The following is a 279,867-nucleotide window of genomic DNA, read 5'->3' on the forward strand; positions in this document are numbered from 1 at the left end:
TACTTAGTTCATGTTGTTAGAAGTTTGTATGTAAGAATATCATTGGTTAGTTTCCTTCATGATTGCTTTTGTACTTTTTAAATTTGTTATTTTATATAAACTTTTAATTACACAGCTGGTCTTATAGGTTGGTGATAATGTGGGTGACTGTGCTGCTCGAGGTGCAGATCTCTTTGAGAGCATAGCAGCAGAAATAATCAGTGCTATGATACTCGGAGGAACAATGGCTCAGCGCTGCAAAATTGAAGGCAAGGGCTGTTATTCTTATAAAATTTGTAGTTGCAAAGTTGAACTTCTGCTTCCACAAAAATCACATTTTTCTCTCTAAATATGTGCTGCAATATCGAACTTATGTTATGCAATTATCTCATGTTTTCAATCCATGTTCTTTTATCCCATTTTAAATTCTCTCGGGTTTTCAGAATTATCTTGATTCTTGATAGGTGTATTTATATGTTAATTGTGTAGTTGCTATTACTGATGTTAGTGTTTGTAAGGATATTAGTAGGTGGGATCTACTTAAGTTTTTGTTTCCTAGTACCTATTCACCCCTTTATATATTGGTCTTTCCTATTTCTAGAGAGCACGAAAGTCAATCTTGCTTTCTATGTAGGATTGGACAAGTGTAGTCGGATTATGAATTTTGTTATTAAGATGTCATGAGCCTATAATTTTAAAAAATTAATATAATTCGTTTCAAATATTATTTATAGATAACATCATCAAACATCTCATATTTGAAACAAATAATGAAACATCTATAGTAAAAATTACATCACACTGTTCATGCCTAAACTCAAATATAGGTTTAAGAATCAACATCATTGATAACTAAGCATCAGAATTCCAAAATTGTGCTAAATAACATGCATGTTTTGAATAATAATGACAAACAAAATTTGCACAACTTGTGGAGCAATATCAACATCCTTTCTTATCATCTTCATCATATCAGGGCAACTAAACAACCCTACCGCCTTTTTAAGTCGATCAATCTGTTTTTTGTTCTTTTCTCTTCCTTCGTCATCAAGAACTAAGCAATCATAGTCCTATCTTGATTTCAACACCCCCCTATTTCATATGGGCACATATCTAGAAAGTTAAGAGAAAAATATTAGTAATTAGGTCTATGTAAATAAACTTATATATGTAATTTTAAAAATTCAATATTACCTCCTCTTGATACTTTTTAAATATTAAATTGAATTTTCCTTTCCCAGTCTATTCCCTCACAAATAAATCCCATTTTGCTCCCATTCTTCTCAGTTCTCACCTTAATTAATGGAAATATAGCTCTAAGTCTCTAACAAGCACAATGGCATCTTTATGAGAATTTGCTATTAAAGTGCAATATGTTGATTTTTTCCCTTCATCGAGGCACAGAGACTTTATAGATTTTAAATCATCAATGAGTTGAAAATCATCATCTTTGATCTTCATATGAATAAGGCATCCTGAAGTCAAATAATCTATTGCAAAACAACTTGTTGATGCCATAGTTAAATCTTTTCCTTTGGTTAGTTGCCTCAACATTGCAATAAGTGATGTTCTTTCACGTCTAAAAGTTGTGAGTGGTCACATGTAAATAAGCAATAACTTCTTGAGATCCACCAAAATAATGTCCAAACAGCAAGCAGTAGATAGAGTCAGCTATTTATTGCATCAATAATTCCTATGTTTGCCTTATAGTTTGCAACATTATCACTTATTACCTGCGCTACATTTTCCTCTTTAAGCCTTTCCACCATATCATCAGAGGTTTTCAGATGTCTTTTCTGCTGTATGAGACAAGCAAGACACATTGGCACATGACGTATGCCAAAAATATTCCCATAGGGCTATTAACTAGACAATTACATGTTAGAACACCTTTTCTTGTTAGTCCTTGCACCAAACATAATGGAATAACCGAGCTTCTTCCACTGTCTTATACTTCACTTGATCAACTGTGAGCTTAGCTTCTTTCTTCAGAAGAGGGTGGCTCACTCCTGTACATTTCTTGTTGTTGTTGTCATGACGTGAAGGTGGAAGGAGGCTTGAAATAAAAAACCATATCATCTAAGAATATTGAAAATCTATGCAAATTCAGGATTGCTAGTGCAATTGAATGGAATAATACTTGTATAGAATCTTGCTATTGGCTGAGAACTTTCTCCACACAAATCTTTTTCATCTTTTGATTCATGGTGCTTGAGTGTATTTGGTGCTTACAGAGGTATTTTGAGTCTTTTTAACAAAACATCCATGCTTTTCCTCTTTTTTCTACCAATATTTTTCAGTGTCTGCAACTCTCACAGTGAGATTCTCCATGTCACCATGATCATGAAAAATTCATCTCGCCCTTCCTCCCCCTTTCCTATTCTTCCATTAAATTGCTGAACAATTACTCAGATCAGGAACACTTTTGCACACATATTTTCTGCACATTTGTTTACTCCCATGTCTCTTTTTCTACACACTAAATGGTGTTTAACATGATACATATCACTGAAGATAGGATTTTTGCAATGCTTGTAATTTACATTTCTTAGGCTATCTCTATTTTTTTGACATGATCTCAGATCATGCAGTCTCACCAATAGTTGCTGGAGAATTCTTCCTTTTGGCTAGACTACACGAGGACATCCCTGTTAAATCTTACTATCAAAAAATTATACTATCTTTTGCATGTTAATAATTGTTGCAGACAAGAAGTCAATAGGGATTATAGTACTTGATGTATACTAAAACTATAACAGACGTAATGGAACATATATAAATATCAAATTTATATATACACAATACAACACAACCATCACATTTTATATAGTTAGTAGTACATTTGTATGGCACTTCTATGATATATCTAATAGGTCTTATTTCTTGATCTATATCCTGTATTCAAATTAGATGTTTAGATTACAAAAGATATTGATCATAGCTGGACAATCACATAAAATATGCTAATTTATTTCTGGATCACAATTAGGTACAACACAACAACCACATTCTAGTACTTAGTAGTATATTTGTATGGCACTTATATGATATATCTGATAAATCTTATTTCTTGATCTATATTCTATATTCAAATTATATGTTGTGATTATAAAACATATTGATCAAAGTTGGACAATTACATAAAATATGCAAATTTATTCTTGATCACAATCAGGATTATATTGTCCACTGTGTACATAACAGTTGGACAATGTTCAAAGTTTAGCCTTTTAGGATAGAGGAGAGTGGAGTTATTTGGGTTTTTAGTTTGGTGGGCATTGGACAATAATAGTTTATTTCTTATCCATAGAGAGCCACTGTTCTAGGATATTATTGGCAATGACATGTAAGGGCAATGAGGCAAAGAATTGGGTGTTGCATTTGACCATGCAAAATCGATGGCCCATATGACAATGCTATGGAGTAGGGGATTGATTCCTATGCAAATCAAGGCAATGGGGGACAATGCTTAAGCGATGGATTTAGGTGACTTGGTGAGGCGAAGTAGTTTTCCATGTGAAGTCGTTGAGCCATGAGATAGTTGGATGATACCATGGATGACACAAAGATTCAGTGTGAGGGAGATGAACAACATAAAGCTAGTAAAGCTAGTATGGTGAAATGGTGGAATATGGAAAGGGAAAGATGGAGTCATGAAGGAACAGAATCTAGTAAGCATTTTAGGCTATTATGATATCAGATAACATTTTGATTTTCTTTTAATTCTTTATTAAACTGGGTTGGATTTGGCTGAATCGCAAAATCCAATCATTTTTACGATATGAATTGTGTTTGAGTCTGATCCTGCACTGATTACTACCCAACATGTCATCTGGATTGTCTGATTTTTTTTGTTCAATTTTAATACCGAAATGAGTTGAGGGTACTTACTTTTGTTTTGAAAAGCAACTACAAAAGCTGTTTATATGACCACTTATGCTTATTCAGTGAGGAAACACATTGCATTAGCTTATGACCACATAATGAATGAAACATATTGCATTAGCTTATGACCACATAATGAATGAAGGATCAAGTGTGCTAAATGAATCTCTTGTTAAGCTCTAAGTGGATACTAATTTTGTTTAACTACTTTAAGCCATATCACAAAAAGTGGGTTCTCCAACTTTGATTGTGGTGTTAGCTTGTCAACATAGATAGTGAGTCCAACAACTGCCTCCTGAGGATGATGAGGTTATGACAATTATACTTTTGAAGTTACATAGATTGCTTTCATGCTAACCAACTTTTAAGTTGTTTTCAGGAATTTAAACTATAGTTACTAATCTCTGGCTTCGGAGGTGTGTGCAATCAAGTCTTATCACAAAAATCCCTTCATGGATTTTTCACATGGAGATTTTGAAACATACAAGAATATTTTGTGAGAAATTCTGCTTTCATAACTTGTTTGAGAGCAAGTAAATCAAAGAGGAAGGAAAAAAGAGTGTGTAAGAGAGATAGGAGAGCTCCCTTCCATCAAAACTCAGTTACTCTTCTTCCAAAAGAGTGTTTTAATTGTGTCATGGACAGAACTCAAAGTAATTGATGCTCACTGCATTTTACCTCTTTTAATCCCTTCGAGTTCAAATATCTTATCCTGAACCGGATGGGACAGGTCGAAAGGAAATGCAGTCAGACTTTTCAATTTGAAGTGTAGAATTCTTTACTACTTATATCATCATCCAATTTTATGAATATTGAATTGCTCATATTTTGCATCTATTTTAAGTTTGAGGTTATGTTAAACAAAGCTGTTTTTTTTCCTATGCAGATCCTTCAGGGTTCATATTATTTCCTCTTGTTGTCCATTCTTTTGACTTAGTGGTCTCATCTATTGGGATACTATCAATTAGGGGTATGCGTGATTCTGGTATTGTAGCTCCTGCTGAGGATCCAATGGCTATACTTCAGAAAGGCTACTCCGTCACGATCATTTTGGCTGTTCTGACATTTGGGGTGGTAAGCAACTTATATGTACAGATGCTACCTAACATGAATACATTTTACTTTATGGTGATTTTTCACTTGAACTTCCATCTTTTCATTATTTCAAGGTTTGGTTCATTTGTTTTCACTTGTTAAATTATTATAATTATCTGACCTATTAACATTTTGTTTTACTGTTGATGTTTCAGTCTACCAGATGGCTCCTATACACAGAACAGGCACCTTCTGCATGGTTAAATTTTGCCTTGTGTGGGTTAGTAGGAATAATGACAGCATATGCTTTTGTTTGGATCTCCAAGTATTACACTGATTACAAGCATGAACCTGTCCGAGTTTTAGCACTTTCTAGTGCTACAGGTCATGGAACTAACATAATTGCTGGTGTTAGTTTGGGACTTGAATCAACAGCTCTTCCTGTTCTCGTGATAAGTGTAGCTATTATTTCAGCCTATTGGCTAGGACATACCTCAGGTCTGGTGGATGAATCTGGATATCCAACTGGTGGTTTATTTGGGACAGCTGTAGCAACAATGGGAATGCTTAGCACTGCAGCATATGTTCTCACCATGGATATGTTTGGTCCTATTGCTGATAATGCTGGTGGGATTGTGGAGATGAGTCAACAGGTACATGTTATCAAGAAGTTCACTGACCTATTTCTCTAATTTGATGGGCAATGTACAAATCATTTCTTATATGTGTACTTGTAAAATCAACTATTGTTAGATTATGTTAAAGTTTAGTAGGTGGTGCTGATGCCGAGGGCTCAAATCCTTTTTTATCCAGTGTGATATATGGTATAACACATTGACTATTTTTTGCTTGCAGCCTGAAAGTGTTCGAGAAATCACAGACGTTTTAGATGCTGTAGGTAACACTACTAAAGCTACCACAAAAGGGTTTGCTATTGGTTCTGCTGCACTTGCCTCTTTCCTTCTTTTCAGTGCTTATATGGATGAAGTTTCTTCATTTGCTAATGTCTCTTTTAATCAGGTATCGATCACTCATTTTTTCCTCTAGGATATTTGTTTGTTATAATTTTCTATGATCTCTTGCTGAACATCCTTGTCGGTGGATTTTAGGTTGATATTGCAATTCCAGAGGTTTTTATTGGAGGCTTATTAGGTTCTATGCTTATATTTGTATTTAGTGCCTGGGCCTGTTCTGCTGTTGGAAGAACTGCACAAGAAGTTGTTAATGAAGTCCGTAGACAATTTATTGAGAGACCAGGCATTATGGTAAGTATTCCAGGATATGTCCCACATAAATTGCAAAATTTAATGGATGGGTATATTGATAATAATGTGTGCTGCTAGGACTACACAGAAAAACCAGATTATAGTCGTTGTGTTGCTATTGTGGCATCTGCTTCATTGCGTGAAATGATAAAACCTGGAGCTTTGGCCACTATTTCTCCAGTGGTAATTGGTAAGCAATTTTGCTTTAGAAGCAGTCATTCCAAGTGATTCTCCATAGTCATTTGCGAGCACAGGAGTGTATTTTCTGTTTTGTTGATGGTTCGAGGATGATATGCCATTTGGTTGCAGGATTCATCTTCCGGCTATTGGGTTACTATACAGGGCAACCGCTTCTTGGTGCCAAAGTTGTAGCTTCAATGCTTATGTTTGCTACAGTTTCTGGTATTCTTATGGCTCTTTTCCTTAATACTGCTGGAGGCGCATGGGATAATGCAAAGAAATATATAGAGACTGGCGCTTTGGGAGGCAAAGGCAGTGATTGCCATAAAGCTGCAGTGACTGGTGACACGTAAGCTTCTTAAATTCCTTTTCCTAATTTGTCTGAAGTTGCTGCATGCGACATGTATGTTTCTGATAGCTATGCACGGTCCCTTTAATGAATTTTTTTCGGTGCCCTTTCACCAGTATGATTGCAGATCTGTAACAAGGAAATGAAATTCTTTGGCTAATATTGGTAGGAAAAAAATGTATGCCTTTAGCATATGTTGGGGGCATTCAACAACATATGTTTATTCTCGATAATATTCTTTTAACAGGGTAAACAAAGTTTATTGGATCAAACTTGAAATGTTTGGGACATAATTGTTTACTTCAGAAGGTTTGGGAATAAAGTTGAGATTGTTGACAGAAGAAAACATGAATTAAGAAAATTGAACTCTATGTTGGAACTAAGCCTAAGAGTATCTTTTGGGAAGGGAATCTGACCAGGCAGTTAATATGAAAAGTACTTCCTGAGCTACTGTGAGCCGCCAAGTGAAGGAATCCAATGCTATATTCCCTTGTATCCTTGCTTTCAGGGTAAGCAGCTCAGTTAGTTTGCTTATTGTCACTCAGAAAAGGCACCTCCCTGGTGAGGGGAGGAAATCCAAAACCATTCTTTCCTTTAGTTATTCGGTTAGTGACACCATAGGAAGCCATTTTTAAGTACTTCCAGGATTCCCAACCCATGTCTTCCCATATGGAGCCACATTGGTCGATCAACACAAGTGGGTCTGTGCTTGTCTTCCACTTCTGGAAGGCAGTGTACCACCTCACTGGACAGTTTCCTAGTTCGAAGAAAACCCAGTTCTGTTCTACTAATTCATAGAACATCTGTTAATTTGCTTTTGAAGCTAAAGTTTTACAATGCTGGAGAGTTTTCTTAGGCTGCAAAAAATTGAAGTATATTCTTTTGTTAAACAATCCTGCAGGGTCTGTAAAATTTTGGCAAGTAAATTGTGTTCCAATTCTTGGGAAAATGGAAAAAGATAAATATAATTACATTTGCTTTCTTCAAGTACTGAACTTTGTTTTTGACTCTTGCAGAGTTGGAGATCCATTCAAGGACACTGCTGGGCCATCACTACATGTTCTTATTAAGATGCTTGCAACAATCACTTTGGTCATGGCACCCGTCTTTTTGTGATACAGAATAGAGTTGCTGCATCTGCAGTCATAGAAATGTTGGTGGCAACTTCATTGTGTTATAGCTGTTTTCTTTCCAGATGTAGAGCAATATTAATAACGTGTCGTGAGTTAGTGCTGATATTTTTATCGATGAATTGACATTGATCGTACATGGTATAAATTGCAGTCGGCTGATTAATCGATGATTATTGCCCATTATCGAAAAACAATCAACTTATTCTTGTTTTCACTGTTGATTTATGAACCTTGGTTATTACTCTAACTAGTATTTTTTAATAATAAATATTCAATTCTAATTAACTTGATTAATTTTGAAAATCGATTTGATTTTATAAAATTTTTTTATTGATTTAAATGGAGAAGTGCGAATGGCATGTCATTTCATAATTAATATTTCAATTTTAATATTATCTTTTATAGGAGGGAATTAATTCATAATGCATTGTAGTTAGTAGCTAAGGAATTGATTTATGAGTCTGATTATTTATAAAAATAGTTTACTGAATTTATTTATGAATCTGATTAATTCTATTTTACTGTTGTACTCTACTACTCTACTCTTGAATTGAGAGTTGAACTAATATGTCTTTGGGATATTCTGAGTTGTTATAATGTAGTAGAGTTATAAAAGAGGACAAGGGTCTCACGATCATTTATGGATTACGTGATCAACTGCAGTTTCTTGATTTATTTTTTTACAGATCTTGAGCCGATTGTCATAACCAACTAACCACGGATTTCACCTACATCTTCTGTAGTTCTGTTCTTCTCTGACTCGGTAATTATCAAATAATTGAGCTTGGATAATTGATCGGATGGGCGGGCGATCGGATCAGGCTCGAATACATGTTAATTAACCAGAAACTTCTTAAAATTCATATTTAAATTTGTTTGACTTACAACTTAAAGATTCTTTCTTACCTAACTAAATGAATTATTATGTATAAATAAAATACATGCTATTAGAGAATGGATGTAAACATTTTTACTTATTTTTATGTTATATTGACATTGGTCCTTGGATGATCACCTTAGACGTAATGATATTGGTCCTTGGTTTTATCATTTTTTTTTAACTGATAGAGCGTGTTTGATAGGTATAAATGGAAAGAAACTAGAATAATTTATTTTTATAATGATTTTATTTTAACATTGAATAACTTCAATTCATTCCACTTTTTAAGAGAATTTTCATTATACCTCTATTGGATATAATATATTTATTCATTAACTGTCACTTCAAAATTACAAGTCATTATACCTCTATTGAATGCCCCCAGGCAGTTTAGGTGAAGTAATTTAGTTGATGGAACGATTTAGTCATGTAAGCAAGGCAAACTGATTTAATTCGAGTAGATCAATTGGAACAGAGCAAACTTGTTAAACAGGGCAAATTGGATAAGTTTGTTGGGTCAATCAACAGGTCATTTAAGTCAAATTGGCCGAAAATAATTAGAGGAAAAAAAGAAAAGCATATATTAAATAGGCCATCAAATTCCATTCAATTGTTGCAATGGAATATCCCCAGACCACAAGGTTCACCTTGCAAAACCAAGTTTGGTATATTTGAGAGACCAAACCAAATTCATCTACTCAAACCTGACGAACAAATTGAAAGCACCAGAGATTCTAATTTCTAAGTTGGAGAAAGGAATTACAGTCCCATTCACTTCTGATCGCAAGGCAAGGGCAAGGGATCACAAGATGCATAAGAAAATTGTGGTATCCATGGTACAAAATTGATCTCAAGACAAGACAACAATAGGTAGGGTGACGATATGCAACAGTCTTGTGGCAGCTGAAGTACCTCATACAAGCGTCAGTCCCATATACATTGTTGTGCATGAAATCTCTCATCTGAGAGCATATCTGCAATAGATCTTGCAAGCCTCGTTGCTCCAGGTCCTGGAGTAAGAACGTCAGGTTTACCCCATACAGCACATGGATCACCATGGCTGCCACCTAAACACCAGCCTCCAGGAACTATCCTGCCAGGATCCCGACTCAAAATTTCCTTGTCAATGTGATCTAGCACAGGATCATCCTTAGAGAACCTTGCACCAAAGGCTGCACCACTGATAGTCATGTTTTTTAGGTCATCCAAAATCAACAGGCGGAGTTTCTTCTTTGGGGATGCATCCTGTTCCAAGTAGTGCAGGTGGTGATTAACAATAGTTCTGTTAAATGCGGGCGAGTTGCATAGAACAGTTTGGAAATAGTTTGTCTGTGGTGAAGGTGTATTTGCATAATACATCAGAAGAGTTCTTGGCAAATTGTCAGTACCCAAGATGCAGTGCTCTAAAAACTTCCTACTCAGAATAACAGAAGAAGAACCTGCAGTACAAGGTATTGTAAGCATTCTTGTATCTCCCTTGTTTCATTATCTGCACTTGGAATGATTAGCAAATTGAAATGATATACTTCATAAAAACATGCTGCATTGAAATGATATAACTGTGAAATACACGGAAGCTCAGGTGGCAAGCAATTGAATAGTGAAGAAACCTCAGTTAAAGGAAGTGGATTATGGAATGAAAAGCTCTAGAATTCAATCGCCATTCAAGTGGGCAATTCGTAACGGACTCTATGTACCACAAAGAAAAAGTATCTTGAAAGAAAATCACATAATCATATTAGACTCATATGACAATAAAACAAAGATTAACTACAGGTACAGCAGTTAGCAGTGTTGATGCGCGCACAACTAATCTTAGTCATGACTCATGGTAATAATGCATTAAATTCATAGATCTACCAAAGGGAAACTCCTTGAATTCTAAGAATTGAAATGTTAAATGCCTGTCTATCTGAAACCAAAATATGAAACCCATTGAGAAACATTCATTTGATTGGATGATTCACATACAATGTGACCTAGACTATGATTCTACTTGATCCTTATTCACTGAGGAATGCATTTAAAATTATTAAAAGGAGCTTGGATGTGGTGAAAAACAAATACATAGCTCTTTTGTGTTTCATAAACATCAGCCACTTTAAAATTTCCAAACAAGAGATGATGGAGAGGCCTCAACCACACTATTTACAGTACGGTTGTGCAGAAGAATACTGGTGATATTTCATAGATGAATGGAAATAATGTTTCCACCCACCTCTAAACAAGTTTTAAACCATCAATTTTTCATCATGTGCTAATTTAGTGATATACGTCCATTATCCTCATTTGGCCAGTGCTATTCCATCTTAAGCAAGGTTATAGGATTAACTCTGTAGAATAAGTGGAATATTATTGACAGGGGCATACCACTGATATTGACATGCATCTAAGGGTCCACGGTTGAAGATATACTACTATAATGGAACTTAGGCATATGAAGATATTAGTTCAAAGAAAATGCATTGAAGAATCAAAGATTTTAGTGGTTAACATAATAAATAACTACACAAATACAAGAAGATCAATTTTGTACTCTCTAATTTGTTGCTAATCTAAAATTCCAAGTGCATGAAAGGATCCATAAGCACATTATTTCCATGGAAGTTTGATACCAACCTATGAACAACTTATAAGCATTTGGAAACTCGCGCTTCTGAGTAGCATAGAAGATATCAGTCCTGGAGGAGAGGTATAGACCAGGGTCGACAATGATAGGTCTCAGTTGCCATGACCTGTCACAATGGGTTCATTTATGAGTTCACATTGTGAACAAAATGATAAAAATTGTGTTTCAGTAAAAGATAGGAGAAAACTAATAAACAAATAGGGGCAAGTTGAATTACTCTCTCCAACCAATATAACTGGAGTGCTGAACAAAGTTAAGATCCTTTGGTAGGAAAGAAAATACATGAAGGAGATCTGAGAAACAATAAAAAGGCAAATTAGGATTTGTTACAAATTTACAACTGAACTATGGCTAAGTTATCTCGCAAACACCAATGTGAACAACATGGAGAACTTTTAAGAGCAATAGCAAAGAAAGGGCTAGTACATGATTTTAAATTTCAAATCCAATCATATATAATTCCTCCAGCGTAGAAATTATAGTTATTCCGGCATTGGCGAATGGGATTCCTCGAGATAAATGAGCATACTATCACATTACCATTAACACTTGAACGTATTTGCTTAGGATATACATAATCACATTTGACAAATTTTTTGTTACGAGAATATAAGCCTATTGTGAAAAGGGGTTTGAATCGCGGCCAAGTCTCTTCTCTTTAATCTCAGAAAACTTCAACAAAGTAAGAAATGGGTTAACATTAACACACTGATTAACTAATCAAGGTCAAAGCAGCAGCAGCAGAACTACGTTTTAGCAACGCAAATGGATGCTTTTTAAGGTCAGTGTAAAAACGAAATAGTTGGTTGATGCTACAAGAGGAGCTAACCCTACCATCCTGCGTCACAAGAGGGTACTCCGACGCGTCGAGATTGACGAACCAGTCCCAGTCCGCTCCAATCCGAAGCAAAATCGCGGCGCCATGGATGGTGGCGGCCAGGGAAGAGCATCCGTGAGGGTTGGCGAAATCCGGCTTCCCCACGACGTGCACATTCCGTGCGGATCGGAAGGCCGGGACCGCCCGGACGGCTAGGGCGAGGCGTTCGCGCTGGTCCTGTGGAGCGGCGCCGTCGAGGAGGAGGAGGTAGAGGTTTCTAGGATGGTAGACAGCGTGGAGGAGGCGCAGGAGGCGGCCGTCGTCCCCGGCGGAGCCGGAGAGGAAGTAGGCAATAGAGGGGGGCGGCGGGGAGGAGGACAGGAGGGCGGCTGCGGCGGCGGCGGCTTCGGCGGTGGCAGATCGGAGGTGGGGAGCGGAGGAGGAGGCAGAGGGGGAAGAAGAGGGGTAGGAGAAGGAGAGGATGAGAAAGAGGGAGACGAGGGAGGTGAGGAGGATCCAGTAGAGGTTGCGGGATTCCTTGGGAAAAGCGGAGAAGGGATGCGGCTGCGGCGGCTGAGGAGAAGAAGAAGAAGCGGGCGGATTTGGAGAGGAGGAGGAGGAGGTTGGCTGCATCTCTTTTCCTTGCTCCTGCTCAGCTTTTTTGTGATGTGAAATCCCAGTTCTTGTTCAAGCTCTCGATCTAAATCAGCTGATAAAGAAAGGCTTTAGATTGATTTCGCATTGGCCTCTCCAGTCTCCAGTCCACTTTTTTACATGATTAAAGAAATGCTTTAGCAGTTGATAGAAGCCGGAATGGAACAATCAATCCGAATGGCAAATGCCATGTCGATTCATTGGTGATGTGAAGCTTGAAGTAGTTGGGAAATAATATTCTTGGAGTTTGATATAGTATACACATCTTAGTGTAATTAATTGTTTCCTTCAATTTTCGCTATTTTAAATCTAAATAGTATACCTTAAATATTAAACCCTAAATATTATACCATAAATTCTAAACCTATGTATATTGCACATCTATCCCTGAGCACATAGTATTATTTTTTTAACTTTTTTTTTAAGGATATAAAGTTCAGAATATAGTATTTAGGGTATAGTATTTAGACTAAAGAAAATAAATTGAAAGAACTAACAATAATAATAACTCATGAGGTGCTCATGAATAGGTAGGCAGCATATCATCCTTCTATATATGAAGCGAGAGAGAGAGGGGGTTGAGACGTGGGCTGTACTAACTTAGGTCTGGTTGGGTTGGGTCTGAAAGGAAAGAGATGGAAGAAAGTTATTAGAATCAGTACTCGGGCCTTGCGTGTAGGAGGGCTCGAGAGCATAGAGTGTTTTGGCACTCGAGCTTGGGAATGAATGATGATCGACGTCCGAGAGTTAGGCTCAAGATCAAGTGGTGTTCGAGATCAGAGATTGGGTTTAGAATCGGGGTGGGGGAACAAAAGTTTAACTTAGTGATGTATTATTTTAAAAAGAAACAGCGGACAATAAAAGCGACCAATAATGATGAGCATTAAAGGAGGTGATCATAAGGTCGTTACCAAATGGGGGAAAGTAAGGGTGGTCGGTGATCGTTTCAAAAAGATAATCTTAATATCATAATAGATGTCGTTACTCGATCAAGACTATAAAAGAGAATAGGTAATTAAAGGAAGATGTTATTTTTTTTCTCTTCTCCTACAATACTTTCTTTCATTCCATAGCATCTCTATATTTTCTTTTTCAAAATTTCACTTAAGCAATAGAAAGGTCACATCGGAATAAGACTGACATCCTCTCACTACGTATTAACTTTGAGCAAGGAAAAGTAATCTTGGAATGGAGTGGGCATGAGAAGTAGTTAGGCGTGAATAATATATCATATATATAATAAAGGAGGTGACTGACCCGATTTTATAGAAGTTTCCCCATGACCACCAAGGTAATCAGGAAGCACAAATGAATTCTAACTAACGTGGGGACGAAGACATGTGTTAGCCTACCTAGGCTTTAGTCGGAGGAGTGGGAGGGCATTTTAGAATTTAGAGAAGAAACTCATATATCTATATATTTAATCATTTTAGCTATTATTCACAATCAACTCTAAATCTCTAAATTAAATTCTGCGATCAATTTGAGGTCTTATTTTTTATAAATTTTTTAAATTCAGATATAATGTGTTACGAGTAAAATTTAAATCTTTTTATTTAAAAAGTTCATTCTATTTCTTATCATGGCATCGTAATCCGGAACACATCTTTTATTTTCAAAACTATGGACGACGGTTCATTTTTTTTATTAAAGTGGATGCAAGTTTTTTTTTGTTGGATTAGTAAAATTGATAAATGTCAAAAAAAAAAAACTATGAACTGTTATTAGTTCGACGATTTTAAATATAAATTTTAATTAGTTCGACTCAATTAAATACCAAAATAAATCTAAAGTTAAGAAATTATTATTTTTATTTTGAAATAGTAATGTGAACAAAATTAAAATAGAGAGGCCTATATGGACATATTTTGGGTGATAGAATACTCTTATAATTTTTTTAAAAGTAAAGAAAATTTCAAATTATGGTAAAAAATTAAAAGAATGCCTTTTATTTATATTCTTAAAAAGGATATTTATTTTTTTAATATTAAAATAGTAAACAAAAAATAAAAATATTTTTTTATTTTTAATTACAAGAAAAAAGCAAAATAAAAATCATAATAAAAAATATCATCTTAGGTCTATTTTTGTTTTGTCAAAATAGCTTAAAGATGGAATTATTTAGGTCAAAGTAATTTCAAATAATATTATTTTACACATAACAACTCTAAGGTGAACATATAAATAAATTTTCGATTGGACATGTTTTTAATTTCTTTAAAAAGGAACGAATTAATGTATTTTTATATATGAAAATTTCAGCTTAATTTTAACTTAAATATTTCGCTTTTAATTTGATCTTGAGTTGTTTTATCAAATGCAATAAAAAAATAATTTGAGTTTAATTTTATCTTTATTTTGAGAGAACTAAATTCATATATTCATTTCAAGCAATTTTTTTTACAAGACAGTTGTTTAATATTTGTTACGACCTCTCACAGTCTATGAACAAGAAAAATAGACTCAACACTGATATGAGATAATTACTTTGGATATATTTTAATACCTTAAATTTGATAATTATTTTTGATATCCTCCACCTTATAATTTTATTTTAAAATAATTCATTAGGCATATGCAACAAAGAACATCACTTAGTAATTATAATTCGTTCGTACGTTAATTATTGTCAAATTTGTTGGATTCCATCGTGCACCGATCGATTCTTGAGTGAGCTGCCTATGATTAAGTGCAACATAAGGGTAAGTTTGAGATTCGATGTTCAACTAGATGATGGACATATGATATTTCTAATGTAATAATCAAAAATCAAATTTCATAGAAATTCATGATCTATCATTCATCACACTAAATACTCAGCTCATTTTTATTTTTGACTAGCAGATGAAAGCTAACCCGTAAATACAACATGTAAAGTGTTCCTTCGAAATATGAATGTTCTAGTCAAACTACAAAGGATGAATTAATTACTACGGAACTTTCTTCTATTGACTTTAACCGCATCAGTTATTATTGGACCTGTTTTTCTCAATTGGGTCTTTGAGATGTAATCGATGATATGTAAAGAATAACACACGTCAAATGACTCATCAAGAGTTATCTGGTAATGTCATTTCTACTATGCCTAAGTCATCATTGATCCCAAAATGAAATTAAAGAAGAAGTAAATAATGGAATAAAGATGATGATGAAATTAGATGATACCATAGATGATTCTCCCTAAAAAGTCCTCTCCTCTATCTTAAATAGGGAAAGAAGCTCAAGTGATGTGCCTTATGGAGATAAGTCCAAGAGACATAAGGGTGCACTTGTAACCACCATATCCTTTCATATTGGTCATCGTTATATCCCTTCATGTTAGTAACCGTAGTGTCACTTCGCATGTTAGGAGGTTGGTCTTTGTTGGGAAGACTTCTCGAGAGATCGTCCTTTGTTAAGAAGATTTCTCAAGATGTCAATCTTTGTTGGAAAGACTTTTCGAGAAGTCGGAAGGTCAAGAAGTTGAGAGGTCAGGAAGTCGGGAACTCACAAGGTTGACCTATGTTGGAAAGATTCCTTGAGAAATTGGTCTTTATTGGAAGACTCCTTGGGAGGTGGAGAAATCAAGAGGTTGACTCTTCTCTGCTTGGTCAGTTGGATTAACTCGGCCAATTGGAAATGAGTTGATCAAGTTTTGAAGCATGCCATGGCTCATCAAATTCTGATGTTATTCTATATTGACCCAATCCCTTTCACTTAGACCCTTCCTTACCTCCTCCTCATATATATTTACCTTGCATCATATATATTGAGCTCAGGAGGCAGATCCAAGATTTTAGATTTAGAGGGAGGGGTAGAACAATTAACATATATATATATAGGCTAATAATATAATTCATGTAAATCACTAACTCCATTAATGTCACATGACCACCACTATTACCACTACTCACTACATCATCAACCCACTAACTCCACATACTATATTATTCCAATATCACAAAAATAAATTTAATTTTCAACACCGCCTCTTAAACTTGATTTTGTGACTCTAAGTAAATTTTGCATTTTGATAAAGTTTTCAAATTTGAGTAGCTTAGTAAAGATATTAGCAATTTGATCTTGAGATTTTGTATATTCTACTTGCTTTTTTTTTTCTTATAATGCACTCTCTAATATAGTGATAGTGCATATCGATATGTTTACTTCTATTATAGAAAACTAGATTCTTTGATAATACTATTGTAGACTTATTATCAACTCGAATCTTGGTGATCTCTTCTTGTGGTAAATTTAGCTTTTTGAATAAATTTTTGGGTCAAATAGTATGACAAACACATGAAGTCGTAACCACGTACTCCGCTTCATAAGTAGAAAGTATGACAATAGGTTGTTTCTTTGACATCCAAGTAAACGTTGTATCTTCCATAAAGAATATAAATTTGGTAATACTTTTTCTATCATCCATATCTACTCTATTTATTGTTGCTATATCCTTTAAGCTAAAATTGTTAAATGATGAATAAAGCAGAAAACTCAATGAATTAGTGGGTTTGATCCATTTAAATTACAATTGAAGTTTAAAAATTATAATCAAACTTAAAAATTTCCAATTTAAATTATAATTTAAATTTAATTTTTTTATTTTTTAATACCTTGGCTCGCCTAACCCGCGGCCCGCCTTAAATTGGGTTGGGTTGGAGATTTCCCAACCTGCCAAGTTGGTGGGTTGATCCGCTCCATCCCACCATATGATGAGCCTGCCATAGATTGGGCCCCGCCATGGATTGATCCGTTTGACAGTTCTATCTCCATATAGCGGCTAACAAGACCAACAACATAAAGAATATCATGCTTTGTGCATGTCAAATATCATAAGCTTCCAACCAAGCTTTTGAAAAATGTTGGATCAACTCTTTTTCCTTCGTTATGCTTTGATAGCTTGACTTCATATTCTATTCGATCGAGTATTTATGGGCTTGCTGTTATCTATCTTAAACTTCTTTAATATTTCTCTCACATAACCTTCTTATGAGATGAAGATTCCATCTTCCCTTTGGTTCACTTCGATGCCCAGATAATATATATGCTAGTCATTGTTTCTTTGAATTCTCTAAATATATTTAGATTGCTTCCAATAAAGATCAGGTCATCGACATATAGGTAGACGATAAGAATATATTTATCCTTATTCTGAATGCAAAGTGCATGCTCATAAGGACAATTGATGAAACCTTTCTCTTGTAAGTACCTATCTATCCGGCTATTCCATGCTCGTACAGAACCTTCTTCAATTTTGAAATTTTATCTTCTTGTCCTTTGACTTTATAACTGATGGTTACTGAATATAGACTTCTTCTTTCATAATTTCATTAAGAAAGCAGATTTTACATCTATTTGATGTATTCTCCACTTATTTTGAGTTGTTAAAGTGATTAGTCTGAAAGTTTCTAATTGAGCTACGGGAGCAGATAACTCATTTATGCTTCTTTGTTTTGTACACCGACTTCATACTAATTATCTTGTGTCCTTTAGGAAGTGAAGTTATCTCCCATGTGTCATTTTTTTAATCACCTGGGTTTCTTCATTCATTGTATCTTTTCACTTTTTTGATTACAAGGAAGAAAGTCTTCTTGTCTTTTTTTTTTAAATCTTTCAAACTATCCTTTTGAGTTGAAAATAATATTGACTTATCGTTTGGCTCATTGTAGTGTTTAGCCGTTTCTTCACAACCTCCCAAATATCATGAGCTCTAAGGAGCGCCTTCATCTTGATACTTCAATTGTCGTAGTTACTCATCTTGAGCACCAAATTGAAAGGAACCATATCTCCATTCAACGTGGCTTTGATACCACTTTAATTTGTTGAAAATAAAAAGGTTTGTGGAAGAAAATTTTCACTTATATGGAAGAGTAAAAATAAGGAAACTTAAACTCCAAAATGCAATCTACTTCATTTATAAACAATTAACATATTTATAGCCTAAAACTCAACCATTTTCTCCCCACTAACTTTATTAATGTCACATGATCATCATTATTATCACTACTCATCGCATCATCAACAATTAACTCCACATGTCACATTATTTCAATATTATAAAAATAAATTTAATTTTCAAAATTTTCCTCTACCATCGGGAGGCCTATGGCCCTCCTTGTCTAATAATAGATCCGTCCCGTCCTTGATCGACCTTGTGTAGTATATCAGGTAGCGGTTCAATTGATATCTCATTCCTCTTTAGGATAAATGAACTAAGAACGAATGGCTTTATTTTGGTCCCTCGATCGCTCCTTTGAATTTTACCATCTGCGGTTGGTGCCGTGGAAAGGAGCTGATCAAGTTGTGGACGACAGAGCTAGGGCTTCATGCAGTAAAAGCTGCCCTGAAACGTTTCTGAGCTATATACCAAGCAAGCAAAGTTCGAATGGAATGCCCTTCTTCTCGTTGGCTCTCACGCCGAACGCTGCACCGCTGGAACCAAATTGTCCGGCCAATTGGTAGCCTGTCGCAATCCATGAAATCTAAATCTGTCGGTGTCGCTGTTGGAATTGATGGAGAACTAATCGTCTCGAACACTGCCACTGCCATTGGTGCCATGGCCTGTCCCATCCATAAAATCTATACATGAATCTCGCTCTTCGAATTGATGTGGAACTGATCGATCCACTGGAGCGCAATTGCGGAGACATTGCATCGATGCCGTCTCTCCCCGACATCAATTATTAGTGTTGATGCTGCAGGTTGCTTTAGGCTGACAGAGATGAGGGGAGAAGGCACAAACAGCTATTTGAAAGGCTATACCTGTACGTTTAATTTGATGTTTTCGCTTGTCTTGATTCTGCCTGGTTCATGTTCTCTGCAGCTCGCTTTGATATCAGTTCATTTTACAATGAAAGAGAAGGCGCAGTTAATGATGTTGAACAAAGTGATCTCTAGTCTGCACATGGTGAAGAACAAATTGCTCTCTTATTTATTCTTGGACTAGTGGACTTTTGAATCACTTTTTCAATCATACGATCACTAGCCCTGTGTGTTCCGGTTAGATGTCGCAGATAGTCCAGCCATTGATTAAGGATATACCACCATTAACCACTGGGATTCCATCGGTGAGAAGAATCTGAAGAAGAAAATTGAACAAGCGGATTAATAGGGTATCGGGGATTTTCGATGGAGTCATTCCGACATTCAAATCAGTTAAAAAAAGTAACAAGAGGGAAGGAGAAATAGTGCTTCAAGAAAAGGGATTTTTCTAGAAAGAGTTTTCATATCTATGCCGGAACTTATATACTCACCAAGGGAAATGTTTGTGAGGAGGCAAGGTGGTTGTAAGGACAGATTCTGTATGCCCCTGACAAGTGAGCAGATAGGATAACATCTAGGAGATAAGGTTTGCAGACCTAATAACTGTCCTATGACTCGGGTATGTAGATCATTCTTGTCTTTTAGTTGAGAATGAAAATCTGAGAGGATAGAAGCCTGACAATCTAATAACCGTCTCTTTCTTGTGGCAGAGCCCACATGCTTGAGTGTCCTGTTACTAGGTGTCGCTGGACTGCCTTTAGATAGGGAGGTATTAGGGAAGGACGACATCAGAGTGGCATAGAGTGATCAGGTTTGTCGAGATTAAGCATGCGAATGAGTGAATAAAGCAATCGGGCTTGTATTCGAGCGGTTGAGATAGTTGAGTTCATGGCCAAGCTAAGTAGCCGAGTAGCTGGGTGACCGAAACAGCCAAGTGCCGAGTGGCTTGGTGGCTGACACAGCCGAGTGTCGAGTGGCTTGATAGCTAAAACAGCCGAGTGTGAGGTGATTTGGTGGCCGAGACAGTCAAATATCAAGTGATTGGATGAAATCGTAATTGAATTAGTCATATGGAATTAGATCGTTGACCCATTAACTTGCTAAGTTGAATTCCAGTCTTACCATGTGAGGCCTAAAGACCTGCCATATCAAATATACGTAAACAAAGTAGTCAAAAATATCAAACAATTTTGGAGAATAAAAAACTTGATTCGGCATTCTCCATCGCTGTGTTTAATTCATCTATATAATAATACTTTATCCATCGCGTGGTCTGCTATACTGTCTGTTTCCTTGTTCGCCATGGCGTCCGACGATGTAGCCGTGGTAATGGTACCGCTTCCGGCGCAGGGTCATCTGAACCAGTTCCTCCACCTCTCCCGCGTCCTCGTCTCCTGCGGCCTCGCCGTCCACTACGTCGGCTCCGCCACCCATAATCGTCAGGTCCGTGAACGCGCCGAGAACAGCCTCGGCAGCGCCGGCGGGATCTGCTTTCATGACCTCCCGCTGCCTCACTTCTCCTCCCCTGCACCTACTTACGATGCCGGTGTCAACTTTCCGGGCCATCTTCAGCCAGCCTTCGACGCCGTTCTCCACGTGTTCACCCCTCTCGCTGACTTCCTCCGCTCTCTGGCCGCTTCCTCCCGCCGCGTCGTTCTCATCCATGACTCGTCCATGACGTTCACGTCCGTCGCAGGCGCCTCCCTCCCCAACGTCGAGAGCTTCTGCTTCCACACTATCTCCGCCATCTCTGGCTTCTTCTACCGCTGGGAGGGGAGCGGAAGGCCGCGGGAGGAGGTGATCGAACATTTGAAGCTTCCCTGTGTGTCTAACGAAGGTTGCATAACAGAGGAATTCAAGTACTTCGTCCATAGCCAAAGGAGCATGTTCGCCGCCGATGAAGGTCGCCTCTTGAACACGTGCCGGGCGATCGAGGGCCAGTTCATCGACTTGATAGAGCGCGAGCCAGGGTGGGAGGGCAAGAAGACCTTCGCCATCGGACCGCTGCACCATACCGCCGCGAGCGAAAACAGGGGAGTTCGGCACGGTTGCACGGAATGGCTGGATCAGCAGCCGCTGGGCTCGGTCCTCTACGTCTCATTCGGCACCACGTCGACTTTCTCGGACGAGCAGGTGGCGGAGCTGGCTGCGGGATTGGAGGCTAGCGGGAGGCGGTTCTTGTGGGTCCTTCGGGACGCCGACCGGTGCGACATTTTCTCGGAGGATGCGGAGAAGCAGAGGCTGCCGCCTGAGTTCTGCGCGCGGGTGGAGGGGCGGGGGAGGGTGGTGCGGGGCTGGGCGCCGCAGGTGGAAATCCTATCTCACCCGGCGACGGGAGGGTTCATGAGCCACTGCGGGTGGAACTCGTGCATCGAGAGCTTCGCCGCCGGCGTGCCGATCCTGGCGTGGCCGATGCACTCGGACCAGCCACGCAACGCGTTGCTGGTGACGCACGTGCTTCGGGTCGGGTTCCCGGCGCGCAACTGGGAAATGCGAGCTGGGCTGGTGCCAGCTGAGGCTGTCAGGGACGCCGTGGAACGGCTGATGGGCGAAGAGGGGGAGGAGGTGAAGCGGCGGGCGAGGGAGCTTGCGGCGGAGGTGAGGCGGTCCACATCGGAGGGTGGCAGCTCCAAGGCCGATCTGGACGCCTTCGTGGCGCATATCGTCAGGTGAATGTCTGCATGGTCCGACAAACGTGGCTCAGCGAACATTGCTTTTCTTTCTGTAAAACTTGGAGCCATTTAAAAATTGCAGTCGAATAAAAAATTTACGGTAAATTCCAACAGGCACGCAAAGTTTCAGAATTCCTAAAATACACATCTAAGTTTCAAATTTTTCAAAAGGTGCATCGAATTTACTTTTTACCCCACTAACAATTGTTGATTATTTTCTCTCAATCTTTCTGCTTTCTCTTAGAAAACAACATGAGTTTATTATCAATTAGAGATCAACACTATACCCCATGGATGGATATGATCTGATAGAGATCAACACTATTATGGATCACTCAATACTCAATATGGATCGTTGGGCTTGATTTCTTAAAAATTAAGACCATGTTTTAATTAAAATTTGATGTAATATTGGAGCAATTTTAGAGAAGTTAGAATAAAAAATAGAGGACATCCTTGGATTCCTTACCATCTTAGAAACCTACATGATCTGAAATGAATCCAATCGAACATGTCTAGATGTAGATTTTGACTAAAATTCATGAATAGACTTAGGTTATTTATATATATGGTGTCATATCTTTGTTCTGATCAAGGGGCAATATGGGATTGGTATTGGAAGATCAATACTACGACGGGCATGATCTGATGCCGCCACATTCTAGTTGAAAGTTATTATAATATTGAAACACCTCCAGAGAGATCGAAATAAGCAAGGTAGGTATCGTTGGACTTCTTGTGATCTCAGAAACCCATGAGGTCTGAAATTAATTAAATCAAACTTGTTTAGGTTGATTGATGAATTTTGACCGAAATTCACTGATGAATTTAGACTATGAATGTGATCTTGGTTTCTGGAATACATGTTCGGCTTGATCTGGGATCAAATCTGACATGTGGTATTGTTGATCTTCTTCTTCGTGGTTGTAAGTTAGTAGAAATTCAAATAGTCTAGGTCTGTTAGTGGATTTCAATCAAAATCTATTGATCGATATATATAGGTCTAATTGGATCCATTTCAAATCTCATGGGTTTCCGAGGTTATAAGAAGTCCAATGACGCCCTCCATTGTTTATTTCGACTTTTTCATTGGGACTTTAATGTTATGTTATTTTTCGGCTAGAATATGATTATGATCTCCGAAAGATCAAATCCATATTGGACATGATCTCCTAGTACCAAGTCCACATTGCTCCTTAAGGGCATCTCCTAGTACCAAATATCCCCTAAGAGAATGTAGATATGATCACCTAGTACCAAGTTTTCCACATTGCTCCTTTATTATAAAAATATATATAGAATGTTAAGTGTAAATAAAGAGAAGAAAAAGAACAGGGAGGCTAGGGAGGTTAGGGTAGTATTTATTATTAATTTATTATTATTATTTAATTTTTCAAAAATTAATTAATTTTTTATTAGAAATTATAAATAAGTTTATTTAAATATAAATTAATAAAATAATAAAGGGACTTATAATATTTAGTTATAATATTTAGTTATGATATTTAAGTATGATATTTGAAAGTGAGATAATTAATGGTAATAGGTGGGACTCATAAATATTTGGTTTGTGAGATATTTGATTGTGAAAGTTGGGATATTTGAGGAAGGAGATATTGGATTGATAATGTAGACATGGGGATCACAAATATTTAGATGAAATATCTCCATGCATTGTGGATGTTATAAGGAAAGAGGGAAAAGAAGGGAGAATATTGTACCAGTCCAAAAAAAGAAAAGAGAAAAAATAATTGATAGTTGTTAGAAGAGTAAAAAGCAGTGTGTTGTTTGAGAAATATGAAATCTCGTTGCGTGTTTTGAAAATTCTAAAACTTGGAATGCGTTTTTCAGAAATTTATCATCATTTTTTACCCATTTAAAATAATAATAATAATATAATGGTAGTGTTCACGATGTATTTCATATTGTTTTTTCCCAAACGACAAACTATAGTGCGTGAATCAAGATTCTGTAATTTTTGGCCAACTTTATGCATTATAATATTAAACTTAATATATTATAATATTAATAATTAAGATTTATCGACAATGACACGGATCTTATGACTTTAAAAAAAAACAACAACAATCTCATTTATAAAAAAAAAAATGATAATTTCAGTAGCTACATAATCTGGGGTGGCATGAGATCCAGTCACTACAAAAATTTTCTACCGACCACCTTTTAACATTAAAGCGCATACGGCAGCCAATCCAGATGCCCAATCATCCTTTGATTGTATTTATTAAAGGAAAATATTTTAAAAATTAAAATAATTATCATTTTTAATAATTAATCATTAATAGCTGTTAAAATCCGGATGTCTTACCGTTTAATCATTAATTAGGACAATAACAATCTCATTTAGATGTGTATAATTTGATGCCCCGCTATGCCATCAAATTAAAATGCCACGGGTCAAGACATTGAACGCGTGCAGGAGTGATCTCAGGGTAGATTTATCATATTAAATAAGCGCCAATTCTGGATAAAGTTGAGAAATTATTCTCTCACATGGGATCAATTTTAAAATTTTAATTTATTTATTTATAGATGATTATTAGATCAACATATAACCTTTTGACATATTGCCCGTAGACGAAGTCGATTTGGTACCTAAGTGATAGATTATCACATAAAAATAATAATTAAATCCTCAAGAGAATAATTCATTAGGGATTAAAATACCATTCACTTGAAGAAGTATTCAGTCATTATTATTTATCTCTTTTAAATTCCTATGGGTCCAACATTGATGTGCATTTGGAGTGGTCGTTATCATCTTTTTACCGCATAAAATGTCCTCGAGGGCAATGGTAGAACTAGAAAATTTATAATTTCCGGGCTAATTTTGATTTAATTGAAAGTCCCCGGACTATATATCTTCCTCTCTCACATCTATTTTTCATTTTTTTCTACCATAAATTTAAATGGTAATTCTTCTTTAAACTCATTGGATCCCTGGGCTAAAGTCCAACTAAAAACATGCTTGGCTCCAAGAGGGCACGCCACATGATGGTATGGGACTAGGTGAGATACCCAAGCAGCGAGGGTTCATAATCCATACAATATAAAATTTGCATTGGTTGAACTATTGATGACATAGGAACGTCATGTCAAGAGCTATTATATTTTTCTGATTTACTTAGCGTGTGAAATATGGAATTGAATTATATATCTAAAGATTAATGGGTTTGTAAGACTTAGATATCTAATAAAAAAAATAAAATAATGTTCTCTTTTATAAAAGGTAGAATCCGCCACCTTAGCGGCTTCACACGATCGGCTTCACGATCATTTGTGAGGAGGTAAATCGAGAAACTGCAGTTGGTCACGACACAGGATCCGAATATTGTCTGGCTTCGTCAGGATTCAAACCCTTGTCCTCTTCTGTAAGTCTGCTACGTCGTAATTAACCAATTCAGCTATGTCTCGGGGGCAATCACAATTATATTCCCGACTTACGGTGCAATGATAAAATACTTTTTTAATTAATTAAATATCTATGAATTAATTATTAATTACGATACACTACAAATTATTATTTTTTCAGTAGGAGCGGCAAGCTGTTCATACTTTTGGAATTACCACCCTTGATCATCTAGTCACAATTACGCGGCAAGCATCCGGTAGAAAAGCACATCTGGGTGTAGCGCCGTGTGTGGACCGGAACCGGCCCCATACACTCAAATGACTACAAATGGATTGGATGGAAAAAAGAAAAATTCTTTAAAAAAAAACAAAAAAAAAATCCTCTGTAAATATTTATCAGGTGGCTGAATAGCAAGTCTGGAAAACCATTTTCTGATCTGGTTATTAGAATTGTAACACAGTACTGGTCTGGTTATACTAACGTTTGGATCTTTTGTATGTTCTCACATACATGGACACAAGCACAGACGTGAAATTAAAGCTACGAGATTGCAGCTAAGCTGCCATAAGTGAACCAAACAAAAGAAGACATGCATGCATTTGAAGGCATGCAGCTGGGGAAGTATGCCACTTTATTGAGGAGGTCAATTAATGAGGTTCTGTCGATGGCTTTGATTTGGAGGAAACAAGAAAAAGCTCAAGGTTCATAGTCTGATCCACGTCAGTATGTTTCACGAAGTTGTCGTAGAAGAAGAATGAGAGAACAATAATGCATGCTAGGGCAGCGTCTGACATTAATACTAAAGAACTTAATTTGGCCTTTTGGGCATGATGCAGCTGAAAAGATATTTGATGACAAAAAATGAAATATAACAAGAAATATAATTACTCTAAGCTTGGGCCGCCCATTAGAGTGACCGTACTGCGAACCTAATGTGAAGTATAACTATCCATAGGCTCGGGCCCATTGATAGAGCGACCAATCATAATTGAGTACTCCCTCTAACTAACAAATTTTTTTTTTATAAAATTAGAGTACTTAAATAAAATATAATTCATCAACAAATAAATGACAAATGAAAGTCGATTCCAATATACTTTTCAAATTTAAAGAGTTTGAATATTTAAATTATAAAAATAAAAATAAATAAATAATAAAAAACTTAATTAGGAAAAAATATTTATCTAACTCGACGATTTTTTTTAAAAATAAAAAAAATATTTTATCATATATTTTATAATAAAAATATCTTTTATTTCACTTATAACAGCATACTTGCTATAATATAAAAAATTAACTCATCCATACGCCATGTTTTTTTAATAATAATAATCATAATAATTATAATAATCGAACAAAAATACGATTTAATTTATTGGAGGAGAATTTATGCAGTCGTAATGATATTAATTTCTCAATCTATACGCCAATTAGCAAACACGGAAGTAAACAGTCACTGAAAGTCAACGTCGACGGATGACCAAGCTCATGAACTCATCCAACGCACGCAGCGACTCACCGATGCCATTGATCCCTTCCGCCACGGCCGCCGTAGTCTCCGCCGCGATCTCCCTCGCCTTGAGCCTCACCTTTCTCCCTCGCTCCTCGTCCGCCATCACTTCTTCCACCGCTTCCGCTGCCTCGGCGCCACCTGCCGCCGCTACCGCTCCCGCCCCCAGCACTTCCACCACTAGCTTCGCGTTCAAGAACTGCTCCCCTGCTATCGGCCGGAAAACCACTGGGACCCCGGATCCGAGGCTCTCCAGAGTCGAGTTCCAGCCGCCATGGCTCACGAACGCCCCCACCGCCGGGTGGCCTAGGATCGCTGCCTGAGGGACCCACCCGCGCGCCACCATCCCAATCCCCTGTTTCATCGCTGCCTGGGGCGGGGCTTGGCTCGCCGCCGGTGCGGCCCATAGGAACGGCCTGGAGTGCCTCTCCAACGACGCCACCAGATCGGCCGCCTCCTCCGGCGGCAACCAGTTCTGCGATCCGAACGACACGTACACCACGGATCCAGGCGCCTGGCGGTCCAGCCACGCGAGGCACTCCGCGGCGATGCCTCCGTCGTCCACGACGGTGCCTCGCCCTCCGGCGGCGGAGAAAAGAGGACCCACAGCGAACACCGGTTTCCCCGTTGACTCCCCCCACAATTCGAGGAACGGCTTCTCGAGGGCCTCCGCGGTGTTCCACAGGGTGGCCCGGGAGCGGCGGCAGCACTCCGCCTGGCGACGCACGAACTGGCGGCTGGGGTGATCCGGATTCGACGCGGCTGAGAGCATTTTTTGCGGCAGCTGGCGGCGGCGCACACTGATCCCGGGTACACCCGGGACGGCGATCTCGTCGTCGTCTCCGTGGCGGCCATCAGCGTGGGGGAGGTTGATCCATATAGAGTTGTAGATGGACATGGCGAAAGGTCCGGAGGTGTAGAGGGTGGCATGGAAGACGCCGAGCTCCTCCGCGATGGGAGCGGTCCAGCCGAGGAACATGTCAGCGATGAGGCAGAGCAGTGGAAGCTCGGCTTCGAGGAGGGAGGCGAGGTAGGCGCGGAAGGAAGCGGGGAGAGAGTCCTGGATGGCGTGGTTGAAACGGGTGACGAGTTGGGGAGGGAGGGCGAAGGTGGTGTCTGCGTCAGGAGGGAGGCCGTGATCGGTGGGGCGGAAGGGGAGGCCGGAGAGACGGATGGACGAGGGAAGGCCGCGGCGGGAGAGGTGGGGTAGATGGCCGTCAGTGGTGAGGAGGATGAGGGAAAGGGAAGGGTAGCGTTTGGAAAGCAGGCGGGCGAGGTCGAGGCAAGGATTCAAATGACCATGCGCCAAGAATGGGAACAACACCACGACGCCATCACAGTGCCTCGTCGAAGCCATTCCGATCTGTTACCCTAATTGCCTGAGAAACGAAGGAGAAGAAGCAATGGATACTGCACTCCTCCAGTGCCACACCGTTCCCTCCACCTACTCTCTCTCTCTCTCTCTCTCAGAAGCCGTGCCGCAACATCTCTCCACGATCTATCCGTCACGTGACCTTGATCACAGCAAAAGATTTTCTGTTTTTTTCTCTCCTCGGGAAACACGCCGTTGACCCTTGAAAGAGTTAGTGAGAATTTAAAAAATCACTTTTATAATTCCTTTTTATATGAATTGAATAAAAATCCAAAGTAGATCAATTATCTAATGAAAATTGATAAATATAATATGAAAATATAATATAACATATTTTATTATATAGATGTGGGATCCATACAAGTGGAATTTATTATATAAAATATATTATGTTATGTTTTTATATTATATATAGTTAATTTTGCTATGCTGCGGCTTGTATCCTGCGTGACCCAGCATCCTTTGATTGCGTTCCCCATAGAAGAAAATTCTTGCAAATACGTCTCGTTGCTGTCGCTTCACCGCGGATCCCTAGGCACAACTCGCGTACTCCGTTGAACCGTTGCCTCGGGGACAATAATAAGATATACTAACTCCATAAAGTTAAATATATATGTACGATGTATGTGAAATTAAATTACTTTAAGTTGTTTAAATTTTAAAAACGGTTTGGTCTTGTCGCAATAGATCCTATCATAAATTTGTGACAGAAATTTGGATCGTTCGATTTTAAAATAGAAGATTAAATTCAGGGCATCGATTGAATGAGTGATTTGTTTGAGGAAACTGGGAGACGGCCGAGAGATGGGAAACCCAGCAGCAGCGTTCGGAAAAGCGTACAAATCAACGGCCAATCGTCGAACTCTGAGCCCGGCTTTCGCTCCGTCTCCATGGCGGAGAATCGATCACGCAGATGTCGAGCGTCGATCGTTTCAATTTCTCCCGCGGTTGGATTCCGACCCTCGATAACCTTCACCACGATCGGACTCCTCTGCGCCGTCACGCTGGACACCAAGGCTAGAAGCTTGTGCATTTCCACTGATTTCTATTTCTTTGCGGTTGTGCCTGTCTCTTTTCGTTGTTTTCTTTTATTGTCGCGATTTTTCGATAGTGGTCTCCACTTTATTTGTATGCAGGTGTTAGATTCGAATTGGTTTCTTGGATGGGCCTCGAATTGGCCCTGAAGCAAATTTCCTATTCAATCGACGGCCGAATTTGTGTTCCCTCAAGTAAATCATCCATTCAATCTACAGTCTGAATTTAATCTTAATTTTACAATTGAACGGTACAGATTCCCGTCACAAATTTGTGACGGAAGTCTATTGCGACAAGTAACTTTTTTTTGTTTTAAAAAATAATTATATATAATAATTAGAATCTATAATGGATGTGATTGCATATAATGGAGAAAAATTATGAAAATTTATTTAATCTTAATCATATTGGTCCATTATTTTTTTAAAAGGCAGACAACTATTTTAGAGGAGTGCATACATATGTGTTTAGAAAACTGCATGATAGTATTTTTGTATATACAGTGTATTATTGCTCATTCCATAAAATGTCTGGAATCATGATTTGAATTTCGAAAAAAATTTATTTCTATTTATAAGAAAAAAAAAAGAGAGAGAGAGTAAAGAGTGCAAATATAGTTGCTTAACGTGTGGTGCCCCACAAGTTCCGTGCTCGGTCGTCTTTGACAGCGATGGCCCCAGCTGTCCGCAGCCCCTCCTATAAAGAAGCCTCGCCATCCGTCTGTTCGTATCCATTCCGGTTCCAAGCATCCTCGCGGGTGTTCGCTTCTGTTCACCTGCGAGGGTTCCTCCTTCTCCTAATCTCCTCCGATCACGATGATGCTGCGGAGCTCCTCCACTCCCCTCCTTGCCTCCCCCATCCCCTCTTCCTCCTCCCCACGCCACCGTGCCGCTGACCTCCACTCCTCCTCCGCAGCCCCCGACGGCCTCCGCCGATCTCACTCCGACGAAAACTTCCTCGACTCCGACTGCCGTCTCCGACGTAATAATACCCCCCGCTGCGAACTCCATGTTTCTTTGGATCGCGCATCCTCCCTCTCCGTCTTCAATCGCAAGCCGATCGCCGAAGATATCGAGGAGGAAGAGGAACACGGCGATGCAGAGAGCAATGCTGCTTCCGCGGAGTGGTTTGGGTTCGTGGGCGTGGGCGAGTTGAGAGCGTGCGATTTGGGAAGCAGCGCCGTGTCGCCTCTGTACCTCGCGAGAGGGCTCGGAATCGACCGTGTCGGGTCGGGGTTGTTCGATGCCGACGGATATCTCAATGCATTCATCGGCGAAAACGTGCGATCCGAGGTTGAGATGCAACATAAGGCGAAGCTTGAGGAGGATCCGTGTGATCCCCAATCGCTGAGGAATTACGCAAAGTTCCTTTATCAGGTATTGTTAATCTCCATGATCAATTATATGACTGCTTAGTTAGTGTGTCTAGATTGAATGATACACCGTGCACGGTTGTGCCTAGAATGCGTAGTATAGACAAACTATCGAACATGTTTAGATTAACTATCTCAAACCGCATGGATGACGATGAGCAAGAATACATGTAAGAGATAACATATTACCTTTTGGGGAATTCTGAGGCTAATGCTACATTTCTATATGTAAGGTTATAACCTGAGACCAATCGGAACACAACAGAATGCATTAGCCATCCTAGCGAAGGCTCATGTGCAAGAGAATGCTGCATACTTTGGGTTTCATAGAATTCATGTAGAAAAATTGTTGATACAGAAACTCAAATTACAGAAAATTGTGAAAATGGATGTTAAGTGTTGGTCCACAAACCTTACAGGCGGCTTGCATTATTTGAATGAGAGAGTTTTAATCTCATTTGACTTACGAGAAGTGAGACCTGCCTTCTTGATATAACAACTAGATGTCTATTTCTCCTTCCTTGGTACACAACAGGCAGTGCAATTGTTTTCTTTTCTTGCTTTGGTTTAGCAATAAGTCTTGAATAAATAAAATGACTTCACAAAAAAATCTCAACAGTCATTACTCAAGACTGGTATTGTTAGCACTATCTCAATATAGCTTTCTTGCAAAAATACTAGTTATGTTCATCTAAAGTGCTCTTGAACATTGAACAAGCCCTTGAGAATAACAAATTCACTCCTCGTGCCATATGATGAACATTTATTGTAATACATCAAATGGATAGAATTTGAATCTAGGTTGGAACTTGTCTTTTCTTTTGAGGTTGACAAGAGATAATGTTTGGAACTCAGATTAGATTAATCGACTGAAATAGTTAGATTCAGTTTAAAATAGAAACGTCGATTTTTTTTTTTTTTTGTATTGAGGTTTAAATTCAATTTGGTTGTTAAAATAATTGCCTCCGAATCATCATAACACACGATGCAGGAAAAGCGAGATCTTAGAAAAGCTGAGGAATATTACTCTCGAGCAATATTGGCGGATTCTGCAAATGGAGAAGCCCTGTCACAGTACGCAAAAATAGTGTGGGAGCTTCACCATGACAAGGATTGGGCTTCTAGCTATTTCCAACAGGCAGTTAGAACGGCTCCCGAGGACAGGTAAAATACAAGGTTTCCACTTGAATTATAAGCATGGTAGACAATTTGATGATTTGTTTATAAGAGCTTAAATCTCGTGCGCACGGCAGCTGTGTTCTTGCAGCGTATGCTGGTTTCTTATGGGAAACAGAGGAAGATGATGGAGATGGAGACGATGTAGGAGTTACTTATGGCAATTCATTTACTCCCGCACCTCTGTTGTGGATGTAGAAGAAGATGACAACGCAAACAATTCAAAAGTAAATGCCAATAAAAATGGATCCCGTATCAAGTCAATGATCCTTTAGATTCATGTTCACTTGCATTCGTGTATCTTTTTGTAATTCGATGTTTTGCAAGTAGATGGAGCACGGAAGTGTAACCAACATTAACCTCAATGTTTTCATGCTCTGTACAATGCAAAAGGATCAACGAATGATTCTTTAGATTCATGTTTACTTGCATTCGTGGATCTTGTTGTAATTCTATGTTTTGCAAGTAGATGGAGCATGGAAGTGTAACCAATCATTAACCTCAATGTTTTCATGCTCTGCACAATGCAAAAGGATCAACGAATAGAGTCTCAGTAGTTGCTGAAAAACAATATGCCTGATTAAAATAATTGGACTCGATGTATTGAATTGTCACTATAATTTGGATGTTTCCCTCTACTTTTCCTTGGCTCAGTGGTGTGTAATCATGCATTTTTACCCAGATTTTTCTTTGTTCCCTATTTTTTGTTTGTTTATTTTTTCAGGAAAGACCAACCAAGCTAATAACAACCTTCAAACCAAATGGGTTGATCGACCAAGTCAACAAAAATGGTGAATCAAGTCCAATGTGCAGGGGATAGAATACGTCAAAACAAATAGATTTAGCGTATGTAATGGCTTAAATGTGCTAACTTTTTCAGCAAAAAAACGTGGATTCCGTCATGCCAGTGGCTCCATACGGTCAGCTCAGCTCCATCTGTGAGGAGGTAAATTGAGAAGTTGTATAGTTATCATGACGGGGGAGGACATTGCCTTGGCTTCACCAAGATTTGATTCTTGTCCACTTCAACAAGTTTGTTTTATCGTAATCAACTCAATTATGTCTCGAGTAGGGGTGCAAACGAGTCGAATCGAATCGAATAATATAAAAATATTGATATTTAAATTCAAGCTGAACATATAAATATGATATTCAATTCGATTCGAAACTCGAAAATATTAATAATTTGGGCTCGAGTTTGATTAGAAATAATTCGAGCTCGAGTTCAATTCGAATTATTTGAATCTTAATTCGAACAGAATCAAACTTTAGTTCGAAATGTCTTAAATTATTTGAGTTCGATTCGAATTATGTGAATCTTAATTTAATTCAAGCAAAATTAAATTTTAATTCGAAATGCCTTAATTTGAACGGCTCGCGAATAATATTATAGATTCGAATTCGACTCGAAAAATTATCGAACATGTTCGGGTTCAACTTGAATTCGATAATTTTAACTATAAATTAAATATTATTCGAACTGATTTGAAAAGCTCACGAACTGATTTGATTCTTTTGCACCCTTAGTCCCGAGGACGGCTTAAATGTGCTAACGTAGTTTATGAGTAAGGATGACCATATGAGTCAACTGGCTCCATAAACACGTGACTCGAGTTAGAAAGCGAGAGAAAGAAATGGAACCAAAACAGCCTAAATCCCGTGGAGACCCTCCACTAGATTCTCGTTCAACTTGTGGCATGAAGTTTGCTACGAGATTTTCCTACTATTTCGCCTGGACAACTTGTTCTCTCGTGTCTCCATCAAATTTATGAACCAATGAAACTTAACGGAAGGTTAATAAGAAAAAAACAAACAAAATATGCAGTGATTCATTGACGTTATCGATCATTTACAATAAACAAAGGCAAAGTAAGATTAGCATTAAACATTAAACATTTTAATGGCTTTCTTCCTGGATCGGCATCAAGCAGTCACCGGAGCGATCATTGCGCCGTGAGCAGCATCGAAATCTGGCGTTGCAAAAGGGATGCTTTCTTCTGCTTCGTCTTCCTCTGTTTCCCACAAGAACCCAGCGTACGCTGCAAGAACATGGCTGCCGTGCCATGGACAATGCATCCTCTCAAAGCCAATTCAACAAATTAAACTTTTTGACGGAGGAAAGGCTTGATTTTTACCTGTCCTGTGGAGCTGCTTGAACCGCCTGTTGGAAGTAGGTGGAAGCTCGTTCCACGTCGTGGTGGAGCTCCCATACTACTGCAGCGTACTGCGACAGGGTCTCTCCGTCGTCAGGCTCCGCCAGGATCGCTCGCGAGTAGTATTCCTCTGCTCGTCGGAGGTCTCCCTTCGTCTGCAACAATTTATATAGCAATTCTTAAGAGAAAAGTTTGCATCTTGTTGTTCAATCGAATCGTGCGGATGAAAAAGACACGTACTTGGTGGAGGAACTCAGCGTAGTTCCTCAAGAACAGAGCGTTGCTCGGGTTCTCCTCCACCATCTTCTTGAAGTGAGCCTCCGCATCCGACTGCAGGCCTCCAGCGATGCTGCTCCCCCAGTCGACGCTGGCGGTGAGCAGCCCCGAGCCGAGGCGGTCGATCCCGAGCCCTCGCGCGAGGAAGAGAGGCGGCAGGGCGGGGCTTCCCGACTCGCTCCGCATCAGCCCGGGCACGAAGTCGAGTTCCTCGTCGGAGACGTCATCCTCTCGGACCTCATCCTCCTCGGCGACCGTGGTGGGGTTGTAGAGCGAGGAGGAGATGCCCTGGGGCGCGGGACGGGCGGCGCGACGGGCGGCGGCGGAGGACAACTTGGGCAGCAGGTCATCGGACAAGACTGACCGGAGGTTTCCGTCGGAGTGACTGCGGCGGAGGGAGCCAGCTGGGTCATAAACGCTATCGGAGGCGGCGGAGGGAGAGAAGTGGCAGGTGAAGGGGTGGAGGTGATGGGGGCTATCGGCGGCGTGGTGGTGGTGCCCAGGGGAGGACAGAAGGAGGGAACCGAGGAGAGGCGTGGAGGAGCTCCTCAGAATCATCGTCATCCAAGAAGAAGAATGAGGAGGAGGAGGAGGAGGAGGCGGCCTCGCAGGGGAACCAACGCGAACACCCGCGAGGCTTCTGGGCCTCAGAGAAATTTACACGAACACATGGAGGGCGAGCGACGGCCAAGAGCCTTTTATAGACCACTCGATCGGCTAGTGGACACGGTGCATTTAATTAAAAATATCACGTGAAGTTTGTGAACGAGGTAGCTTCCTATTCTTTTCCAATCATTTTACTCCACAACAATGAATTGTTAATCAACTCAAAAATAGCCAAGGCTCTTATTTCTCACAACATCTCTGAACACTAAAGAAAGTCTATAAAGATCTTATTTATCTTTTCTGTTTTTCAAAAACAAATGTGTTGTTGGTCATACATCCAAAAAACTAAGAGACGGTATCTATCAAACAAGATTTTGTTGACCTGCCTTGAGGAGATGTAGATTTTGTTATCACCTCCCTTGAGGCTTAGTTTACACTACTAACTCACTAGTTTGCATGGAGATGCATGCCCATGGCGAATGCCAACTTCGAGCTCACGCACCCACACACCGTTCCACGCTCCAAATTCCAACGCTGCACCGCCCAAATCCAACCCTGGCCCGCTCCTCCCTCCCTTTTGCAGGAAACTACACCAAGCCATGGCATAAAGAAGCTCTACCTCTCTCCTCTCCTCTGTTTCCTTCGCCCTCTGACACCCAACAACTTAATTAAAGACGACAATTTTTTTTAATGTTCATCTGCAGTTACTCAGACGCCACCACCGTCACGCCCTCAAGCAGGCAGGCAGTCAAACAAAGGCTCTCTCTACCTTTTCCTTTCTCCACCGGCAGCCGTCGTCCTCAGCAATTCAGATTCTTCTGGCTGGCTGCTTCATTTCATTTCCTGCAGCTTTAACTTGCTGAGTTGTTTCGTTCTTGAAATGATGAATCGTTCACATTGAACCTTGTTTTGTGTTCATCAAGCGTGCTTTAGACTTGTTTTGTTTACCTTTTTGTTTGATTGTTTGTTTTTAGTTTCTTCCTCTTCTCTTCGTATTCCAAACCCTAAACAGTTCATCATTAGCTAATTAGAGTAGTTTAGAGTGCCCCTGTGCTGTCTCTGGCCTACTTTTTTACAGAACAGAAAGAAGGGAGTTATTGAAGACAAAGACTGTGTGTGTGGAGTTAGATGGGCATCTCCGGAGCCCATTCTTTTACTACTCTTCCATTTCCATTCGTACTGCTGATTCTTGAAGTAATCTTGCTTTGTTTGTCGCCGCTGGCGTCCGCCGGCGATTTATACAACTTGGTCTACAAGGGCTGCGCAAATCAAAGCTTATCCGGCGGCGGCGCTGCTTACGGGCAGACGCTTGCTGCCATGTCGACCTCACTTACTACTCAAGCCGCCTCTTCCAAGTTCTACAAGACCACCGCCTCTTCCTCATACGGCGGTCAGTCCCTGTTTGGCCTCTTCCAGTGCCGCGGCGACCTCTCCAACTCGGACTGCTCCGCCTGTGTCGCTCGGCTCCTCCCCATGTGGCCCTCCCTCTGCGGCGCCTCCGCCGCCGCCCGTGTCCAGCTCGCGGGGTGCTACGCGCTTTACCAGGTCTCCGGCTTCCCCCAGATCTCCGGCACACAGCTGCTGTACAAGACCTGCGGCTCCGGCAGCGGCGGAGGCGACTTCGAGGTCAAGCGGGACACCGCCTTCAGCCAGCTCCAGAGCGGCGTGGCCGGCGGGAAGGGGTTCTTCGCCACTAGCTACGGGTCAGTCTACGCCATAGCGCAGTGCGAGGGCGACCTGTCCTCCGGCGACTGCAGCGATTGCGTTGCCCAGGCCGTCCAGAAATCCGAGGTCGAGTGCGGAGGCGCCTCCTCCGGCCAGGTCTACCTCGACAAGTGCTACATTAGCTACAGTTACTACGCCAATGGCGTCACCACAGCAGGCGGCGGCGGAGGCGGAAGCGGAAGCGGTGGCGGTGGCGGCGGCGGAGGTAAATACCATCTAAAACACTAAAAATCCCATCTTTGCTTCCTTCAATCTCACAGAAATTCGTAAAAGAGATTCAAAGTTACATCCGTTTGTTCTCGTCTTTGATTCTAGATGTCAAAATTACTCACAGTTCGATCTCCTTATGGATTTAAAGCTTCTCTTCTTCGTTCACTCCAGTTCTTCTGATCTGAAGACGGACTCCGCTCCCTCAATAGATCATAAAGATGCAATTTTTACCTATCTCTTCTCACTATTTCAACTAAATGATGATCTAAATCAACATTTTTTCATGAACTGATTCCCAAATCATAATCACGTGACACTATTGAGCAGGGCAAACAGGGAAAACAGTGGCCATAGTGGTGGGTGCAGCAGCAGGAGTAGGGTTCCTAATCATCTGCTTGTTGTTCGCAAGAAGCGTGGTGAAACGTGATGAAGGTGAGCAACCGTATCCATCACCATCCATGCTCAGTCGGTGCGATTGAATTGAATGCTCAAATTTGATGTCAATTCTCCGTCAATTGCAGATGATGTTTGAAGGTTGGTGGGCGACCGAGAAGGAGGAGAGAGGGACAAGGGGCTCTGTTCTAACTTGTCCTTTAATGGAGAGCATGCAGGAGGATTTGGCAGTTTGCTTTAGGGCAGCATGTGGTTGCCATCCAGCAAGTGGAAATGAAAGGAATAATCCGAGCTGGTGTCTCACTGTATTTTTGCACATCCCCGACATGTAAGAGCTGTAAGCTTGCATAGATTGTTTCATGCATTGTTCTTGTTTTTTTTTTCATCTTCTTCTTTATTTTTGGATCTCAAAACTGATACTAATGATAAATTTTGGGCACACTTCTATTGTGGATCTCATTGAATTCTTGATTGCTTTTGTTGATGCATGAGTTCTGCAATCTGTGTTTAGAATTCTTACTGTGGTGATTGTGCTCTTGTGAAATCAAGTCCTTGTTTGGTGAATTGGGTTGGTTTCATATAAAAGTATGTTATTTTATTAATTAATAATATGTCTTACATACAATGATTAATTTATTACAGATATAAATTAGAGGGCAAAAATCAATTTTATATAATCCTTAAAGGAGAAATATTCTTGGGCTAAATATTTGTGCTTCTAAACTCATTGCACTTTAGATATTCTTCCAAACAACTGATTTATCAAAAAATATATATATATCAAAAATATATTATTTTTTAATAGATAAATAGAAAAAATTATCTTAAATAATTCATTCTTTCTCTTATCCTCCCGTAAGAGTAAACAAATCCTAACTATGAACTACACGACCAAAAAGCAAAAAAAAGAAAAAAAAAAAAGAAGAAAACTACAACAAGAACAAAATACAAATATGAACTACACTGCATTGATTTGATGTGGGGAGGACATGGGTGCCACGTGGTATAAATTCGGTCAATGTAGATCTTGATCAATCTGAGTCAAAATAGAACTCAAGTTAAGTCGGTTTAACTCATGACGAGCTCGAATCATGTGAGTCTCGTTCCTTCGAGGTCATCTCACAGTGAAGTTCAATCCGAGTTGCGATGAACTGAGAATAGATCGGGTAATTCTTCCAAATTCAACCTAGCTTGGGGCCAAGTCCCCAATAGGTCCTTCCAAGTCATCTCAGAAGCAAGTCTAATAAAATCGAGTACATGTATGATAGGGTTGTTACAAAGCCGAAAAGGCATTGGGGTCAAAAGGGGTGTCGGTTATAAAACAACATATGTTATAGGAGTAGGAGAAGGAGCGTCGATTGCAAGGGTGAGCACTATTGTCGCTGATATAGCAAATCTTGACTGGTCTGACATAGTAAAAAGAGGTTAACAATCGGTTCAAAGTGGCATCTGACCTGACATGTATAAGGTCAAAGGGGCAAATCATGGCTCGAGCTCGGCCACATATATAAGTGAGCTCGACCATACGCTCAAGTCAGCTCAGCCACACATATATGTGAGCTCGACGACGCATTCAGGTCAGCTCGGTCATATGCTCAGTTCAGCTCGCCACCCCTTTAGGTGAGCTCGGCCACATATATAGATGAACTTGGCCACACGCTCAGGTCAGCTCGGCCACACATATAGATGAGCTTGACCACACCTTTAGGTGAGCTCGACCATACATATAGGTGAGCTTGGCCACACGTTCAGGTCAGCTTGGCCACACCTTTAGATGAGCTTGGCCACATATATAGGTGAGCTTGGCCACACGCTAAGGTTAGCTCGACCACACCTATAGGTGAGCTCAGCCACGCATGCAGGTCAGCTAGGCCATTCAGACAACCTGACCACATGCTCTTACAGCTCGGCCATTCAGACAGCCCGGTCACATGCTCTCACAGCTCGACCATTCAAATATCTCGACCACATGCTCTCATAGCTCGGTCACATGCTCTCACAGCTCGGTCATTCATACAGTTCGACCACATATCTTCTGACCTCAAGCATCAGGTCAGCCATCAACGGACAAATACGCTGGCTCTTTCTTCTTGGCTCAGATTTATCAGCTCATTCAAAAGGATAAGGATGGTGACCAAGTTCCCAAACTTGATCCCCGAAAATCCCGCACACTTATGCGCACAACCGTCAAATGAAGATAATCAACCCCACTGAGCTATTGGATATTCAAAAATCGTCAAAGATCATCTCTACCGCATTAATGGCGCATTAACAGCCAATCACATGTGTTAATTCTCGAAGATCACGCTCCCTCTGCTACTATATAAACCCCGCAAGTACGAAGAGGAGCTCTCTTTCGAATTCTTTTTACACACGCATACTATTTCTTTTTCTTCTTTCCTGCTCTTGGCTGACTTGAACGTCGGAGTGGCCTCGTCGGGAATCCCGACGCTCTGCTGACCTGTAACGTCCGTAAATTTTCTCATAGATTTCCAAAAAAAAAAAGTTCGTCATAGCTAATATTCAAACCATGAACCTTTAGATTGTGAGATAACTTTGATACCACCATGCCATAGGATAATTCTTACCTAAGATATACCCAGAATATACATAGATTATATAATGTAAGCATGAGAAGATGAAGAATTGAAGAGTTGTTTCATCTCCCTAAGTTTAAAAAGGGAAAATTATTTCATCTTCCTCCTCATTCCTCTTTCTCCACTGAATTCTTCTTCTTCGTTCGCCACCAAAATTAGTGCTCCTTGTTTTGGTGTTCTAAAGAGGGATTTTCAAGGGGATTTCCTCACAAAGGCTTGGTAGATGCAAGAGGATCACTCTAAGGCTAAGTAACGGGTAGAAGATCTTCATCTCACAAAAGAACTCTAGCGGTATATTTAGTAAATATAGCAAGAGAATGTAAGTACTTTCACCTGCAGTATAAGTAACTTTCGATTGATATATATATTATTTCCATTACCATGACTATATTAGATTTCATGTATGTTTTTTCTAGAAGTAAAACATAAGATCTTAAAGATGCTTCCCATATGAGTTTTTGGGACTAAGAGCATGATTAAGTATCTTGAAATGCTTCTCATATGAGTTTTGGGATTGAGAGCATGTTAAATGTTTGATTAATGATGAAGTTAGTATAAGTACAGAATATATATATATAAAAAGATAGTATTTTACTTTAAAAGTGGCATGTATCGGGCAATTAGACCGCCCACGGGCCCCTAGATCGCCCTTAGTAAGTTGCCCTAAGAGGTTTGGTGGCTAGCTATCCCGAATCCTATTAAGGATGTACGCAATTGGTACTATGTCGGGCCCAAATAAGGATGTTTACTATTTTGAAGTATATATATAGTACAAGTTTCCAAAGTTAACTATTTTCTTGACTAGCGCAATGCTTACAAGTTTAAGTATATCTCATGTTCATGTTTTTACAAGTGAAGCATATTTGAAAATCATGTATTGCAAGTCATATATTTCAAGTTCATGCATTTCTAGTTGTACCATTGTTTTATGTACAAGTATTTCTTAATGCAGATTTTTCTTACAATGCTTATGTCAAGTACAAGCATGTGGTTGCATACAAGTACCCTTATAGCATGTTTTCTTATGATGTGTTGTTTTGTGAGATTAGGAGGTACTTACTAAGCATCATTGCTTATAGTTCGCATTCCTTATACTGCAGATAAAGGTAAAGGAAGGCTTGAGTAAGAGGGGGCAGCGGATGAAGTGCTTGGTGTGTGTGGCGACGGAACTGTGGATTACGATTCTGAACTTGCTAGTGGTTATATTATGTCATGAACTTTTGAAACCTGCTAGTGTTTATGTTATGTCATAGATTTGAATTTGCTAGTGTTCATGTTACGTCATAGACTTTTAAACCTGCTTGTGTTTATGCTATGTCATTTAGTTGCTTCCGCATAATTGCTTCTGCATGTTTAAAGTACGATAGGTTGTGTTATTCGATCTGCACATGATATGAACATAGATTGATGTTATATGCATACTAATTTTGTCATTGAACTATCTAAGAATGTTGTGTAATGTGTTAGAAGTATTATAGATTGTATTTGAGGTGTAAATATCCGAGTAGCAGCTCTAAAAGTCTTGTTTGAGATAAACCAGTCGACTAGTGTAGTACCAGTCGACTGGCCATGGTGAGATCGAGCGAACAGAAACTTCAGTCAAGTGATCAGTCGTGTTACAATCGACTGGTCTAGTACAGTCGACTGATAAAATTAAATAAAGATAATTGTGGAGTGGTGGTAAGTAATATAATTTTGTAGTAAGAGGTTTAGAGTTCAAATCTTGATTCATGCACATATGTTTATATTAAAAAAAAATTACTTGTCCATAGATGGTTGGGATATATGTTTGATGAATCATATCTTCCCTCCATAATAATTCATGCTCTAGAATCATGCATGTTATTGAATCAAGCTAAAGAAATGTATGATAGTAACGTCTCCCTTATTATTATTAGTTTAAGAAGGGAGGTCGTTACATGACCCGTTCGCTCAACTTTGTCTTTTTAGGTTCCCTTGTCGGCGGGACCAACAGCAGTTGAGGTGACATATTCTGGTCTGGTGGCTTGACTGCCCTTGGTATTTAGTCGGAACAGTCACCACTAGCAATAATGGCGCTAATAAAGGAAGACGTTCAGTTACGAAAGTAATGTTGTAGCTAGTATTGTTGTAGCTATTGACCATAATGGTGTCTGACAAGGAAGGAGATGCAACAGTTATAGAGGTGCGGCTACGATGCTAGTTCCTTCTTCTCTATATAAGGTAGCGCGGTATCAATCAGGAAAGGATATGTGCAAGACTCTCAACTCTACAATATCTCACTTTGTTATAGTTTCTTCCATCCCATTTTCTCCGAAACTGACTTGAACATAGAAGGGGCTATGCCAAAACACGCCTTAGTCCCTTTTTAATCTCTTGTTAAATCTCTTTTTGATGCAGGGGCAATGCATGATAAGTCGAACTTTAACGGATCATAACTTTTGACTCGGGAATCAGAACGAGGCACGGTCGGATGCTAATCGAAGATCTTTCAAAGACCTTTATTCAGTATTAGGTAAAACTCGTACTGACCCACTTTCGACCCCATCCAATATCATTTAGTGCTCCGTTCGCATCTTCAAACTTATTTTTTACTATTTATAGTAATTTTCATTTTTATTTTTTTGGTATTTTTAACTTTGTCAAGTTAGGGTTTTGGTTTATAGCCTATATATAGGTGTGTTTAGCCGTTTACGGCCAGTTTGATTGATTAATATATTTTTTTTTATAAAAATCTGGCGCTGTCGATGGCTTTCTACTCATTTTTTAAATTTCTCGATCTTGATCCCTTATTAATTCTCCTTCAATCTTTCGTTTTTAGAATAATCATTATTCTGTCCGATGTCACTTTCAACGGTGAATATTAGAGTTCATAGAGCTCTTGCCCTCCTTTGTTGGTCATCTTGCTAGAAATTCACCTAATCTGATTTGTTGATTACTAGTTTGGCCTACCAACAGTCAACTCGTCGAGCTGACCAGCTAGAAGCCAACCCGTTAGACCGAATCATAATCCATTAATTATTTCACTGTATTTCCGTTGATGCTCAGATTTAGATCTATTTAAAAACAAAAAAACTTCTAAAACTATGGTTGTTATTAAAGATTTAAAAAAAACACAAGGAAAACTAATAATTAATTCATAACTATTATCTTAGTTTGGTTATATTGTAAACCACAATTAATTTTTAGGATTAAAATTTTATTATCTTCTGCAATAATATCCATACACACTGTATAGTCTTTATATTTTCTCTATTGTCATTGTATAACCTTTATTATTAGATCCCTTTTTCTAATGTCTCCTTGTTTGGACATAATTAATCAAAGTTCTAATCTCATAAGTAATAGATGTAAGCCCATTTCGCCAAGAACTCTCCTGCAAACCAAAGTTTATATCTCTTCTGGATAAAAATGACATTCTCTGAGTAACAAGTTTGAAAGTACAATCTCTTGTAAAATTGATGAGTAAATAAGTAAAATGATTGTAAAATTGATGGGGAGTTGAGATATTGAAACAATCTGGTTATTAGATTCCTCCACCGAGCCACCAATCTATTGATCACTGTTCTCTCCCTAACTCTGCGTTTGAATTCTTTGGCATTTCTGAGAGTTGACTTTCTCAGCAAATACGAGCAGCAGAAGGAAAAAGGAAATGATAATGGATTGATTCCTTGATGGTGGAGGAAACGCGAAGCCACTGCAAGTTTGATTTCCACTTCCTCTCCGCCATCATCCACTTTCCTTTATCTCCTTCTTGTTCTTCTTCTTCTTCCTTTTTCTTTTTATTTTTTTTTAAAGTTTTACTATTTCTCTGTTTATGGTTCTTTTGCATTGGGCGGTGAACTAGTGGTAGGCTGTGGACCAGAACGGGGGCCGTCTTCCTCTCCTAACTTTTTTCGTCAGGAAGAAAGAAAGCAGAGAGGCCAGTGCGCTACAACTTTCTCTTTCTTGATCGAGAAAGACGCGAAAACTCTGTTTTTATTTTTTAATTTCAATAAGTGAAAGATACGATTTTGAGATGATTTTTTCCACAAAGATCGGATTTTGAGGTGGGTTTCACTTTCACATGGGAGGCGGAGCAGCTGGCGTGTTCGCCGCTAAAAACGACGTCGTGGACTTCGGATTGCTTGCTTATTCGTTGCTGTTATTGTTTATTGATGGTGGATTGTGGGGGGTTACAATTGTCTTTGGCGATTTGACGCCATTTTTGGTTACTTCTGAGAGAAACTGTTGCCGTTCAATGCTTGAAGCGGAAGCAGAGGAGAAAAGTTGACACGGATTTGGACAAGGAACGGCCTCTTCTCCCTTCTCTCTCTACCTAAGTGTCCTCATCTCTTTTCTTTTTTTCTTCTTTGTTTTCTTCTGCATCATGGCTTGGTTTTCTTTTTTTTCTCCATCCCCGTCTCTGCTCCTTTCACTCTTCTTCTTATCTCTTTGCCCCCAATTTCCATCTCAAAAGATTCCTCTTTCTCATGCTCTTCTTGTGATCTCCTGTCCCTGTTTTCTGTGCATGGTGGAAGGATGTCAGCTTGCTGATGGAGAAGGATGGCCACTTTTACTTAGCAGCTTGGACCAAGTCGCCCAGTCCCTGAAGTAAGGAATTTGGTTTTCATATTCTCTTTACTTCATGCAATCCTCCTTCAAGCATGGGATTTCTCAAACCGATATAGTATCTGTTTCTGTGCGTTAGTTGCTTCAATCACCCAAAATATTCTTTGAAGACTGTTTGCATGATTTAGTGCTTGTTACAAGACTATGGTAATGTTAAGTTTGGATGAGGATGCTGCTGCATCTTGTAGTCTGGATGACAGTGCAGAATCTGGAGAAGATAACTTGTCGAACATGGATCCCAAACCACCCAAGTTTAGGAAAAGATGCAGGCGAGTTCAGAGAACATTTCCATTCAGCAGCAATCAATCAAGTTTCGATCAGTATATTTTGAGTGCAGACCATAAGCATGTTTTTGTTCACTCACAAGAAGGTATTCCAGTTGCGCATTCCATAAACCATATGAAGAATCCACAAAGCAAATATATTCACGATGAATTCTTCAAGTCTCCTATTGTTCGGTCCGGAAATGTAATTCTAATTCCTTCAGCTCAGTGTATGCATGATTCCATAGACGACATCGTGAGGAGGATTGGCCTCAGGGAAATCTCGTTTTCTTTCAATCCAGTAGAGCAAGATTTCAGTACGAGTCATATCAGATCAATGTCAGCAAGAACCGCAGAAATAGCAAGAACTCCTGCAATTTGTTGCCAATTACAGGTAGACACAAAGCTAGCAATAAATCTGAGGAAACAAGATTCTGAAGCAAAAGGTTGCCACGCCATGACTGTTTCTTCCTCCTACCTCTCGACCTCATCTGCACATCGCTCTGTGACTTCGGCGATCGTATACTGTGTGTGGGAGAATAAACTTCCCTACTTCTTGTTCATCGTCGACGATGATGGAGGTGAAATATTCGTGGCCAATGCTATGAAGGTAAAGTCCTCTGCAGACCAGACCTTTGATTATATTTACGTGTTCCATGCTTGGGAAGTAAGCCGAAAGGTATCGAAGAAAGATGTTACCAGTTCTCCACATGTCGTCGCAAAGATGACAGTATCGAATTCTCTAGTTGTGAGCTCGAACAGATCTAAATTCATGGAGACTGAGTTTGTCCTGTTTGACGCCAAGGAAGAACATTTGGCAGGAAAAGATAAGCCACTATCAAACTGCAACAAAACTAACAGGCTGACGAAAAAGGTCTCCGAGATATTTCGACCAAGAAGTTTGCTGAAGCACAATCCTAAACCCAAGGATTATGAATTAGATTCCCAGTTCGAGGTACCAATGCAAACCATTGATGAATCACAGTTTTTAGATCATTATACGAATAGTTTCTTACCCATTTTTGAGTTAGCCGCGACAGTCGTTCGCGACCATGGATACAAAAGCTCAAAAGAGGAACCTTGTGGCGGCTGGGGTCTCAAGTTCCTTCAGAAACCGCCAAATGCTCCAGCTCAAGTGTTTCCATCAGATCGTCCTGAGAGCTGCAGAAATGACACAGTGAAGAACAGCAAGAGCCTGACTGTTCTAGTTCCAGCCGGAGTTCACGGTGGGCCGGCTACTAAAGCTGGCGGTCCGTCGAGTCTCCCCGATCGATGGAAGTCCAATGGACTCTGTGGCTGTGGAGGGTGGGATGTAGGGTGCCCTCTGAAAGTATTGCAGAATGACTCAGCAGATTTAGGAGGAGAGGATTGCAAATCACTCGAGCTGCTCATAAAGGTGCAGTATGCAATTTTCATGCACGCAATCTTTTACTTCCGTTTTTGACTTTCCAACAAGGTGTCATCGATGTGTCTGTAATTTTTCAGGGTGGAAAACAACTCGGCGAGCCATCTTTCAAAGTGGTGAACATGAGCAAAGGAGTGCATGTTGTTAACTTTGAGTCAACACTCTCGGCGCTGCAATCTTTTTCAGTGGCCGTTGCTTTCTTCCATTCTCAGGCGCCCGAGCTGCGTCCAACGATTTCGTTTTAAATTCAGTGCGTAGCTCCATCAAACTCTCTGCCGCGATCTGGCGCTGCAGCAGCAGCAGCAGCAAGCCACATGCATGCACTGAACGAGTGGCGGCCTACGATCAGTGCAGTGAAGACCGCCAACCACCATTTCATAAATACACCTGAGCAAGTCCCCATCGCCGTTTATCGATCGCAATTTGTCTCTGTGTGCAGTTTTACGGTATCCAATGTTATCTTGGACTTTGACGAAGGAAGGAAAGGACACCCACGAGGCAACTTTTGCCTTGGCTTTACGCCTTTATTGTTTACAGCAAAAGGCTTCCTCCATGTATTATCTCAAGAACATTTAATTTTGTCAAAAATTAAATAATGCTAATTTAGATTTATTTTGTCGAGAAAGATTTCTCCAAGCCAATATGGAGGAGGTTGGCCGACCTAACTGTGGTCTGCCACTTCCACCATTAGCGTAATAACAACATGGAGTGTTCTTAGTTTTGTTTTTCATGCTTTTTCAACTTACTATTATCTTTATAATTTAGATAAAACAAGTATGGATATGTCCTATAAGGGGAAAAAGAGAGAGGAGACCGTCGTACATGCAGTTAGAGCCCGTCCTGTTCCCAGTCTTCGTCGCAGTTATTTCCGATCGGTTCATATTCATCATGAGAGGGGCAAACTGGTAATTAATGTGCACCAGAGATCTTCCTCTTATCCTCTATAAAGTTTCTCAAGCCAGTCGACGAGAAGTCGAAGCAGACCAAAGCAAGAGCTAGAGCTCAGCAACTTCCATGGCGGAGAGCGGAGAAGGGAATGGCGCCGATCAGTACGCCAAGGATGGCTCAGTGGACCTCAGGGGCAACCCTGTGCTCAGATCCAGAAGAGGTGGCTGGACTGCCTGCTCCTTTGTCGTAGGTAATTAAAGTGTTTGCTTAATATTTGTAGCAGTGTAATCCGATCGAGGTTAATCGAGTGCGTATATATATATATATATATATATATAGTGTACGAGGTGTTCGAGAGAATGGCGTACTACGGGATATCGTCCAACCTGGTGATATATTTGACGAACAGGCTGCACGAGGGCACGGTGGAGGCGTCCAACAACGTCACCAACTGGGTGGGCACCGTGTTTTTGACGCCGGTGATCGGAGCCTACATCGCCGACGCTTTTCTCGGCAGATATTGGACCTTCCTCATCGCCTCCGCCGTCTATCTCTCGGTATATACATATATACATTATGATCGAACTGTGCATTTGCATTCTTTATTTTTATATAAAAAATTTGTTATTGTGTTTAGAAAGTAAAGTACTTCTTTTTATATTGATAATTGATGCGATTGGGTTTGACCTTCCTTCCACGGCCACTACTAGAGAAGAAGGAAAGAGGTTGTGGAAGGAATCTCTTTTGACAGACAAGAACATTAATGGTGCATTGATTGAGTAATGGATAAGATCGGGATGAAATAGAATAGATGATGAATACATTGAATGTGAATAACTTTTTAAATAAAAAGTTTAGTTGATAAACTAGAATAAAAATGAATTAACTATATATGCTTGCATTTAGCATGTTCATTCTCACTTTACCAATGTAAGTAAACCAACTCAATCAATCTCATTCTGCCAAATCACTTCATTAGGACTTCCCACCTAATCTATTCAATATACATGATAGCTATTGACGAAGACATATAACAACAAGATACAATTGCTGTTTACTGGCTTCTGGATGCTGTGAATCTTTTGTTTTTTTTAAAAAAAGTTTAAAATAAAAGAAGATGAAATCTTGTTCTTGCTTTTCTATGCAGAAATTTTTTCGTGGACGATTGAAAGATCGATAGTGTATTGATTTCTTCTTCCTTTATTTTATTTGTTCATGTTTTCCCTGTTGTGGTTTGCTCACTGCAGGGCATGTGTTTGTTGACGCTGGCAGTGTCCATCTCACCGCTGAAACCAGCCTACTGCAAGGAGAATTGCGAGCCAGCTTCGACCTTGCAGCTGGCTGTGTTCTTCGGGGGTCTCTACATAATTGCTATAGCAAACGGTGGAACCAAGCCCAACATCTCCACCATCGGAGCTGATCAGTTCGACGAGTTCGACTCCAAGGAGAGGATGCAGAAGCTCTCCTTCTTCAACTGGTGGATGTTCAGCATCTTTACGGGCACATTGTTTGCCCACACGTTTCTGGTCTACATACAGGACAACGTGGGGTGGACTCTGGGCTATGCGATCCCAACTCTGGGTCTACTGATCTCCATCGTTATCTTTTTGGTTGGCACACCTTATTACAGGCACAAGGTGCCCCAGGGAAGTCCATTCACCAGGATGACCAGGGTCCTAGTGGCTGCCATCAGGAAATGGAAGGTTCCTCTTCCTAACGACCCGAAGGAGCTTTACGAGCTTGATTTGGATGTGTACGCAAAGAAGGGGAAGTTCCGAGTCGACTCCACCAATTCGTTAAGGTTTCTCAACAAAGCAGCTGTGAAAGATAGCCCAGGCACTCCGTCGACACTCTGCCCTGTGACGCAAGTGGAAGAAACTAAGCAAATTCTGAGGCTGCTGCCGATCCTGCTCGCCATGTTCATCCCCTGCACCGTGATCGCGCAGACCAACACTCTCTTCGTCAAGCAAGGAACCACATTGAACCGTCACATCGGACCACACTTCCAAATCCCCCCGGCTAGTCTGGGAGCATTCGTAACCATTTCCATGCTCGCGTGTGTCATCCTTTACGACCGTTTCTTCGTCAAGGTGATGCGAGCTTGGACAAAAAATCCAAGAGGGATTACACTGCTCAAGAGGATGGGAGTTGGACTAGTTTTGCAGATCATGACGATGTCGATTGCATCGCTGACAGAGAGAAGAAGGCTGCGCATTGCGAGAAGCCATGGGCTAGATAAAACAGCCGGGCAAGTTCCGGCTACCATCTTTATGTTACTCCCTCAGTTTGTGCTCATGGGACTAGCAGATGCTTTCATGGTGGTGGGGAACATAGAGTTCTTTTATGATCAAGCTCCAGAAAGCATGAAAAGTCTGGGAACTTCCTGCTCCTTGACAACTTATGGCGTTGGCAATTTCCTCAGTAGCTTTCTCCTCAAACTCGTTGCTAAAATAACTAGCAGCAGAGGAAAAGGTTGGATCTTGAATAATCTGAATGCCTCACATCTGGACTACTACTACGCATTCCTCACCCTCCTCAGTGTCCTCAACTTCATCTACTTCTTGTACGTGTCTAATGTTTACTCCTACAAGTCAGAACTACGTGTGTCGATGGATGAAGAGTGGGAGGAAAAAGTTGCAGTAGACGATCAAAAGGCAGCGAATGGCTGATATAGTTGTTGAGGAATCATCTACTAAAGCAATAAACAATTGGAAGACTGGATCATCGTGTATGTTTACTACTAATGAAGTCATAGAAATCAAGCGTGATGTAGTCTATATAGTTCTACATCGACGAAGCATCCTGCTTATCCGAGTGCGATCAGTAATTGTTACTATGCCAGAAATATATGTGCTTCTGTACATGCCCTCGTCATTAAAATCCATTCAGTACTTCTAGTGCAAGCAATCTGAACTGGGGCATCACGGTTAAACATTACACAAGTGATTATCCACTGGGTTGATCTGTCTGTCAGGAGTTACAATAAGCTTCAACATACTTCTGAAAGTGCTTCTTATCAGTTCTAACTAATTAACCCACCTATGTCATTACATTAGCCTACATTAGGGATAATTTTACAAGACGGAATGTGATTAAGAAAGCATCACCATTGCACCTCCAGAGAATCTTAGGCAGAAACAATTGGACAAGTAAGAGCTGAAGAAAAGTCCAGAGGATGATGATTGTGATGCCGTTCGACTCTTAGCAGTCAAGCTTTACCCACTCATATTGCCCTGGGAGTGGGCAGTCATTCACAGGATCGAAGTTGTACCTGGGATAAAATAAATAGTAACATGAACACATATATTTCTATGTTAGAGTCACTTAAGGAAGTCTAAGGTAACTAGATTATGTATCAGGGTCAGCTAAATTCTCAGTTTTCCAAATGTGTATGAGGGCATAGTTAACATGATTGTGTATGAGTACTTGGTAATGGAGTTAATCAATAAAATTAGTATGCTAGTTGCATCAATGCATATATGCAGCAGAATTGAGGGGAAAACAGAAGAATATAATGAACTACTTACTTTTCGATGAATATTTGTTGCTGTAGTTTCTCTAGCCTGACAAAGAACTCTTCTGTCTCCTGATTAGAAGGGATGTATTGGTAGATAGGATCTTGCATTCCCTTATTACTGGCAATCGAGTAGGTAGATCTTGTTGAAGAATCTGGCGTCCTTATTGTCTCTGAATCCCTTATCAAACTGCATGGTGTTGTTTCTCTGATGAGGCAGCGATAATTAACCATACATGATCATAAATAAATTAATCTAACATATCCAGGATAGCAACAAAACAAAAATGCAATATCTAAAAACATGGAGATCAGTACATGTTTCAAACTTAGAACAGCATCTCAGCAAACCTGAAGGCAAGTAAATTCAGAACTATAGGACCAATTCACACTAAGAACAATCCAAAAAAGAACACTTAAAGGTTAACTTTGAACCCACCAAAAGGCCCGACGCAATGGCATCCTTCTGACAAGGTTCGGATGCCAGTAAATGAGCTGTTTGCTTGAACATTTATTGACAAATTTCTTCCAAACTACAAGGGCAGTACACTAGCGACAGTAAGATTATTGAGATATGGGCAAATACATAGTTGTCACTTTGTGTAGTACTCTGCCAGCAGCCTGAGCTTTAAACAGGATACTTCACCGTCAACTTTTTCATCCTTCCATTCACTTATTATCTCCAATGGTCCATCCAAGGAAGCAACATGAAGCAAATATTTAATAAACCCACTCACCCCTTTTCATAGAACAGAAGTGAGTAATAAAAACACAAGCACATGTAAGGCATTGCAAAAAAGAAATGATAAAGAATTAACCACTGGATGAAAGCTATTATGAAGGAAGCACATAGACAACAAAGAAGGCAACAATTTCAGGCGACTTTAAGCAATCTAGTAAGTTGCAGGACCGTTCTATTGAAAATACATTAAATATCAAAGATCTGCAAAAGATAATTGTTGAGAGACGGAAAGCAAGAGAGAGAGAGAAACAAAGGATAGACATTAATTTTTTTTTCTTCAAGGATATCCTTCAAACTTCCAGGCAAAGTATATAGCCTGTCAAAACTCACTGGCATAAAGTTAAGATAGAACCACAACTCTCCAAAGCTTAAATCTCGAACGAAAAACAATTTTGAACACATGCAAGAAGAAATGTGATAAAGAACTACAAAATTTCGATCTTGGTCACAAATAGCGGAAGAAATTACTGAACGAAAGCACAATTTGGTCGCGCAGTGCCCTTGATCCGACAGGAGAACACCCGAATTTTGAAAGGCAAACAGCAAGAACAAATTTTTAGTTAAACTGAAATGTTTTCGCAAAAGGGTAGATCAAAATCCCACCTTTCTCTCGATTCAGGATCGAGATTGCTATCGGCGCACGACACCTCCACAACCGGCGAGCACTCCTTCTCCAAACCCTTCGACCGACAAGACACCTCCCTCCCCGGGTTCGGCGTGCCAGCATTCAGCGGGACAACCCTAGGATTAGCGTTTATCGTGGAGGGCTCCCTGGGGGCAGTGGCCTTGGGCTTGAAGGCGTGCGGCGGAGAAAGGGGCTTCTCGAGGCGCCGGCTCCGTAGCTCGAGATAGGCAAGGTGTGAGCCCTGCGCCGCAGCGGCGGCGGCGAGAGCCCGAGCACGGGTGAGGACGCCAATGGAGCGCTGGTGGGAGGCGAACTTCATGACCACGACGCCACCAGGGACCCTGGCTTTCCTCGTGCACTTGCCCCCTGCTGTCGAGGGGAACGAGGAAATGGAGCATAAGAAGTTGGAACACCAAGGGAATGAAATGAATTACGGAGCTTAGTTATTTTTATTACAAGAATTTTAATTTTTACCTCTTCTTCGAATCCGTCGTCCAACTTTACACGATCAATTTTACGATCATCTACCAAAAAATAAATTAAAAAATTATAATTAATTATTATAAAAAAGGATATTATCTCGACTTTGACTCTTGTCTATTTCAACAAATCTGTTCTATAATAATCAACTTAATCATGTCTCTAAACAAGTTTTGCCGTCAATCCGGATTGTAAATCTGTATTTGTAGAAATAATCAACTGGCCGCCGTATGCACTTCCCGATTTACCCTGGTGGTGTCTCTAGATGTGGCTACTGGGATTATCATTTTTTAAACAAGTTTTGCCTCTTGTATTTTTTTTAGCACAATTAGAGCCATAAATCATTTAAAATAGCCTTCAAAATTTTAAAACTCATTATCATTCCAATATCCTATATATTAATTGAATTATTTTTATCATCGAGATAAATTATTTATCTATCTTTGAAGATAAGATAAATTATATTTATAGTCTAATTGTACTTTTCTCGCTTTATTTATCATTGCTTCCTCCTTCATCCGATCAGGAATGATTCTCGACTATGTCAAATCTATAGGAGAAGAAACTAGGAATGGATATCCTAATTTAATAAAGCCATGCGTCCGAGTACAAAATTCTCTGAAAAAGTCTGTGTATGTATCATCACTTATTGTAGGGCTGCAACTCGAATTGCTTGCTCGAGTCTTTCTTTCATGTGAATCATGATTGATTGGCACCGTGCATTCATCATTAAGAAAAGCTGCCTACCTACCTTTACTTTTCGATGTAGCGTTTGACATCATTTAGATCTCAATTGAGGCATGAGTGGTTAGTGGACATGCATCCCATTGGCTTGGCTCGCTCTAAATCATAAAAGAGAACTGATATCCTGCACGATTTATCCCGTGCGATCCGTGCGTGACACCTCTGATCTACTATCACTGCCGCTACCCTTGCCGTACCGTCCAGCCACGATTGATCGCCGCCTCGAGCACGATCGACACCGCTCACCGGTACTCCATCCGACGGCGAATTCTGATTGGATAGTGGTCGAAATTTGACGAATTTGATCGGAAACGCAGCCGACAGTATCGAACGTCAGATTCCGACCAAATCACAATCGAATTCGACCAAATCATGATCGGAGACTGACCAAGGAAGGACCGTCATGCGACCGTGATTTCTATCGGTCGGCAATTTGGCGAATCCAGCCTCGATTTGGTTGGAATCCGACGTGCGCCACTACCCGCCGCGTTTCCGGCCAAATTCGTAGGATTCCGACCAAATCGCGGTTGGAATCCGCCGCCAGACGGAGCACCGGCGAGCGGTGCATCGATCGCACCCGAGGCGGTGAACGGCGGTGGATAGAATGGGGCGGTGACAGTAGTAGTGGATCAAAAGTGTCGCACACGGATCGCGGGATAAATTACACAAGGATATCAAATTTCATCATTAAAAGTAGACAAATTTATGTGGTGTAGAATTATAGTGCAGAAATAGAGTATGGTACAAGTACAGTATAGGGATAGCCCACTGTTTACGGGGGTACGCATACAGTAACTTATTATATTCCCCACTACGCATGTCTCAATACGTCCAAGTTTTCGACGGCTGGATGCCATGTTTTCCAAGAGGTTTTGGATTCTTCTGCATGGAAAGAATCTTTCACTTTCGAACTATTTGTTGTGTAAATTAAGACGCAATTTCCTCTTTATTCGATGTAACATTTCTTCTACTCTATCATAATTAACTCAACTATAGTCCGGATCTTAATATTTGGAAACGTTTTTAGGGGGCAAAAAACAGAAGGAAAAACTAAACTGCATTATTATTTGGAAACGTTTACAAATGGGCAATACCTCTACATCAAATGTTTCTCAGAAGAAGAAGAGGTACTAAAAACACACAACGGTTCCGCTATATGGTTAAATCTCTCTACATATATAGTGATTATTCCTATATGTTTAATAAACCATCGTCATACTACTACTGGTTGTTGGTCACAACCAAGGCCGACCAACGAGGAATCCGAGCACCGGCTCGCATCGATGGAGGCAAGCAAAGCCATCTCCACATCTCTAGACACGCTTCTCTTGAGCAAGGAGACTACGTACTCCATGAAAACTCCACTGCAGGCCAAGGTGATTCGCCCCTCTCCGGGCAATCCGAACTCCTCGGCTGAAACCTTGAGGAGCTCTTGAAAAATACAGCTCTTGAGAAATGATAATGGCACCACGAATCTTGCATCGTCCATACTGTACACCACAAAATGGCCTTTGTCAGCAACCATTATGTTGTTGAAATCACAAGAACTCGACCGACTATTTGCTCTCATCAAGGGCAGCCCCTTCTTTGCCTTCTCGACAAGCCTCTTGGGACTCAACATGGCTAAAAATTGATGTTCGAAGAAAGAGCTAGAGATGCTGAAACTAGTTAGGATGTGCTTGGAATGTACAAAGGAATGGTCTACTTAAATCGGAGAACAGGCAACTCATGGCCAGAGATGTATCTTTCAGGACTTACTTCAAGGGGAGCAAACCATGTGAGATTTCAAGAGGGAGGATATCTGACAGCTATTTGGTTTAGATTTTGCTTTGATTGGATGGTGTTTTGTTGTCAGCTGTGTGGTACTACCTTTCTATGTGGGTGATCCAAAGACATGTAGGCTCCATTGCCTTGTCACAATAAACCCCTTGTCGAACTCAATCGAAATGGATATCCTACTTGTGACCACAAGCTATAGTCTTTAGAAATGATTTCAGATTATGTCATAATTTGCACTAAGATTTTGATAATTATTAAAGCACATGGTTTTAATTTGGATTCTATTGAATTTAGATTTTGAAGTGATCGATTATGGAAGAACAAGAGCTAGTTCATCTGCTTTTTATGCAGAGATTGACATGAAAAGCAGAATTTCATGTGGACAAAGGCTATTTTCTTAGGTCATCTGCAATGCAAAAATGCAAAAACAACAACAACGATAACGATAACACCTTCAGGCCATCTGCAATGCAAGGAAAGGAAGGAACAGCTACTTGAATGCAGGAACATGGCCTTGCTCCCCACCTCTTTCTGCCATTTGCCTCGGCTTCTTCCAAATAAGTAGTGGACTTCGAGCTGGTTGGTGATTCCAAGCACATGTAAAACTTCAGCATTTATTTCTTATGAAGAAAATATGCCACTTTGCATCATTCAAGATTTTTCACTGTAAATTGCATTCAAGATTTTTTTAGCATAGGTGCATTCAAAAAAAAAAAGAAACATTTTCAAATTATGTTTTACTTATTTATTTCTATGTTATTTGATAAATATTCTTAATGACCATAAATGTATCATCCTAGATCTTATCATTACTAAACCGTCGTATTAACTTAAAGATAATGTTAAATAAAAAAAAATAATCTAAGGCTATTTTTTTAATCCAAGTATTTAATTTTTCGAATACGATCATTTTTTTTAGGCAATCGGTTTGATGCCACGAAAGTTTTTCACTTATCACCGGATAAATCGGGAAAATGTGAATCAGCACATCACTCTGCAGACCAGAAATTAATCTACAGTGCGTCGTAGTTAAAAATTGATCTATACTTGATTAACTATGAAAATACTTTGTCGTTGTATTGTATCCTCGAGGGCAATCTAAGATTATCTTTGTTTATGATACGGCAAAAGGTCAAAACTTGAAGGATAGCTAGTTGGCAACCTCAACCTTGGGTCCATGGGACCTGACCCTAGTCTCGGCCTCATACGCTGATCTCATCCCTATCTCGGATCTCGATCTCGATGTTTATTGGATCTCATGCGTCGACCTCATCCCGATCTCAAATCTCGACCTTGAAATCTACTGGATCTTATGTGCTGACCTCATTTCAGCTTATGGTCCCAACCTCGATCTTTGCTCAACCTTACCTCAATCTCATGTGCCGACCTCACCTCCGCCTTGGGTCTCGACTTTGGCATCTACTGGATCTTATACGCCGGCCTCGATATCTGCTCGGCCTTACCCCGGTCTTATGCGCCGACTTCATTCCAGTCTCCGATCTTTTGTCATTTACTTGTAGGTGGGGTCCATAAAACCGGTTTGTCCGTAAGATCATTAAACCCTAAGACTGTTTTCTCCCGATAACAAGAAAAATATCTTGGAGGACATGGACAATTGAAACATATATATCGGAGCATACCATAAGTGGTGACATATTTCATAACATATCTTAAATGAATGTTGATATTTCGGAGATTGGATATATTGATAACTCTATAAAAGATTGTTAATGCCCATCGGCATAGGTATACACACTGAACCTTAATTTTCTAAAGTTCTTAATCTCCTTCATCTCACAAAACTCTAATTTGAACGTCTAAGTGATTTGTTGGAATCTACATCCGGTGTCATTTTAACTCTCTCTTGAGTACTTTTCAGATCTTCTTATCTTTTTCAACGACTACATCCGAGGAGCATACTGGTTAATTTGTTCGTTGATCGATGACTTAATTATCCACGTATTTGACCGAAATTGTCTATATTCTAAGAAAATTAATTTATATGTAATTGTCCTTTATGTTTATTTTTGTGGAAAACAATATTCTTACCTCGTTCACTTGTTCTATTTATTCTAATGTTAAAAAGAAGCTTTTGCAGTGAAAATTATTAATTTCTATTTGGTTGAAAGCAAAGATAATATTTTGTCGTTCCATTTCTTCTTTTCCTGTCTCTTGCTCCATTAAAGGTCATTACTATTAAAAAAAACAAAGTTAATTGGTGAAATGACTTTTAGAGAGAGATTATTTGATGCGTATTAAGACCTCAATTTTTAGAATTCAATTTTTAACTTCACTAAATGCTTAAATGTCTCTAGGAAGCTACCATTGAGTGTTGACAAGGATCGGAAGAACAATCCAAGACATTATATGCCTTGCACAGATCTTAATATTTGGAAACATGTTTTGGGAAAAAGGAAAAATGAATTATGATCGAGCATTTACAAATGGACAATACCTCAATGAAGTTAAACAGGGATCAAAGATTCAAAGGATTCCCTGAACAAGAGGTATGTAAAAAACACAACGATTTCGCTCTTTGGTTAAATCTGTGTACATAGTAATTGTCATTTAGCAAAGTATTCATCATCGATCGTCATACTACTACTCGTTGTTGGTCACAACCAAGGCCAACCAACGAGGAATCCGAGCACCGGCTCGCATCGATGGAGGCAAGCAAAGCCATCTCCACATCTCTAGACACGCTTCTCTTGAGCAAGGAGACTACGTACTCCATGAAAACTCCACTGCAGGCCAAGGTGATTCGCCCCTCTCCGGGCAATCCGAACTCGTCGGCTGAAACCTTGAGGAGCTCTTGAAAAATACAGCTCTTGAGAAATGATAATGGCACCACGAATCTTGCATCGTCCATACTGTACACCACAAAATGGCCTTTGCCAGCGACCATTATGTTGTTGAAATCACAAGAACTCGACCGACTATTTGCTCTCATCTTCTTTGCCTTCTCAACAAGCCTCTTGGGACTCAACATGGCTAAAACTTGATGTTCGAAGAAAGAGATAGAGATGCTGAAACTAGTCAGGATGTGCTTGGAATGTACAAAGGAATGGTCTACTTAAATCGGAGAACAGGCAACTCATGGCCAGAGATGTATCTTTCAGGACTTACTTCAAGGGGAGCAAACCATGTGAGATTTCAAGAGGGAGGATATCTGACAGCTATTTGGTTTAGATTTTGCTTTGATTGGATGGTGTTTTGTTGTCAGCTGTGTGGTACTACCTTTCTATGTGGGTGATCCAAAGACATGTAGGCTCCATTGCCTTGTCACAATAAACCCCTCGTCGAACTCAATCGAAATGGATATCCTACTTGTGACCACAAGCTATAGTCTTTAGAAATGATTTCAGATTATGTCATAATTTGCACTAAGATTTTGATAATTATTAAAGCACATGGTTTTAATTTGGATCCTATTGAATTTATATTTTGAAGTGATCGATTATGGAAGAACAAGAGCTAGTTCATCTGCTTTTTATGCAGAGATTGACATGAATAGCAGAATTTCATGTGGACAAAGGCTATTTTCTTAGGTCATCTGCAATGCAAAAACAACAACAACGATAACGATAACACCTTCAGGCCATCTGCAATGCTTGGAAAGGAAGGACCAGCCACTTGAATGCAGGAACATGGCCTTGCTCCCCTAACTCTTTCTGCCTTTTGCCTCGGCTTCTTCCAAATAAGTAGTGGAATTTGAGCTGGTTGGTGATTCCAAGCACATGTAAAACTTCAGCATTTATTTCTTATGAAGAAAATATGCCACTTTGCATCATTCAAGATTTTTAACCGTAAATTGCATTCAAGATTTTTTTTAGTATAGGTGAAAAAAAAGAAACATTTTCAAATTATGTTTTACTTATTTATTTCTATGTTATTTGATAAATATTCTTAATGACCATAAATGTATAAATGTATGGTCCTAGATCTTATCATTACTAAACCGTCATATTAACTTAAAGATGTTAAATTAAAAAATATATATATAATCTAAGGTTATTTTTTTAATCCAAGTATTCAATTTTTCGAATCAATTAATCATAGAGGTAATCGATCCGATTCTATAGAAATTTTTCACTTGTGATAAATCCGGAAGCGTGAACGGTGCATCGCTCCGCAACCAGTATTCGAGAATTGTCTTTCCATTGGAGGAAATTAATTTGCAATGCGCCGTGGTTAAAAATTGATTTATACTTGATTAACTGCGAAAATATTTTGTCATTGCATTGTATCCTCGAGGGCAATCTAAGATTATCTTTGTCTATGATACGGTGGAAGATCAAAACTTGAAGGATAACTAGCTGGCAACCTCAACCCTGGGTCCATGGGACCTGACCCTAGTCTCCACCTTATATGTTGATCTCCGTGTCTCGGATTTTGACCTCAACGTTTACTGGATCTCATATGCCAACCTTATTCTGATCTCGAATCTCGACTTTAACATCTACTGGATCTTTTGTGCTAACCTCGATCAGCTTATGATCCCGACCTCGATCTTTACTCAACCTTACCTCAGTCTCATGTGTCGATCTCACCTCCACCTTGGATCTCGATTTTGGCATCTACTGGATCTTATGTGCTGACCTCAATATCTGGTCGGCCTCACTCCGGTCTTATGCGTTGACTTCATTCCAATCTTAGATCTTTCGTCGTCCAATTTTAGTTGGGGTCCATAAAGTCGGTTCGTCTGTGAGATCATGAAACCCTAAAATTATTTTTTTCAGAGACAAAGCAAAATATCTTGGAGGACATGGATAATTGGAACGTATATATCGGAGTATACCATAAACGGTGACACATTTCGAAATATATCTTAAACGAACGCTGATGTTTCAAAAATTGGATACATTGATAACTTTATAAAAGGTTGCTCATACCCATAGGAACAGGTATACACATACAAAACCCTAAAGTAGCGTTTGGTTTGATCATTTTCTATTTTTATTTTCTTATTTTCTAGAAATTACTATATTTTTCAATCTTATTCTCTTGGAAAATGAAAAATCATTTTCTAAGAAAATAGAAAATGATAAAATATCATTCTCGTGAAGAATGGAAACTGCGGTGGACAAATAAAAAAATGAGAAAATGCAACTACAATAACGCCGCACGGTCTAACCCTAATCGCACAATTTCAAATTTCTTCTCGACACCGCAACCTCATCGTTCTCCTTTTTCTCCCTTGACACCAACTCCTTTTCTCTCTGACGCTGCATGCTCATCACACAATTCCTTCGTGCCCTTCGGCCACCGTCGCTGACCGTCGCTATTTCCCTTTTTCCCCATTGTGAGTGGAGAACCTCGTAGAGACCCAGTCGCAGAGAACTGCTTCTCTCCTTTGTCATCCTTCTCTTCTCTGTTGCCCTTCTACGTGGAGGAGCCGGTTAGTATTTTTATTCAACACCGGTTACTATTTTTTAAACTAGAGATTTGTAATTAATTTATATGGATTGTTGTGATTTACTTAATCAAGGAGTGAGGAGTTCCTTTCTCTCAGATATTGGTGCCAAACAAATACACACTTTTATCCCACTTTCAGTGTTTTCCCTTCCCAAATTTAGCTTTGAAATGGTGAAAAAGTGACAGAATTTATTACAGAATAGTATTGTATTTGATATGATGATCGATAATGGTATATTAGTTCTATTTTGAGTTCATGTCTGTAATTTGTAAAACTTAGTTGTCTTTGTATAGTTTTCTCATCTCTTTTCAGTTAAGCTACTGTTATTTTAGTTATAATCTCATTCGTCTTTTAAAATCATAACTTGAGTGTCAGAATGATTTATTGAAATCCACACTCGATGTTATTTTAACTTTCTCTTAAGTGTTTTTCAAATCTTCTTATCCTTTCTAGCGATTATATTTGAGGAACATGCACATCAACTCATTCGTTGATCGGGTTTGATCATCTACCGTATTTAATCGAAATAGTCTATATTTTAAGAAAATTAATTTACATGTAATTGTCCTTTATGTTTATTTTTGTGGAAGACAATCTTATCTCGTTGTTCGCTTATTCTATTTATTCTAATGTTAAAAAGAAACTTTTGCCGTGAAAATTATTAATTTCTATTTGATTGAAAGCAAAGATAATATTTTGTCGTCCCATTTCTTCTTTCCTTTCTCTTGCTCCATTAAAGGTCATTACTATTTTAAAAAAGTAAAGTTAATTGGTGAAATGACTTTTAGAGAGAGATTATTTGATGCGCATTAAGACCTCAAGAGGTTGATTAGAATTCAATTTTTAACTTCACTAAACGCTTAAATGTCTCCAGGAAGCTACCATTGAGTGTTGACAAGGATCTGAAGAACAATCCAAGACATTATATGGCTCGCACAGATCTTAATATTTGGAAACGTGTTTTGGGAAAAAGGAAAAATGAATTATGATCGAGCATTTACAAATGGACAATATATACCTCAATGAACTTAAACAGGGATCAAAGATTCAAAGGATTCCCTGAACAAGTGGTACGTAAAAAACACAACGATTTCACTCTTTGGTTAAATCTCTGTACATAGTGATTGTCATTTAGCAAAGTATTCATCATCGTCATACTACTACTCGTTGTTGGTCACAACCAAGGCCAACCAACGAGGAATCCGAGCACCGGCTCGCATCGATGGAGGCAAGCAAAGCCATCTCCACATCTCTAGACACGCTACTCTTGAGCAAGGAGACTACGTACTCCATGAAAACTCCACTGCAGGCCAAGGTGATTCGCCCCTCTCCGGGCAATCCGAACTCCTCGGCTGAAACCTTGAGGAGCTCTTGAAAAATACAGCTCTTGAGAAATGATAATGGCACCACGAATCTTGCATCGTCTATACTGTACACCACAAAATGGCCTTTGTCAGCAACCATTATGTTGTTGAAATCACAAGAACTGGACCGACTGTTTGCTCTCATCAAGGGCAGCCCCTTCTTTGCCTTCTCAACAAATCTCTTGGGACTCAACATGGCTAAAACTTGGTGTTCGAAGAAAGAGCTAGAGATGCTGAAACTAGTCAGGATGTGCTTGGAATGTACAAAGGACTGGTCTACTTAAATTGGAGAACAGGCAACTCATGGCCAGAGATGTATCTTTCAGGACTGACTTCAAGGGGAACAAACCATGTGAGATTTCAAGAGGGAGGATATCTGACAGCTATTTGGTTTAGATTTTGCTTGGATTGGATGATGTTTTGTTGTCAGCTGTGTGGTTCTACCTTTCTATGTGGGTGATCCAAAGACATATAGGCTCCATTGCCTTAGTCACAATAAACCCCTTGTCGAACTCAATTGAAATGGATATCCTACTTGTGCCCACTAGCTGTAGTCTTCAGAAACTATTTCAGATTATGACATAACTTGCATTACCATTTTGATAATGATTATTGAGCGACCATTCTGGAGTTATTTTCGAACAATGCACATGGTTTTAATTTGAATTCTAAAGCTAATGTGACAACTCATTTAGATTGAAATGTTGAAGTGATAATAAGGAAGAACAGGAACTATTTCATCTACTTTTCATGCACAGATAAGAACCTCTCATTTATACATATTTATAATATCTATAATTTTTGATTCGATATAAACCAAGGTTGCTAATCTCCCATTCATATTGGAGCCAATTATCATTTTCTCTATTTTCGGTTCACTTTTCCAACAAGAATATCGACGTCTGTTCCAAAATAATCAGTGAAAAACAAAAATAAGACAAATCTTCCTAATCAGAAGAAAAATCTTATCGCTCAAAATGTTGGATCGCTACAAATGATGTACAAATGTGAGTGGATGTACAACAAAAAACTCATAATCTCTATGTAAATTGCCTTCTCAACAAGTCTCTTGGGGCTCAACATCGATCGTCAATTGCAGAACAGAAGCAAATTAAGCTTTTCCTCTGATCTCACTTTGGTTGTGCTTGGGGTTTACCAATGCAATCCTTTGCACGCCCTTAATTATACTGAAGAATGGCTTTCAATGTGTCAAAATGGAGAGGAAGCAAAAGGCATGTGTTTGCGAGAGGCAAGCGACGTGGTCAGATCAGTTGTGCTTGGTGTTTGCAGAGCGGCTCTTCCTTTCCTTCCAGGCGATATGAGACATGTAGGCTCCATGACCTTGGCTTCTACTCGAATGAATGGATTGCCCAACTGATTGCTCTTGTTAATTTCCAGTTTCTGAATCAGATAATTCTGGCTAAAGCATTCTCCCTCTGGTCCAAAGATGAGAATCTGCCCACAAACCATGGCTGACGAAAGAAATCTTAGTGTAGGGGATCTATGCTTAATGATGTTTGTCGCATTAACTTTGTCTGAGATATCGTTGGAGATATAGCTAGAGAATTTTGCTTAATTAAATTATATCCAAAATCAAATTCAGTTTTATATATGAAGAAGATTTGAATTGATAATCTCAAACTATTAGACTGGATTTGTTATGTTATCCGTACTCTAGTGAGATGTTGCTAGCCGAATGTCGAGAGCTACCGAATAGTACTGAGTGCTGCTTGGTCAGAGCGATCTAAGTGCTTCCTCAACTCGAGTGGAAAGTCGAGTACCGAGTCAAAAAATCAAATTGCCCAATTATCGAATCCGAATGAGTTGCCGAAAACAGAGTCGGCCAAGTTGGAAAGAGAGAAGTCGAGGCTTGCATTTAACCCAGTCTCTCGGGCGGTGTTTCAAAGTTATGTTGGATTATTATTTTCTGATACAACAGCAAAATCACAATCACAACCTAGCACAGGTTGTTTGTGACGAACCGAATAAATACTCGAATACTATTACGACGAAGTGGAAGGTGAAGATTCATTTATTATGTTATCAACGACAAAACTACAATCACAACCTAACAAAAGTTATTTTAGCGAACCGAATAAGTACTCAAATACTATCACGACGAAGTAGAAGGTGAAGCTGCATTTGCTCTGTTGTTTATCTCTGCTTTAATTTGATTGCAATCTCCTTATATAGAAGCTTAGATCTTTGGCATAATTAAATGACCAATTAAACGTTAGTTACTGACCTTCAATGGTTAGCAGTTTTACTTGGATGATTACGAATGTGTGATTCATGTTGACCATTTCATATGCTTCGATCGATCTGATATTTGACACGCACAAGTCGTGCTCACATATAAGTCATCTTAGTTCAGTACAATCTAAATTCTAGATTTGCATCTCCTACTGCATGAGAAAGTCTCTCTCTATACATATTTACAACTTAAAAAGCATTATAAATCAATTCCAAAATCATACAACTCCTAATGTGGAACTACACTTCCATTTACAATGGAGTCACCAATTCTTTTTCATTTTTTTTTCTATTCATTTTTTTTTCAATACTTTTGTATTGTTCAAGTTTGTTTAATAAGTTAACTGAATCAAGTTAGCCAAAACAAGTGGAGCTGAGCTTAAAATGATCTAAGCCATTGAAATGGCTATTCAAATTTGGTTTGATTTCTTTTAATGAGCTTGAGTTTGATTCAATATTGACTTGAATTTGGTTCATTTAGATGCTATCAAACTTTCAATTCAAATTTATTTGATTGTTTAAAATTTTTACATTTTAAAATTCATTTGGTTCATTATTAAACTTGATAATAGAAGTTTATTTGTTTATTTTTAATTTATTTATTTATTGATAAAAATTTATGAAAGACATAGTTTATAAATTTTATTTGTGAATATTGTTCATCAATATTATTCATCAATAACTCACAATCTCTATTCATAAATATTAACATCAAATTTATTTATTTAATTTAATAAATTATTTAAATTTATTTATTTAATTAATCATATATATATTTAAAAATATAAATAAATCCTTATTAAATTGAATACCAAATTTACACACAAATTTGATTCGTCAAGTTTTCTCGCCTGTGTATTTAATGTAGTCGGGAGCCAGCATTTTTTATTTGGATAAAACATTATATAAAAAGGTTCATTCGATCATTTGATTTCAGGCCAAGTCCTTAGCCATGCAAAACTGTTCTTGTTAATTCCAAATATACCTGAAAAGACATTAAGCATCCAATTAAAAAACCCACCAGACAAAGCAAATAAAAAGAATTATTATCATCATTATTAGTTAAATATAAAAGAGCATGATTAGGAAATTAAACTCCTAATTAAGAGATCAGTAATCAAATACCACTTCAGAGACTCCACAACTCTCCTCCTGCCATGGAACCTCCACCCTCATCTTCCCATCCTCCACGCAGTACTCAAACCCAACCGCAGCTCCATTCAAGCAGCACCCGCTTGGCTTCCTGCTGGAGTACACCAAGAGCTCACCTCCCCCCTTCACCTTCATCCTCACAGCAGCCCCATCCACTTCCACCTCCACCAAAGTCCCGCCGCAATTGAACATGTTCACCAGCCCAATGGCAGCGAACTCCACGTCAGTCCCGACGTTCTTCACCGGCACGAAGCTGAAAAGCTCGAAGGAGGAAGGCTGGAGGGTGAAGCGGATCGCGTCGGAGTTTCGAGCCATGAGGAGTAGTTTCTTGGCCTTGTGCTGATACACTGCGTACTCCCCTGCCTCACCCAGCTCGGTGCAAGTCTCCACTTGATCCCATTCCATGTCTGACACATGAACTGTTCCGGTGACTTCCTTGTAGCAATGGGAGTAGCCTTTCACTCTCTTCTCCTTGGGGTCCCAGCCACAGCCTTGGCAATTGAAAGCTCCGATCACACCACCAAACTAGATAAATACGACCAATTTATAATATTCTCGATCGTGTCAAATCTTGGAGATGAATTGTAATTTAGTTACCTTGTTGAGGTTCCAAATCTTGAGAGCGGTCGTTTCGTCGAATAGGGGATTGGCAAACAAGCAGTCCCTCGTCGGCAAAGCATAGTGCAAGCATTTGGGGATGCTTCCGTCGTTGAAGACGAGTTTTTTGAGGAGATCGAAGTTATGGAAGCCGACGGCGTCACTGACGTAGATGGGTCCGCCGCAGATGGCGCGCGCCGCCGCGTGGAACTCACCGCAGGCGTGGTCGGACTGGAACATGTCCCAGTCCGGCTGCATGAACTGCCCCATCCACAGGCTGTTGTAGGAGTTGTTGATCATGTGTGCGCCTTGCAGCCAGTAAACGCCCATGGGATCTCCGTAAGGATCCTCGAACCAGAAATCATCACCTGGAATTGAGAATTTTTGGATTCAAAAACAAATTTCGAAGAGAGAATTTAATCAAAGTTGAGTTCTCACCGGTTCTTCCCATGTTGACTTGCCAAGTTCCAAGGAAGAAGAAGTCATTGCACTGCTGCATGCTGGAGATGATCCCCGTACCATTAAAGTTCTTCGATATCGACTTCGACAAACCGTCGTAGTATGCTTTCGCGAGCTCAACCCTGCCTCCGTATTCTTCGCTCACGTACTCCAGTGTCTGCAACAACATCGAATCCAATAGCATTACGGTTGGTTCGCTGAAGTATTGCATCGAGCAGGTAGTGTGCAATCAGAGCGACTTACATGGATGACGTCCACTTTGACGCCGGTGACTCCGGCGCCGGCGAGGTACGAGTGCATGGAGTCGTAAAGCTCGCTTGACTGCACCGGATTGACGAGTCCGATGCCGCCCTCGACGATCTTGTCGACAGCGAGATCGTTCATGGTTCCCGCCAAGCCTGGAGAGAGCTTGACCGGCACTAGCTTGGAGTCCAGTTGAGTGCTTCCAGGTCGCACTCCGCCCCAGGCTCCGCAGAGTGCTTGCCACACGTAGATGTCCTCCAATCCCTTGAACTTCGACTTCAAATCCAAAATCAAACCGCTCAATCCACCCATCTCGCCGCGGTCCCCTCGCCTTCCGCTAAAATTTCGCCTTTCTGCTCGAGCATTTGGTCGATTTCTCTTCTCAATTCGAGTTCTTTGTCCTTGCTTCCGGCCTTTCTTGCTTCTTTGGCCTCCTTCGCCTTGGAAAAGACCTTCTTTGGCATGTACCTATCGTAGGATAAGGTTTCAGAGGTGAGGAGGCTGCCTCCCCTGTAGTTGCGGAACTTCTCGCCCTCGTGGAACCTGTAAAGCCTGGCGGTCATCTGCTCTCCGCCAAAGACGAGATTTTTGGCGTCCTCGTTAGGGTTTTCGCAATCCAAGTTTATGCTCTGCCACCCATCGTCGATGACGAGGAACCGCAGCGGAATCCCGCCGTCGGCGAAGTCCTTGACGCCGCGCCACACCCCAATCGGCTCGACCGTCAGGTAGAAAGCATCCCAGGTGCACCATCCGAATTTGTCGACGATGGGCGGAAGCGGCTTCTCCTCCCTCAATCGGAACGTGCCGAGGTGAACCCTAGCGGCGGCGTAAGCTTCCCGCATCAGGGTGAAGGGGTTGTCGTCGACATGAACGTACGCTAGGGCTTTGAAGGAGTCGGCTCGCACTCGGGAAGACCCGCTCTCGCCGCAGAGCAGTACGTGGTCGCCGTCGCCGTGGGAGATAGCAGACCGAAACTTACCCTCGAGCAAGGGGAGGAGGAGAACGTAGGAGCCAACCTCGGGGACCTCGAAGAGCACCCATTGGGTCTCCAATTGCAGGTCCGAGCCGCGGCTTCCCACCCACATGGTCGACCACCATGTCTTGAACCGGAAGATGCTGAGGAACCTCCGGTCAGAGAATTTTCCGAGCGAATTCGTCGGACGGGGGAAGCTGCCGGAAGGGCGAAGCCGAGGAAGCCGCCCTTGTGGGATCGAGACTGGACTTCCTTGACGAGCGACGGTGGCGCATTGGAAGCATGGTTTACTGCATCAAAGCTCGTAAAGGTGACATTTTTAGGGATCTCCGAGAGCAACGTGACGCCATTAACGGTGAGATTCCCATCGCTGAGTGAGAAGAGATCGGTGACTCCATTGGAGAAAGTGTTGTTACAGACGAGCCCACAGGGTTCATTTGGTGGCGCCATTAACAGTTGCAGAGCTCAAAATTAGAAGCTTGAATTCACTGAAGAAGGATCAATCCAGCAACTTCGAAGAACAGCTGAGAACCGATCAACCAGGCAAAATGAAACCACGGAAACAGTTCCAATTCAGACCTCAACCAAGAAAAAGTTTGAGAACACTCGCAGAAATTAACAAGACGGATATCGGAGAGGAGATGAAGAATTAACCAGCACCAGGTGGTTTGTATAAAGCCAACAGGAAGGTGATTAGGAAACAATTCTTCCTCCAATTTTGGTTTAGCAAAAATTTAGGTAATAAATAAAAAGAAAACATGAAATTATAGGACAAATTAGTCCCCAAATTCATCTAATTTTCGATCTTAAAACGATTTGGTTCGATATGTATTTTCTAGTTACCATAGTATCATTGCTTTCTGAAAGAATTTTCTTCCTAATGTCATAATTACTATATACAATTCAATTAAATCCATTTTGGCTTAGAAAAAAATTAAATCGATTTGTTTCTATTAAAGAAAATTGACTAGGCAAATAGTTGAATTATATCTAGTCAAATAATCAACAAATAATGCAGAGACTCTATGGCCTTGGCCTCTATTTAAGTGGATTATTGATGAGCTAAATAATCTTCATCAAAGAGAGAACTAATGCAACAATTGGTATATTTCATATATCAAGTATTAAAAATATGATATCTTTGTATCTTGCATAATTTGAAAACATCTAAAGTAGTTAATAATTGACATGATTTTTTTTTTGGGTAAAAAAACACATACATACTCTAAGAACATATATAAACAAAGGAAAATTGTGAATAAGAAAAACAATGAAAAAATTTGCATAAATTTGTCTATGACAACTTGAAGAGATTTTCTACTTGCACAAATTGTGGATTTGTTAATGTTTAGATCCATTTGAGGGTCTTGACCTATCAAGTCTCAATTATTCCACATGTATGGTACCAGTAAATTTTACTGTATTACATAATATGCACAAAAATACGAAAAATACTTGTTAGTCAATCAATGTCATTGCATTGTTTGAAACAGTCTTCAGAATTCTACATGAGTGCAGCAATTTTGGTTTTATTTATTATTTATTGATTATTTCACACGCCATTATTATTTTTATTTAAAAGTTCCGAGCAAATTATTCCATTTGTCTCATTCTTCAAAATAAATTGTTAGTTGAACTTAAAAAGTTCCACATCTATTAATGATATATTATATAAATACAGATTGAATTTTTTTAACATCTCTGTTAAATGGTTAATTAATCAATTTTAAATATCCTCGTTTTTTTTAAAAGAAAAAAAAGGCTGCAAACTGCGTTATGTCCAACTCCAGTTGCCAATTGTTAAACCGTGCACGCATACATTAATTCCTAGCTAGATCTTAAATTGTTAAATATTCCATCTGAAATCTAGCAACCAAGAACGAGATCCAACAGTCCACGCAAACCTTCGATCTCTTTGTTCTCTATCGCTTGACAGATTCAAACAATGGCCACGGGAAGATGCCAAAATTTTGAACGTAAAGCACGGTTTTTCTTGCTTTCCTACAGATGGCTGCAGGAACAGTGGACGGGCGGCGGCGCGTCGACGAGTCAGCGTCACTGCACTGCGTGGTCTTGGGTTCAATTCTTTTCGTGGGAGACACAGCACCATGGAGTTTACTGCCCCTCCTCTCCTTATTTATCTATCTCACCACATCCGTAATTTCATTAACCAGGCACAAACATGGTTGCAGGTGATTCCATCTTCTTCTTCTTCTTCTTCTTCTTCTTCCTTCTCATTGCTTCCTCCGCCATGGCTTCCGGTGGCTGTGTGCATCCAGCGAGAGCTGGATACTCGTCTTCTTTATCTGTCTTCTCTGGTATCTCTCAACTCTATTTTATTTTTCTTTTAATTTTCTGCTCCGTCCGAAAGGTAAATGGTGCTAGGTTTTGTTGGTTTCTCCTTGTAGCCGGAGCTTGTGGATATGGCCCCATGGCCTTGGGTTTCAATGGTGGTTACGTTGCTGCTGCAAGCTCTACTCTTTACAGAGGCGGCGTTGCCTGTGGCGCTTGTTTCCAGGTTCAATTTCACTTGTGAACTTCTAAACAAACAAACAAACAAATTAAAAAACAAACTATTCATGAACTAACTTGTTCGATTTAAACAGGTGAGGTGCAAGAACATGAAGATTTGCAACAGCGAAGGTGTCAAAGTGATCCTCACGGACCTCAACGAGAGGAACGACACAGAGTTGATTCTCAGCCGACCGGCGTTCATGGCGATGGCGCAGCTAGGAATGGCCAAAGAGCTGAAGAAACTCGGCACTGTGGATGCGGAATACATGAGGTAATTAATAAGAAGAAATCAAACACTTCTCGTTGACTTTTTATTATTAGCACTGTCGATCGTCGTCGATTCCTGGGAGCAGAATTCCATGCGAGTTTGGAAACAAGAATCTGTCCATCAGAGTGGAAGAAACGAGCAAGAGGCCTAATTATCTGGCAATCAAGTTCCTGTACCAGGGAGGTCAAACTGACATAGTAGCAGTGGATATAGCAGAGGTGAGCCTGAGTGGGTCGCCGGCACATTGGCAGTCCATGAGCCGGGAAGAAGGACCCAGGTGGAGCACCGGCCGAGCACCCGTCGGACCACTGCAGATCAGACTGGTGGTGACCGGCGGCTACGAGGGAAAGTGGGTTTCGATTCAGAAGGAGATATTGCCAGTCGACTGGAGGACCGGTTCGGTTTATGATTTGGGGGTTCAGATCACTGACATTGCTCAGGATGGATGCTCAAGCTCCTAAATCTGCTAACCAGACTCAATTGCCATTTCAGATGTAAAATTTCAGAAGATTGAAGCCACTGAACATGGATTTGATGCCTAAAAAAGGGCTGAATGATCCACGGGGCACTAAAGAAGTAAAGAGTCAACCAAATACCCGTTTTTTTTGCGTTGACTCGAGCAAGGTCCCCTTGCTTTGGATTGTATGGCGTTGACCAATGGCGGCTGTTGAGAAACTTAATTTTGACTCGTGTTAAATAACAGTGTGGCACTGAATTGAAAGAGCGTTATTACATCATGAGAAATAATACATTGTATAAAAATGCGGTATGAAATTCCAGCATGACATTTATGTTGTCAGGAAATTGAGAGATGGGAAACGGGAAACGGGAAACGCGGAAACAGAAACGGGAAACGGCAATAATTGAAGTTTCCGATTTTTGAAAATGTCGAAGACCTACAGTGTTGAAGACCTAAAGTTAAATAGCCTTAATTTTAATTTAGGAGGGGTTAATTAAATAACTATGGATGAAATTTGATCAATTAAATCCTAATTCATTTAGGGTTAGGAGATTTAGTAGGTTTAATGGCTTAACGGTTTAAACCCAAACCATTAAACCATTAACGAATCCCTAAATATTCGTTCGCAGCCCCTGTTTCGCCAATCGCCGACGCCATCTCTGCTTCCTCTTCCTTATCTTCTGCCGCTGCTTCCTCTTCTCCTCTTCCTCATCTTCTGTCGCCGCCGCCCTCACTTGTCAATGTCGTCCTCTCTTCTCTTCTTCCCTTCCTTGCTTTTCCTCCACCCCACAGCTGTCGTCGCTCCTTTGGTCGCCGCCGCGGGACACCGACGCCCCAAGCTGGCGGAGGAGCTCGGAGACGCTCGTCGACGTGGTCAGGGAGGTGCGCACCTGCCTCGTCGTCCCCTCGTCGCTACGAGAGGACGGTTGCCGCGAGGTTGAAGTTTCCATAAGTTTCCACGATTCCAACGTTTCGGAAACGGAGACGTCCGTCTTTTACCCGTTTCCAGACAGCAGAGCATGACATACACAAGGCCTGGGTCCCACTTCCATGCCTTATATGTGTTATATTAGGATTTCATGCTGCATTTTCATGTAATCTATGATTGCTTTTACATCATTTCTGTACACCCACGATTGCATACTAATTGAGCTGACTCAAAGGCTTTTCTAACAAGCTAAAAGATATTTAATTCATGTTTAAAATTATTAAATTTTAAGTAAACTCAAATATATTTAATAAAATTTTAAACTAAATTTAAATTTATAATATTTTATTGAAATATTCACAAGTTGCCAAATTCAAATAAAACTCTATCCATTTATATATAAATATTGGTTCCAATATATTTAAATTAATATTCAAATAATTTACTTAAATTTTAATATTTATTCAATTCTACTTGAACAATTTAAATCAAATTAAGATTAAAAATTTATTTCGAACCGAACTTAAACTAATATTATTTATATTTTTTGAATTTCAAATCAAATTCAAATATTAATATTTTTTTATCAATCAACGCCATTTAATTTGTTTGCACTCCTATTCCATATATTACAAATAAATAGTAAAAATTCATTAAGAATTACGTTATATAGCAGTGGGATCGTCGGTTAACTCACCCCCTCTGTAGTGGCTAATGGTGAATCCAGCTCGAGTAATTTATCGGGGCTGACTCTGGACCGTGGACTACACCAACGGAATACCCCGGACTATTTTCTTCGTTCCTTTAAATTTTTCTTTCTTTTATCCGTAAATCTAAGTTTTTTTCTTCTTTGATGTTGTTGCGCCCCCGGGCTATAGCTCGGGTAGCTTACAAGGTGGCTCTGTCCTTGACAGTGGCCCACCGGGTTAGGACTAAATCTCTATTATTTATCTTCCTTCCAAATCGTTTGATTGAGTACTTTAGGGCGAGCATAATTCAAGATATGATTTAGTTATCATTCCATCATATGGATAATAGACATGACACAATGATTAGGGATGACAGTTGATCGAATATTTATATATTCATATATAATTCTAAAATATTATTTAAAAAATATATAATTGGATACAACAAACTGCAAGTACTCAGCTTAGACTCACTCGATGATGGGCCATGAGGTTTCTCTACTCCATCAAAATGTTGGGCCTCGGAGCAAAGTCAAGCCGCCATCGTGTCGACGCCATCGTTTGCGCCGCACCATGACCATCTCGGCTCTGTGTCGCTGCTACACCCACGTCGATTGCGCCACGCACGCAGTGCCTCCGCAGCTACACGACTCCGAGCAACAGCACGCCATTTCTCTGTGTCTGCCTGCCTCCGTATCTACCGTGCATCGCACCGTCAAAAAGCGGCGTGGGCACTGGCCACTGGGCAGGGGCAGCTCCGCGCGTACGGCGCATCTCGTCAACAGCCTGTTCACGCTATCGGATGCATTCGATTGGACACCGAGGAGCGAATCCAGCGCATGGAGAGAGAGAGAGGAATCATGCTTGAATTATTGGACAGATGTTCCATTTCTTCGCACGGCCCCGACAGCAAACAAACCAATCAAAATCCTTAAAAATCCCAAGAACAAATTAGCAATGTATTGCAGCGAAAACTGAATTCAATTCAACGTGAGCCAAGAGGTGGATGTGGATGGAGGCTTGATTCATCCCTGGTAGGCTTCAAGTCTTCTCTTCCACGCTAGACCCAGTTGCTTATGGCGGTTTACGTACGATCACTTTTGCTCGTCAAACAACGCGCCGTGGACTCGGCCAAATGCGTGGAAGTCATACGCTGGTCCCTTCAGCCACTTCCAGAACAGAGCGACCCGGCAAACTGTCCACTAGCCTGATTTACACGTCCAGTAATTTCTTCTACATTCACTGTCAAATGCGCGAAGTTAACAAGCTGTTCAAAAACTTAGGAATTGAAGGGCGGCCCGTGACAAGAGTTCGCGACTCGATCGTGAGATTCATGTATTCTTTTCATTCCGATGAAGATCTGTCACGGCCTGACACCTATTTTCAGCAACAAATCAAAATAAAGTCGATATTTTTCTAACAAAGTATAAAGTAGAGTTGTGTGAAGAACAACTGTGGTTGCATGTACTAAATGCTGTTTGTTTATTGCGCGTCCAGTTAAGGCCGAAGGAGATTCGGAATAAAAGGAGACGAATTTTAATATTTGGCTGTACAACTGGAGACCGAGTTATCGCCAAAGGGAAGGAAGAGGGGGAAATGGAGAAGCAAGTGATGGCAGTGGAGCAGCAGGTGTAGTTGGTTCTCTATTCTCTGGCGTTTTTCACTTTACCTCTGTAAAAAGTTGGCATTTTTCACAGTTTTCCTTCTTGTTATCAGTTTTAACTGAGACATACATAGAAGGGTAGAGAGGAGAAATACAGAAGTTTCCATCGAGAAAGCAGTAGCTTTTGTTGTCGTCGACTCGGCTTCGTCGTCGCTGGTGGCGGTGATGGGGTGCTGCAAGTCCTCCCTGCAGCCGGAGAACCAGCAGACGGCGGAGAAGTGGAGCAATCAGAGCCAGCAGCGCCGCCGCCCGTCCTTGCCTCTCCAGGCGGCGGAGGGCGGCGGAGGGCGAGAGGTGCCGTCCTTCGACCAGTTCTCGCTGGCGGAGCTCAGGGCAGCGACCGATGGATTCAGCCCTAAGAACGTCGTGTCGGAGAGCAGCGACAAGACCCCTAATGTGGTCTACAAGGGCCGGCTGCAGAACCGCCGGTCGATCGCCGTTAAGAAGTTCAGCAGGACTGCCTGGCCGGATCCCAAACAGTTCGCCGTTGGCCTCTTTCCGCACTCCTTCGATTTCATTTCGATTCCTCTCCTTTTGTTTCTGGATTTATCTTGTTATTGGTAGCGAAAAGGTAATAATTGGTTCTCCTTGGAATTGCAGGAGGAAGCATGGGGAGTTGGGAAATTGAGGCACAGGAGGTTGGCGAATCTGATTGGGTACTGTTGCGAAGGGGATGAGAGGCTTCTGGTCGCCGAGTACATGCCAAATGACACCCTTGCAAAGCATCTCTTCCACTGTATGCATTACCAGCACCCAATTATCTTTTTCTTCACTTGAAATGGCAACTTCATTACTCAAACATTGAGTGTTACCCGTCATTTTTGCTGAGAGCTGGAGTCTCTCAATTAGCAGTTTTATCCCTATTAGGAGCATTATGCCATAGTTTAGCTAAGTTTTTGTTAGGCAGACACCTTCATTGAAAATGGGCAATACTAGTATGCATAATTTTCAAGTGAACTTCCTATGAAATTGACAATTCAAAATTTTGATGGGAGTAATTGTATTAGATTGATCTAAATTAGCATCTGGAAGCAATGTACGGTGTCTAAATTCTTCTAACAAACAACAAGATAAACTCTTGATTTTCAAATGAAGCATGGTGAGTTTTTTGTTCCCTATCTAGAAGGTACAATCGAATAACAGTTTTAGTAAATGAAAACATGCTTTTTTGGTGAAAAGCATTACAATTTTTTAACATCTTATGCAAGATTTTGTTGTATTACTTCTTTAAGCTTACTTTATATGGAATCTTACCATTTATCGTCGTTTGCTTTGAAGGGGAAAACCAAACTATTGAATGGGCTATGCGTTTAAGAGTTGCATTCTATATTGCTGAAGCCCTCGACTACTGTAGCAATGAGGAACGACCACTATATCATGACCTGAATGCTTACAGAGTCCTTTTTGATGAGGTGACTGAGCTATTCACTGTTGAATCACCTTTCAATTGTTTGAAACATCATTGTAATTTGTACCCTGAAAACAATGATAACTTTGTTGAGAGATGACCAGCTTTTATTCCATAATTTGTTATGGAACTTCATTGTCTTCTAGGTTTCTTATTTCTGAAAACTTCTACATGGAAACTAAGATGTAGGGATTTGTCAAATCTCATGAACATGGATTTTTTTTTCTATACTAAAGACAGTTCTTCTTTATGATTGGATTAAATTGATCAAACTTCTGCAAGTTTAGAGCTAGTATGTACTTACGAGCAAAGCTTTCATTGCTGTTTGAGAGTGCATTTTTTATTCAGCTGGATTTTTCATCTTTAAGAATCCCCGAATACACTTTGTCATTTTCCTTCAGTTGGTTTTGGTGTCTGTATTATGAGTCTTTGGTTTCTGACAAAGTAGTCAATTACTAACTATAGGCCATGATATTCTGTTCGTGCATAAGAAATAGCAATTTTATTTTGTTTTTATCTATCAATAGCAGTATTAACAAAGTTAAGTGAAGTACAGTTAGAGTCATTCTCTGATTCACCATACAATCTTTTCTTCCTTTTTCAAGAGTGAAATTGCCAAAACATATTTTGTACCTAGGGCTATAAGATTAAGAGGCTTAATTCTTAATACTGGAATTATTTTTTTTAAAGTGCAGGCTTGTTAGATCATAAATGTACAATTATGTTGAAATTTGTGTGATCCATTTCACCCTTTGTCAAATTGCTGCAATCACAGAAAGACCATGCCCACACACTTTTTTATCTTTACCATGCAACTAGATGGAAGGTAATGTCAATGTGTAAAACTTCTGAGAATAGGTTCAGAAAGTGTAACATGAAAAAAAAGTAACTAATTACTATTCTTCCATTGTAAATTTGATGCAATCACAGAAATTGGTGCGGATCTGTTTAAAATGCTGAGTTTTAGTTTATTTTTATACATATGTATGCAGGATGGTGATCCACGACTTTCTTGTTTTGGTCTTATGAAGAACAGCAGGGATGGGAAAAGTTATAGCACAAATCTAGCATATACACCACCAGAGTATTTAAGAAATGGTACTAGCTTATCTTAAGAGTTTTGTTACCTCAAGATACTAATTTCATCTCCACAAATTCTCTATGTTTTTTGTACATTTTTCTATAGAAAAAACTCTTCTGCATACTTAAGCATAATGCTTTACTTTTGGCGTGGAAAGGACTAGTCTTTTTTGTCATTGAATTTTGTGTTATATGTACCTTCCTTAAGTAACCGTTTGTCTGTGCATTGATAAACTACAATCTGCCAAAACAAATCAGTATTAATTTTCTCCTATTGGGAAATCAAAGTGGGGTTCTAGGAATGCCACAGTGGATATCTGTGGAGAGTATGAATCTTGACAAAGAGGGAGAATTATTGACAATTAGCACTTGTTATGATATCCGTTATATGTTTACTGTTACTTCATACCGTCGGATCAGAATACATGAAGTTCCAATCCCATTCCAAAGAACTGCCTCTTCTTTCCTTTGATGCAAGATTGTTGGTATTCCCTTAAAAAAAAGGTAAATTGTACAGACCTTGTAGTAAATTTGAATTACAGGTCCACTTCATATTGGTTTCAGGCTGCGATGATCCTCAAACATGCCCATTTAGTCTGACTTGCTATGACAAGTCTTTATATAAGTTTTATGTATTGTTCAATCTACCTGATTTGATTATTATTGTCCATTTCACTCAAATGTAACTCAATTTCTCTCCAGCAATGTATGACAATGCTTTGGTATTTTGATGACAATCCAATGCAAACTTCATACTGATCATAGTAACATATACACAGACACATATAAACATGCCTAGTTGCATTATTTCCAGTTTAGTAGTCATTTCTGTCGGGGTCCTAGCAATTTGAAACTAGGCGGAGTCCTACATACACTAGAACTTCATACAGTGTGGTTCATGTATTTATTTTTGAACATATATTGGGAAAATTTGTAGCAAGGTATATCTTCCAATTGCCAAATTTACTATTTGAATCATCACTCAGATGATTGGAATACCTTGAATTCTCTGCAGGGAGAGTAACACCAGAGAGTGTGATATTTAGTTTTGGCACTGTGCTCTTGGATCTTCTGAGCGGAAAGCGCATTCCTCCTTCTCGTGTAAGTGTTTATACCATTCTCATATCTTGTTGGTTGTGGGTAGGCAGTAAGACACCATTGTGATTTAAATCAGGTTGTTGACAGACCGTATACTACATTGAGAGCCCATGAAATGCTACCTTTGTTACTCAAACCAAAACAAAATTGTGAAAATTGCCATTGTGGTGTCTCGTTGCTACAAGCATATTAGCTTTCTAAGCCTAGATTAGTACAAATATCTATTGTAAAAAAGACGAGGCTGAAAAATCGCTATCAAAGAATGCCACAAATATCAACCAGCCTTTTATTTTAGGCAGCATGAATTTTGTCATCATTGTTCATGGCTCTATTTTCATCTTACTTAGCTCCATCCTGGTACTAGGTTGGCTGAAGAAGCTACTATCTTCTCTTTAAAAAAGAAAAGAAAAGAAAAGAAAAGTGATTGTGAATGACAAGAACCACTCGCATATATTTCTTAACAAGTATTCATGAGTTTTGAGATCAAATAGCCATATGTTAAATTGTTTAGGTTATATTTGTCCAAAATTGAAATTTCAGCCACAATGTAATTTTCTCACTTAAACTAGGTCCTTGAGTTGCATGTCTTATCGAGGCCGCATCAACCATACAAAAGGATTAAGGAAAATGATAGTTTATCTATTTTTTGGTACCCGTGAATATGCCAACTTCAGTTTGATTGTGCCTGTCTGTAACTATATTCATCACATTGTCCAATTATGATTAGCAAAGTTTGTAGAGCATGTGCTCCTATACATATGTCCATCTGTACTGGTACCATATGAAGAGACAAATATGTTTGAGTGGTTGTCTGGTTGATGAAATCCAAATTCTCACAGGCTCTTGACATGATACGTGATAAAAATACTTTAGTCTTAATGGATTCCCACTTGGAAGGAAATTTCTCAACCGAAGAGGCAACTACACTTGTTGACCTAGCTTCTCAGTGCTTACAGTCTGAGCCTAGGGACCGGCCCAATTCAAAGAAGCTGGTGGCAACACTTGGGCCATTGCAAAGCAAATCAGAGGTACAATTTCCTTTCTGATATTTCTTGAATATGAATAAAAAATACTCCAATTATCTGCTGCATATAAATTATGAACCATTCAATTTTTCAAAATATGGTCCAAGTTGCCAAATCTGTGAAATGTTCATGAGTCCATTAGTATTTTTGAAAGTTAATTTTCTGGAAGTTCATTGATACAGTAGCTTCCTTTTTTATTCTAAAACAATTTAAGCATTGATATATTGGGAATAATTCAGGAAATGCGTGATTCTGTAACTACTAGCTCATCGGATTTACAGAAGTCCGTGGAGTGCGTGGAGAAATTGTTATTGGAAAAAAAACTAAAATGCTTATTATAAGCTAGGTGACTCTTATAAACTTGTTAATTTGCCACTAATCGTTAATTGGATGTTTGCCTGAGCAAATTAAAAGATTCAGATACATGAGGCAGCCAATTTCTGAAATGTTATGGTGGTCTAGTGTTTGGTATCTACACTGATAAATTTTCTCATAGTTTTCTTTTTAATCTTCAAAGTTTGTGTGTTGCAATAATGTTGTTTGTTATACATCTCGTTGATTGGATGTTCATCCAAGCAAATCTAAAGATTCAGATAAATGAGGCAGCCAATGCTACATTTCTGAAATGTTGTAATGATCTAGTATTTCATATCTTTACTATTGAGCAGCTGATGGTAATAATCTTGTGTCATACAGGTGCCATCTTACATTATGATGGGCTTTGAGAAGCAGCATGAAGAAGCTCCTCCACCTCTGCAGCAGCCTCTGTCACCTATGGGCGAGGCCTGCTCCAGAATGGATCTCACAGCCATCCATCAGATTTTAGTAATGACACACTACAGAGATGATGAAGTAACAAATGAGGTATTTGTGCAATTTTGACACGAAATTATTTCGAATGCTTCTGGCAATACACTTTAGAATAATGGATTCATCTCTTCATGTTTGTATCAGCTATCATTTCAAGAATGGACACAGCAGATGAGGGATATGCTGGAAGCACGGAAACGAGGGGATTTTGCTTTCCGCGACAAAGAATTTAAGACGGCAATCGAGTGTTACTCGCAGGTACTTCTTCTATTCTACATAATTGAATGAGGGAAAAAAATGGATTCTTTCATTGAGATGAAAACTGAACGTTGGTCTCAGACTTCAGAGTTATAGTGTTAAATGTTGAGTTTATTGATGGATTTATTGGATTAAAGGTAAACTAGCAGATGCTATTTAGAAAACTAACATTCTAATTAAACTTCATCAGGGAAATTAAGTATAGGATTACTCACATTGCTATATCTACTTGCAAAAGTTGATCTTGCTCTTTCCTATTTTGTTTTTGCAGTTCATAGACGTCGGCACAATGATCTCACCTACTGTGTATGCTAGGCGAAGTTTGTGTCATCTTATGAACGACCAACCTGATGCTGCTCTACGAGATGCAATGCAAGCTCAATGTCTTTACCCTGATTGGCCCACCGCTTTCTATATGCAAGCCGTTGCTCTCGCCAAGCTGAACATGCAGGGCGACTCGCAGGACATGCTGCAGGAAGCTGCGACGCTCGAAGAGAAGCGGCAGAAGAACACTCGAGGCTTCTAGTTTTGTTATGTTCATGTGATTGATTGTATCTTCTCACTGTGCTTTTTGTTCATGTTGTGTTTGCGTGCGTGCCTGGGAAAAAATATCATAGAGAAAAATTGGTGTGGATCGATTCAATGTATTTGGTTCTTTGTCATCTATCTTCGCCTGAACTGAAAATGTGAATAATTGATGAGGCACATGAATCAATCTAAAGCGAAATGCGAATCTTTATCATATCATCCTTTTCATAGTGACAGTTACCACGTCGCTACCAATAATTGATGCAACTGAAAGATCTGAAGCAAGAACAATGTGCTAAATAAGCAGTTTCAAATATGACATGTGAAAATTGTGTGCTGATGATGAACACTTGGAGATTCTTTGAAGCCATTATCGACAGTGAGGGCACAATGTGCTCCACGGATGTATAAAGTAGAGGACGCCACTGAGGCAGGCCGCATCCATTCTTCCATCCCCAAAATCAAAGCCAAGAAAGAAGATGACTGCTGCTGCTGCAGTCATGGAACAACAAACCTTCCATGTCCGATCCGTCAGCCTCCAATCGAGATCTCGTCAGCCAGTTGCAATCAAGGTGGAAGAAGAGCTGCAGAGACTGAAGACAGCTGCAACTTCCATGTCTTCATCGACGGAGATCTGCGATGGACTGAGAGGTCTCGGGGATCTCTACGCTTGTGTCGGAGATCTCCTCCACTTGCCGAGCCTTCAGCAGACTGTCTTCTGTTCCAAACAGAGGAAACGGTTGGAAGAGGAACTGGAGGCGTCTCTCCTGCTGCTCGATCTCGTCGACAACATGAGGGAGTTGGTGGCAACCGCGAAGGGGCGAGTTCAAGGCCTGCAATCAGACCTTCGAAGACGAAGTGCCACCTCACCGGTGATGTTGGGCAGTGTTCGAAAGGAGATGCAGAAGAACGTGAACAAGTGCTACAAACTGTTGAGGAAGATGGACGAGAAGGGTAGATCATCCGTTTCACTAGAGGTGGACTGTGGAGTGTTGATTGAGTCGAGAGATGCCACCATCTGTGTGCTTCGCTCTGCGCTGGGTCTCTTGGCCATGGCATGCCAAAAGCCAAAGTGGACGAGGTGGTTATGGACTCTGAAACCCACCCAAACGCAGAGAGCATCTGAGTTGGGGGAATCCCTTTTCTACTCTTCTTCTCAACTAGTGCAAGAACAGATGGATGCAGCAGAGGCGACCATGGAAGCCGTCGAGACAGAGCTGCAGAGATTGCTTCGGAGACTGATCCAGTGGAGAGTGTGTTTCCTTAACTTCCTCAGCCTTAATTGATCTCCGGCGCAGTTGGCAGCCGTGTTCTTACTGGATTTTGTACGTCAAATGCATGCACATCTTTGTAAATACAAATGAGAGCCTTTCACATGAATCAGCGTTATTATTATGCAATAACTCAACAAGAACAAAAATTAAGAATGAACAAGAACAAAATCCACTATCACAGGGAGTCTACCAAGTAATTCTCCGTCACTTCACAGGAATAATCCACTGTCACAGTTGATCCATCTGCTCCTTGATAATTATAGGAATAATCTACCTCCAGATTTTCCACAGTGTGGCTTGATCCATCGTCTACACCTCCATCTTGATATGGCCTTGCATCTGCACCGTGATGATCATAGAAACAATCTACCTCCGCAGTCCGCATTTTCCACGTGATGGACTGGTTCATCGTCTACATCTCCCTCTTGATTCGGCATTGAGTTTAATGGACAAGTGCAATTCTTGCGATCGCCGCAGGCACAGTCGTCGTTCACAGAGGCATCCCTGTTGTGGATCGACGTTCTTGTTCTCACGGTCTTGCTGTTGATCCGGGGCAATGTTTGGCCCCTGATTCCGCTGATTCGTCTGAGGTGGCTGTGGTGGGTTTAGAAGCCCCGTGATCAGCGATGGCTTTTGTGTTTGTTGCTGTTGCCAAAGAGGCTGGGCCGGAAAAGATTGCCCCAGAGGCCGCGGTGGACTTAGAAGCCCCATGGTCGGCGATGGTGCTTGTGGCTGTTGCGGTTGCCGCTGAGTCTGAGGCGGAGGAGACTGCCCCAGCGGCCGCGGCGGACGTGGAAGTCCCATCGTAGGCGATGGTGTTTGTTGCGGTCGTACTGTTGCCGCTGCCCGAGGAGCCGGTGATGGTGGTGCAGATGGCTGCTGTGACCCCTGTTGGTGTCTCCTGCGGTCACGCTGCCCCAACTGAGCCCGAGGCAGGAGGAGAGTCTTCTGGGCCGCTCCGTCTTCTCCATTTTGATCTCCACTCGATTCACTGCTACTGTCGCTTCCATCTCCAGAATGTGATGGTCGTCGCCATCGCGATTCTCGCGGAGCCTTCTGCTCTGTTTGCCGTGACCTCGCCGCTCTTTGCAGATTTTCCGCCGGCTTCGAAGCGAACGTGGCGCACTCAATATGAGTATCGAAATCGCATGCATCACAGCGATAGAGCCAGTGGTCGGTTCCGGTGCCGCAACACAAATCACAAGAGAACACCTTCTCGTCGTACGGCGGCGAGAAGACGAGGTGGAGCTCGTGCGTGTGCGCCTGGTGCTTCACCGTGAGCTGCTTGGCGGCGCACTGGCAGTGCACCTGGTAGCCGCAGTGGTCGCACCGGAACACGAACGCGCCGCCGCTGCGGCCGCACGCTCGGCAGCTGGAAGCGGCGTCGCCGACGGCGATTTTCATGGAGTCCTTGTGCGCCGGGTGGCGAATCCGCCGAGACATCTTGGCGCAGGTGATGTCCAGCGCGTAGTTGCACGGCTTGCAGAAGTAGTAATCGTTGCCGGAGACGGGGGAGTTGCAACCGGCGCAGATCGGCGGGGACTCCAACGGGTCCGGCGGCGTGAGCCCGAGGTGGTGCGGGTGACTGAAGTGGGCGACCCATGGATCGTCGCTGGGTGCCGCAGCGTTGGTCCCCGGAGAATTGCGCCGCCGCCAAATCTTCCCATTGTTGACTGCGATCGATTATTTAGATCACGATTCATAGAATGCTTGCTCTTTGGTGTGGCATAAGTAATGATCGAGGGAAGTTGACTGAATTCAAGTCAACCATCGAAATGTGGATGGGTTGACATTTTCGTGGGCGCCAAACTTAGTTGGTAGTTTGAAATTTTTGGATACAAATGGTTCACCACGTACCATATTAAAATTAGATATATCAACAAAGATTCTTGCTAGTTTTCCTTTCACAAAAGTTTCATCCTCAAAAAGGAAAAGAAAAAGAGAAAAAAAGGTTCTTAGAATTTTCGTCACTTTTTGACCAAATCCACCAGCAACAAACTAACCCTCAAGAAAAAAATAATTAACTCTAATTTTACTGCAATAATGAGTTGTGGCACAAGAATGTGACCAACTAACTTAGCAAGGCCATTAAAATGAGAACTATGGCCAAATTAACAAGAAATTTTTTTGGGGAAAAGTAAAGACATGGAAAAGATCATATAGTTTAAGATCCAAAGATGGACATGGAGAGCTCCAAATTTAGTCTCTGCATGCACCTGCAGTTGGAATGACCATTATCGACATTATTTCTGCCTGAAGAAGAGATCATTCCACAACTTCCTTCGCTGGAGATCTTTGAGTCCTTCTGAGAGTGAGATGATGGATGCAACGACGACAAGGAGAGAGACAAAGAGCAGTTGTTCATCTCTAATTCATGATCACTCTCCTTGGACACTGTCCTCTCTGCAGGTGCATGCAGTAGGGTGGCCTGCTGATTATTAATTATCAAGTTCGAGTAAATCCAATGAAGCAAAAGAGAAAAGATAAATTGTAATTAATGTGCTGAGTTAAAATTGTTTAGCTTTGCATGCATTCGACAATCATAGTACAATCGATTAGAGCAATAATAAAGCTGCAAGGATGGCAGAGAACTAAAGAGATAGAAGCTTTATAGGGGAGAGAAAGAGATCTCTCACACTTTTTAGGCATACCTTAAAAGGTTCAGATTCTTGTGGCACAAACCCAAGAACTTTGAAGTTGGAAGGATGATAGCGATCATCTTCTGTCATGCTCATGGCCAAGTCCTTTCTCTGACTCTGCTCATCACAATCTCTTAGCCAGCTTAGACCTGCAATTCCATCCCCCTTTATTCCCCCCAGCAATCCTTGCTTGTGATTATCATCACTAACCCAGCAGTACTGTGAGGTGACTCCAGCTGCCACCTCACGCTCGCAGATTTGCTCTCTGCATTCACCACTTTTGGAGCTGCTCCTGTGAATTTAATAAGCATAAAGAATGGTGGATTAGCTAAAGATGAAGAATTATAGAAGGGCGCGCTGGGAAGAGACAATTGGGAGTTGTCTTCGTGTTGTGACTGGTGCATGCTGCTTTAAGAGGGTTGAAAGCTTGCTGATATTTTACCTTTTCAGAGGAAGAAGAGGAGGAGGAGAGTGCACGAACTGGAACTTGAATTCCTTTGTGGTGGTTGAGGTGTAGAAAGAGACACCCCCATCCGCCTCATCAGTACCTTCATCATTAATGCCTTTATTTGAGCGTTTTTTCCATTCAAATCTGACGAGAAGATGAGCATTAGTAATTGGAGAATTACACCTTGATTATATTTCTGTCAAGATCTTTAAAGCGAAGAAACAAGAAAAAAAAAAGTAATGAAACAAACAAGCTAAGAAGCGACTAGGAAACTCCAAAGCCAAAGTAGTGGAAAAGCTCTTTCTGATCTCTTTCTGTCAAGTGTTTTTGTAAGCAAACACTTGGATTAAGCATGCTTACTGGAGTAACATCTTGGTGAAGCAAACTGTAAATATATTATAAGTAGTTCATGCAGAAGTTAAATCCATTTTCCTGAGAAATATTTTACCTTTTTTCACGATGTCATTCCTCATGCTTCTATACATCTGATGAAACCCACATCGTCCTTAATCAGCTAGCTAGCTTTAGGGAAGAAGATCAGGAGTAAGATTAGATATCCAAACCTGGAGGTGGCTCTTGACATGAGAAATGCTGAGTCCTTCGACATCCATCAACTGGAGAACTAGCTTCGGTGTAGCCTCTGATAAAACAGAGATTTAATCAGCATACAGAATTAAAGACGAGGCAGATTGATCGTATATGAAGCTATAGCACACTGTCATGGCCTCCGAGCCTTTTGACGGCATGGAGGAAGGAGAGGTGGAGCTCCGGCGTCCATTTCAGGCGAGGGACCTTCGATCTAATGTACTGTCTCACAGCTCCATTCCTTCCACAATTCCCCATCTCTCTCTCTCTCTCTTGTCGACCGATATCCACCTGCCTGCTCCTCTCCTTTGCTCACCAGTTGCCACCGAAAAGAACAATATAATAATAGGAACTGCGAGGAAAGAACGAGACCCAACTTTTTGGCGTCCTCGTCGCCAATCTATCTCATTCCACTACAAAAAGGTAATAGGCACTCTGTCTTCTTCTCTTGCTTTGTAGTCTAATAAATAAATGATTCAGAGTCTACGCTCTGCAGTGTATTGGAGGTAGTGTACCAGGCTACGTATGAGGTAGTTTGCACGGAGCCGCTAAATTTACAGCGTCGTTAGGACTGTCGAGGAGACGTACTGCAACACGCACTGTGTAAGAAGAAGCTACGGCATTGATGACCAGAGAGACCGAGGCAGCGGAGAGAAACATCAAAAAATCCTTTTGGCTAGTTAAGGCTGTTCTTGAATGGAGGTTTCAACTTTGGCCATTTATTAATGCAAGATCACCAAACCTTTTTGGAGTTTTCTTGTTTAGTGTATCTCTTCCTGCGTTCCAACCACCTCTCTTCCTTTGTTTCCACGGCGGCGGCGGCGATGGCTTCCTTTGTTTTGTATCCGCCGGAGTTTCCACGCACGGTTCCGCCGCATGTGGAAGAAAGAGTTAGAGAGGCGCTCCGGCGGCAGTGGCGGCGACGACACTCATGGGACATAGCCACTCCAATAGCGTTTCCCCGCTGTTTCCACGGGGAATAGAGTCTAACTGCCTACCGTCGTCTCCACTGGCCTCTGCCATGCAGCTGCCTCTATCTCTTCTATCCTCTCTGAAGAGTTCACCGTTCAAATTAAGCGAGAGAAGGATGAAATCGAGTGGTCCATCTACGCCTTGGTAACTTTGACTTCGATCTGGGTTCCAACTCACCGTCGAAGAGAGAAAAATTAAAAAAAAAAAAGTCCCTTTTTGTCGGGGCAAGCAGCTAAGGCAAACGTTGCCGCAGAGACGGCGGCGGAACTATCGTTCTCGTTCTCTAATTGAGGCAGCGAAGGATTCGATCGTGCGGAGGCTGAGGTAGAAGGAGTCTGAGCAAGCGGCGGTGAGGAGTGCCGAGCTCAACGACTGACCGACTTGCTCGCCTCCCAACCGAGTTAATGGTGTGGTAAGCTAAGCCCAAGGCCAGCTAGGTGAAGGCCGCTTCTCTCCATGCGAAGCTCCGACAGGCCACTACCGTCGCCGCTACGATGCCGGCGGCGTCATTTAGGCTCTGTTTACTGCATGAGGACGGATTGGACTAATTTTTCCATCTTAAATTCAGATCAATCCGAATCCAACTCCAACTAAAAAAAAAATTTGGATCAAATTTCAAGTACAGATCTGAATTTTAAAATCTTCAATCCTAATTTGATATTTTTCTTATGGATTGAATTCTTTTTTTACACTCCTAACAGTCTATAAGACCATCTCCCCGATAACCGACCTGAGCGCCCATAAAATCCATTTTGGTACATTTTCAACACCAATTTAGTGTCATTTCGAACACCAAATTTTTTACAGATTCAACTCCAACCAATACACACCATTTCCTACACTAATCTCAAAGAATATTCCTTAGATAATATTCTATTTTTTCATCTTATAATTTCTTATTCAACATACATATTAATTTATTAACTATTTTTATTATGATCATCATTATTATTAAAATTAATATTTTATGATACATAATAACTTATTTTTATAATATTATATTTTTAATTACAACAAAATAAATATTAGTACCTTCCTTCTTCATTTTGGTGGAAATAAAATTTATAAATTAAATTAATTAATTCAAAATATTTCAAGGGTGCAAGTGAACAGTGAGCACGGATATGGTGAGAAATAGTGCACCAAAATGGGCACTTGCACCAAAATGCTGCACTGTTCACTTGCACATTTTGGTGAATTTCAAAGGCATCGGTTGGAAAGAAATAGTGCCCCTTTTACACCAATTTGATATAAAGGGGTATCGGTTGGAGATGCTCTAGCGGAATTTCTGGAGTGTCAATGAAAACATCGTTGAGTCCCTATTCAACAATGTTGTGATTTCATTAAAATTTCCCTCAACTTTGTTTTTTTTAAAAACAAATCAAATCAATCATCTAACTCTTGATATTTATTATTGTTCTTCAAATTATTAACTAAAAAAAGTTATCAGTCCTATGCGAGAGTATTCCACTGCAATCTCTGTCGAATGTTCTATGATTCTTTCCCCTTCTTTACCCGAATACAATTTGATTTAAGCAATGTCAACAATAGACGAATTGACATTTTGAAAGTCAACTAAATTTTGACATTTTGAAAGTCAGAATATCTAATGGCTAATGCCTCACCTTTCTATTGTATGACCTCGTACATAAATAGATACGTACATAAAGCTCTTCACGCGTGGCTGGTGGCAGAGAACGAAGAAGAGAAGAAGCAGACATGAGACTAAAACTGAAGCAGCTCTTGACCTTAATCATTGTGTCTTTGATTTCATGTGAGGAGCAAAGCAGCAAGGCTTTTGAATCGATCAATCTCGCATCGCCTCTAATACGGCAATCATGGAGTCCCTGGTTCAGAGGAAATTTGTCCCCCCTTCTTGTCCTTTTTCTCCTCTTTAGACCATCAAGAGAAAGTTAACCAAAGATGATTCATTTCAGTGTGGGGCTGTTTGTTCATCTTTTCCCCCTACTTTAGCATCTGTACTGGCTTTTAGATCATACTTTTACCTTCATAAGCTCGATCACACATCGGTCGTGCATGTCGGAACTAGTTGTAGTCGTTTATATGGATCTTATCCTCCATTGCGTTCACTCTATGCAAGCTACATTGATGAACAAGATCAACACTGGTAAAGTTCACCAATATAAACATGAACAGATGCTGGAAATGTAGGAGGATGGATCAGTTGTTTCTGAGCTACACTTTTGAATAATTAGGAGACTTTCAGCAGACAAACTCTTGCCATTGTTCATAAAGCTGCATCGTTTGATCTGCAAGCACAATCTACTCCAGGCCGTTTTATAATGATGCTGTTCAGAGTCACAAAATAAGAAACCAAAAGCATATTAGGGAAAGTTCCTTGCTTTAAACTGAAATCAGAAACTAGGATATAAAACTGAAGCAAGTGTTAGCTTAGTACTCTGGAAAGCAGTTGAATAGCAAAAGACCTGTGAAAATGTGGTAGTATGAACTGACTTCAATGAACAAGAAGGTAAAGATTAAATTTCAATGAAATGTTTATTTTCATATGCAAAATCTTCTGCAGAAAATCTATAAGCAACTTATTGACATGTATTCTGAAAGCCATTAACAAGCAATACAATGAATTGTCACTAGCAAAATGTTGAGACCCCTTTTACTGTGTCTCTTTTATTGGGAGACAATCACTCTTTTAATCAGACAGGACAACACTTTCACTGTTTATCTTTTCTTTAGAAGCAGTCACATGTCTTTTTATCAGTTTCGTTATATTAGCAAACATTGTATACCAAAAATTACCCTTGCGATATCAATTTTGCATAATACAAACATTAACTCACTAACTCCATGATACAAACATTATTAACATCTACTAATCCTTAATCATGCACGAAACCTACTAACTCCATGACCAAGTCAACATTCACATCCATATATTAAAATTTTATAAAACACTGTTCGTATCTTCTATGGATCGCATTCCATGAAACAGTGATCGACCAAAAACTTGGCTGCGGAAAACCGTCGAACACAAGATGAGCAGAATCAATCCCACCGCTTCAGACAAACAACTGAGCAAAATTTTCAAGCATATCATTGTTTAGTGCCTCTTCTCAACGATCTGATGACGGACCTCATTTCCATCCTCGAGCGATTTGGGTTGGGCCAATATAAGATTCTGCCTGTTGATTGCAACCTCTAGTTATATATATGTGTGTGTGCATGGTCAACATGGCAATATAACTAAACAATATCCTTAATAAATCCTTTACTAATCAATCAAACAGGTTTCCTTCTTTTCTCGCTCCCTTCCAAAATACTAAAGAGGTCCATTATTAATTACTCCACTAAAATCACTAAGTTCTTAACCTTCACTAAAAGACAGGCAACCACACTGAGACAGACAACCATGGAATGGCATGGCATCATCAACTTTTGTTATAATAATGAATTGAAGAGGTTCAGAGTTTACTACTGTTAGCTTTCTGGACACAGTCATCGAATTTTCCTCTCGTAAACAGAAGATGAATTAAGTTGGATGGCTGTCCATGTCAAATTCTTTCTCTTTACACAAAGCTCTTTTAGTACCTAATTAAAGTTAAGCAAATCGATTTTTTATCTGTAAAATTACCTTCTTTTTTTCTTTGGAGAATTCAGGTGACCTCTGAAAGGGAATTGTAGTGGAAACAGATGTCACACGGATTAAGATTAGTATGGCAAACCACCATAAAGATATGTGGGTTAAGAATTTATCAGAGAATGAAAACATTGAGGATTAATGAGCATTATTAATTAATATTGTCAGAGACAGAGATCAATCTGCCAAGTCTGAAAGATCATCTAGGGAGGAGTAGTGGATAGACGATGAGCCTAATTTTATGAGTCCTAATAAATTCGGAGACCATTCATAGACCATGGCCTATGGCGTTCCTAGCACGTCACCTTGAAATTTCATTGATTAATGTTAATTACTCCTTTAGAAGGAAGTACGGAGAAAGTACGGAGAAAGGCTCTCCACTATTGAGCACATAATCTTAAAAAATAAGATTAATAAATTATGTTTATTAATTTAATAAATTATTTTATTAAAATATTTATTTTAATGAATTATTTTATTAAAATAATATTAATGAATTATTTTATTAAAATAATTATTTTGATGAATTATTTTTTAAATATATAAAAATTTATTTTAAATTTTAAAAAATAAAATTAATGAATTATATTTATTAATTTAATGAATTATTTTATTAAAATAATTATTTTAATGAATTATTTTATTAAAAATATATAAATTTTTAAATTTTAAAAATTATAAATAAATTATATTTATTTTTTGATATATTATCAATTTATTATCATCATTAATATCATTAATATTAATATTATTAATTTAATTTAATTTATTTGATTCAAGGGTAATATAATAAATGTTAAATTGGTTATGTTTTGATCTCTCTAAATAAATAATTTGAACTAAACAACATTAAATTATATTTTATACCTCATAATCTTAATTATGTGATTACCTTATAATCATATAACTAAGATTATATATGATAACTTAAACCAATTACACTCTAACAATCATTCATTAATGCTCCATTCCCTGTCAGCTCTAAAACTCCATCATTCATATGAGATCATTGATTCATCTCTTTAATTAAACACAACTCAATCTCATTAAGTCAATAAGCTCCACAAGTTCAATGCACATTATTCCAAGTTTCTACATATTTAATACATATAAGACCCAAAAATTAAAATCAAAACTAAGTAGTTGAATCCAACCAGAAAGGAAATATTAATTGTTTCTCCAATGAATATGACACTCAAATTGTCATTTCAAAGATTTGATAACTCCTTTAAAGGAGTGAAGAGAAATAAATAAAACACTACGTGCTTGTTGCTCTCCAAGGTGACATATGGGACTCTCCTTTCATAAAGACTAATGTGATGAAACATTAAGACATTTGCTTGTTGCTAGCCAAGATGTCATGGTTAAGCTAATGTAAAATTAGGCTCTCCTTTCACGAAGACTAGTGTGATGAGTATTTTAGGCGTCCACATAATATGTTTTCAAATATTTATAGCCTAGTAAGTAAACTTTGATTCATTATGTCTTGCTAAAACTACACTAGAATGTGTTATACAATTGATAGTAAAAAGTGAAATTGTCACTTTCATGGAGGACAATCTCACATTTTCTGAAAGAGAGTAAACTACGGAGACTTTGCCTAGCAACAATTGTTGGGATGTATACTAGAATCACATTTGGTCAATATTTTGAAGTGTCCATTTAATCTATACTGTAGATTAACATGGTGTGCGGAGTCACACACAGAAGACCATGTTATCAGTCCCTTATAGATTATAAACAGTGTTCACAACCAAGATGGATTGGACAAACCATCGGAGTGGTTGTAGTGTAATTTTGTCTTAGTCTGTCTTGACTATAAAATTATATTAGTACACTAAGTGTGTATTGAATAGGACCATCTGAGGATTGTTCGATTTATACTGACTATATAATTGAACCAAACCTCTGTTACTATAGATGTACATGCTCTTAATCCCGATATAATAACAAACACATGTACTTAGTATGTACTTCTTTAATTCATCAAAGGGTGAGATTTAGAACGATAGATCAAAAGGCCCGATGAGTTGGAAAGTAGTATTATGTACATGGTGTGTTGTTGATTATAGAAGGAAACTGTGTCCTATAATCTAGGCTGATGATGTCCCCTTGAGGAGCTCATAAGGATTATCATGTAAACCCTGTTATGTAAATAAAGTGAAATTGGGTTAACCTAATGTAAAATTAGGCTCTCCTTTCACGAAGACTAGTGTGATGAGTATTTTAGGCGTCCACATAATATGTTTTCAAATATTTATAGCCTAGTAAGTAAACTTTGATTCATTATGTCTTGCTAAAACTACACTAGAATGTGTTATACAATTGATAGTAAAAAGTGAAATTGTCACTTTCATGGAGGACAATCTCACATTTTCTGAAAGAGAGTAAACTACGGAGACTTTGCCTAGCAACAATGACAACACTTGCAGATGTGATGTGTCATATGTTCCGGCTAAATACTGGGATGGTCAAGCCACCAGTCAATAAACGATCCGACGTGTGCGGCTTCCTAGCGAAGCTCGAGGGAGAGAATGATGAGAACTTGAAATACACTTCATGCAGGAGGTGAGAATGGTGCCGGGAAGACCCGACAGACTACTCCGACGCTCAAGTCAGTATTCCGTGAAAAGAAAAATGAAAATATAGAAGAAGAAGAAAAGAAGAGTTTAGAAAATCAAACCAGCCAGTGGAGAAGAAGAAGAGCTCCCTCTTGGAAGAAGAGGTGAGAATTTGAAATGACCAGCCCTTGGAGAAGAAGGAGAGCTCCTTCTTGGAAGAAGAGGAAGAAGAAGGTGAATCCCCTTTTTGCTAGAGCTCTCTCATTATATAAGTGTAGAAAGAGATCATCTCTGACACATGTCTTTTCCTCTTGCTTCTTTTTGACATTATGTGTAGGAAAAAGGAGTTCAAGGACATCTTCTATTACAACCATGGGCGGAGCCACAGGGGGGGCGCCTGGGGGCGGTCGCCCCCCCCCCCCTGCCCCCCTGTTTGCATGTGTACAGAGCATAACATTAATGAAATTTTAAATATTTTTTTCTTGAAATTAATCGTGTGAGTAGGACTAAGAATTAATTAACAATGAGATTTAAGATTTAAAGGAAGACTTTTTGATTGGGTAGAGAATAGTAAATTTTTATATATTTAATATGACATATCGAAAATTATAAAAAAAAAAAATCATTTAGAGCTCTAATAACACAAGGTCCTTTTGAATTAAAAATCTCAAACCTAAAGCTCATAACAGTGCGTGTTTTTTTATTCAATTTTTTTTGTTTCACAAATCTCTCTAAAAATTTTACATTGGAGATGTCCTTTAAGCCAAAAAAAAAAGACATATTATATTATTATATTAATCAAAGTATGATCTGTAATCCACCGGATAAACATTGGAGTTAAAGTCTTAACTCTTAATCAAGTTTTATAATCTAAAATTAATTGTAATATAATTGACAACAGTTCTAATTTTATTGGTTCCATTTCTATGGTGCATGTGCGACTCCACTTGCATCCATTTAATTGAAAAAAATTAAATTAAAAGCTCCCCACATTTCCGTATGTTCCATCTCATTTGACGGCTCCACCTCATGGGTACCTCACAATTACATGGCATGAGAAATGAGAATGAAGACAAAAGAATCACAAATTTTATTTTATTTTATTTTTCATGGCTTCAACATTTTTATCGTTTGTGGGCCTTCTATTTATTCATTTTTTCTGATTATTTTTATTTTCCTTAGTGTTATTTAGTAATGTGGCATGAAACAAATAAAAAATAAAATCGTTAAAGGAAAAAAAAGGAAATTGAAAGAAAAAGGGCTGGGAAAAAGATTAGAAGCAAAAGAGGGGCTCTAGAACCGTCCATCTCAAGTGCTGACGTACGGATCATGAAGTTTGACGTGGTGATGGTGGCTAGCGCAAGTATTGAGAAGGATATTGCTCGTAGTTTTGAGGTCAATTCTGTCATAGATGAATTTAAGTCTATGAAAAAGCGAAAAACACAGCTTAGATTGCGTTGAATGTAACTTATTTTTTAGTTAATTTAAAATTTATTTTATTAGTGTGACAATACGATGTTAAAAAATGGCCCCCCCTCGGTAAAAATCCTGGCTCCGCCCCTGATTACAACTTTATAAAGGCTCTTTATGCAGCCATGTGTCTTGCGAACATGCGCAGCTTATTGAATCTATAAAAGATAAATATTGACATTATTCCATTTGACTAGCATTGCCAAATCAGCCCTAGGCTTGACTCCCACTTGACTCTTGACTTTTACATTAGAGAAAGAGCCACATCACAAGAAGCATATTGAGTTGGCAAAGATTGATCAAAATATAATATTCATCTCAAAATGATTACGAGAAAGATATCCTTGTAAAATATATATATATATATATATATATATATATATATATATATATATATATATATATATGAGAAATATATGTAACATTACATTTTAGTAAAAGATAGAATCTGTCATCTCAATGGATATACATAACATTACAACTTCAACTTTGAAGCCATGTGAAGCCATCGTAACAAAGAAAAGGAAAATAAAAAAGTAATTTTTAGAAGTCCACGCACCTCGTTGGACAACAAAAACACTCCCTCTTATTTCTTTCCTTTCCTTCCGTTGAGCTCCAATCATGGCCATAAAGAAGAAAGATGCTCTTACACTGTTTGGCAAAATGCCTTCCATTTCTCTATTGTTGGCCTACCATCCTTCACTGGCCCCTCCTACTCTTCCCTTCCTGCAACAATAATGCCACACAAACGTAGTGGAAAGAACACGAGGATAGGCATGCTTCTTTGTCCTTCCTTTTCATTCATAATTCAAATTTATAAATGTCAATGCATTGCCTGATGTCACGCCAATGCCTGTATGTTTTCCTTTATATGGCCTCTTAGTTCCTACCGTAAGAGGTAAAGAGAATGCATTCATGTCATGGCAGGAGAAGGCGCCTCATCCAGCAGCTGGTGGGAGATCCCTTCCACCTCTGTTTCCAGTTGCGACTCCATCAACCAATGGCCGCCTCTGAACCGCCGATACGATTCACCTTATGACGTTGATCCTGCCTCTTGCTTCACCAATCTGCATGGCCTCAGCATGAGTTCTTCGTCGGCTAATATCTCCGGCGAGCCAGCGGAGAGCCAACTCTGGAACCAAGCCTTGTTGTAAGTATAATTATATGTAGATTTATAGTAGGCAAAGATATGGATAGTAGTTGGTGCTTATTAGGAGATGCTTCTCAAATGATGAGTGTCTTTTTCTTCATAATTAGCAGGACTCGACTTTAGTTGATCAATAGGACTAGAATCATTTGAATTTTAATCTGCCTTGATGCGAGTTGACTTGTGAGGTCATATACATATATATATATATCTGTATTTGAACTTTCAGGAACGTCGGAAGTGGTAGAGACATGCCAAACCACCACCGTGACCAGGGCAAAAGCTTCCTGCAACCATCGAACTTCAAAAGCCTAACAACAGACCCGATCTTCGGCCATGCTAGCGACTACCTGGACAATCCACTGTCACTAAGCAGCCTGGAGAAGTTGAGCAGAATCCAGTTTGAGAGATTGAGCAGTGACAGATCGGACATGGCTATCAACTGGTCTTTGGCACCTCCAAACCCTCATCTGGACCGCCCTCTTTCATCTTCAGTATCAAGCCTTCCTGTCACTCCTCTGCTGGCTGATCAGTATTCTCAACTGAAGCCTGCTGATGTTAAGCTTGACAGATTACATTCGAGTTATTTGCCATGCAATTACGATGGCATTAGCATTGAAGGGGAGACAAATGATCAGAAACTGTGTTCGAATGAGTTGCTTTGGACTGGCACAAGAAGTCTGTCAGACAGTCTTTCTTTCTCTGGTTGTTTGAACAAGCCATCACTCGAAGGCTCGGCATCATCTGTAAGTCTGACGATTACTTAATTTAGTTTTTTTAAGAAATTAAAAACTTGTTTGTTTTTTTCCTAAAACTTGAAGAATAGAGGAAACGGGAGAACGTTTACTGCAACAAGTGAAGGGAAAGGGAAAAGGTCCGATGACAGTTCAGAGACACTGCTGAAGAAATCCAAGAACGAGAACTCAATGACTTCATTAATCAAGGCACAATAGTTTTGCCATTAATACAGAGAAAGGAAGGGTTTTATTCAATTATTTAAATGCATTTATATTGTCGCAGGCACCAAAGTTGACAGATAAGATCACTGCACTGCAACAGCTTGTGTCTCCTTTCGGCAAGGTAATTGCAATAACTGTGAGCAATCTTTGTTCATATGATGGTTAAGAACACAAGAAACATAAACCAGTCTCATGCTCGATGACAGACCGACACTGCATCAGTGCTCTTCGAGACATATAATTGTATCAAAATTCTGCATGAGCAAGTACAGGTAAATAACTTTTCTTCCTTGAATAACCATTTCCTACAGATAAATGAATTGTTCTCAAGTAACTGATGAGTTCTTGATGTCTTCATGCAGTTGCTTAGTGATCCATTCATGAAGTCAACTGGTGGCAAGGTACTAACTAATATCTGTTAGTCGATTACTACAGTGTTGATGCAGAGTAAAATATATTTATCATTCAGCAGCGAAATCATTCCTTGTAGCTACTGTATTATTCAGAATCACAGGGATCGGGGAGAGATGGAGAGGAAGGGGATGGCAGAGACAAATCTTGATTTGAGAAGTAAAGGGCTCTGCTTGATTCCTGTTTCTTACATTCCTGAAGAACACAAAGAAAATGGTGGGTTAGATTACTGGATGCCAACTTATAGAACTTGTTTGTACAGATGATCCATCTCTGAAGCTTTCTCCTCGTGGTATCATGTGTGTGGCAAGAACAAAATTCTTCCATTTTCGAATCATTTTTCTCAAATATGCATTCTTTTTCTCCTTATGATGACAACTGTAGAAGGTCAATCTTTAAAATTTCAGGATTTAAGTGAAAAGTTAAATTCTCAAATACCATGTTGAAAAATAAAAATTAAACATTTATACAAGTTTTAGGAGCAAAGTGTAATTTTCTATTTTCGGAAAATAAAATCTAACTGGAATCCACAGCGAAGCAGTTGACTTTGGTTCTTCCAATTGTCTTCCTCGAATTCTATCGACGATTTCGGAAGCAAGAACTCCTCCGGCTGGATTTGATTCCTGAATCCTCTCCGTTCGCCGTCTCCTTCCATGCCAACGTTCGATAACAACGGCATCAACGCCAATCCATTTACAACCTGCATCTCCAATTCCCCTTTTCTGTGCCGTAATCTTCCATCGGAAAGCCGATTCTCCGTCAACCCTCGTTCTTGCTGGCCGACATGAGCGTTGGGAACTCCAGCCTCGCTCGTCAATTCGTCATGGGTCAGTTCCTCGAATTCCATCCCAAGATGACCTTGCTTTGTTCCCTTTTTTACCATAAAAATGATGTGGTGTTTGAACTGTTTGGAGTTGAAACCTGGGATCGCGACGCTTATGCGGAGCATTTAAGTGCATTAAACAGGATTCCCCATAGTGACTAGGCCGGAGTTTGGTGCTATTTCTAGCAATTCTTTTTAAGTTCGACTAGTCGATTTTGTCAGTTTGTCTCCTTTGAAGAATGTACCGTCCGAGGTTAGCTGTCGGGTGCAGAACAAAAGTAACTTGCATGTGGCAATGAATGTGCTTGTTTTATTGTTTCATCAATCAAGTTTCAGCTTTCAGCATGTTAACATATGAGTCCTTGGGGTTCTGAAGTTAAAAGCAGTTAAAAGTTATTACATTTGTTTCTCTTTCACAAATTTCACTTTCATTTCTTGTGATTTTCCTCTAAACTTCCATTTCATCATTTTAGGGATTTCTGTAAGTTGAAGACTAGTTGTTCGACTGACACAACTCAAAGCTATTGAAATGATCCTTTTGTACAATAGAGTACTCTGTTGAACTTGTGTTGTAGTAGTTACAAGTTATGACATTGAGAAACTGTACAACGGAATTGCTTGGATCAAAGAATGCATCTTTTCCGTTGCAAAGCCTTTTTTATGTGAGCATTCCGTTATAGTCAAGCCAAGTTCTACCTTCTCAACCACTAATCTGGATTTGATTGCACACTGTTATAGAACAACATCCCTTAAGTTGTTGCTATGAACTATAACTGTTTGTTTCCTTATCACAATTGAATTTGACTTAACACTATCATATGAATAGAATTTCTTGTTTAGTCTTGAGAACTCTAGACTTCTATGAAATAACTCATCATTTAGCTACAATACCTATTAGTAATTCACTCCTTATCTATCTACATATCTAACATGTATAAAGCCAACTAAGAAGGCAGTATGATTTGTCTAGAATGGACTTCATATAGCTTCACTTTGTTGCGTTTGTTCTAGGACATCAGTTTACATATGGAAACTGGGATCTAACTCTGATTGAACTCATCACCTATTAGCTTTGTCTAACTTTATAAACATGTGCTGGAAATTCTATTTGTGAAAGTAGAATTTGAGAATATTTGCAAGGTTAAGGCCAATTATAGTACATGCTGTTATAACTTAAAATGAAAATCTTAATATTATGAAAGAACTTGTGCCTTAGGCTGCATTTAGCATAATCTAAAACTCCTGACAATCTCCGGTTATCTGTGGTTGACTCACACTTAATATTATGAACCATAGCTAAAATGTCAGATAAGTCAATTACCAATCATGACTCACGCTTGACCAAACACAAACATGTCAAAATTTCTGACATGAAATTGGTTTAACAAGAATATAAATAACACAAATAGATACATTCATAAAATAAGTTTATAGAAGGTTTACTGACTTTAAAGCACAGTTTAAGTACTATTCAACATCATTTTCATACATTAATATTGACACAAAGTGACAATACCTCTTTTTTTTCTCCCAAAAGATTGGGAGAGAAGAGTCAATCACTCATTCAATCAAGTGACAACACAATTAAGCATATGTGTTTTGTAAGTACTAATTTCGTTATATGTTACAAGATTTGATGTCAAAATATGTCATTACTGAATGGAAACTCATGAATCAATGTTATCTTCTGCGATTAGTGATGAGAAAGCAAACTCACATGAATTATCAATCAGGTCATATCCTTCCATTTGTCTATCTTTCAGCATTCCCTTTTGGCCATTTATATGGACTACAATTACCTCTGCAGTTATGTGGTATACCTTATTCCAATTGCAGGAAGCAAAATGATGATAATTGGGTCCATGGAGTTGCAGCAAGAACTATAGTCATGAATCAAGTTGACGATGAAAAAGGGTAACTATCGATTTGTACTGCTTCATTTTCCCTGTAACTCAACTCAAGTTGCTGAAACTTCAACTACCCATTCTAGGTCCTCAAAATATACATTGTCAAGTACTTTTGTAAAACTGCTGTAGAACATGATACAAGATATATTTAACACTAATTTGATTTCTAATGGAATCTTATGTTGGTTAGGTTGTTCAATAGACTCCACCCAATGAAGTGTCTTGGTTCAATTTCATTATCTACGTTTGTATGACAAGTTCCATTTCGCTAAGAATAACTCTTGGGAGGCTTGAGAAGGAAAGATTAAATAGCTTGATCAGCTGCCACTAACACTATTCCTTGTTTAGCAACTCTGCCACTATAAAAGTTCTTTTGCTCTATTTTTTTCATTGATACAGTATGTTAGCGATGCGTATCATATTCTATTTGTCTAAACTACGTTGCGTACTCGTGTTTCCTAGGAACAAGACAACTAATGAGCTCGGTATGTATAGATAGAGATGAGGACTTCCACCATCGTTAATTACTAATTCTTTGAGTTGTTTTATCAAGTAGACCATCTGATGCCTTCTTGACAGGGCAAGCACCAAGTCTCTAAGTGCTCTTCCTGTAAGCACGATTATATGGTTTTTTAATCGCACACCGAAGAATATTCCTTTGCACCTCATGAAAGAGTTTCTAACATTTCCAGTAATGCTTTATCATCCAGTTCATATCTGCTTGTAAAAGAAAATTTCAATCAGTTGGTATACTGTTTCAGTCTGTCCATAACCATTTAGAAAGATTTGAATCAATAGAAAAGAAATCTGGCTAGAGTGTTGTAATTTTGATCTGTGTATTCCTTATTGAGTATGAGAACTCTGAGATCCTTGAGCATATGTTCAGTTACATGTTTGAGTATGGTCGGCACTTGCAGAGTAAATAATTGATTTTAGTGGTCAAGGAGAAGTGAAGCACCGGAAAGAAAACTAATCTTTTCCACTGAATTTGGCCATTTCATTTCAGTTTGGTGATGCAAAGTTGAGGAACATGCATGTAATGGATCGTGAAAAGGATTCAACTTTGTTTGATAATTGAGTACCTGGTACAGAAAAATTATATAAATTTAATAGGACAGACTAATTGCTTTATCCACCATCGGCAACTTAGAACTGTTGGTTTTGAGATAGGATCAAGAGTGAGGAGTCTATCAATTCTTCTAAGTGTGCATAAGTTTGAATTTATTTGATAGACGAACTAAGAGAAAGGTCATCTATTATTAGGATTAGCCAGGCCAAGAATGTACATTTGGATTATAAAAAAAAAAAGAGTTTGAAGGAATTGGGATTGCCATAAAGTTAGAAAAAGGAAAATTTTGTTTTGAAGTTTCTCCTTTCCTTCTTCAAATGTCTCTTGGAGTTTTTTAAGTCATTAAAATACTCTATACAGAGTTCCTAAACTCATGCCACCTCACCTCCAAATTTTTAATTATTGGCATTAATCTTGTTTAAGGAAAAAAATAGCTACAAAAATCCTCGAATACTCATAATATGGGTGAAGGAACTCAAAAGATTTTGGTAACAATTTGTAGAGACTTTAATTTTATCAACTAAATTAGTTGGCAAAAAAGTATTTTCTTTGGAAATTGTTGTTGTTTTAAAAGAAACTATCATCTCTATTCATTCAAATAGAGATGATAATTTATATATATAATTAGACCTATTAGGTTTTTTTTTCTATTTGAACCATATGTTTTTCTCTAATTGAACTCTTTATCAAAATCTCTATCAAAATACTTTTGACAATTTACAAAAAGGGGTACTTAAGTTTCCACAATACCTAAAGACCGCATCATACTTTGAAAATAAAAGCATTTATTTTTTAAAATAGTCCTTTATCTAACATGCTTCATTGGACTCGCTAACTATTAGTCGATTATAAGCGACTTCAACTAAATAGATATGATTTTAATGTAGGTCATCATCAAACACCTTTGAATAAGCTTAAAGTGTAAATGAGCAATATTGTATCCTAGAACTATTTAATCAAGATTAATGCATTAAGATATATTTAGTTGATTGAAGTTTGATAAATTTCAAACGATGATGCTCCTTTAGAAGTTCTAAAAACTTAGATAGGACGCGATGATAAAAGGTAGGATGAATTCTTTAGATAAGGAGAGTTTCAATTTCACCCATGACATATTACATTTGGAGAATTTGAAAAAATTTACGACGTTAGACTATTTGTCAGAATAAAAAAAAACAAACTTGGATATAGTAAATTATCTAAATACTTATTGGATTAGAAAAGATATGAATTCTGGAGGGCCTGTAAAATGTTGCACTGAAACAAGCTGCTGCTCCACGTTTCAGAGTGACAATCCCGGTCCTTCCGCATCAGAAACAGCAAAGATTGTAACAGCCTCCACCTCCTCATGGCTTCATTGCCATTGCCAACCCGCGACGTCACTTCCCACCTCCGTGAAAAAGGGCCATCACATCTTTAATCTTTACTATAACAAAACGCAAGCACAAGAAGAACAAGACGCCAAAGCCGCCACGTGATCATGGATTCACGGTCATGGTGTTGGTGGACGACACTGTGAAGCGGAGGATCTTCCCTTCCCCTGCTTTCGAAGTCGTCAGCCTTTAAAAGCCCTCCCTCCTCCCCGAACCATCACCAGTTGCCTTGGCTTCTCCTCGCCATGGATGAGCTCCAAGAGTTGGTGGTTCAAACCGGAGCAGTAGCCCAGCCAGAAGCGGAGGCCAATGCGGAGCCGCCGAGGCTGGAGCTCACCGTGGAGGAGATCATCGAGGACCACGTCGGCTCCCTGGGCTTCGCGCAGCTTCTGCACGTTTTCTTCGTCTCCATCGCGTGGGTGTTCGACGCGCAGAGCACGCTCGTCACCATCTTCAGCGACGCCCAGCCAGCTTGGAGGTGCACGGCCTCGTCGTCGTCATCGCTGCCGGCGTGCTCCGCGACCTCGCCGGCGGGGATGTGCGGGCTCGACCGGGGGGACTGGGAGTGGGTCACCGGGAGCAAGAGCTCCATCATCGCCGAGTGGGATCTCGTCTGCGGCAAGAAATTTCAAGCTGGGATTCCCGCGTCCATGTTCTTCCTCGGTTCACTGCTCGGCAAGATCGTTGACTTTCCTGTTAAAGAAACAGAGATTCCTGTCTTTTGACTGAAATGGAGAGTTTTTCTTTTACAGGCTCGGCGGCGCATGGCCGGCTGGCGGACACCTACCTCGGCCGGAAGAATACGGTGTGGTTATCCTGCTTCCTCGCCTCCATCACGGCGTTCCTAACTGCGCTCTCTCCGAACATCTGGGTCTACACCTTCTTCCGCTTCACCAACGGCTTCGCCCGCTCCGGCGTCGGCATCTGCTGCCTCGTCCTCGCCACCGAAGCCGTCGGCAGGAGATGGCGTGGCCAGGTCGGTCAGTACGGCTTCTTCTTCTTCACCGTCGGCTTCCTCTCCCTCCCGTTCATGGCTTACCCGGCGCGACACTCCTGGCGTGCCATCTACAAGATCATGTCCCTCCCCCCTCTCGCTTACTCCCTCCTCGTCCTCCCCTTCATCGCCGAGTCCCCTCGGTGGCTCGCCGTCATGGGCCGCACTCAGGACTCGCTCCGCGTCCTCGAGAAGTTCGCCAAGCTCAACGGTCGAAAACTACCGCCAAATGTGTTCGTCTCCGTTCCCACCACCGCCAGCAGCACGGCGAAAACAGAGAGCTTGTGGTCGACAAAATGGGCGACGAAGAGAGTGCTCGTTCTCATGGCCGCCGGCTTCGGCGTCGGTTTCGTCTACTACGGCGTCCAGCTCAATGTCGAGAACCTCAACTTCAACCTCTACTTCACTGTCGGCGTCAACGCGCTGATGGAGATCCCCGCCATCTTCCTCGGCAGCATCTTTCTCACTTTCGCCAGCCGCCGCCTCCTCTTCTCGTCCTCCTCCTACGTCACCGGCGCCGCCTGCTTCCTCTGCATCCTCTTCGGCAATAAGACCAAGTCAAGAGGCAGCTTAGCGCAACTGATCATCGAGGCCATCGGCTTCATGGCCTCCTCCATGGCCTTCGACATCCTTTACGTCTACTGCGTCGAGCTGTTTCCCACCAACGTAAGGAACTTCGCCGTCTCGATGCTCCGGCAGGCGCTGATGCTAGGCGCGGCCATCGCGCCGCACTTGGTGGTGCTGGGCCGGCTGAGCCCGGCTATCTCTTTCGTCATTTTCGGAGGTCTCTCCGTGTTTAGTGGCCTCGCGACCATTTGGCTGCCGGAGACCCGGAACGCTCCTCTCTGCGAGACATTGGAGCAGCAGGAGAAGCTGGAGAAGACGCTGAACTCTGCTCCGGTCTCGGAAACGGAAGTAGCGGCAGCTTAGTAGCAGATGAAGTGCTCAAAATGGCGTCCTAAGCTCACTTGTACAAAGCCCTCTGCAAGATTTAACTTTTCCAAACCTGTTTCAAACAAACGATCACACTATTCAAGAAAGGAACACATTCTAATCACAAACGATCACACTATCTCACGAAAGGAACGCTTCAGTAATTTGACGCTAATCACAGAAAAACGAATTGGACGATATTCAAACTTATTATTTGATATGATAATCAAATCGAATGAACTAAATTTTTAAAATAATTATTTAAATTTTGTTTGACTTTTTTTTTTTATTTTTTAAATATTAACTTCTTGCATGATTTATGTACAATTCCAATTTTTCAAAAGTAGTGTAATAAATATAATCGGCATAACCAATTAACTCGTTGATGCCAATTTTTAATCAATTTTAAAATTGATCGATTTAACAAACAATTCGACTAATTAATTGGTTCGATATCGAATTCAGTTTTTATAAATATGTAAAAAAGAAATGCAACTCAAATATGATGACAATAAACAAAAATCATTCATTAAATAATTTATAATAAAAATATTCATTTCCTTTTTAAAAAAAATAATCCTAGACGTACAAATAATTTTTTATTTTATAAAGACGAAAAAACTAAATAAATGGAAAGAGGTCACAATTAGCGTCGTAATTAGAAAGTAATCAAAACTATGATGTTTGATGCCCATGATTTGACATGAACAGGAATGATAATCCATGTTTAAATTATTGAGGTGTCTCTAATTAGGTGATCGATCATTTTGGAACAGAATAATCCCATTTCAACTGAAATTAAAAGAGTTATTCCCAAACTCAAATAGAGAAGGCAACAGATGCTAAGAACATGATCAAATAGATATACCTATTTGACTTCTAGTTTATTTAAGAACAGTTAATCTAATTCTGGTAAAATCATTCTCCAAACCAAACATGATATGAAATGCACATCCATATTCACAGATGATAAAAACTACTAGCATGCAAAAAAATCATGTAGGACTTGAAAGTTGAGAGAGCAATTGGTTCACTCCCAGTACCAAATCATCAAATCAAATTCTCTCTGCACTTATGCTTTCAATGATTAGCTCGAACACTATATGAATGCTAAAAGGAAGAACCACAACTGAAGAGAATAGAGGAATCATTTCACTGCAAGATATGCTTGTTTGAATCAAATATCATAGCTTTTGCTTTCAATATATGCTTGTTTGATAGTCAATGCAAGATCAATGAAAGTTACAACAACATTGAAGAATTAGCTCTTCAAGCAAGAGAGGCTTACCTCTCGTTTATTATTACTGGCCTCAGTTCTGCTTCTTAGACTCTAAGCGTCTGCGGTGCCAAATAGCTTCTCCCTTGACAATGGTGTCTGCAAGTATCCATCCACCTCGAACTTTCGAGGTGAAAGTTCATGGTACTTGGAGAACTTCTCCCTCGCCTCCTTGTTCCGGTCCAACAAGCTATAGATAACTCCTTGGCAGAAGTAAGGCCTGTAGTCCATAGGATCCTCCCTCGCCAACTCCTCGTAGCTCAACAATGCCTCTTCCACATTCTTCTGCAAGAACTGTATCTGGGCCATAATCAGCCTCACGTCCCTTGCTGCCTTCTCCTTCTGCTCATCCTCCGCGATATCCAGAGCCTGCTGCAGCCGCCTGATCACTGCTTCACCTTCACCGCGCCGGTCCATGAGGACAGCGTTCTCGAAGAGAGCCTCAAAGGAGAGAGGGTCCGCGGCGAGGATCTCCTCGTAGAGGCGGTGGGACTCCTCGACCTCGCCCATCTCATTGAGAAGCCGCGCGGCCAGGAACTTCCATTCCGCTTCATCCGGCTGGGCGGCGATGAGCCGGCGGAGAATAGCAAGGGCATCGGAGTCGAGCCCGGCTTCGAGCTTTTCAAACAGGAGAGACCGTAGGGCATCTACGACCTCGGAGTTCGAGTCGAGGAGGTGGGACAGAACGGAGGGGTCAGATTCAGCGTCGGCGACCTCCACGGCCGGCGGGGGAGAAAGCACCGACGGATCTGCGCGGGCGAGGGAAGGCCGGAAGGCGGAGGAGGCAAGGGCAGCGAGGACAACGGCGCCTGAGGCGGCGGCGCGGAAGGATCTAGAGAGCGAGGCAAAGGGTTCCGACTCGGAAGGCGAAGCCTTCGCGACGATGACCCTCGAAAGCCTAAAACCGGAGACGGAGATGGATTTTGAGGCGGGTAAGGCAGGCTTCAGAGAGCAACCGAGGGGAGAAAGGAGAGCTCGGCCTCCATGGACGATGGCTTCCATCGCAAATCGAAGTTAGGGCTTTGAATGGGCGCTGAGGGGGTTTGGTGGTTTTATTAATGGGTAAGTAGAAGCAGAGAAGAAAGAAAAAATTTTGTTGACCAAAATGAGCCTAAGATTACGCGTAGGTTTGATATAATAAATCAAAAATTTTAATTTTTGTTTTATAATTCAGTGTGCCAACCAATACATCATGGATGATTCAAACACCGATTCAAGGATTACTGATATGTTTGCTCCTAAGATGGGGTTGTAGAGAGAGAAGAAGAAACATGCAGAAATATTTAAAAAGAGGATTAGAATGGCGCCGGTGGAGGATCAAAAATATTTAGCAAATCACTCCAATGCTCAAGTTAGAATTCGGCGCGAGAAAGTAGTTTAATGGCTTGGAAAAATTAGAGTTGATGTGTGCGTACCTGTGTTCATGGTATGTGCCACCTTTTTATAGTAGTAGATGTTAGACTTATTTTTAAGAAACATTCCAATATACTTGTTCTTATTTAGAAAGATCCCTTCAATTTTCATAAGTTTGGTGAATATGTTCCTATATTTCCGAAAGAGATAGTCCTGTGATCTCTGAATTATACGGGAACATTATCTTCCTTATGATAAGGTTAAGATAAGAATTTCACACGAACACCGGGGCTCATGGTATGAGGTTAGCACGTGATGCAGGAAACATATCGAGACCAAGGCAAGAGGTCGACACGCGGTGCAGGAAGCATGTTGAGACTTGAGCAGGAGGTCGACACACGATGTAGGAAGCATGTCGAGATCGGAGTAGGAGGTCGACACATGATGCAGGAAGCATATTGAGACCGGAATAGGAGATCGGCACATGATGCAGGCAACATGTCGAAATCTGAATAGGAGGTTAGCACACGATGCAGGAAGCCTACCTAGACCGAAGTAGGAGGTCGACACATGATGCAGATAACATGCTGAGACCAAAGCAGGATGTTGGCACATGATGCAGGAAATATATCGAAACTTGAGCAGGAGGTCAACACACGATGCAGGAAGTACGTCGAGACCGAAACATGAGGTCAGCACATGATGCAGACAATATGTTGAGACCGGAATAGGAGGCCGACATATGATACAGAAAACATACCGAGACCGAAGTAGGAAATCAAACTTAGATTCATCAATTAATCTCAAAAGTTAATATATATTTCTCTAAACCTCCTCTCCAAATGTTGTCCACGTAATCACTAAAAAAATTCCATCGAATCATTCAGATATTAAATTCTACTATCCGATCAATTTTGAAGATTATCGTGATTTGATTCTATAGAAATTTTACATCGATCATCGATACAGGTACATCAAAAAGTGCTCTGGAAGATTGGCTTCAGGCAAAGGGGGTCATTCTCATTCAGGATTCCATTTTGCATAACAACGAAAACTATGAGAATTTACACTGAGAACCCAGAGCAAAGGAAAAGCAACCCATTTGAAAAACATTATCGAATTAACAAAGACACCAGAATCGTCTTCCTCAAGGCGACTGCGGTTTGAATCTTCGATCCAAACAATGCACTAAAAGCACCAACTCCAGCAAGAAAATCTGGAAGGAATCCGACCAGTTCTTCGAATGCAATCCGCTTGCCGAGCAGTTTTTGCAGCTTGTCGATTTATCTTTGCTTCTGCTGCAATTCGCTTTTCTTCAGCTTTGTTTCTCACAGCTGCAAGCTGGTTCATTAATTGCTCGTGCGAGGATGCCTTCGTTCTTTCTACCTTAACCTGCAACAAACAAAGGGAGCATCAAATGACCAAAGTAAAAGAAAAAGTCATGCACTTGAAGATCATTGACACTTGAGCATCAAAGTTGAACTTGTATGGGTAATTCCCAACTTCAATCTCTTTTGGAAGGTCAAAAGACTGAGATAATGTCACTATGGACCTGTTTTAAAACTAAACCTTCATAAAAGCAAATACAATCTACTGATTGTGCGAGTGTAATAGACTTTGTGATTCATCTTATCAATACTTTTGTTCATCACGCTTGCTTCGGTATCTTGTGACTTGTATTCGTTACAGATAGTGTGCGATACATATTCATATGCAAAAGTATAGTAAAACTATTATACTAATGAACTGGCAAAATGCTGGTTGAGAAAAATCAAGACCAGTTTTAGTAATGCGATGGCTTGCAATAATTTTTGACAAAAAGAACACAATGCATGATCTAGCAATAGATAGCATCCTCATACACCGAGGTAACTGAAAATCCTAATAGAACATTCTTTTTCCAAAGAAGTATCTTGTTCTCATCAAATATCCAACAGAAAGGATCTCTGGGGGTTGATTGAATGAAATATAACAAACTAACTACGATCGAAACAGACACTATTCTGTAGAAACCATATGGGATACCTCAATCTTCCTCATTTCAGCTTCTATTGTTGCTTGCTGATGATTTTCCCATGCTATGATTTTGATCTCTTCTTGTTTAAACCTGCGGAGACAATTTTATATGGAGCATTATGAAAGTAGCTTTATTAAATACTAAATGTACCAAAACTCAACTAATTTGTTTAGCAATTAAGGAAGAGAAAAACTAAGAAACAACATGAAATTTACAGTTGCAATAGTACCTAGCAAGATACTTGGCCTTTTCTGCTTCCTCCCATGCCGCTGCACGAGCTTCAATGATACTTTTAGCCGAATGGTCCTTTGAAACCATATTAGTTGAAGTAGATGCATAAAATTCCTTTTCTTCCATGCTGGCCCATGCGGCTATGTTTGTCTTACCCAATTGCTGGCCTAGCACCATTATCTCCCTCCTAGTTTTCCTTTGCTGTTCCTTTTCAGACAATTCCTTAATGCGCAAATCCTCATGAGGACCTGCATGTGTCTGAGTTGAACCTGGAGCTGATCTTTGCGGCGTTGATGACTGGGATAAAGGTGGGCTACTGAGCGGTGAAGTTACTCCAATAGGGGTTCCTGTTCGAGAAGGCTCTTGACTTGCAATAGGAGTCATTTCAGTACCTGTATCTCTCATGGATACGGCCCTGATAGTAGGCACTGGTGTCATAAAAGTCGTAACACTTTGAGTAGATGATGAATCATGCCAACTACAATTGACTGCAAAAAGTTACAGATACAATAGTGTTCCAAGTGTTGCATAAACTGAATCAATGAAAAAAGAACACGGATAGATAAATGTGGTTTAGAAGAACATGCAATAACTTGTGCCAAAATCCATCCATTTCTGGAAAGCAGCACCTTCAACACAATGCTTAAATAGCATAGTTCAATACATCAGAGTAAACAATAATTGTGTTCTTTTTTAATTTCAAAGAAACAGTTAACGAATAAGCCTACAGCTTCATTCTTGAGCACAACAAAACACAATCTTGAAAAAGAGGGGAAAAAACTCTTTTCTGTACCCTTTTGTATTTAATTGCTTAGATTAGCATAAATGTGACAAGCATCAAAGGTCGATCAAGATGCATGCTGAGAAAGTGGGATTGACCCATTTGGTTCTAAATACCATCAATCATCAGTACGCAAGCATTGGTTCCATCAATACAGAGAAGATCAAGTTAATCAAATGACATATCTCTCCCCGTGAAACTCAGTTGCAGATGAACTTCCAAATCTTAGTGTAGTTGTTAATCAAATAACTAATCAACTGGAAGTTATCATCTTAAATATCACATTATAAATCTTGACAAGCAACCAGTATCCAAATATAGAATCTCATTTTAGGAGAAAAGCCATGCTGTTCCATCATTTCAAGAAGTTTGTCATGTATCATATCACCATGGAAATCCAAAGAGATGAACAACCTTGATGAAAGAAACAAAAGCACAAAACTGAAGCATCCAATGATCCAATTAGTTGTTTAACATCTAAGTTTTCAGTTATGAACCGATAGTTATCAAATTCTGCATTTTAGAGTATCTTTTTGAACTAGTTGACTCAGTTGTCAGATTATTTTCTCGTACAACAAGTTTGCAGATTGAGGTTTGGCTATGACTCTAGCACAACTTTACCATTGTCAAATTACTGATCGAGAATCCTGAACTAACAAGAAAATGAGGAGTGCAATTCAATCATAAGGAACAACATAGATATGATGAAGAACCAATCTCTTCGAGAAGAATACTTGACAAAATGATTCAGAGCAAATGAGCATTACCATCTGAATCCACCACTGGATTCTCGATAACAGTCGCCGGTTTCGCCTCTGAATCTGGAGTAGGATGAGTCTCACCCACCCAATTCACAATCTTCACTGCGCCGCCCGTTTCTTTCTTCTCTCGGCTTCCATCCATTTGCTTGGTGTCTGTTTCCTCCACCACATCCAGAATAGCCTTGGCCGCGGCCTGTCGACTCACGTACCCCGCCAAGCCTCCCTTCTTCACCTGACCTCCCCCACTGCCCTTGTTCCCTCCACGGTTCGACGTCGGGTTCGCAATCCACTTCTGTGCATCGTCCCACTTCGACGGCGCCAGCTTCGAGAAAAGTGGCACCATCGACGCCGTAGCCGTCGACCGGTGGTGCGGCGTCCGCTCTGCCTTCTGGAACTCGAATCCGGCGGACCCATTGTCCGATTCGTTGGAGTCCTCTTCTTGTGCCCTAATCCGGCCAGCGCCCATCGCCTGATCTCTCGATCTGAAGCCGCTCGCCACCTCCGTCGATGTGGAGCATTCTACATCCTTGCAACTATCCGCCGCGCTTGCCCCTGCAAGATTCCACCACACATCCCTTCATCAAAGAGCCAAAAAAAACACTTTTTTGATAGCAGAAAAACAAGAAAAAGCATATCTTTACTTCCGCTTTCAAGCTCCGAGGGATCCGATCTCAGCGAAGCCTTCGATTCGTGATCCTCCTCTTCCTTTCTCTTCATCTCAGCTCGAAGCAGCATTTCCCGCAACTTCTTGGGAGAGCATCCGCCACCCTTAAACCACAAACTACCAACTTTAACCCAAAAATCTGACTAAAATAGGTATTCATATTACTTTATGATAAATGCATCTCAGGTCTTTTAAGCTCGAATTGCAGCAGGTAAGGACGTCGAATCGGAGCGCAGAACTTGCAGGAGGACGAAAATATCTACGTCGAAATCGATGCAACCAGTGACCCATATCACAGCTTTTGTTTGCCAATCCCAGAACCAAGTCCTATAAGCTCAGAGGGGAGAGAAAAAGATGAGAGATTTACCCGAGCAGACAATGGCTTATGGTTGTAGATGCGTTCGTACTCCATGGATTCATAGACGGGGAGAGCAACCAAGGTGGGGAGGAGCAGTTGTGGGCACTACTGCCTGCTGGTTATGGAATGGACGAGATCACGTGAGTGAGGTGCAACTCCGTTATAAAGAACAGCAGCTGGAGTTGGAAGTTGTCGCCGCGGATGATGTAGTTGTAGTCTGTTGGATGAAACTTGAAACCTTCAAAGTTCGTAAGAATTGTTCTCTTCCTCCTCCTTGGAAAAGCTCATGGACCATGCATGCGTTGATAAAGCAAACGCTCTCTAAAAATTATTACCATATTTGAATCATCTCGCCTCAATCTCGCCTCAATCAATGTGATTTATCGATTTTCTTTTACTGACAGCGACCTGAATCTTTTCCCAATTAATGAATCTATAGATCTTAAAATAGCTGAGGCCCTGCATTGATCGATCATTAAGTACTAAATTTTCATAAAGGGGTAGAACTGGGTTGCAGCCTTTGATTGCATAATACGGCAATCTCATTGAGCTTCGCAGTCTCTTTTCTTCGTTTCCCCAAACCTGGCGACTGGCGCTCGGGAAGAGTTGACTGAAACAGAGAACCATACTTCCTGCGTGATGCATGCATGAGAATGACTGCATCCCTACGCCAGCACAATCCATACACTGCAGAAGGAAGTGCAGGCAGGCAGCTGGAGGACTGACGAGACCAGTCCCTACCAAGTTTTATAATCTTTTTTTGGGATTTGGAGATCAGGAATTTTCACAATAAAATAGTTTGAGAAATGGATCGTAGCCAATAATAATATTCCAACAATCTCCCCATGTTGAACAAATTATTTATGTTTAGATGCATGTTCCGATCGAATTGATTCTCTTTGTTTTCATGCATCAAACTAAGAGCATCTACAATTATGATCATAGAAGGTAGAAACAACCTTCCTTCCTGATCACGAGGGACAATTCTAGAGGAGCCTTGGAGTGAGGGTTTATCACGATCAAAAGTAATTAATCAATTCCTTTCTTGTAGTAATTTGAGGTTTGGTTTAGCTAATCTACATTAACCACACAAAATTTTGTATTTGTGTCATGTCCTCACTTAGTATCACAACACTGTAAAATTCAGTTGTGTACAATTCATCATTGTGAGCAGGAATTCACTCAATGTTATTAGAAATTAGATGATACAGATTTAAACTTCTTAACCCATTCCTGATCACAAAGAGGTGACAAAAAAAAAAAGATTTCTTATTTTCTGAGTTGTTGCTAATCTGAGCCAATGCTGTCGATCCATGCTACTAGCTGCTTTGACAGTGGCCTCATCTTCGGCGAATCACTCAGGCAAACACAAGCAATCTCAAGAACTTTCATCAGTTGGTAGAAGAGCAACTTATCATAAATCTGAGGATCGAACACTTCCACTTCCCTCTTTTCCTTCTTCATCTGAAGCACCCATGATACCAGCTCCCTCCCCCCTTTCGGTTTGCACATATTCACCGGCCGTTTACCGGTGAGTAGCTCCAGAAGCACCACACCAAAGCTGTACACATCCCCCTTGAAAGTAGCCACTGAGGACTGTCCATACTCTGGAGGAATGTATCCTAATGTGCCAACCAAGTCTGTGGTGACATGAGTGTCAGAGGGAAAGATCAGCCTGGCGAGGCCGAAGTCGGCCAGATGAGCCTCAAAGTTCTCATCAAGAAGGATGTTGCTGGACTTGATGTCGCGGTGCAAGATGTGTGGGTTGCAGGATTGGTGCAAGTAGGCCAGTCCCCTGGCTGCACCTTGTGCAATTTGAAGCCTTTTGTGCCAATCTAGTATCGTGCCACCATCAGGTTTTTCATGAAGCCAGTAGTCCAAGCTTCCATTTTGCATGTAAGAATAGATTAGGAGTCTGTCACTGCCAATCTTGCAGTATCCTTGAAGAAGAACAAGGTTTCGATGTTGAGCTCGTGAAAGTGTTTCAATCTCAGCCTGGAATTCCCTCTCCATTTGGAAGTAGTCACCCGAAAGGCGCTTAACGGCTACCTTTCTCTCATCCGGCAGGATTGCTTTGTAAACAAGGCCAAAGCCTCCACAGCCAATGATGTTGGACTGATCAAAATGGTTGGTGGATTTCAAGATGTCACCAATGCTCAACTCCCTGCTATTGTTCATGTTGTGAAACAGAAGCACCAGTCTGGATTCGGCTCCCTCCAAGTCCTCGTTCGAATTTGCATCATCTGGCACCTTTAAACCATCATCCTGTCGGCTGCAATGGTTCCTCGACACGAGAAAGTAAATGAAAGCAAGAAGAGTAGATGTTGCAACTCCAATTCCGGAGGCCATCCCTATGATCACACCTTTGCTTCTCCTCCTTTGGTCAGTCTGCCCCTCATGCTGTTCAGAATCACATAGTTTCAAGTGAAAGCCACAAAGACCTGGATTCCCCTCAAAATCCAAAGTTGAGAAAGTAGAAAACTGGCCTCCTACAGGGATCGGACCCGACAAGTCATTGTAGGCCACGCTGAAACTTGATAGAAAGTTGAGCTTGGTCAGTGAGGAAGGAATGCTTCCACTGAGAATGTTGTGTGACAAATCCAAAGACTCCAAACTAGACATGCCTGATAACTCATCTGGGATGTTCCCTGACAACCTGTTTTGCTTTAGATCAAGCACGAGAAGACTCTTGAGGTTCCCAAAACTTGGAGAAATCGGTCCGACAAGCATGTTCTGGCACAGAATTAGTGATGGTGGGAAGCTACTGACTTGATTATACTGCAGTCCCTTGCCACTAATGTTCTTCTTCACAAAGAAAGGGAAGTCCTCATCCGGGGGTCCAAACCGCCAGCTATTACCGGATATTAGGCTCTTCATCTTTGTCAAACTGATTGGAATTTCTCCACTCAGCGAGTTATTCGATAAATCCAGGTAGAAGAGGTGATCAAGACCCCCTATCCATGAAGGTATGCTCCCTTCCAAATGGTTCCATGACAAGTCAAGAACATTTAACTCTCTCAAATTGGATAACCAAGTTGGAATGGATCCCAAAAGGCCACAGTTTGCAATAGCCAGAAGTTGTATCTTCCCAAATCCTTGAATCCCATTGATCGGAATCCTCTCACTGCCATGGAAGTTCCTTGTAAGTACCAAACCAGTAAGGCTGTGGACTTCCTTCAGAATCAGCAATGCAGAAGATATGTTAGTTAAGCTGTTATTGGAAAGTGAAAGATAGGACAGTGATCTAAAGTTCCTGAAACTGCTTGGGACTTCACCGGTTAGGTTGTTTCTGCCTAGGTTCAATGTCCTCAACTCCACACACTGAGAAAGATTCTGAGGAATGGTACCAGTGAAGAAGTTGGACCCGAGGTTAAGTGAGCTAAGCTGATTCATTGCCGTGCAATTGAGACTGATCTCACCGGTGAGAAAATTGTTCTTCAAGTTGAGCAAAGCGAGTGGCGATAAGTTGGACAAAGAATAAGGCAAACTGCCACTGAAATTATTGGACTGAAGAGACAAATACTTGAGCTTTGTTAATCTAATGAACACGTTGGGAATCTTGCCAGATAAAGAATTAAAGGAAAGGTCCAAGAGCTCAAGGTTGGATAGGTTACCTAAGCTTGAGCTAAGCAAACCATGGAGCAAATTCTCCTGCAAATGCAAAGTCTTCAAAGATGACAACTTGAACAAATCATCCGGCAAAGTCCCCAACATTCCATTTGCATCCATGGAGAGCTCTTTGAGGAAAGCACAGTTGCCAAATCCCAGAGGGAATTCGCCAGATAATGAGTTTGCCGAGAACCGGAGGACTCGAATTCGGGCCGAGGAGTTGCAGATTTGGGTGTCAATACCCCCAGATAACTCATTAAAGCTGATGTCAAGAACCAGCAACCTTGTAGACCGATATAAAATTGGGTGTTTGCCGCTGAAAGCATTGTATGAAAGATTGAAGACTTCGATCGAGGGAAGGAATGAATCCGGAGGAATCGGCCCCGATAGCTTGTTCATGCTGAGATCTAGGTGCTTCAGTTTGGTGAGATTGAAGAGTCCAGATGGAACAGTGCCTTGAAGAGAGTTGAGGGAAAGGTTGAGGCTTGAGAGATGATCCAAATCTGCCAAGGAATCAGACAAGAAGCCTTTCAAGCTCCTATTTTGGAGATCCAAACCAACCACTCTTGCTCCAAGTACTCCGGAATTGTCACAAGAAACACCTTCCCATATGCAGCAATTGGAATCAGATGCATTGAAGCTCCAACCTGGAATCCCAGAATCCAGGCCTCGGAAGAAGCTTTCCAGGGCGATTAAATCTGCAGGGTCGCAGCTCTGGGAATTGCTGGGCGAAGCATCAGAGAAGAAGAAGAGCACCAGGAACCAAAAATTTAATTTTTGACTCAATACATAGACGAATTTGTCCCCCTTCTTCATAACCGCAGAGCGAGATAGGAGTCGCAGCAACTGGTAACGGTGGTTCTTTTATGGGAGCTCGAAACTTTGCCAAAAGATATCTTTTGGGATTCCCAAGAATTCTTCCATACAAGCAACAATGCTTTAGAACTTCAAAAGAAGAACCATACAAAAAATCAAGAGATTTCCTCTGCTCACCATGAGATTTGATGCTTAGATTGGTAAAGGCGGCAGCTTTCCGCGATGCCAACAATGCTTAGACTTCCGTTAGCTTCTGCGACAAGTTTCACCGCCAAGATCACGCTGCACCCCCCAATCGGGGAAGAACTGAGCAGGGATAAAGAGCTAGAGAGAGAGGTTGGGTTGGTTTTCTTTTGACTCCACTTTATTGCAGAAACCTTTGTCGCTCCTTATCTTATTCGTATTAAATTTAATTCGATCCTTGGACTTCTCCTTGAAGATATATTTGATATTATCGCAAAACTAATCGCTCTATTATTTCATAATTTTTGTGTGGGTGATGACTAATAAAACGAAGTGGAGCTGAGGCAGAAGGCGGCGTGGGTTTGGCAGGAGGAGGGGGAGGTGGAGGAGACAGCGACGGCGACCGGCGCTGGTAGGGAGAAAAAGTCAACGGTCAAAGCCTTTAATTGCAACTCTGCGCAACCGATTTGGACTCTTCCGTCCCGACCGCACAGTTCTAACTCACTGTGTAGATTCGCTTTTTATTATGCGCCATTCTCTTTCCAAATAATTGCATCGACTTTCTTTTTTCTTTTTAATATAAATACAAATATATAAACATGTATTTTGTGTCAGTCAACACCATCGATGCTTTTAAAGTCAATCCGAGACACTTGGTTTAGCTCCAAAAAAGATGATAATATTTGATTGATATCAGTAATTATTTTACGTGGTAGAGAAAACCATGTTTTGTTTGATTCTAAGCAGTCCTATTCATGATCTCAGTCTCATTAAATTACTTCCACCAATCCATGTAATATAATTATAATTTAAGAATTACATGATAAATATTCCAAGGGATGAGTTCATCTCGATTGTTCAGTAGTACATGACTTTGAGTCTCCTAAGTTTCCTTGTTCTTTCGCACATGGCTGTTTTAGTCGACTAGTAAGAACAGAAGAGAAGCTTTTACACAAAACCTTAGAGAAGAATACAAAGAATCAGTGGTTCAGTGTTTTCTCTGAAATCAATGGGCTCAAGGCAAACTCTGCACCTACCACTAGCAATTAAAGTAGTCTAATTTATCAGTAATGCCGATGCAATATGTGGTGGACTGATTCAGACTGCATAAAGTTGCAATCCCCAGTCTCCACCACCATGAAAAGATCTGAAAGATGTCATTAGCAAAAGTAGTTATGCTCCAAGCAAAAGATCAGTGGAATTGGATGAGTGTGAGTTAGTGGAAAGGCCTGAAAGTTTCAGCTTATCAGAAATGGGAATTGCCCTGCTTTTTGTTTGAGTGGAAAACGTCACGCACGACATTGCTCAGAGTGGATATCTGCATTTTGTTTGGTTGTGTTGGTAGGCGATTGTTGATAGGAGATATGACTGCCTTTGGCTTATCGGCTATAATGGTGATGGCCAATGGATAAGAGTCTGTGCATGCAGTAGGATTGGCAGTGTGTGTGTGTGTCTGCCATTTAAATAGCTCGATCAAGATGCTGAGTCATGGTTCCATATTGGAATCAGACCTGATGAGAAATAATTAGATCACACCTTGTGAATTCGCTCAAGGGATGTGAATTGAGGATGACTTTGATGCAACTAACAGCATGCAGAATTCTGAACAGGAACTACTTGGTTTGTGCTGACCTTTCAGCTTCATAGTTCTTCAGTATCATTTCATGATCTTCGTATCAGAAGCATTTCTCAATCCATGGCTGGCAGAAAGGGAAACGGCCATGGATGAGCCTAGTAAGATGAAATCACACACAACCTATTTCCCTGCATAAAACATGAATGAGCATTACCTAATTTTGCAGACAAGTAGTGGATTGGAGACTCAAAACACAACCTTGCTTTTTCACTCATACTTGTTCATTTTGCGCAGATGTAGAATCTTTGGTGCGATATGTTTTCCATTTCCTGCATTGAATGTAGTGTGCTTTCAATGTACCAATTATTAGTCATCGGAACATAAAAAATTGATGTGCAGGATATCCATCAGGAACTGGAATGGCTTGTGAAATATGCAAGAATCCAAGTTCCCATGGTAGACCTGAAAATAATAAGGAAACTTTTATATTCTGTCATAAGATTGAATGATATTTGGTATGCTAAAGACTGAAAATTTTAATAAAAAGGTATAGTAACTAGAGCAGAGATGAATAAAGAATTTTAAGAAGAAAACTCTCTTTTTCAAGTCTTGGTCTCCTATAGTATCTGCCAACTCCCCAAAACATCTACTAGGCTCCATAATGCTCCACCATACAAAATCATTCAGTAAAAAAATCCTAAACACTCTAAAATTTGATTTATTTGATACTTTGATCATAGTTAAACCTACAAGCCCAATATTTATACGAACCCAATATGTTGTTTCTATTATCTCATCTGATAAGCTCGTGAGAGGCCAAGACTTCACAGTAGACAATGTCCTTGTAATGAGAACTGCATATGGCAAGTATGAAAGTGACCTACAGTTCATGGAATACTTTCATACTTTCAAGCCAAAGTAACAGATTGTAATATTTTAATCTGTAAATGTTCACAATTCCTGGTTTCCTGATGAATTATGTTTTCATCTTGCAACATTGACATGTTTTCAAACAAAGTTCTAATTTTGTGATCTTTAGTCCAATTTCTACTATAATTTTCATAAATGGCTTTGAAGAGAAAACTGCCATGGACCCTAAAGCAAGGACCAGGGAGGCAGCAATATGCAGTTTAATGAACTCATTAGTCCCTTGCTTATTTAGTGAAGAGGAAGAACACAAGAACAAAAATTAAGAATAGATTGGAGCTCAACTACTTTCGTCGGTGCTTGTGATAATATCGACAAACAATTGGCTAAGATTTTTTTCTTTCTGAATTTGCCAAAAGTTACAAATTGATCGATAATGTTAAGATTGCATGACAAAGAGACTGTGATCAAAGCACATACAAACTATAGGTAAATAACAATGATACCATTAGAAAGGAACAGGGTGATACTTAAAAGGAAGCAAAGAAGGAAATGATTCTCTTGGGGTTGATGGGTGTTAAATGGTGAGTCCATGCATTGCAAACATCTGTAGTGTTTGGCACTGAAGATTGCTTTAAATACACCATCTGAGAACACACTACTTGAGGAGGAAAGAAATAGTTCATTCTACGATACATAGTGATATCAAAATGGTAAAAATTAGCAAAGTTAAACAACATTCAATCATACTCAACATAAAATGGTTTCTCAGTTGAACTAAAACACATGCATTTAAACATTCTCCTTATCTTGTCATTTAAAACTATAATGTACTATGATGAGCTAGAAGAAAGTTAAAGCATCAACCATATGACTAGTGAATGCCCTGCTCTAATTCATTTTATGAGTAGCAGATGCAGCTAACCTTTGACTGCAAGTTTTTGGATGCATCATCTACATCTTGCTGGTTGCCATTGTGCTTTTTCATTCAGAGTAACCTTTGGCTGCAACTTTCTTGGGTGCATCATCTACATCTTGCTGGTCGCCGTTATGCTTTTTCGTTCGGGTTGATCCTTTATAAGACAAAACTTTCTGCAAGATGATGCAATGAGGCTAACACAGCCAATTTATGCGATTCCATTAGGAATTTGGATTGCTCACGGTCATCTTTGGACTTCCACAACACTTATCAGATGATTGTGTGAGGCTCAATATCTAACGCATCATTTTTTTTCCTGCTTTATCCTTGGCTGAAACATCTTCCTGCAAATTGAAAAATAATTATGGAAATGATGGTAATAGACACTGGCAGGAAATTGAAGAAGGAATTAGAAAAAACTATGAAGCAGTTTTAATTAGCATAAAGGATCAAGAAATGAAGAGGTAACCTGCAATAAGGTACCCGCCATTTTAGATGCTATCAATTATCTTGCAAGATATAGTCAACTAAAAAAAAATGATAAATCCCAATTAGCCTCATTGACTATCCCTGGGATGACCTCCCACGGAAATTTCGGCAACGCAGCGGCCTGAGTGCATACCGCGGCACCATTGCCCCGGGGACGCAAGATATAGTCAACTAGAAGCAAACACTACATGGAATCAGGTATTATATGCAAGAAATAATTAAATATTTTATCTTTCTTTGTACAGACTCAATCAAATCATGGATGAAAATAAAATATAATCAATTAGATTGATTTATTAAGAATAATTTATTTTTTTATAGAATAGTTTTCTATCCTTAATTATTTATTCTTTCTTATTTATTAATTTTCATTGTAATTATAAAAGGGTGTCTTGAGTTCATGAATAAAATTTTCTCATGGTATCAAAGCGAGTGAGGTTTCTCTCTGTAAATAAACACGTGTGAATTTTCTCCTCTGAAGACAACCACGATGACCATCGATTATTCCACTCAGTCTAAAGTTGAAAAAACCTCTATTGCCATCTTTTCTTTATCTGAAAGTGATGCCTCATCTTTGCAAATTATGGTCGATAAGTTAAACGGTCATAATTATTTACAATAGACTCACTCAGTCCATAGTTGAAAAAATCTTTGTCGCCATCTCTTCTTTTTCCTAAAGTGATGCATTATCCTTGCAAATTATAGTCCATAAGTTGAATGGTCATAATTATTTGCAATGAGATCTATCTGGCCAAAAATTCAATTGTGCTTGTCTAACTGATTAACTCTATGGAACCCAACATTAGCCATCATTATCTCTGATTTAAGACGACAAAGGAGGTGTGAGACACAGCTCGAAAGATGTATTCCAATTTAGACAATACTTTCAATATGAACTACGATCGAAACTGAAGACTTCCCTCACATAAATCTTTTACTGTAATAACACAAATGAAAACTCCCCTCTACGCTGGAGGATGATACTTATAGTATTCATATGATAAATAAACCTTTGAACATTCAAACGAATAAATATTCAGTGAGTGATCAACCAGGCATTGATTTTCTCAAATAACATTGGCAGGAAAAGAAAAAATAAAAGCAAAATAAGACTCTGAGCAATACATCATAGAGAAGAATCACGAGCCAATGAGGAAAAACCTCTATTTTATTTTTTTAACGAAAAAAAAAGGAAAAGAATCCCTTTTTCTCGTAAGGACAAGAACAGCAGGAAGCGGAAAGTTCGAACGGAGATCACCAGAGACTCACCCTTGAATTAGTTTGAGAGAGATGAGCGGCGAACACACTCACCTAAGAGACAGAGATTATGAGCGGCGAACACTCTCTTTTCCAGCCATCAAATCAAACTCCTCCGTTCCACAGTTCGTCCTCGGGGAAAGATGAAGCTGTGTGTGAGAGAGAGATGATTTTTATAAATGAAAAGTACGAGATAATTTATTAATGAAAGCTTTAAAAGATGGAATTTTGACGAGAAAAAATTCGATCTTTTCACTTCAACAACTTGAAAATTTTGGCATTATCGTGAAAAATGACGAACAAGAAGAACGATTGAGAAATTAAAAAAAAAATGGAAGGTTTTGGGTTCGCCTTCAATTGATTTTCAATACCATTTTTTGTCGCGGACTCCGCTGCCATCTGTATGGCGAATATTTGTGGGTCCCGGAGTACGAGGTGGGAGTATGAGGGCTCTCGTTAGCCGTTTGATTTCGATCCGACGGACGACGTCGCACTACTGGACTTCTTAGCTGTCTACTGGAAGTACTCTGCGTTTGCCGATTCCGTGGGCCGTGGGGGTCTGGGTCGACAAGGAGGCCTAGGAAGCGAGTGAGGACTCTCCCCGGCCGTCTGATATGGATCTGATGGTTGATATAAATGACAGGAAGAGATGCGGCAATGTGGCCATTCGATTGTATTGTATGCATCAGAATTTCAATTTATTTTATTTAATTTTGAATGATTTTTTTATATATTAAAAAAATGAATCAAGAAGAGAACTGTCAAATCGATCAACTAGTGAATCAATCCATCATAAATCTCTGATATTATGGGACAAGATGGGACAGAACAGGACGGGATGGAGCGGGGTGAAGTGGGACAGAGGCAAATCGGCTCACTAATTTGGCGGATTGAAAATTTTCTAATTCAACCCAACCAGAGACGGATTGGGACATGACAAGGCAAGTCAACTTATCAAAAATCCGTCATATTGTGAGTTAGGACGGAGCCAACCTACCAATATGACAGATTAGAAAATTTACAACTCCAATCCAACCTAAAACGGGTTGCAAATTAAGTCGGTCAACCCACGAAGATGTTAAAAAATAAAAAACTATTAAAAAAATTAAAAATTTTAAATTTAAATTATAGTTTAAATTAATTAAATTAAAATTTTTAAATTTAAATTACGATTTAGACAGATCAAATTTACTAATCCATTTAATTTTATATTTTAATTTTAAATTTTTTTAAAAAATATAATTTTTTTTATATGCAAATCAACTCAGATCTGCTATGAGTTAATTTACACGGATCGTGGGCCTAAATGGATCAATCCATCTGAATCTATTTTAAAATGAAATGATAAAATTTTAATTGATAACGGGGTAGATCAATCTGACGGTCCAATCCAAATTGATGAATATAACTATGACTATGAGTCAAATTGGCGAGATCTGGAGGTTTTTTTTGTAAATTTGTGTTGGATTCCTTCTCGAATTTGAATGACTGCTTAACTTAAATTAAGCTTGTTTAGGAAAATTAAAATATAATGGTGAATTATAAAAAAGTAAGCTATTATTGACCAAATTGACAAGACACACACAATTTTTAATCTCTAAAAATCTTTAACAATATAGATTTATTAATTTTATAATTCGTTTCATAAAAAAAATATTTTAACATTACCAACCAATAATTATCATGCAACAACTAATTAATTGGATATGATTTTCAGTTGACCTGTAATTGTAAATACTTTTGATAAAAAAAAATTGATACCCTCCAAGGTTGATATTTAGAAGGAAACAAATTGAATATAATTATAATTAAGAGAATATGCTAAGAGTGTAATGGTATCAATTTAATATAAATTTTAAATTAAAATATTTATTATGGATTCAAAATATTTTAAAAATAAATATTAATAAATGCAAAGGAATATTAAAAAATGTAATGATAATCATTTGGCATAAATTTTAGTCTCCTACGTAATGATAAAAATGAATATAGAATGGCTTAAATATTTTTAGCAAAAATATTTTATTGTTAGTTTCCACTACAATTTTTTCAATAGTTTACTAATTAAAAACGTAAATTTATTATTTAATTACTAATTAATTTATATAATTGGCGACTATTTACTTATTAATTAAATTATTAACACTTAATTTTAGTAGCTAAATAATTTGCAATTATTTAATTACTATTTTTTAAAACGGCCGTTGATGATTTAAAAATATATTTAATTAGAGCTATTATAGTCAACGGCTAAAATTACTAATCAATTAACCATTAACTAAAAATAAATTAATTATATTTTTAAATGTATCATTTTACACAACCTATCTAAAATAACAAAAAATAATAATTACCATGCAAATTAAAATAATAATTTAATGACGAATTATTGTTGTGAGATCATGGTTGAATAATACAAATTCAATTAGTTTAATTAATTAATTAGGGACGAATCTATTAATTTAATGGCTAAATGGAAGGTACGCATTATTTTTTTATAGTGGCCGGCGAGGTTTGTTTAATTATATAAATTTTCTAAAGTAATTAGTAATTAAATAATTTTTTATTTTTTAATTAGCCGTCATCTAACATTCTTGTCAAATTATACCTAACATTATTTTAATAGGATCCAATCACTCTAATCAAACCTTATAATAAATTATACATGAAATTAATATCATGTCATTTTGCGCCGACGCTACATTACAAATTAATATCACTTCATTTCCTTTCTCTATCGAATTTCATATTAAAATTACTTTGGTAAAATATTTTCGTAATTAATTAAAAATTTATGAGTGGATTTTTAATTATCGCATTGTTCGAAAAGATAATTTTAGAATTATGACAACGTATTAATAAAAATTAGATATTTAAATTATAAAAGTATATATATATTAAAATACGTTATATTGTTACAAAACGGCGTTATATCGATTTTTGGTCAGCAATAAAAGATTCGACGTCTTCCTCCTCTCTGAGGTGTTCTTCTTACAGCTCACTTCCGGTGGCCGGAGTCCGCAGCATGGCCTACTTCGATTCCGCGTTCGTGCTCTCGGTGCTTCTTCTATGGTGTTCGGTCACCTCCGGTGACCCTCAGGCCAATCTCCTTCAACCCGGCTGCAGCTTATACAACGCCACCAACGCCTCCGTCTTCGCAGCCACCATGAACCGCACCTTCGACGACCTCCGCTCCAACATCTCCTCCGCCGCCGCCCACTTCGCGACCGCGAATGGAGTCTCCTCCCAGTCCGTCTACTCCCTATTCCAGTGCCGCGGCTACCTCTCCATCGCCGACTGCCTCGCTTGCCTCTCCGTCGCAGAAGACCGCATCCGCCGGTGCGGCGCCGCCAACGGCGCTCGCGTCATCTACGACGGGTGCTTCCTCCGCTACGAGAGCGCCACCTTCTTCGACCAGGGCACGCTCCCGGGGAACACCAACATCTGCGGCGGTCGCAACGCGACGGGAGCGGAGTCAGCCGGGTTCGCCTCCGCGGCGCTGGCGCTGGTGGCGGATTTGAGGGCCGCCACGCCGAGGGCGCCGCAGTTCTTCGCGGCGGCGGAGAGGGAGGGGGTGTTCGGGATAGCGCAGTGCGTGGAGACGCTCAGCGAGGCGGTATGCGAACAGTGCCTGGCGACGGCGGTAAACAATGTAGTGTTGTGTCTGCCGAGCGTCGACGGCCGGGCGGTGGACGCCGGCTGCTTCATGAGGTACTCCAACACGGCCTTCTTCCCCGCCAACCAAACCATGGATTTATCCCGTTTCTTGAATTCAGGTGAGCACACCTTCTATACTACTAGTTCATAAAGTGAGCTAAAGGTAATAAGATAAACTTCAAGAACAGGAAACAATTGGTTCTTCACTTCTTCTTACTCTGTTCCTGATAAAAATAGGTTTAGTTTTTCAACAACAACAAAAAAAAATCTTCTGTGTGGCGATAATGGAATTAATCTAGCTATGAATTCTGTCATGGAAATGGAATAGGGAGATCAAGCAGGCGGAGGGCCATAATTTGGGGCGTCGTTGGAGGAGTCTGCGGCCTGTTGCTTCTTGCAGGGCTTGTAGCACTTCTGTGGATTAGAAGATCTAGAGATCAACAAGGTCCCCGAAAAGGTTCGTGAATTTGATGCATTTGTTCTCTATTCACCTGAAAGTCAGGTTTAGATAAACTATTCATTCTCTTTTTTTGGTTCTCTTCATAAACTATTGTGACAGTTCTGTAACCACTAACAAGCATGCATCATCAGTAATTAATTTCATTGATTTTGATGTTTATCATCTCCTAATACACGGCCGGCACATTGAATATCCTTGGTCAACTTTGCTGCAAACTTTATCGACAGTGGTATTTTCTTTGTTTCTTGCTGAAAAGAAACTAGAATGTCATTTTGTCTATCAGATGTTTTGGTGTGCAAAACCAAAGCCTATGCCACATCATTCAGATGACATTTCCTTAGTGGATGTTATCATTCGTTGATTAAGTGTTTCTAGAACAATGGAGGCGGCTAGTGGCCAAAAGAATCTCCAATTAAGGTCTGAACTTATCCTGTTAAACCAAACTCTCTGGCTCACTTTCTTGTCTTGTTTGACTTGAGGCTTTAGTCAGTTTTGGAGGCTTTGACAAACCGTGAAGTTGGATAGGATCTTTTGAGAAGGATAAGACATTCTTGAATGTTAATAATGAGTTTGACTTCTTGTCATATTATTTCAGATGGAATGTCATAATCTAATCCAGCTGCATAAGGTCAACTACTTGGGTTGGCTATATAGATCCTACATTAGACACTGTATGAGCTTAATTATATCGGAATATAGTTAAGTCGATAAAAAAAATATTTAGCAGGATGAATATGAAATGCATTTGACAGGGTTGTATTTGTTGAAACTTTTGATATAGCAAGCTGAAATATATCATGACTCATTTAGTTTGAATAAGACTGGAAGGATATTAGCAGCCAACTTTCTTCTGCTAAAGATTTCAAATGTTCAAAGTTCTAGACTTTGTCTTTTGCGAAACGAACTGTGCTAAACTTTTTTATGTTTCTTATGATCTTATGCAAGTGATTTCTCATGAGGTTATCTTTGTGCAGGAGATATATTAGGGGCAACTGAGTTACAAGGTCCAATAAATTTCCATTACGCGGATCTAAAAAAGGCTACAAATAATTTCAGTGAAGACAGTAAATTAGGAGAAGGAGGTTTTGGGGATGTGTACAAGGTGAGAGCCATTAAGTGTGAAATTTTTGGGTTTTGATGAATCAATCATCTACTAGAAATGGAAACTTCAGAAAAGTTTCAAGGTTTTTCTTCTATCATCAAAAGCTTGAGGTAGATAATTGCCCTATACTAAAAGAATCAGTAAAGATATGCTTACAGTTATAGTTATCGCAGGGCACACTGAAAAATGGGATTACAGTGGCTGTAAAGCGACTTGCAATTGCTCAAGTTAGTAGGGCAAGAGCAGATTTTCAGAGTGAAGTGAAGATAATTAGCAATGTTCATCATAGAAATTTAATCCGTCTGCTTGGATGTTCTAGCAAAGGCCAAGATTTTCTTCTTGTCTATGAGTACATGGCAAATAGCAGCCTTGACAAGTTCATATTTGGTAATCTCTTAATCTCAACATACAAATAGCTTTTTTGCCAAATGGGTTTCATTTTCTTTGTGCTTATTCAGACAATGGGCACACAGAATCATTGACCCTAATATGAAGATTCTCACCTTTGTTTATTGTTAATGGTTTGAAGATGAGGAATCACTGAAACACTACATAGCCAACCTGTGCTTTGCAGATTTTCTACATAATAATCATGCTATTGGACTCCAAAATATTTTTCTTGAAAAGTTCATAACATTTGGATTGGTAGACAACAATGCTTATGTTGTAACAATGCAGGTTAATGTACTAGTTGAATGATTGCTAAGTATAACTCTGGCACGACTACCTTGAAAGTGAGAGAACATTAAAAGAAGTGAGACAAAAATAGACCAGAAGTTGCACCAAGTTTCAACTATAGACATAAAAAATAGAACATCAAAGTCTTCTACTAAGAAAGTTTTTAGACTTTCTTCTGTTCAGCTATCTTAGATTACGTTTTCAGTATCCCAATATGTAATAAAATACCTGAAAGTTGGCAGTTGCATCACTTTGGATTGTTGAAATCATTCAACAGGTGACAAACGTGGATCCCTCAACTGGAAACAGAGATTCTCCATAATCGTTGGCATGGCTCGTGGTCTTTCTTACCTGCATCAGGAATTCCATGTTTGTATCATACATCGCGATATAAAATGCAGCAACATTCTTCTTGACGATGATTTCCAGCCAAGGATTGCGGACTTTGGCCTAGCTCGCCTTCTTCCAGAGGACAGGAGTCACCTCAGCACTAGGTTTGCTGGCACTCTGTAAGTCTTTACAGAATCAGTAACCATTTCATGTGATTTCTTTCTGGCAGTCCTGACATGCTTGTTTGCTTGACAATGGCACTAACCAAAAGAGAATTAATTCTTATCATGTAGGGGATACACAGCACCTGAGTATGCAATCCAGGGGCAGCTCTCTGAAAAGGTCGATACATATAGCTTCGGTGTCGTCGTTCTTGAAATGATAAGCGGACGGAAAAACAATGACATAAAACTCGAACCTCTGACTCAATATCTCCTCGAATGGGTAATCATTCACCACAAATCTTAATTCTGAGATTTCTTTCCTGCATTTTTAGGATCATCATCCTGTGTTTTGATATGCTATACAGGCTTGGAAACTCTACGAACGCGATCAATTGATGGAGTTGGTCGATGAAACCTTAAATCCTAGTGAATTTTCTCCAGAAGAAGTGAAGAGGATCATTAAAATAGCTCTTCTCTGCACACAATCTGCTGCTGCTGCGAGGCCGACGATGACTGAGGTCGTTGTTATGTTGCTGAGCCAAAGTGGTGCTGCTCTTCAGCCGACGAGACCGACCTTCATAGATCCTGCAAGTAGTGTCGTTCATGGCAATACTGTATCCTTCACCACCGGCTCATCTTCTACCTCGCATGCAACTGTTTCGGTGTCTCAGTTCTCTGCTCGTTAATGTTCCATCACAATTTCAATCAAGTAAAAAATAATAATAGCAATCCATTTGCATAGTAGTTTCATATTCTGATTGTATATTTAGATGAAAGAATATGTATTCTAAGTGAGCTACGAACTGGATTGTCATGGTTGTTGTTCCTAAAGATGTTGTCATGTTCAGAAGTTTTCATATGCATTTTTACTGAATAAAGTTCAGTTTTCCCATTTTGTACTCCTTTTTTTTTTAAAAAAAAAGAATTACTCTTGGACTATCAATTCCGGCCCATTTAATATCGGGCCGGCCCAATATATCATTAGTACTTCTGAGTTCTTCTTTATGGATCTATCCATCTTGTGATTGGATGAACAAGTGGGGCCCTTGATTGAATTAGTCATCCAAGCAACCACAAAGCGGGTAATAATTGATGTTTTGAAATCGAGAAACGAAGAGTACGGTTTTGAGTTATATATATTGTAACCGCCCACGCATCTGCCCTTTTCGGGTTGTTTTGATCTTTCCTCTGCTCCGTCGACGCCGATGGCCTCCGCTTCCGTCGCGGCCGTCCGCCTTGCCGCCGCCGCCGCCCTTCTTCCTCTCGACATTCGCCGCCGCCCGTCCTGGAGAGCCTTTCCACCCTCTCAATGCCCTCTTCGTCACTAGCTACACCGTCTCCTCCTCCGGCGCCGACTCCGCCGATGCCCCCCGCCGCTCTTACCGCTTCATTTCAGTCTACCGTATCATCAGTCCTTTCTACTTTTCATCCTCCTCCTACGCCTTCGAGGAACCGCGTCCGTCACTCATCGCGGAGCCCGAACTGAACGGCCGCGAGGTAACCTCCCACGGGTTCGGATCCCTTCAGGATCGCGCCGAGATTATCATCGTCGTCCTCCTCAGCCTCTTCGCACTCGTTGTATTCGCTTTCGGGTACACGGCCACCAGCCAATACGAGGGCCGCGAATCCGATCGAGAGGAGGAAGAGTACCCTGACGAAAGCCCCCATGAATACAAGGTACATCATGATCCCGTCGGTGCAATCTGCCCCCTGCCGAAGAATTAGGGTTTGAGGCATTGCTAATATCGTCAGCGAATAATTATTGGTAAAATGCACATATTCTTGACTATTTTTCATATGGTCGCCTGCGTCTTCTCCAAAATCTAATTTTTGCTTGTTTGATGAACATTAAACGGAATATGATGTTTATTCTTTCTTTGTTCTTGCCCCTTTTTTAAATCTTGACTTGTTGATTCTTAAGATCTCTCTAATGGGTTGCTGCTCTTACAGCTCAAAACTGTGTCAAAAATGTCGTGAAGCTTATCCCATTAAGCTGGAGCAGATGGTAGCTTTATCTCCTTGTTGTTTCTGCTAATGATAAACGAGCAATTTTAAGTTGTTTCACAATTCTTCAAATGGCTACGCAGCAATCACATTTTAAGACAGCCATTTTATCTTAAATGCTCTTGGAAGATTTGCTTTTGTTTGTTTGTGGGGTTTTCTTCATATACATAGGTTATCGAATATCGATGGTGTCTGGTGACTTTGATTCTATCAGATAACCTTTCCTAGCTACTCTTAACCTTGTCTCTGGGCTTGCATGCTTCTTGATTTGTATTCCCTTTCTAGAGCTTGTTGCTTCACTATTGCACCATTAATGTTTTCTCTCTCAGACAGGAAACAGGAAACCAAAAGCTTTTCTAGGAGGCTTATGAGCTATTCTAGGTACTGTGAATATAAAAAAAAAACAAAATGAAAAGCAAGAGTACCATTTATTTGTAAATTTATTTAAGGTGTTCTGCTTTGATTATTATATTTTTTATTCTAATTTATTTTAAAAAAAATTGAAAACGTTTTTCTTCATTGAAACTTACTGGAAACATTAGAATATGTTTTTTTTCATATTATTAAAAGAGAATAATTTAATTAAATTGTTCATTTTAAAATAGATTAAAATACAAAACAGAAAACAGAAACTGAGACAAAAGTGTTGTCAGTTATTTTAGCCAAGCATTCTCACAGTTTCAGAGTCATTTTATTTTTTATTTTTTACGCTTTTAAAAAACTCAATTAATTCGTATACTATTTGAAGGGAAAAAAAAATCAGAACTAAATATCTAAATTATCCTCATTTCTAATCTTTATGTAATAAGAATAAAAAGAAACTAATGAACTACCACAAAGAAACAAAGAGACGTGTGCTGAAAACAAAACATATTAGCTTTTGTTTAATGGAAGATAGAATTGAAAGATAAAAAAAAACTTTAATTAACTTACTATGGAAGAATCATGAAAATATGAAACTATTTTTTCTCCTTAAAATAATTCTTTGTGAAACAGAGAAAGTAGTTATATATCAAATTATTGAGAGCAAATCAGTAGCACCGTATCATTAAATAAAAAAAAGGACCATACACGAGGACGAGCATGCTACAATTTGCTCTCCATTGTAAATTGCATTGTGTTTCTCGATCAGTAAAATAGATTATAGTGTTTGTTCCCTTCTTAAAAAATAATAAATAGTGGAGATAGATTCATATTCATATTCAAAAAATTATGGCGAAAAAATTCTCAGAACATGATATACCTCAATGGTTCCAAGATGCTGGCAACTAATTGTCTCTGCATCGACAAATAACATATACCTCAATTTGATTCCTTCAAATTGCATAAATCATTTACTCACCTGAAAATAACCAAAATTGTATCGTTATAGTACTGTATGAACACTAGATGAAAGGACATATTGATGTAAAGAAGAAACATTGCCAATACAGAACAGTTCTAATTCATTCCTCCAAAAGAGAAAAAAAAATGGATTCACTTTTGCAAGAACAGGGATCTCGCCCTGCGCAATGTGAACTTAAGACCAGATACCTTCTATTTAGGACTCTGGCTTCAGCCGATTTGTTTTTAATATACTCTACTTAACAGGGGAGGGTGGTGGGAGGGGAATCATCAACCTCTGTAAACAAGAGAATAAAAGTACTTCCTTGCAAGGGGAAAGTTACCAAGAGAAAATGCATATACTTTCCTTATCTTTAGGGTAAGGCAGTTATAAACACAGTACCTCCCTACAAGAGGAAGGAATCAAAAGGAATTAGTGAGTGGCTCCTTGCTGATTTACTTTAGAAGTACTTCCTCATGGAGAGGAGGATACCATATTCATAGTGTTTTCTGTCTGGAGCCACACTTCAGTGAATCACACATTGAAAAGGCAGTACATCTGTAAGACCCAGTTTAAACTTGTCTTGTTCTTTCCTTACCTACAAAGTCAAAATAGTAGGGAAGCCTATTGAATCCTCAACTATGGCATGCTAAAAGTATAAGCTGCAGGATGGCACATGACCCCAGGCTCATTTTTAGATCAGTTTGAATTTATTTCATGCTAAGAATGTTGCATCTAATTCTGTTCTTCAGCTGCCAACACATTCAAAATGTCCTGCATGCTAGAGTTTGCTATCTTTGTGAATTCACTTGAGTAATTATCTTTATATCAAAATATTTGCACTTGCCTGAGTTGTCTGGTAGTAGAATAATCTGCAGGTACGACACACAAGTTTCTGTTGATTTTTTTTTATCAGGAATTAGGCAAATGAAGTTTGCTAGCAATCATGATCATAACCACAGGTGTGGAATGAGAAAACTAGCATTTTAGTTGGGGTTGAAAGTAGGGTTGTAGACGAGTCGAGCAGAGCTGTGCTTGATGGTGTTCAAGTTGTTTGTTTACCTTGTCAAGCTTGTTCAAGCTTTTGTTGAGCTCAATTGGCAATATGGTTGATTGAATAATTGTCAAGCTAATTGATTGAATAGATAACAACTTATATTATTGCTCATTTTCAACATATGTATAATTTGAAACCCAAAAATTCATAAGTTATCAAGAATGATATATAAAAAATACTTTTATAACTATTCACCTTTATTATAACTTTGTATGTTTGAATTCAAAACTAAAGAACCTACCCCCCCCCCCCCCCCTCCTCTGGCAAATTTTAAACAACTGAGTTATTGATGCACTATTCATGAGCTTTGATCACAAATATTAACAAGTTGAGCTAACTGTGTATATATTATCATAAAGATTATATCCATTTACCGACCTAGCTGAGAGAGCTTAGATTTCATTTTCATTCTGGAAAAGACTGAGAGGATTGAAGAAATAGTTTTGGATTGAACTTGCTTTGTTGTGAGCAAGCACAGATGCATGATGGGATGGCTAGAATTTGTAGGGACTGAGAGAATGCAACATCTCAGAAATTTGTTCTGGACAGAATATTTAACATTATAAAAGGGATCGAGCCAGACTTTGTAGATAAATTAACTATTTAACAATGCATCATGTGATTAGTTATTATAGATAAGGAAACACGTGGACTTAAGAATAAAAAAGGCTAATTCTCTAAGTGATGAAAATTTTCTATTAGCTGCTTCCAAAGGAAAATACTCAGCAACTAATAATATAAATATCAAACCGAAGTTACGATACTTGTTAAATGTGAGATAGTATGTACTGCAATATAATATAGTAAGCCACTTCCTCCAGTGTCACAGAGTTATTAAAGATATTAATTGTAATGTATTTGTAAGAGTTGATATTAATTCACAAAAAGAAAAGCGAAAGCAAACATACCAAAGAATGATAATTTGCAAGAGTAGCCGCCTGCATCACAAGTGATCAGCAAGCAATATAAATAATTCTTCGTCAGGAATTGCTCCATGCTCCATTGCTCTTTCTAGAGCTGTGAAGCCACCACCATCTTTAACTGATGTGCTTGCACCCCTGATCATCAATTAAAATTTCAGTTTAAACACATTCCAAATATTTGAATCATGCAGAAAGAAAGCCCTTTTAAAAAAGAAATTATTCAATGATAAGTCACTTGGAGAATGATCCAGTCTCGTAACAACTTGGGAGGTAGGTCTTAACCTATGAGACAATGAAATTTGTTTAGGTTCTCTATGAATTCAGAAAATATTAATGTTTAAAACAAGGCCAAATTTTGTGGATGTCACTGAAAAGGCCATAGAAAAGACAAGTAAAAATGACTAAGTTTTTAGGGTATCAATGTACAATAAAGACGGGTATGTTAAAGTATATTACAGTATAGCTAGTTCAAGTCTTATTCCTTACCCAAATATCTATGATATCTACTTCCTAGTGCTCAAATATAACTCTTTTCTCAACTCCAAATTCAAAAAAAAATCTACAACTTCACAGGCTAGAATAATTCCAAGGCACATTATTAGCAATGATCATTCTTTAATCCATGTAACATTGAGCGAGTGGAAATTCCTTACAATACAATCCTCACTTTTGCAGCACCTGTCATTTCGAAATCCACAACCTTATCCTCTACTTTTCTGCTATTAATTTAATTCCATGATCTCATAGCTAATGGTATACTTGAATTTTTTCCGTTTCCCAGTATAGGTGCGTGGATTTACAAATCACTGTCAGCAATTAGCTAATGCATGTTATGATCGACTTACATTTTTGTCACTATAAGATAACTACATTTATCAAAATTATATTTATGCTTAATGGAAAAGAATTTGCAGAAATATTGAAGTCATGGTTGTCCATCCTGCAATCTTATGTTTACCATCAAAACTAATAGGCACTTGGAATGCAAAGCTAGCAACACAAACTGACTGAAAATGATCTAACAAATTTGTTCATAATTACATGGTAGAAGGTTAAGAGATCAACACCTGGCTGCTAGAAGGTTAAGAGATGAATCCATGGATGAGATTAGACAAAGCATTGAATTGTCATTAAGTTACTGAACCAGCAATTATCTACATTACTTCAAGATGAGCACTAAGAGTATGCCGAGCTTTTTCAGGGTTCACTTGGGTAAATGAACACATGATATCATTGAGAAATGTTCTAGAATTACCTCCTAATTAAGTATTTAGCAAGAGAATTATTTCTTGCAGAAACACAGTGATGGAGAGGTGTCCTCCCATGGAAATCTTGATAATTAATATCAGCACCAAACTGTAACAGGAGCTCTAACATGACAGGATCACCAACATGGCATGCTAAATGCAATAAGGAGCAACCTTGCAAACAATTATCTGAGCCACCAGAACCCTTGATTTTCTGGCATGTTGTAGGATCAAATTGTTGCCCCTCCATCAAATTGTTAAATATGTGACTTGATGTATCCACCATGTGATAAAGCTCACTGTTCATTTGGTCATATTTAGTGTTAGGACTGGCATCTGAGGCCACAAGAAGGCGGTACACTACTTGAACATTATTAGTTTTCACTGCTTCCCAGACACGAACTGCAACTGGAGGAAGATCAGACTCGCTTGTTTCCCTGACTATCAAAGATTTGTCCTCATACTGCAAGACATGAACAAGGTGAACACTGACAAAATTCAAGAAATGCAAAAAAGGTAATATGGTAAACAGGTAAAGTTGAATATCTATATGCATAGACAAAGTATGGAATTACCCATCTCTTTATTTGACAAATATGCATCTCGAGAAATTTAAAGGTTTGTCACCTAATGCCAAGTGTCGTCTATGTAATAATGTGTTGAATTTTTTCCTAGGATTTAATAGATCATTGTCAACTATTAGCAATAGCCTTTGTCCATTATATTAATCACATCTACTCTTCTATTTTCATTTCTTTTTAATCTCACCAGAAAATTTTTTATGTTATAAATAATTTCACAAACCATTTATCAAATACATTGACATTTTTAGACAATGTTAAATTTTAAAGAAATTAAATTAAATGTTGCAAAGTAGGCTTCTAATTTAGAGCATTTTTTTAATTTTAAAATCAAATTCAACTAGAATCGAGAATATAACTACATAATAATTTAAAGAAATTTTGAAAATAAAATTTACAAAAGCAGAATTGAATCCATTTTATGAAATGAAATCTCGAGTCATTTCATCCGATATAGGCGAAAAATTTTATTCTGCCTATGGATCGAAACCTGCACAATCACACCTCCGTGTCGGCACGCTTTGAGGTCCACAGAGGCGTCGCTAATCCCTCGCGACTCATCCAGAGGCATTGTCGAGACAACATGACACCTCTGCAGGCGTCGTAGGGCTCGCACGACACTTCAGGAGGTGTCACCGAGCTCACGTGATGCCTCCGGAGGCTACGCCAGACTCGCGTGATACCTCCAAAGGCGTCGCGTGGTAGCGGGGATGGGTCGCACGGGCGCAAAACAGGCTAGGATGGGTCGCGCAAGCGCAGGACAACGGGGCTCAGGCGACTCCTCCGGAGCCTCGTCGGCCTTGCGTGATGCCTCCAGAGGCGTTGTGTGGCAAGGGGTATGGATTGCGCGGGCGCAGAACAGGCGGGGATGGAACAAGTGACCTCCAAGCTATGATTGAGATAATCTAAATGCTCTAATAATATTATCCTATTAATATAATATATATATATATATATACACAAATATTTTATTTTTTATTTTTAAATATTTAGATTAAATTTTTTATTTTTAGTTAATATATTTTATATTTAAAAAATACTGAAAATATATTGACATAACATAATACGGTACTGAAACTGTCTCGTTCCGGTCCAAAGCCGAAACCTCGGCACGGATCGAGATTTTAAACCTTGATCCGTTTCTTCTTTCAAGTTCTATGCTTATATATACAATATAATGAATTATATTTGTATGGCTTTGTGCAACATGTAGAACTTCCTAAGATTAAAAAGTGAACAACCTAATGGTACACTATTGGCTTCTCACACCAAGAAAGGTTTCTCTGGTTCCAGTAATATTCCCAAACATATGCTCATGATGTTGAAAAATAACATTTTTCATGCCTTGGGAATGAATTTGCTTAACAAGTCAAACACCAACATCTTGAGTTAAAACATTCTTTACATATCTGACTAGAATGTAATAGAAATGAATTCAACCCAACAAAGGAATTTAAATATCATAACTATACTGTAGGCTAATAATATGCTTGATGAGGATTAAGCTTAACAGTCAAATCTTCAACAAAGTTCTAGAATTAGGATTTCCTCCCATTTGGAGGAACTATATTTTTCTTTTAAATACTAAATGTGATTCACAATATATAATGTACACTGAAAGTTTTCCCAACAGAGAAATCATTCAATCAAGCTATACATTACAAGCAATCTGCCAAGATAGCTTAACTACAAGTCATTCTCTCAGTTCAGGCATAATTTTACAACCCCAAAGAAGTTCAGTGGTCCTCAACAATTAATTGCATCATAAAAATAAATCCTTTGTATTGATGTGTTTTCTTTCGTTGAGCAAAACCCATCACATTTCCAAAGAAACAAGTAAACAAGGTTGGGTTATAACCTTATTGACAGAAAGTATATCTTTTACTCCAAGGCTAACCAATTTCATTCATTAAAATAGGGGAACCTTTTTGTCATCCTTCATCATTAGAAAGTGTGAAGGTTCACCGAGTGTTGTCAATTATGAATCCTATTAAGAACTTGACTCGTCAATTTTTTGAATTGAGTAAAATGCTTGATTATATAATTGAGAGTCGACTCTGTGTCATGGCATCTAGCCAGAAAAACTATATTTTTCACAAGATCCGCCAGTTCATTATTTGAAGAGTTGTTTTCCAATAAAAAGGCTCGTTAGATAATAATAATATCATTCCAATTTGTTCTAAACAGTAAATAAAACGAGTATATATATATCTATATATATATATATAAAACAAAGAAACTAAGGCCACCAGTTCGCTTTCTATATGTATTAAGCCAGAATTAATTTTAGAAATGTTCGGCTTGAAAGCACAACAAACATTAAGGTACCTTTGAACGAATATATTTTTCTTTTCTTGAAATGACATCTTTAGGAGTAGGCTTCTTGATTGGCAATAGGTCTACATCAGATTCATCAATTCTGCAGGAAACACCAAGAAAGTGTGAACAACCTTCAAATCAAGGAATTGAATAATATGACAAGATAATAAAGTTAAAAGTATTAGCCACCCTTTGTCACTGCTTAATGGGAAATCAAAATGAAGATGATTCTAATGCTCAGACTCTGACAGATAAAAAGAAGATAATGATGCAATTTATCCTCATCAATCGAGGGGGCAGCCAAACTAACATGACAACAAATTTCTCAAAAGTTGAGCTCTTGGAGGAGAACAATGATGCAGAAACATATTATTTTGTTACTAAAATTATATTAGTCTAGTAAGATAAAAAAACATTGCATTATTTAAATTTAAACTTCAAAATTTCTTATTGTTTTTGTTTTACAATTTTTAACAAACGTAGTATATTGCAGAACAATTTAGGAGAACGAGTTATTTAATCTGTAAGTCCTATAAAAGACGCACCCTATTCCTGCTTCAAATACTAAATCATATAATTAATTATGACATAATTTCTATTTTGGAGATATTCAGTTCTCTATTACTGCCAATTCAGATACAACTGTGAGATCGTTGGTTGAGGCATAAAGATTTATCAGTATCACTGTTACATCAAATGTGAGATCACCAATTGAGGCGTACCCACATGCGATGTCAATGTGTTGTCAATGTCAACATGTTGGGAGGAACTACATGGATGCATTATTTAGTACAGGGCAACATGACGCACTAATCAGAAAAGTTTGATCAACAGAGTGTCACAGTGAAAAAGAAGTAGAGAAAATATTCATATATTTGTTCCAGTTTTTGCAATGGCCAACAAATAATTTGGTTGATAAATTCATAAATTAGACATAATTTACTGAGAGTTTTCACATTGGGATTGGCTAATATGGTTGTACACTAAGTGTAAGAAACTGATTTCCACACTAAGCATTGATTGAATTGGAAACTCAAATTATACAAGTTATGAGAAACACACAAGAATAAGCATTTTCAATATGAGAATTATGTCCTCATATCTGATATGGACTGACTTTTACCTTTGATCTTGAAAAAGAAGCAATTCTTCCCACACAGAATTACAATAAACATTGCCAAGGGCACAAAATAGGTCCATAACAGCTGGCTCCCATACCTTAACATCTAGAGTCAGTGACCTCACCTACAGCAATGAAAAATAGGTGAATTTTAATAGCTACATAACAGCTAGCACATGAATATTGGCACAATTACTATTAGGCCATCAAATATTATATAAAGAAGATTCCTCAAAAATTCTGGAATTCCTATGAATACCTTAAACCTGCAAATCTTCGTGTATACAGGCTATCATCCTTAAATTCTAAAGATTAATTGCTAACATATAGTTAGTGAGTATCAAAAACAGTGTTAAAAAACATAATTTCCACAGAAGCTAACATTCTACTTCTCTTTGATTATTATAAAGAACATTATAGTAGAAAAATGACAAACTGTGACGGTACAAAATAATCAGCTTAAATTAATTTCAGAAGTTCATTTTGTCATCAACTAGAAATTATAGAAGACTCACTCTTCATAAAGAAACTATCAAATGAGAATTAGTAATTTATAGACCAAATAAAAGAAACAAAAAAAATTAAACAGTTAAAATGTAACTGAAATATGAGACTTCAAAGATCCAACATGTCCAAGTTTCTAGACCTTTGAAATATGTACTCCAAGTTTTCTGTGAACTCCAGAGCATTCTATGCACACTAGAATTCCCAGATTTAGAGATGCCCACTCAGGCTCAAGAGCACCACATTCAGCACAAGCATCATTTCCTGGAATATTCCTGAGAATTTTAGAGACATTATCATTTACTTTTGTACTCAGACTTCCTTCCGGCATATGGGTGTCAGCGCCACTCACATCAGTAAGGCGAGAACTATCCATGTCCACACCCTATTAGGTAATGATTCAGTATCAGTAAGTCTTTCAGAAGAGCTAAAGTCACAAAGAGAACAATTTCAAAGCCAAGGTAACTTCTAATCCAAGCCATAAAGTGATCTGACCTAATATGATTGCAACCTTATTCATGAAACATACAAGAATTTGATGATGTATTTATTAAGAGTGCAAAAGATAATGGTGTATTCTTCGACAATCACCTGCTTTGATAAAGTAGAATTTAGGAGTGACGCAATGACACCTTTGATTTTCTCAACCCATTCCATTCTATCTACTTCATTTTCAGCCTGCCAAAAGAAAAGTTTCACAAGTTCAGTATCATATCCAAGGAGTCTGTACCACAAACAACCTTCATAAGGTAAGAAATAGGAGTGTTTATCATGGATGGAAATTTGAAGATACCTGTAATATGAATGATTTCACAGGAGAAATTATTCTGAAGCAAAACCTCAAATCTATTTGTTCTGCATCTATTTTAATGGTTGAGGTTCGAAGATCAACAGTGTGAAAAAGGTTATCATCACCCTGCGATGCAGAATTTCAGTGACAAAAATGCAAATCCGCCAAAATACTAATTACTAAATCCTCTAAATGTATTAATTTTGATAAGATCTTGCTTAACTAGGAAATATTAAAATGTCATCTTACAGATACATTTGGCAATTTGTTATTTCATGGCCAAGATTAAGAACTGGTTCAAACATATACAAAAGTACATAGTGTTTAGTACCTTAATCCTTGTTGCTAAAATGGTCAGCTCAAAATTATAACTCAAAAATTTACAAAGCGATCATATTAAGCATGTGAAATGCTTATTTAGCAAACTTAAGGCTTAAGGCCTGAATGCCATAATTACCTCAATTTTCAGGCTATTTCCCAATACATTGGGCAGATGAAATAATTGACTCTGTTGGTGCAGAAGCTGACAAAGATGCCAGCATATAAGAGATATGCTGAAATTAGGTGGAGGGGGTTCTCAATTCCCATCTATGTTGCTAACACTCTATTTAACTAGAGTGTGAATCTAGTTGTCTGACACCTCATTTTCTCTAATTTTATGCATATGCTCCATGGAGGTGTTTGTGTCCAACTAAGGGTGTCGGATGTCTAAACTATACTTGTCAGAAAACATGATTCTCTACCATGTATACCCCTAAAACTTAAGCTGAAAATATTCAATAAATTATGGGATATGATAGCATAATTAGTTTTCTTTATTAAAAATGTTATTTTATGAAGAATAAATCGTTTGAATTTATAATAAGGGGTTAGGATCTCATGTATTAAGAAATTTTGAGTTAATACAATTCTTAATTTCTAAAAATACAGATGGTAGATGAAGACTCTGATCAGCAAAACAGCTTCTCATGCTACAGCTACTAATCCATGCTCTAGTTCAAATGACCCTAAGTTGCTGTAGTCCCTAAAACATTATTTCTAGGAACCCCAATTACCAAATTTAGATTAGTGTGGCACACATTTATGTCACCGACATGTAGAATGGTTAAATTCAGGTGCAGCTCCAGTGAGCAACAATCAGTTTAAGTTTCATAGGTGTGAAGATGATACAATAGATGATAACTCACCAAAAATGAATATTTGGATAATATGTTGCTCCTGAAAAAAAATGGTTTTAACTTTTAAGCACAAAAATTGGCTAATGTTAAATCACATAACTCTAAGCAAGGCTATGTCAGTGGGTGGGGCAGGCCCTCGCATCACTTACAGGCCTTATGACAAACTCAGTAAGATCCGTGCTTATAGGGGTTCAAGAATTTAAGTAGGGGCTGTGTAGGCCTAATGCAACCTATCTTTTTCATCTTATGTAAAATGATATGCATATAAGCGAAACAGGCAATGAAGCAACTTATCAAAGTATTTTGTATGAGTAAAAGATGTAACGACATAAATTTGAATGAGCTGCCATACCTGCTGTTTATTCCATTTATCTATATAGTAGTACAAAGTTCCATGGCTATCAAGTACAAAAAACCGCCGTTTCCAATCTGCCCTCAAGCTTGAAGACCGTTTAAGAAGATAACCTTGTTTAATTATCTGAACCTGAGAGAAATTAGTGAAGTTAATGATAGATAACCAAAGTTGGAATGCGACTGTGGAAGTGAGAAGTAATATGTTTAAAATCTTAGGTGCTGCTGGGAACATAACCCTCATGGTAGAAATATCAGGTTCACTTCATTAACATGTGCTGAGAATCATTCTTCTGTTGCAGAAAATGACGACACCTATTTATTGTCAATTACCAAAGAAGCATTACCTTTCCAATGGCAGTAGATAGCATTAGGTCTTCTATGTTTTTGTATGAATTGGAACCAGATACATGAATGCCATCACCACTTGTTGTGGCTTCCATATTGCTAGAGGACCTAAGGCTTGCAAGTTCACTTTGAGTTCTGAACTGTTGGATTCTCTTTTCAAGCTTATCTTGCTCGACACTAACAATTTCTTTTGAATGTTGAGTATATGTCAAAACCTGCTCTCTCAAATTAAAAACATAAGTCACCAAAAATCAATCAAGTAATCCAGAGCAACTGTTTAGACAATAGAATCAAATTTTACCTGGTGAATAAAGGGTTCCATTTGGCTCAGTAATTCATATCCCTGAAAGAAAAAGCAGTCATAAAATCCATGTTCAACTTAAGGCTAAATGAGGATATTAATGCACTGATGTAATGTAGGAACTCAACCTACCTGCTTAAAGTATCTCATATGAGCATCCATAACTGCACTTATTGATTCAAGGAATTCATACTTTTTCTTTGCTTCAATATTTGAAAGTGCATTAACCTGAATTAATCGTAAACCATATCGAAAACTTTCAAAATATACAGACATATTTACATTAGTGGAAAGGAGAAACTTAACATACATACTAGATTAAACCGGCATCTTTCAAAAGCTGACTTGTTATTGTGAAGATTCTGCCAACAGAAGATAGATAACAATAAGGAGATAGACGCATCAAAAGCTCAACAACCATATCGCAACTTACCTCTTCTAATTCAGCAACTATGTCTACACGTGCACCCTTCTTCAGCGACATAAACTTCTCACGTGCCTGATAATATGGAGGTGGACTAAGACCAGCATATTGAACAAAAAATTTTCATGGTAAACAAACTTCATAATCTTCAAAGGGTTAGTGAATGAAAACCTGATCATACCCTGCTGAAGCTTTATCAAACCTCCGACGACATTCCTACATTGTATGACCAGTCATCAGAGATAAACTGTTGTCCAATTATTCATGTCTATGAAACAATTAATAATATAGAAATACCTTACCCCCATTTAATCATTAATAAAGTACCTATTAGAAACATTATTATGTTCCTGACTATATGGGTGTAACATCTTTTTTTATGAAAAAAGTAATATCCCTTGCTGTCTGCCTTTAATGCTATACTTTACTTTTGCAAACAGTAGCATGTTGTTGAGTGTCACCAGCATATGACTATATAGCTATCCTTAAAGATATGTCTAGGTTAGTAGTGCAGGATATTATTTTAGTATCAAAAATATATGTTATATATTGTAGATCAAATGCATTCTTAGGTCCACTATAAGTGCATCATCTCCAAAGAAAAACTACCTTGGCATTGTGTATGTCCACATTGATGAATTGCATCAGCCTGTTACTCAGCATATGTTCTACCTGTTTTGTTAGAGAAAAAAAGTTATTTGCCTTGCCTCTATCTTCACAAAAGCATAAGAACCATCAAGGCATCAACATGAATTGAATTGGAAAGAACATTTAGGTTGTCTGATCCATCATTGCTCCCTTCATTTACATTGTCAACCATACAAACTGCATGAATGTAATACAAGAAGAAACACCATATATAAACTGTTCTTCCCTAGCAGTCATTCGTCAACTGTAAAAATAAAAAATGTACAACTGAAATGCAATATGCCCTTTAGTACTTTTGGTACATGCACAGAAATAGATTATCTATCTCAGGTAGAAAGGTATACTGAGTGAGAAAATAAAACAGAGCAAATGACTGTTGCAACAATGAATGCTAGGCCAGCTGCAGCCAAGTAGATTTTTTTTTTGAGAAGAAGAATCAGCAAGGTATTACAAAATATACCTCGGAATAGGGTGACAATTCATGTCATGTTAACCGTGACATAAACAGGTAGGTCATTTGGGGTCAATAAAAATAATATGAGATAACGTAAAAATAATTATTGGTTTTTAAAAAAATTATAAGGTGTAAAATTAACTAACCTCTTTAAAGAATAAAGTTATATGATAAAAGTTATTAATATTTTTTAAAATGAATTATCTTCTACACCCGTTAATCTGTGTCAGCCCATTTATATATTTGGGTTGTATCACGTCACATTTGGATTTTATCTCGTTAATCGCATTTCTTATCTTCTTGGGTTGTGTTATCAAGTCATGTCTAATATTGCCCATATACTACCGTTATCATAATCATTTTTAAGTTCATATGTTCACATGGAGATGAATGAAGCTCTAATGGAGCACTTTAGGATTTGATTTAGGGATAAGTTCAGAGAGCCCGGCCCAAGTGTCAGGCAGTACAAACACCAGCAGTTTGCACAAAGGTCATGAGATGCAATGTCTCATACCAAAGGGCTTGTAATGAGGAGGAAAAGAAGAAGAGAACCTAGAGGCGTCCTTAGGTCTTCGAAGGTGCTGAAGACGCTACTACTAAGGAGGAAAACAAAAGGAAGACATACTACAGATCTCATCTTGTTGGTCTCTTGTTAGTCTTAACGCAAAGGGAAGAAGCTAGTCACTACTCTATAGTTGGTTTCAACAATTGCAACGTCGATGAGGGGTGTTCGTATTGACCTATTCCATGCATTAGTTGACCAACATAATGATAAGTTTGACCATGCCATCAAGCACGAAATGCTTTTCTATACCTTACACTAAAAAGTCATATGCTCATTATGAAGGGGAAATACTTGAGATATAAGAAAAGGGCAAAAGGAGTATCCAGGCAGCCAACATTAGAGATATTTATGCTCTTGTCGTATATGAAAAATGCACTTCATACAACTTGGCATTTAATTAGTTTATATAATTCATCACTTTGCACTTGGAGGAAGTAACTTAAGATAATCAATATGTGAAACAAAGGTCTAAATCTAATAGATGAGTTGGTAATGGACATCGAGGCGTTGAATCACTCAACGCAATTCACTTACAACACATATTGAGACAAGTGACCTTTATGTGGATAATGAGAGAAGAATTTGATTTCAATGGGTTGATTAAATTGAGATGTGGCAGCTAATGGAGTTCTGAGAGAGAGGAATCTACACGACAAGAAAGTTACTCGAAGATTTGTATCATTTAGTTACATCCTAGAGCTCATGAGGTGATCATCATGTGTAGCGATACCAAGCAACAATGCACCTTAGGCATCAAATAAGCAAAGGAGAAGATTTGTTGTTATTTATAGGTGAGTTTGGTGATCTCAATCAATCAATTACATAAAAAATTAACCAAAATAGAGTTAGAGACATTAAATCAGATGACTTCTCATGTGTAATGATGGTGGAAGTTGAGAAGAGCAAAAGTGTTATGGAGCCTCACTTTGGAATTTTCTAATGAGGTGAAGCTATATTCAACATTGAGGATATTTCTTGTGTCTACATAGGCGAGCACAAAAGACAAAAAAAAAATCCAAGTGTCTCGCATACATATGTGAGTCGGCACTCAAATGACCAGGATATGATGGTCTAGCACCTAGGCATTGTAGCCTAGTGTTAGACTGCATAAACTTAGCTACGACTAACAAAAGGCCATATGAGGGGGCATGTCCCAAACATTTCCAATCATTATCATTCCATTTTTAAGGAGGGATCTCTATATAATTTACAAAAATAAAGTTCTACCTTTTAGACTTCTAAAAGTTGCAACGAGACCTCAAGATGTGTGTATAAGCTATTAGAGACTCGATGACCTATAGTAGGGAGATTTACATTTGTGCGAGAGATTATGGTGTCCAAGGAGCGTGTGACGTGAGGTTTGGTTTATATTTCTCTGTCAGTGTTAAAACAGAAGTCCAGAGAGAGGATTGATTTTTTTTTTGGCAATATATTGGTAGTGCTTGTATTTGTGCATTTTGAATTCTATGTCGTATTCAGGCTTGAATTCTCAATAAGGCTTAGGCTAAACCACGTCATATCTCTTCTATGTTGCTTTATTTGTGTTATTTATGTTTGTCATTTTATTGTGTTAGAGATAATTCTTGGTTGAACAAATGATGTTAGTTGTGTTATTTAATTCTCTCCACAAGAGATGAAGGTTGCATCTCATGGGTCATGGCTTCATCAGTAGGGATGATTTTAGCATTCTAGGTACACTACCGTTGGCCTACGGAAGGGGACTCGAGAAGGTGAATTCTGGAATCTGTGTCATTAGAATTGATCCTACCAATATTTTCTAGTGTGAATATGAAAAAAAATGGTGTCAGAATGGCATTAACCCTAAAAAGTGGTGTTAGAACGGTCTGATCTAAATGGATACTAAAAGTACAAAACAACCCAAATGGAGACAATGAAGCTAAGAATAACGTGATTATAGTATTAAGCTGAATGGAAAAGACTTGAAAATTATTTTGATGATCAAATGAGGGAAGGCAACAAATAGATGAATAAATACCTGAGTACGAAGAAGTTCTTTGTAACTCCCAAGTTCCCTAAATGCAGTTATGAATTTTGACATCACAGGTCCTACCATAAACACATAGTAGCTTGAGAAAAATGACATATGTAACAGGGCAAGAAAAACTACATTGAAGAACAAAAGGTCCACAAAAGGGTAGCAAGTATAGAACCATTACCTAACAAGCTTTGCTAAAGGTGCACTCAAATTCATTTCTTAACCAGAAACCTATCCCATATTACTGCTCAAGTTCAATCGTCTCATTTACTTTGAATGGGTTCTCTGGGCCTTTAGTCAGCAAGACCAGCTCAGCACGTTCAATGCAGAGTTCATATATGGGTCAAAGTAAATACTCCAGAAACCTTATCTCAACATTACTTCTCTACGGACAAGTTCAATCATCTTATTAACTCTGAATGGGATCTCTGGGCCTTCATACAGTGTTGGCTAGACCAGCTCAGCACATCCAATGCAGTGTTCATATCTGGGTTGAATTAAATACTCAGGAGGAGCTTCCTTGCAAAAGAAGAGGTGGCTAGACAGATCATTATTGTTTAATTTCTGTTACTATTTGATGTTTACCTTTGAAGTTTGGAGGATTGCTCTAGGTGAGATTGAGATTCTCATCTTCTCTTTTCCATCATTACCAAAAGTTCAGTGTCCTAAATGCAAAGGAATTAAGACTTCCTTGATAATGTATTTTAGATGGTTATTGTTGGTTGCTAGGTCTAGATATTTAACACCTCATTTGCTGAAGTTTTGTACACGCAGTCAATGGTTTCAGTGAAAGTTTCAGATGTCCAACAAAGGTATGGCGGAGGTAGATGAAGTATCTTAAATAACTTAGGTTTTCTGTGATTCTTATTAAATCACAACATGCTCCGTGAATACAGAGCTCAAAGGAAGCTTCTTGGCTAAAGGTGCCAACATTCTTCAGAGCAAGCTCCTAAACATGTGTTCGCTACCTATACGCCATCATGATCAGTCCATGTTTGTCCTAACTATTTCGCATTGGTTACATGGATCTTATGACTCCATTAAGTTCTTTGGAGGGTTACATACCAGTTGTGTTCCCGATTTTATGAGTCTTGCTCTAAGAAAAGTTGCTAGGACAAATCTGCAGCAACATCCCTCCTTTTATTTATTTGTCTTCCTTCCCTTCTGCAATTATGTTACTCCACTCATACATTGGGAGTAAATAAGGTAGCCCTAACCAGGATATTAATTTGAATGATCTAGAACAGAAGAAAAGAAAATTGTTCTTAGGATAGACTTAATTCAAACAGAGGTTCTTATTTAGGAAAATACCATGTCACTGGTAGAATATAGGTGCATTGATCCCTAAACTCATGCAATTTAGAAGCAATGTCCTATGTAAATTTTGTTGCTACTTCACAATCATCCCTTTAGGCATAAGAAATATAGAAACGGCCAACAAATACACACAAATGGAAAGAGGCAAAGAAATAGATTATTAACTTAAAATTTTTAAAACCATTATTAACTTCAAATTGATTTGTGGCAGCGAAAAGTCAAGACTATTGTAATCCTGATTCTTTCTTTAAGATGATGGTGACTTGCAAGTCTAACAGAAAGGAGGCTCTTGTTGTTGTTGTTGCAAATATATTTAAAAATTTTAACTTTCATACTGTTTCTGTTACTAATTGTTGTTATTTTCAATCAAAACTTGACCCAGTTGCTAACTAACAAATAAACTTGCTTAGCATCCCAATAGCCCATCCATAAGGTAGCCAAATGATTGTCATATATCATTACCAATTTCAGCTGTGCATAATGACAAAAATAACAACTAAATTAACCAAATTGTAACAGGTAAGGTGGAATGTCTTTATGATCTCTGTGAATTGATGACTGCTTATGCACACATAACTCCAGAACAGAAATGTTAAAACAAGAAAGCACAGTCAAACAACCTCCTATAGCAATGCTGGAAGGATCATCATGTCCAGCACCAAATGCTTCCATTGAATCTGCAAATGAAAGATCGCCATGATATGCTTCACCAATTGAGGCCCTATCAGATGGAAATTCATTTAGTAAAAAATCTTTAAAAGCATAGAGGCTGAATCCAAAAAGACTACACAATAATTCATCGATCACTATATTGCCACAAAAATACTCACATAAATTTCTTACATCCTTTGTGAAGTTTTTGACATCGATCTTTCAATTCATCAGTTGTATGCTCCAATGAATGAATCTGAATTGAGAACAAACTTAAACCTTCAATGTGTTTAAATAAAACACTTAATTTTATTGCAGAATTCAAATAGAATACACTAATCTCTGTAGATTATATGCTAATTCAGTTCAACTTCAGTTGAATACCCCAAATTAGGTTTCCATGCATGTGTATCCAGTCCCATCTCCTCTGAAGAAAACCAGAAATTAATTGAGAGCCAACGTAATGACTTGAAAATTCTTAGGAAGATTATATCTTTGGAGACCTAGGACCTAATATGGACCGCAACTTAAAAGATAACTTCCAAGTTTCCATAAGTATTTGTCATAAATGATCTTAATGCATTAGGGAACAGGCCAAAGTTTATTCATAAATGTCCTAGTGACAAGGTTCATAACCTTAGGCTGTATTTTTTTTTATCTACTTTAACAATTTCAACTTGAGGTTTGACTATATACTTATAGATTCTTCCTCAATGCTTAAATCCTCGAAAACATAATTATATTGGTAAAATCAAACAAGTCATGCTTTCACCCCAGAACTGCTATATAACACAAGTCACTTTATTATAAATTGAGCATCTATCCATAAAAATGGTAGAAAAATCAAAAGTAACCAGTGGCAGAGGCAGAGTTTTTTTGTATGGTGTGCTTGTTTTAAAGTTTCATGACATGGGATGTGTTTCATAGAATACTTAATCTTGTGATTAATGATTGGTAACACAAGGAATGAGTATTTTAAATCAAAAAGCACAAATCTTGTCCCTTCTATGTAGATTGCCATAAATACAAAATGGCATTTACATGTGAGCTTTTTGTGGCTGTTGTTTTCTTAGAAAACAAGAGAAAAGAATGCAAATCAATTAGTTAACACTGTTAGACCAACTGCAAAAGTGATTAGAGCATGAGTAGAAGAGATTAGATTATCATAGGAAATCAAGACAGAAGATGGAAAAGGTGAGAACAAAAAGAAATTCACTGTCGACAACATAATTAGGACACACAATCAACTATAGTTTGGATCTCATGTCAGAACACCTATATTTCTATTTCTCACCAAACTCGGGAAAAATGAAGAAAAGGAAAAAATAAGAAGCTTATTCTAAAAAAAAATTAAGAAAAGGAAAAAAATAAGAAGCTTGTTCTACATCATCACCTACTTCATACTTATCATCTGCGCTTTCTTAGCTAACCTTCAATGAAACAACACATTCATAACCTCTCTTATCATTCTATTCAAAAACAAGGCAATTTACACCTTTGTACATCCCATTCTATTTTATTCTGCTATATTATCTATTTCATCCATCACATTCATGTTCTGCAGTTCTTTCATGTAATCTTTGTCATTCTCTTCCCATCTCCTTGTAAATATTCCATTACTGATTAATTCCATGTTGTAAAACTTATTGGTTATTAAATAGGGATCTATATAAATTCTCCTTGAGTTGATTCTAAATCAAAAAGGAGAAACTAAATATAAATGAGGCGTCATCAAAAAAGAAACAAACAAAAGGAACCACGAAACATTTAATCCATATAGACCTACACGTGAATGCTGGTGAATTCTTTACAGTGTTTTGTAAATGGCATAACAAAGACCTACCACATATGGAAGCAAAGCAAAGGAAACAAATTATGGTTATGTGTGCATCTCATAATTTACCAATTTGGACACTATGCAACATGCACAAAAGGCTACTGCCAGAGCTTGTTGGCAGCTTAATACGTATCAAATTTTTGTCATTGAGGTAATTGGATTAATATGTTAAACTCTATCGATCATAACTTTTTATTCGACACAACAAAAGTTGTTGTTTTTTAACAAAATCTACAAAAATTTTTTTGCAGATCTAGAAATGCACAAGCACGTTAAGACTGAGCAATGGGCCACAAGATATCCGCGCAAAACTTAATGCTCCCTCTTATGATATTAATGCACGCAAGCACCTACATCTGGACATTAAAAATTCATCCCAAAGCTAACTGATCTTAGTCAACAACAGCTCTAAATAGTTCACAAAAGAGCAGAAACATTCTCATAAAATTCAAATCAGTAACGTTAAAACCCTAGATCTATGATATCCGCGCAATTCCATGATACTCATACAAGACCAATCCTGTGGTCCCTGGGTTGGATCTTCATGAGTCAGATTGGCTACGGACCTCCGTACGAACATAACAAAAAATGAGGGGGGGAAAGGAGGGAAGACAAATGATACATTCCAACCTGTTTTTTGAACATCGGGGAATCTTCCAACGTCAAGAAGGCCATCGCCATCCCTCTCGCAATTTCGATTTGGAATGCTCGAATCTGTCCTTAGATCGCAGAGATCGCCAGGGGCAAGGAATCGTTGACGGTGAGGCGTTGCGTAGATCGGCTGCCCTGGTCCGGGTGGTGCGATCGATCACTCCGCTGTTCGCTTTATTTTATTTTGTTTCGCCTTGTCGAAGATTATGACATTAGTCATTATGAAAAAAAAATATTATCATATTCTTGAATTTTAAATTTTATCATCTCCCCTTGTGAACATCTTAGTGGTTTAAAAATGAGGTAAAATTTTAAGGAGAAAATGAATACCTAAAAATTACTTGAGCAAAAATCATAACAATTTATCATTAAAGAAATACCCGAGGATGCCAAATTTCATTATTCTAAATTTATGACATCTACATTCATATGTACATTTACTTATATTAATTCTGGATTAAATATTACATGAGTAATAATTTTTTAAAAACTATTTTATTTTATTATGTTTTTTAATTTGTTTTAATGTATTTTTTTTAAAAAGAAATTGTGATAAAAACATCAATTTAGTATTTATTATATATATATATATTCAAGAAAGTATCCGTTAACTATGTCCACACTAATACACCCATAAACACAGCATAATTACGAGTCTATAATCTAGCTCCAATAACGAGCCCGCAGGCCGTTCAATAAAGCATTCCTGGTTTCTGTCGCCGCTTGAAACGTGCCGTTCACGCTCTCCCTCAGCTTCTCCAACGCCGCCGCCAATTCCTCCGCCGCTCTCCCCACCGTCGCAACCACGCCGTCTCCGACGTCCTCCCGTTCGATCCCTCTCGCCAGTGTCCCCACCTCCGCCTCCACCGCTTCCAACTCCAATGGTAGCGCCGCTCCTAATCGGTCCGAAATGGCCGCCGCGACCTGGTTGAATGCTTCCGCCCACGGCCAATCGCAGGAAACCCGCATCTCGCCAATTGGCGATTTACCCTCTCTCCCGCCGAGCGCCACGACCACCGCCGCTATCACCAGGCGCGAAACCTCCTCCGCCGCGTACGTCACGCGGCGGCGAGCAGCAGACTCCACGCACCGCGGGGCCATTCGATGGATCAGCTCGCCGGCATAACGCCCGATCTCGCGGCTCGGGAAGTTCTCCCACTCCGCGACCGCCTTTCGTGCGCAGTGGAGCTTGCTCTTTGGACGATCGTCGTCGTGGCCGTCCTCATCGGGGGTCAGGCAGCGGAGGGCGAGCCTGAGATAGAGGAGACGGCGCTCCACTCGCGCGATCTCAGCGGAGACGGCGTTACAGGCGTCAAGTAACGCGACGCTGGAGTCGAGATAATCGACATCGGAGTCGAGGGAGTCGGAGGCAACGAAGGCGGCGGCGGCGTCGGATAGGGTGAGGGAAAGCACGCGGAGGGCGCTTGCGAGCCAGAGGATGGGCGTCCCCGGGGAATCGCAGGGAACCGGGAGGAGGGATCGGAGGCGGAGAGCTAGGGTTTCGTCGAAGAGGCGAGACGAAGCGGAGGAAGAGGGCGACTCGAGCAGCGAACTCGGATGGGAGGAGAGCAGCGAATCGAACCACTTGATTAAACCAGAAGAAGCCATGAGTAAGCAATCGGGGTCTACGCCATCTATTTAAATAGATAGAAGGCGCAAAACTGAAAAAAAAAATAAATTCCCTTGGATCCCTATTTAATTACTACATTGCCACGAGGTGGAACAAAATGAAATATAACAATAAGATGATATATGAAAAATATAATATAATATTTAATATGATATATTTCATATAGTAAAATTTATATTTATGTAGTTGAATATGTCATGTTAAATTTTATGTTAAATTTTTTATATAATATATTATTTTTCTAATAATAATAGTGATTCAATACTGTTGGCGAAAATGAAAGGCTACTATAGTGGTGAAGACATTTTTGGATGGTTTGTAAAACCGCAGCGAGTCGAGTCTTCACAAACGGATAAGATGGGTCAAACCCTTCGGTGTTTGGATTTTGACTTTAAAGGATAAGGCTGAAGACCGCTGACCTGAGAAATTTTTAAGTTGCTTTGCATGGGGGAATACGTTTGCTTGCAAGTCTTCTCAATCAATGTGTGGACTTGAGCTTTTAAGTCATAAAATTTTTATTAAGGATTAAATTATTGTTCAATCCATGTCATTGAAATTGAATCACAAATATCATTAGGATAAGATAAGTATTGACTGACTAATTAGGAAGATGATCATCGATGGATGAATTCGGTTCTATAAAAATTTTAATCAATCATCAAATTAAATTTATTTCATATAGAATTTGAATCAAGGATACTTAAATAAAAGATAACTTATCTTCAATAAAAGATAAATTAAAAAATTACAATTGACCATAATAAAAAAGAATATTAAAATTTGATCTTTATTTATTTCAACAACTCTGCTCTCTCAACTTATCTAATCTATAGAATATAAATTTAAAATTAATTATAATATCAATTTGTATATTATGTACGTATATTTTATTAAATTAGTTTTCAATATTATTTATGAAGATTATTAAACAAAACAATTTGAGAACCCTAAGCCCACCGGTTCGCCTCGAGGTAGTTCTGGACTTCTGGTTTGTGCCTCCCGTCGTATCTGCCTCCAGCTGCTACTTCTCCGTTTCTTCTGCCACCTCCGCCGCCCGGTTCTCCACCACCCGCCGAGAATCCATCGATTCGCAGTGGGAATCGCTGCCCTGTTACAAAGTCTTTCCTGCTCAGGGAATTCGATCCTAACCGTGCTGTTTCTCTTCTCCCATCCTTCGCTAAATCCTCTTTGATTACCTCCATCCGCTACGCCTACAACCTCATCGCCCTCTGCTCGCTTTATACATCTGATTCTCCGATATTGAATGCCTCATCAAATCCCGCAAGTCAGTGGTGCTGCTGGCATCTTCCAGCATTCTTTTCTACGGAGCGTAGTACCTGGATGTGGTATTCAATGAGAAGCTGATCAGGGAGATGCAGACCGCAGGGATTGAGCCTGGTTGTATCATCTATACTTATCTTACTACTAGTCATTTCAACGCCGGCTAATGCGGTGTGCACTGGAAACTGCAAATATGTACCAGATTTGCTGGCTGATTTGTTTCAGAATGAGGATATCTACATGCCGCTGGTTGTGTTCAATGATAGTTTGAGGTTGAATAAAGTGCCAAATTTTGAGACGGCGAAGCAATCTGAATACAGATGAATTTGAAACTAATATGTCATCGCTTTTGAAGTTCAATAAGTCTAAGGTACAATGCTACACTACCATGTTGCTATATTTGACTAAGGATTTAGCCACCTAAATGAGCACTATTTTGTTTTTTCAATTGCTGCTGAAGTATCAGTTTGTTACAGAGAAAATGTTTTGTTTAAACCCAATAGTTAAGTGCTACATAGCTATGCTAGTTTATTGATTGTTTGCTAGATTTGATGAGGCATCATGCTTCTTTAGGATGGCTTAAGATGATAATGTAGTTTATCAATGGATATGATACCTCCTTTGCTTTAATTTAAGGTCGATAATTTGGAGGAGTGCTTTGAATGATCTTTTTGAGATATAGTAAAAATATATTTTGGGCCAAAAAAGATAGCTATGTTGAGAAGGAGCTGGGCTTTTGAGATGGTTGACAATTTTTTAGGTGTTTATTAGATGCAAGTTGAACTATAGAGAACATCGAGACATGGATCAGAAGAAATGTATTAGTATCAACCTCTATGTTTCTCCATTTTAGGGTCGCTACATGAATCTTTTTTGCATGAAAGCAAGAGTATAGTATTTAATAAAAAAAATGTATATCATGTCCCTTCTCATCATCCCAATACAAATCCAAATAAAGACTCTCTTACAAGCACCATCTAAGATATACAAGTATCAAAAGAGAAGATGCAAAAAGGAAATGTCTATAGTGTTCAGCAGCAACAACAAAAGCTCCATCACATCTCACCATATGAGCATCATTCACATAGGTTATGCCACCTGCTTTCAGAAACCGGTAATTAGATTTCTACTTCAAACACAGTCCGTATCAGAAGCCTGGTGCAGCAGCAGCCTTTTCAATCCAGCCCATCCAGCAGCATAACTCCAGTTCAGAAATCTACATCCTCAATCCAAGTCTTCGATAAAGAAATCCAGTGTTAAGGATCCACAACATCACCATAATAATAATCTTCCTGTACAACTAATCCAAGTAAGGAAACCTGACCATTTAGCATTAAGACAGCATCAACTTTCTACCCTCAATCTAGACAATGGCCGAAAAATCAATCTTTAGGAGTCCCTGCATCCGTTACAGAAAAATTTCTATTAAGGAATTCCGGCTTAATATTCACCTATGTGTGGTAAATGTATGCCTTAAAGGACAGCTTGTTCCGACATCCCTTCAATTTAAAACATAGCCATGCTTTGAGGAGAAAGCTGCTTTTAGGATTCATAAGCGTCAAAACACCCCCCACGCCATCAATGAAAAGCTGCATTCATAACATTGGACTTCAAGTGAGGATATATCACTAGTAATATTGAAGGCATGTATAAAATTATTGTTGAAAGATTTCATCCAGATATTTGAAAAAAAAGAGTGTGTAATCTTCCATGATATTCTTGTTCTTTGTGGTTAGTTTTCCATGTTTTTTGTTTGAACTCAGTCATGATGGACAATGAACTGATATTTAGGTCTCACTGCCTAGAATTCATCATGAATAGTAAAAAAAGAGTCAATGCCAATTAGCAAATAGTGGCTGAGAAGAGTTCCATGCCAGTGGATTTTCTTTTTGACTTGCTCATATGCTTTGGCAAACTACTCCAATTTATGCAGTCCTATTTACTAGATGATGAAGTATTTGATATATATTGTTTTTGACAATCGACTTTGCCCGATTAATCATGGAGGTAGATGACCTTCCTCCTGGTTTGCCTCCTAGATAAAATCGGAGCACAACTTATGTCACACTTAGAAGTTGACCTCCAAGATATTCGTAAGTATTTGATATCTTGATAGGATCAAAGCTTGCTAGCTACTTATCAGAATCTCTACTTTTTGTTTGTTCTTTTTTTATCATAAAGATTGGCTCTTTATTTTGTTTAGTCATGCTTATCTCTCTGAATAAAATAGCTGTATTTTCTTCAGATGAAAATTTCGTGCTATGTTTATAAATTGGTGTTCATTCGTGTTAAACCACATCACACAATAATTTCTTTAATGTAAATTTATCCATTTGGCAGGCGAAGCAATGGCATGACATGAGCAGAGCTGAGCCAAATGGAAAAGGAAAATAAGGAGCAGGTGAGCAATGAGTGCCACTGACAAATTTATTAGCAATCTTTATGGAAAGCTCTTTCTTCTCAAGTTTCTCGAATGTCTGTTTCAACTTTCAACTAGACATCTAGATGTGGATATATTTTCTTCCTCCTCTGGATACATCTGCGCTTTACAATGGGTTGTTCAACTGCCCGGCTTTATCCTTGTGGTCTTTCTGTTCTTTTCTAAACAGTGAGTCCTTCTTCCACCTGATCTCTCATTATTAATTTTCCTCCTAGTGACGAGTTCATCTTGGCTTTATCCTGGTGTACTTTCATCTTTCAGGATTAGTCTTTGTATTCTGTGGGCAAGAAATAGAAGTACAGGATAAGATCGTGCAACCTGTTTCATGTGAAGTCTTTGATGTAATCACGGGCAACTTGTGACCCTTCTATGATTCATTTTTTCATGGAAATGACTTTTATTCTCACAAGTCGTTTTATACATGCCTACTGGTAAATATTAAAACAAAAAGGTTCCTTCTCTTTTCTTTTTTTTTTTCTGTTGTTGCAGACATCAAGAAGTTCAAGGACCCTCATTTGTGAGAGTTTGCCGCATTTCTATGGATGATTATTTGCAACATTTTATTCTCAAAAAGGATCCAAAAAATTAAGAAACAAGAAGTGCATCAATCTGAGCTACATTTGTAACCTCTAGCCAAGCACATTAATAATCATTGTGCACCAGCTGTTTTCGTTCGGGCACGGTCTCTTTCCAGCAAGCCTTTGAGCACGACCATCTTCTTGTACTCCTTCGAGTTCAAGTCGATCTCTTCATTTTCTCTTTTGTCATTGCCAGTGACATTTTCCTTTTGTATCGGAGCACGAAGCCGAGGAAAGAGATAGAGCCAAGTGCATAAGCAAATAATCACAGTGATCCAACTGACGACCAACAACAACGTCAACACCATCACAATGATCATCGATAGCCTGGACGAGGGTTCATGTTCCTCAGATGCCCGTAGTTCGAGTGAGCTAGGATGGACTACTCGGGTGCCGACTTTGGTCCTGTCGCGAATCCGATAAACCTGTGGGGGTTCAGCCAGCATCTTGTACTCGGAAGCCACTTGGTGTACTTGTGAATTCCGCACTCTCGGCTTGGTTTGGCTGCCGATGGATGCTCGTCGGAGATGGTAATGACTCCGACTTCTCCTCCAGCCTTCCCCTTTGCTTTCCTCGTCACAACGCTGATGCAAAACAACAAGCAATGCCAAACTTGTTTTTAGTATCAAACAATCACACCACAAAAACGGGGGAAATGGCTTAAAATATGTACGGCCGCCTTTACAGTGGACCAAACACGGCGTTTACTTGTCTAATTCCATTGAACGCGACCAATGCAAATCCAAAGCGGCAAGATAGAAATTTAATTCATCAGTCAGTCTTACCTTGAGGAACCAACGGAGGAAACGGCTGTCGACGGGCTTGGCCTTCTTCTCCTTAGGCTGGATGCTGGTGGCTGCGACGGGGGCAGCGACGACGGCGTAGTTCTCCGGCATCGTCTTATCCTTCTTATGCGACTTGGCAGTCTCCGGCGAGGCGGTTAAGCCAAAGCAGGAGAGGAAATTGCAGAGAGAACGGCTTCTCTTCTTCCTGGCATCAATAACTGCCATTGATGCACAAATTGGAAGAAGGAAGAGGTTATGGACGCATGATGGATCTCTCCATGAGGATCGAAGGGTGGTTATGAAGAAAAGAAATAAGGAAGAAGAAAAAGGATTAAATTTGATTAGATTGAAGAAAATTGTATGAAGATGAAGAAGAAGAAGATGAAGAAGAAGAAGAAGGGAGCAACTGCCAGTAACAGGCGCAGTTTGGGGTCTTCGCCACCACGTCGCTCTTTAACTACGACTTTGATACGCAGAAATTTCACTTTGCCCCTTCTCAAAGTTTGCCAACTGGAAAAATAATATAAAAAATTCCGAGAAATTTTCTTTATTAGAAAAATATCACAAACTGGGGAAAATAAATAAATATTTATTTTATCTTTCTAAATTTTAACCAGCAAAATAGGAATTCGGAAGGGCATATGGCATTTATGAACATTAGAGATTTTTTTTAAAAAAAACTAAACCTTAGGGGGGATTCTGAAAATCGCCCATTTTAAAATTCAGACCACAAAGTGATTCGAAACGAATTCTACGGTCAAAGTCGAGATTGTTTTTCATCGTGATTTCTACGCAATTGATTAATTAAGTGTATCAAATGTGAAATGAATTTAGGAATTAAATCTTACAATTGTTATTAAATAATCATTCCGACGTCATGTAAACACTCGAGTTAAAAGGGTGAAGAAGGCAACTGTTTGTCAAGCAAGAAGGAGCGAAGGAGCTGCCGCGCCTGTCTCGGCGCAAACGTCGGAACCTGGTGGCCGGCGCCCCGGACAGTGACGAAGGTGAGCCCTTGGTCGTACACGATCGTCCATCCGCCGACCTGTTGGTGATCGTACCACGGCGTCCACTCTCGCACCGTTTTGAGGCCGAGCTTTCTGAGCGTGTACCGAGTGGACGTCACCGGAATTCTGCCATCAGTGTCGCCGCTGAAAACCCAAACCCTGATGCCTCCGTCGACGAGCTTGCGAATGATCGGAAGAATGGATGCAGGTGAATCCATCCATTCGTCGAACTCGTCACTGTCGCACGCACGTAAACTCAGTTAGCAGATCAAAATCCAGTTAAACTACGAGAAAAATACCTGCAGTGAGTCCACTTGTAAGGAATTTTCCCAGATGCATTGGCATGCAAAGCTTCCTGCACGTCTCTCCTGTTGAAGTAGACTGCAGTGTAAGACGACACGCAAGGATCGTACCCTGACGGCTTCCGATGCCATTGGCTCTGCAATCCAAACAGAATCAAAGTTATATACATATCGATCGCGCTTCAGAAAAACTGGATGTTTCCGATGATCTTTACGTGTCTGGAGGAGAGTTTAGGGGCGACTCCGCTGATGAAGCGGGGTTTCTTGGTGGAGGTCGCGGTGGAGTAGTCGTCGACGCAGATCGGCGCATACAGACTGTACATGTCGATGATGTCGTAAACTGCATAGTACTCGCCCAGGGCTGCATTGCAGGCGTCCGTCGAGGTTTCCTCGCTGAAGTTGCAGCTGCTCTTCACGTCGTGGTACACGCGGTCGGAGATCACTGCGTGATCCCACGCGTAGTCGATCATGCCGGTTTGATCCGTGTCGTCGTCCAGCAAGGCGTTCCCGATCTGAAGAGTGTGTCAAGAAAACTGAAACTGTTAGTGATCTGTCGCCGCGCTTCTTCAAGATTTTCAGACGAGGGGATGGAGGAGGGAGAGTCCGACCAAGAAGCCTTTCAAGTTGATGAAATTCTCCCGCGAAGCGAGTTTGTTTTCGTCGAAGATTTTCTCGGAGAGTTGCGGTACGTAGTGCCCTGCGTAGCTTTCTCCGGCGATGTAGAATTCCTGAGATTTGAACTGGGGGAATCTCTTGAACCAGTTGACGAGAAAGATGTAAGAGTCTTCAGCTGTGATCGAGAGTGAAACGTAAATTAGTCGATCAAATATATGAGAGTGAATAGAAGATTTTTGTCGTGTGATTTTACCAGTGATCTTATCTCCAAGATTTTTCAAGTCGGAGCTTGTGTTAGTGTAAGAAAAACCTACTCCGACAGGGGATTCGACGAAGAGCAAGTTGGCCTCTGAAATTGTGAAAACAAAATCAGTTTTTTTTTGTTTTGTTTCATAAAAAGTGATTCTTTTTCTTCCAAAAAACAAATGTTAATTGCCTTTGTTCCAGGACTGTTTGTTGAGCCTGAGCTCCGGCGCACCCTTCTGCGTGAGAAAGGGCCCTAATTCCTCTGCCTCTCCAAAGCCAATGGAGGAACAACCAGGTCCTGCAAATAAGCCAAATCGATCGTATCACTTAAAGACTAATTAAGAATTGGAGTCGAAGAATATATTTCATACAAGAACAGAATTGAAGTCGAAGAATGTACCTCCATTGAGCCAGAGGACGAGTGGCTTGTGGGCGGCGTTGTCGGCGGCCTCGAAGAACCAATAGAAGAGCGCCCGGCCGTGGCTCTCGTTCACGGTCACGTAGCCGGCGAACTGGCGGAAGCCCACCGGCGGTTGGCCGGGGAGCCGCGCTACCTGGTCGGCCTGCTGCTGCCTCGACGCCGCCGCCGCCTCCTCTGCTTTCAACTCTCTTGCAAAATTACAAGTAAAAGAGCACGACAAGAACAAGAAGAAGACGAATAATGGGAGAAGAAGAAGAGAATTCCATGGTGCAAACAATTGAAACAGAGAGAACACAGTAATTGCCAATATTTATAGCGTCTGGGAAATTCAAATATTGTTCTGATTGTATATACGCATTAATTGGAAAGGATAAGAAAATGAACACGATTTATGGATCTGGAATTTTGATTTATGAAAATGTAATTAAAAATTTTGGAAACTGGATAAAATTTTGCATCGATTAAGCCCACAAATATATTTTCCATGATTATCACTTTCAATTTTTCTTTCTAAAATATAAAATATTACAGATGTATTTATCTCATAATTAAATTAGGAAACGCTTTGATTTCTGGAAAATAATTAAACGAATAAATGAGCACTAATTAAGGGGCCGGGGAAAGAAGAAGGTCAAACGGCATTTGTTAATCACTTGTCGATTCTTACAAATTTGTTAATTCGATTTTGTTTTTCATAATAAAAACAAATAATAATAATTTTATAATCATATTTTATTTTTATTTTCTATTTATTTTAATATCTAAATTCGATCGTTAAGGATTCGAATCCAGTCTAATTTTGGCATTACCATCTGTACTCCCGATGTTGTGGGGAAAGTTTAAAATATTTAATTGAGAAGGTGCTTTTACCAAAATAATATATATATTGGCGCAAATACTGATATATTTAGGGGCATTCAGGTAAAGTGCCACGATTCGTTCGCCATATATTTAATTTCCATTTTCAGGCCACCAAGAGTTGACGTGAGCTATATATCCTTTAACAGTGATGGCCTACTCTGTTGATATACCTTCGTCGCTGTCCAGAAACCAATGGATTTTACTAGTGGGTCCCGAGATTTGAGATACGGGTGAGAGTAGAGAAGAACAACAGGTAGGAATTATTATAAATTATATCGGGAAAAAAATCGACAGGGCGTTTTTTTTATCGAATGGACGTGGACGCCCACTTTAATTTTTATTAAACAAATATTTCATTCCAACCTAAAATGAAATAACTATTCTCATTTATATTTTCTATCTTGGAAATACCTTATAATAATTATAAAATTATAATTATTACATAATTATAATTTCATTATTATTATAATTGAATCGTATAATTATAATAATTTTACATATAGTCACTACAACTATAATAATTTTAATTTATAATTGTAATAGTTACAATTTCATAACTAATACAAGAATAATTATAGTAATATAACATCATAGTTGTTATAAAATAAAAAATAATCTTAAATAACAATACTAAAATTCTTTGGAGTCTTTGATAAATATTTAAATGATATTTTTTGGACTTAAGACTGATCCATTATTTAAATTAAAAATATAGATTTTTGAATGAATTTTGATTTAATATATCATATCATTTCGTAATTTAACATGAGATAAAAATTATAACTTCTTAAATTTTATTTGACATATAGTTGATATACAATTATAGTAGTTATAGATTCGTAATTGGTATAATTGTATTGCGGTTATGATTTTATAATTGTTATAATATATTTTGATTCTAAATTTAAACAGGAAAAAAGAAGATATAAAATAAAAATAGTATAATGAAGAATAAATAGTTATTAATGGAGAATAATTATAAAAATTAAATATGGAGCGTTTTTTCCGATGAAAATTCTTTTTTTTTTAAATATTCCATTTGTCTTTGTACTATGTCAGTATACCCTCACTGTGACTGGACAAATGAATGGGCTTCTTCGCTTATGGGCCCGACCTAGATGTCATCACACCTGTGAACTACTGGGCTGACTTCGGAAGGGTTGGGTAGGAAAGTGCGTAAAAAGGACGTTTAAATTACGTTAAGCATTCAAAGTCGAAAACAATATCGTATATATTATAAATTATATTTGAATTTGGATCAAAACTAAATCAAATTAAAATTTTTATTCACTCCAAGTCTATTTTTTAATTTAAAATGCACTATGAACGCATCTAATTTAATTTCCTAAAATTATCAAATTGTTGTTTCATATAATTAAATAATGACGTTCCAAACGCGTCGGAAATGTAGATGATGGCAATATACTGAGGGGCAATTTGAAAACTGAACTAAATTATGGGGTGAAATGACTTTTTTTACATTAAATAAAAGTTAAAACGGGAAAAAGGAAAACTAAAAAAGGGACCGTTGCGTGGGTTCTGTTCATTTCTACCTCGGGAGGCTGCTGCCGCATCGGAGGAGCGGCCTAGGGCGATCGATGGGGGAGGCGGCCCTGGAGGTAGAGGTCGAGGGAATGGACTCCGACGGCCGCCCGGAATCTTCTGTTCCTCATTCCTCATCATCTTCGCCGCCGGAGAAGGCGGAGATGGCGATCTCTCTGCCTGAAGAGGAAGATGGAAACCCCGACCTCCCCCCGCCTGACCAAAATCCTTCTTGGTTCACTCCCAAGAGGTAAGATGCTGCCCCAGTTTCATCCCGTATCTACTTCCTGTGGATTTCTTGTGCTTCGTTGTGGTTTCGTTTCTTTTTCTTCATTTTGGTGGGTGAGGGCATCCACTTCCACTTTCCTGGTTAACATACGATAGGTTGGTGCCCCTGAAATGTTAATGCTTCGTTGTCTGGTGGGTGAGGGCATCCACTTCCTCTTTGTTGCATAAGCTTTTGATGTCTCCTTAATATTTTCACCTCCTTTGACGTCAAGCTTGACAAGAAGGTTGCTCGTCCATGGTAACGAGGTAGTCAATTCTATGATCATGTAATCCAATGCAGACCATCTATTCACCGAGCAATCAACATCTTCACTCTAGTTCAAGAAGCCGCCATTCATTGTGAGCCCAAATTCTGGATCATGCTTGATGAGGTTATCATCATCCTTCTCATAGTTGTTCAACAACTCTAGACCTTTTCTACGCCATGTCTAGTAGGGTTCAGCTGTTCAAGCCAAAAAAAGAGAAAAAGAAGCATTAAAAACAAAAGAATCTCTAGGCCTCCTAATTTTGTGAAAAATATTGTCAATTCTATCATCTCAAGAAATACAGATCAATAATAAAAGAAGAGTAAAATGAGAAAATATATATGGAAAAAAATTATGGACCTTGAGAAAATAAAGAGATGAAAAAAGAGAGATCTGAGCAACTTATTTTTCACAATTTGCAAGTTTCCCTCTCATTTCCTCTTTTTTAATTACTGCTAGATTCTACCCCATCATTTTTCACTTGGCTTATGTACATAATTAAAGATGAGATTAGTCAATTTTTGTTTGTTCAAACATCTTTCTTCTCTTATAATTGGTGTTAGTTATTTCCTTTGTCTCTCTTAAGTCTTGATATTTTATTGCTCTTTTGGAGTAAAATGATTGGAAACTAAATCATCGTTCACTATTTCTCATCTCATTCAATTAGACAATCTAACCCTAATTTTGTTTTTGTTTGGAATACTTTTGTTGCTAGAACCATAATCTATCATTTCACTATGCAATCTTTCATAAGTTGTCATGTCGGCCTTGTAAACTTCAGAATTGTACAATACCTTAAAAATATGCCCAATTTCAGCTTTTGAAAAAATCTCTCTTGAAGATTATTATCAACTATAATCCATCTTTCAATTCAATTGAAGATCATCTTTGTCATATTTGTTTAGTGTTGTTATATTTGTAACATGTTGGCATATTTACAATACTTAAAGGAGCGTTATAGTTATTAAGATTTAGTAGTGTTGTATATGTTATGTGTTTAGTTCGATGTTAGATATTTAATTATAGGTTCTTATGTTTGAGCCTTCTCTCTCTGTTTGTCCTATGTGTGTGTATATAGTGACATGAGGATTTCAATTCCTCTCCTCTACTCTACCAACTGAGTTATTCCAACCATTTCCCATGCATCATCCTAGTCGAGTGCTTGTGCCTAAGGTTAGTCAAAGTTTTTAACTACTACCAGCATTCTACAAAAATGTGCACCACAAATAGGAGCTGGTGTACAGATCCACTATCCCTTAGCAAGACATCATATCTTGCAGGAAAACGTTGGAATAGGTGGTTTCTTCCCTTAGGATTGTATTGAAAGTTTTCTACCTGATATGGCTCAACAATCAACTCTTTTTTGCTTACATCCTGTCTTAATCTTCCCTATGTCAATTGTATTAGATTTGTATAAAAGTTTCTCATTTTTGTGTATTGATCCTCTTTTATGAATAATAAAAATTCAACTACTGTTGCCCTCTCAACTTGAAAATACTCCTACAAATGGAGTATGGTGTTCCAAGCCCTAAAGTTTGGATTGTTTGGTAGCAGAATGGTTACTACAAAGTTGTTCTTGAGCATTTGAAAAGTACCTTGTTTGTACTCATAATGGAATTCTTGCCTTGGCTAGTTATATTTGACATGCACACATATGCTTGGTCTTTTCTTTTATCTCATGATAAGTTTTTTTTTTTTGCAGGTTACTTGTCATTTTTTGTATTATCAACATGTTGAATTATGTTGATAGGGGTGCAATAGCAAGTAATGGTGTAAATGGTAGCCACAGGACCTGCATAAATGGTACATGCAGTTCGGGCACTGGAATTCAGTAAGATTATGCTACAATCTTTGACTGATATTCTTATGGTATATTTTATATTTTTAATTATTACTTTTTGTTAGAGTTTTAGCAGAAGGATGTTTGTTTAACCTTTACTAATTTTTGACATAGTTCCTAAAATAAAAAATAGTTATTGAAGTACTTGGGCCTTCTTAAGATTAATTGACATCTTCACCAATGAAACAGCTTGTGACGGTAGGGCCTTTGATTTTAACCTTTATTTATTTTTGACATAGTTCCTAAAATAAAAAATAGTTATTGAAGTACTTGGGCCTTCTTAAAATTAGTTGACATCTTCACCAATGAAACAGCTTGTGACGGTAGGGCCTTTGATTTTCCAAACAATATTAATATACCAAATGGAAAGATTTATTCAGCAAAATAATGTGGTTGTATATAATCTTGTCAGAAACAGAAAATTTCTTAATGTTTATGGTATTACATAAACATATGCATTTGCTGTTATTTGAATTTACTAAAGTTCCTTTCTTTATAATATGAGAATCAATAGTTGTGTGTTTGGTTTGAATCTCCAAAGGATAAGGAGAGATGATGGTAAATCTCTCCAAATCCCATAGCTGAAGGGACCTTTGTATCCTGAGTTAGTATGATTGACACACAGTGTTGTTTCTGACATAAAATTTTATTAGTGCTGACCAACATGATGCTAGAATGTAAAGGTTTATGTCGAGCCATCATGGTTTGAACTTCCAATTGGAAGTGGTTGCTGAACACAAAAGTGTATAATTTTCGGAGCTTGCATAACTACAATATTATGTTCATTTCTGAGGTCAAAATAATATACTGAAAGTTGCTGAATCTGTATTGTTGGGACGAATTTCCACTTTCTCGGTCTAGAGTAAACATAATGCACAATAGTTTCTTATATATGTATTTCTAGATGCTAAATGAATTAAAGTAGATATTTAGGAACTTAAATTGAACAAGCAAGCAAGATTGTGGCTCAACTTCTGTTCCTAGATTAGAGCTCAATTTGCCTCTTTTCTGGTTATGTTCTGACTATCTAAAAAAAAAATCATGCAGAGGAGATTTTAACCTGAATTATTTTGAAGATGGTGTACTTTCATCAGCGTTCATGGTCGGGCTTTTAGTGGCATCTCCCATTTTTGCATCATTAGCAAAGAGGTCAGTGTTAGTCAATTAATTTCATTATAATAATCGCTGAAGGATGTTATTGTTAATTAGCTTTTTGTTTATCGAACTAAAGGATGTGGTTATGTAGCCCTGATTAGCAAGGAAACAAATGCAAACTAAAGACTCGATATTAAATGCTTTACCACTCCAAAATGCATATGGTTTTCTTTGTTGAACCATGTCTCAAATTGAGAGTTTGAATCTAGTTCTTAAACAACTTAGTTACCAGAACATGGATGATGAAGTTCTTCATAACTTACATAATGACTTTTATACAAGTGATATTTATTTCCATAGGTTTTTCATGGTCGCTAGAGTTCTGATGCATTTTATTTTGTTTAGTACTTTTCCTTGTTCTTAAACAGAATCTTGTGTTGGATTATGATTCTTCTTTTGATCTGTTTTGCAGCCATAATCCTTTTAGATTAATTGGAGTGGGTCTTTCAGTTTGGACTATTGCTACAGCTGGTTGTGGTGGCTCATTTGACTTTTGGTCTATAGCGATATGCCGAATGTGAGTGCTTATTTGGTGTTCCTTGTATTCTTATGGTTTGTGTGAATATTTAGGGATAAATATTTAGGGATAAATATCTTTTTTCTTTAGAATAATTCTGTTAGAATAGGTCCCTATATTCGTGTATAAATAGGGGCTTATCTCTTGTAATAAGACAAGATTCCATATTATTTTACATGCTCGTTGCACGTTTTCCTCGTCGTGACGCATCAATCGCAGCGGCTTCCTCGTCGCGCATCTTCCTCGACGCGACGAGTAGCACGTCTTCCTCGTCATGCATTTTCCTCGTTGCGACGCAGCAATCGCAGCGGCTTCCTCGTCGCGCGTCTTCCTCGACGCAACGAGCAGCGCGCCTTCCTTGACGCAACGAGCAACACGCCTTCCTCGTCTCGCCTTCCGCGTGCCGATCTCCTCCACCACCTTCCTCGTTGCGCGTTTTCCTCGTCGCGACGCAGCAATCGCAGCTGTTTCCTTGTCGCGCGTCTTCCTCGACGCGACGAGCAGCATGCCTTCCTCGTCGCGCGTTTTCCTCGTCACGACGCAGCAATCACACCGGCTTCCTCGTCGCGCCTCTTCCTCGACGCGATGAGCAACACGTCTTCCTCATCCTGCCTCCCGCGTGCTTCTCTTTTCTGCTGCCCTCTTCCAGTAACGACAACAAGCTAGCAAGTTCTAGCTCTCCTTTTCTTCTCCTCTTCCCGTTCTTCCAGAAGTAGGCGGACATCAGCAGCACCTACCTTGTGTTTTTCCAGCAACACAGCAGCAGCAACACCTTTCCGAAAGCAGGTACTGATGGAAAGAAGGTTGATCATGTCACCTCGTAAGGGTGGCAAAGAACGCCCTTGGTGTGATTATTGCCACCGACTAGGACACACGATTGATAAATGTTGGAGCCTACATGGTTGACCTCCCCGTGCTGCACAGATCGTCCAAAGTTTTGTTACTCCTTCAGTTTCCACTTAACAGTTGCTTCAAGAGCTAAGATTTGGAGAGGTTATACAAATGTTACTTATATGTGACAACCAAACTGCTATGCATATAGCCTCGAATCCAGTTTTTCATGAGAGGACAAAGCATATTGAAGTCGTTTGTCACTTTGTTAGAGAGAAAGTCATATTTGGTGAAATATCTACTAGCTTTATTAATTTACAGGATCAACTAGCAAATATATTTACCAAGTCACTGAGAGGTCATCGAATTGACTATATATGTAACAAGCTGGGTACATATGATTTATATTCTCCAGCTGGGGAGTGTTATGTTGGGTCCAAAAGGATGTCCGTATCTCCACAATAGCATGATATTGTCCACTTTGGGCCTAAGCCCTCATGGTTTTGTTCATGGGCTCTCCCCAAAAGGCCTCATACCAATGGAGATACTTTCCATCCTTTTAAACCCATGATCTTTCCCATGTGTTTTAGATGTGGGACTATGTTTACACCTTTGCAACCCAACAATCCCCCCTCAAACAAAGGACCACAGACCCCCCTCAAACGGAAAGCCTCCGTTTGATGTCTGAATCTTCGACCCACCAGGACTTCCTGCCCCTCGGTCCACCCTGACCTACTAGGACTTCCTGCCCAGCCGCAACCAGGACTTCCTGCCCCTCGGTCCACCCTGACCTACTAGGACTTCCTGCCCAGCCGCAACCAGGACTTCCTGTCCCTCGGTCCACCCGACCTACTAGGACTTCCTGCCCAGCCGCAACTAGGACTTCATGCCCCTCGGTCTACCCGACCTACTAGGACTTCCTGCCCGATGTCTGGTCCTCTTGATTCAAACACGGGAGCCCCTACTTCCTTTGTTTTTAAGGTTCAACCCACATGGTTAGATCCGGATCACGGCTCATCTGGCGGTTAGTCCGGTGAAGAGCGGTCTCGCTCTGATACCACTTGTTGGGTCCAAAAGGATGTCCGTATCTCCACAATAGCATGATATTGTCCACTTTGGGCCTAAGCCCTCATGGTTTTGTTCATGGGCTCTCCCCAAAAGGCCTCATACCAATGGAGATACTTTCCATCCTTTTAAACCTATGATTTATATTCTCCAGCTTGAGGGGGAGTGTTAGAATATTTAGAGATAAATATTCTGTTAGGGATAAAATATCTTTTTTCTTTAGAATAATTCTGTTAAAATAGGTCCCTATATTCGTGTCTAAATAGGGGTTTATCTCTTGTAATAAGACAAAATTCCATATTATTTTACATCAATTTGTATATAATTTTGATTCACAATGTTTAACATTTAACTCATTAATATTTCTTAGGTTGGTTGGTGTTGGTGAAGCTTCTTTCATAAGTCTTGCAGCTCCATTTATAGATGACAATGCCCCTGTTGCTCAGGTTTGTTTGTCTGATAACTTAGATGTGGTTGTTCCTATGAGATGTATCTTTAATTGACATATGCTAGGGTTGGGAGGGAAATACCATAACATGTACATGAGTGAACCTTGACCCTTTTACAAGGTTGTGTTCCTTTCACTCCCCTCCTAGTTATCTTCCAAGAAAAACAAGCTTCAACCTTTGATCAACTAACCCTTGTAATTAAAATCTTTGGCCAACTAACCTCTGAATTACAAAAATCTTTATGATTAGTGCCTTTGCAAATTTTTTTTCTTGGCTTGAATTTTGCACAACAAGTTTGTAGATATGTTTGAAATTATGGTTTCTGTTGATTGTTGGTTGACTTGAACTTATGATCCTTCAGAGGATGTACTGATATATACAACTGCCATTCTATTGGTGTGAACTGAGAAGAATCATGTTGATCCCAAGTTTCAATATGTTTAGTTTCTGTACACGGTCGTGTTAACATGCATCCCAAGATTTAATATGAGACTTTGATCAATTGTGCTGAAGCTGACTGATTGTGTGCTGCTAGGGAAGAACTAATGTACATATCTATATTGTTAGTGCTCTCAATCTGTGTGAGTGAGCACATTGGGCTGGATTGAGCCTAGCCTAACAAGCACATAGTGGCTTGATTTTACTGAGGATGTAGGATTGGGACATAGAAACTGACCATTTATCCAGAAGCTTGAGTTGTTTGGAAAGAGACCATCGTATACATTTATATTTTATAGTGCTACCAAATTGGTTTGACTGAATAGCAGAATGTAATTTCTTTGAAGTGAATTAAATAATGAGCACATAGTGGTTTTCTAGAGGAACGATATCCAACCCAATGAGGTGAATCAACTGTTCCGTCTTGTCTTTAAAGGAATAGATCCAACAATTATCACATGGAAAAGTGATAAAAGTATCGTACCTTTTCTTAAACTTAGAATATATATGATTCTTTATAAAATACGAATAGAGGATTGAGTGTTGTACATGGCTACAAGATTTTCTTTTCTTTTTCTGCAATTCCTGTGGAGTAGTTCTGACTTATTATATGCTTTTGAACTTAAAGCAGTCATAGTCAATAATTATGGAGAAAAGATATCAATTTGGCAGATGCCAGTTTCTAACAGTTAGTGACAATGTGAATGGACACCTATTCATGTTGTTCACTAGGCTAACCTTTTACTTAAATAAAATGGCTTTATGTTACTGTTGATTCTATTTCCTCTTCTGAACCTCTTTAGAAGTTGTAACGTGGATAGCTCCAGAAAAGAGTAGGATTTCTGTTAAGCACAACTAGACGCAACAAGTTTAATAGTTTTTTTTAATCTTAATATTACACTTCAAATTCCAAGATATGCTATTGTCACTCAATTGCCAACACATTAGAAAAAAATTGAATACCTATTTGTGTTTGAAACATGCCTTCATTTAGTTCTTAGAAGTTAACATGCAATTTCTAGGGAAGTAAGAACTTTTAAGTGGCCATATTTGATGTATGATCTTCTAAGCATTGCAATAAATTCAACTTGTGATGATAGTACGTTTGATATATCAGAGATGCATTTAAGGCATGAATGACTCAGATTATGAGCCATGTTAAGATGGCCCTTGAGCTTCACCAAGACATAAATCAATCATAATCCTAATGAGCACTTTGAAAAATGCTGAGTAGGTGCATTTGTACCCTGTGAACTGATCCTATTAGTTTCATTTAGGAAAAAATGGTAAAGTTATCAGCTCTCTGAAAAAATATGTTTTCAAAGATGCTAAACTTCACTGGGATGACACTCCAATGAACAATTGGATTTTGACATATCCATTGGAGTCTTCCTCCATGAATTTCTTCCAATGAATCCCTTGCTTCATTTAGATGTGTGGTTCTTCTTAATCCTTGCTTATCTAGATTCAAGACCTTGAGGCACCGCTATGGTTTGAGCCTTCCTTAGCAACTTGAATGAGATAAACAATCAGCCAGTACAATCTTATGAGTTTGATATGATTTTATTATTTCCTCAAAGAGGATCTTATAATAGTGATGCCACTTGAAATATTTCAATCTTATCCGAAAAAGTTTGAGCAATGATATGTGTAACTCCGTTTATGTTTCTCTTTGTTCACTTATCAGTCTTTTTCCCATGATGGTTGATTTGTTGCTCTATTTTGTACATGGCATCAGAAAACAGTATGGCTTGCAGTCTTCTACATGTGTATACCTACAGGAATTGCAATTGGCTATGTATACGGCGGGCTGGTTAGTCTTTTATATATTATTTTATTGATTGATTGATATATGGTTGTTGCCACTCTGTCAAATATTCTATTTCAGTTGTGTTAAAGGGAACATGGTCTGTTACCAATTACAGGACTATGTTAGTTTCTTTTTTTTTTACGATAGTTTCTTCTGCTAACTTTTTTTTCTGAATGTTTTGTGATAAGTGTATAATAACTGGTATAATAGATTCACATAGCACTAACCTTGATCTTTTGTTTCTTTAGCAGATCTTGCTGTATGATATCTCAATTATTCCTCAGATTGCCTTCTGAATTTGAAACTAGGAGAAAATTTTCCTTTTAGAAGGGTTCCTATAAGAAATGAAGTTTCAATTGGTTCATCGAATATGATATATATAATTTTGGTTTTTTTCCTTTGATTTTATCAGGTTGGGAACCATCTACATTGGCGAGCTGCATTCTGGGGAGAGTCAATTTTGATGCTTCCATTTGCCATTTTAGGTTTCATCATAAAACCTTTGCCGCTGAAAGGTGCATAATTTTGGTAGTCACTAGCCAATCTATATGGTTGGCCACATATAATCCTTGAAGGCATTGTATCCTAAAATTTTTAATCATATAGGTTTTGCCTCATCTGAAACAAAACAAGCAAAGACTAGTGGTGAATCAATAGTCCAAGATATGCAACATAGTGGTATGTTTTGTGTATATATCTTCTAGTGATATACCTGGCTAACCTCTAAGCTTTAACATTCTCATAAATTTTCTTTTCTTTTCTCATATATGCCTGTCCATGGCTAACCTTAACATTTTCACATATTTGGTTTTTTTTTTGTATTTTTCCAACTTCTTATTTCCTTCCTTTTTGTGAAATAAAGCATATGTTCTAGTGGCCTAAGTTTTAGAAGTGGAACTCCATTTTTATTTATAAATGTCTTTGGTGTTTAAAGCAAGATCAAATAACAAAACTTGTCTTTGTTTATTCCCCTTGATTTTAAAACTTTCAGAATTTTACTGTCATTGCAAAATTCAACTAGTTGGGCTTTGGTCATTAGATTCTTTGATTTCTTGAAGCAATATAATACAGATCACCAGAATGCCAGAACTGAGATGCAAGGCAATGATGGTAGTTTATTTGCGCAAGCACCACAAAGATTATCATCGTATGTTCTTTGACTCATTTTTTACCACACTATCAAAAGATTAGAATGTAGAAACATGATTATGCATTTAAGTTTATTTAACCAATGAGAATCGATAAGATCAGCTGCTTGAACTTACTATGTTGCATGCTTCTCCTGTTTGCTAGCTAGCTGACTGTTGCTAAGTTTTGGAGCAATTTGATACACCGTGCATCGAGTGCTTCTACTAATATTGGTTACTTTAAGTGTGAAGCCACATAATGATTCATAAAAAGGAAAAGAAGAGAGACCAAGTTATTTTATAGAGATTTTGCTTTTGCTGCTTGTGGAATTCTTTGATTGTCAAATTTTAAATGAGCAATGTTAACTTCTGCACAGTTGGAATGCTTTCTACAGATAGAAATGCCTTTAAAATTCCTTGTTTTATAAAAGTGGGATTTTCTTAGGCTATACATTTTTGGTTCTGCACTAAGGTTCTCATGAAGAGATAAACCCTCAACTAGCATACTTGACCTGGGATATTATTATAAATTACAATGTTCCAAGTGGAAAATAAATATACAATAATTACAACAACAAGCTAAGCACCAACAGATAGTCCTCACAAGAGAATGAGGTACTGCAAGCTTGATGAAGCTACTTTATAATCGAAGAATTTGTTTTTTTTGGCTACTTTGTATTTTAAAAATATTCTTTATTCTAATTGTTATGTTTCTTTATCACTCCAATATAGGTATAGTGGAGTTGATAGGATTGTGAATCAAGTTTCAAGGTTTTGGGAAGATATGAAAATGCTTCTATCAGAGAAAGTCTATCTAGTAAATGTTCTGGGTAATGGCCTTAACAGATACTGAGCTGATTTTTTTATTTACTTTATCCATTCTATGCAAAGTTCTACCAATCTACCATCTCTGTCTCCTTAACAATATTATGTGAATTTGATTTCAATCTTAGATCATTGAATAGCTTATAAGCACTAGGCCAATCCAATAAATATCTTTGTCAAAAATTGTTTCTATGTTACTAACAGACTTAAAGTCTTCAGCTATAACCTTCCTGTTACTTTTGTTCTGTTGGCATAATCATTAATAATTGCACATTCTCCTGGTCAACTCTAAATCTAGTACTTACGTTGATTTAACTTGATTAAAATCATAAAGAAAGTAAAGCATCTTAGTAGAAAAACCTTGGCACAAAGATAAATTTGCTTCCATGTCACCTGGTAAATGTTGGTTCAGTTATGGAAACTACTTTCCTTGTGCCCGGATAAGGTTGTATATCATTCATCCTTCTGGACACCAGACTAGCTTGTGCTTTGGACATGGTGTCTTGCACCCAAAGTTACCCTTTAGGAAAGCTAGTGTGTTTATTCATTGTTATTGTTTATGTTGTAGTAAATTCAAGTTTTGGTTTATTGTATTATGTGAAGAACTTGTGTTATCAGCATTCTAATCAAGCTTATTAACCCTTCATATACTTCATACACTTTTTTTTATGAAGGGGGTTGCCTTGCTGCTTAACAAACAAAGAACTATTATATTTTCCAGTTTGTGGTAGGCCTATATCATCCATGTGATCCAAAATATCCTCTAGAGAGAAGTGGTTGCCATTCTGCTTTCCATTCACATTGACTACAGTCATTGCACTGAGTCATCTGGCCACCTTCCTCTTCATACACTTATTTATCTATTTTCTGTTCCTCTATTTACCTCCCTTTTCTATTCTGTTGCATTGTACATGAAGAAGATATGCAACCTGTAGTATTATAGTACCATTATGATTGTTTGCAGAATCTGGTGGTGATATTGTGGAACATAGTGATGGAAATTTTATTGTTGATATCACTAGAATGAACATTCAGTTAGTGTTTGTAGGAAAAATGGAAAGGAGTCAACTGATTGATGTCCTTCCGGTTGTTACACTTCAACTAATCATTTCTCTGATTTACAATTTTCTGATGTCTTAGCAACCTTGCAATCTGCAGGGTATATTGCTTACAATTTTGTTATTGGAGCTTATTCATATTGGGGGCCCAAAGCCGGTCATGATATCTACAATATGGTAATCCCAATACTGATTAATTTTTGTGGAAATGCTTTTCTGGTTTTGAAGATCTCTGTCAAACAAATATCATTGATTGTTTTGCCTCACCAACTAGTGCTTCTCTGCTAGACTTTATTTTAGTTCCTTATCTTCTAGTTCTTGACTGGAACCATGGTCCTACTCCTACAACTTCATTCCAATTTCTCTTTTGTTCATTTATATAGTTGTTATACAAGTGTTCATGTTATGAATTGTTTGTTAAACTATTCAGGGCAATGCTGATTTGATGTTTGGAGGGATTACTATAGTTTGTGGAATTGTTGGAACTCTAGCTGGTGGATTCATTCTTGATCTCATGAAGTCTACTATCTCAAATGCTTTCAAGGTATCCTGATATTCATTAGCACGGTGTTTTCATCTGAATTTGCATGGAGTGCAACCTTTGGTCGACTTGACTAATTGTTGATGAATCTTATTTCTCTGTTTATCACTCCTGAACTTCTGTTTGTTTTCCTTGCCACCACTGAGCCTTGGTTAGTTCCATCATTTTACTTGTTAATTCTGACAGTTCTGCATCAAATGAAATAGGCCAGTTTACCTAAATATGCTCTATAATTTGTTTTGACCACAAGACAACACAATATTGGATTTTTATTAAAACACCCCTTTTTATTTTTCTCCCCTTATTTTATTGTTAATCTGAGATTTGCATGGAGAAACTATTGCAAATCAATAACTAATTGCAAATGTATATGAAGGAATATGCAGTTCTTCAATCATATAACATATTGGCAACTGAATAACTAATTGGTGGCCAGGAAATAACTTCTGTGCGTCATTTATTTTATTATCATCCAACATCTTATGTTTCTTGTATTTTCAACTTTTTTGAATCAGCTTATGTAGTATTAATGTTTATATTTTTTTGCTGTGCATAAATTTGATAGATATCTACGTACATTGCAGCTTCTCTCTGGAGCAACATTTCTGGGTGCTATTTTTTGTTTCAGTGCTTTCTGCTTCAGAAGCCTCTATGGTTTTATAGCCTTCTTTGCGGTTGGAGAAATTCTTGTCTTTGCCACGCAGGTACAAGCTTCTCTCCTTCAAAATCTTTTATTCCCTTTTTCCTGTCTGCATGGTTGTGTTCCTTGTCAGATCATTGGAGACAAGCATGCAGTGATAATTATCCTCTTTGTATACTACTTGTTGGGAGAAAAATAAGGAAAACATAAATGCAATATCATGTCCTTTGAGTGGAAACTATCTCGTGATCATTTAGTAATGTATTTTGGAGATAGAAATGGTGGAATGGAACAGAGAATAGTTGGACACATGGTTTATATCTCAGTTCTGGTATTGCTTTCAATCCTAGCCTGGAGTGAAACTTTATCAGTGCCGAATCAGTGTTAACATGAAACATCATGTTTTTACATGCCCATCTATGTTTGTTCAGAGAAAAAAGGAGGAAAAATATAAATGTAATATCATGTCCTTTGTTGAGTGGAAACTATCATAAGGTCATTTAGGATGTATTTTGGAGGCAGAAATGGTGGCATGGAACATAGAGTAGTTGGAGGCATGGTTTATATCTCTGTTTGGTATCACTCTCAATCCTAACCTGGACTGAAACTTGATCAGTGCTGACTCATGTCCAACACAATAGGCATCATGTTTTTGTGCCAATCTACATTTTAGCAAGAAGAATGATGTAATCTTTACTTTTTAATAAACTGTATTCTGGATTCATACTCTCAATTCCTTAAAGACATTTACCCCTATATTCTTGATTATACTATCAAATAGTCACAGTTGTTTTGACTATTTTTCATGTTTGTCAATCTGACCAAGTTTTTCCATAAAAAGTCCCAGACCATAAAAATCATAAAGCTTATTTTGTTGAAGTTGCATACAGACATATGAAGATAATGACAACTTATTTATTTTACATTTATTGCCAATAAACTTATATGTATGTTTTCTTTGTAGCTAGATGATGTGAGATATTCATTTTCCTCGAGTATTAGTCTAAATAATATTTGATAATTTTCATCATGAATTACTATGAAAATACTAGAATTTGAAACTTAATAATGTGAATTATGTTTTGGGGGTTTGTAGTTATAATTTTCTCCAACCTAATAGCACGTAAGTTGTATATGTAATCAAGTTTGGGGTAATCACTCAAGATTAACTTCACTTATATTTTTGTTCACATTCACCAAGTTATCACAATGCCATTATTAGATTAGGTCTGTGAATTTTCTATTGTACATCTATATCACCCTTGTCAAATTCAATGTCATGAATCAAACTGTGTATTGCTCCTATCAAGCTTCGTAACACTTATTATCTCATGGGCACATGCGGATAAGTTAACTATCACTCATGTGACCCTTCGTCCAATTTGACATTATCAGAATTCTACATTGTTGAGTAATGGCATAAGAGGAAGTATCCTTGGGTTGGATGAAAGAAGGTAGCAATACTAATATGGTGGTATTTTATATTTGGAACGTAAACAGGAAAAGCAGGTGTTCTAACCATGTGACAGTGGTGGTATTTTATATTATGATAACCTGAGAAATTTGTTAATTCGTTTGGTGACAATGGACAGGTTTAAAAATCGAGCCTTGCCGGAGTTTCGGTCAGGTGTCGGTACCGTAACCATAGTCGGACTAAATATTTAAAAATAAAAAATAAAATTTTTTGATAATTTTATAGGTTTTAATAAAGCCTATTTAAATTACATAACTTTGAACTATAGTTAGGAATTGATTATTAAAATCTAATTAAATCCTAAGTTTTTAAATACAAAAAAAATGGAAAAATGACGAAGCAGCGCCGCGCGATCGCGACGCCGCGCGGAGCGTCGCCGGCCCGGGGCAGGGCCTCCGGCAGCGTCGCCGGCCTAGGGCGAGGCCTCCGGCGGTGTCGCCGAGGCCTCGCGACGCCTCCGAAGCGTCGCCGAGCTCGGGTGACGCCGTTCTCCGGCCGGAATTGCTGTGCCGACGGTGTGCCGGTGCCGGTGTGGGTGACAATGTCCGTATCGCCCAATGCACTTCATCTATTGCTTCATCTATTGATGTAACTGAATCTGCAAAACATCCATATTCTTTGCCTTACGTGCTTGCGCTACCTATGTGTATTGTTTCGTGCTATTGGAACTATGAATTCAATGAAAATATGGATTTTATTTTCCTCGAGTTTCTTGCTGCAATATAATATCATGCTGTTAACCTGAGCAAATATTTTCACTTGGTTCTGCAGGGTCCAGTAAATTATATATGCCTTCATAGTGTCAATCCTAGCTTAAGGCCATTGTCAATGGCTATTTCAACCGTCTCTATCCACATATTTGGAGATGTTCCATCCTCGCCACTGGTTGGGGTTCTGCAGGTTTTGTTTTTCACCTTTGTTGCATCTACCTTTTCTGTTGCCTTCTTTACAATGTCCACTGAGGGAATGAAGACTTTACAAACCCAATAAGTTTGCATATTCCTTTTATCTGTTGTCCAATATATTTATTATCTAATATCTTATGCCGAAAGATGACTGGTTACTATAATTCTTGAATTAGTTAAACCTTCTTTTGGTCAAAGATGAACCATAGATATTAGCTCTCTGCTGATATAAATATTCAGAATTACCATTAAATTCATAATTGCTAGAAATGCATTATTCATGATTTACAGAGTTATCTAACGTGAGTATGGAGAGGATAAATGTAGTGTCTAATCATTATATGATTCATACAAGAAGTTATGATAATAGACAAATTAAGTCTGCCCTGAGAACAGTCATCTGCATGAAAGCCTGTTCGGGAAGTTATCTGTGTTCCTTTGTCTGGTCCTCAAAATACATGAGGCCCTTTCACTCATATGGCGGTGGCCCTTCAAAATATCAGTCTTTAGGTAGCATTGTGTTGTGGCTATGATGTAATGCATTCCAAGGATTATGAATTCATTTCGGGCCTTAATAGATAAAAACACTGCCACAGTTCTATGAACTGGCTAACAAGGTTGCTTCGAGTGTCTGTGTTTTCTTGTGCTGGACACTTCAAAATTCTCCTGCACCAGTTTGTTTAATTTTCACTTATTTTTTGCAGGACTATGTTAACAACTGGAGAGAAACTTCTCTCATACTGACATCAATTCTGTTTGTTGCTGCCGGAATTTGGTTCATAGGTAGGACATTCAATTGCCAAATAGATGTCAAATCTTTTTGACCTGTATTTTATTGGATATCTTGCAATCTAATCACATGGCATATGCTTTTGCACTTTCTAAGACATTCTGAACATGAATGTTTGGCATTGTCGTGAATCCATATTTGCTGTACTTGTTCTTGGCCCTTTTTTCTCCTCACTTTTACACTAACTCTGATTTATTTTCCACTGATCGTATCAAACCTTTATCCACAATATGGAATTCTTGGTTCCAATTATTGCCAACTTAAACAGTCTTGTATTCTTTTGTGAGCAGGTATCTTTCTTAAAAGCAAAGACCGGTTCAACGAAGATAATGAACATGTTCCTTGTGTCAAGACACCATCACACACGAAGCCATTGCTCGATGCTAATAAGGTTTCAGAAGAATGCAGCAGCTAAAGATTTCCAAGAGTTATGCAAAAATGCTCAACTGTCTACTGCTCTGCACAGGGGATGTATATAGTCTCCGGGAAGCATCTTTGAACTCTCTTGATTGGTAAGTGTTTTCATTCTTATTTTCTTTTGCTTATGTAAGATTTGAAAGACCTGTCTATACAGGTTAAATCGATAAGTAGGGCCAAAATTACTAATTGTAACAAATTGATTAGTGAGTATATATTTAAATTATCATATTCATTAGTCCACAATTATTTTTCTTTGGTTAATTTGCTGATTAACTTGCAACTCAGAAGTCCTACGCGGAAGGTACTCAACACACTCTTTAGATTGAAGCCTAATTGTTCAAAGCACTAAACCCTTCTATGAAAGCATGTATTATACCAAAATATTGCAAGTTGAAATTTAACTAAAATATGATCACAAGGTATTAACCCATACAGAAACATATGAAATTTGATATTATGGAAATGATATATTCATATACAAAAGGGAACAAGTGGATAACAAAAGAGAACTCAATCATGGTATCACAAGTACCCCTTTAATTGAATAATTATTGAATTGGCTGCACCAAAGCATGTCCTATAGTGATCATCTTGCTATCACATCCTCTCTTAGATTCTAATAATTAGATCATGGGCAAGCTCAACATGATATGTTATTTATTCAATTTTGTCACCGGGACATAACTGAATTGGTTATGATAAAGCAGAGTTGCAGAAGTGGATAAATGTTTGAATTTTGACGAAGCCGAAACAATGTCCTCCTTTATCATGATCAATTGTAGCTTCTCGATTTGCCTCCTCATAGATTGTCGTAAGTGCAAAAAAATAAAATTTAGAGATGATAGTTCATAAAAAAAAAACTAAAAGCTAGAATTTACCATAACAAAAAAAATTTTTAATTGTAGCACTTTATATAATAAAAAAGTGATACTTATAAAATTTATAACAACTGCTAAAACTAAATAGCGATATCTGTTATAGCTAAATAGTAACTTTGAGATCTAAGTAAGATTATAACAAGTGAAGAAGTCATCCATTGGATATGCCTTGAATTTCATTGATTCTTCTACTTTAACATGGTTTTTCTTTTTAAAAAAATAAGATATAAAAATTAGCTTTGGATTGGACAGGATAACCACATCAGATATTTAGCATGTGGTATACTAGAAGCAAAGCTCCACTAAATCAATATCTTACATTTTGCACATATTTCCAATGTATCAAGGCAATATCTAATCTTCAAAAGAAACATAAAGGTAAAAAGGTGTAGTAGTAGCATGTGATCTAACAAAAAAAGGTGAATAATTTGCCTAAAATCATGAACCTTGACTTGACAGGCCAACCTCAATTGGGTCTGACACAAAGCATTACATCAAAATTGGTTCAACACTTGCCTTCTAAGAATGTTCTTGTGTGAGAGAGATGGATGGCAAACAAACCACATGTTGCCTTCACAATAATTTGACAAGGGATTCATTATTCTTCTTTCAATCAAAGGTTTCTTTGTACCCGAAAAAGATAAATAAAAGATCGCCCCTAGCAAATACTTTAGTAAAAAGATGGAATATCCGTCGTCTCAACGGTCTCACACGGTCGGCCCTACGATCAGCTCCTAGCAAACACACACTTTGTATTATTGGCTCGCGGTATCATCTCTTTTTAATTTCACTTTCTTCTTCTGTTTTTTTCCCTTCCCATTTCGCTATTCCCTTTTCAATTATGTTCCTCATTTGCCAACTCATATATATCATCCAACTTTCTTGTTTACTTTTAAACAAAAATCAATGTGCAATTACTTAAATATGTAAGACACTAAAATTTTTCCACAACAAAATTTAAAAAGAATATTTTTTTATATATATCTAAAAGACAAACTCATGTTAGATATAATAATATAAAATTGCACATATTGTTTTTTTTGTGTTTCAAATTTCAGGGTTAATGGCCGGATACTTGGATTTATTTTCAAAGATTATTTCATGGGTTAGTTTTAATTGAGAAGATTGCAATTGGAAGGTGAGGAGGTGAAGAACAAAAGTAAAGGGGAGGAAGTAAAATGTTTCTTTTTAGTTAGAGAGAAATTCATCTGTTAATTCATTGAGATTGAGAAGATGTCTTGCCGTTGCACTTCCATATACCTTTGTTGTTCTTAGCTCTATCTACCTTTGTACTTTTATTTAGACCATTGCTTTATGAGAAACCAACCACAGGAGTTGTTGTCAATGGAACTCATCGCACTTACTCACACATGCACACTCGTCCTTATCTTTGTTCTCATCCTTGCCATTGCTATCGGCCTTGCTAAGACGAGAAGATACAAGAAGGTGATCTAACTCAAATCGACTCAAAAGAAATTATTTTTCTATTAGAATTTTTTTTCTCTCCATTCTCTCTCTCTCTGCTCACTTTTTTCTTCTTGATGTTGAGAGTCGAGGTCCCGAGAGAAAGTGATGGAGGAAAGATGATTCATCTTTATTGCTATAGAGATTCCTCGCTCCCACTCAATGATAGATGAAAGTCATATAAAAATAGACTCTTATCTACTCCCTTCTTTGATATTCTCTATGCATGCACATAATTAATAAAAAGGAGCCTTTTGTTCAGGGCATGGTGTAATGGTAAAGACATTTGATGGATCTCTAGAGCATAATGGATCAATCTGTTGGATTCAACCAAATTCCAAAAAGCAAATTACAAGTTGAATGTCTCTTCTCTTCTACAAGAAGCCAAATTCAATTTTACCCCAAGCACCTCTTCATAGATTCATGTACCTCTCATGACCATTAATGCTTTGTTGTTTTCATATCATCCAAAACCCTATAAATATGGATGAGATGTAAGAGTTGTGAGGTATTTGATAAATCTTTAGAGATTAATGGATCTTAGTCCCTACTTTTCCTCCTTCACAATCTCATATAGAGCATGTTGATGCTCTATATATTTGATGGAAAAGCATGGAACACAACACAAAATACGATTATCCATGAGCCTAGGTCCACTCACGGAGTTGATTGTGTTACGAATTCAATGTGAAGTACGATCACCCATGGACTTGGTGTCACTGGCAAAGTGGTCGTATTTTGAGTCATGGTCGAGTACTCAGGTGGAGCATGACTCTCATGATCAACGAGGAACGACCTATGAAGGTTCGTTGGTTATCAGTGTCCAACAACGCGATGACTTATCTGATTTACCGTAGTAGTCGGTGGAAAATTTTCATGGACCAAATCAATCATCTCTAAGATTAATTGATTCGAATAGTTAGATACCTAGATTACCAAAAAAAAATAAAATAAATAAAATAAAAAGGACCCTACTACTATCACAAAATTATTTAATTACCTATGTAAATAGGCCCTTAAACCTAATAGTTTCACCCCAAGTAAATCAGTGAACATTCATTGAATTTAATTATGCACACTTTTCTTCTGCAAAAAGGTGGATCCGCCACCTTAGCGGCCCCACACGGTCGGCCCCACGACCATCTGTGAGGAGGTAAATCGAGAAAGTGCAGTTGGTTACGACGCAGGAGGGTATTGCTTAATTATGCACACTTAACTTTAGATTTGATGATCGATTTGGTAAGAATTTATTTATGTTCGTTCAATACACATAAGGTTAATTAAATGAACAAATTTGAATAATTCGTTAAACTAAACTAACAAGAACACATGTATTTAATTGGTTAATGTTCATGAATATAGATTATAAATTATTTATGAATAATATTCCTGAATAAAATTTATGAACTATATTTATTAATAAACTCTTATCAATCGGTAAATAAATAAAAAATTAAAAATAAACTAATAAGCTTCTATTATCATGCTTAATAACGAACTATTTTAGAATATAAAAATTTTTAAAATATCAAATAAGTTTGAATTGAGAGTTAAAATTAAAGTGAAGTTTAAATCAAACTCAAGCTAGTAAAGAAGAAATTAAATTAAATTTGAATAACCATTTTAATAGTTTGATTTATTTTAGACTCGATTCCATTAACTTATTAAATAAATTTAATTTTGATTCCGTTTGATTCGTTTTTGCCCCTACTTAACTTAATACTTTCTTTTGTCAAAACAAAAACTCATCTATATACAATACAAATTTTGAATGTTTCCTTTAAGTTCACTTTTTGCCCTTCCTATTTGAGAGGAGCATACATGAGAAAGCCCTTTTCTACACCCAATTCATGTGTTCCATATCATGTGGCCATGCATGCTCCTTCAATTCATAAGTGTTGCTTCTGACAAGGCAAGTGGATCCAAAAGTAATCACTGCCGCTGCCAATAAATTCTTAAATTATTTTATTTCACAATTCTCATTAAAGAGAGAGAGTTATAATACTTTGATAATTTAAATATTCAATTCTTAATTATTGATGAACATAGTTGCCCCACATGATTGACCTCATAATCATATGTGAGGAGATAAATTAAGAAGCTATAGTCAGCCATAATGAGGAGGAAATTGTCTCGGCTTCGTCGAGATTCGATCCTTATCCATTTCAATAAGTCTGTCCCATTATAAGCAACTCAACTATCCTATTTGTACCACTCTTCAGCAAAGGTAGAATCTGTCATCCCAACGGCATCACACGATCGACTTTACGACCATTTGTAAAGAGATAATTAAGAAACTGTAGTTGACCACATATTTGTACCACTCATATCTTACCACTTGCCTTGTGCTTGGGGCAGAGTTTGTATCATACATGATTCACTTAAGTATGTTATTGATGTAAGTATATTATTGATGATATCTTGTTTATACCAAGCTGTTTATGTTAAATGTTCATTCAAGTTATTGAAACCATTTAGGTTCTGGTTTATAATCTAAAATTATTAATAATTAAAGTTTTAATATTTAAATGATTATATCTTTAATATGAGTATGCAAATATTATATTTTTAATTTGGAAAATAATAGTTATCTCTATGGTATGAACTTAATTAGTCTATATATCTTTTTCCCAAATGATCATGATTAATATAGTTCTATAAAACTTATATTTATCATAGGATAATTTTATTATAGATTTAATTTGATAAAAAATACTTTTAAATTAGTAGCTATTTCAAAAATCTATAATCCATTTTAATTAAATTGATTGCCCAACATTTGAATCCGTAAGTCCAATAAATTATTAGGATTTCACAACTAAATTTCCTATAAAAGAAGAAGATATACTATACTAATTTGAAATCTAATTCTCTTAGTCTTCTATTTTCTCTGAATCCCAACGGTCTCACACGATCGACTCCAAAATTATCTGTGTAAAGATAAATCGAAAAACTGCAGTTGATCATGACGGAGGAAGCTATTATCTCGGTTCGTCAAAATTTGAACTCTTGCCCTCTTCTACAAGTCTGTTTCATCGTAATCAACTCAGCTATGCTCCGGGGGTTGAAAACTCTCTCATACTTAATTCATACAAGAAGAAATCGATAATTTACATATTAAAAATTAATAATCTAGTTCGACAAGTGGAGTAGATTGAGTTGGTTCAATATTTCAATAAAAAATAAAATTTATCATTCCAACGATATTACATCGTCGATCTCATGATCACCTATAAGCTAGTCCAACATGACTCATATCACGTTGAGCCAGGTGGTATCATGGGCACATTTGACTGGCTTGTAACAGACTAAATTTGAAATTTAAAAACTAAAATTTAACTTTAAAACTTCTGTTATTATGATTTGGTTTGGCCAAATCGTTGACAAGACGAACAAATCAAGCTCATTAACGTATAATCGAGGGGATCACACACCTTAATTAATCAATTAATTACGGTAGCGATTTTTAATTTTATTCGCAATAAATACGAGCAAATGATGATGAACTCACCGCCGTGACGGATTTCGTCAAATCTAACGGCGATCTCAGACAAACTCCAACGGTGGCAGCCTTCCGCAGACTTTTTCTTCGCCGGCTTTCCACCGGAAAGGGCGACATCGAAGTCCCCCTTTCGTCCGTCCGATGAAGATCTAGCGTCCAAGATTCGAGGATGGCCCATGACGTCGCCCGTCATTCTCTATCTCAGTCAAAGATACGCGTGTACCTGAAATTACCATTCGAGACCGGACATTTTATCAATTGACGGGTTTGACTCATCCTGTTGCGTTGGATAATGTAAGTACTAAGGGGTAAAATAGTCAATTGAGTGAGCCGTTAGCTCCGTCACGTACCGTCGATGCTATTTTAGTGGTAGACGTTATTCGTCCGTTACTTTTTTTTATGGATTTATTTCCAAAAGAGTTCGTATTGGAAATAATTTGAACACAAATATTATAATCCGCCGAAGCAACTGTTAAAGCTGGAGAAAGGAAGAAGGCGACGGCCTCGGGAAATTTATATGGTGGTTAAATCTATCGGATCAAGCAAGCGACGATTGCTGGTTTCACAGTCGAGAAGAAAAGACCGGTTCTTGCTCTCCTTTTCCTTCTGTTTTCCTTCCTTTTGATCCATTTTTTCCCTTCTCTTTCTCTGATCCTTTATTTTTTTGAAGTCTTGAGACTACCAGATCGTTTGATTTGTCCTTTTTCCTCAGGCTTGGGGCCAATTCGTCTTTATTTCAAAAAAAAATTCAAATTTTTGGACTCCTGTTGCCGGACGATGTTTTAGACCAATAGATCGTTCGGGGTTTTTAGTTTGGATCTCTGTATACTTTTCCTGCTTGTGTTTTCGTGATTATTTTAGGGTTTTAGAAGTGGGTGTGGTGGAAATTAGTGTTTTTGGGGGTTGATTTTTTTGAGAAAATTGTTTTGGGGGGCGAGTAGATCAGGTTGCGGATGGCGTCTGTGAGAATGTCGTCGCCTAGAACTCGGGAGCCGAAGAAGCCGACCCGATTGGAGCGGACGAAGGTGAAGGTTCGCCCGCAGGCCCTGCTTCAGTCCGTGAAATCGCTGCCGTTTGATCACAGGTTCACCGGCGGATCGCCTTCGTCTGCTGAGAGCAGAAGAGCCGAATATGGACTTGGTAATCTTAATGAAAAGGAGAAGAAAGAGAAGGTTACGGGTGAAGCCAAGGTGGAGGATGATTCACCGTGCAGTTCCAAATCCAGTTCAGGAGAGGATCGTCCTTCAGGAGTATCCAAGGATTTCGACGATGATGAGGAGAATGAGGAATCTCCATACAGCTCAAAGACAACTTCTCGCGAAGAGAGAGCTGCGGAAGAAGATGTTAGGACATCGAGTTCAACAACTTCTGAAATCTCGGCGATCTCCTTATCGAGGTCTGATTCTAAATGGGGAGACACCCGTTCGTATGTTGCGAAAAAGGTAAGTCCTTATCCAAATTTTCTCTTAATTACTGCAGGCACTATACCTGAGTGCAGATTAACTATAACGGCTAACAGATATTTGTTTGTGCCTAATTAGCTTAATGTCGAGCAGATCAGCATATTATAAAATTGACATGATAAAATATTACTAGTCTTCACACTCGAAGATTCTCTTCGTCTTGTGACAGTTTGTGGTTTTTCTCGTAATTAGGTTCCTGGTCGAGTGTTTCTCAACTCTCAGGACCATCTTCTCAATATTAACCTTACTAATTTCTATGTCACATTTTGGTGCTGTCACCATGTTTCCTATATAAGTGCTTCTGTAACTTTATCTTTTGAAAAATGCATCTCTATTTTTCATATAGTCTAATAGATTTTTTGGGTTAAGTTGTGCAATTCATATGCATTTGCTGTTCCTTGAGTATCAGTAACAGTGACTTGAAGCATTCAGGAAATTCACTAGCCGACAACCCAATGTGTTGTGGATTAAACATATTCAGAGTTTAGTTCCATTGATTTGTCATATACTTAGTCTGACATTAAGTTAGTGCATATTATACATGTTTGGAAGTTAATGCCATTCGACCTCTATTCTATTGAGCAAGTGCTTCTTTATTACTATTGTGATGCACTCAATTATTAGATTGTTTCAGCAAATATACTATGCATACAATAACCTTTGCATCATTCTATTGTAGAGTAATATATTAATTTCTCATAATTTCGGTTGTTCATTGGGTTTATTATAACACTCATGCTCATGTTTGAAAATTTTCTTTAGAGAAGTTATGCATGCCATTTACTATTTAATTATCCCTTATAAATTGTTGCAGATTAAGATTCTTGTTATATACATTGAAGTTGCCACCCTAATTTGCACATTTTTGTCAATTAATATTTTCAATACACCATTTTTTGAGTGTGAGAATGTTTGTTTCTCAGAAACTTCAAGCATGGTGTCAACATTCAAATGGTGATTGGGTATTAGCAACAATAATATCATCTTCTGGACCAGAGTCTGTTATATCTCTTCCTAATGGTGACGTAAGTTTTTCAAGTTCTCATCCTGACAAATAGAGCCCCTAAGTTGAAGTTGCAATATCTAAGTACTGGTTCTGTTAATTGGGAAACTTATTCTACTTCTTCAGGTTTTAAGGCTCAACACTGAAAGCTTGTTGCCTTCAAATCCTGAAATTCTTGATGGTGTTGATGATCTCATGCAACTTAGTTATCTACATGAACCATCAGTGCTGTACAATCTACACTTTAGGTACTCCAGAGATATGATATATGTGAGTACATGCACCCATTCCTAGACACCCTCCCAAGTAATAAAATCTTCAATACCTTTTCACTTGTCCTGACCTCTTCAATTTCTTTACATGTTTGCAAGATAGACTAGAGCAGGACCAGTTTTGGTTGCTATTAATCCATTCAAAAAGGTTCATCTTTATGGAAATGAGTTCATTGAAGCATACAGGAATAAATCTGTGAATAGCCCTCATGTTTATGCAATAGCCGATACTGCCATCCGCGAAATGATACGAGGTAGGGGTATAGTTTCATTTAAGAATGCAGTCATTAATTATCTCTCCTATTTTCTGATTGATAATTTTCTTTCTTTAATTGCAGATGAAGTCAATCAATCGATTATTATCAGGTTAGCATATTGTTTGATGGTTTGGAGCCTTAAAATCACGATCCTTGTTATTAGTAAAAAAAATATATTGCTGAATACAGGGAATCATGATGTATGAAATAATGCTGCAACTAGCTAATTTTGTTAGTTGTAATTTTGCTATGTTTTGCAGTATTATTTCTAGAAACTGTTAACTGAATCTGGTGTCTTTTATTTGCTTCGTTAGATTATGATTCTGTACATATTATGAGAATGACTAATTTTAATTGGTTTGGTAGTGGTGAAAGTGGAGCAGGGAAAACTGAAACTGCAAAAATAGCAATGCAATATTTGGCTGCTCTCGGTGGAGGCAGTGGAATTGAATATGAAATTCTACAGACAAATCCGATACTTGAGGCCTTTGGAAATGCAAGAACATTACGGAATGACAATTCCAGTCGCTTTGTAAGATAATTTATTTATTCTTGGCCTTTGTCTTATGTTTAGCAGATGTCTTCTCTAACATTCTCTGGCAAATTTTTTACTGCAACATATGCTAGATATTCTATTGATTTTAGAAAATGCAAGTTAGACTTGCTAATTCTTGCTGTAGTTCTAGAATTGCTACCATTTTTCCAAATCCATTGTCATTTTACAAAATCTTGGTTTCTTGCCACAGGGCAAACTGATTGAAATTCATTTCAGTGTGACTGGAAAAATTTCCGGTGCCTCAATTCAAACATGTAAGTTTACTATATTTTTTGTCGATTTGTTTCTCATTCCTCCATTTAAATAACTTTATTATCTTTGTTTTTGTGATCGACTTTGTTTGCATGGGCAGTTTTACTTGAGAAGGTACTCTATCTGCCTCATTCTCTTTTTCTTCCTTAGTTTTGCTTAACCTTCGTTACTGATATAGAATCCTTTCTCACTTATGCAGTCAAGAGTGGTACAAAGTGCGGTTGGTGAACGATCATACCATATATTTTATTATCTATGTGCCGGAGCTCCCAAATCTCTAAAAGGTACATCTTCCATTTTTTTTTTTTTGCCTCAGCATGCCAGTAAACTTCTATTTCTGCACTGTATGTCCTAGCTGTAGGCATGACAAATTGTTTTATTAAATGCATAATATCAGAGGGTCATATAATATTTGAGCTAAAGTGTTAATTGTTTCTGAAAAGAATGTTTGTAGCAACAGATCTATTTAGCATGGTCTGGAAATGAGATTCATCACTGAGCAATATAATCAAAGACTAGTAGAGGATTTAATTGTTGAATAATTTGGTCTCTGATTTTAACAATTTATGAAGTATTAACAATTTAGTACTCCTGAATTAGTAAGAAATTGGATGCTTGGACCAAAAATTTGGTTTACTCAGCTTATCAATATGATGTGGGTTTGTATCTGTACTCTGTTATTTTGTTAATATAGACTAATTGTATATAATATTTACAGATAATTTATCAATATGTATTAGATTATTTATCTATATAAAATGTACAGATTATTTATTGTAGCTAGTGATTGAATGAAGTTACTCAATTTTATTTTACATATCACAAAGCTGTGCTAATTGTCAAAGAACAAGCAATATCTGAAACACGAACAATATCTGCATTTGGTGACACACTTTCCTTTGGAGCTGCATCTAATTCTCCAGGAACTTGCATGGACATGCCATACACTTTAGTTTACTCAATGCATTCATTTGCAATACCATACTCCATTGCTCCTCAGTGTTCAACTTTGGATTAATTAACTGAATTGTTAAGTTGCTACTGATTTTTGTTTACATATTCTACTTCCTTCGACTCTAGAATTTCATGTTATTTTAAAGGGTATCGTAACCATAGAAGTTTTGCACAATGATGGTAATTGCATTATACTTCATTCGACACTATATCTCTGAATACAATACTTGGCTTGTTCCCATAATAATTAACTGTCCAATGAACATTTTGATGATTCCTAGATCATATAGAATACTAATTATGGTTATTTGTTTTGTGAGACCAATTGTTTCTTGCATATCCTAGTTGTAAATATCAGTCCATTTTAACTTTATATATACATAGACAGCCTATCTTGTTTGTATTCTTTCCGTTTTTCCCTTGTTGATGTTACACATTGTATTATTCATGCAAATTGAAAGATCTTATGTAGTTTCCTTGTGCTTTCATTATCTTGTTAACTAGCTCTTTGTTTTACTCAGCAAAACTGAATTTGAGGAAAGCAGATGAGTATAAATATTTGAAGCAGAGCAGTTGCTATACTATTGCTGGGGTTGATGATGCTGAAAGGTTTCATCTTGTTACGGTATGTCATCTAATGACATAATTCAACACTTTTCCATTCCCAAGGAAGAGAACTTCTTGGTTGATACATCATAGATTGTTTCAGAAAGCTATGGAGGTTGTCCATATCAGCAAAGAAGATCAAGAGAGTGTATTTGCCATGCTTGCTGCAGTGTTGTGGTTTGGTAACATCTCTTTTACAGTGATTGATAATGAAAATCATGTTGACGTTGTTGCAGATGAAGGTTAGTATTCACACTCGAATTATATTGAATTTATCCAAGTTTGTTTTTGCTTGTCATTAGTAGATCATGCCACTTTTTATATGTTAATAAAGAACTTCAATCTTGTTATTTTTCACCAATGTTCTAGTCTGTTACTTTTGGTACAAATGAGTGAATGAGAATTAAGTGCACTTTCTCCCTTTCACTTTGCATAGTGATAACAGAGAACTGATTTGTGAACCACAACAAGTTTTGTCATAATTGGTTTTGCCTTCAAAACTACTAATGAGCTTTGCCAAGTTTCCATTTGGGCATTTCTCCAGTTTGCATTCTTGCTCAGTGGATAGTCTGATACATGCAACCTTTTTATTTCTGTGCTGATTGGTTGGAGTAATTATTTAAGGCAGATAGATCTGGATAAATAGTTTCTAAGTTATCTGTTTGAGATAAAATGGTTATTTGAACTTATACTACTGTATGCTTTCTTCCATTCTAGCCTGCATTCTTTCATACAGTAATCTGAACTCGCAAACTAGCCCTATCTGAGATACATTAGCTACAACAGTGTTTGATACAATAATCTTGTCTAAACCTTGGTTATTTTTGGATCATTTGTTAGATTCTAGCTAATTATTTGTTTCTTTAAAATTTCTATTATAAGATTGATTCATTTCTCTCGTTCCATTTCTTGATATTGAATACAATTCAGCCGCACATACTGTTGCTAAGCTTATCGGGTGCACTATCACTGCGCTTAAGTTATCCCTGTCAACACGCAAGATGAAGGTTGGCAATGATAACATTGTACAGAAACTTACACTTTCTCAGGTTTGTCATCTTCTACCCATAAAGGCCTAATGAATGAATTATGATAGGCATCTCATTTATACATTTCTTTTGTGTTTGATAGGCAATTGATACAAGAGATGCCTTGGCAAAATCCATATATGCGAGTTTGTTTGAGTGGCTTGTTGAACAGATTAACAGATCACTTGGAATAAGCAAACGTCGCACTGGTAGATCAATCAGTATTCTGGATATCTATGGATTTGAATCTTTCGATGTAATAGTCTTCTAAATCACTTACATCTTCTACGTACCATTTTGGTAAAATCCACTGTCTCATGGCTGGTTTATTTTCCTTGTTCTCACAGAAAAATAGTTTTGAACAATTTTGCATCAATTATGCTAATGAAAGGCTGCAGCAACATTTTAATCGCCACTTGTTCAAGCTGGAACAAGAGGTACTTTTTTATCAGATTGACAACTTGTCTTTCCTTGTGAAACACCTACTTGATATTCTCCAATAAACAAATGTTGTGTTTTTGGTACAACAGGTTTCTATCAGATTGATAACTCATCTTTTGTTGAGCAACTTACCTGATTGATATATACAACCATTAAACTAGTTTGTTCAATGTTTTTTAATGTGTCAGGTGTTGAGTTTCATGGTCTCTATTTCCCTAATGTACATTTACAAATCACCACAACATGGTCTCATGCTAATATTTGAGTGCATTTGATAAACAGTATATAAAGTGAGAGGTGCATTGTGGCTACTTCTTGCTTGGACTTGTAGGTGGGCATCTAACTTAATGTATAGCCCTTGCTGCCACCACCTGTATTCTGACACTTCTCGGTTATAGGTGGGAGGTTTTTGTGGAGTGGCTTAGTTTGCTAAGAGTTATATACATTTTCTAATTACTAAACTTGCAGTACAGTCAAACATAAGATTTGCTCTTATACATTATCAGATTTGATTACTTAACTATTTAACCCAAAATATCAAGTCTTAGGAAAGGGCCCAATCTATGTTTCTGTATTCTTTACACATGCCACTGATTTGTATGTGCATTTCTGGTATTATTTTCTTTAGTTTTTTATCAACACTCTTGTCGAACTGTACTTCCACAATTCTTATATATTTGGCATTTTAGAAAAGTGCTTTGTGATTTATGAACAGATATTGTTTTCTCATAATATAAGGTGCTTAATCTGATTTTTTTACATATATTTACTTTGTTACATTTCCCAGGAATACGTTCAAGATGGCATAGACTGGGCAAAGGTTGACTTTGAGGATAATCAAGATTGTCTAAATCTTTTTGAGAAAGTATGTGATGTCCTTCACTATATTTTTAGATTTATTCCTTTGATTTTAAACTTGGGTGTTTTTTGTTTCCTGCTGCTGTATGCTTTTTGTCATTTCTTTGTTGTTCTGTTTCTTTAGCATAACTGTATAATCTGAAGATAAACGATCATCATGAAGCGGTTTGTGTTAATTAATTTTAAACCTCAAAGGGAGGATCAGTACAAAACTTATACAGCGTTCTGTTAAAATCTGAGATACATGATGAATCTGGACAGTCTTGAAGAATTAAGGAGTTTGCAAATTACTATTATTGTTTTGTCTTGTCCTTGATGTTTTATGGCGGAGTTAGATGTTTGAAATTCATCTTAAAACCCACACTTTGACTGATATGTAAATCAGAAAAGTGGAACTCGTAATACTTTTTGTGGGAATTATCCATGGCTGATAAACTTTCATATGGTTTCTTTAACTATGATGATGACATTATACCATTTTTCATATTTTTTAATAGAGCTTCGATCGTTCATTGTTGCCGGATTGTCACTTGAACTGTAAGTTTCCTTTTCAAATACTTAAAAAGGGATTCATTTAAAGATGCTTTTGGTGCAGAAACCATTAGGATTGTTATCTCTCTTGGATGAGGAATCCACTTTTCCAAATGGAACTGATCTTACATTTGCGAATAAACTGAAGCAGCATCTGAATTCTCGTCCTTGCTTCCGAGGAGAAAGAGGCAAAGCTTTCACAGTACAACACTATGCAGGGGAGGTTGTTATTCAACTCCAATTTTTTTTCCTAGTCGACATTCCTGCGTAATTGTTCAAGCTTTTGATCCTAAATATTTTATTAGGTTGTCTATGACACAACTGGGTTTTTGGAGAAGAACCGGGATCTACTTCACATAGATTCCATTCAGCTCCTTGCTTCTTGCACATGCCAGCTTCCTCGAGATTTTGCATCAAAAATGCTGTCTCAATCTGATAACGTAGCAACCAATCCACATAGATCAGGTGTCGCTGATTCGCAGAAGTTGAGTGTTGCTTCAAAGTTTAAGGTAAAAACCACAATAAATCTTCAAGTGTTTACTACATGATTGTTATTTAACTGTTTGATTCTGAATGAACATGCAATCAGTATCATCTCATTTACCTTGTGATCACAAACATCGTTTTTTCTCAATCTTCTCGGGTATGGGGTTAAACAGATGTGTAACTATGAGCTTCATCAACAGCTCCTTTAAATTTGTTAGCTAACTTCTCTAGCAACTCAGTTCCTTTTTGTCATGTTATCGTCTTATTATCGCGTTCCTCTTTTTCTTTTGCACTCTTCAGGGGCAACTATTTCAACTGATGCAAAGACTTGGGAATACAACACCTCATTTCATACGCTGCATCAAACCAAACAACTCACAAAATCCAGAAAAATTTGAGCAAGGACTTGTTCTTCAGCAGCTCAGGTGCTGTGGCGTTCTAGAAGTCGTTCGCATCTCTAGATCTGGTTATCCTACTAGAATGTCTCACCAAAAGTTTGCCAAAAGGTAAATCACTATTCCTACTGCAATTTCATTCTCTTTTTTGAGAAAAAACTTGTAAAGCATTGGTATATTTCAGGTATGGTTTTCTTCTTCTTGAGAGTGTTGCATCTCAAGATCCTTTAAGTGTCTCTGTGGCAATACTGAAACAGTTCAACATTCATCCTGAAATGTATCAAGTTGGTTATACTAAGTTGTTTTTCCGAACCGGACAGGTGAGTGAGAAATCTAATATCGATTGCGGTTAACTTTAACATATTACATTTGTCAGTATAAGAACAATTGTGTTTCATTCTATCAATAGATTGGTGTTCTTGAAGACACAAGAAACAGAACTCTACATGGAATTTTAAGAGTGCAAAGCTGTTTCAGAGGCCATCAAGCTCGGTGCTACGGGAGAGAACTCAAAAGGGGAATTCTTACATTGCAATCATGTAATTTCTTACATCGAATCAAGTAGTATTGATTTCACAGTCATTGGAAGAACTGATAACCTTTTGAATTGACATACAGTTATTCAAGGGGAGAAGACAAGGCGAATATATTCTGGTTTGCTTGCAAGGCACAGAGCTGCAATAATGTTGCAGAGGAAAGTAAAATCTCGAGCTGCTCGGAAGAACTTTGTTACTGCCCGTAGCGCTTCCATAGTGATCCAATCTGGTAACACGTTTACTACTCACTCATCTTCTTCGATAATTTATCTATCACTAAGCGATCATCAATGGATGGAGCAGTGATCCGAGGATGGCTTGTTAGGAGATGTTCTGGTGATATCACATTACTGAATGCAAGTAGATCTTTTGCAGACAAAAAGGTGAATAATACTCCTTTCTCTGTTCCAAATCGACGATATCTTCTTCTCTACTCGTCTCGGTTCAGCTTCAGGATGCTTCCTGGCATAATCTTTTTCAGGGAGGAGAAGCAGAAGAGGTCATTCTAAAGGCGTCCGTTCTAGCAGAATTGCAAAGGAGGATCCTTAAATCCGAGGCGGCGCTGAGAGATAAAGAAGAAGAAAACGACATACTCCACCAGAGGCTGCAGCAGTACGAGAACCGCTGGTCGGAGTACGAGCAGAAGATGAAAGCCATGGAAGAAGTGTGGCAGAGGCAAATGGGATCCTTGCAGTCCAGCCTCTCGGTCGCGAAGAGAAGCCTCGCCGTCGACGACGCAGAACGGAATTCCGACGCCTCAGCGGAGCAAAGCTGGGGCAGCGCAGACTACGTCCGGTCCAAGGGAAGGGGGAGGAGAACGGCACGCCTCGCTCGGTCTCCCGACTGCTCGACAGGGACATGAGTGCCAGCCTGAGCGTCATCAACCGGCTGGCGGAGGAATTCGATCAACGGACGCAGGTGTTCGCCGACGACACGAAGTTCTTGGTGGAGGTCAAGTCCGGCCAGGCGGAGGCCAGCCTGAATCCCGACAAAGAGTTGCGGCGGCTGAAGCAGGACTTCGAACTGTGGAAGAAGGACTTCAGCTCGCGGTTGCGAGAGACGAAGGTGATCATAAACAAGCTCGGGAGCGACGACGGTGGTTCCGACAAGGGGAAGAGGAAATGGTGGGTGAGGTTGAATAGCTCAAGGATACTATGAATTGAAATACTTCCTTCCTTCTTCCGTTTGATTTCATTCAGTTCTTCGTTCTTGTGGATTTGGATTCATGTTCCAAGTAAGAGAGTGAAACAAGATGGTACGTATTAGAAAGCTTGTATTGTATAGGGACGGACACAAAGCACCATGTTTTTTTTATGCGCATGCATGCATGCGCCTTTTAGATTTGATCGATCTACCTTTGTTGATTGAGCAGCATCTCTGTCGGCTTTTCCAGTTGAAATTATTTATTGTGAAATAATATTAATTATTGAGTTTGTAGTTTGTTATTATTATGACGATAATGTATGAGTTATCTTTCATAAGTATCATAATAACTATTATGATAATATATGAATTTTAAAAATTTTATTTAAATGATTTTTACTTATATTATTATTATTATTAATTTAAGTATTCAATTCTTAGATTTGTAGTGTAGGAGGTCATTATAAGATATTCGAGTGTCACTGGTGATTTGAATTTTATGGGTGTTCGAAAATGTTAAACGTAAAATTCAAATTCTAAGTATGAGAATCGTCTTCGCCTTTTATCACTAAATCGTGTTTTTTTTAAATCTAGGAATTCAGCTCTTCGAATCAATTAATCTTGGAGGTGATCAGTTTGATCCCACAAAAGTTTTCCATCGATCACTATGATAAATCAAAAAAGCACATATGAATCTTGACGGATGGCCAACATCACGAGTAGTTCGAGCACGACGAACGTATGAGGTGACATGTGTGGGAATCAAGCTCTCATTGCATGAGAGTTTGTCCTACTGCTTACCATCGCATCGAGTCTCGGAGGACACTGTGCATTTGCATTTTTTATTGATAACTTAGGTATTCAAATCTTATAATAAAACTAATCTTGAAGGTGGATGGTCTAATCTCATGTAAATTTTTCACTCACCACCAGGTTAATTCAAGAAGCACAGATGTCCATGGTCCGATGTCTAATGTCACCAGTAATTTCGAGTACCACGGGTATTAAAACATGACATGTGAGAATTGAACCCCCACTATAAGAGTATGGGTTCACCATATCCCCATTATAAATTTATTGTCCCCGGAACATAGTTGAGTTGGTTACGATGGAACAGAGTTGCTGAAGTGAACAAAGATCGAATCTCGACGAAGTCGAGGTAATACCCTCCTCCGTCGTAACCAACTATAGCTTCTCGATTTATCTCTTCATAAATAATCATGAAGCTGATCATATAGAACTACTGGAATGACAGATTTTACATTTTATTGGAGTGGATTCACCATCGCCTGTATGCTCTTGAAGTATACATTAATATATCTCAATATCTGCAATTTCATTATCTATAAGAGAACTATAGTTCACCAAATGGTTGCCTTCACCTTTAAAAACAAGATTGAGATGAACGTAAGCTTTTGGGGCTTTCAAAGTCCGAAAAGGTATTCATCTTAGCTTTTGCTTCTTAAGTCAACACCACTAAAGTCATCAAAAAGTCAACAATTCTAATTGACTAATAACAACTACACGATAAGATACGACTAACAATGACACGAATATAATGTGAATATAATAAACCAAACTATTGGGCAGTTCACTCCGTACGTACCTCTATAAATTAAATGTGAGGGCACAGCATTCGTCCACTAGCACATGCACCACGGCATCAACGATGAAGCCGACCGCGCTTCTCCTCCTTTCCTTCGCCGCCGCTGCAGCCGCCGGCGCCGTCGTCCTTGACACCGAAGGCAACCCTCTAACTCCCGACGCCGAGTATTTCATCAACCCCGCTGCCATCGACCTCGCCGGCCCGCTCACCCTCGCCGCCCGCAACGACTCCTGCCCTCTCGTCGTTTCCTTATCCCCCGCGCGCTCCTCCACCGAGTCCGGCTTGCCGGCGATAATCACGCCTGTGCGAGGAGACGCCGCCGCCGTGGAGTTGCTCGAGGACGTCACCGTGGTCTTCGACGCGTTGACCCTCTGCCTCCAGACGACGATGTGGAAGATCGAGTTCGACCGGTTCGGCGACGGGCGGTTCTATGTGTCGACCGGGACCGGGGACGAGGGGGAGCCGTCGGCGGCGAACCGGTTCAAGATACGGAGCGCCGGAGGCGGAGACGGCGACGGCGACGGCGGAGGTCAGTACGAACTGGTGTTTTGCCCGAGCGCGTGCGAGAATTGCCGGCGATTGTGCGCAGGGCTCGGCGTTTACGAGGAAGAAGGAAGACAGTGGCTTGGAATTAGAGACGAGGAGCCCTTCCCATTTGTGTTTATAAAGGCTTGATTTTAATTAATGGATAATAAAGGTGTCAAACTGTGAAGTAACTTCCAATCAATAAATTTATTTATTTTAGTTTTTTTATTTATTTATAAGTTTAAAAAATTTTATTGATAAATATAATTTAGAAATTTTAGTAGTAAACATTATTCATAACTCATCATCTCTGTTAATAAATTGGACATCTCTATTAATAAATCCTCGATCTTATTTATTTAATTTAATGAATCATTTAAATAAGGATAATCACAATCTGAATTAAATAGAAATAATCAACAAATCGATTTAATTTAAATTTTTGATTCGATTAATTTGAAATTTTATTTTATTTTAAATCTTAATTATTTTGATTTATTCAGTTTGATCTAAATTTTAAAATTTAAAATTCAGTTAAGACAATTAAATTGCACTACTTTAATATATCAATAGCTAGGATTGGTCGAATTGCAATCTAGATTTGTGATAAAAAATATTTACTCTCGGGACATAATTGAGTTGGTTACAACGAAGCAGAGTTGTTGAAGTGGTCAAAAATCGAATTTCGACAAAGTCAAAATAATATCCATTTCCGTCGTGGCCAACTGCAAAATTAATTCAATCTCTATTAGTAGGGTTCAATCAATTCGATTTTATCATAACGTTGAGCTCTATATTAGATGTTGTTCCGGCTGGATGCCGCAGACGGTCAAGCTACCAATCAAAAATACACCACTTTAATCTTTGTTGGTCCCATCGACGAAAGAACCTGAGGAGAAAGAGCTAACGAAAGGGTCAGCGAGGCACCGAAGATTCCCAACATACCACTCTGACGCTCAAGTCAACAAAAAAGAAATGAAGAATGAAGAAGAAGCAATATATGAAATTGAAGAGAATTCGAAAGAGAGTCCTTCATACGTACGGAGAATTTATATAGCAGCTAAAGCCTGAAGGGAACATTCCTTCTATCAGGAGAGCAGACTGCCACAATGTGTCAGGGAAGCAAATTTTATAATTTGCTGATAAATGAGCTAGTAATACATCATTAAGGGGAACTATATCTGACAATCCTAAATCTCTAACCACGCGCCTTGGCAGAACTGATTATTCTCATCTTTCGGCTGTAGGTACAAGCGTGAGGAGATCTAAGGGATTAGACCTGAAAACCTAGTAACTGTTTTAATCCTTTTGCAGAGCTTGCATGCTTGCTTGTCCTCTAGTACTAAAGATGACTGAGAGGGGCTAAGTTGTAGTCAGGCAGAGCAGCTGTAGAGGTCGGATTGGTTAAGTAAGGTCGAGTAACTACGGAGGTTGGCATGGTGGAGGCCGAGTGAGGCCGAGTCCGAGTCGCGTGGTTGAGCGGCCGAGACATATGGTTAAGCGGCTGAACTGACTAAGCATGTGACTGAGTGGTCGAGGCATAGAGCTGAGCGGCCGAGCTGACTGAATATGTAACCGAGCTGATCGTGGCCGAACCATGTGGCTGAGTAGTTGAGACAACTGAAAATATGAACGAGTGGTGCCCCAACGATTGTCGAGATCAAAATGGCGAAGGTCGAGGGAGGCCGAGTAATTGGGTCGTTTGAGGGTATAGCGGAGAGGTCGAGTCATGTGGCCAAGCGACCGAGACTATGGACCGATCGTCCAAGGAGGATGCTTAGTTGGAGAGTCGAGCCGACTGAGGGCCTAATAGGACTAGGCCGACTAGACTGGACTGGGCCAAAGATTATCACTATTGGGCCAGTCAAAACATTATTGAGCCAGTTAAAATATAATTTAACTATTGACCTACTGACTTATTAGATTGGTCCGATTATTGATCTGCTTCATCACGTCAGTCCAATAAAGACCCATCGTGTATTAAATGCACCAATGCCAATTACAACCTGTGAGAGTCGTTTCTCTAGATTGACGATGGAGTTCTTCGCTGGACACGCGTGGTTAGAATCTGGAGTAAAATCCAGAAACAATGATATCACTCTGTACTTACTATCATCTCGATAATTATCCGTCAGATCTTCCAAATCATCACTACATTTTTTTTATAATAAATCTAACTTCGATCGCTCCTCCTCATCCTCCTCGTTCTCGTTCATTGATTTGAAAGCAGTATTAAGATTTAGCAGATGGCATTCAATTCTCATTCTTTTACTGCGAGACTTAACTCATCATGCATGATCCAACAAAACCAAGTCCGTAGAACTCCTTAATTTGCTTGATATAGAACTGTTGCATTTAAGTGCGCAGCAGGGGGACAAGAAACAGAGTGCAGAAGGGATTCAATCAAACCGACCATAATTGGTTTCCCTGTTCCTCGTCCTGCTTCTCTTCCAGTCACAGGCCTCTTTCAAAGCAAGAGCCACCTTGTTCGAACAGAGCGCACAAGGCAACCAGTTTCTGTTTTTCATTTTTTTTTATCATCGAACTTGAGAGTTCATTCAAGCTCTGCATCTTTTCCTTCCCAATGGAAGAACACAGAGACATCCACAACAAAAACGCGAAACAGGCTTCACTAAACTTGCATTAATCCAACGTTACTTTGGTTACAAGAACTGGTTAAAGATTTTCTAAGCCAGAAGCTAAAACGATCTACAGGGAGAGGGCGGCAGAGGAGGTGTCGTCGAAGTTGAGGGCGTAGCTGAAAGGGTCGTAGTGGAAGCTGGAGCGCCGCCGCTTGTTCTCTCTTCTTCTTCTTCTCGCTTTATATCCCGCGGCGAGCTGCCTCTCTATCTTCGCCCTCAGTCCGTAGTATAGGCTCCGGAACCGCCTCTTCCCTACCACCCCGGCCGCCTCCAGAGCCGCCACCATGCCGCCGGCGAACGCCATTTCCACCACCTCGCTGAAAAAGAGAGACATGCTCGTTGGAGCAGCAGATGGGAGAACCGTATTAATAATGGGAGTCGAGACTCGAGAAACAGGAGAGAGAGAGAGAGTGAGAGAGAGAGAGCAATGAGAGCACTGTGGGAAGTGGAGCTAAATACGACAGAGAAGGACAAGGAGATGCTGCTACCTTTTTCCTATCTTTTTTGCTTTGTTCCATCTCTGGTTCGCTTTTCACAGTGCTGCAAACTTAAAAAGGACAGTTTTTTTCTCGGAAAATCGATCAAAACCCACAAATTCAAATCACTCATTAGCAGGAACTTAATGGGAGCTCCATGACTGTTTGTCTCAGCTCCAAACTCAAGATTAAAACAGCAAAAACTGTGAAAAAAAATTTGCATAACACGTCAAGTTTTAGCACAGTGACTACTGTTAACGCCTCAAACTGGAAGCTTATAAACTAGGCTTCTGCAAAGAATTTACCTCCATTTTCTTCAGTATTTATGGCGTGTGGATCCATGGGTTGACTGGTTCCTCTCATCTTCTTTTTTCGTGTAATAAATGAGCTCGATGAAGTCTCAGAATATTGACTTGCAAGCTTCCATCATAATTCTCTTCTGCTCATACGCTGAACACTGTCTGCAGTTATTCCTCTCAATTTTGACTGGACTGTTCATTCTATCCAGTAAATTTGAAGTTACCGGCTGATGGATGACCTCCATAAAATCAGCAGGGCAGCCTTTGTAATGTCATCTCAGATAAGAAAGGTGTCTAAAAAAATGCAGAGGCCGATGAATCATACACACATTTTCAGTACAATTACATTCCTCATACTGAACACATTCTTTTCTCCCTTTGTAATATGTTTTCTTCAAGCTCAAAACTCAAAGGTAAAGCCATGGATTTAGCTGCTGCAATGGACTGTGGATGGGAAGCAGACGTGCAAGTGGAACGTTGAGGAGTGGGTTGGAAAGTGAAGCAACGTTTCCAAAGAGGCAATCCGTCGAACGAGTGATGGGGGTTTTGGTCTGGTCGCTTTCCGCCTGCTTTACTGCGAGCGGCTCGACGCCATTTTGCCTCGGGGAATCCAAATATTCCAGTGTTTAATGCCGCCGAGTGGGTTGGATTGGAGGCAGACTTCCTGTCCTTCCTCGCTCCTCGTGCCCATCACAATATTGTTTGGAGATCGTTTTGGAAACACAATTCTAAAACCTCCATGAGAACAGCTCCGCAGTAGCTAAGGTGATCCGGAACAGACCGCTCACCAAAAGAAACGATGGCTCTTGTCTGAAACAAGCTTGTGAACAGAACAGGAGGAGGAACAGGGGAAAAAGATAGAACAAATCCTGAAGAACGTATAGAAATATGTGGTTTGTGAATATAATACATACAAATCTGCCATCGATTCATCTGGCAGAAACATGAACAGGGTCCGGTCGTCCTCCGGGTGGACGCGCTGGTTATTAGGGTTTAGGGCTCGACACCCTGGTCGTGCTTCAGAACTAGACTACGTGATCCTGCTTTCGCTTAATACAGCTGCAGCGATGGTGTTCGACGTCCTGCTCAAGAGTCATTTGGCTCGCAGCGAAAGTGTTCGACGTTATGCTTTCGCTTACTTTAGAGAAAGCGTGAGGGACTCCACTGCGCGCAGGCGCGCGGTGATTAGGATGGCAATTTCCTTCGAACGATGAAGGATCCCATACTCCATAGGCTCAATTAAATAATCAAATATGAAACAGAATTTTTTTAGGCTCAATTAAATAATCAAATATGAAAATTTTTAAATATGATTATCAAAACGAATCTAATAAAAATTATTTAATATGGTGGAAGTCTACGGCTTTCACGTGATCTATAATATTCGAAATTGTGTCCAGCTATCACTCAAAGTCTAAGCAAATTAGGTAGGTTGTCTAAAGAAGGGATCTGGATTTAGTCAAATTAGCTTGGTGCATGCATCTCCAGGAGTAAGGATGAGTAGGCTATTATAACTCAGTCTCAAATGTCGACCTCAACTCTAAATCAGTCTCCATCATCAATTTTAGTTCTGTCTCGAGAATCGACCTCATATTCAGTGGCCTTGGACGCTGACCTTAGCTCTAGCTCAGTCTTGGGTGTTAACCTCAATTATTATAACTTAGCTTAGGATGCCAATCTTCAGAATTGATATTGGATGTCGACCTCATCTTCAGATCGTCCTTAGGTGCCGACCTCAACTTGATCATGGGCGTCAACCTCGATTACCATAACCCTCCCTTGAGCATCGACCTTAGAATCAATCTTGGGTGTCGACCTCATCTCCAAATCGATCTCAGATGCCAACCTTAGTTCGGTCTCAGACGTCAACCTTGGCTACCATAATCCATCCTTTGGCTTCGACCTTAGTTCCATATTTGTGCCGATCTCAGCCGATCTCAGACGCCAGCTTTAGCTAGGTCTCAAGCGCTAATCTCATCTTCAATTCAATCTTAGGTGGCAATCTCAACTCAGTCTCGGGCGATGATCTCTTATCTGAGTTGGATAGATACCGATCTTGCCTCCACATCTGCCCCTTAGCCAAAGAGACAACGAGATCATTTCAAAGAAGACATAATAGTAAACGTGACGACTTTAGAACATACCATAAATCGAAATGAGGATGTCTAAGAATAGGTACATCTACAACTCTTTAAAAGGTTGCTCGTTCTTGCGGGCACATATATGCGCGACAAAATCCTAATTTTCTCACAATCTCATATCGGAAAATTCCTAATTTTCCAAGCCATCATTCTCTTATTCATAAAGTCTCAACTTGAATGTCGGAGCGACCAATATAGTTTGTTGGAATTCGATTTCTAATGTCATTCTAGTCCTCCGATTTTGGAATGTTTTTCAAGTTTCACATCATTCCTTCCGACAATTATTTGTTGAGAGCGTGCACATCAATTTATTCGTTGATTGGTGGCTTGATCATCCAGATAATAAACTTAATCTTTTTCATGATTTCTTCCATCATAGCTATAGATATTTATTCTATTTTTATTAAATTATATTTTTTTAAAAATATGATATTAATTCTAATATGTTTAGGTTGAATGATGGTAATTAAATAGAAAGAAAAAAATTATTAATATAGAAGAGATCCGATGTACATGAGTAAAGATAATATCTAATCCTATTGTACTCATATAGATATGGAGATAATAATAAAATTAAATATTCTATGAAAATAAATATAATAAATAAGGACGTGGATCAAATTCTATCCATCGTGCGGTGACGCATCCTTACTGTTTGCTTTAATTTAATTTTGCTGAGCGAGTTAGGAATTTAGTTGGTTCTTTTACAAAAACATACTCTAGAAATTCAAAATCATCCTCATACATTTAGAATGCAATGACGTCACTTTCTTACGTGGGCATATCCATCACGCTACCATTATTTTAGATAAATTAATGATGGATGGTTGCTTGGAGTTGGTGCGGCTGCATTATCAAAATCAAAAGAAGATTGGATGATAAATAATTTATGCTTTTTTGGACATGTGTCTCGCAGTTGTGAGTTGTCATCGTATTTATTATAAAGTTGTCATTTCAGAATTAATTTATTTTCCGGAAAATCCCCTAAAGTTCATTACTTTTCAGAAAACTCCTCAAGTCTCCTAATTAGAGTGGTCAAGAACATAATATAAAATGTCTTTTATTAACTTCTGTCGTCGCCAATATGCGGTTAATATTTTTTATGGCAAATGAATATTTGAAGGCATGATTAGAATGGAACAGTAAGCAAAGTGAGAAGCGGAGAGAAAATTAAAATAATTAAAGTTTATCTTAAACATAGCATAATTATTTTTAATATTTTTAAACGTAGCATAATTGTTTTAAATTTGATTAATAAATTGTTTTGAATTCTAGCGATAAAATTTATTATTTTAAAAAAAATAAAATTACATTCGTATAATTATATAAAATCCGTATGTATTTTAACAATGTGTGTTTTGACTAGTCTTGAGTACAGATCGAAGGAAGCAGGCAGGCAGCAGCTTTAAGATTAACCTCAACAACAACAACAACTTCCTCTCCAATCATTCATTTCTGATTCCAAATCTTCCTTTTCTTCTTCTTCTTCTTCTTAATTGCCTTCCGATTGTTGCTGTATGAATCATGGAGTCCTTGCTGTCGATCTTGGATTCCATCTTCGGCCCCGTGGTGGCCTTCTTCACCCGCACCTTCGGCTACGCCATGTCCTGCGAGCAGTACATCGAGTCGCTCCACAAGGAGATGGGCGAGCTGCGGAGCAAGCGCGACGACGTCAAGCGAGAGGTCGATCGCGAGGCCCGCCAGGGCATGGAGGCCACCAACGAGGTCATGCTCTGGCTCCTGAACGTCGAGCGCCTGGAGGAGGAGGCGGCGCGCATCACGGACGACTTCGAGACCCACTACGCCAACCCGGCCAATGACTCCCGATCCAAGCTCGTCGTCAGCTATCACCTCAGCAAGCGCGCCGAAGACGCCTGCGGCGAGGCCACCGCGCTCAAAACCAAGTCTCACTTCAACAAGGTCGCCGATCGGCTGATGCCGATCCGCTTCGAGGAGCGCCCCAGCGCGCTCACCGTAGGCATGGACTCGATGATCGAGCAGCTTCGGAAGGCATATGCCGATGACGATCTGGGCGTCATCGGGATCCATGGCATGGGCGGCGTCGGAAAGACGGCGCTGCTCAACCGGTTCAACAATGAGGTGCTCGTCCAGGAGACGCACCTCGACGTGGTGATTTCAGTCAAGGTCACCCGTAATTTCGACGTGGAGAAGATCCAACGCGAAATCGGCGACCGAATCGGGCTCTCGTGGGACGAGAGAAAGAGCGACGACGAGCGGAGCATGGTCCTCTTCAAGGTTCTCAGCAGGATGCGGTTCGTGCTGCTGCTGGACGACCTGTGGGAGCCGCTGGACCTCCCTATGGTGGGCATCCCCACTCCCACCGGCGCTTCCAAGATCATCCTCACCACGCGGATCGAGGACGTTTGCGACCGCATGGACGCGAGAAAGATGAGGATGGAGTGCTTGGAATGGGAGGACGCCTGGGAGTTGTTTGAGAAAAAGGCTGGGAGAGGTTTGGGTTCGCTCCTCCGTGGTGACCACGACATCCGCCGCCATGCCGAGGACCTTGCCCAGCGATGCGGAGGACTTCCTTTGGCACTGATCACGCTCGGACGGGCTATGGCGAGTAAGCGGACCGCCAAGGAGTGGCACCATGCCGTCACGACGCTCGCCAACACGCCATGGCATCTGCTGGGCATGGAGGAGAGCGTTCTCCAGCGCCTGAAGCTGAGCTATGACAAGTTAAACGATGACAGATTGAAAACTTTCCTTCTTTACGCATCTTTACTCATGAACAAGATGCCAATGCACAATGCCACCGTCATCAATTTGTGCATAGGGGAAGGAGCAATCAACGACTTCGATGACCCGGAGGATGCTTACAGCGAGGGGTATCACCTCCTTGGAGTCTTGAAAGCGGCGTCCCTGCTTGAAAGCAGCGGCGATGACTATGTGCAAATGCATCCTTTTGTCCGCGCCATGGTGTCATGGATCGTCTGTGAACATGGGACGAAGGATGGAAAATGGCTGGTGCAAGTCGGTACTGGACTAGCTGAAGCACCTGATTATGAGAAATGGGAACATGCAGAAAGGGTCTCATTGGTGTCCAATGAGATAAGCTCATTGCCGGAGGATCCTTGCTGCCCTGAGCTCTTGACGCTTCTTCTAAGTCGCAACTCTGAGCTATGCAAGATTCCCAACACCTTCTTCCTTTCCATGCCATGCCTCAAAGTCCTGGATCTGTCACGTACTTCAATCAAGGAATTGCCATCTGAAATTGGTAAGGTGCTTACGCTCCAACACCTTGATCTTTATGAAACAACCATTGCATCACTACCAAAAGAATTGGGCAATTTGGTTAAGCTCAGATCATTGCAGCTTTCAAGCACTCCTTTCCTTAAGGAAATCCCACATGGAGTGATTGCTCGCTTTACTGAGTTGCGAGTTTTGAGTATGAATGACAGCTATGGTAACTGGAGAGTGACTTCTTCTGGACCAGGGATTAACTTTGAGGAATTGGAAGGATTGAAGCGGCTAAGATATCTTGATATTACCCTGCAGAATGCAAGCACTCTGCAAAGGTTGTCACGGGCTCGCCGTCTTTCCATGTCCACTCGTTATCTGCATATAAAAGGCTGTCTTGGACTAACTACTATTCACTTACCTTCTACTTCTCTTGGGAGATATATGAAAGGCTTACGGGGCCTTCGTATATCTCAATCAAGCATATTGGAAGAAATAATAGTTGGTGGTGGCAGTACTATTGGTGAATGGTCATTGCTTCCGAACTTGCATGTTCTTATCCTCCGGCATTTGCTCAAAGCAAAGTTCATCTTTAGGGATCGGAATTTTCAAAACCTTCGGTTCTTGTATGTTTGTTTCTGCATTGGTTTAGAGCAATTGGTCAAGTTTGAAGATGAACTGAGTGAAGGGCAAGAATCTGAAGTCATCACTGCCTTTCCCCATCTCAAAGAGTTGCATCTTGCTTCCCTACCAGAGTTGAAGAGTTTAGGAGGTGAAAGAGTGTTGGCATTCCCCTGCTTGAGAGTTCTTGAGGTGAAGGAGTGCCCCAAGCTCAAGGAACTTAGTATAACTGGAGAAGGACTGACACAGATCTGTTGCCAACAAGAATGGTGGGATGGATTGGAGTGGAAAGATGAGAAAATTAAAGAAGCTCTCTTTCCCCTTTTTACACCATTGCAGTAGGTAAGCGAGGTTCACTTAAGCATTTTGTCCATACATTCCACTTTCTTCTTTTCTTAATTATCTATCCAAAGTTGTGTTTGGCTATAGTGATCTATCTGATATTACTCTTTAAGTAGATAGTATGTTAGTAGCTTTACTTGATATCTGGAATAAAGAGATTTATTTACATGTAAGAAAAAGAACACAATTCAAGAAGAGTTGATGTGCAACAGTTGGAAGTCATATATAGGCCCTTTATAATTGACAAACATGTTTCTTTTATTCTGTTTTCAGATTTCTATTATTCCGTTTGGGAAAGAACAGCATTTAATCATTAATGGTATTTATAGTTAAGCAGTGCCTAACTATGAAGTTTAAATGCTGAATTGAATTATATCACTGTTTCGAATTGCTATTTAACTGTATAGGTCAATGTTGAAATGATCCTCCATATTGTCTCTTAATTATCAGATCATATTCTTGGATAATGCTTAAGGAATTATGAGATTTGCCACTTGAAACTTTGTTCCATTGACCCTTTAGCATTAACGAAGGCAAATTAAGTTTCTTAAGGATAGCGTTTAACGACAATGCTAAAGCTGAGAGTTTTGTAGCTGATCTAAGTTGAATTGCTTTTCGGCAAGTACCAAAAAAAGATATGAACAAAATGTTCATATGTGCACCCAGAAGTTTTTTGTTAGTCTTTATGTACCTTTTATCATTGGCATTATCATCCTCATCATTGTAACCATGTTACTCCCAACTATAGTGGTTAGTTTGGACAGTTTCAACGTTGGCTGTCCACTGTCCAGCCGTAAAACAACTCAATTTTTTTTATCCAGACTTGTTCTCAATTTTCTTCTCCTTTACGCTCCATTTTGTAAATGGTAAGGAAAAATATAATGTAGATGTTCCTTATCAAATACAATGTAAAGTTACAAAGCGAGTGACCAAGAAGCTATGCACGTGCATGGACCTTAGCTAAGGATCAAGCAAGGCATACTATTGTAATAAAGAAAGAACTTTGGTTGGAATTGATTATTCTATCAAGGTTTCAATTGTGTTTTTTCAATATTACTATTTAATAAGAACCTGGACGTTGGCTGTCCACTGTCCAGGTTTTAATTGGTTGGAATATAACATATTTTTAAGGTTGAGGGATCAAGTGTAAAAAGTTTATCCTCTCCTACTCTCAAGTGACTAGTCATTTTGGGATGGGATAGCCTCATCTCTAATTTAACATGGTACCAGAGCAAGATGTCTATGTCTTTGAGCCATGATGAACATGAGGAGCCGTGTAGAAGTTACAATGTTTTAGACCTGCTAATCCTATATGGATAAATGCGATGGTCCATTATGTATATGTTTAGAATGGTGTCTCCCTCATATATCTAGTCATTTTTAGATTCAATATATTTCATCTCAATTCAAACCTACTAACCTCATGGCACTGAAATAAAAATTTATCATGATCCCAAATTCCATGTGATATATCAAGTATTAGAAATGGGGTTAGCACAAAAATAAAATAAAGTCGATAAATGGACAAATTCAAATTAACACTTAATCTTTCTCCATCTCTTCTTTGTCTAAAGTATCATCAAGGGTTCAAATTCACCACCATTATTTTATTTCTCATTTATCTTTTGTTCATGATTTAAGATGAGATTATGTATCTATCTCTATTCTCTTAGCATCAGTGTCTCTTTTGGCGGTTTATTATTCTCCCAAAGTAAAATAAGATAAACTCTCATATGGACATTTTGTTTAAAATTTTCAAAATAAATGGGTTTTCAAGGTAGTTCTCATAATACAGGGAACAAAGAGGATGAGGGAACTTTAATTTTACATATAGAATTTATAGGAAGATCAAGACATTTAAGCATTTTTTCATGCATAAAGTTATGCCTTTTGAAAAAGTGAAGTTAGTGGTATAGGAGAGTCGTATGCGAGACACGTGACAACAAGTTGCATCGTGTAGACACACACATTATACAACTAGGATTGGTGTGACATCCATAAGCAAATTAGCAAATGAAGCTTGGTGTGACACATATGAGGCTTTGTTGGTACCCTATGCAAGTTTGCATTATAGCGAATCTATTAAGGCTTATTTTATTGCTATTTATGATGCTCCCCACCACCTCAATCACCTCATGGGAGAGCTAATTTGCTAACCTGCAATGCGTGCACTAACAACTTGACTTTCGTCCAAGTGGTGTGACCTTGTGACATCTGAGTGAACCAAGGCCTCTTACCAATGCTATTTGGACTGTCCAGATGATACAAAAGCCCAATCATCCATGATCCATATGATTGAAAGACCCAAATCAAGTCTAGTTTGGTCCATCCCAAAAGACAACCAAATAATGAGTGTGATCTAGTTTATATAAGGAGTAAAGAAAGCTTGTAATAATCACTTCTAATTCAAGAGAATTCATAATATCAATCTCTCTTCCCCCTTAGGGACAACAAATTTCTTCCTCCATATGGATAGAGTTCTAATGACTTGAATTGCATGTTAGAGTAGGCTCAACCTTACTTCCGAGTTGAGTGGACTAGAATCTTCCGCTCTACAGTGCAGGGTGTGGAAGAATAGACATTCTCTTTGTATCAATTCATCGGAGGTGCAGAAGAGTCGACAAGTCATCATGCTGACCTGTAAACAATTTCAATAATTTCTCCCCTTTTAGATGATTGAAACCCTATGCTCACAGGTCTACCCTCTATTAGTCCCAACTTTGAAAAATAGATAGGTCTTTATCTCTTCCAATATCTTGTCTCTCAACACCTCTTTGACATCCTCACCTCTTCCAGTATATTTAACTTTTATTCAATCTCTCTCAATATTAACTCCTCTTTTTAAAAGCAGACACTAGAAACCTAATCTATTTGATTGTGCCACCTTTCTCTAGTTGTTGTTATCTTATCAAATTTGAGATCCTATAATACGTTAAGTTTGATAGCCAATCAAAAAGGGAGATTAGATCAAGTTTTTTGAAGATCGTCAGCAACTTTGTCCTATGTAGGCAATCTCAATTTCTTGAAATCATCACCAACTTATTCCAAACTATTGCATCATCAGTCTTTGAGTCAGTACTCTAGTTTGCCTCGTCTTCATCCTTGATAACCAGGTTTGCATTGTTTCCCCCTTTTATGAGATTTTGTTGTTGTATGTAACAAGCTAGACATAATTGATACTACAATTTGAGAGATTGATATTTATTCGAGTTATTATTTTAAAGTTATTAGAGTTAATAGTTTATACGTGACAAACTTTTGTCCTACATTGGGTACTTAGTTATCAGGATTAAACTTTAATCCTATTAATATGATGTAATGTTTTTCTTTTGAAATAACAACCATATAATAGTTTTCCCTTTCAACTATAGCATGTTTAAATGTGAAAAAAAAAAAATCAATAATACTTGATTCAGTATTCAACAATTACTTTTCTGCTGAACCATAATTATTCCTCAAGCATTTAACTTTGTTTTTGTCTTTTTTTTTGTTTCCCGTATGATATTTCTTTCACTGTGGATCTCACTACTATGTTGGCATTTCAGGTAACTGTTTTTGTCAAGAAAGTTGGATATTGCAGAACCAGAGAACCTTTTCATGTGTCTTCACATCTGGATATTGCAGCAAGTGATTCTTGATCTATTTTCCCCCCTCATTTTCTCTTTATTGTTGTAATTGGTGAATCCCATACTAAGAGTTTATTAAAATTGTCGAGTGGCAAAATGTCTTTTTATATTAACGTTATCTGTTCAAACTTTGTGTCATCTCAGAAAAATTTCTATTCTTATAGGATATTTTGGTTGGAAATGATCCTCACATTTACATTTACAGTATGTCACTGTACCTTAAATTTCAGTGATACTAGTTCAGCTGTGGTCCATGCTCAGAATGTTTCTGCCAAAAGACTTGTTTTTGTATGATCATTTCAGGTATTGCTATATGGTGGCTGACTCTGATCTGATGATGTATGCTGCTTTGTGCTTGGTGAATTTTGCACTCAGATTCTAAATAAGATTAATTCATAGATACCGAATATGATAAAATCTATTGAAATCTTGTTTTCTGTCATTGTAGGAGTAAATTCTGATCATGTCCTGACAGATGAAAAATATTCTCTCCTTTCAGGGTTGACAGCTTTATAATTGGAGAACAATTTGAAGATTCAGCACTTATTTCTGTTCTGGTAACTGATACTATAAACTTGTTCCCTCATGTGATAGTTTTTGTACTACCCTTTGTAGAGATAGCAGGATCCAAATAGTTGGCTTAATTAAAAACCATAAAAATGTCAAAACTCTGGTTTAAATGACTTACCTAGTTGGTCGAATTTAGTTGCACCGGCTGATTGTTTTAGCTGATTTGCATGGTGTAATGGCTTTTGATAGAATTCTCTGCATGTCCTGTCTCCATCTTCCACGCCACGATGATCAGTTCATACATATCTCAAAGTAGAAGATCGATCATGGCCAAATTATAACGGGAGTCAAACATCATAAGTTTGTCATTATCTTCTTTTAATTTTCTTGCTTGTCAAATCTACAGATTATCCAAAACTTGTACTAGTTGCACCAAATCATATCCATTTCTTGGCAATCAAGTTGAGTGTTAATCAATTATTTGAAACTTAAAGGGGAATTATCATATATCTTATCTTTGGGTTTTGAGAGTAAACCAATCCTCTAGTAGACTCTTGGACTAAATAGATTGGTGCTCCTATTAAAGTGTTTTTTCTGGTATCTAATTTCAATCTTACTATTCCACTATTTCTGTAGTTAGATTGAGAATTGTTTTTCATTGTTAATGCATGTGTGAACCAATCCTCTTGCATTACAAGAATAATTAATAATCCTATCAAACCTCATTTATATATCACCCCAACCAACTTAGTGTAGAGATAGGAGAACTTGCTTCAAGTTTTTTTTTCTCTCTAATATAGGAGAAAAAATATTATACTTGACAAAAGACTGACATGGCTCTAATGATAAGATGCTTGCCTCAGCAGTCTTAATGATAAGTACTATTTAATTTTGTAAGGTAAGAGCCGTGAGAGACTAGACTAGGACCATAAGGAGGCCTAACTTTAATTTGATCTTAGCACCATAAGATAGTTAAGACAAGATTGCAAAAAAGAAAATCACATGGAGGAGTGGTCCATCAATTACATGGAGGTCATTAGTGCTAAGTGTATCTTCAAAAAGCTTTTGCCTTAGTTCTTCTTCATGTCTATATGTCTTCAAAAAACAACTTGTACAAGAAATTAAGATGCAACAATTCCAACATTAATGGGGTCAATGAATTTTGAATGGAAAATCCTCCAAGCAATAGCTTGTCAAAGTGGATTAGTTTGACACGCAGAGACTTGTCCTCAAGTCATTTTCACCAGTGCAAGTAGTGAACGCAATTCCACATATCTGTAACCTTATAGATAAGAACATATATATATATGACCTCATGACTACATGTATGTATAGAGGAATCTTATCTTTAAGCAGAGGCTCCATGTTTATCTTGAAAAAGAGATCACTTAATTGCATATCCAAATCCAATAGAAACCTTAAAATTAATTAGGCCCCTTTTTGAAATTGAGTTATTTATTTTGTAGGGCTTGTCCTGCCATTTCAATTCCCTCTTTTTAAAGAATTCAGAAGAAATTAATTATTCTCCCAGTTTAATTACTTGATCTTTTGTGCACTTATTTTGAATCACATCGAATCATTCAACTCCATGCAGACAACGATAAACAACTTCATAATCAATATGATTAAGAATATTTATCTCATAATAATGTCATTAAATTGTTTTTTGGCTTTGTTTTTATCAACATTATATTTCATAAATTTATCATGCATCAGCATTCCTGTCCTAATTCTAGTACTTGCGGCTTGCCAAAGGCAACATAAAATAAATAACTGAAAAAGACAAATAAATCTAAATTTATTTCCGCATATAACTTCATTAAGTTTAATTAAATTCTACGTTTTCTCTGGTTCAATTAATGATTTACTCTATATGAAATAAGACCCTTTAGGATCTAATGTACTAACAATTATATTACAAAGTGAAGTTTTTTTATATATATAACTTAGGTTTTTAATTCTTACTATCCGATTAATTCTAGAGATGATCAATTTTACCTCACAGTCCAAAAGCACTATCTTTGTCGCCCTTGTAAGATTGTCCAATACCGAATCGATACTCCACTCTTTTTCCACCTGTGAGGACTTCGGTCCAAGATCGTTCAACTCGAGTTTTTTCGTTAAATTCAATATCAATGCATGTCCCAACCGAAGATCAAACTAAGATACTCTGAAGATTCTCTTTTGGAGGCATGGAGTGTAACGACCCGGCCCCTCGGCCCCTGGGCGGCCCCTTAGCGGCCCAATTGGCGGCCCAATCGGCGGTCCCTTGGGCGGCCCAACTAGCGGCCCCCTTGGCGACCCCTATGTCGTCAATCGACGACCCTCGGCCGTGTCGTTACTCACTAGGACTTTCCACCCCTGGCCAGTGGATTTTTGCCTCCCCCAGGATTCGAACTCTAGACCTCCAGGATAAGTACTAGAGTTCGAATCCTGGGGGAGGCAAAAATCCACTAGCCAGGGGTGGTAGCCAAGTAACGAGCAGCTAAATAGGGGTGTCACGCCCCGCTAGTTGGGCCGAAGGCCGTTACAATAAAAAGGCCCGGCCACAGGCGGCTGGAAAATTTCGGCAGCATCTCCCCAGTAACCGCGACAAATTCCCTGAATACATGCAAATATACTCAGCCACAGGCGGCTGGAATAGGACTACTCGTCCAATCAACACTCACAACCACAGAAAATTATAAATAAGGCCCACACGGCCACACGATAGCTAACACATGCACACTAAACAATATAATGCGACAAAACAACACATACTAAGCGAAAACATCGAAATCCGAATCAACATCCAATAACAAGTATAAATCCGACCACATGTCCACGAAATAGGAAATATGACTACAGTTATAATAAATCCAACCATAACTACATGTCCACGAAATAGGAAATATAACTAAAGGCAACGACAAACCAAATGCAATTAATAAGAAAGTCTTCCGAAGTGAGATAGCAGCAGCCGACCGAAACTCCAAGCTCCAAGTACCTATCTGTTACCTGGGGAGAAATCAAAGCAACCCCAGGGTCTGGGTGGTGAGCATTAAATACTCAGTGGGTACAGAAAGAAGTGCATGTCAAGATACATAGCAGGAATAAAATAAGAAACAACCAGTATAGACTGAGAAGGTAATAACAACAAATACGGGAACAGCAAGGATCATGGTAAAAGTCATGATATATCAACAGGATAGAATAGGCATAATCCTACTGTGCAACTGAATAAGAAATCTACATGTATCATGTATGACATGGCACACAATGCAACAATCATGGCATATCAATGCAACAAGCGGAAAACATATGAGTAAGTAAACTACATATATCTATCAACCTACCAACGGTGCATGCAAATCCGTAGCAATCATAGCAACCAAAATATCCGTCACTGTCCGCACTCGTCGTCCCAGTCACTCTCCCAGAGCTCAGTGAACTGGGGGCCAGACATGACCTACTGCCAGCTCCAACAACTCACCACTATAGAGAAGTAGGGAGGGGCAGTGTGGCAGGAGGCGATGTAGCCAGTCCTGGTCGCACCCCACTGTGGTGCAACCTCTTACCTATGTGGCACCACAACATGATGCAGGTAAGATCCACCCACAACAACAACCACAATGATATGAATGGATGGTGATCATCCTAATATGTAATAGCTACATTCATTTAGCATGTACAACAGAGATCTCTAAAGGATGTCGACAATCAGGATTTCAACAGTTAAGAGTTATCTAACAATAGGTAGGAACTCCTAAGGTCAACCAGCATATATCAACAATAAGGTACAAGGTATCAACTAGGTACTAGCATGAATGGCAAGTGTCAGCAACTTAACATCAGATCATCATAAGGTCAACAGGAAAGTATCAATAAGCAGATATCAACGGCCTCAACTGAATAATAGCAACCATAACAAGGGTATCGACATGAGGGATAACAACAGAATAATTCATGCACTGTAAGAAACCTGTATTGACCAAGTACAGGGGTACCCACCTGGATCAGACGATCGTAGACAACTAGAACCCCCAGAAATACAAGACCGTAAATAAGTCAAGGTCCTGCGAACAGGGATAACCAAATCACATTTATTACCACAATACTGTATTAAATTACAATAACGAATTTTCACAGTTTAACCCAACTACTCGGTTAACTTAACTTAATCGTGGTTAATCCTCAACTCACACCCTAACCACAACCTAATCCACTTTATTTAATTAAATCAATTAATTAAACGATTAACAAATGAGTTGATCTATATCCTAGAGCAGGTCACACCTCAGAAATAATCCAACAATAATTAACTAATAAAACAATCAACCTTATTAATTCGTTCACCTAGAGGAGTTGTCTTTACAAAGCGGCTTACCTGAACCGTACCCAAGCTTAGCCCTAATCCCACTCTGCTTCTTCTTCTTCTCCTTGCGGCAGCACCAACAGAACTTCCAATCGGATCAAAATCCCAACAACGGACTGTGAGGCCGAGAATAAATCAACATCCAAGGAGAAATTGAAGCAAGAACCTAACTTCTTATCCCTTACCCACAATCGGCAGCGCTAGACACAGTGGAGGATCGCACGGACGCGATCACGACAGGCCGGCCCCGGCGGTGCGGCGATCGGTCGGCGATGGGACTCGGCGGCGCTGAACAGAGGGAACGCGTCGGCTTGAAATCAACACCGGGGAGGGAGATGTGGCGTGGCTGCTGCTCTGCTTCCGGGAGGCCGAAGGTGGCTGGCGAGGGAGGCGGCGCGATCGAGTGTCGGAAAGGCGGCGGCGGCTGGCTTCGATCTGCGGCAGCGAACAGAGAGGAGGCGGCGGAGGCTGGGGTGATCGCGAGAGAGAGAGGGAGAGAGAGAGAGAATAGGGTTACTGTAGCTCTTATAGGGTTTTTGGTTAACGGGTTGACCCAATAAGCCTTAACGGGTCGGATCCAGTTTAAAACACAATAAACCCATAACCTATTAAGGCTATTTTACTCTTTAACCCCCGATGTTTCGGTATTTTACATGGAGAGTGCCATTTCAACAAGTAACAACCACAAACAATTTATTATCACCAAACCACAACAGTCGTTTAATTTAGGGCCACCCAAACCTACGACTAATTTGGTTCATTACAAACGATAAGTGGGACCCACATTCTGTTTATTGGCCTTAATTCAGATCGTTAAGTCTATATATACACACCATGCTTCCGGTCCTGGCTTTTCAACTTCGACTTAGCTAGAGAGCTAACTGAGTGGTTGCTTTCGGGTGGAACCATGCGTCGTCGCCTCCCTGTACTCCTCTTCTTCTCCTTCTTCTTCCTGGTGCTCTCGACGGCGGCGGCGGCGGCTGCAACTACGGCAGCCGGCGGAGACGCCGCCAGGCTGACAGCTGCTTGGGAGAGCCGGCGCCGCCGTGCGCTGGGCAATGGCCTCGGCAGGACTCCTCCCATGGGGTAGAAAATTCTCAATTAATTAAAACATGTTTTTTAATGGAGAATTATCGAGCTAGGATTAATGATTATTAATCCCAAATGGTTGGATCAGGTGGAACAGTTGGAACCATTTCCAGTGCAACATCAACGAGAATCTCGTAAGAGAAACAGGTATGAATTATATATTTTTTCTTTCCCCCATATATATATAAGAATTTAGTTTTAAAGAGATTTAACCAATTATTTAAAACTTTTTTATTCTTTAAATTTACATTTTGATGCCAAAAACTTCTATATATATGCTAACTGGCTATAACCATAATCATGATTATGAAAGTGTATATATTATTAATTTCGTATTTAATTTGGCATTTAACAAACTAATTAATTACGATAGATATATTAATATTGCAGCTGATGCGCTGGTGAGCACTGGCCTTGCGAGATTGGGATTCCATTACGTCAATATTGGTGACCTAAATTCTCTTAATATAATTTATTTTCACTCATCTAATCCTACCTCTAATTAGTGTCTTAAAGTTAATCTAATTTCTTTTGACTTATGAACAGATGATTGTTGGGGAGAGCAAAACAGAGATTATCAGGTGGACCAGAAATTTATTAATGATATTTTTTAAGAAAATAAATAATAAAAATTATGGATATTTTAATTGTGATGTCATAATTAAATTTGATCAGGGAAATTTAGTGGCCAAGAGATCGACGTTTCCATCCGGTATAAAGTCTCTTGCAGACTACGTCCATGCAAGAGGGTTAAAGCTCGGGATCTACAGTGATGCAGGGTACTATTTAAATATGACACATATATTTTTCATGAATTATATCTCTCTCCTTCTAAGGGGGGTTTTAGTGAATTTCTATAAATTTCAGGACGAGAACATGCAGCAGGACGATGCCAGGATCACTTGGATACGAAGAGCACGATGCGAGAACCTTTGCCTCCTGGGTGTGCATAAAAGCCCTTCTTTTTCTCAAAATTATGCAGATTTTTTTTAAAAATAATAATAATAATTATTATTATTAATTTCAGGGGGTTGATTACTTGAAGTACGATAACTGCAACAACCAAGGCACAAGTCCAAGAGAGAGGTAGATAATCAGTCATTATCAATAATCACAGTAATTATCATTATTAATACTATTATTAATTAATGCTAATGGCCCAAAAAGATATTTGAGGATGAGCAGAGCTCTGCAAAACTCTGGAAGGAGCATCTTCTTCTCTCTTTGTGAATGGTAAACTACTTTATCTTATTTTATTTTTAATGTTTTTACAAATTTTCAAAAAAATTGAAAATAAAATAATTTTTTTATTTTTGCAATATTATATATAAAATTCAGGGGTGAGCAGGACCCTGCAACTTGGGCTGGCAGTGTAGGGAACAGTTGGAGGACAACGCAGGATATTTTTGACAGCTGGCAAAGGTTTCATTAATTACTTTAGTTAAATTGAATTTTCTTATAACTTGATTTAATTAATTAATTAATTAATTAATTAATTAGCATGTCGTCTCGAGCTGATGAGAACGATAGATGGGCATCCTACGCAAGGCCTGGTGGATGGAATGGTATTTCTTTTTATTATTATTATTATTAATCTTAAAATTATATATATATTTTTTAAAGGAAATTATTTGTAGAAAACTCCTCCAATTAGTAAATATTAGTATTGTTTATTTTAACCGAATTTCATGTAGATCCCGACATGTTAGAAGTTGGGAACGGTGGGATGACGGTGGAGGAGTATCGATCTCATTTTAGCATATGGGCGTTAGTCAAGGTTACGAGAAGGCGAAAATAAATAATCTCAAATATTTTTATTAGTAATTAGGATGATTATTGATAAATAATCTCAAATCTATTATTATTTTTAGGCTCCTTTGTTGATCGGGTGCGATGTGAGGCACATCGGCAGGGATGCGTTAGAAATTTTGAGAAATTCAGAGGTCATTGCTGTTAATCAAGGTATCCAACTTGTAAATTTAGTAACGTTTTGGTGTTCTTCTGTTAAATTTCTTCATTAAATTTTTTAAAGAATTGTGTAAGGAAGAATTAATGTAAAATTTGAAATTCCTTGTGGATTTTTGCAAACAGATTCCCTTGGGGTTCAAAAAAAGGTGGTGGGAGGCACTGCACAGGTAAATTCTGCATTAATTGTAGCAAAAACTTATATTATATACTTAAATAAATGCATAAAAATATCAATACACTACGTATTTAAATTTTATAATAAATAATTTTTAAGTTTCAAAATTTAGCAGTAGTTTTGTGAACTTTGAGGGGCAAAACAAAACTTTCCCTTTGGCAATTAACTCTTTTATTATTTGTTTATTTTATTTTATTTTATATGGCAATTAATATATACGTGTGCAGGTTTGGGCCGGCCCATTAAGTGGAGGAAGGGTGGCGGTGGTCCTATGGAACCGTGGCGGCTCGCCGGCGACGATCACAGCCAGATGGTCCGATGTCGGTCTTCCCTCCTACGCTGCCGCCTCCGCTCGTGACCTGTGGGCGGTAAGCATATATACACATCTTCTCATTCATTTTTCTGTAAAAAAATGGAATCCGCCATCTTAGCGGTCTCACACCGGCCTCACGACCATCTGTGAGGAGGTAAATTGCAAGACGACGGAGAATATTGCCTGACTTCGCCAAGATTCAAATCCTTGTCCTTTTCTGTAAATCTGCTGCATCGTAACTAACTCAGCTATGTCCCGGAAGCCACATCTTCTCATTCATGATTTCAGAATTAGTCTCTCAATCAGAACAATTTGCAGAGTTTATAAATTTACATTTTCTGGATTTTCAGCATTCAACCTTGGGGCCATTCAAGGGGCAATTAAGGGCTGAGGTGGCAGCTCATGCTTGCAAGATGTATGTTCTCACCCCTCAATAGAGCATTGCCTGCCATTTAATTACAAGAAGAAGATGATGATGATGGTGATGGTTATCTGATAAATTAAGAGGACAATTAAGAAGATAAAGAAAGAAAGAAAGATTGGAGCAATGGAAGAAGAGATTAAGCCAAACCTCAAGTTGCTCACATATTTCAATCACAATTCACAAAATGTAATACATTGTGATGGCAAAGGGAGAATATTTTGGGGTCTGTTCATACACAATGTAATTTGTCTTAATTACTAATATGATACGGTTTTATGAAGATAATTAACACTAACAAGAAAACAACATGCTACATCTAACAATCCTTGCAAACAACAAAAGAGAATTACACATATGTGAAAGCAAATCCTCTTGCCGTCACCATGCCAAAATGTTCTTTGAGTTCCACATTACAAGCTCACAGCAACAGGTGTAGCAGCAGAGCAGGCCCTGCCACTGCCTCTGTGAATCTGTTGATTCCGTCGATAGAATTCCCTCCTCTTCTCGTTCGGCGTCGCCGGCGCCACCCTTCCGCCGCCGCCGCTCCTCGATGTCACAGCCGGTGGCTGACACTGGCTCACGGGGTGGTGGCTACTACTCGCGGGGCTCAGCTGCTGGTCGCTGCTCGATTTCGAAATGGAATCGATGGAATTGAGCTCCGGGTACTCGTGGCTGACGAAGCTGTTGCTTCCTGCCGATTCCTGCGGCTCGATGGACTCCAGTGCGACTGGCACCGGTTTGAGAGGCAAGTAGCAGCTCCTCGACTCGGAGGTGGTGGTGGAGTTGAGGTCGGCCACGGCCTCGAGGATGGAACAGGCCTTGGAGATGCAGGCCGGGAGGGAGACCGCCATGTCAGGGTGCTGCTGGTTGTAGGCCTGGATGTCCTCCAGAAGGCCGAGAGCTTGGTCGAGGTCCCTGGAGGATCGCCGGGAGGATCTGCTTCTGGTGATGGTCCTTGGGATTTGACTCTCGAGCTTTGAGGAGGATGCTCTATCCGTGGGAGCATCTGCTGCTGTAGATTCTATTGGTGGTTGAGATTCTGGTACGGAGTGGGTGATCAGATTGTTGTTGTTCTTGGGCGCCGTCGTCGTGTGCTCTGTTTTATCGCCTCTGCTTCTCTGCGACAGTCTGCTTCCCTCGCCTTCATTTTCGCTGAATTTCTGTGGAACGAATCAAGTTATGAACAGGTAAATTGATGAGACTATTGGGGTGCATCGCATTGATCGCTAACCTGAGATCGGAAATGGATAGGTTTATTTTGGATTCCTTCCTCGCCTTCTCTTGTCTTCTGAATCTTGTTGAAGTTGCCGCCGGCATTCTGGTTCGTTCTCGGGCAGTTCTCGTCGAGCTCCGCCATGGGATTCCGTCGGAACGGCGACTGGTCCGCCTTCCTCGATGAGCTCCGGCTGAGGCACGGCGGTTGCTGGGGGCAAGCATTCTCGTTGAGAATCCGAGCATTAGTCGCCGGTGAACGTGACCTGGGCGACGCAGTTCTCGCCGCTACCATCTCGCCGCCGCTTCCTCTGCCGTTGTTGCCCCTCCGGTTGAGTCCCCTGCCATTTTCACGAGAAGAAGGCGGCACGGCCACCATCTTTGCAGGTTGCTTCGACCTCTCAGAGACGGCGGACGAAGCAGGAACAATGTCAGACCGCCGACCGGGCGATCGGCTCACTCTCCGCCCTCCTCCGCCGCTGCCCCGCTCCCTGCTCCCCGAACGTTCTCGGCCAGGGGTTCTCCGGCAAGGGGAAGGTCGGGAGACCGTCTTCATCTCCCCCCACTCCTCCTGATCCCTCTCCTCGTTATCAAAATCAAAGCTCCTCTTCGACCCAGAGTACTTTCGGTAGCCAATTCCACTCTCGCTGCCGGCCGCAACCTTCCCCGACGAACTACGGCTGAGGCGGCCGCATTGGATCAGAATGGCCTCGACTTCCTCCTTGGTGCAGCTCGAGGTCCTGAAGTTGGCCGTCGGCACCGGCACAGTCGCAACTGGCGCGTTAACGGCCTCAAAGACCACTTCTCTGCTAGCCTTCTTCGTTGGCGTCTCGCCCCTGTTCTCCTTCTCACCGGCGGCGGCAGTACTCTTGTTGGCGTTATGGGTTATGACGAATACTTGCTTTTTCTCAGCGGGCGGAGCTTCTACCACCGCCGACTCGGGAGGCTGCTTCTCCGGCGTCAAGGCCACCTCCTTCTTGCTGAAGCAGAGGCCCATGGGGCTAACAATGGAGAAGAGAAAAAAAAAAAGGTGGAGCAAAAGAGTACCAAAGAAGGTCTTTTGGAAGTCGCTTCTTATTAGTAGACAAAATGGAGAAGGATTTCAAATTTTGCGGGCGGGCGGGACGGCGATGTAGCCGTTAGATGTGGCAGTATCCAACGGTACACAATGCAAAGATTCTCGTAATCTATGCGCTGGATTTGTACGGGGGTGGGGGGATCTTTGAAACGGCTATGTGGATTATGGAAATCCAACGTGTCTCCCTGCCATTTTGCTCGCTGTCGAGGTGCTTGCAGAAGAAAAGACAGTGGGGCCAGTTAAATGGTAAAATGAGCCGTTGGGCTGACATTCTGCCACATCAACAAACTTTGCAGCAAATGAATAATAATAACTCAACAGGTGAATAAACTAGTTACCAAAGTTTAAATGCTATAATAGATTAGACAAACATTATAAATCTAAACATACTTTAGTAAAAGATGAAATCTGTGCAGAGTAAAAAATAGGTGATAAATAAGATAATAATCTTATATTTGCACATAAGAGACCTGGTCTCTACTTTTGCAGCAAATCAGCTAGTTCATCATCATTCAACGAACTGGAAGAATAACTAGTCAAATCTTCTGCTTTAACTGGATACTTTGCAACAACAAAACACAGTAAAAGCATCTACAAAAATTTGGATGGAAGGGAGCATGAAGAACTGATTGAAGACAATCAGCATAAGTTTAAAACAAATATGAATTGCTTTGTAGCTCACAGATATAGAATGAATGTCTATCATATGCAAGGATCTTCAAGCTTATATATGTACAGAAACTTAAATGTCAAACTACAGCAATGTGATGTTTCTTGGCTAAACAATGTACGACTTACAATCTAATCAGCAATCATCAAGACTAAGCATAAGCATGAAAGGGTTGAAGTTGAGGACTATCAAGAGGATAGTTGAAGATGTCTTAACAAAGCAAAAATGATATGCAGATTAACCACTAAAAAGGCTTGTACAAGTGTTGTTGTTCTCTCTCACACACCACACACACACACACAAAAAAAAAATCTAGGCACATGATCTCAGAGAAATTAAGTTATAATGAGCAAAGCAAGCATTCAACATTCCACATTCAAACAACACACTGTGTATGCTTTTCTAGAAAATTTAGTGAGTGCACTTCAGCTGATATTTCATGTCATGACAGTATATGCAACAAAATGAAATTGAATTTTAATGCTTTTTTTTTTAAAAAAAAGGGAATATTTTGGATTGGAAATACTAGGATAACAAAGATATTTACTTTGGTGCAGTTTCTAAATGAAACCTACAGAGGATATCATGATAAAGCATCCCAAAGAATATTTAAATACTAAGAAATTGAATCTCTTTCCAAAAAAAAAAAAAAGGAGCATTACTTCTGAGTAACATATAGTCAGCTATGACTAAGAATCATCATGGTAATTTCCAGCACAGACAACAACAGTGGTGAGTCATTTGTACTTCATATACTTAAGGATCCACTAAAACTGAAATTAGAGAGTTCATTCTTGATTCCATTACAATCTGAAATCTTTCTCAACTAAGAGCCTGATATAATCATACATGAAGATTCACAGTGTACTTTATCAAAGTTTCCCTATGCATTTAACTCTGTAACATGCAAGGTTTGACCATCTTGATGACTGTAACCTGTTTTTTCACTAATTGAGCAACAAAATAAAGATAGATCCTCAAACTTTACAATATAGTAGGTGGAACAAAACCTACAATTTTAGGCAGTTTGATGTAGAGAGTTCTCCAAGCACAAGAAAGAGAAATACCCAAGATGAAACAATCGACAGGAATTTACACTTTCAGAAGCACAACAAGGATAGCTACAGTCCGAGCACTTAGATTTCTTCAAAACAGATTGATTTACAATGCCACAGGCCCACAACCAAGGTGTTTATTCATAGAGGAAATACATATTCCAGGCAAAATGATATTATCAATCATAGACGAGGAAAGGAATCAAAACAATCACTCAACAACTATGAGCAGTTCAAGAGGAAAGACGGAGAAAATTCAGAAACTTACTTCATAGCATCTTCTAGCTCACCTTTTCTGTTTTTTCGTAATAAAATTTCAGCATCCAAAAACACAAATTTACAGGATAATTTTTATGGTATCATGGTAAAGCTATAGTAAAGTATTTGCCTGTTCCACCGAAGCATCTTCCTTCTCACAAACATGAAATCTCTATCTTTTTTAGACCGAAATTCAAATCCTCGGTTCAATCCAGGTACTGGAACTCATCCTCCTTGAGATGAGAGATGAACTTGACTGGGCGAGTTTGCCCTTCGACCTCGATTTGGAATTCAACCTTGAACGGGAGATTGGAGGAGATCCTTTTCCCTTTCCAAATCCCAACATACTGCTTGATCACCCCTTCCAGGCCCTCGAGATCCAGATCGGGCGCCTTCTGCACGTGGCAAACCTTCAGCGGCACGGAGACCCGAACTCTTTTCCCGATCTTAGCCGCCGCACGCTGCTCCTCCTCCTCTATCTCGGAAGAGGAGGAGATGTCGGCGGAGAGGACGGCCTGGCACGTGACACGGTATCTAACCCTAAAAGGTAGGACGATCGCAGCGGGGCGGCGGGCTGACAAAGAGGGTAAAGAGAGAGGCGCGATTGGGGCGACGGAGGGAAGGGAGCGGAGGAAGAGGGGAGCGGTGGCGGCGGTCGCCGCCATCGGCATTATTGGCAATTCGATCTCGAATAGGTCGAGCGCGGTGAACAAGAGCAAGCGGAAAAAGGTATCCTTTAATTCGTGCCAACTAAACTTGCTTATGAATTGAGAGATGATCTTTGTCATAATAGATTTTCGTCATAAATTTATGACGAAAATTTGGACCGTTTGATTTTAAAATAGAAGATTAAATCTAAGTCATCGCAATCATTCATTCAATTTACGACCTAAATTTAATCTAAACTTTAAAATCGAACGGTCCAAATTTTCGTCACAAAATTTGTGACGGAATCTGTTGTGACAAATAGCTTTATTTTTATGAATTTACCCAAATTATATCATTAAAAACTTATTCAAAAAAATCTAAATAATTTGTTTTATATAATGAAACATCCAAAATTTACAATCTAGCTAATCTAAAAAATAATCGATCTAATCACATAAAAATTTTCTATCAATCATCAAACTAAATTCTAAATAAACTATCCATTATATATATAGGTGAAAACTAGAATCCATGATCAAAAGTGAATAAGAGATACTTATTAGCAGAAAAATGAGTAGCAAGAAAAATAGAAGAAAATAGGGGAGAAAGGGTACATGATTTTGTGCACCTTCTCTTTACAATAACTCACAGCTTCACAAGGTGAGAGATCCGGAAACAATACATCTGCTTCCCATCTGTCCCCGGGGCAATGGTGCAACGGTAGGACATCCGGATTGTGACCCAGGGATCCGCGATTCGATCTCTAGCTATGGCGTATTTGTAAGAATTTTCTTCCAAATGGAAAAAGCAATTAAAAGGATACTGGACATCTGGATTGACCGCCGTATGCGTTTCCTGATTTACCCTGGTGGTCGGTGGAAAACTTCCGTGGGATCAGACCGGTCATCCCAGTGATTGAGTCCATGAGACTGACTGAGATTTATCATTTTTTTTTTACATAAATTATCGAATCACATAATCATACTCTGAAATAAGAGCGCACGAGAGTGTACCTCATTTCATAATGTACAAGCAGCCTAAAAACAAAACAAGACGCAAGGGACAAATGATCACATGCTTAGGAAATGCATCGAGCCAATGTATATGCAAAGCACATGGGCATATACAAGGTTATTTAATTGGAAGCACATACAATTCTATTTAATTGGAAACGTTGATTCACCTTATTGTTTGCCATAATTGGAAGCATAAACTTGAATAGCTCCACAAATGTCGCAACAAAATGAAGTTTCTTCGTTGTCATATGAGCAAACTGGACACAGCCACATTCCATGCTTGCTGGCATCCTTACCAAGCTGAGATGCCACATCTGTTCCAAGTAGTAATATGTAAACCAAACAAGAAATATTTGGAGAATGAAATTAATATAAGGAAGGTAGTTGGAAGCAAAATGCAACATTGTGGTAAAATAACTAAAACAGATGCTTGAAAAAGTGATCCAAAATATTGGAATAAATGACACTTACCATCTTCATCCTAGCCATCACCTTTTACTTCATGATCGTAATCATAATCATCATAATTGTCATATCCATCATCATAATTGACTTTTCGAGGCATTTCCCTGAAAGACAAATAAGCAAATTCAAACTGGTGAAAGAATGTTATAGCTCCAAGCCAAATAAACATACCAACAATGGAAGCCCAAGGAAGGGATTATTCATAAGCTTTACCAATGATAAATCTCCTAGAGAAGGGATGCAAAGGAAGCGCTTCAGTATTCACTCTGAACAGCATATGAGTGGTAAAAGATACAGTAGGCTTTTGTTTAAGTAGAAAGCATGGTTTGACTCATCCTTAACTCTACCAACAGTGGGAAAGCACATAACTAGTTGAAGGTATCTTAAGATGCTTCCATAGTAGACAAGTATATAAAAGGCAAAGTAGAATTAAAAAGGTAAGGCTAAGAACATGAAGGCAGCTGATATAAGGAGCATGAAAAAAAAAACTTGACCAGCAATAAGTAGAATTATGAAAAACGAACATCATCATTCAGATAGCAACAGAGGTATTTGTCCAGTTTTACCTTTGTTAGAAAAGGGGACTGGAGAAAGTAGGTCCAACCCACACTTTGTACAAGACTAATTCTTCAGGTACAAAGAATACCATGCATAACTACCACAATTTTCAGTGAAAGTAGCTAGGAACAAGAAATTCTTTAAGGAAAGTATCATATAAGATAATTGACTCTTCAAATAAAAGAGAATTTCAAAATCAGGAAGGAAACCATGTTTTCCTGAATAATGAAAATGAAACCCAAATCTTTCACAAAGCATGATAAAAACGAAATTAGGTACTGGTTCAACAGCATGAAACATGGGTAAAACAGATTAATGGAGCTTTTAAGGCACATGACCTTCAAATATCAACCCTTGACTATAGACAACTGAATCTCCAAACAGCAAGTTTTTTCAACATAGCTTTTGTCATTTTGGTGTGAGGAGTTCACTGAATGATCTTTTAATTGCACATCCATCAAAACTTAGTACCCAAATCCATTGAGAATGTCCAACCATGTTCTCTGAAATTTGCTAACTTAATATCTATACAACTAAAAGGCTTACCTAGGTCTAACACCCAAAGGACACTGGCAAATAGAATTGTGCAAATATAACATAACCAACTACCATTTATAACAGATTGTCTGTGTGTGTGTGTGTTTGTATATGTGTGTGTGGATAAAACAGGAGGATGAAAAAAATTTAACCAATGCCACCTCACAAACACAAACAGCAATGATGCTATGGAAAAATAAGGCAAAATCCTGCTCGATCAGGGGCAATCACAAACCCGCAACGACAATGAGAAGCAGATAAATATGTCAAAGGCAAAGGGCATGGCAGACAGAGGAGCAACTATAACAGGAGGATGACAGGTAAGCTCTTTATGGTGCGATGCTTTATGATATGCACTATAAGTATCGAGTGATTCAGTAGCGTTTAAGAGGCTGGCCTATGAAAAGGTACTTACTCAATTTAGCACCAATTTTTGATATTTCAATAGATTTAACAATAACTTTTGCTTTTAACAAATCCATGCATGTTTTCTGAATTTTGTAGCAAAGTTTTAAACATTTTTACTTAACATATAATGTTACACTTTTTTGATAAATCGGATAAAGTCATATTTGCGAGCAATTAGGTGTAGCCTCAATAGATAGTAAAATGAGAGAAATAAGCATGTTCAAAGACACAGAGTAAATTAGCCAGAAGAGTTGCATATATTAGAGTTAAATGTGTGAAGGATACAGCAAGGCTAAAGAAAAAATCACTCAGTGTGATAAAAGATAATTAATTTGAATATTAATAATGAATTAGTTTTACATAAATATCAATGGGGAGATAAATTTCACGTAGTTCATCCCAAATATTTTGGATAATCATGCCTTGATGATGATGCAGTATCTCATATCATTCAATAATTTCAAACATCAGTAACTTCCACTTGCAACAGATTGAAGAATAATTATATCATTACCTACATTGGAAATCTACAGAAGTCTTGTATTTCTAAGATCGAATTTTACAAAAAAAAAATTTACAGCAAGAAAAGGAATCCAGAAAGATCGTCCCAATATCGCCGAAACGGAAGCATAACTGAGTTGATGAAAAATAAAGGGAAAGAGTATGAGATAAATCTTACCAGGAATAATCGTCAGACCGGTGCCACTTCAAGAATGCATACAGCGTCGGTGAAAAGGAAGAATGGGACAGGAACCCGCACGATCGGGCGCAATCGTAAGGCAACTGATCTTCGAGAACGGGAAAAACACACACACACAGAGGAAGTGTAGGCAGAGACCGTAGCTGTAGGAGGAGGAGCCCTCTCCTATCCACTGTTTAAGACTCGTATTTGTAAGTGGGCTGTAAACGGATACAGCATACTAACGGGCCAACCATAACCAAATGGGCCTGGTGGAGTCAGATTAATGAGCCAGCCCAACTCATATGAAGAGAAAATGTATATTATATATATATAAGTGATATCCTGCACACCTTAAAACACACGACTGTGTGCAATATCAGAATCAAAATGCTCAAAAGAATTTCGGATCTCTGAAATAGTAAATAATATCATTTTATATTTTTTATTTTCATTTTAATTTTTTTTATTTAATACTATAACCCAGCTCCTAAACTCTAAAAGGAAAATCTTAAATGATTTAATCATAATTTTAAAAAATAAATAAATAATAAATTTTAAATTTTTTTATGTTTAATATTATAATCCAATCCGTAAACCTAAAAGAAAATTCTTAAATGACTTAATCATAAGCTAAAAATTAAATAAATAATAAAAAAAATAAAATGATATTATTTACTGTTCTAAAAGTCAATAATTTTTTCTGGTGCCCTAATCTAATGTCACATACAATCACATATCTTAACGGATGCATACAGAATATCAATTATATATATATATAACAACAACAACATCCTATCATATTTTTTATTTCACAAATACTCTTATTCTGATATTATAGTAATTCTGATATGTAACAACTATGCTCATGGTTATTTTAACATATAGCAGTTATGATCATATATAGTTAATACAATATATTAAACTCATTGATTTATATTTTTGTTTTGATCAATAAAATGATCAAAATCATTTTAACTCGATCAAAATTAATTTAACACTACTATAGTAATTATGATCATAATTACTATAACTTATAGTAGTTATGGAAATAACTACAACAACGTGGAGCAAATTATAACAGTTATAATCATAACAAAAATATTCGAACCTAATAAAAAAATTACTACAAATTGAGTAAAATTTTATCAAAATATTTTTTTAATCAACTTATCAAAATTACTCGAACTTGATAAAGATTGCTTTAGTTTGATTTAAATTAATTTAACATTATTATAACTAACAACGGCAAGCAGGGGCGGCTCAAGCCTACGGGGGGCCCTAGGCGAATTTTTTTATAAAATTGATTGTTATTATTTTAAAAAATTTTCTCTCACCCTTTTTAATTCGGACTTGAAACCGACAATGGTGGGTTTAAAATTTTTTTAAAATAAATTAAAATATTAATTTAAAAAAAAATTATATAAAATTAAATTTTCTTGCTTTTTGAGATGCAAAATTATTAATTAAATTTTCATATTCACTGAAAGAATAAAGCAAAAGAAAAAAAAACTACCTGATCCGACGCAGGAACCAGGGCCCAATCAGCAGCAGCAAGCGAAATGGGGCGGCGACTGGCGAGAATGCTTGCTCGCTGCTTCGCGAGAAATTGGGCGGCGAGAATGCAAGAGAAACAACCGGATCCGACACCCAACCTTTCGCTCGTGCTTCGCGAGAAATGGGGCGGCGAGAATGCAAGAGAAACTACCGGATCCGACGGCCGACGCCCAACCTTTCGCTCGCTGCTTTGCGAGAAATGGGGCAGCGCTGCTTCGCGAGAAATGGGGGCTGCTTCGCGAGAAATGGGGTGGCGCTGCTTCACGAGAAATGGGCTACCGGATCCGACGGCCGACGCCCAACCTTTCGCTCGCTGCTTCGCGAGAAATGGGGCGGTGAGCCGGCGGTGCTTCGCGAGAAATGGGGCGGCGAGCCGGCGCTGCTTCGCGAGAAATGGGGCGGCGAGCCGGCGGTGCTTCACGAGAAATGAGGCGGCAAGCCGGCGCTGCTTCGCGAGAAATGGGGCGGCGAGCCGGCGCTGCTTCTCGAGAAATGGGATCCAACGCTCAGGACAGGGGAGATGATCAGATGAAGTCGCGGTTTCGCCTGCGTCGAAGGACAGGGGAGATGATTAGATGAAGTCGCGGTTTCTCCTGCGTCAAAGAACAAGGGAGATGAAGAGGCGATCGGGCCATCGGGGTTTTGAAGAGGCGAGATCGGCGAGAATGCGAAGGGACAGCGGATGCGGATCGGGGCTTTCTGGGTTAAATCCAATAATCCTACCCTCCTTTAACCCTAAATATCCTAACCAGTGGGCCCCAGTTAAAATTGGGCCCTAGGCACAGGTCTTACCGGCCTATGCCTAGAGCCGGGCCTGACGGCAAGTGCTACAATTATAATAATTATTATCATATTTTCTACAATAATATTAAATCCATTTTAACCAACTTAGTAAAAATAATATTTTAATATAACAGTAATTCATATATTATACATTTTGATTAATTTAGAGCAATTTTACATGCTATAATAATGAGTATTTCCAAAATAAAAGAATAATAAAGTGTTGTTTTGATTTTTTTTTAATTTATTTTTGATAAAAATGATAATGAGGGATACTTTGTTTATTTTTATAAAAAATGAAAATGAAGAACAAATTAAAATTCCTTATTTTATTTCCCTACATTTTTCCATTTTCGGTGATGTCAAAAAGTATACAATATATATTTTTGGTTATTTTGCAATAAACAATCCAACCTCCCCATTACGATTGACTTGATGTCGATAATTAATCATTAAACTACCCTTTCATCTCATCATCCTACGAAGCCTAGCTTTAGGGGCAGCATCTCTAGCCCATGATAAGCTTAATTAAGACTAATTAATTATTTGTCATCCCTAATTATCTTCTCCCTGCACTATCATTGATTTTGTCGTCGAGCCCAACGACATTAATTAATGAGCATGCGACAGAAGGTGTAATTAAGTTAATTATCTTTGTTTAACAAAGTATTATAACCCTCTAATCCCCCATTAATTCTCTAACCTTTTTATAATCCCTAAATTAATTAATACGTCGCATGGGGAAAGCTTTCCCGGCATGACGTGCATGAGGTGGGAGGGCGGTGGGCGGGCGGTTGACTTGTTCATTGTCATGATGGTGCCGGGCGGCTGGTCAGCCGAAAGACAGTGGATTTTTGGTAGTGACGTTGACTTTAATTTTTGCTCTTCCTTCCTCAATCATCATCGAGTCGCCATTGAATTAGATTAGATATTATTCATTGTTAAAAGCTAATTTAATCTGATTTAAAATACATTACATTCGAAAATATAAAATTTAGAAAGTCCACTAAATATGAGTATTTTCATTTTCATTTTCTTGTACTTCAAATCTGAGGATGCTAATGGCGGAGTCAAAATTATTCATTTACCCGGGTTGATCTCTACTTCTGGTTATTTTTATTTTCTTCTGTCGTTGATTCTTTGGGTTACTTTCCTTTTTTCCACTGGCGATTTTGTTAACCTTCCTTTTCTCAATGTGATCGGTTGTGGTCGGCTCCTTGGACTAAAGCCCGAGTAAATCAAAATGTGACTCCGCCCTTTAGCTAATTGTTCTCTAAACTTTGACTCGAGCTCATTTGGTCCGACAACGTCTCAAATTTAATAGTGAAAATTATTTTTAAATCAACATAGAGAAATATTAGCGTCAGCGGCCCTTCTAGAGTCGATAAAAGGGGCATGCATGATGGGGTGAATGGCTAGATTGTTATGGACAAAAATTAAAAGGACACTTCAAATTATATTTTTTAAAAAATAAAAGGTATGCTCCCCTAGATATTTTATTTCAAAAATATATTAATTTAGTATCAATGCTTATTATTTTTACTTTCAGCAGTATTACTATAGCAGTTACGATTAGTTATTGCTACAATATATCAGCGGCCCTCTAGAGTCGATAAAAGGGGCATGCATGATGAGGTGAATGGCAAGTCATGAGTTTCCACAATATTCAACCCTTAATTGTTACACCAGAAATGACATACGTTCACTGTCAAGGCTACCCCTAGGGTATTATTGCCACAATATATAACAACTACAAAGAATAATTGTATAACTATTTAAAAATAATTTTGATCAAATTAATAAATAATATTTTATTTAATAGCATTCGTGATTTAATATTTAGGATTCAAGGTTTTAGTATTTAACTATAAATGTGTAACAATTATCTAAGTAGCTGCGATAACTATGTAGTAATTACTATTTTAAAATGATTTTGATAAATTTAAAATAATTTTGATCAAGAATATTTTAATATAAAAGTGTTTCGTATGTAATAATTTTTTAATTAAAATGAAATAATCAATTTTTCATATTGGAGTAGCTACTAACAATACAGAATTTTTAATGAGACATCTTTTTATTGGTGATTTTCATAATTTGAAATGTCCTTTTGATTTTTATCTTTTTTTAATTGCAAGAGCGATAATAAAGTATGTTTTTTTTTAACTTCTAAAATCACAAAATGATCATCATAAGATCGAAACATAGCACGAGTAAGATTGTATCATCTTTCTCTAAATTTCATTGTCCATTTAGTTAATAATGTTGTGGCATTATGGATATAAATGTGATTATGTGTATTAGAGGCCATGATAACCTTAATCACGAAAACCATTTCGCTATCGATCTAAATAAACTATAGAGTGCCTTTGAGTTTAAGCAAAGTCATGTTGAAAGTGCCATTTTTTCCCTCAAAAATCGATAAAATAAAAATAAAAAGAAGTAAACGACGCCAACCATGTAAATTGAGACATAAGATGGCAAGTGACGTGGCAAATAGAGGAGAAGAGGTCATGTTTACTACCAAGGAAGCGAGAGAAGTTGAGAGCAAAGCGAAGATCATTCTCTCTTGTCCTTTCCAGGGAAATAAACACGGCCGGGGGAAACCTTTTCTCTCCTCCACTCTCCTTCCAAGTAAACACGGCCAAAGTCAGTGCCCCGCACAATTGAGCGCGTGGTCAGCGCCTGAGGGAATCACGAAGTCGACGTGTCACGTCCAGGTGCGCCGGCCGGGTCCACAGGCATGACAAGCAAAAAGATGTTGCGTGGCGGGGCCCGCCCACCGACTCTTCCTCGGAGGGCAAAAAAAAATATCTGCCTTCTGATCGTTTGTTCGGCTGCTTAAATCGCTGTCCGCGCTGCGTCACCAAGCACGCAAACAAGCGCTCCAAAAGCAACCACGACGCTTCTCGCCCCTTTGGCTTGGAGATCAAATCCCGTCTCCCCATTGGCGCGAGCACAATCGCCGCTCGCCGGCCGGTCGTCCGCTCTCTCAGCCATTTGGTCGAACGACTCGCGTTCAGTCTCTCTGCTTCGGCTCTTCCATGGAGCGGGCGGCCGGTTCGGGCATGGAAGGCGAGGAGAGGGGCGGCGGAGGGAGGAGGCAGAAGGGGAAGGCGCAGCAGCTCGCGGTGTCGCCGGAGGGAGCACGGGCGGCGTTTGAGAACGCTGGTCCGGCGTCGCCTCGACCGCTGAAGAAGATCAGGAGCCCCGATCGATTGGGTGGTTCTTCCAATCCGACCACGCCGGCTTCTTCGCTGAGGCCGATCTTTCCGTTCGCTTACGAGGACGCGCAGCTCCTTCCGAGCTCGACGGCACTGCGCCTCTCCAGTACCGGCCAGTTCCTTAAGCAGCAGATGATTTCCTTTTCGCAGGGTCGTCCGTACCCGATCGGCGGCCATCTGCCTTCTCCATTCATTTCGGCGGACGGAACCGCCACCGCGGCTGCTGCGGGACGGCAACAGCAGATGCACCAGGAGCAGCTACTCAACTACTGGAGTGAGGCGCTCAACCTGAGCCCCCGCGGCCACTTGGCGATTATGGGCCGCTTGGCGGGGCAAGAGACGGCGGCTCAGCGTGCGGCGTCGATTTACCCCGGTCTCTTCCGGGCGGCGCCAATGTTCTCCTCGCCTGCCCCCGCGCCGGCGAAGCTGTACCGCGGCGTGCGGCAGAGGCACTGGGGCAAATGGGTGGCGGAGATCCGCATGCCGAAGAACCGGACCCGCCTCTGGCTCGGCACCTTCGACACCGCCGAGGACGCCGCCCTCGCGTACGACCGCGAGGCATTCAGACTCAGGGGCGAGAACGCCCGGCTCAACTTCCCCAATCTCTTCCTCGGCAAGGGCAATTCCACTGCCTGCGGTAGTAGCAGCAAGGAAGCACCTTCTTGCTCCTCCTCCTCCTCCTCTGCTCCGGCTACTCCTGAAACACCCAAGCAACCCCCGCAACCACAAGCGCAATCCAACACTCCAGCACCTCCGGCTGCTGATCCAATTGCCGATACCCCCGCAAACTCCGATCCTGCTTCCGTGGTTGCTCCGGCGGCTGCGTTTCTTCCCGGCAACATGATTTGGGGAGATGCTGACGAAGCCTGGTTCAGCACTTGGGGCCCGGGGAGCCCTGTGTGGGACGACATCGACGGAGTCAACAGCCTTCTCTTCCCCTCCTCCCATCTCACCAGCATCGCCGAAACCGACATGGATTACCCGAACACCACTGTCCCTCCTCCTCCTTCCTCTGCCCCTTCTCACTCTCCTCCCTTTTTTACGTGGAAGGAGTGATCACTGCTCACGTCCTCTCCTCTCCTCCTCTCTCTTCTTCCACGCTTCAATCTTCATTCCGGAAATTAGACAAACACATGATGGTACATTAGAACAGTTCACAGATTGCAGAATTTTAATGGCGATCCGTGAAACTTACATTTGCAAGCGGAGGAGTATGATTTAGAGCATGCATTCCTCCTCACTGCTGCTTCTCTTCTTACATCCCAAGGGCCTTCCTGTTCTGGCTGCATTTTTTTCAGGCCACAGAAGAAAGGTCGCCTCTTGCTTCCCCATTTCATCTTTGATCATCTCTTCTGTTCACCAAGTTTAAGTTTTTAGATTTGATCATATCGTTTAGTTCAAAAATTAATCACACACAACTTGCATGGATGAATGTTTTAGAACTTAGACAATGTCCTCAGCATTTGCGCGTAGAAGAAGGTCATAAGAAATGGAGACAGTTTTGGGGTTCTCCTTTCATGTGCAGGGTTTGATATGCTTGTTAGGTAATAGTCAGAATCCTAAGCAATTTGGTAGTTGCTTATTCCACTGTTCTTGTCAATAATATATATATAGTTATATAGTTAAGATTATTTTTCTTTAAATTTGCTCATATTTAATGACAGTGGAAAGTGTAATATTTTTTCTTGTATGAATCTCTCTTGATGGAAGACACTAGTTTTATCAATTATAAGTATATCATATGCCCAATCTTGCAAAAAAAAAAAACCAATTCTTCTTTCTTTTGTGTGTGAACTTTCCTTATTGATTCAGTTCAAGATCAAGAATGAGATGACTCAATACAAATAATCATGATTGAATAATTTTGATTGGCTAGATACAAGTTAAGTCGGCTTTTAAGAGATTGATTTTCTTGGTCTGACTCCGTTCAGATTGGGCTTTAAGGGAGTTGGACTTCAAATGATTTAGATTTCAAAGAGTTGGCTTTCAAATATTGAGTGCGGAAATCTTTAAATAGATATATTGCTAACATTCACGGAAAAAGTTACAAGGGGCCAAGACAAATTTTGTCAGTTTCTCCGATATTCAAGTCAGACTTGAGAGGAAATGAAGAGAGTAAATACTAAAAATAGAAAATAAAATGAATTATTTCTCTTGATGTTGTAACTAATTATCTTTAAATAGAAAGTAAAAGAATGACTTTTGTTCTTAAAGACTACACCTATAATTTATCGAGAGTCACTTCTTTTGATGATTAACACTTCAACAACTGCATCCCTTGGTAATTAGTATTTCAACAACTGTTGAAGCTGAATTAGAAATGCTAATTTGGGGAACTAAACTTGGATGTGACTTGGATGACTACACCTATAATTTATCGAGAGGATGGTATTTCAACAACTGTTGAAGAACTAATTTGAACTAAACTTGGATGCGATTTGAATGAGAGATGGACTTGATGTCTTTCGTAGGTTGACTTGATCCAAACTCGGCATGACTTGACCCAAGTTCTTTGACTTAATTTGAGTTCGACTCGACTTTGACTGCCAACTTAATTTAATATTTGATTTAACTATGGGGTGCTAACTTTTCTCACCATATCACTCATAAACTAAGTCCTTAAATCTTTCAAAGAAAAAGCGTCAATCAACCAATATTATTTTTTGTATACCATCTTGATCTAACAACACAGGATCTCATTTCTCAAATGAAAAAAAAATCTATGAGTTCTCCTATCATGGACTCAAGGGCAGCGCCACCTTGTAAGTTACCTGGGCTATATAGCCCAGGGGCCTGATAACATCGAAGAAGAAAAAAACTTGAATTTACAGGCAACTGAAAGGAAGATTTAAAGGAACGAAGAAGATAGTTTGATGTATTACGTTGGTATAGTCCATAGTCCGGAATCAACTCGGACAAATCATTCGAGTTGGCTCTGCCATTGATGGACTAGAGTGCTTAAAACCTCTTACAAAAGACTCTCGATATAAACAACATTTGGGTCCTCAGTATCTTAAATTAGATATCTAATTTACATGGACATGGAGTATGCTTGCGATCATTAATTAATTATGAGTAATCATTTTGATTTACTATTTGATCACTCTCTTGCTCTGTAGAAGTCTCTTTCTTTCGAGTCATATTTTTCTAAAATCTTCTTAATATGATTTTTTATAGATATTTTGTAAAAGTTTTCTAATTGTTTGATCAAGTTGATTGTCAAACTTTTATTTGGGACAAGGACACCCTAATAAGCCCTTGACAACAAATATCTTTATAAACTAAATAAAAAATACTATGAATTATTAATTTTTTTTTTAAAAAAAAGATGAAATTAGCTATCCTAGCTGTTTCGCACGATGGACCCCACCACCATATAAATGGTTAAACTAAATAAAGGTACATGCATTTTGATTTTAAAAAATATACACGAAAAATATAATGATATTTAGTTAAGTTAAAATAAAAACACTTAATTGAACTAAATAAAGATGCACGTGAAAACTAAATAATGACACGTGTAAACTAGAAGTTTCCCTGTTATTCAAGTCAACTTGAGTGAATGACATTAATACATATTCAACAATTTGAATTAAAATTTTATGAAAATTAATAAAAAAGAGAATATAAAATTGAATTAATTCTATTTAAATTGATATATTATTATTTATAAAAAAATAATATTGAACGATCTTGCGTGTTCATATATTACAGTCAAACCATCTCCCAGCAATCCGCGTTCTCGAGCGCTCTTCCAGCAGCGAGAAGAGGAACAGCTGGCGATTTGGCGAAGTCGGAGAAGAAAAAGAGAGAGAGAGAGAGAGAGAGAGAGAGAGAGAGAGAGGCATATCCAGACACACCAACCCTACGAGGTACCGCGATCGAGCAGATGGCGTCGGACTTCGACACCTTCAGCGAGGAGGCACCCGCCGTACCTCCTTCATCCGCTCGCCTCTTCGACGACGACGACGACTACCAGCCCTACAACTCCTACTCCTCCTTCAACCCCCACGACGGCGCCACCGACCTCCCCGCAGCCGACGTACCATCCGCCGGGGATTACGGGTTCCCCGGCGGGGAAGAGCCCCACCCCGACTACGGGGGCGGGGAGAGCATGCCGATCTCGCCCGAGGGCTACGGATTCTCGTCATCGCCGTCCCCGTTTACGATTCCGGAATCCAATGGCAAGGGTTACGGCGAGGCGGGGGATGACGGCGAGATTTTCTCATCGGACGGCCCAGTTCTTCCCGAACCCGATGAGATGCGGGAAGAGGGTTTCCTGCGCCGCGAATGGCGTCGGTGAGCATCTTCATTTTTTGATCGGTCGTTTTGTTTGTTTTTTGTTTTTTTTGTTCATCCATGATGTTGCAGATGTTAGATCTAGGATTAAATGATTCAATAAATGTTTGAAGCCTTGGATTAGAATTTACCTTTCTAGAAATTTCTAGGTTGAATTTGCGCTGACCTATGAAGTTTGAATTTGGTTATCTTTGAATTTCTTGCAATAGAATAGTATTGTTATTCTACAAATTAATCTCATTGCCGTCTTTCAGATATTAACCTGAATTTGTCTCTAGAATTTCAATTAACTATCAATTATCTGTGATATTTCATCCTTTACTTGGAATTCGTTTGGATGTGCAAACATTTGGGATACAAGAAAGAACATTTTTAGAAACTACATACCAATGTCCGGTTGTCGTGTTTATGAAGTTTATGAATCAAATTTTGAGATGATTCTGGCTTCAATTCTCACCTTAATTTGTCTTTACAATTTTACAAGGCCGCTTGGTCTTGACATTTATAATTGAAAATCCAGAGTTCTTATCACAATATTCTGTCTATACGAACTCTTTTGTTCCAATGAATTTTGAAGTTTCTCATGTTACCATCAGACCTAAAGCTACTCAAAGTAAGGGACTTGTAGTTCAAGTTCTTTACTGAACGTGACAGCTTCATAGTTGCACAAGTTTTGGTCTGATCAATATTTCATATCCAATCAAAATGGTACAAATCAAATTAGTTGGTAAGCGTCGTGTTGTGTAGAACCTTGGAAGTCAATATGTTGGAATAGTGTTCCCAAATACATTAAATATGGTAAGCACCATCTGAGAAGAACATATGCAAAATAATTTATGAATTATGTAGAGTTAGAAGGATAATATCTGATCTTTTTCTCCCTTATATATTGACCTGACTTGCACAAGCTTAAGACAAATACAAGCAAACAATAGTTAGTTTAATAAAATCCTAGAAGCATTATGTTACTCTTGTAAAGTGTATTTTCTACCTCATATGTGCCAATTTAATTTAAAACACAATTCTTCCTGATCTGTCCTAATTCTTTTAGTTATAAATTTATAATAATTACTAGAAGTATTTAATATTTTAAATAGTATTTAATATAAATATTACTATTCATTTTTATTTTTTATATTTTTGTTTTCTAATTTTTAGTTTTTTTATAGATTTGTTATCATTTTTTAATTGAAATATAGCTGTGGGCTTGGGCCAACATGGGCTTGAGGCACTCAAACGTAGACCGACATGGACTTAAGGCACATGGAGCTGGGCTGGCATGGGCCCTAGGCTCACAAACTGGGGCTCAGGCTGGATAGAGGTAAATGGACGAATATGTAGTGGTTGGCATGACCAATTTTTTTGCTTGTCAGGTTTGACCCGACATGGAAATAAAAAAGGTCTCAAGACCATGTTGTGCTCGACCCAGACATGACAAATTGACACTTTTATTGGGACTCCCCATGTAGACACAGCTACGAGGAGTGTGACAAAGACATCGAGCTCTAATTTGACCAACAACAATAAACACTTATTGACTATATACTATAAATTCAGTCTAATAGATCATAGATTTTATATCTATATTACCTATAGTTTTTTATCATTATATTTGTAGTCTAGGATATGTAATCTTATTTTTATTTCATGAGACTAAAAGATCAGAAGATGGCTGAGTGTTTTTAACACAGTAGCGGACCTGATTCAGCCAACTTCAAGTTGAACTAATCTATTCCTCCACAGATTACCTGGTGTCAGCATCATTGATAGCAAACAGTTCGTCTAGCAACAATTGTTGCTCCAACCCAAAAGAATTCTGTTGGTAGAGATAGCGAGGATGAAAGCTCTGATGTGTTGCTAGTGTGTGCAGAATAAAAAGATAACTGGAGGTTGGAAGGGTTGTTAAGGGAGGAAAGAAAAGCCTCTATGTCCTACAATATTCATGCCTCTAAAAGAGTATGGTTATAATGTTTAGAGCCATTACCCAATGTTAAACCACTTAAATCCCAATTTAATGTATTTGATCATGTGGTGTAACAGTTCTCAAAGAACTCTTTAGAGATGATAAATAATTTTATTTTAATCTTAGGGTTATAGTGTTGTATTATTTTAAATTTTCTACAACATTGTATTTGCGAGTTATGTTCAAATACCATATTGGTCTTTGTACCTGTTCCATAACAAAGCATGTATGAGTGAGGAATTTATCCTTCTTTTAGTAATTTAACTTGGAGAAATTCTGGACTGCAAATCTGGGAGAAACTAAGTCTGGTAGGCATAAATTGATTCACCATTCGATGCATAGTTTTGCCTCTAACTTCTGCTCTAGGGATTTCAAAGCACTTCAATGAGGTCCTAGGTTTCTTGATAGACTTTTCCCAATCCTCACTAGCTACTATAGCAAGCTTCCTTTAGTGTGCTGTTAAACTGTGACATTGCAATTTTTATGATATAGAAGATCTATATAACACGTTTAATCACAGGATGCGTATTAGCCTTATATTTCCATATGCATCATGCCTAACAAACTTGAAATCATATAGTTTTTAGGTCGTTCATAATCTTCCATATGGCTATGTGCCTTAGAAGTGGTTCAACTGGACCTCATAGCATCCTTCACTTCTCATTTTGTTGTACCAAGGAAACTCATTTGATGATTACTGCATTCTATTATACTTTAGCTGTGAAATTCTGTGAGAAACTGATCAATATGGTAACTTCTCTCTTGAAAAAGGTTTAGAAAAAGAAACTTTTTTGTTATTAAGAATGAATAGGTAATCAAATTTCTTATCATATGCAGCGCGCACACACACACACACACACAACCTTTTAGGGAGTGCTTTCTGTTAAAGATTTGAAAGGCTGAAAGCGGAGTTCTCTTAACCTTGCTTAACAGTCTTTTAAAATTGACAGTTTCTCTTATGCTTTTGTAATTTCTGAATTCTAGCACATGTATCATGATAACATGTCTTGGCAAAAGCTTTTTAATTTTGTTTATTATGTTTATGCATGACTATTGCCAGAATTTACAATTTATCTAGAAACTTGGGATGGATGGATCCTTTGCATCGCTCCAAATGACCAGCAGGCATTTATTTTCATTTGGAGAACATTTCCATAATCTACAAAATCAGACGAAAGAAATAAGACTATTAATAGAATACAACGTTCTCTACATGTACTCTTGATACTTGATATGATATTCTTATCTCAGTTAATATATGTTTAAAATGCTTAATATATGTCAAAATGCAGCAAAAATACTCTTGAGCTTGAGGAGAAAGAGAGGAAGGAAAAGGAGCGACGAAATGAAATTATTGCTGAAGCTGAAGAATTCAAGCGAGCTTTCTATGAGAAAAGGAAATTGAACTGTGAAACAAATAAGACCCAGAACAGAGAGAGGGAAAAGGTAACTAATTCTTCCTGTTCCTCTGATGCTTTATTTGCTTGAAACCACAACTTTATATACTTATGAACTTGAGTTTTTGCTGAAAAATATTGTTTTTTCTGTTTTTGGTGACTAGCTATTCCTAGCCAACCAGGAGAAGTTCCACGCTAACGCAGATAAAGAATACTGGAAAGCAATTGCAGAACTCATACCACATGAGATCGCCAACATTGAAAAGAGAAGAAGCAAGAAAGAGCAGGAGAAGAAGCCTTCCATCACTGTGATCCAGGGACCAAAGCCAGGAAAACCCACTGATCTCTCCAGGATGCGCCAGGTACTGGTGAAGCTGAAACATGCTCCCCCACCACATATGAAACCTCCACCTCCACCAGCACAGGAGAAAGCGAAGGATGCCAAGGATGGCCAGAAAGACAAGGATGGTCAAACAGCCAAGGATTCCAAAGTTACCGCTGAAGCTACCGAAAAACAATCAGCAACTGAAGCCAAAGATGGTGTTGAAACTGCTCCAGACAAGGAAGCCAAAGCCAATGGTACAACTGATTTACCAAAGGGAGAGGCCTCAAAGGAAGAAAAGCAGGCAGACTAGGACCCCAAGCCTGCTCCAAGTTATTGAATCTAATAGTCATCTGGCTAAAGAATAAAAAGGTGATGTGTTAACTTCCACTTGATGGTAGGTGTCTGTTTCAAAATGAGTCATTTGAATCTCTTAGCAACTCAAAGATCTTTTTTTCCCTTCTTCTTCTTATCCTTGAAACTTTGTTATTTGTTTGGTCTATTTAACAACTTAACCTCTAATATTTCTATTGAGATATTACTCTAACTTTTAGGTGTAATAAATTTTAGTATTTACTAAACTATGTTATGTGACACAATGACAACTCCCTCTACCGATAGTTGCTTGGTTCGGCTAGTAATTAGTAAGATTTGAAGAAGTTGGGATCCTTATGCCAATGGATCAATCATCACTAGAGATGAGCGTCTAACACTGACACCATTTTAAAGTCCAGAAGGAAGTTCAATTCAATCAAAAATGACAAAGCATATTCACTGGGAGATCAATGTAGCACTAAGATGTGGAATCGTATCCTCTACTTCTCACTTCATTTCCTCTTAAATAACATCTAGTTATGTTTGCGTAGTACTAGAGAAATCGTATCCTCTACTTCTCACTTCATTTCCTCTTAAATAACATCTAGTTATGTTTGCGTAGTACTAGAGATGAATGCCAACCATTTAACATGAATGATTTAAAATATCCTTACATTATGTGATTATTTAGCCATGTAAAAGGTAACAACTGCTTCTCTGAATGATAACCTGGTTAAAAGAATATTTCAACAAGTAAAATAAATGATGGAGATTCCATAACACTCACTACATTTTAAACAAAAATTTTTTATCTGATCGATCATAGAAGTTAGCAGGTAACTTTTATAATGTGTAAAAGTTAATTGTTAGCTTTTATAAAGTATAGAAGTAGTTGTAGCTTCGGTGACTTTATATCATTTGATTTTACTTCTCTAAATAATAACTTGATTAAAACAGTATTTTAATAAGTAAAACAAATGATGGAGATGATATGCCACTCATTACATTTCCAATGAGGATACTTTAATCATGATTGAATGTGTAATGATAGTTTATAGTGTAACATCTACCCGTTACCTTTTATACATGTAGAAATTAATAAATAACTACTATAAACGAATAATGATAAAGATAATTTAGATAGTTCATCTAAGATGGGACATCAATTTAATTTTAATTAAAAAGAAAAAGTTCATCATTGACGCCATCTTAATTTTTATTTTTTGGCCTTACTTTTATATATAATGTTAAAATTATTATATAATAGTCGTGTTAAAAGTTGGATTCCCACAAGTAATAATAACAATTATATTATTATTATTATTGGCCAAAGGTAAAAAGAAGGTTTGGAGGACGCAAAGTTTTCTCGGACCACGAGGTGCCAACGAACGTTCGTTAGTAGTCAGTTAAGTGGCAGTTTAGTAATTTCCTTCAAAATGGATCGCGCAAGGGACAGTGGCCCGTCACCCGTGTCGTTCCCCAAGTCCTCTTCACATAAAAACCCTCTTCCATATCTAAAATTGCGACCACGTCCCTAAAGGATGAAGCAGGTCTTGTTCAAAATTTTTCTTTGATTATTCTTCATAAGACTTAATAGAGTTGCGAATTCTTGAAATAACGAGGACTCCATTGGAATTAGATGATAGTATTTATCAATTTGTCTGATAAAATGACGCGCAAGAATTCAGATATGTTTGAGCAAAGAAATGAAATTTTTTGGATTTTAAGGACTGATTTAGATTTTTGCCCGAGTGGATGCAATTATGCAAATATAATCAATAAACAAAAGACTATTCAAAATATGCCCTTAATCCAACCTAAAGGGCATATTTGTAATATGCCTAAAAGAGAAGGATAGAATTGTCCATTAAAACTATTTTGTTAATAATTTTTAATGATATTTAAAATCCGAGTCGACGCATTGAGATCCGGACTGACACAGTGAGGCGGGAGAGGGAACTCCAGCTCTGCGACCTCCGAAGAGGGAGAAGACGGAGACGACGACGGAAGCGAGCAAAAGAGGAGCCCTGCGAGCTCAACACTTCACCAATGGCCTCCTCCTTCGCCTTCTCTCGCTTCTCCCACTCCACTCGTCTGCTCCTCTTCTTCTCTTGCTTCTTGAGCTTCCGCTCGGGCGAGTCGCACGCGCCGTTCGACCTGCAATGGTACCCGGCGACCGCCACCTGGTACGGAAGCCCCGACGGCGACGGAAGCGACGGTAAGCTCGCCGTCCCCGGCTCTAACTTTCTACTTTGTTCGTCTCGGCCGTTAGATCTGGATCGGGTGGTTGAGGATGATGCCCTCGATAGGGTTTGGGCGGCGCTTGTGGAGTTCGCCTCAGGCTTTGCGCATTTTTTGTCGTGCGGACTCTGTTCTTTTGATGGATGTAATCAATTGGCAGTCAAATATGTGCTTTTGTTTAGAGATTGACCGAATTTCTTTAATTCGGTCCCCAAGCATCTGATTCGCTTTGATGAATTGATGCTCTTGGGAGTTGGGAGTGTCAGACACTAGAAAAGCTCCATGATCCATCTGATACTTTGAATAAAGTAATCGAAGTGGCTGTTCTTCTGCAGGAACACTGTTGGTTAAAGATTTTTTTTTTCTCCCTCAAAACTGGTTTTTAGAATGTCTGAGTAAAGAATTTTGATGTGGCGATGGGGGCAGGTGGGGCGTGCGGGTACGGGACGCTTGTGGACGTGCGTCCGTTGCGGGCACGGGTGGGGGCGGTGAGCCCGGTGCTGTTCAAGGATGGCGAGGGGTGCGGCGCCTGCTACAAGGTGCGATGCATTGACCGCGCCGTCTGCTCTCGTCGTGCGGCCACCGTCATCGTCACGGACGAGTGCCCCGGTGGCTATTGCGCCTCTGGCCGTACGCACTTCGACCTCAGCGGTGCAGCCTTCGGCCACATGGCTGTCGCTGGAGAGGCCGGCTCACTGCGTGACCGTGGTGAGATCCCTGTCATGTTCCGCCGGTGAGTAAAAGATTGTCCATTGCAGATTGTTGTTTGATAAATCGATAGTTTACATGCCTCTTGTGACTGTCACAATTTCTAAGGTGTGTTAGATTCTTTTAACTTGTCTTTTTTTACGATTTCGATTAACATTCTGCAAAGCTCATGATTATGAGATGGTTCCTTGGTCTTCGAACATCATCTTTAGTAATACTTTCCAGGACTGCATGCAAGTACCGGGGGAAGAACATTGCTTTTCATGTAAACGAGGGTTCTACAAACTATTGGCTATCTGTTCTTGTGGAGTTTGAGGATGCTGATGGGGATATTGGATCCATGCACATAAGACAAGTACACTTCTGCTACCTTAATGCTTTTTTTTTTTTTTTTACTTTGTTTGCTGTGAATTTTAGTTAGTTGAAGGGGAAGGGAATTCTGTAGAGGCACTCCATGAGTCCCCCTTCATCATAACTGTCAATTGAAAGTACAACATGATTGATGTTTGTCCTCCAATGAAATTAAAATCATTTAGTTGTTAGTTGCTAAAACATTTTGGGGAATGCTTAGCATTCCTATAGAGAGTTGCATGTTTTTTTCTCAGTTTATTATTTACTGCAACATTTCGCCCTTTGATGACACAAAACACAACATATATCTTAATGGTGATGTCTGATAACATGGCTCATTTTCTTGTTGCTGTATGCCACAACCGTCTGCCTCCTATCCTGACTTCTCTTTCCACTACAAGAATTTAGCCCCTTATCTTTGACTCATCTAGTTCTCCTTTGGTGATAAAGCAAAATGTAGTTACAGGACTGTTTATGTTCACTGCGCTCCAATTTTTGTTATAACTTTTGATTGTTTTCAGATAGAAATCAAGTTCCTTGTTGCACAAATCTATCTATATCCTATGGTATTAAAGGTATTCTATTGACATGGTGAACTGGTGTCATATGGACTCATATTATTCTGCTTTTACAACCTGCGCATGGTCTAAAAGAAGCCTAGGCAGTCATGCTTGGAATATGATAATGGCAAGAATCTTAAAAAGAAAGAACTTATACTCTTCCTGCTCTTCTTAAGTCTTGATCTTTGTGCAGTCACTTTCAAGATTGTTTAATCATAGAGTTAAAGAAGATATGTAGTCTTCTCTCCAAGTTGCTTTATAAATTCTTTATCTTCTTTGGCAGGCAAACTCTGTGGAATGGCTAGAGATGAAGCACGTATGGGGAGCAAACTGGTGCATCATAGGAGGGCCACTTCAGGGGCCTTTTTCAGTAAAGCTCACCACATTGACCACTCAAAGAATGTTCTCTGCTCGTGATGTGATCCCCCAGAACTGGTCTCCCAAGGCCACCTACACCTCTAAACTTAATTTCCTCTGATCTGAATCACAAAGGCGATTCAGCAAGATCATGGAATTCTCATTCTCTTAACATTCTTCTGTTTGGATTTTTCTCTGAGTGTGTTCTTGTAGCCCTCTCCAAAAGGGAGAGCGAGCGCCTTGTTTAAGGGTTGTTTTTTTGTAATCCGAAGTCGCGTGAGCTTTTTTATTCTTGATGTAGCAGTTTGTGACATTGAACTCCTTTGAGTGTTCTGTTCTAGTTTTATGTAATGGCTTGAGTGTTGAGTTTTGTATCTTGCATTAAAACATGGCAACGACATGCCTTTAGATGCTTGCTTTGATTATTAAAAGAAAGTATGGTTTTCCTATTGCTGCTCATATAAATAAATTGTAATCTTATTCCCACTCTATTTTGCTTGTCTTGTTTACTACACAATTTAGTAGAAAGAAATGCTCTAAATTCAAGTAAATAAGAGAGATTGATTACTTTAACTCTATTGCTATCTTTATTTACATCCAAGCAAAACGACATTAGAGTTTTGCATTAAACAGTAGAAAAGTTCAAATGCAAATATTTGTTGTGCTCCTTAGAGCGTTAAGCTACATAATTTGGAAGAATGAGCTTCTGAAACTCCAGCGAAAATATTTCTTAAAACAGCTCACATTCATCGAAGAGAACAATCTTACCTCTAGATGTACTTGTCGATAGATGTTGCCAATGTAGATTCTGGCACAGCTCCAATCACAGATTCCTTCTTCTCGCCATTTTTGAAGATCATCATGGTTGGGATGCTACGAATCCCGTATTGGTTTGCTATTTCAGGGTTTTCATCAGTGTTGAGCTTATAGCATTTCAGTTTTCCCTCATAAGCCTTTGCTAATTTGACGACAACCGGCTCGATCATTCGACAGGGTCCACACCATGGAGCCCAAAAGTCTACTAGAACGGGAACATCTGAACCCAGAACAAGTGATTGCCATGTGTCATTAGACACGGTTGGGACTGTAAACAATAAACAAAAAGTGCTAGGTTAAACTGAGAGACAAAGATCTTTGAATGTATAAGATGAAGTGATTAGGAAATAAATGATAAAAGCACCGGCTTCAACATGAGTCTGCAGATGATTTGTTAAAAAAGGCAACACATCAGATTTCCAACCATGTGGTATGGAATCAGAAGGCTCATTTGAAACACTTACAAAAACACACATCGATGGTGTCTGTCAGCTTGAGCAACCTTTTCATCACCAAATTAGAAATATCTTGTTAAGTGCCGAAAGATGGTAGAGGATGCATTAGGTTCAATTGCAAGTGAAGTAGCAGTTTCTAAATTTAACTCAAACAAAGCCCTTCTATGGTTTTTGCATGACGGCGGTGTATTTTGATAATCAAAATGAAAAGCAACTACATAGGTCTCTGCACATTGGCTAAATAAGGGTTTTCTGGGATGTTCACTACAAGCAGAACATAATTGGAAATCTTATGTTTCATTGTGGCCTTAGTTTAGCGCACATAACAGGATCAAAGCAAAGACAATACACCTTTTGAGCAAAAACAGAAATAAGATTCAGTTAAAGAAACTCTTTGTGAAAGCCCTAACTTCCCTGAAACATTATTTTGAAAGGAAAAAAAAAAAGTGGTTGCAGCTGATTTCAGTATAACAATGTTTTTGACCTAAACATCATTTTGAGAGCAAAATTGGTATTACATCTTTTATGTGCGATGATGAATTTATAGAAATGGGATCCTAGTGTGGATACATAAAGGCCCTTATTTGAGTTTATTGCCCTATATAACAAAATTTAAGCAATTGCATTCTCTACCAGTACAACGAACAATGACCACTCAAGAAATAAGGCATACTTCTCATAATCTCACCAAATCCCACATCTATAGAAATATAATTAATATACATTATGCATTACACACACACACACACATACACGTGCACACACATATATATCATGTTTTATAACACTCACAATCAACAAAATACTTGATATTTTAAGAAGTGTGTGCCTTTTTGAATTCTTTTAGTAAATGTATGACATTCATTTCACCATTCTGAACTCCTCCATCCTAATGTGTTGCTTCTAGTATTCAAGTCTCAGAGTTGTTGCTTTAAATAGGATACAAAGCTTCCTTTAAAATGGTGGGATTAGGATCAAAGAAGAATTAAGTCGACAATGCAACCAAAGTATTTGATAGTCTTAGAAGCTCAAGAGACCATCATAAAATTAACATTCATCAATAAGTTGATTTATAGAAAACTTCTTGTTTGTAACAGTAAAGATTGTATGCATTGACCTACCAAATCCAAGCATACCTAATTTTACATACAAACATGTTCTCCAATTGAAGCTAAAATATAATTACATAATTGGTTGTAATGGAATAAATCTCACTTCATATTGGCACAAAGTCAAGTGCAGATTGGCAATTATTGATATATCATCAACATCATGACAGTATCACCTAAAATACATGGTTAGTTATATTGTAGGAGTTGGGACCAAGAAACACCTCAAACTACTAGAAAGAATCATCTTTATAGATTTCAACCATAATCATGATAGCAATAAACTTAGGTCCAAGTAATGCAAGCATGGGGAGAGGACAAAGATAAGGTCAATGACTTGTGTGATGCAAAAGGCTAATATGAGTTTTTTTAAGGTGAACGGTCTCATCCAAATTAAAAGATTTATTCTAGACATGATTTGCAGGATGCAATTGGTTAAATATGAGTACTTCATAGCAAATGAACCAAACCAAGTTAAAATGATTCAATTGACAATCACAGGGAAACAAATCAAGCCAAACAGTAATTTTTTTAATCATTTGTAAGAAAATAAAAATATATCAATTTCCCAACTAGTCCTCGGTTATGAGCCTTGCTCATAGGAGAGGTGTTTTTTCCCTTGGCATCTAAAACTCAGCTGAAGAGAACCTAGCACTTGTAATCTCAAAAGAATGTGATCTTTCATACCATTAAGCAACAAAGTAACAAGCAGCAACTCTGGACAGCTATCCAATAAAAACCTACATTTCACTCCGAGTGTTCCGATCCAATATTGGCGAGAAGATTGCATCAAGTTCCAAGTTTGACAATTTAGTCATTCAAGCTTCAGAACGCGGGGGCAGCAAAAACCATGCGCGAGATGCAAATAATCCCTAATTCTAAATTTGGTCGACGAACTGTGCCAAAACTAAACGCGTGAACTTCTAAGGAAACTATGCAAAAGCCAAAAGGCGATGACTTTCCAAAACCACTGTAAGATTATCCAAACCCTAGATCGAGAACTCAAGGAAGAACCACGAGAGAGAGCTAAACAAACGATCGCGGAAACATTACGCTGGACTGCCGTCTCCTGCGCCTCGCACACGACTGCGACGGGCGCCCTCCCGACGACATTCACTCTCCCCGCCGCGACCCTCAGAGGACGCGAAGCGCACCTTAGGCCGCTGAACCGGGGGATGAGCACCGAGCCATGGCGAGGGAGCGGGGAGTGAACGGCCGCTGACCTCGGGGCGACCGGTGCGCTGCCGGAAGGGCAGAGGACGGCGAGCGGCTCCAGGACTGCGGCGGCCATGAGTGGAGGAAGAGAGTCGCAAGCGGATTGGGAAAGAAAAATATGTGACGAGAGGGAATTCGGAGGGGGAGAGATGCGATTGGAAAACGAATGGACGTGGTTTCGATTTTAACATTTTTAAAAATAAAAAATATATTTTACATTGTGAAATTTATCATGGTCTAGATTTATTGACATTTTTAAAAATAAAAAAAGAATAACCATGATGTCCTTCCTCACTTGCTCAGGCACTTCCTTGAGCAGGCTCCTACTAGCTACCGCTCCTTGCTAGCTATCCGTTTGAGGGGCGGTTAGGGCATTACGACCATTGAAGTGTACCTATCAGAATCTCCACATAAGATGATAAGTGTCCGCTAGCTGTCCATCTAAGAGAGCAGTTAGGGCACCAAGAGGTGACAATCGTGGAACAATACCTCGAAGAATCTCCATGTAAGATCGCATGTGTTCGCCATATGTAATAGTCGCTTCATTAGGGTGCTAGATAGTCGGAAGTTGAGATCAAGTGTCAGGTTGGCTAATTCCAACAGTCTCTTGAGTTCGAATAGGTTGTCGTTAAATGAATGCCGAGTGCTCGGGAGTGTAGATCTTGAATGATTTTTTCAAATTTGAATGGGACATTGTTGGACGAACACGGAATGCTTGGGAGCACAAATCCCGAGTGACCTTCTTGAATCCAAATGGGATGCTATTGGATGAATGTCGCGTAACCTTTCCAAATCCGAATGAGATGTTATTGGACAAAAGTTAAGTGCTTGGGGAAAGATATTAATAAGTCGGGAGTGCTCAAAATATGAGATTAACGGATCAAGAAATAAAATCGATTGCACAGAAAATAACTCCGGATACCATCAAATAACAAAAATATGTTATATTGTGAAATTTGTCATGGTCAAGATCCGTTGGCCTCATTGGTTCACCTAGTTCCAACCCATTCTAGAATCCAAATTAATCCAAACCCTCATCTTACCTAATTCAATCTTTTAACTAATAGTTTTGCATTCTTTCCTATTATCTTTGTATCATATCGAAAAAAGTTTGCATATCAAATAATACTTTGTAGGCTATCACTAACTCCTTTAATTTGCGTTCCACCTAAACATAGATTCCAATTAATTTAAACCATAAGACCTAATCTAACTCCACAAGTGCCCACTCCTTAAGTCTTGCATATTATCCCCCCTTAAACAAGGTTCATTGACAATATAAAATAAAATATAATGCTCTCGGGGGCTACGGTGTTATGGAAATTCATGACATATTACACTTAGAGAGTTTTAAAATTTTATGATGTTAGATCGTCTATTAGAAATTATCTGATCAATCATCTTCAAAATTAATCAGATATGAATTTTAAAAAAAAAGATGATTGCATATAATAAGTATCTTATTGGACACGTATCGATAACTCTCTTCTAATGAATTTTACCTAAACGATATGTCATCATTATCTTTAGAAGGTTAATTATAATTATAAATAAAATTTGTTTTATAACGTGGAAGGATCGACTTGTTTAGCGTGGTCTATGGTCGCACAAATTGATAACTAATACCTTATTCCATATCTATCGTATTTGAATTCCTCAAACTCTAATTTCTTTTTTCTTTTGCATTTGCGATTTCCTTAATAATAAAAAAAATAATTAGCTGGCCAACCAATCAATCATAAGAACCATCCTGCCATACATAATTGCGTCGGTGAATTTATATATTTATATTAAAAATTAATAATTCCCTTTTTTAGGCATTTCAAAATAAAAAAAATATTTAAAACTGGAAAAGCATGGATATCGTGTTATTTTATTTTATTTTATTTTATTTTTAAATGGTACGATTTAAAATAAAATAGCAAACGTGGCAGTCCCTTCCTCCTCCCTCTCCTTCCTCGATAGGCATTACACGCCGCTAACGGCCAGGCGTCTTCGTCGCTTCCCCATCGTTACGAATTAAATTAATTTTAGCTTTTATTTAAATTTATTTCCGAATATTCTGGAAGTAAATCTGGATCGTTGCGTGCTGACGCGGCGCAGAGATGCCGCAAGACGTAAATTAATCGAATTAGTTCGATTTGATTAAATTAGGTTTGCCCTAACTATTAATTCGACGGTCAGATCCAGCCGACAGGCAACGTGGCGTGTCGGTTTATTGATATGTTAATTATCTCGGCCGTTATTTTCGCGATATGATCATATCGGTTTCGAGTCGGCTCGTCCCCCGTCGCGTTCGCCTATAAATTGTAATCCTCTCCTTTCTCGTCTTCGCAAGTTTCGATTACGATACGAACCCTAGCGATCTTTAATGGCGGCCTTCCGGAAAAGCCTGGCTCTGCGATGCGCTTCCCTCTTGCTGCCTCCCGCCGCCGATGGCGGAGTCGGTCGTCCCTGCCGATTTCTGTTTCTTCAGAAGCGGCCGCTTTTCCAGCGGGCGCTGCCGCCCGATCGCCGATCGGTGCTGCTTGCCGGCGACCGGATAAGCGAGCGAGTTCGCAGCCTGAACCCTTGCAGGATCTGCCTCGACGTGATCCTGCCGCCGGCGCGGTCTGAAGCGCCGGCGCGGTCTGAAGCGCCGGCGCGGTCTGAAGCGCCGGCGTTGAGGGAGGAGGGGGAGGTTTTGGCGGAGAAGAAGAGGGTGTCTTTGGTGGAGGTGAGGAAATTGGCGAGGGCTTCGCTGGTGGCGGTGGTGCGGGCGCGTCTGGCAACCGTCGAGAAGAATTGCATCGATTACTCTGAGTTTGTACGTATCTGCTGCGAGGCGTCTAATAGCGAGCAGGGTTTGGAAATCGCCCGATCGCTCGACGAATCCGGGGTTGTTGTAGTTCTTGGCAACGTGGTTTTCCTGAGGCCTGAAGAGGTATTTTTTCTCTCTTACTTACTGTTTCTTTAATAGGGATTCGGTACAATCTTTTATTCTTTCCTGTTGTCTAAATCTATTTTTGAAATTTCTTTGAATTCGGAGGTTGTTTTCACACGATTGATGGAGATCTGATCAAGTTTTTTCCCGGGTTTTCATGTCTCCTTTCTAGCAGGAACTATAACGAAGGGGTTAGAAACCAGAGATCGGTGGCATTACAGCTTCTGGAGAGTATTTTATTGAACCTTATTTTTGAAGCAACCCTCCGGAGTTAAATCTTCACAAAAAAAAAAAGGAAAAAAAGAATACTTTTTTAGGACAAAAAAAAGAAACTTTGGGAGGAATCTTTCTTTGTTCATTCAACACCCTGTCATAACCTCACACAAACAAACACGCATACACAACTCCCTGTCAATAATTCATTCTCACACATCAGTTTAGGCTTCTTATCTGGCCTTTTCGTCATCAAATCTTTTGTCTGTCTAAATAACTGCATTTAACATGGGTTTATTTTCTAATGAAGAGACGTGTACAATAAGAAATTAGATAATTTGGAAGACCTTATTTCTTTTATTTCTAGATAAATATATAAACACTCAAACACTTGGAGGGGGAGAACAATGCTGATTGGTTGCTGTTCTAGTTGAAATTATTTTCCAGTATCATAATATTGCTGTTCATTAGCATAACTGCATTCATATATCATTGGACATAGATAAGTAGATATCCCTTAGCCCTTTTTTTCCCTTTATTTTTGTTTGGTGTAAGGCTTTCTTTATTTTGACGGGATTTTCCAGAGAACATCATGGAAACTGTTAATGATTTGGTTTAGTATGTGATACTTTTTTCATGATGATTTTATTGGTTATAAGTGGGCATCAAATCAGAAGGGATTCTAGTTAATGATACTATATGCTTTTTTGGCCTTGTCTCTTTTGTGTTTTACGAACTGCTGGAATTATGTATCTTGGATATCTTTGCTTCGAATATGTTAAATGGTAGATTCATGAGAACATCATGGAAACTAGTTGGCAGAGAGCAAAGAGTAAGTCTTGTATTTTTTCCCCTGCCCTGTCGTGTCCTGCAGGTGGCAAAAACAATTGAGAAGTTGATCCCGTCAACATCGAGCCATGAGAGTTATCACACAAGACAAGAATTGAAGATGCTGGAAGAGAAGAAATCTGAGATTGATAAACAAGCAGCAGCTCAAGTCAGGAAGGAGTTGTGGCTTGGGCTGGGGTTCATGGTGGCTCAAACAGCTGCGCTGATGAGAGTGACTTTCTGGGAGCTTTCATGGGATGTGATGGAGCCAATCTGCTTCTTCCTCACCTCTGTCTACTTCTTGTCGGGCTATGCGTTCTTCCTCAGGACGTCCAAGGAACCATCCTTTGAAAGCTTCTTTGCCAGCCGCTTTGCCACAAAACAAAGGCATCTCATGAAAGCACAAAATTTTGATTTGACTCACTTCAACCAACTTAGCCGAGCATTCTCTCACTCTCTACCACCACCACCACCACCATATTCAAAGTTTGCTTCTGCTTCCTGCCATTGTGATAGGAATAACTGATCATTAGTTGGTTCATCACATTTATGAAGTTCAATATTTCTAATTATGGTAAGCATGTTGCTACACTAAACCAAGGAAAGTTGTTCCTGAGCTCACAATTTTGTGGCATACCATCATGCAAAGCTACTTTCGGAGCAGATTCTCAAAATTGTGTTATCGTTGACAAAGGTGGTTCTCTTGATTTTAAGATGAGTGACTAAGTGTTGAAGCCTGTATTGTGGCTTCAAATGATACTTGAAATTATTGAACTCAAACTTGTAGTGTGATGATCTACATGAGCCTGGTATTATATTGTTTGATTGAAACAAAACAATCCGGCCATGGATGTACATTTGTACATTTGGATGTCCAAGATAATTCTCGTACAAATTTGTCTCTACTGGTGAAAATTGACTAGTATGTTGCTTATTCTGTCATTAATTGGAAGATGTCAGGAAACACTGAAGAGAAAGGGTGAAGATTACTACAATGGTGAAGAATCAATTACTATCAACCATTGGTAATCCGCAACAGATTCCATCGACATTAACTGTGGTAAGATTGAAGTTTGCTCAACTAGTTGTCCTGGAATGATGCCATCTGAGAGTTAGTCTTCTTGTTTGTTGAGTGGTAAAACGTAGTGATTTCTGCATTGGAATGCAATATCCTAGTGCAGTTATATCTTTACGTCACTGAATGTTATCAATAGCATTCGGTGAGTAAGGTGGAGTAATCCCTCCTCCACATGACTTCATCATTCTTCATTTCCTTCAGCAATGAATGTTCTGTTTTTCTCTATTGTCCTTCAGTGACGTTTGTTTCTCCTCTTTTCATCAACCTTCTCTGTCAAGAAACTTCAAAATGGAGCTGCAAAGGTGGCACACTTCTTAATAAGCATAAATATATGTCACATGGCAAATGGAAGTGGACCATGACCTACTTGCATTGTTAATTATTTCGTGGCTGATGGATTGAAATGATAACTTGTCGGTTCCAAGCATTTGATGATCTTAAAGAGTATAATTGTTCTCTTTAAGATTGTTAAAATTTGTCCAGAGGAGAGGAGAGTGAAAATCCGACGGTTGAAATGTTGTTAAGAAGAAAGAAGGATCACCCTTAAGAAGAAAGTATTCTTACTGCTTGCTTTGTATTCTTACTACTTGGCTTCGCGACCTAGTTGTGTCTCTTAGATTGTACTCATCTACTGATATGGGAGGATAGCTGACCTCTATGTGTCACGGGGAAGTCAAAAGTTAGGCTGTAAGTTGGAAGTCATATCGAGCTCAGTCAGGTCAACAAAGGACCCGAGTTTAAGCTCTTATACGAGTTAATTTTCATCGTTAAATTAACGATCAAATTAATGTTCTATCATTATTTAACAATGAAAATCAAATCCCATCAGTAAATAATGATCAAACATTAATTCAGTTGTTAATTTAGATTTGATTTCTGTCGCTAATTTAATCATTAATGGATAATTTTCTTAACAATGAACGCTTAACCTAGAGAGAAAATTAGGCCACCCTTCTGTTATTTGTGAAAAGGTTAGTCTACTGTTTTCCTGTTCAAACAATAGATCAATCTTCTCAAGGAAGTTCCATTTCCATAACTGTTTTAATTTCGCAACAGATAAATATTGTGGAGGTGATTTCAGTTCCATGAATTCACAAGATCATCATGCTGTTGTTATTGAAAACTGAGGCTTTGAAATAGACAAGGTTCTGTGAAAAGGAGTTCAATGGCAGCTAGTGATGGAATAAATTAAGTAGATACATCAAAATGAATGAGAAAGCTCACCAGAAATCACATTTAATATTTTATTTTTACTCCATGTTAATTGTGTTTTAAGCCGGGAAATGTTTTTTTGCATTAAATTACTTTCAACACATTAATATTTTAATTGAGAAATAATGATATACCAATATGATAAGAATAATAAAATCAGGGGAAAAAACAATTTTAGTTTGGTTTGATTTGATTTTTTTGATTGAGCTAAAAAATATAGTAAAAAACATTCAGATCAAGAAATGAGATATGAAATCATGAAAAAGAAAAAACAAATATCAAACATTAAAAAGCAGAAAAAGAATTAGAGAAAAAGATGCATTTGGATAAAAATTTATAAATCAGCAATGGCTTAAAACTTTCTCCAAGTCTTTTCAAAATATAGCCTTCACTCAATTAACACCCAATACATTCAAGTATTATCATTTTAGTGCTGAAAAACGACAGCTAAACAACATCAGCTAATGGCTATTAATTATGAGGAAAAAGAGTTGAAAAAGAAAGCACACCAGAAATTAAATGAATTTAATTAGTACTAAAAAAATATATAATTACTCTCTTTTCAGAATTCAGCTAATTCCACAGTTGGTTCATCAGACGTGGAAAGCTTGAAAGAATAAAAAGAGAAAAAAAAACACATCTTTTACCTGTTCAAATATCAAAACATCATCACTGAGATTTTTTCCATGCCTCGTGTTCCTATGTGAGATCATTGGTGGGTGAATTAGTAAGAAGCGATTGTTTGATGAGGAGATCGGGGTTGATTATGATGAAGACGGAGAGAATTCTTAGGGTGTCTGTAATATTTAGATGAGTTAGAATGGGTGTTAAGGTGGATTCGGTGTGGTCACTCCGACGCTCAAGTTAGCATAGGAGCTTAGAGGATAAGAACAATAGGAAAGAAGAAGAAAAGGATGAGTGCGTCTGTGACAATCCCCTTCTGTATGTACCTTTTTCTAGATTTATATAATAACACAAAGAGCATCTTCACGTCAGAACCCATGAGAATACTAGATCCGACAACTATTGAAGATCTCTCCAATCACTAAGTATCATGCATGTATCTATAGAGAGACATCTAAGGAATCAAGTTTGATAATTATATTATTATTTTTCCTTTTGGCCATAACATTGTGTTTGAACATATTTGTAGTAAATGTCAATAGATCAACATAGGGTGCAAGTCTTAATTGTGGATAAAAAAAGGAAGTAGGTGTGGAGTAACCTTAAAGATTAGACTATCTGAGTTGAGTGGTTGAAGTCGAGATATCTTAGAGTCGGATGAACCGGACTGATGGAGTTGAAGAGCATGGATCCTCTGAAGCCGTGGGGACCAAGTTGAGGAAAGAGTTGAGTGGGTTGAGTTGATGGAGTTGAGGAATTTGGGTCCTCTGGGATCGTGTGAACCGAGTTAAAGGAAGAGTCAGGTGGCCTAAGTTGATGGAGTCGAAGAGTCTGGATCTTTTAAAATAGTATGGACCGAGCTAAGAGAAAAAATGAATAGTCTAAATTAATGAAGTCAGATGATCAATTTAATTTTCACTTAAATTTGTCTGTTGACTTGACTCTTGACTCGGTCATAATCTTTGTATCCACGCAGTAAACTAGGTAGAACTTTTGAACTCTTCAACTGAATTTTCTGCTAAATAACTTTTATTTTTTTATTAAAAACATTAACATATATAATGAATCTAAACAGCAGAAGGCAATTGCGTGAAGAGACAACTTTGTTTTGCAGCAACCACATACATATTCGACAGAAGGAATAAAGCAACATCTCACCAAACAAAAAACATTTTCCACACGAGCTGCAGCACTAATTCACACGCAAAGACAGATTAATTATATTCCAAAGACAGATTACTTTACAGTGATCTGAAATGTGAACTCTGATTACCTTTACTTTGATCAAGGCAAGATTACCTTTACTAAATTTTTTTTAAAAAAAAACTAGAATCAATATTAAAATAACTCAAATAATGTAATTAAGTCGAATTATTCGAAAACAAAAAATAAAAAATAAAAGCGAAGAAAATGATGATAGATCAAGCACCGACACTTTATTTTTTAAAATAATTTCGTCAGCCTACCTGGCATTTAATAATGGCAGATGGGCCCCGCACCAACTGTGAAAGACTAAAAATGAATATCTAATCGAGAAAATATTTTTTCTAAAAAAAAAGAGTAGTATTTTTGGGTATAGCGCAACAACTTACTGTTTTGGTTTTTTTACCTTTTACGTAAAAATGCAGCGGAGGAAACCGCGTCGAGCCAGCCTGGATCTCCCTCTTATTAATATTATCAGGATTGTTTCCCCAATCTCATCTCCTCCGCTCCGCCCTCTTCCTCCTCCGCCTCGCCGCCGCCGCCGACTCAAATGCCTCCCTCCACCATCTTCGCACCGGTGCTCCTTCTCCTCGCCGCCTCCTGGATGGCATTGGCGACCCCCTCGGAGCTCCCCCGCTTCCGCGAGGCCCCTGCCTTCCGCAACGGCCCCGGCTGCGCCTCCGCCCCCACCGTCCACATCGCCATGACCCTCGACGCCGCCTACCTCCGCGGCTCCCTCGCCGGCGTGCTCTCGGTCCTCCGCCACGCGTCTTGCCCCGAGTCCCTCTTCTTCCACTTCCTCGCCACCCGGCCGCGACGCTTCCGCCCCGCCGTCGCCGCCTCTTTCCCATCGCTCACCTTCGACGTCTACCGCTTCGATCCCGACCTCGTCCGCGGCCGCATCTCCTCCTCCGTCCGCCGCGCTCTCGACCAGCCCCTCAACTACGCCCGCATCTACCTCGCTGACATCCTCCCCCGCTCCGTCCGCCGCGTCATCTACTTTGACTCCGACCTCGTGGTCGTCGACGACGTCGCCCGCCTCTGGGCCACCGACCTTGCCTCGGACCACGTCCTCGCCGCCCCCGAGTACTGCCACGCCAATTTCACCTCCTACTTCACCGACCGATTCTGGTCCGATCCGATCTTTCCCCGCGCCTTCTCCGGCCGCAGCCGCCCACCATGCTACTTCAACACCGGGGTCATGGTCATGGACCTCGACAGCTGGCGCGCCGGCGGTTACACACGGAAGCTGGAGTCCTGGATGGAGGTCCAGAAGCGCGAGGCGCGGATCTACGAGCTCGGCTCGCTGCCCCCTTTCCTGCTCGTCTTCGCCGGCGAGGTTAAGGGGGTGGAGCATCGGTGGAACCAGCACGGCCTCGGCGGCGACAACGTCGAGGGTCTTTGCCGCGATCTTCACCCGGGACCAGTAAGCCTCCTCCATTGGAGCGGCAAGGGGAAACCCTGGCTCCGCCTCGACGCCGGCCATTCCTGCCCGCTCGACGCGCTTTGGGCGCCCTACGACCTCCTCCTCCGCGACGGCCACCACGACCTTTTCGCCAACGTCTAACCTCTCCCCGCTCCTCTTCCAACCATCATCCAGCGCGACCGGCGACCGCCGACCGCTAACCGTTGCGATCTGATCTGCGAACGCGGGGTCCACCAGAGTGACCGGTGGGGTTCGAATTCGTTCCTCCAATGGGCACATCACGCGTTAGCAGTCAATGAGTTGGGGGCGTAACAGCTGGCAGCGGGACTCGTGAGCGATTTAATGAACGCCGGCAACCGGCATCAAGCGGTGCGCCGGTGGCGCCTCTTTCGGATTTAATTTAATTTTTTGCGAGTACAATCACTTTATTAGATAAAGTGAAAGTTTTTTGATGGGGGCTCCAAAATAATGAAGAAAGCTTATGAGAGGGGATAGAAATTATGTTGTATTATTATTATTTTATTTTATTTTTGGCATTCTTGTTGGTGCTGTTGTTTGTTGTTGTGGAAGCCAGTGAGATTGGTGCTTTTTTTTTTTGTAGAATTATTTTTTCTCCCTTTTTCATAGTTGTGAGTTGTGACAGGATGGAATGCTTGCAACTTGTGGAGGTGGCAAGGAATCCATTGATAGTGGAATAACTGAATGACCTCCATGACCATTAGATGGATTGTTCTTCTTCTGTTGCTCAAAGTTCTATTGGAGTTGCTTATTAAGTTTTTTTTTTTTTTGCTATTACTCTTGTTTTAGAACAGTTTGGTTATTTATTTTATGACTGTGAATTATGTTTGTGCAATCTTGTGAACTTTTTTGAATTTTGTAAATACCCATGTAACCTCTGCAAGAAAACTTAGCATAGGATTCTTCAGCTTCATCTATTCAAATATTTCTTGTCAATTTATTTGCATAGTATTCTTCAGTTTACGAGTAATTCAAGTGTTCTTGTCAATATAGTCGACTTAGATTACTATGCTGTTGATTGAGTAGAATTGCATGCCTAAAATATTTTTCTATTTCCTTTCATTTAGTACAGTTAAGACTTTGTAATATTTAATTTGTCAAGGGTTCAACTTGGCCAGTTTAACTGAGTTAATCTAGTTAACTTGGATGGATGCTTGGTCGACTGAATGCAGTTGATCCAATTGTGATTTGATGCAGTTATTTTATCAGATCGAGTACACTTAGTTGGACATGTGAGTTGACTCGATTGGCTCACTAGGCTGGTTGAATTTGCTTGATTGTTATATAATCGATCAAGCTATCCTAGTTCATCAAAGAAATTTAGCTCAATTGGCTTGCCAGCAAGAGAAGTGGATAGGAGGCAATGCCCTTTTCGTAATGATCAACTATAATTTTTTGATTTATTTCTTCATAAATGATCGTGAAATTGATGTCTAGACTGTTGGGATGATAAATTTTACCTTTTACTAAAAAGAAGAGAAGGATTGGGCCTAGTGAGCAGGTTGATTTTATCATGCTTAATACAATCCTTTCTTTTATATTTTCATTTAAAAATTATTATTATTATAATATAAAATAAAATAATTTTAATTTAATTAAAATCACTTTCGATATTAATCAGTTCGAAGTCCAGTATTAGAAGTGTTGACCATGTAGATTAATAAAAATAAAAAAAAGTAAAGGCTATATCTGTAATTCTACTGGTATCGTTGCCCTAACAAGTAAACAACGCGAAACCCCCCTCGAGCCATCCTCCTCCCCATTCTCTTCCTGCGAGAGCTTCGTGCTTCCTGCTGCGTGGGAGAGGGAAGAGCGGGCTTCCGGTTCCTATTCACTCAGTAAATCCTCGTCGCTGAATCCATTTCGTCGTTGGAAATCTCGAACCAACGAATTTCTCTCTTATTTCGCTCATTTCGATCTTCCCCCGATCGCGAAACCCTAGATTTAGTAGCTGCTTTTAATTTTTTTTACGTGAATCTCTTGTTCTCTTGTTTTTGTTTTTCGGAGAGATCTTGGGAAATTGTCCTTTGATTCGTCGGTCTTCTTGTGCGGGAATCGCTTAGGAAAGTGAGATGAACCCTCGAGGTAGGTTTCCTCCGCCTGGCATGGGTAACGGGCGAGGAGGTAGCGGGGGCTCAAACCCTGGGTTTTACCCGAGGAATCCTCAGCAGCAGCAGCAGTATGTGCAGCGGAGCCAAGTGATTAGGCAACCAAACCCGCAGTTCCAGCATCAATATCAGCAGCAGCAGCAGTGGTCGAGGAGGAACCCTATGGGGGTCGATTCTGGTGCTTATGAATTAGCGAAACCCGCTCAAAATGAGGCATCTGATTCCAGGTAAATCGAAGAGTGTGCATTATTGAGTTAAATTCTGGTTTTGTGTCTCTTTCCACAATCCTCGTCAGTGCTGATATTTGCAACTATGTGGAGAATCAGATATTAATTAGTTGTTGCCCACTAACAATGACAATGAGCATGTTTAGCTGCAGCTTTCCGTGATTTCTTGTGACAATAAGTTAGTTAGCATCTACTGACTTGTTTATTTGTCCCTCCTCGAGCATGCTAAAAATGAGTCACTGAGCGATCAACTCATCTTGTACAACGTTGGGTTTTCTTTTCTCTTTGGTTTGCAAATAGAGTTTTCCAACCCAACTGAATTGGAAGGATAATGGAGACACGCATGAATTAACATTATTTTGGGTTTGGATTGGTTTTAGTTTTTGCAGTTTTAGTTGAATGATTACTTCTATGACCATGTCTGAGCATGGCTTCTGTTTGATGAAAGTAACAATCAGCTCTTTTGGTGCAAAGTTGAGGAAACTGAAGCTATTTTCTTTTGTTCTGGAAGTGAAATCAACATGAAATCTGTGTTGTCTTTGGTGTCATAATCCAAGAAACATTCTGGTTTATGCTTATGTATTAAATGGTTTAAGCAAATAGGTATATTTCCTTCCAAGAATCACGTAGATTTTTTTTTACCTACTAAAATATAATAGAATCTAATTCAAATCTAAAAAGATCCTGTTTAACTCAGCCACCCACTACTCATAAGTTGTATATCTTGTTTTATCATTTTTTGTGTGACAATAAGTAATTTAACATTAGCAATGATTCTTTACCTGTCTGCCCTACAAGATGAAGTTTGAGCACTGAGCAGTCAACTCATCTTACATATTGTGGTTAACTTCATTAACTACCTGGTAATTTACTTTTTTGTCTTGTTTGCAATCAACCAAAGTTAAAAAGACAGTTCTCTGACCCCACTAAATTTAAAGGACGAAGAAAATACTAACTGAAATAACTTGTTATTGGTATAGTGTTGCAGTTTCATTGAATAATTTACACCTCTATACCCATGCCTGATTATGGCTTCTGTTTGATGGATGTGACGCTCCTGTGCTTTTGGTGCAGAGTGGTACAGCTGAAATCCATTTTCTTTTATTTTGGAAGTGAAATCAACATGAAGGATTACTGTCTTTGATTTCAAAATCCAAGCAACATTGTGTTTTAGGCTTGTGTATTAAATGGTTTAAATTAATTGATATATTTTCTTGTAGATCCCCCATTGAATTTTCTTACCTACTCGTATATAATAGAATAATCAACTAACTGTTGCTAACAGAACCACCTACAATTCACAACCCTTTCTGCAACTTCCATAGACTTATGATAAATCTTGGGCACTTATTCAGATTAAGTTAGCAAAAGTTTGCTTTTATTCAAATAAGGTCACTTGATCTAGATGTGATTTTGAGAAAAATCTTCCTTCTGGGAAGTCAGTGTGGGAAGATTTTTTTATTATAGTTGAACAAGAGATTCTGCTGACCCCATCTAGTGGGATAAGGCTTGGTTGTTGTTTTTGTTGTAGTTGAACAAGGGATTCCATTGTCTGCTTTATTTAGAAATTTATTAAAGGATGGCAGGTAGCAATGCAAGAATTCAGTTGTTTGATGTACTAAGAATACAGTTTTAACTGATTGGGACAATGAGGCATCGTGTTATAATTCAATCTTATTGAATGTAATTATCTCTTTAACAATTCTAGGAATAGTGTTCAGGTATTTGAGTTTATGCTTTTCTATTTACTTAGTAAAAAGTGTATTTGAGTTTATGTTTTTCTAAATCATCATAACAATCATATTTCTGCCTCAAAAGTGTCATGTAGCTGGTTCACATTATTTAGACGTATTGATCTTGTCACTTATTTATTTTGTTAAAAGGGAAGTCATTTTCTATCATAACAATAGTAAAGATATATGCACTTTTGCATTATTCTTGTTAATTTTTACATTGATAATCTCAGTTCCCAAGATTGGAAGGCACAATTAAAGATTCCACCACGTGACACACGCTACAAGACAGAGGTAAAATTAGTTTTCCATCTCTCTGTATGATTTAGAAAATGTATTATAAATATTTACCTTGTTCATCTCTCAAATCAAGAAATATTTATGTTAATAAAATCCAACCAATTACTAGTATGATTAAATGAGGTTAAACAAGTGTATACTATAGAGCTCTGCATAAGAAAATTCTAATCTCTTCCAGATGCATATATATTCATATATAGTATTTTGTAAATTTGGACTCTACATTGTTTCCAAAATGTATTTAATACATCTATTCTTTATGCCAGTGCTACAAATCCAAAATTTAGCCTATACTTTCATCAGAACGTCCTATTCAGTCAAAGAAGCATCTTCCATCAAGATTGTTAGATCAATGTGAAAGTCTTCTTTTGTCAGTGAATTAGACCATGAATGCTATATTATATGGTGGTTATCTTTTGGCTGGCAAGTCATATTTCTGTACAACTATGTCTATGTTGGTTATAATTGTGACCATACACTTGCTAGGATGTGACTGCAACGAAAGGAAATGAGTTTGAAGATTATTTTCTGAAGCGAGAACTTCTTATGGGCATATATGAGAAAGGTTTTGAAAGGCCTTCGCCTATTCAGGAAGAAAGCATCCCTATCGCACTCACTGGTAGTGACATTCTTGCGAGAGCTAAAAATGGGACTGGAAAGACAGCTGCATTTTGTATTCCTGCACTTGAAAAAATTGACCAAGATCACAATGCCATTCAAGGTTTTCCCTCACACAGAAATGGTGTAACTGTGCTTTGATGTTTATTTTTATTCAATCAAATATGAGCATTAGAAATTTTGTTGGTTATTTTTGCCTTTGCTTGTCTTCATGTTTTCTGTGTTCTTGAGCAACACAACTCTGAAGTGTGTATGCATGTATTCTTTGCGTGCTGATTTGCTAAGGTGATGATGTGTGAAATTATCTTCCTTTCTGCAAGGCAGTAAATATGATAATAATCTTTCTACTACTTTTTAAAGATCCTTAGGTATAATGTACTATACCTGATTGCAATGTTTCTGCAACTCAAAATGGTAACATACATCAAAGACCCATGCTAGTTACTTGAGCTGCATAATTTGTCTGTATGAAAATGCCTTTCATGCACGATATATCAATGTTAGCTTTGTATTCTGAGTTTTTGTTTTTTTATTACCCATTAATTTCTAAATCTTTTTTATTCAGGTGTGATATTGGTTCCCACGAGAGAATTAGCTCTTCAAACGTCACAAGTTTGTAAAGAACTTGGAAAACATCTGAAAATTCAGGTTATGGTAACTACTGGAGGAACTAGCTTGAAGGATGACATTATGCGGTTATATCAACCTGTTCACTTACTGGTTGGGACTCCTGGTCGAATACTTGATCTTGCAAATAAAGGCATTTGTGATTTGAAGGACTGTTCAATGCTTATCATGGATGAGGTAATGTTTTGAAGCTTGATCTTACTGTACTAGGTTAATGTTTGCTTCACTTTGGTGCAAATAACATTGTCCTTTGATCCCTATATCTATAACTTGTACTTGTTTTTTCTTTTAATCATATCTCTCAAATGTGATTCTCATAATAGCCACTTTTGAAACTGGTCCTATTTGGCCTCTTTTCTGATGAAATTGCAGTTTTGCTTTTTAACAGGCTGACAAGCTTCTCTCTCCTGAGTTTCAACCATCAATAGAGCAGCTTATTCAGTTTCTTCCTGCTAATAGGCAAATTTTAATGTTTTCAGCAACATTTCCTGTTACTGTTAAGGATTTTAAAGACAGATACCTACCGAAACCATATATAATCAATCTAATGGATGAACTCACACTGAAGGGAATAACCCAATATTATGCTTTTGTAGAAGAGAGGCAGAAGGTCCACTGCCTGAATGCCCTTTTCTCAAAGGTTATCCTCAATTTGGACTATTTTCTAGTTTGAAATGCTCTATCAGTCTGAAAATGACAGATTTACTTGTTTTGACAGCTTCAAATTAATCAATCCATTATATTCTGTAACTCTGTTAATCGGGTGGAACTATTAGCAAAGAAAATCACAGAGTTGGGTTATTCTTGCTTCTACATTCATGCTAAAATGTTGCAAGATCACAGAAATCGTGTCTTCCATGACTTCCGGAATGGTGCATGCAGGAACCTTGTTTGCACAGGTATGCTATTGGTTTCAAATCGTTATTAGTTTTTACTTGGAATCAATCATTCATATTCTTATAAGTGTGCCTGTGACTGTCTGTCTTCTAGACAATAAACTAGGTTTTTGTCTTATTACTCTTTGCATATGTATTAGTTGAATAATGTTTCATGGAAATATTGTTGTGAACATGATTTCAAGATCTGGACATTCTCAATATCTAGTACGTTTTTCTTTTATTTAGTGTACTAGGCGATTGGATGAGTCACTTTATGAGGTGAGATTTCATGGTTCTCACTATTGTTTATATATTATATTTTTATTTATTTATTTTGTGCAAATCCTATGTATTGGCATAACTCGTAGGTGATATCTAGTTGTGATTTAAGAATTTAGAGTTATTTTCTCTCTCTTTGCTCCCTCAATTTTTCTTCCTCTCTTACCCTTTTTCTTCTCTCATTGTCTAATCTCAAGAGATTGTGTATTGCATTAGAAGACAATGACAGGACAAGATCCACGATGCATAAATCCTAGCTATTTGAGGCTAGCTACATGGATCTTGTGAAGTTATATTCCAAGGATATTGGGGCATATGATTTATTTTTTATTACCCTACAATCTTTCTTGTTTTTTATTGTAGTCCGTGAGTGGTATGAGAAGATCAAAATCTAGATGACTAATTGATTGTAACTTCAGTTGTTTTAGATGTTTTTTAGATTTGAGGATGTGCACTCCTCAATTCCTTTATTAGTGTTGATGTATTTGTTTGTTAGGTTTGACAAGTGATTTTGAATTTTTTTTGTGTTTTTTTATCATACATTGTTATGATGTTTATTTTTTGAAATTACTCGCATTTCTTCGCCTGCGCAAGAGCCTGGTGTCTCAATCAACAATAGCATTTTGGTGCTATAGAGGAGATGCCTATAATCCTCAATGACACATGTTTATTTCTATGATCTTGTAATAACTTGTTTCACTAGTGTTGGGATAGTCGTACCTTGACTCTTGTTTATGTTATTGTTTGTATACAGTTAGTTAAGCTGCCTAGAAGTGTTGTTTATCCCATTGCACCCTTTGTATAAGATTCAGTGACTATTTTAATTTTTTTGGAATTTGACTGGCAATCATAATTATCCAACATAGATGTTCATCACAGGAAAACATACTATTGGACAAATGAATACATATATACCATGCAGTTCTATAGACAAGCTAACAATAGGAGAGGAACTAAGAGAAACTCTTCTTCTAATTGCCTTAAATATACTGTCTGATTCTACCAGGTGCAGTGTTCTTCTCTTTTGTCTTCATCTTGTTACTCTTGATTGAACCTCTGGTCCAATTACCTTGAAATTGGATGTCAGACAACTAGAGTATATGTCATCCTTAATGAGTAAAGAGTAAATTTTCTAGTTCAGTCAATCCCTTTTTTTTTCCAAAAGAAATATCAAGTACATAAAATTGTGAGTAACTCTCTTTAGTTTATCATTATAAAAAAGACCATCCATCTTGGATTCTGTTGTATATAGATTTTAAACCTGAACTATATTTCTACATTTATGATTTATTATTTTGATCTCATTGGCCATTGTTCTTTCTTGTTTTTTAGATATTTTATTTTTGCCTATGACATGAACTAATGGCGCACAAATGATATGTTTGATATCTTGCTCAGAGAATGCTTGTTTCTTGTAACATATTTGGGTGGTTTTTCAGATCTCTTTACCAGAGGAATTGACATTCAAGCTGTTAATGTTGTCATCAATTTTGATTTTCCAAAGAACTCTGAAACATATCTTCACAGGGTATGATCTTAATACTTGATTGTTTATATTAACTGGGAATTTGTCAAAACATGAACTTGTCAATACCATTTCTTTATTAGTTCAAATAGAAGCATAAATTTTAAAAAATGAACTACGATCTAATTTAAAAGTGACTCTTATGAGGTTTATTGATATAACCTTATTTTTTAAGAAAATGACATTTTGACTTGATTTTCTTGAGAAAGAAATGAGGTATATGTTGACTGGTAGCACCTTGAATTTGTCTGCCCTTCCATGTCATTGAACTTGATTCATCAAGTAAATTGGGCTCCTTAACTGCATTATGCTATTTTTATTGAAATTTGTTCCCGTAGACTGACAGTTGGGTTGTTTCAGGTTGGTCGTTCAGGAAGATATGGTCATCTTGGTTTAGCTGTCAATCTTATCACCTATGAAGATCGTTTTAACTTGTATGATGACTTGCCAATCCTCATGCCACTATTGCATCAATTTCATTTTATTTTTCATTGCTACCCTATTCCCTGACAGAGAAAAAAACAATTGCTTCACTACAGGTATCGGATTGAACAAGAGCTTGGAACTGAGATAAAACAGATTCCCGCACAGATTGATCAAGCTATATACTGTCGATGATCTGCAGCAGTTATGTTTGACAATTTCATAGTGAATAAACTACATGGCTACTTGTATACCTGGCAAGTACGAACTCTCACATTTTTAATATTTCTTAATTTATATCTAATTAACATAATCTCTACTAATGCAACCTGTCCACCTGTCACCAATATCAAATGATGCAAGATAATAAAAACCTGTTTGTGTTATATGATATAGATGTGGTTAAAACTACCTAACGGCATTTTATTTCGTTAATATTCCTGTCTGTCAAATTCACTTCATCGCTGTACTCATGCCATGCTTCTTCTATATTATTATAATTTTATATATTATTTTTTTGTCATGTTTTATCCGTTATCAGTTTATCTGGTATTGTCTGGTTAGTTATCTCTGTTTACTTCATATATACTCTAGTCAGGGATATTCTATAGACTACCAAGATCACTATAACTGTGAAATTGGTTGATTCATTTCTAGGTTGCTGGGTTAAAATTTAACAATTTTGTTGCATAATTAACCGAAAATTGCTAAAATTTAAGAAAGACCTGAAGTGATGGAAAATAAGCTTTGATTTAGCAAGGCAGGGACGGCATGAAAATGTTGAAGGGAAGGGGAAGAGGTCACCATGACTTTTTCTCCCCTTGGGATTTAATCTCTCAACGGTAATCATAGTTAAGATGCCTCATATAGGAGATACAATACCAGTCTCAGTTATGAGATGCTGATAGAATGTAGTTAGGTGTCTGTTTGGTTGAATCTAAACCGAAATTTTATCTGGTTTAGTTATATGCTAATTGATCAATTCACATTGATGATAGCACAATAATTCAATGTCATTTTAGTTAATCATAAAGCAAACTAAATCAAACCTGGATATTTTTGTGATTGGTTTTTATTATTAGTGGTAGGGCATTATAATTTTATCAAAAGTATTCTTTTCCAATAATTGCCCAAAAATGTCATTTTATTAAAATTTAATCATAAAGCTTAACTAAATCAAACCTGGATACCAAATTGATGATTGGTTGATTTCTACTTAGATTTGGCCTGTTTTGCTTTTATTATTGGTTGGGCATTATAATATTATATCAAAAGATATTTTAATTTAATATTCTTTTCCTTTATATTTGCCCAAAAAAGTTGCTATTTGATATTAAAATTTTACAAAATCTTAATTTTAGAATGTTAATTTGGTTCAAGTATAACCAAATTGATAATTTCGTTGATATTCTACTTAGATTTGGCCTGTTTTGCTTTATGAAAATCAATATAAAAAATACTCAATATGATCTAGTGCGGTCTGGGTTGAGTCAAATTTGGCACCCCTTGAATGAAGCAACCATATTAAGGATGTATTCCAGTTTAAAAAGCATACTTTGTTATCCAAATCCTATTAAATAATTAGTCTTTCCGTGCCCTGAATTGAATACGGTATTGTATCTTTTTTGCCCTTGTGGTCACTAATTTTGTTACCAAAAGTTGACCTGAATCTTTTCCTCTGCCTTGAAATGCAAATGTTACCATCTTCGTGGGAATGCAAATCCTATGGAGGAGCCTCCATAGAAATTCCTATTGATGGATCAATGGCCAATATCGAATTCCAACCAGATCAGGCAGTTTGAAATGGCCCTTTATCGGATCTCTGTTCGCTCTTACCGATCACCCATTTTAAGGAAGCTTAAAGTACTTGTAACTTGAACATTCTACTGGTCCGCATGCGGGGTCTCTTCCAATACCAATATCGTCGTTGTCTCTGATGAACTTTTTTTGTATGTTTAAGAAGGTTATACTGTACCTAACTTATTCTTCTGGGTTTGTACATGCAGGATTCATATCGCCACCTTGTATGTGATGCCCAAGCGGGATTTACTTGCTAAGTGAACTTATTATGATCAGCTAAAATCGTATTTTAGGTTATTTTCTGGTACTCATTTTCTAACTCCAAACATCGTTATTAACTTAGTGTGTTGTATTCAGAAATAGATTGCTTTAGCGCATACACTAGAGCAGGCATTGAACTCTCTTTGCACTGCTGCTCTGTGTTGGTGAGCAGATGATTGTTGTTGCTTCATGCTATTGCCATCCCATCGAATGCAACACAGTTGCTGATTGCAAAGCGGGATTAGGGTGTGTAGTGTGTTTACATCATGAATTCTGAAACAGCTGCTTATGTTTATATTTCAATGCTATAGACAGATCGTGTGGCCGTGCTGTGCTGCTTTTGCGTTGTGCCGTGTACATTGTTTCTGCGAATACCTACAAATCATCTATGGCGTAAATATGACACCCATCTCATTCACAGGTATTGACACTGAAAAGCCTTCCAAGTTTGAAATGTGGATATCTACGAGGTACAAACTTGAAGAATGCAGATATGCAAACCCATCTTTTGTTCGATGTGTCTGATAAATCTTGTGTTATCAATCCAATGAAGTCGTCCAACCTCATTCATTGATTAACAAACTATTTTCCATTGATTATGTACTGCCATGGCCATTCACTTTGAATTGATCGAGCAAAACAATTAATAAAAATTACACGAACAAATTTAGTCTAATTGCCATATTCTATCAAGAGCAAGCTACCAAGTGTACGAAACTAAATTCTTCCAGTTAAACTATCGAACAAACAACTTCCTAACCTGTAACTATCGATCTGGCAATAGGTTGATGATATTGACAATTAAACTCTTCTATCTTGATTTCTTTAAGGGAATCAATTGGAGACCTCATTTTAGTTATGGTGAATTATCGATCTAATTTTAGTTATGGTGAATTAATTTATCAACAACTTGCAAATTATAATAATATTTGAGTGTCGATCGAATAGATTGGAGATGAGTTCCTAGGCCAGATTTAAGTGAAAGGAAGCTAGAATGAACTTTGATTAATTCAAAAGCCATGACACAACCAAAATGTGTAAATAAATGACAAATCAACCCATTTATCGAATTAAAATAATTTTATATCTTACATAATTGTTGAAATTTTAATATGCTTGATATTATATACTTGCCCCTGAACGATAATACAGTGGTAAATACACTTTTCGGACTCCATGCATCCATGGTTAGAAACCTAGAAAGTATAAGAAATTCACCTTCAAATCACTAGATCATTGGGTAGACTGCCGCTTGCGCTTTTGAGTTTATATGGCTTATGAAATTTTTTTGTGGAATGCAATTTATTTATGACGATTAATGACAACTAGAATTGGCACCTTCTCTCTCTCATTCTTTCTAGCTGCTTCAGACTCACCTGCACAGCATCAGTTACTGAACAACAAAATCTAATTTATGCTGGGAGATAAACCAAGTCTGAGAACATCTATTCGACAAAGAATTGTTGCAGGATGACTTGTATGCAAAAAAATCAAACTCTGAAAAATCGAAAGGAAAAAATGACAATCAAGAGTGGCATTTTGCAAAACAAAGAAAAAATAAACAAAATTTTCCCTAACAAGAAAATGAGCAACATATTGTTGGTCAGAAAGCTGCATATAGATCTTCCTCAATCCAAGTCCCAGTGCAACATGTGGTTTTGATGCAGCTAATTTTGGTACCCAAAATGGTGAGGTGCAGCTAGGGTTTATAAATGTAAATTTATATATGCATGCATCTGTGCTTTTCTACATAAATTTGTTTGCTAGGGCATATCGATCCTAGCTCCAGGGCTCGACAGATCACAAAGCATGGTTGTTTGGTTGAAATTTACAATTTAGAGATATGAGGGATGATCAACAACTAGACCTGCTCAAAAACACTATCTCTGAAAATGATTGTAATCATTGCATGAAAATTTGGGTGAGAAGTACAAAAACAAGTTGGGGCTGTGGAGAAATATCTGTACGCGTGCCAAAGAAATGAGTAATCCCATAGATATTGGCAGATGAAGAATCTGTGTTCTTTTACATCATGTATGACAGTGTAATCCCATAGATAGCAACTAAATCTGCATATTCTTTTTTTTTTCCTGACTAATCCTGCATATGATTGCTTAAATCTTATGAAAAATTTTCACTGACCATCAAAATAAATTCAGAAGCACATGCAGTGTCGAGCCCAACAATCAATGTCCTAGATTTTTTATCTCATTGAAGGAAAATGACCTGCAGTGTGTTATAGTTGGGATTCGAACCGTAAGTACTTAGATAAACCACTGAGCACCTTACTGCTATACCATTGCCTGGGGAGCTAAATTTATATATTCTATTCTTCTGCTTCTGCTAAATTTGTATATTCTAGAATCATGCTGGAGTTGTCACATACTTGTATTTGCAAATACATCAGATTACGATTGAGCATCAAATTGTGTTCTCTTCTGCAAAGGTGGAATCTGCCACCCCAACGACCCCACACGGTCGGCTCCACAACCATTTGTGAAGAGGTAAATCGAGAAGTTGCAGTTGCCCACGACCATCAAATTGTGTTCTCAACTATTTAAGGCTCGCCGCATAATCTTATCATTTCATTGAGCTTCATGCAAAAGCCATATCACTCTATATGAGTCCTACGATAGAATCATGGAGGAAGATCATTAATCATTCATCGGGTACATATTCTTTTTTTATAATCCAGATATCTACGATCCAATTAATCTTGGAGGTGATCGGCCGGATCTTATGGAAATTTTCCAACGACCACCAGAATTAATCCGGAAGCACACACGGTTTCAAGTCCAACAGTCAACATCCCAGATTTTTCATCCCATTAAAAGAAATAATCTGCAGTGCATCATAGTTGGGATTCAAACAGTAGGTACTTGGATAAACCACGTTATAGTTGGAATTCAAACCGTAAATGCTTAGGTAAACTACTGAGCACCTTGTTGCTGCACCATTGCCCAGGGGCTAAATCTGGATATTCTCGAATCATGCTGGAGTTGTCACAGACTTGTATTTGCAAATACATCAGATTACGATTCATCATCAAGCTGTGTTCCCAACTATTTAAGGCTCGCTGCATGATCTTATCATTTCATTGAGCTTCATTCAAAGGCCATATCACTCTGTATGAGTCCTACGATAGAATCATGAGGAAGATCATTAATCATTCATTTGGTAGACCAGGTTACGAAAAGAAGATGAAAAATGAGAAAAGTAGTTATAGATTCAGACAAACAATTGATTTTACCATAGATGGAACTGACCTTTAAATTGGATATATTTGTAGAGAGATGACTTGGTCCCCTTTCAATTTCCAACTGTTTAAGCTGAAAACCTATAAAATATACACCAGAATCTATTACTCCTGTCAAAAATACAAACTTCCACAAGATACAAGATCAAATTAAGCAACAAATAAAACATAGGGTTTACTCAGAAAAAAAAGATCCAAATTAAAAGCTAAAATAAGGAATTTAGATACAAAATGATAAAAGATCGTCTAAGTGATTCAAAATGCAGAAGAGGTTCAGGAGATTATCATCCCAGAACTCTGAACAGTTCAATAGTTTAAGCAAAATTGGCACCCAGCATGCTACCATGTTAGATTCCCTTTCATGAGTTTCTAATTCAATGTCAGTTTTCGACCAGCTTAATTGATTTGTCATAAGCTCAATGAGTCAATTAAATGAATCATGCTACTTAAAATATGATTTAGAATTTCAACGCATTACTTTATAACAAGCCTAACGTAAATAAATGCTCCAATGAAGTCATTACAAAATTACACTCATGGCAATTTGAAACCAAATCCGATAAATGAATAATGAAATTAAAATGTAATCATACATGTGTATGACCTGCTTTTTTTAAGCAGCAACATCCATGACCTCGGAAATAATTGTAACCTGCAATAGCTATCGCCATTTAAACAAATGAAAGTACATATTAGAACATTGAATCACTATATAAATTGCATGTACATGCTGAAAAGTAATTCCTTACAGTGGAGCAAACATAGTGACTGATCAAGTATCGGAATGAACAGCTACAGACTGAAACAATTTAGGTGACAAGTTCCACCTTGCCATCACTGAGCAAGCAACTAAATCAGGCTTAACTCCTTTCAGTATCATTTCTTCCAACAACACTTCAGCCTTACCAATTTGACCGAGGCGACAATAACCACATATAAGAGCAGTATATGTGCAGGCATCTGGTAATATTTCTCTTCCAATCATCTCAGAAAGAAGTCTGTCAGCAGCCTGATCACATTCCATCTTGAAATAACCATCAATCAAAACAGTATAGCAGACTATATCTGGTTTGATCTCCATGTCTTTCATGCTATTCAAAAGCATTAAGAACTTGGATTTCATTTCACTTATGCCTTCTTTCTTGTCACGATACAGCCAACCTAGATGATGATTTGCCTTTAGATGGCCATCCAGTATGACTGTGAAAGCATGTACATCAACAGTAATTCTTCTTTCAACCATCTCAAAAAATAACAGGCAAGCTTCATGCAAGAAATTGGCCCTGCAATATCCATCCATTAGTGTAGTATATACTACAACATCTGGTGACACTCCTCGTTTCCTCATATCCTCAAACCAAATCTTAGCATTAGTCATGTCTCCTACTCGAGAATAAGCTCCAATAAGTTTACAATAGGTTATTTTGTCTGGGGTAATATGCCTATCTAACATAGTCTTAACCACCATCGAAGCTTTCCTTAAATCTCCCTTATTACACAGCTCGCTTACAAGTTTTGAGCAAGCAATCTCATTTACAAGATGCCCTTGCTTAGATAGCCAGCTAAAAAGTGCACAGGCCTCCTTTGTATTATTAAGTTCTATCTGAGCTGAGACCATCACACTTGGAAGAAGGGACTTTTGACCAATCCCCTTTTCTTTTAATGACATAAATAACTTTTCTACTTTCTCTAATTTGTTTTCTTGGCAGAGTCTATCGATTATCAAATGATAGGTCCTTTCAGTAGGTTGTATGCCATGGTTGATCATATAAAGTACAAGATCAGATGCCTTGTCCACGAAACCATTTTTACAAAAACCTTTAGCAAGTATATTGAATGTCACGGGATCAGGATGCACATTGATCTCCATCATTCCAGCGAACACTTTTTCAGCATTGATGATATCAAAATTCTTGCAATACCCTTTTATCAAATTTGTGAAGTGAATTCTATCTGGAACTATTCCCTGACTCCCCATCTCATCAAGCAAGTTCACTGCTTCACTCATCTTTCCCAATTTACAATAAATGTCTAATCCAATACTGTAAAGAATTTTATCACGGTAAATTTCTGATGCTCTAAATTTGTTTAAGCAATCTAAAGCTAAAGAAGACATGCCCATCTTACAGAAACATTGAATCAAGATGCTAACTGCAACATGATCCTTCCTAATACCCTTTGAGACCATCTCCTCCCGAAGATCTAATGCTCTCACTACATTACCTCCGCTACAGTGGCCTTGAATGAGACAGCAATAGCAGAACCCATCAGTGTGCACTCCATTTTTCTTCATATATTCGAAAATCTTTTCTGCTTCTTGGACTCTATTCTTCTTACATAATCTGCTAATCACTTTGTTATACGAAACATGATGCAAAATTACTCCCTCACTTGCAAATTTTTCAAGAAACAAATAAGCCAAATCAGGTCTTTCATTGGCACACATTCCTTCTAGAACCGTTTGGCAAGTAATTTGATCAAGCTGAACACCAACTTCCCTCATCACATTCAAGACACCCAACGCCTCATCCAACTTTCCCTCTTGACACATTGCCTTGATCAGTATGGTGAACATGTAAACATCCGGATGCATTCCAAGCATCTCCAATGTATCAAACACCTGCAGTAACATATGTAAGTTGCCATTTTCAGCAAGGCAATTCATTAGGTAACTACAAAGCTTCATTGAAGGAACGAAACCAAGTTCTGGGAGCTGACAGAACGCCTCGGTAGCCTGTTTATACATGCCGCAGAGAGTATACGCCTTAATAAGCGCACCGAAGACCACAACGAGCACACCAGTGCTTGTAGAATTGCAACGAAGGACATCAAAGAGGGCAGAGACCCCAAAATCCAAACTTCCGCGGTTGACCACAAGCCTATCGGAGAAAATTTCTACCAAATGATTCCGACGATCAGCTTCTCCCAAAATGCGGACGAGTTCAGCAAAAGTGCAAAGACTGTGTCGGAAGCCGAGGTTCTCAAACACCTTGAAGGAAGCGAGAGCGGAGAGAGGTTTGAGCTTGCGCAGGACGCAGACGACAAAAGGAGCGGACAAGCGGCAAGCAGGAAGCCGGGGCGCCGCGGCATCCAAGTTCTGCTTATCTCCAACTTCTTGAACGACGGAGTCTTCGATGACGGCGGCGTGAGCCCAACGGATAGAGCGGCACCAAGGAGGAGCAGTGGCGGCGGGATTAGGAAGAAGGATTGGGAGTTGGCAGAGCCGCCGCATGGCTCGTCGGAAGATGAATTTGGTCGCAGAAGGCGAACATTGAGATGTGTAAAAAAATTGAAAGAGGAGAAGAGGACTGGGATTTGTGGCCTTGAAGGTGGGTGGCTTAAACCCTAATAATGGCGTAGTAGAATTGAAGATTGAACCTACGTGAACATTTTCATTTTGCCCCTAGATTGTTTTTACAAATACCCTGAAATTTTCAAAATTGCTAAAATACCTATATAATTTCGAAAATCTTACATTTACCTTTTCACGATATATAATTGATAGCAATAGACGAAAGATAAAGCGATAAAATAAAATACAGAGAATATTAATTTTGGATGATTTCATTATTTAAACCAAAGGATTTATTTATACAAGTTGTCTAAATAATAATGGATCGTAATAATTATAATCATAGCAATGAATATAATAAATTTAAAAATATTATATGTTGTTGTTGATTTATATCGATTTAATTATGATGTATCTCGATTGATTGGAATCAATTCGAGATTATCATCTATTTTTTTTATTGTCATTACTTTTGATAAATTCAGTGGGAGTGTTCGAACGTTGAGTTGAATTGCTAACTTGATAAAGTGGTGTCTAAATAATAACTTGATGAATATATCAACAATTTGATCTTCTATAGAGATGTAAGAAATTGAAAATTGTCGAGTCGCCACACGTTCACTAACAAGATGAAAATCAATTTCTACGTGCTTTGTACGAGCATGTAAAATTAGATTTATTGTAAGATAAGTTGCTCCAATATTATCACACCAGATTTTGGATGTAGTGATTGAGAAAAGATGTAATTTAAAAAAAAGAGAATGTAGCCAAATAATTTCGAATGTCGCGTTAGCTATAACTTTATATTCAGTTCCAATGCTTGAGCGAGAAATTGTAGGTTGTTTTTTTAAAAGCTAGGAAATAAGATTTCGCCAAGAAATATGATATACTAACGTCGGATAGAATAGTGATTATTCTAGAGGTGAAAAATTGGAAGAAAATTGTAGAGAGAACAAGTTCAAGAAATTACAAAAAAATGAAGAGAAAGTCGGACAACACCACCTTTAGAATTTTTGCCAAAAAAAGAAATTTTTATTCAATCAACCAAACTAGCCATAAACGGCTAAACATGTGTATAAATAGATCGTAAACCAAACCCCAAATTGAAAAAGACAAAACTACAAAAAAACTCTAAAAATAAAAATTACTATAAAAAGTAAAAAAATAAGTTTGGAGATGCGGATAAAGCACTAAACGATGTCGGATGGAGCCGAAAGTGGATTGGTACGGGTTTTATCCGATACCAAATAAAGATCTTTAAAAGAGCTTCGATTAACAATCGACTGTGTCTCGTTCTGATATCCGAGTAAAAGTTATGACTAGTTGAAATTCAACTCTTTATACATCATCCCCGGATCATATACCCACTAGTAGAATGTCTATCTTTACGTCTATCTTCAAGAGATTTGACTTAATCTGTATCACTATATGCAATAACTTGTGTAAGGACTGATGATATAAAGGAAGACCACGCAGATAGTATCTTTAAGATAGTGAAGAATTTTCTTAACACCTTCTCAATGGTGATTGACAGACACGATTAACAACAAAGACAATATTAGATCATGTGATGGTGACATATTGTAAGCACCAATAATGCTTCAGTAGATATGATGGTTAGCCATTGAAGAGGAGGATGAAAGTGCAGTACAACCACCTTCAATGATCAGTGTGGAGATAAGACGTGCACCATCCATTTTAGCTTGTATAATAATATATTTACTATGGGAGAGAAGACAACCTTCAGAATGTGGAAGAAACTCTATGTTAAGGAAAAATTAAGCATTACTGAGATCTCGAATATGAAACTCTTGATGAAAAAAAGATGGAGGGAAGTATGTCTTTTTTGTCACTGCCTGTTATTAAAATATCATCCACGTAAATCAGAAAAAAAAAATAAAAAATTTTCACTACATTTGTAAAATAGGGAAGAGTCAGTTTTTGAGCAACAGAATCCTTGAGTATGAAGCCAAGTAGATAGACGATGAAACAATGTACAAGGTGCTTGCCGAATACCATATATAGATTTCTGAAGTTAACAAATATGTGTTGGAAGTTACAGGTGGATGAATCCAAGTAGTTGCTCCATAAAAATAGTTTCTTCAAGGTGTCCATGAAGGAAAACATTAGAAATATATAATTGTCATATTGGCCAATTAAAACTAACAACCATAGATAATAACAATCTGATAGTTGTAATTTTGAGACCGGACTAAAAGTGTCATTGAAGTCAATACTTGATTGTTGATTAAAGCCTTTAGCAACAAGATGAATTTATAACGTTCAATGGATTCATGTGCACGAGACTTGATTCAGTAAATCCATTTAGAATCCACAATATTCATAGATAGAGTGTGAGGAACTAAGCTCTAAGTTTCATTACGGAGAAGAGCATCAAACTCCATAGACATTGCAACATGTCAGTTTGGATCTTTGACTGCCTATGTAAAGCTAGAAGGTTCAACAAAATTTGAAGAAGCAATAGGAGCATGTGAAAGAGGATAACGAATGGAAATTGATAGACATCATGCATAAATCTCGCTCAGAGGAAGTATACGACGAGGACTATCATTAGATTTACTCGAAGATGAGTGGTCAAACTGATCAGAATCAAAACTAGAGAGTGAGTCACCATGAGCCGCTGAGTCAATAGGAATTAGTGGAGATGGAGCTGGACCAAAATACCATCCCCTTGTACTTTCAGTATGTCCTGTTGAAGCAATCTGTGGGGATTCTAATATACTATTTGGTGATAGCAGAAAATTACCTTAATTATTTGAAGGAGTGTCAGAGGTAACCAATTGCAAATGGAAAGAGGGATTCATTAAAAGTAACATGTCGAAAAGTATAAATCCGCTTAGTCGATATATGTAGGCAATGGTACCCATGATGCAAATTACTATTACTAAGGAAAATACATTGTTCAGATTGAGGATTTAACTTGTATTTAGACTAAAGTCGTAACCAAAGATAATATGCACAACCAAAAATATGAAAGAATGAATAATCTAGAGAGTGATTATAAAATTTTTCCAAAGAACTTTCGTTTTGAAGTAGTGGAGTGGGTAAATAATCGATAAGATAGATTAAGATTTGAATTGCATCATCTTAAAATTTAAGAGGAATTGAGGAATGAATAAGAAAAGCTAAGGTAGTTTCAATTACATAATAATATTTCCTCTCTGTGGATTCATTTTGTTCAGGAGTGTGGCAACAAGAGACCTGATGAAGGATGCCAAAGAAGGTAAGATGGTAGTGAAGTGCTTGATACTCTTCTCCCCAATCAGAATGAAGGAGAGTATATTACGATCAAAGTAACACTCAACATGCTTTTGAAAATGACAAAAAAAATATTGAAGAGAACAGACTTTTTTTAAGGAAAAATCCAAGTTAACTTGCTAAAGTTATCAATAAAAATAATATAATAAAAAAACCCTGATTAGATAGATAGAGCAGGACCTCATATATTAGAGTGAATAATTTCCAAAGGAAAATTAGATGTAAGAGTAGAAACCATAAAAGGTAGCTTATGCGATTTTGCTTTCATGCAAGTTTCACATATATGAGATGAGGATGCTAAAGAAATTGATAAACCATACTGATTAATGATATTTTGAACAAGACATAGAGATGGATGACCAAAACGTGCATGCCAAAAGAATTTTTCAATGCATTCTCCAACAAATGCATTGATAGGGGTGGGTTGAAGATGATAAAAATCATCTTTAATGTTTCCTTAGAGTAGCAAAATAGTTTCTGTCACGAAATCCATTACAAGACAATGATGAGGATGAAATTCAAATAACACATTATTATCAAGTATAAATTAATACACAAAAAATAAATTTTGATGATAAAAAGAACATGAATAGTAATAACACATTATTATCAAGTATAAATTAATACACAAAAAAATAAATTTTGATGATAAAAAGAACATGAATAGTATTGTGCATGCGAAAAGTTCAATCACATGAGTGAAAATGCATTTCCAAGATGAAAGTTTTACAACTTGAGCCATTATCTATTTACACTATATCGGGTCTATGATAAGGCTAAAGCCTCTATGAGAATATCATACTCCAGTGTAACACAATGAGTCGCTCCAAAATTCGGATGTCTTTTTGAATTTTTAAGA

General features: G+C 38.6%; 41 protein-coding genes, 1 long non-coding RNA gene and 5 pseudogenes across 45 annotated transcripts in view; 25 read left to right on the forward strand and 22 right to left on the reverse strand.

Annotated features, from left to right (window-relative positions):
- The window catches only part of LOC141815024 (pyrophosphate-energized membrane proton pump 2), a 15,015-nt gene extending 7,022 nt beyond the window's left edge, over positions 1-7,993 (forward strand). The window contains exons 8-15 of the mRNA XM_074702984.1: positions 128-248; positions 4,751-4,938; positions 5,115-5,552; positions 5,755-5,919; positions 6,009-6,164; positions 6,243-6,354; positions 6,474-6,693; positions 7,710-7,993. Of these exons, the coding sequence (XP_074559085.1) occupies positions 128-248; positions 4,751-4,938; positions 5,115-5,552; positions 5,755-5,919; positions 6,009-6,164; positions 6,243-6,354; positions 6,474-6,693; positions 7,710-7,809 (1,500 nt within the window). The 3' untranslated portion in view covers positions 7,810-7,993. The remainder of the gene's footprint in view (positions 1-127; positions 249-4,750; positions 4,939-5,114; positions 5,553-5,754; positions 5,920-6,008; positions 6,165-6,242; positions 6,355-6,473; positions 6,694-7,709) is intronic.
- A 1,281-nt stretch (positions 7,994-9,274) lies between these two features.
- Positions 9,275-12,848, reverse strand: LOC141815295 (beta-glucuronosyltransferase GlcAT14A). The gene is made up of 4 exons (XM_074703229.1): positions 12,170-12,848; positions 11,553-11,628; positions 11,326-11,441; positions 9,275-10,145 (listed from the first exon to the last, which is right to left on the reverse strand). Exons 1-4 carry the CDS (start codon positions 12,783-12,785, stop codon positions 9,631-9,633), a joined length of 1,323 nt encoding a protein of 440 aa, XP_074559330.1. The 5' UTR covers positions 12,786-12,848; the 3' UTR covers positions 9,275-9,630.
- A 7,993-nt stretch (positions 12,849-20,841) lies between these two features.
- On the forward strand, positions 20,842-22,223 carry LOC141814149 (zeatin O-xylosyltransferase-like). The gene has a single exon (XM_074702108.1). The coding sequence runs from the start codon at positions 20,853-20,855 to the stop codon at positions 22,221-22,223; it is 1,371 nt and encodes a 456-aa protein (XP_074558209.1). The 5' UTR covers positions 20,842-20,852.
- A 4,752-nt stretch (positions 22,224-26,975) lies between these two features.
- LOC141815263 (crocetin glucosyltransferase 3-like) lies at positions 26,976-28,563 on the reverse strand. The gene has a single exon (XM_074703184.1). It carries the CDS (start codon positions 28,460-28,462, stop codon positions 27,059-27,061), a length of 1,404 nt encoding a protein of 467 aa, XP_074559285.1. The 5' UTR covers positions 28,463-28,563; the 3' UTR covers positions 26,976-27,058.
- Positions 28,564-30,327: 1,764 nt separating this feature from the next.
- Positions 30,328-32,258, forward strand: LOC141814176 (uncharacterized). Its single transcript, XM_074702128.1, has 3 exons — positions 30,328-30,888; positions 31,876-32,048; positions 32,138-32,258. The coding sequence occupies exons 1-3, from the start codon at positions 30,328-30,330 to the stop codon at positions 32,256-32,258; spliced, it is 855 nt and encodes a 284-aa protein (XP_074558229.1).
- A 1,600-nt stretch (positions 32,259-33,858) lies between these two features.
- Positions 33,859-35,142, reverse strand: LOC141814750 (uncharacterized). The gene is made up of 3 exons (XM_074702696.1): positions 34,454-35,142; positions 34,196-34,368; positions 33,859-34,113 (listed from the first exon to the last, which is right to left on the reverse strand). Exons 1-3 carry the CDS (start codon positions 35,051-35,053, stop codon positions 33,984-33,986), a joined length of 903 nt encoding a protein of 300 aa, XP_074558797.1. The 5' UTR covers positions 35,054-35,142; the 3' UTR covers positions 33,859-33,983.
- Positions 35,143-36,223: 1,081 nt separating this feature from the next.
- LOC141814751 (plasmodesmata-located protein 3-like) lies at positions 36,224-37,752 on the forward strand. The gene is made up of 3 exons (XM_074702697.1): positions 36,224-37,025; positions 37,358-37,462; positions 37,552-37,752. The coding sequence occupies exons 1-3, from the start codon at positions 36,224-36,226 to the stop codon at positions 37,560-37,562; spliced, it is 918 nt and encodes a 305-aa protein (XP_074558798.1). The 3' UTR covers positions 37,563-37,752.
- Positions 37,753-44,262: 6,510 nt separating this feature from the next.
- On the forward strand, positions 44,263-46,910 carry LOC141814213 (uncharacterized). Its single transcript, XM_074702157.1, has 3 exons — positions 44,263-44,592; positions 44,690-46,269; positions 46,359-46,910. Exons 2-3 carry the CDS (start codon positions 44,755-44,757, stop codon positions 46,521-46,523), a joined length of 1,680 nt encoding a protein of 559 aa, XP_074558258.1. The 5' UTR covers positions 44,263-44,592; positions 44,690-44,754; the 3' UTR covers positions 46,524-46,910.
- A 368-nt stretch (positions 46,911-47,278) lies between these two features.
- Positions 47,279-49,928, forward strand: LOC141814211 (protein NRT1/ PTR FAMILY 5.2-like). Its single transcript, XM_074702156.1, has 3 exons — positions 47,279-47,416; positions 47,506-47,723; positions 48,414-49,928. Exons 1-3 carry the CDS (start codon positions 47,293-47,295, stop codon positions 49,833-49,835), a joined length of 1,764 nt encoding a protein of 587 aa, XP_074558257.1. The 5' UTR covers positions 47,279-47,292; the 3' UTR covers positions 49,836-49,928.
- Positions 49,929-50,093: 165 nt separating this feature from the next.
- On the reverse strand, positions 50,094-52,447 carry LOC141814214 (cyclin-dependent kinase inhibitor 4-like). The gene is made up of 3 exons (XM_074702158.1): positions 52,026-52,447; positions 50,694-50,888; positions 50,094-50,437 (listed from the first exon to the last, which is right to left on the reverse strand). Exons 1-3 carry the CDS (start codon positions 52,364-52,366, stop codon positions 50,368-50,370), a joined length of 606 nt encoding a protein of 201 aa, XP_074558259.1. The 5' UTR covers positions 52,367-52,447; the 3' UTR covers positions 50,094-50,367.
- A 2,037-nt stretch (positions 52,448-54,484) lies between these two features.
- Positions 54,485-54,892, reverse strand: LOC141814492 (auxin-responsive protein SAUR64-like). Its single transcript, XM_074702451.1, has one exon. It carries the CDS (start codon positions 54,890-54,892, stop codon positions 54,485-54,487), a length of 408 nt encoding a protein of 135 aa, XP_074558552.1.
- A 2,751-nt stretch (positions 54,893-57,643) lies between these two features.
- On the reverse strand, positions 57,644-58,039 carry LOC141814494 (auxin-responsive protein SAUR64-like). The gene has a single exon (XM_074702452.1). The coding sequence runs from the start codon at positions 58,037-58,039 to the stop codon at positions 57,644-57,646; it is 396 nt and encodes a 131-aa protein (XP_074558553.1).
- Positions 58,040-61,618: 3,579 nt separating this feature from the next.
- LOC141814495 (auxin-responsive protein SAUR64-like) lies at positions 61,619-62,026 on the reverse strand. The gene has a single exon (XM_074702453.1). The coding sequence runs from the start codon at positions 62,024-62,026 to the stop codon at positions 61,619-61,621; it is 408 nt and encodes a 135-aa protein (XP_074558554.1).
- A 3,138-nt stretch (positions 62,027-65,164) lies between these two features.
- On the reverse strand, positions 65,165-67,957 carry LOC141815546 (stachyose synthase-like). Its single transcript, XM_074703495.1, is given in 6 exon segments — positions 65,165-65,760; positions 65,833-66,200; positions 66,271-66,448; positions 66,535-66,857; positions 66,860-67,699; positions 67,702-67,957. Coding segments are annotated over 6 exon segments (2,532 nt in total). The 3' UTR covers positions 65,165-65,193.
- Positions 67,958-69,689: 1,732 nt separating this feature from the next.
- On the forward strand, positions 69,690-70,857 carry LOC141815326 (expansin-like A1). The gene is made up of 4 exons (XM_074703264.1): positions 69,690-69,825; positions 69,916-70,025; positions 70,114-70,292; positions 70,375-70,857. The coding sequence occupies exons 1-4, from the start codon at positions 69,690-69,692 to the stop codon at positions 70,748-70,750; spliced, it is 801 nt and encodes a 266-aa protein (XP_074559365.1). The 3' UTR covers positions 70,751-70,857.
- Positions 70,858-73,871: 3,014 nt separating this feature from the next.
- LOC141814346 (serine/threonine-protein kinase BSK1-like) lies at positions 73,872-80,372 on the forward strand. Its single transcript, XM_074702291.1, has 10 exons — positions 73,872-73,995; positions 74,083-74,515; positions 74,630-74,765; positions 75,308-75,441; positions 76,430-76,535; positions 77,533-77,618; positions 78,455-78,643; positions 79,337-79,504; positions 79,595-79,708; positions 79,980-80,372. The coding sequence occupies exons 2-10, from the start codon at positions 74,195-74,197 to the stop codon at positions 80,232-80,234; spliced, it is 1,509 nt and encodes a 502-aa protein (XP_074558392.1). The 5' UTR covers positions 73,872-73,995; positions 74,083-74,194; the 3' UTR covers positions 80,235-80,372.
- A 325-nt stretch (positions 80,373-80,697) lies between these two features.
- Positions 80,698-81,598, forward strand: LOC141814350 (uncharacterized). The gene has a single exon (XM_074702292.1). It carries the CDS (start codon positions 80,716-80,718, stop codon positions 81,520-81,522), a length of 807 nt encoding a protein of 268 aa, XP_074558393.1. The 5' UTR covers positions 80,698-80,715; the 3' UTR covers positions 81,523-81,598.
- Positions 81,599-81,915: 317 nt separating this feature from the next.
- LOC141814496 (uncharacterized) lies at positions 81,916-83,177 on the reverse strand (annotated as a pseudogene).
- Positions 83,178-83,674: 497 nt separating this feature from the next.
- On the reverse strand, positions 83,675-85,440 carry LOC141814349 (myb family transcription factor MOF1-like; annotated as a pseudogene).
- A 9,281-nt stretch (positions 85,441-94,721) lies between these two features.
- On the forward strand, positions 94,722-96,584 carry LOC141814175 (uncharacterized). The gene is made up of 8 exons (XM_074702126.1): positions 94,722-94,951; positions 95,178-95,552; positions 95,652-95,694; positions 95,770-95,892; positions 95,969-96,028; positions 96,114-96,179; positions 96,270-96,308; positions 96,414-96,584. The coding sequence occupies exons 1-8, from the start codon at positions 94,722-94,724 to the stop codon at positions 96,582-96,584; spliced, it is 1,107 nt and encodes a 368-aa protein (XP_074558227.1).
- A 4,908-nt stretch (positions 96,585-101,492) lies between these two features.
- Positions 101,493-103,432, forward strand: LOC141815648 (organic cation/carnitine transporter 1). The gene is made up of 2 exons (XM_074703603.1): positions 101,493-102,165; positions 102,243-103,432. The coding sequence occupies exons 1-2, from the start codon at positions 101,736-101,738 to the stop codon at positions 103,412-103,414; spliced, it is 1,602 nt and encodes a 533-aa protein (XP_074559704.1). The 5' UTR covers positions 101,493-101,735; the 3' UTR covers positions 103,415-103,432.
- Positions 103,433-104,585: 1,153 nt separating this feature from the next.
- Positions 104,586-105,737, reverse strand: LOC141815280 (protein SLOW GREEN 1, chloroplastic). The gene has a single exon (XM_074703204.1). It carries the CDS (start codon positions 105,693-105,695, stop codon positions 104,748-104,750), a length of 948 nt encoding a protein of 315 aa, XP_074559305.1. The 5' UTR covers positions 105,696-105,737; the 3' UTR covers positions 104,586-104,747.
- Positions 105,738-107,062: 1,325 nt separating this feature from the next.
- On the reverse strand, positions 107,063-110,912 carry LOC141815353 (uncharacterized). Its single transcript, XM_074703296.1, has 6 exons — positions 110,868-110,912; positions 110,478-110,604; positions 109,843-110,388; positions 108,293-108,782; positions 108,072-108,153; positions 107,063-107,438 (listed from the first exon to the last, which is right to left on the reverse strand). Exons 1-6 carry the CDS (start codon positions 110,910-110,912, stop codon positions 107,235-107,237), a joined length of 1,494 nt encoding a protein of 497 aa, XP_074559397.1. The 3' UTR covers positions 107,063-107,234.
- Positions 110,913-111,976: 1,064 nt separating this feature from the next.
- Positions 111,977-115,584, reverse strand: LOC141815582 (phytosulfokine receptor 1-like). Its single transcript, XM_074703535.1, has 2 exons — positions 115,461-115,584; positions 111,977-115,384 (listed from the first exon to the last, which is right to left on the reverse strand). The coding sequence occupies exon 2, from the start codon at positions 115,281-115,283 to the stop codon at positions 112,146-112,148; it is 3,138 nt and encodes a 1,045-aa protein (XP_074559636.1). The 5' UTR covers positions 115,284-115,384; positions 115,461-115,584; the 3' UTR covers positions 111,977-112,145.
- An 8,006-nt stretch (positions 115,585-123,590) lies between these two features.
- Positions 123,591-127,749, forward strand: LOC141815002 (cysteine-rich receptor-like protein kinase 2). The gene is made up of 7 exons (XM_074702960.1): positions 123,591-124,350; positions 124,560-124,688; positions 125,666-125,793; positions 125,967-126,180; positions 126,749-126,980; positions 127,095-127,245; positions 127,331-127,749. The coding sequence occupies exons 1-7, from the start codon at positions 123,600-123,602 to the stop codon at positions 127,649-127,651; spliced, it is 1,926 nt and encodes a 641-aa protein (XP_074559061.1). The 5' UTR covers positions 123,591-123,599; the 3' UTR covers positions 127,652-127,749.
- A 421-nt stretch (positions 127,750-128,170) lies between these two features.
- On the forward strand, positions 128,171-128,771 carry LOC141814189 (uncharacterized; annotated as a pseudogene).
- A 1,398-nt stretch (positions 128,772-130,169) lies between these two features.
- Positions 130,170-149,685, reverse strand: LOC141814463 (ADP-ribosylation factor GTPase-activating protein AGD4-like). Of its 3 annotated transcripts, none has more exons than XM_074702422.1 (20): positions 149,535-149,685; positions 147,247-147,323; positions 147,037-147,137; positions 145,100-145,170; positions 142,046-142,108; positions 141,608-141,652; positions 141,446-141,511; positions 141,327-141,374; positions 141,145-141,240; positions 141,013-141,054; positions 140,711-140,926; positions 140,365-140,496; positions 138,838-138,960; positions 138,636-138,722; positions 138,187-138,429; positions 137,544-137,665; positions 136,430-136,520; positions 133,529-133,983; positions 132,259-132,408; positions 130,170-130,311 (listed from the first exon to the last, which is right to left on the reverse strand). In XM_074702422.1, the coding sequence occupies exons 1-19, from the start codon at positions 149,583-149,585 to the stop codon at positions 132,294-132,296; spliced, it is 2,244 nt and encodes a 747-aa protein (XP_074558523.1). In that variant the 5' UTR covers positions 149,586-149,685; the 3' UTR covers positions 130,170-130,311; positions 132,259-132,293. The 3 variants fall into 3 exon arrangements, with proteins under 3 accessions (XP_074558523.1, XP_074558524.1, XP_074558525.1); XM_074702423.1 differs by lacking the exon at positions 130,170-130,311 and adding an exon at positions 130,848-130,891; XM_074702424.1 differs by lacking the exons at positions 130,170-130,311; positions 133,529-133,983 and having other exon boundaries at positions 132,300-132,408.
- A 435-nt stretch (positions 149,686-150,120) lies between these two features.
- On the reverse strand, positions 150,121-151,163 carry LOC141815458 (UPF0496 protein 4-like). Its single transcript, XM_074703401.1, has one exon. The coding sequence runs from the start codon at positions 151,161-151,163 to the stop codon at positions 150,219-150,221; it is 945 nt and encodes a 314-aa protein (XP_074559502.1). The 3' UTR covers positions 150,121-150,218.
- Positions 151,164-152,099: 936 nt separating this feature from the next.
- Positions 152,100-155,398, forward strand: LOC141814497 (uncharacterized; annotated as a pseudogene).
- LOC141815243 (uncharacterized) lies at positions 155,371-156,676 on the reverse strand. The gene is made up of 2 exons (XM_074703155.1): positions 156,270-156,676; positions 155,371-156,068 (listed from the first exon to the last, which is right to left on the reverse strand). The coding sequence occupies exons 1-2, from the start codon at positions 156,492-156,494 to the stop codon at positions 155,556-155,558; spliced, it is 738 nt and encodes a 245-aa protein (XP_074559256.1). The 5' UTR covers positions 156,495-156,676; the 3' UTR covers positions 155,371-155,555.
- Positions 156,677-157,161: 485 nt separating this feature from the next.
- Positions 157,162-159,502, reverse strand: LOC141814498 (serine carboxypeptidase-like 34). The gene is made up of 8 exons (XM_074702455.1): positions 159,498-159,502; positions 158,840-159,048; positions 158,630-158,737; positions 158,447-158,542; positions 158,187-158,368; positions 157,794-158,090; positions 157,576-157,715; positions 157,162-157,513 (listed from the first exon to the last, which is right to left on the reverse strand). The coding sequence occupies exons 1-8, from the start codon at positions 159,500-159,502 to the stop codon at positions 157,162-157,164; spliced, it is 1,389 nt and encodes a 462-aa protein (XP_074558556.1).
- A 1,810-nt stretch (positions 159,503-161,312) lies between these two features.
- LOC141814769 (putative sphingolipid transporter spinster homolog 2) lies at positions 161,313-177,907 on the forward strand. The gene is made up of 16 exons (XM_074702716.1): positions 161,313-161,513; positions 163,499-163,627; positions 164,684-164,785; positions 165,204-165,308; positions 167,575-167,650; positions 169,830-169,904; positions 170,314-170,416; positions 170,508-170,579; positions 170,973-171,048; positions 171,761-171,858; positions 173,012-173,088; positions 173,342-173,455; positions 174,037-174,156; positions 176,338-176,466; positions 177,176-177,254; positions 177,552-177,907. Exons 1-16 carry the CDS (start codon positions 161,320-161,322, stop codon positions 177,674-177,676), a joined length of 1,674 nt encoding a protein of 557 aa, XP_074558817.1. The 5' UTR covers positions 161,313-161,319; the 3' UTR covers positions 177,677-177,907.
- Positions 177,908-183,997: 6,090 nt separating this feature from the next.
- Positions 183,998-194,537, forward strand: LOC141814354 (myosin-1-like; annotated as a pseudogene).
- A 1,438-nt stretch (positions 194,538-195,975) lies between these two features.
- On the forward strand, positions 195,976-196,587 carry LOC141814499 (kunitz type trypsin inhibitor 104-like). The gene has a single exon (XM_074702456.1). It carries the CDS (start codon positions 195,976-195,978, stop codon positions 196,585-196,587), a length of 612 nt encoding a protein of 203 aa, XP_074558557.1.
- Positions 196,588-203,425: 6,838 nt separating this feature from the next.
- On the forward strand, positions 203,426-209,990 carry LOC141814263 (disease resistance protein RPS2-like). The gene is made up of 2 exons (XM_074702201.1): positions 203,426-206,162; positions 209,708-209,990. Exon 1 carries the CDS (start codon positions 203,520-203,522, stop codon positions 206,160-206,162), a length of 2,643 nt encoding a protein of 880 aa, XP_074558302.1. The 5' UTR covers positions 203,426-203,519; the 3' UTR covers positions 209,708-209,990.
- A 3,112-nt stretch (positions 209,991-213,102) lies between these two features.
- LOC141815611 (uncharacterized) lies at positions 213,103-215,130 on the reverse strand. Its single transcript, XR_012600568.1, has 4 exons — positions 214,838-215,130; positions 214,665-214,768; positions 214,289-214,353; positions 213,103-213,295 (listed from the first exon to the last, which is right to left on the reverse strand). It is a non-coding gene; the product is annotated as an uncharacterized LOC141815611 (long non-coding RNA).
- Positions 215,131-215,522: 392 nt separating this feature from the next.
- LOC141814265 (alpha-galactosidase-like) lies at positions 215,523-218,884 on the forward strand. The gene is made up of 15 exons (XM_074702203.1): positions 215,523-215,738; positions 215,830-215,888; positions 216,132-216,188; positions 216,288-216,322; positions 216,417-216,520; positions 216,609-216,684; positions 216,769-216,827; positions 216,909-216,974; positions 217,080-217,163; positions 217,242-217,306; positions 217,436-217,518; positions 217,613-217,703; positions 217,833-217,876; positions 218,112-218,252; positions 218,548-218,884. The coding sequence occupies exons 1-15, from the start codon at positions 215,560-215,562 to the stop codon at positions 218,632-218,634; spliced, it is 1,230 nt and encodes a 409-aa protein (XP_074558304.1). The 5' UTR covers positions 215,523-215,559; the 3' UTR covers positions 218,635-218,884.
- A 58-nt stretch (positions 218,885-218,942) lies between these two features.
- On the reverse strand, positions 218,943-221,007 carry LOC141814264 (uncharacterized). Its single transcript, XM_074702202.1, has 2 exons — positions 219,853-221,007; positions 218,943-219,781 (listed from the first exon to the last, which is right to left on the reverse strand). Exons 1-2 carry the CDS (start codon positions 220,828-220,830, stop codon positions 219,032-219,034), a joined length of 1,728 nt encoding a protein of 575 aa, XP_074558303.1. The 5' UTR covers positions 220,831-221,007; the 3' UTR covers positions 218,943-219,031.
- A 1,732-nt stretch (positions 221,008-222,739) lies between these two features.
- Positions 222,740-223,615, reverse strand: LOC141815381 (ferredoxin-thioredoxin reductase, variable chain-like). Its single transcript, XM_074703331.1, has one exon. The coding sequence runs from the start codon at positions 223,563-223,565 to the stop codon at positions 223,101-223,103; it is 465 nt and encodes a 154-aa protein (XP_074559432.1). The 5' UTR covers positions 223,566-223,615; the 3' UTR covers positions 222,740-223,100.
- An 8,824-nt stretch (positions 223,616-232,439) lies between these two features.
- LOC141815309 (ethylene-responsive transcription factor ERF054-like) lies at positions 232,440-234,328 on the forward strand. Its single transcript, XM_074703243.1, has one exon. The coding sequence runs from the start codon at positions 232,590-232,592 to the stop codon at positions 233,823-233,825; it is 1,236 nt and encodes a 411-aa protein (XP_074559344.1). The 5' UTR covers positions 232,440-232,589; the 3' UTR covers positions 233,826-234,328.
- A 2,194-nt stretch (positions 234,329-236,522) lies between these two features.
- LOC141814254 (clathrin light chain 2-like) lies at positions 236,523-241,274 on the forward strand. Its single transcript, XM_074702190.1, has 3 exons — positions 236,523-237,068; positions 240,324-240,477; positions 240,593-241,274. Exons 1-3 carry the CDS (start codon positions 236,659-236,661, stop codon positions 241,061-241,063), a joined length of 1,035 nt encoding a protein of 344 aa, XP_074558291.1. The 5' UTR covers positions 236,523-236,658; the 3' UTR covers positions 241,064-241,274.
- A 1,743-nt stretch (positions 241,275-243,017) lies between these two features.
- On the forward strand, positions 243,018-245,696 carry LOC141814255 (expansin-B3-like). Its single transcript, XM_074702191.1, has 4 exons — positions 243,018-243,283; positions 243,733-244,039; positions 244,240-244,369; positions 245,209-245,696. Exons 1-4 carry the CDS (start codon positions 243,115-243,117, stop codon positions 245,401-245,403), a joined length of 801 nt encoding a protein of 266 aa, XP_074558292.1. The 5' UTR covers positions 243,018-243,114; the 3' UTR covers positions 245,404-245,696.
- Positions 245,697-245,846: 150 nt separating this feature from the next.
- On the reverse strand, positions 245,847-249,025 carry LOC141814256 (uncharacterized). The gene is made up of 2 exons (XM_074702192.1): positions 248,716-249,025; positions 245,847-246,366 (listed from the first exon to the last, which is right to left on the reverse strand). The coding sequence occupies exons 1-2, from the start codon at positions 248,951-248,953 to the stop codon at positions 246,053-246,055; spliced, it is 552 nt and encodes a 183-aa protein (XP_074558293.1). The 5' UTR covers positions 248,954-249,025; the 3' UTR covers positions 245,847-246,052.
- Positions 249,026-251,230: 2,205 nt separating this feature from the next.
- LOC141814793 (calcium uniporter protein 3, mitochondrial-like) lies at positions 251,231-253,982 on the forward strand. Its single transcript, XM_074702745.1, has 2 exons — positions 251,231-251,800; positions 252,888-253,982. The coding sequence occupies exons 1-2, from the start codon at positions 251,249-251,251 to the stop codon at positions 253,365-253,367; spliced, it is 1,032 nt and encodes a 343-aa protein (XP_074558846.1). The 5' UTR covers positions 251,231-251,248; the 3' UTR covers positions 253,368-253,982.
- Positions 253,983-257,472: 3,490 nt separating this feature from the next.
- LOC141815271 (putative galacturonosyltransferase-like 3) lies at positions 257,473-259,090 on the forward strand. Its single transcript, XM_074703193.1, has one exon. It carries the CDS (start codon positions 257,509-257,511, stop codon positions 258,523-258,525), a length of 1,017 nt encoding a protein of 338 aa, XP_074559294.1. The 5' UTR covers positions 257,473-257,508; the 3' UTR covers positions 258,526-259,090.
- Positions 259,091-260,146: 1,056 nt separating this feature from the next.
- LOC141814590 (DEAD-box ATP-dependent RNA helicase 6-like) lies at positions 260,147-269,491 on the forward strand. 2 transcript variants are annotated; one of them, XM_074702529.1, is made up of 10 exons: positions 260,147-260,737; positions 262,704-262,764; positions 263,257-263,491; positions 263,954-264,192; positions 264,404-264,655; positions 264,734-264,914; positions 266,612-266,700; positions 267,058-267,131; positions 267,237-267,377; positions 269,127-269,491. In XM_074702529.1, exons 1-9 carry the CDS (start codon positions 260,475-260,477, stop codon positions 267,313-267,315), a joined length of 1,473 nt encoding a protein of 490 aa, XP_074558630.1. In that variant the 5' UTR covers positions 260,147-260,474; the 3' UTR covers positions 267,316-267,377; positions 269,127-269,491. The 2 variants fall into 2 exon arrangements, with proteins under 2 accessions (XP_074558630.1, XP_074558629.1); XM_074702528.1 differs by having other exon boundaries at positions 260,148-260,737; positions 267,237-267,381.
- A 1,662-nt stretch (positions 269,492-271,153) lies between these two features.
- On the reverse strand, positions 271,154-275,669 carry LOC141815445 (uncharacterized). The gene is made up of 4 exons (XM_074703391.1): positions 273,187-275,669; positions 273,031-273,098; positions 272,448-272,518; positions 271,154-272,317 (listed from the first exon to the last, which is right to left on the reverse strand). Exon 1 carries the CDS (start codon positions 275,667-275,669, stop codon positions 273,210-273,212), a length of 2,460 nt encoding a protein of 819 aa, XP_074559492.1. The 3' UTR covers positions 271,154-272,317; positions 272,448-272,518; positions 273,031-273,098; positions 273,187-273,209.
- Between the last annotated feature and the right edge of the window lie 4,198 nt (positions 275,670-279,867).

Source organism: Curcuma longa, chromosome 21 (assembly GCF_044706935.1).
Source record: "Curcuma longa cultivar G26 ecotype Majalengka, Jawa Barat chromosome 21, ITB_CL_G26_1.1, whole genome shotgun sequence".
NCBI classification, from domain to species: domain Eukaryota; kingdom Viridiplantae; phylum Streptophyta; class Magnoliopsida; order Zingiberales; family Zingiberaceae; genus Curcuma; species Curcuma longa.

Bases quoted from the DNA above. Each gene is read 5' to 3' on its own strand.
- LOC141815295 (XM_074703229.1), bottom strand. From the start codon at position 12,785: ATGCAGCCAACCTCCTCCTCCTCCTCTCCAAATCCGCCCGCTTCTTCT. The intron at 11,442-11,552 runs GTAATTCAACTT...CCATTGTGACAG, and splicing joins AGTTATATTGGTTGGAGAGA to GTCATGGCAACTGAGACCTA. The intron at 10,146-11,325 runs GTTGGTATCAAA...CTTGTACTGCAG, and splicing joins TGCTTATAAGTTGTTCATAG to GTTCTTCTTCTGTTATTCTG.
- LOC141814149 (XM_074702108.1), top strand. From the start codon at position 20,853: ATGGCGTCCGACGATGTAGCCGTGGTAATGGTACCGCTTCCGGCGCAG.
- LOC141815263 (XM_074703184.1), bottom strand. From the start codon at position 28,462: ATGGCTTCGACGAGGCACTGTGATGGCGTCGTGGTGTTGTTCCCATTC.
- LOC141814176 (XM_074702128.1), top strand. From the start codon at position 30,328: ATGATGCTGCGGAGCTCCTCCACTCCCCTCCTTGCCTCCCCCATCCCC. The intron at 30,889-31,875 runs GTATTGTTAATC...CACACGATGCAG, and splicing joins ACGCAAAGTTCCTTTATCAG to GAAAAGCGAGATCTTAGAAA. The intron at 32,049-32,137 runs GTAAAATACAAG...TGCGCACGGCAG, and splicing joins AGAACGGCTCCCGAGGACAG to CTGTGTTCTTGCAGCGTATG.
- LOC141814750 (XM_074702696.1), bottom strand. From the start codon at position 35,053: ATGACGATGATTCTGAGGAGCTCCTCCACGCCTCTCCTCGGTTCCCTC. The intron at 34,369-34,453 runs GTACGTGTCTTT...AAATTGTTGCAG, and splicing joins ACGCTGAGTTCCTCCACCAA to ACGAAGGGAGACCTCCGACG. The intron at 34,114-34,195 runs GTAAAAATCAAG...ATGGCACGGCAG, and splicing joins CAAGCAGCTCCACAGGACAG to CCATGTTCTTGCAGCGTACG.
- LOC141814751 (XM_074702697.1), top strand. From the start codon at position 36,224: ATGGGCATCTCCGGAGCCCATTCTTTTACTACTCTTCCATTTCCATTC. The intron at 37,026-37,357 runs GTAAATACCATC...ACTATTGAGCAG, and splicing joins TGGCGGTGGCGGCGGCGGAG to GGCAAACAGGGAAAACAGTG.
- LOC141814213 (XM_074702157.1), top strand. From the start codon at position 44,755: ATGGTAATGTTAAGTTTGGATGAGGATGCTGCTGCATCTTGTAGTCTG. The intron at 46,270-46,358 runs GTGCAGTATGCA...GTAATTTTTCAG, and splicing joins CACTCGAGCTGCTCATAAAG to GGTGGAAAACAACTCGGCGA.
- LOC141814211 (XM_074702156.1), top strand. From the start codon at position 47,293: ATGGCGGAGAGCGGAGAAGGGAATGGCGCCGATCAGTACGCCAAGGAT. The intron at 47,417-47,505 runs GTAATTAAAGTG...ATATATATATAG, and splicing joins TGCCTGCTCCTTTGTCGTAG to TGTACGAGGTGTTCGAGAGA. The intron at 47,724-48,413 runs GTATATACATAT...TGCTCACTGCAG, and splicing joins CCTCCGCCGTCTATCTCTCG to GGCATGTGTTTGTTGACGCT.
- LOC141814214 (XM_074702158.1), bottom strand. From the start codon at position 52,366: ATGAAGTTCGCCTCCCACCAGCGCTCCATTGGCGTCCTCACCCGTGCT. The intron at 50,889-52,025 runs GTGGGATTTTGA...CTGCCTCATCAG, and splicing joins GATCCTGAATCGAGAGAAAG to AGAAACAACACCATGCAGTT. The intron at 50,438-50,693 runs GTAAGTAGTTCA...ATTTTATCCCAG, and splicing joins CAACAAATATTCATCGAAAA to GTACAACTTCGATCCTGTGA.
- LOC141814492 (XM_074702451.1), bottom strand. From the start codon at position 54,892: ATGTTGAGTCCCAAGAGGCTTGTCGAGAAGGCAAAGAAGGGGCTGCCC.
- LOC141814494 (XM_074702452.1), bottom strand. From the start codon at position 58,039: ATGTTGAGTCCCAAGAGGCTTGTTGAGAAGGCAAAGAAGATGAGAGCA.
- LOC141814495 (XM_074702453.1), bottom strand. From the start codon at position 62,026: ATGTTGAGTCCCAAGAGATTTGTTGAGAAGGCAAAGAAGGGGCTGCCC.
- LOC141815326 (XM_074703264.1), top strand. From the start codon at position 69,690: ATGGTTGCAGGTGATTCCATCTTCTTCTTCTTCTTCTTCTTCTTCTTC. The intron at 69,826-69,915 runs GTATCTCTCAAC...TTCTCCTTGTAG, and splicing joins TTCTTTATCTGTCTTCTCTG to CCGGAGCTTGTGGATATGGC. The intron at 70,026-70,113 runs GTTCAATTTCAC...CGATTTAAACAG, and splicing joins CCTGTGGCGCTTGTTTCCAG to GTGAGGTGCAAGAACATGAA.
- LOC141814346 (XM_074702291.1), top strand. From the start codon at position 74,195: ATGGGGTGCTGCAAGTCCTCCCTGCAGCCGGAGAACCAGCAGACGGCG. The intron at 78,644-79,336 runs GTACAATTTCCT...TGTGTCATACAG, and splicing joins CATTGCAAAGCAAATCAGAG to GTGCCATCTTACATTATGAT. The intron at 79,709-79,979 runs GTACTTCTTCTA...TTGTTTTTGCAG, and splicing joins CAATCGAGTGTTACTCGCAG to TTCATAGACGTCGGCACAAT.
- LOC141814350 (XM_074702292.1), top strand. From the start codon at position 80,716: ATGACTGCTGCTGCTGCAGTCATGGAACAACAAACCTTCCATGTCCGA.
- LOC141814175 (XM_074702126.1), top strand. From the start codon at position 94,722: ATGGCAGGAGAAGGCGCCTCATCCAGCAGCTGGTGGGAGATCCCTTCC. The intron at 95,553-95,651 runs TGGCATTAGCAT...TCTTTCTTTCTC, and splicing joins TATTTGCCATGCAATTACGA to TGGTTGTTTGAACAAGCCAT. The intron at 96,029-96,113 runs GTAATTGCAATA...GCTCGATGACAG, and splicing joins TTGTGTCTCCTTTCGGCAAG to ACCGACACTGCATCAGTGCT.
- LOC141815648 (XM_074703603.1), top strand. From the start codon at position 101,736: ATGGATGAGCTCCAAGAGTTGGTGGTTCAAACCGGAGCAGTAGCCCAG. The intron at 102,166-102,242 runs GCAAGATCGTTG...TTTCTTTTACAG, and splicing joins CTTCCTCGGTTCACTGCTCG to GCTCGGCGGCGCATGGCCGG.
- LOC141815280 (XM_074703204.1), bottom strand. From the start codon at position 105,695: ATGGAAGCCATCGTCCATGGAGGCCGAGCTCTCCTTTCTCCCCTCGGT.
- LOC141815353 (XM_074703296.1), bottom strand. From the start codon at position 110,912: ATGGAGTACGAACGCATCTACAACCATAAGCCATTGTCTGCTCGG. The intron at 108,154-108,292 runs GTACTATTGCAA...TTGTCTCCGCAG, and splicing joins AAGGCCAAGTATCTTGCTAG to GTTTAAACAAGAAGAGATCA. The intron at 107,439-108,071 runs GTATCCCATATG...TGTTTGTTGCAG, and splicing joins CTGAAATGAGGAAGATTGAG to GTTAAGGTAGAAAGAACGAA.
- LOC141815582 (XM_074703535.1), bottom strand. From the start codon at position 115,283: ATGAAGAAGGGGGACAAATTCGTCTATGTATTGAGTCAAAAATTAAAT.
- LOC141815002 (XM_074702960.1), top strand. From the start codon at position 123,600: ATGGCCTACTTCGATTCCGCGTTCGTGCTCTCGGTGCTTCTTCTATGG. The intron at 124,351-124,559 runs GTGAGCACACCT...GAAATGGAATAG, and splicing joins ATCCCGTTTCTTGAATTCAG to GGAGATCAAGCAGGCGGAGG. The intron at 124,689-125,665 runs GTTCGTGAATTT...ATCTTTGTGCAG, and splicing joins TCAACAAGGTCCCCGAAAAG to GAGATATATTAGGGGCAACT.
- LOC141814463 (XM_074702422.1), bottom strand. From the start codon at position 149,585: ATGGCGATGGCCTTCTTGACGTTGGAAGATTCCCCGATGTTCAAAAAA. The intron at 140,497-140,710 runs GTAATGCTTCTT...AATTTCTCTCAG, and splicing joins TATCTACTGCCATTGGAAAG to GTTCAGATAATTAAACAAGG. The intron at 133,984-136,429 runs GTACCTTAATGT...CATGTCTTGCAG, and splicing joins AAAAATATATTCGTTCAAAG to TATGAGGACAAATCTTTGAT.
- LOC141815458 (XM_074703401.1), bottom strand. From the start codon at position 151,163: ATGGCTTCTTCTGGTTTAATCAAGTGGTTCGATTCGCTGCTCTCCTCC.
- LOC141815243 (XM_074703155.1), bottom strand. From the start codon at position 156,494: ATGGCAGTTATTGATGCCAGGAAGAAGAGAAGCCGTTCTCTCTGCAAT. The intron at 156,069-156,269 runs GTAAGACTGACT...GTTTTGCATCAG, and splicing joins TCCTCCGTTGGTTCCTCAAG to CGTTGTGACGAGGAAAGCAA.
- LOC141814498 (XM_074702455.1), bottom strand. The intron at 158,091-158,186 runs GTCGGACTCTCC...CACACTCTTCAG, and splicing joins TCAACTTGAAAGGCTTCTTG to ATCGGGAACGCCTTGCTGGA. The intron at 157,716-157,793 runs GTAAAGATCATC...TTTGGATTGCAG, and splicing joins CTAAACTCTCCTCCAGACAC to AGCCAATGGCATCGGAAGCC.
- LOC141814769 (XM_074702716.1), top strand. From the start codon at position 161,320: ATGGGGGAGGCGGCCCTGGAGGTAGAGGTCGAGGGAATGGACTCCGAC. The intron at 163,628-164,683 runs GTAAGATTATGC...AAAATCATGCAG, and splicing joins AGTTCGGGCACTGGAATTCA to AGGAGATTTTAACCTGAATT. The intron at 171,859-173,011 runs GTAATGGCCTTA...TGCAATCTGCAG, and splicing joins CTATCTAGTAAATGTTCTGG to GGTATATTGCTTACAATTTT.
- LOC141814499 (XM_074702456.1), top strand. From the start codon at position 195,976: ATGAAGCCGACCGCGCTTCTCCTCCTTTCCTTCGCCGCCGCTGCAGCC.
- LOC141814263 (XM_074702201.1), top strand. From the start codon at position 203,520: ATGGAGTCCTTGCTGTCGATCTTGGATTCCATCTTCGGCCCCGTGGTG.
- LOC141814265 (XM_074702203.1), top strand. From the start codon at position 215,560: ATGCGTCGTCGCCTCCCTGTACTCCTCTTCTTCTCCTTCTTCTTCCTG. The intron at 215,889-216,131 runs GTATGAATTATA...TTAATATTGCAG, and splicing joins GAATCTCGTAAGAGAAACAG to CTGATGCGCTGGTGAGCACT. The intron at 216,323-216,416 runs GTGGACCAGAAA...AAATTTGATCAG, and splicing joins AGCAAAACAGAGATTATCAG to GGAAATTTAGTGGCCAAGAG.
- LOC141814264 (XM_074702202.1), bottom strand. From the start codon at position 220,830: ATGGGCCTCTGCTTCAGCAAGAAGGAGGTGGCCTTGACGCCGGAGAAG. The intron at 219,782-219,852 runs GTTAGCGATCAA...TTCGTTCCACAG, and splicing joins CTATCCATTTCCGATCTCAG to AAATTCAGCGAAAATGAAGG.
- LOC141815381 (XM_074703331.1), bottom strand. From the start codon at position 223,565: ATGCCGATGGCGGCGACCGCCGCCACCGCTCCCCTCTTCCTCCGCTCC.
- LOC141815309 (XM_074703243.1), top strand. From the start codon at position 232,590: ATGGAGCGGGCGGCCGGTTCGGGCATGGAAGGCGAGGAGAGGGGCGGC.
- LOC141814254 (XM_074702190.1), top strand. From the start codon at position 236,659: ATGGCGTCGGACTTCGACACCTTCAGCGAGGAGGCACCCGCCGTACCT. The intron at 237,069-240,323 runs GTGAGCATCTTC...GTCAAAATGCAG, and splicing joins CTGCGCCGCGAATGGCGTCG to CAAAAATACTCTTGAGCTTG. The intron at 240,478-240,592 runs GTAACTAATTCT...TTTGGTGACTAG, and splicing joins AGAACAGAGAGAGGGAAAAG to CTATTCCTAGCCAACCAGGA.
- LOC141814255 (XM_074702191.1), top strand. From the start codon at position 243,115: ATGGCCTCCTCCTTCGCCTTCTCTCGCTTCTCCCACTCCACTCGTCTG. The intron at 243,284-243,732 runs GTAAGCTCGCCG...CGATGGGGGCAG, and splicing joins CGACGGCGACGGAAGCGACG to GTGGGGCGTGCGGGTACGGG. The intron at 244,370-245,208 runs GTACACTTCTGC...CTTCTTTGGCAG, and splicing joins GATCCATGCACATAAGACAA to GCAAACTCTGTGGAATGGCT.
- LOC141814256 (XM_074702192.1), bottom strand. From the start codon at position 248,953: ATGGCCGCCGCAGTCCTGGAGCCGCTCGCCGTCCTCTGCCCTTCCGGC. The intron at 246,367-248,715 runs GTAATGTTTCCG...TATTGTTTACAG, and splicing joins GCAGGAGACGGCAGTCCAGC to TCCCAACCGTGTCTAATGAC.
- LOC141814793 (XM_074702745.1), top strand. From the start codon at position 251,249: ATGGCGGCCTTCCGGAAAAGCCTGGCTCTGCGATGCGCTTCCCTCTTG. The intron at 251,801-252,887 runs GTATTTTTTCTC...CGTGTCCTGCAG, and splicing joins TTTTCCTGAGGCCTGAAGAG to GTGGCAAAAACAATTGAGAA.
- LOC141815271 (XM_074703193.1), top strand. From the start codon at position 257,509: ATGCCTCCCTCCACCATCTTCGCACCGGTGCTCCTTCTCCTCGCCGCC.
- LOC141814590 (XM_074702529.1), top strand. From the start codon at position 260,475: ATGAACCCTCGAGGTAGGTTTCCTCCGCCTGGCATGGGTAACGGGCGA. The intron at 264,193-264,403 runs GTAATGTTTTGA...GCTTTTTAACAG, and splicing joins CAATGCTTATCATGGATGAG to GCTGACAAGCTTCTCTCTCC. The intron at 264,915-266,611 runs GTATGCTATTGG...GTGGTTTTTCAG, and splicing joins CAGGAACCTTGTTTGCACAG to ATCTCTTTACCAGAGGAATT.
- LOC141815445 (XM_074703391.1), bottom strand. From the start codon at position 275,669: ATGCGGCGGCTCTGCCAACTCCCAATCCTTCTTCCTAATCCCGCCGCC.